Source organism: Xenopus laevis, chromosome 3L, assembly GCF_017654675.1.
Source record: "Xenopus laevis strain J_2021 chromosome 3L, Xenopus_laevis_v10.1, whole genome shotgun sequence".
In the NCBI taxonomy this organism is placed as follows: Eukaryota; Metazoa; Chordata; class Amphibia; order Anura; family Pipidae; genus Xenopus; species Xenopus laevis.
Genome location: NC_054375.1, coordinates 86,028,295 through 86,316,652, shown reverse-complemented (window position 1 = coordinate 86,316,652; position 288,358 = coordinate 86,028,295). Strand labels below are relative to the sequence as shown.

The following is a 288,358-nucleotide window of genomic DNA, read 5'->3' as shown; positions in this document are numbered from 1 at the left end:
CATTTTTTCCTTAACATTTATGCTGTATGGATAAAAATTATATACCATCGAGAAAAATATGCATTCCACTCTGCAGTTATTGATAAAATGTTTTTTTTGTACCACAATACATGTCAAGCAAGTGGATTTAAAAAGGATTTTCTCTGCTTTCTTTCTTTCTTTATTTAAAAAATACAATCGCTAAAACAGTAAAAAAAAACACCAGGAAACAATTGCTGAGATTATGGCTGAGCATAATGTGCAAAGCTCCACATTGTCTATGTGTGCATGGATAGTTTGCCATGCACTTTGGCTGCTCTGCTTTCTGCATTTGCAGCGTTCAGAAGCTCAGCTTTGTAAGTAATTGTACCAATTATACACCCCATTACTCACCTTGTTACCTCTCAAACTTACTAGTTCCTACTTACAGCACCCTTTTTCTGTTTTTCCTCCACACCATTACCAACACAATGTTGCATATGTAATAAAACACAGTTGTACATTTGTAGAACGTGTCTAGGTGTCTTACCAGGATGATTATAATACACAGTAATTAATATGATGCTCTAAATAAATGTATATCCACTAGAATATATGCCAAAAACATCCATCTACACAAACAAGAACAATAATATTCCAGAAAATGAAAACAATTATAAAGAATAGTATATAGTGATGGGCGAAACCGCGCCAGCGTCTTGTTTTTTTTTACACCGGCACATATTCGTTGCCCAAAATGCGCCGGTGTCCATTTTTTTTTTACGCCAGCGAATTCTCGCGCCCGTTTCGAGAATTTATTCGCCGGCAGCGAATCACGCAAATTCTCCGCAAATTTGTGCCTGGCGTATAAATTCGCCCATCACTAATAGTATAAGAATAAGGGGTATTCTGTGTTATTTTTACAGTATACAAAAATTGGGAGTCCACATCTGATTTAAATTTAGTTAAGCCCAAGGGACTCGCCCCAGTTCACAGGCGATGAACATATAGAAAATTCCTTTTATCCAAAGATAGCTGTCCCAAGGCTTTTTTTTCCATAAAAATTTTTCTTTATTAAATTAGCATTAAAATTCAAATACAAACAGACCCAACCAGGCCCACCTTACGCGTTTCGCACCATCCGGCGCTTAGTCATAGGTGTATCTCCTATGATACACCTATGACTAAGCGCCGGATGGTGCGAAACGCATAAGGTGGGCCTGGTGGGGTCTGTTTGTATTTGAATTTTAATGCTAATTTAATAAAGAAAAATTTTTATGGAAAAAAAAGCCTTGGGACAGCTATCTTTGGATAAAAGGAATTTTCTTCCCTGTGTTATTTTTAGTTAGCAGCTATGTATATTTTGCAAATTACCAGAGGAGCCGCTCCCACTATTTAGCTGCAGAAGCTTTAAAAGGGAGTTCAATATGTAAAAAAATCTACATTTACATTAATATTTAGAGGTGATACAGTGATTGAAGGTTTGTAATTTTGTCTTGTCCTATATTATAGAAGTTTCTATGTTTCCTTGTATTTGTGTGTTTCCACTGAGTATTCCGGATCTCTACTGTATGGGAGTTTCTATGTTTCTTTGTATTTGTGTGTTTTCACTGAGTATGCAGGATCTCCACTGTATCAGAAAGCCCCAGACAAGCTGAGTATTCATACTCCATAGCCAATAGTTGGGGCAAGGATTCACCGGCAATGGAACAGAAAGGATTGTCAGCTAATTAAGAACTTGATTACAAAACCCCAAAGGGCACCCATAGACCTAACCAGCCAAGCACTGTACAGTGGCTGCAGAGAATATATACAGATGCAAGATTCTTTTTTTTTCAATCTGTACACACTGTGCAATATTATTTACAAGGTTCCAAATTTCTCCCCACAAAAATGCAAAAGGATACAAAATTATATTCTATGGCAACAGGTGAGCCCTGCTGTTATGTGCAAGAATGCCAGTGTAATCAATAAAATAGCACTGGGATTGAACAGGTATGGAACCTGTTATCCAGGATGCTCCAGATTTTTTCGGATTAGAGCTCTTTCCGTAATTTGGATCTCCTTACCTTAAGTCTACTAAAAAAATAATTTAAACATTAAATTAAACCTATTGGGATTGGTTTGTCTCCCCATAAGTATTCATCTTAATTGGGATCAACTACAAGGTACTATTTTATTATTACAGAGAAAAAGGAGAATGTTTTTGAAATATTTTGAATTATTTGATTATAATATCATCTATGGGAGGATAACAAATCCCATACCTGTATTACCTTTATGAAACAGATTGCTTTTATTTGCTACAGACAACCCAAACCTGATTTTGATAATTTAACATCAGTGTATGTGTAGTGGGCATTAACAACAAGTAAGACTGGTTTGGTCCTGGATCAAGATAAAAAAATCTCCCTTATCCTCATTTGTTTTGTGACAGCTGACATGCCAGTGCAAAAATAGAAGACAACAGATGATAACCCCTTCAAGAATCTTGGGATAAATAACCTCACTTAAGCTGTAGTGTTGAAACCCAGCTTTATTTATGAGAAGAAAACCTTCTATGCGTACACCCTAAATCATCAATTTAAAAAAATTGAAAACTCTTTCTAAAAACCCATCTTTGGATCTGGAAAGAAAAAGTCCCACAAGTGGCTATTTTCCAGTTGTGTAGAATGAATCCCTCTTGATCTAATTCTATAATGGATGGGTGGATTAGATTTAGCCTGTTAGCACATACTTTAAAGCAAATCTGTGTGCCTAATCTGAGAAGATGGATAGCCTGAAAATTTGGACAGTTAATTGATTGTTTACTCTGTTTAGAAAAAGTAACAAATGTTGCTTTTAGCATTTGCACGGGGAGATAATCAGTTTCAATACGTCTAATTTCATCCTAAAAGATAAAGAAGGCTAAATGACTTCACACCCTAATGGTGGTTAGGGAATTTACCAAGCAATTACTACCTTTTTGATCACCCTAATGGTGCTTAGGGAATTTACAAACCAATTAGTACCTTTTTGATTCAGCTTGTAAACTGAAAATATGTAGTTAGTTACCTTTGTTATGTAAGTTTGTTATTAGGCTTATCATTGTTAAAAATAGATATACTTCGATAATAAATGTAAACATTTGTGCACGTTTGTTTAACACCTATTATTTTTAAGTGTTTAAAATGTACTCCTATTTAATATCACTGAGGTTACATTATAGTAAAACAAGAATGTAATATTTCTTGTCATGACAAATACCCTGTTCCACTTGCAATATGTATTCCAGACCACTCTGGTTGTACTGGGAGCAACTAAGTACTTACTTTCTTGCCTTTGCAGAATTTAATGTCTTACCATCATAGGAATAAAAAAGAGCTCATATACTGTATGACTGTAAGTGAAGTGCATGGGTTCACAAGTCTAACATGTTTGCAGCCATATACAAAATAATATTGCTGTGCATATTAATGGAGCCCACAGTAGAATTATTATTATTATTATTTACTGTTGTATTCTGCAGAACATTGCAAAATGGTTGGTCGAGTTAAACTATAACATGGAAATACAGGTATAGGATCCCTTATCCGGAATCCTGATATCCAGAAAGCTCCGAATTACGGAATGGCTCCCATAAACTCCATTTTATCCAAATAATCCAAATTTTAAAAAATGATTTCCCTTTTCTCTGTAACAATAAAACCGTAACTTGTACTTGATCCCAACTAAAAAATAATTAATCCTTATTGGAAGCAAAACCAGCCTATTGGGTTTATTTAACGTTGAAATGAATTTCTAGTAGACATAAGGCATGAAGACCCAAATTACGGAAAGCTCTTTTATCCAGAAAACCCCAGGTCCCGAGCATTCTGGATAACAGGTCCCATACCTGTATATCATTTGTCAGGGAAATTATCTTTGGTGAGCTTAAGGAGCACTAGTTTATTTTTACAGTTTATAAGAGACTCTCTGAAAATTTTGTTTGTGGGAAAAAATTAGATTTTCACGATTTTTTTTAGATTTTACATCCGATTTTCACAATTTGTTTTGATTTTTAACCTGAAAACTCAGAATTTTGCCCGAAAACATTGGGGTATTGCCAAAAACTCAGTGCAAATCATTGGGACTTCTCCCATTGACTTATATGCAACTTCGACGGGTCTGAGATGCCGGATTTTCAGATTCTGACTCTTCCATCCTCTGGTTTTAATAAATTCCGAAAAACTTGTGATTTCATATAAAAAAAAAAAATCACGATTTTTTTGTGATTTTTGCATTCGGAGTTTAGTAAATAACCCCCCAGATCTTCACCTGTATTTATTTCTTTAAATAGCAGAAACTTGACATTTCCATACAATAATATTTTAGTTTGTCTTTTAATAGTGTGTACAAGCATTAATGATAGCATTCACTTTACCATCAGAAAACCGCAGATGTTACCCCATGTGTGTATTAACAGGCAAGAATGGGGTCCACCTGTTACTAGACACACATGCTGGATGTCAGAAAACCACATTGAAGTATGCATTTCCTGACTATAATTCACCCCATGTGCACAGTTACAGGCAGATTCCATTCTATACACATGGGGTGATATAGTTTTTCTGCACTGCACGCAAGGTATACATCGACTCCCCTTTCAAGTGCAGCAGCCAGTATACTGGTCCAGGATGAAACAAACCCCTTATTCACATACAACAGAAAATGACTCATTTCTATATATTTATGGTCACACTATTACATATTCCATACACATTATTGCACTATATAATTTGATAAAATTATTTTAATACAGCACATACTATATATATATTAACTATTCCTACAAAACATACACAGTAGATCCACTTTATAGAGATAAAATGTTAACTACTCTCTTGATCAAGAATATTTAACTTGCGAATGCAAGCTCATCTTGCCAAGTCAATAATTGCTACAAATCTGACACAGAACAGGCCCAAGGCACCACGCTGTAGAGAACATATTGGGAAATAATAAAAGTCTTTAATGGAAAATGTGAAAACTATATGTGCAAATTAGAGATACATCAAAGTAATAATTTTTGGATTTAGTGAAATCCTTCACAAAATATTTGGTGGAATTCTGAAACATATCTGAACCCTAATTTGCATATTTACATTTGAGAAAATAATAATAAATTTCAGCAATTTGGGAAAACTGGGTTGTTGTTGAATAGTCCATAGCTTTAAAGTCACATAACTGTTGCTTAACACTTTGAATTTGTCTGAAAGTGTTAGGATTCAACATACTGGTGCCTCTCTAGTGCATGAAAAGACTTTACTTTACTTTATAATTTGTACCAGTGCTCATTGTATTACATATAACTTACTAAAAAAGTAATAATGTTTGTATAAAAGCTACACCATAAAGCAGGTCTTTAAATAGTGCTATGCACAATTTTAAGTGTATAGGGATATTAGTAGTAAAATGTAAATTTCATTAATGACCTTTATTACATTCCACTATTAAAGTCTAGAAAAGCAGAACCAAAAGTTAAATGAAACGATTGTATTATTACAAATGAACAGCATTCAGAAGGCATACCAGTCAGAAGTTGGCACTTATAACCAGATCAAAATTGTGGTTCATCATTACAATTAAATTATATGTATAGGGCCTTCCTAAGTATTTAAATAAAAAAAGTCAGAACAAACTAAAATCCATGATCGGACCTTATTTATTATTAAAAAAAGCACAATTTAATCAGAGGACAAACTCAATAAAATCAAGCAAAAATCAGAAACGTACAAAGATTTTTAAAAAATTTTTCCTGAATCACTTTTTCCCGAAAAGTCCAGACTGATTTTTGCCTGTAAATAATCAGATTTTCGGGCTAAATCTAGCGCAGACTACACAAACTTCCAAATAGGATAGGTCTGAGAGGTCGGATTTTTGGATTTGGATTTTTTCCATCATTGGGTATAATAAATCTCTTTTTTTTCACAAAAAAATTGTATTTTATAGTAAAAAAAAAAAAGCTTGAATTTTTCAAGTTTTTTGCATGGTGTTGCCGAAATATTTCCACCAAGGACTGTAGATAATTTTGTTAACATCTTGATGTAGAGATATGCTCAAATATGCAGAGACGAAAAACATACAAACAAAGGTATAAGCACATTACTTTAATTGTGCAAACAATGCATTTGTAATTAATATGCATTGTTCTGTAAATGAGAATGAATGTCACAATTTGACATCTGGATCAACTAACAGGTTTTATTTAGAAAAAAAAGGGACTCTATGAACATGTGTCATTTCAACCTATATTACTATGTACTAATCTACTTTGTCATAAAAATTATACACATATTTATAAACAAAATTGAAAAACAAAACAAATAAAACTTTTAGGGGGGTATTAATTAAAACTCACATTTTTATTAAAAATGAATTTAACTCATTTATCAAAAAATCTGTTTGAAAAAGTTTAGAAACTCAAATTGTCGCCGCAACAACAAATTTACTGGATTAACATACAAAAACCAGTGCAGGTCACAATGCCTCTCAAATTTGAATTGTAAATTATCCAAATTCGATTTGAGTTTTAATTTTTGAGTTTTAATTTGAATTCAAATTTTGATATTTATCACACTCTGGCCCTTTCAGAACTCAAATTCTACTTTTTTAAAATCTGCCAAGTTCATGTATAAGTCAATAGGAGAGGTCCAGGGACCAATTTGGACATGTTAGTAGCCTTCCTGACATTCAAGTTTTTTTCAGAGAAAAAACTCAAATCAAGTGCAGTCTAATTCCATTCAAATTCTATTTACATAGGGTCGAGATTTACATAGGGTCGAATATTGAGGGTTAATTAACCTTCGATATTCGACTGCCGAATGTAAATACTTTGAATATCAAAATCGAACGATTTACCGCAAATAGTTAGATCGAACGATCGAACGAAAAATAGTTAGATCGAATGATTAAATCCTTTGAAACGTTCGATTCCAAGGATTTTAATCCATTGATCGAACGATTTTTCTTTGACAAAAAAATTGATAGAAAACCTATGGGGACCTTCCCCATGGGCTAACATGGCACCTCGGTAGGTTTTAGGTGGCGAAGTAGGATTTTTTTAAAGAGACAGTACTTTGACTATCGAATAGTCAAACGATTTTTAGTTCTAATCATTCGATTCAAAGTCGTAGTCGAAGGTCGAAGTAGCCAATTCGATGGTCGAAGTAGCCAAAAAAATCATTCGAAATTCGAAGTTTTTTTTCTTCTATTCCTTCACTCGAGCTAAGTAAATGGGCCCCCAAGTCTTTAAAAATTATGCGAGTTTAAGAGATTTGATTTTTCTATTAAATAACCCCCCAATCGAATTTTGAGTATATTCAAATTAAATAGAGTTAAAAAACTCACATGAATTCGAAATTCAACCTTTAATAAATGTGCCTCAAAGTGTTCATTTTGTTTATGTGAAGAGTCCAACGATCGGATCAGAACGGAGGCCAAACGGGCGGTCGGATCACGGGACTGCATTAATGAAAAGATGCGGCCGTGATCCAATGGGATTTTCTAACCTGCCCGATCGGCATCTGGCCAACTTTCGGCCAGATATCGATTGGTAAAGCCCGTCAGGGGGCTCTACACACGGGCTGATAAGCTGCCTTAACTCTCAACTTCCTCTGGTGGAATAAGAGGCTGACAGGCTAAACCAGGTTTTAGTTATGCTTAATTTATTTGGTGAATGTAGAGGTGGGATGACACAGTCTAATCAAGCAGACTCCAGTTATTTAATTTAGTTTTTATTCTGCAGGGCTTATTTTATCAGGGTTGAAAATCAAAGTAGTTTTTTACCCTAGTAAACAGACAGCATATATCCTAAAGAAATTAGAATCCCCCCCCTTTACTAAATGGAACCCCATCTCCATTTCCTCTCTCTACCCTGTCTAATTTAATATATTTGATACTTTCTAATTTGCTCACCTTTTTATTTTGATATATTTAACCAGAAATTCGTTATCCAGAAAGCCCCAAATTATGAAAAGAACATCTCCTATAGACTTTATTTTAATCAAATAATTGCATGTTTTACATTTCCTTTTTCTCTGTATTAATAAAACAGGATCTTGTACTTGATGCAAATTAAGAAATAATTAGTCCTTATTGGATGCATATCAATCCTGTTGGTTTTATTTAATGGTTTAAATCATTTTTTAGTAGACTTAAGTAAATCTCTATTATTTCCATATATGTTATGGCCATAACATTATTTATTATACAATGGGTACACTTATCTCAACATGTGTGTTCACTTCTCTATGTTGATGTAAATGCAGACAGACACTGAAGCTTTGCATGGCACTGGCAGAACTCAACACTCTCTCTATATAAATCTAGTCTCTCTTCACTCTTCTTTGTTAATATGAGCATTATTACACAGCTGCTTAAACCACACAGATGTGTAGGTGTTATTCTAGACTCCCCTCTGACATATACCTCTATATCAACTCTGTTAGAAAAAAAAAGTCTTATGACTGTCTACTCTGAACTACAGTACACTTTCTTTGTTAAAAGACCAGTAACATTAAAAAATGTAAAAAAAAGTTTGTTTCTACTTAATGAAAAAAACCCACCATAAATAACTTACAGATACTCCGATTGCACTCCTCTTCAGAAAAGGTGACTGGGCGACGATCCATCGTTTGGCACTCAATTTCTTCTCCCTGCCTTGTATAAGATATAGCCAGGGAGGAGAAATCGAGTGTCGCGTGATGGATTGTCGTCCTGTCACCTTTCCTGAAGAGGAGTGCAAGCGGAGTATCGGTAAATTATTTCTTAATAAAGACTTTGCGAATTTAAAGTTAAATGTGCCTTGGTGTTTTTTTTATTATGTAGAAACAATTTTTTTTATGTTACTGGTCCTTTAATCTCTTTTAAAAAAATTAAATTAAACTTCTACACCCGAGTTTTCCCCTAATTTCTCCACAAATCCACATCAGATTTTTTTCCCAAGAATAATTTTTTGTTTGGTATATATAGACTCAATTACCAGCTACTAGGCTCCTGCCATTTCAACATTATGGATCAGCCAGAAAAAAAGATTTCTAAATGATGCATTTTTCTATAAATTAACCGCAATTTCTGTAGGCATATTAGTAAAGAGATGACTAATATATATATTTATATGTCACCTAAAATGCAATGCATTACTCACTTATTAGTGTCAGGACTCACCCTGGTGGTCTAGTGGGCCAGCGGGCCAGTGGGAATGCCTGCCGTGCTCTCGGCAGGGACGCCCGCCACAATGATCTTTTTTCTCCAGCGCCGGGTTCTCCTATGACGCGTGTGGCGCACACTCCCGGCACAAAGTTTGAATATTTAAAGGAGCTTCAGGCTAGAACTCATTGCACCTTGATAGGTCTATTCTAACAGTTACTGGGTGCGCTTTTTGTCTGATTCTGCTCTCGTTTTTGATTCTTGCCTGTTTGAACTCTGCCTGTACTAACTTGGTCTGTCTGACCTTCGTTGAACTCTGCCTGTACTGACCCCAGCCAATCTGACCTTGCCTGAACTTTGCCTGTACCTGACTATTCTTGAACTCTTCCTGTACCGACCCCAGCCTCGCTATTTCGTCTACTCCTTGAGTTGGTGTTGCCCTCTGTCCTAAATGTGGTAACAAACATGCCCCTTTGATTGTTCAGAACACTTGCTTTGCTACTCTCAAATTAAGACCAGGGGGCATCTAAGTAGTTGAGGGCTCCTCTCAAAGCCAAAAGCGGCTGCTAAAGGTGGAAAATTGAGCCGTGACCAGGAGCCTAGCACTTGTTCTGAATTTAGGGAGCCATTCCTGATAATTAGGTTCAAGGTGGGTCATAGTGCTCTACACATACAGTTGTACATAAAAGTTTGTGAACCCTTTAACATTTTCTATATTTTTTATATGAATGTGTCCTAAAATATTATCTGAAATTCAAACAGGTCTTAAAAGTAGATGAAGAAAACCTAGGTAAACAAAAATTCTTATATTTGCTTATGTATTTATTGGGAAAAAAAGATCCAATAACATATCTGCATGTGACAAAAGTAAGTGAATCATGCTATCAGACCCCCCCCCTTGTGTAGCAATAACTGCAACTAAATGGACAGATGCCTTGACATCTTCATTTAAAGTTTTAATAAGTCTAAAATACAGATTGTAAAATAAAAATTGTAAGTAGAACCTATTTCTATTTAGGAAGTGGCATTATTGTTTTATGTAGACCTCCTGTTGTCAAGTCACTGAAAGAACAAGGATGTTTTATGAGTATGAACAAAGGGACAGCAACTTTTGTAGGGGTTTGTTGTCATTATAGTAATGCAATATGAACCTGGCTCTCGCACACCCTTATCAATAATTGGTTCAGTGCTGTCTGGTGCACAATGGTAGAGATCCAGCAACCCCAAATCCAGTATCTAAAAAAAAAATATTTAAGCAAGCAAGGAACACCTTGCAAGTTTAATGCGGAAGTGCAGTGCAACATTTCAGGCTCGCCCCTTTGTCAAGTCATTATAGTAATACCACTTTGACAAATGAAACCTAGGATTATAACATTAATTTATATATGCCATGCCCAGGATGGCACCCAAGTAACACAGGGTAAAGGGTTTTCTTCTGTACATTAAACCCCCTTTCGATTTAGAAATACTGTATATTCTATTTCCCAGCTACTGATACATCTTAAAAAGTGATGTTCTTTAAAGGGATCCTGTCATCAGAAAACATGTTTTTTTCAAAACACACCAGTTAATAGTGCTACTCCAGCAGAATTCTGCACTGAAATCCATTTCTCAAAAGAGCAAACAGATTTTTTTATATTCAATTTTAAAATCTGACATGGGGCTAGACATTTTGTCAATTTCCCAGCTGTCCCTTGTGCCTGCACTTTAGGAGAGAAATGCTTTCTGGCAGGCTGCTGTTTTTCCTTCCCAATGTAACTGAATGTGTCTCAGTGGGACATGGGTTTTTACTATTGAGTGTTGTTCTTAGATCTGCCAGGCAGCTGTTATCTTGTGTAAGGAAGCTGTTATCTGGTTACCTTTCCATTGTTCTTTTGTTTGGCTGCTGGGGGGGAAGGGAGGGGGTTGATATCACGCCAACTTGCAGCATAGCAGTAAAGAGTGAATGCAGTTTATCAGAGCACAAGTCACATGACTTGGGGCAGCTGGGAAATTGACAAAATGTCTAGCCCAATGTCAGATTTCAAAATAGAATATAAAAAAATCTGTTTGCTCTTTTGAGAAATGGATTTCAGTGCAGAAGTCTGCTGGATCAGCACTATTGACTGATTCATTTTGAAAAAAAACTTTTTCCCCCATGACAGTATCCCTTAAAGCCTTCACAATGGCAGGAGAGACAAAATCAGCTCCGACTTTGAGCAAGACAGGGTGAGGGTAGAAACTACTAGAAATGTGTAACATAACTAGTGGGAACACAGAAATAAAGTAATATAGCTCTGGATGTTATCTGGAATGATAGGGACCTGGGGTTTTCGAATAAGGATTGTTTTCATAATTTGGATCACCATATCTTAAATCTACTAAAAAACATTTAAAAAAACAAATTGGATAATGCTAACAGAGTTAGGATCAAGTACAAAGGACTGTTTTATTATTAAAAGGAAAAAGGACATAGCAAAAAAATGTAATTATTTGCTTAACATTGACTGTATACAACATGGCTAGTGATGAGCCAAAAGAGGGTTAATTTGTCAGTACGAGCATTTCATAGCGTACTTTCGATAACGTTTTTTCTGCCTAATGACACTTTGTTCATACACTTGTGCTTGGGTCAATTTGGATAGGGCGGGTACATATAGGTCATATATTTGTCTTTATTAGAGATGTTGTTACAAAAGCTTTAAGTGGCCACTTTTTATTACAAATGTCCAAGGAAGCAAAATAAAGACGAATATCCTCTAATGTCCTAGATATAAGCTCACCCTTAAAAATGTGACATGCCCCTAACATTGGTAAAAAAAAATGTTAACACAAAAACTTTTAATAGTTAGGACTTTTGAAGGCAATCCCCCTTTAAAATATTAGAAAACGCAAGTGTTTTTAACAACTTTTATGACTTTCTGGCATACAGGATATAATGTCACTGACATAAGATAGAGGAGGCTGTAGCTTCATCTTATCAGTTCACCAGGTCTAAGGTGGCAAAGGAAACTCTGGCAAAAGTGGTAATGTTCTGTAAAATCCGCACTTTAGTGAATTTGCGGATTAATGACTGTCTGAGAGAAAATTCGCCTGGCGATAGGTCGTGAAACTACGCTAGCGATGGTCTCTTTCGCTACCGAATTGTCCTCTACACCTGTTAGTAAATTGGCAATGTGCCTGCGGATGGTATTTCTGGTGAATTTCCGATAGAGACAGTGGGGATCATTTATCACACTGGGCAAATTTGCCCATGGGCAATAACCCATGGCAACCAATCAGATTGTTGCATTCATTGTTCTACTTTCAGCTGGCCTTAAAAAACCAATCACTGATTGCTATGGGTAACTGCCCATGGGCATATTTGCCCAGTGTTAATAAATAAGCCCCAGTGACTTCGCCCTTTAGTAAATCTGCCCCTAAAACTGAAGTCAAAGGTGAACAACCCCTTTAATCAAAATGGCTCAGGGTATAAGGAAGAGAGGCAAGTGAATTAAATAACGAGGTACGAAAAGATGTCCAAGTTGTGGTCAGTCAGATCTGATTAGATTCATAAGCTAGATTCAGATAGGCAAAAGTCAGGACAGGCAGAGATAAAGCTGGTTAGAAGAAGACCAGTTCACAACATGAAACCCGATATATAAGCAAAATGGGCTTCTCAGAGTGGAATAAGTCTAGCAACATATGGAGGATTAGGCCATGCATGGGCTTTGATGCGAGCTGAGCTGGCACATCACACCATATATACCACTAATGGAACAAGCGATGCACTGATAGAGCTGGGAATGTGAATGGGACCAAGCAACAAACAGGTCAGTGGCCTTAATGGAAATCTGTGCTCATAAAGAAAAAATAAATAAAAATTTACATCATTTACACAAGAATCTCAAATTCACTTCCTATCACATTTACACACAGTTGGTTCAGATTTATCAGGAATTAACCTGACTGTATGCTTTTGAAATATTTGAAGAAACTTTAATGGTTTCACCTTTACATTAATATTGAGTACATAATAAAAATAAACCTATTTTAAGTAGTGATGTACTGCTTCCCTGAAAAATTCACAAAATCACAGAAAAAATTGAGAAATTGCCAAATGCGTTAGAGCCAATGGGTGTTTTTTGCAATGTTTTTGTCACACCAAATGCAGTGGAGACAATGGGCGCTTTTTTGTGCATCAGAAGCATTGAAGTCAGTGGGTGTTTTCCCATGCCAAAATGCATTGGCGTCAATGGGTGTTTTTTTTCTAGAATGTGCACCTTCAATTGTACCCATACGACACCAGTTTTGACACTTTGCTTTTGTATTAAACTGTACCTAATATTCCTCATAGAGATATATATATATATATATATATATATATATATATATATATATATATATATATATATCTATATATATATATATATTTTTTTTTTTTCTTTTTTTTCTTTCTTTGCAGCACTTTACAGATATTCACATCAGACAATGCCCCAGTAGAATTTACTGCCTGAGGTTCCTATCGCATATACACAATGGTCAATTCAATACAATGAAACAGTTAAAAGAACTTTTGGTGATCTTTTCTTACAACATTGTTCTATAATCTGAATTGTGACTAGGTTATTAATAACAACTGCTGATTTAACGGTATTATTTAAAGGATAGTATAACAGTTGAAATGTTAGTAGTGGATTAAAGTATTCATCTATTATACTGTAGATGACTAAATCACTAGGGCATTTCTTCATTTCTTCACACTTAGTATAGTCTTCCCCTTGGGTCCTTCTTTCATTTGTAAAGTACATGTGGATATAATTTTCATAATCTATTTCTATCTTCAAAATCGTATTGTATTATTTAAAGTATATATTACCTGACTTTCTAGTTTCTTCTACTTATTTTCATTTTTTTTAACTAAAGGAGCAATATATACAGAATCTCTGTACTTAGGGTACATAATAATTGACATACAGACTAAATGACACAAAAGGTAAAGAGGACCCTCTCCACAATGGCTTACAATTCATAGCAGTGGTGCTAAGTAAAACACAAAGTATAAAAAAAAGTGTAGCTGCCTTGGGAAGTTTGTGTTGGAGATGTAAGGTCTGTAGTGAGCATGGTCCAGTAATGCTTTTATATTGTCCATCATCTACACATGGCATTGTATCATCACAATGTCATTCCCTGGCCCTAAATTTAAAATCAATCTGCACCAGGGACCCAGGTTCAATGCTATTTATAGGTTATAAGGCTAATTTCCCCTTTACCATCATCTACATCAGGCTGGAAATCCTCCAAACTGCAACCCTCAGAGGTGCAGGGACTTTATCAACCAATGGCTCATTCAATTGGAATATTACCTATACCACTTTGTATCAGAGCAAGCCAAGGTTGGTTACAATAGTTTACTGCTGGAAAGCTAGCAAACTCCTCACCTATGATGGCAGTTTTTATCTGCAGCCTTTTCAGATAGTCTTCAATACACCCTGCTAAGTCGCTGCAGCCGCTTCACAACTAATGCATATGTGCCAAGGAAATATGAATTCCGAGACTGGCTGCAATAATGAATTAATGTTGGCTTTCTTGCATGGTCAGATAAGCTGAAAGAGTATTTGTGTCAAGAGACTAGCCTGATCAATTGAAGAAAATTATTCTTCTCAGTATTAAAGCTGACAGATGTCTCATGTGAAAACGATCGTGGCAGGTACTTCCAACCTGTATTTCTTTGCTATAGTTGAATAATTCCTGAATCGACTGTAGAGCAGTCCTTAGTGGTAGGGCCTTACATAATGAGAGACAGCAATTTCTTAATGGCCCCTCAGCTCTGATGGTTGTTAGTTTATATGGCCCTGGCTTGAAAACCCCACTATAGCCTAGTCTTCAAATCAAATCTCTTCCTGAAACCAATGTTGCTTATGCCTTTAAGGCATTTACTGCCAATAATATCCAATGATCTTCAAACCCTGCCAGTGATTTACAAAGACTTTTCTGGGGTTTTCTGCAAAAAACTCTGCTGTGAAAATGCCATCTCATCTGTCTGAATCAGTGATCTCCTGGGACATTGCACCACTGTGCAGAACTCCAACAAAGCAACTGAGTGTTTTTATCAAGCAGTGAAGCAGCTCTTAAAATTCAATATTTCTATTTTAAGGACAACTGGTCTAACCTTCTCCAATAGGAAAGTTCACCCATAATAATTCTGTTAACACCTCCAAATTAAGGTCAGCATTTCTTTGTGTTTATAGCCAACATCCTTCCCCCAATACTTTCTCCTTTCCAAAGCCCCTGCTGCCAATGCCAATTTTGTCTACCATCTAGAGTCCTTTAAAAACATCTTACCTGGCTCAAAAAACAGGAAATGCAAATCTTCTCCTCAGTACTCTGTTGGGGAAAGTTCTGGTCTTATTCGTGTGCCCTATAGAAAGAATCTTTAATGCAAAAATATCAAGGGGGTTTCTGCAGTGACTTGTCCATTGGAAGAGATTTGGAGCCAAAGAATGTTTCTGCCTTAAGCAAGTTTTCATGAAAAAACCTAGTAGTGGTGGTCCTGTGGATAATCTGAGTGGTGTAATAAAAAGTGTTTTTTGTAAATATTTGCTGTCCTCCTACCCTTCTGTATTGTATTCAATTTCGTTTTTTCTTGTTTTAATTTTTTTGTCTGTATTCTTATTTTTATTTTGGGTTGGAAGATAATTATTAGTTTGACCCTTTAATATGAAGGGTTAGGGTTTTTCATAGGTGGGCACATAGTATAAGAGGACGGAAGGAATTGAGTAGCCGTTTCATCTTTTTCCTTGATAAAGCGGCCATGCGCCAAATGGTGCAAATTACTGTTGTTTAGTACTGTAAGGTCACACTATCCAATGGATAGGTGTGGCCTAATGATGTCATGATATCATCATGTCATAAACAACATTATGGCATCACACCATAGTGCAGTAGTAAAAAAAAGATATACCAGGAACCCATGCTTAAAAGCACTGCGTATCTTGACAGCGCTATATAAATAAAATGATGATGATATCAATTTATAGGTCTTCCATTTTAAGTTCCTGGGTGCTCTATAATTATAGTTTTAATTATCCACTTTTTCTGACTGTTTCTTACTGCTGTGATTTTTGCCTTCCATTACATGTTTTCTGACAATGATAAAGTTTAACCCTACATATACCTTGGTACTGGACATTAAAAATGTTAATATTATGACTGCTAGTGAGAAGATAATGGTTCAGTTAGCTGTTTTGTGTGAAGACTGATGTAATTTTGCGAACTGATGACTTTTGAAAAGGAGCTGTTAGAGGTTAATAGGTTAGTGTGTAGGCTTGATGAAAGAGGTTTGCCTTAAATGAAAATTTGCAGGGCAGTTGAATGTCTGATGTGGGTTAATAAATTCCACAGGTAGGAAATTTCTCTGGTTTAATCTGCTGTTCATATGAGAAAGTTACTGAGGAGGGTAACTAACTGGCTGATTTGGAGAGTAACTGGAGAGAGAAAGCTTAAAATCTGTGGCAGGGCATTGTTGATAACATAATGGATCTTTCTGTAATTTGAATCTTCATACCATAAGTCATACCATAACTTTAAACATTAAATAAACTCAATAGGCTGGTTTTTACTCCAGTCAGGATGAATTATATCTGAGTTTGGATCAAGTACAAGGTACTGTTTTATTGAAGGAAATAGGAAATAGCTTTTTAACATTTGGATTATTTGGATAAAATGGAGTATATGGGAGACACATTTCCTGTAATCTAAAGCTCTCTGGGTAACAGGTTTCTGGATAATGGATTCCATACCCCTTAACTTTGTGCTGACCATGAATCAAAAATAGTGCAAAACAAATTGAATTCTATTGGTGTTTAGTCACTGGGACTTTTCTTAATAGCAACTTTTTCTGTACAAAATACATTGGAGTCTCCTTCTGCTGTGGAATTCTACTGTGGTTCCAGAAAATATTCGCTGATGGCAAAATGCGAAATTTCTCTGTGAATGGATGTCTGGGGAAAAATGTTGCTCATCACTAATCAAAATACAGTATATCAAATTACTAATCAAAATATATTAATCTGATATGTTGTGTTCTGTAGCTGTGGTTGTCTGCAGCATGTCTCTTCCACAGTTCAACCAATAATTCAACTTTATGTGAACACATGGACCATGGGAGGTTGATTTAGAGTACCCGCCTCTAGGTATGAAGTGATACCTGCCCAGATTCAACAAAGAGTGTGGTTGTATATCTTTATGTATAAAGAGATGCTTGATTACCCTTTTGTTATTCCAAATGATCATTTGTGTTATTGCACAGAAGAACATTATACAATAAACACTTTTGTGGAGTGTGCTTTTGTTTAATTTTTACTGTTTAACTGCTTGCACCACAGGAGGCTATATAATAAATGTGATGTTTATTGTTTGTCTCAAAACAGAAGATAAAACACAAGAACAGCAAAATAATAATGTCATAATGTTTAAAAAATAAACATTATGTGAGTAATTAAAGTGTATATTAACATAAACGGCAAAGGCATAGTCAGCATATTTAAAACTATGTTGAGAGCACAAAGATAGAAAAGAACTTTTAGCAAATACATTATACCCTTGGGACTGGGGTTTTCCAGATAAGGGATCTTTCCGTAATTTGGATCACCTTGGAGTGTTTTTGCCACAAATATGGATTTATGCAGCTAAGTTAAGACCATATAGAAGATTCTGTTTTATTATCACAGAGAAAAAGGAAATAATTTTAAAAATTAGAAATATTTGATTAAAATGAACTCTATGGGAGATGGTCTTCACCTTTCCCAAATGCTTATTAAGTTATCGTACACCCAGATTCTGGCCAGGAAGGTTTGATGGTTACTGTATCTAATTGAATTTGCCATAAATCAGCTGCGATCCTCAACACAGGAAAAAGTTCTGTTAATATTATTGTCTTGCCCAACACTGAAGTCATTTTATAATGGAGCAATGCCAATATAGTCATAATGTACAGTATGTTTAAATAGGTATATTCAGAATGATTGTGCAAATGGTGGGTACATGTAGAATAGACTATGCAGAGAATGATGCAAACATTAATGTGATTGCAAACTGATCTTAGCCCAATATTAAATTGGGCACAGAAAATGTAGCAACAGGGAATTCAGCTAAAGGGCTCATACACAAAAGTGTTTGCTCTTGTGTTCTCCTGAGGTGGCATGTGTTTCACCATAAGGGAACACATTTGTTAATGGATCCCATTCTTTCCAATAGACGCTGTACTAACAAAGACTGTCTGAACCATTGGAATGCACGTGAATGATGTCCAAGTTAGGTGTAAGGTAGGGTCTACACATTTGTGCTTCCTACCTCATGCCTCTCGTGCTCCAAAACAAGCACAAAGACCTGCAGCATGACAAAGGCATTGCCAAGCACTGTGGGGGAAAGATACCGCCCAACTGGTACCCCCCAACTTTAACTCCCCCTTTTACCTGAGTTCCATTCATGATGCCTTCTCTCCAGGACACAATAACAACATCCATTTTTTGGACTGAAAAGGCCACAGCTTTAATAACAATTTTTTAAGATACAGATAAATTAAATGACAAGGAAAGGGTATGAAAGAGTTAAGTTCTAATAAAAGGCCTACCTATAGTGATGTCATCTGCCCCTGCCGTTCCCCTCTATAATAGGCTCATTTGCAGAACAGTAGATTAGTAGCTGGCACATGTGCATTTCAAATCTTTAGGAGTACGCTTCTAGATCTAGAGAACCAGCACATACCCTTCAAAAGTCCTGCCCTCTTGAAGCACACACCAATCAAAACCACTTACAGTGGTAACCATGGTGATGCGAGAAGCTAAGGAAGAAATACACGCTCAAGTGTATGGACTCCTTCTTTAGCCAATCAGCATGTGTTTCTCCTGCCTCCTTCAGCGGTCTTGCTTCCTCCTGCCAGCACTGCCTATACATTACATTATACATCTAGGGGGAAGAACATTATTGGTGCATGTGCATTCAGTCCGCAGGCGCCATCTTCATTACATCATCAAAAATAAAATTGTGGCCTCGACAAAGGGGAGAGAGCAATATCTTGGAGAGCGTGCCATGGGAGAATGGAGCATTATTTAAAAAAAACAAGTCAGCGATCAGGTACATACCTCTAACATGATGTACCTTTGAGAAGAAGCTTTTCCTTGTCCTTTAATTGCAAAATAAATTTAACAAACCAGCAGGTATACAGACTTCAAACATAAGAAAATAACCATGCTTTCCAAGAAATGTTTGCCAAGAATCAATTATTATACCCCTTCTGGGCTACCTGACATGCCAGGTAAGAAAAATGTGCACTTATGCAAGCAGGTAGTATACACTACCTGCCCCACCCTACATCTCTGAACTCATCTCTATATTCTCACCCAACTGCTTACTACGCTCCTCTACTGACCTGCTACTCAACTCTTCTCTCATTACCTCCTCACATACTGGCATTCAAGTCTTTGCAAGGACTGCACCCCTCCTCTGGAACTCTCTCCAATGGTCTGTCCGACTTTCTCCCAACTCTTCTGCTTTCAAGAAATCTCTTTTGAAAAGCCTACCCTCACTCTGCTTTAATACCATATGCAACACCACAGACAGTACCACATTTCTCACCACTTAATTCGATCTTGCCCACTCCCACACCTTGTGTATTGCTCCCTTCCCTTTAGAGTGTATGCTCTTTTGCATAGGGCCTTCCTCACCTTTTGTACCGATATTGATTGTGATGTATGTAACTCCATATGTTCTATGTATATACTGTAATTTCATGTGATTTAGTTGTATAATCACATTTACTTTACAGTGCTATGCAATATGTTGACGCTATATAAATACATGTTAATAATAATAAAATAATAATAATGTCAGCCACCCAACCCTTAAGGTTTGTGGTCAAGTGAAACCAGGGAACCAATTATCACTACTCTTTTGGAACCTATGCCAGTCAAGAGACATATGAAAGACCCGTACACCAAAATAACCCTTACACATAGTACCCACACGCCATTAATGCTCCTGCTCACAAAAAATGGTGCTGAGGTCTGCTTCCTGTCTACCTTTCTCCTTTTGTCCCACCTCCTACAAACACTGCACCACTTCCTGCTTCCTCCTAGCCCTGTTACTCACCACCTTCCCTATCCTATGCTGCACTCTGGTCTGGTGTCCCTATTCCATCAGAAGGCAGGATGCATAGTACAAGAAATGGTGGATTTTCCCCATGTTATTTACTTTGCATCCTGCCTTCATTGATGGGAAATAGCCTTTAAGAAAAAAGGCTGGTTATCATGGATAAATTAATCATTGCATAGTCTGTGTTATTTTAGACATGTACTTCTCAAGTAGTTGTAGATGTAAAGACTGACTAACATGTAATGCAACATGAGAGCAACACGTCCTAATATTTTTTTTTCAGAAGGAAGTGGCAATATGGTACAGATATGGGACCTGTTATATACAATGCTCGGGACCAGGGGTTTTCTGGATTACAAATCTTTCCATAATTTGGATCTTCATACCTTAAATCCACTAGAAAATGATCATTAAATAAACCCAATAGGTTGTTTCAAGTAACATTAGTCTCAATAAAAGAAAACATTTCTTTCACGTGTATTTCACATGCCTTTTCTTTTCAATACCCTGAGGACAGGAAACCCATTAATGGATGTGGATATGACACAACATTAGGGAATTAAGAAGTTTCTGTATAAAACCCAACTACTGAATGATTGTATTTCTATATATAGAGATAACTGTCATTTGCGCTTCATATTCACTCTTTAGGGTTTAGCAGTAGCAACTTCCAAACTGTTTTAAAGAGTATGTATGAAAGACTGCCTTTCCCATCACAGCTACAGCTGTTGAGAAAAATGGCAAAGACTGTATAAGCAAAATAAGCTCACCACATGCTGGTCAATTTCCACAAACAAATTTAGTTAGTTTTGACAGATTTATAAGATCCTGTGTATGGGACCCACTAAGGGTCACTTGGACAAAACAAATTTAATTGCAAAAGTGGAATGTTTAGGTCAATGATGTATATGTGTCATATGTGTATATGGGGTCATCAGCCAGCCTGAAAGTGTATAGGAACCCACTTTGTGAAGCAGTTGTTCAGAGGAGAGCAATATGGTCATCCATGTGTGCGGCCAGTTATAAAACATTCTTAAAGTTATTCAAGTGTAGTTAGCCCTACAGATGCCTTTTTTGTGTCTTTGCTTATATAAGATAACACACACTTAAAGGGGACATATAAAACTGTATATTAAAAGTCCTTTGCAAATTAAACATGAAACCCAAATTATTTTTTTTAATAATACAGCCATACCTATCATGAATCTATTTAAAAATCTAAGCTGTCAATCATATATTGCCTTCCTGCCTCAGGTATAGAGACGGGGCAGCCGATGACTTTCGCTTTCCATTCTGCATTTCCTAGATGTCACTGCTCTCCTCTCATACCCCCTCCCTCTTCACAATCTAAAATTGTGTAGCCTGTGCATGGGCATGTGCGCTAGGTCCATTATTCTGGCACATGTATTAAATTTTGGGATGATGCAAATCTTTCCTTAAAGGGGCTGTTCACCTTAAAATGAACACGTAGTTTGATATACTGTAGAGCGTGATATTCTGAGACAATTTGCAATTGTTTTTCATGTTTCATTTTTTGTGGTTTTTGAATTATTTAGCTTTTTATTTAGCAGCACTCCAGTTTGCAGTTTCAGCAATTCGGTTGCTAGAGTCCAAATTATCCTAGCAACCATGCATTGATTTGAATAAGAGACTGGAATATGAATAGGAGAGGGCTAAATAGAAAGATAAGAAATAAAAAAAAAAGCAATAACAATACATTTATAGCCTCACAGATCATTTGATTTTAAATGGGTTCAGTAACCCCCACCCCCATTTGAAAGCTGGAAAGAGTCAGAAAAAGGTGGCAAATAATTAGAAACTATAAAAAAAAAATGAAGGCCGATTGAAAAGTTGCTTAGGATTGGCCATTCTATAACATACTAAAAGTTAACTTAAAGGTGAAACACCCCTTTAATTACAGTGTCCACAAAATGGCAGCTGCAGCTTGCTGTGATTGTGAATGCCCAGACAAAATTTTAATATTTTTATATAGTATATATAAGTAAGTTATTTTGCTCAACAAATAGGATAGAGAAGAATTTGGAACTATTCCTTAGGTTGGCAAAACCCCTTTAAATCCTTATTTAACAATTCATAAAAAAACGAATATATTTCATTTTTAGAGGTTATGCTTCCTCTAAAATACTATATTGATGCCCAACAGATGTAATTTTACTTATGTCTATTATCTGCAAAAAATTTAACTGTACTCAATCCAAAGTATGTAACCTTTAATATGAGGAGGTAAAATAACTTAAAAATCAAAGAAACCTTCTAACCGCATACTTTATTTTAAAGAATACAATCTGTGTGACTCCGTAGACCTCGAATCAGCAACAGCGCATACTCTTTATGTCTAGATAATTGATGCCTACAGCCAAAACACACAAGACATGTTTTCAGTGTTCAGCAGCTGCACAGGAGCAAAATAACCCAACAGGAATATAAGTTTCAAGAAAACAGACATTTCAGTGGAAACCAATTTTCAGGTCTTTTAACAAAATTATGGTAAATCTACTATGGTCTACTATTTTATTTTAATTTTTTACATTTATTTTGCACAGAGTTAGGAAAAGATAATATTAACTATGAATAAAACAATACTTGAATAGAAAAGGTTTTCTAACAAATACATACATCTCAAGTGCAGGTTTACAGAGTTTTAAATCAACTAAAAGTCCACATATTTAAATCAGTAAAACAAATCAAAAAATTATACAGATACTTTAGGCAGATACGCTAATTAACAATAAATATTATACAATCACACTTGCTTTTCTACTCAAGAGTATGAATTGACAAAAATATCTGCTGAATGTTGGGAGGTGAATGAAGGTCAGTTACCATAACATTACTGTTGTGAAGAGCCAGTAAGAGGCCTTTTGCCATGAAGTTGTAACATGGTTTATGGGGCAGATTTATAATTATTTGGCATCAGGGTTGGGAGATACAAAGGCAAAAAACAGGTCTTTTTTTTCAGGCGATTACTTTTTTTATCATGAGTCAAATTTTTTTCACAATCCTGTTTAAAAAGTCACCCCTAAAACCATGGTGCCTTTTATACCTTTTTCTTTTTTTTTTTAAAAAAAAAAAATCAGGATTATGGGAAATTACTAATTGATGGCTGAAAAACCTAGTGAGAACTCAGTTTTGATTTTAGCCTTCTTACCCCCCAAATCCGACTCCCAAATAATGAGTGTGCCCCTAAATGTATGGTAGGCCACAAATGTGTCAGTGACATAAAGTTTTATGTATGTCGGGCTTTTGAAGTTACTGGTGGGGCCATCTGCTCAAGTACAAGCTGTAAACAGTGCCCTGCTTAGTGGATGGTCTAACTACCTCATGATAATACTGTTTAATCAGTTTATATGAACTGGATGTGCAGTTGCAGAATGGGAACTGAAGCTGGACAATAATGTGCAATGTAGACTAAAAGAAAATCAAGACAAGCTTAGAAAAGACAGTGCCAGAAAAAAGTCTGTTAGAGCCATGGTTCCTATTTCTGGGGGTTTAGCTGCTTCAGTTTATGTAGCGTGTATCCCTGACGGTGTAGAGAACTATGTTTTAGAGTTTTGTTCAGATTGTTTTTTTTAATTCTAAGAATAAAAAAACTTACAAAATAAGCAACTTTTCTAGGATTTATTATGTGACAAAACTGCGTCAATTCCCAATCCGAAAATACTCCAGCTAAAACTAGTGAAATCATGTAAAAGTCAATAGCAGATATCTCTTTTACAACTGGAAAATCCTTCTTAGCTTCGTAGTTTTTGAGGCTTTCGGGTGTTTTTGCTGGCTTTTGTGACAATATAAAAAAGTTCTAGTTATTGTGCATCAAGTAAAAGTAGCAGATTTCATGTGACTTTTCCTTTTCATGCTTTTTTCAGTTCTGATCTTTTGATAAATGACTGACGTTCATGGAAATGCATTTATTTGTGGTTTCAAAACCTCTAAAACCACTACAGTTCTATCTTTAAAAAATAGGCCTCCATGCATTTAGACATGAGAACTGCCAATGTGAGAATGGGAAACACTCTACTTAGGGCAGACACTGGCAGTGAAAACCATTCCCATGAACACTTTGATTCTACAGGTGGCTTCTGCAATATGTGCACTAGAAGCTTAATTTAGGTTCTATAAACAATGAAGCTAAATTTAATGATGGGCTAATGTCCTCACACATTCAGTTTATACGAGCCTATTTATAGCATTTTACAAGAGTCTGAAAACGAACTTGTTCTTAGGCACAGAATAACTGATTATAATACATTCAGGGAGAATTTCAAGAAAAGTATTAATATTAACAAAAAAAACCCAACCAAGAGTTGAACATGATATTAAATTGTAATTTTGTGTTTATCCTTGATCTGAAACCCTTATTACTTACAGGCCATACCAGCAATGGCAAAATACTCCATAAGCCTTCAACCTTGTTTCTGAAAAATGTGTGATTATTATAGGACAAGAACAACTTCTGTTCTTCCCATCTGTGCAATGCATATGTGACTTTTGGTGTTTTACTACTTTAATCACCTGCTAGAGTGAACTAAATACCTTATTAGTTATAGGCATTACAATAATACAAAGAATAACACCACTTTGTGTTGTCTACTATAAAATAATCTGAATAATCAAAGTTGATCTAGATTTTAACAAAATTTAAATGAAAACTACAAATCAAAGTTGCATTATTTCTTTATATTTCAAGTACATACTAGATTAGCTATTTTATCACTCTGCAACTTTTTTACATAGACACTGTAAAGTACAGCTAAAAAGTTATAAATACACTAAGAACAATGGAGAAATACATGAAAACATCAAAATCTGTTAAGGACCTCCCCCCCCCAAAAAAATCCAAGGATTCCCAGTTTATAGGTCTTCTATATCAGTCAAGACCCCACTAAATTCTCTATATTCCTGCCCCTCTAGCAGAGCTAGCCCTATTGTAACTCATTTGCTAATATGTTCTTTATGAGTATGTTGACAGAAGACACTGCCCTAAAGATGTCCCTGCAACAATGAAATGTTGAATAAAGTTTTGTAATATTTTAAATAAGGCCAGTGTCTCCTTGCTATGTAGGTTGTATATTGAAAATATGCATTGCAATGGTTTGAAAGCAGTATCTTATGATTGTTTATATTCTCTGTATTCTTGACTCTAACTCCTGAAACCATGTAGCAGAGACCCATGATTAACAGACCTGGAAGAAAACTGACATCTGCCACATTGTTGAATAGTAAGAACCAGGCAACAGAAAGGAATAAACAATACGGTTTTAAAGGGGTAGGATTATTTGAAATTAGTTCACTGAATAGGGATTGGACTGAAAATACGTCTGCCTGTTGTTTTGATGATTCAACATCTTTGTTTTTTGTTATTTCTTGAGCTAAATAGGGAAACAAAGAAATTAAGGCTACTCCATGTTTGGCCCTTGCAAGGAAGATAATTCAATTAACAGTATTCAACCCCCTGCCTTCCCCCAATCTAATCATCTAGGACCAAACTTGGAGGTGGCTTCAATTTACTTGTTGCCCTGTTAGTTCAGAACTAACAAAAAACATAGATTTTAAACATAGATTAAAACAATAAAGTATGTTAAACACATGCCCTGTTCATTTAATTCAAGGGTTATACTGCCTCTTAAATAGCAATTACATTTATAAATAACCCATAACCACTGACAATTTCTAATGTATATTGGAAAGTTAATCAGAAATAGATTTATTTCATTTGTAGAAACAAAAAATAGTAAATGCACTATCCTTTATTTTTAGTTCAGATTTTTCATTATTCTTTTGGTTTGCAATTTCCATAGAATTCTGTCCTAACAATCCATATAAACTGGTCCTGACAGGGTTAGTTTTCAATTTAAAAAAAAACTGCCATAAAAAAAACAGACTTATTTTTCATTATTGAAACATGGATAGAGGTCATGTGATTGCCAGACGGTTCCTCTAGGAAAAATTCCTTTACCCCTATATTGGCTCTGAATGTTTCACATGTGCACAGCTGTCCGTTCTCAGTTTAGCAATGTTTTTCTTTCCTTTATAATGACAGTTGGAAGTTTAATATTCATTAAATGAATTTACCAAGTGTACAATTTCTCTCCTTTTTTTATCAATTTGTGAGTCACTAATGGTCAAATATTTATATACTGTTATTTAAATGGTATGATTGAATTTTGAGCAAAATGACCTGATTCAAGGCCAGCAAATAGTCCAGAAATCTTTACTTGTGACTACTTCATAATTACAGGAAAATTTCTTATAGTACAAAGTATATTTACTGGAAAATTAAACAAATGCACATACACTGGCAGCACCTATTTAATAATCCAATGTCACATGTTTGATATGCTACTGTAATAAGGTGAATTCAATACACCCTTGAGTATGCATTTTAATAATTATTTAAAAGGTCACCCTTTTTGCACAAAGAACCTACTTTTAAAAATATAATACACAAGTATATAATTAATGAATGTATTTTTTATATCACATCTAAGCATAAACAGATGTTTAATATATTTCCTTAGTTCCAAATTATTGTTTATGTTCCTTTTCTGTTTCTTTTCCTGCTTCCTTGTATATGTACATATGAACTTATAGATGAATAGTATACAAAAATATATAATGGTCAAGTTGATACACAAGCACAAACTCATACAGAGCAAAGCTGATGCGGTATATTCTGCCACTTGAGGCAGCAGATTCCAAGAGCTCCATTCCGCCCTAGTACTTAGCCACTGGACTCTTCAACTGAAGTGAGTGCATTGCTCCATTTTACCCTTCAACTGAAGTGAGTGCATTGTGCAGAAAGTTCTCTTTAGCGCTTAAAGTTCTTAGCAGCCTTACAAACAATTGTAGGGCTATATCACACAGCCCATTTTGATCAATGCAGGAGACAGGCAGTCAAAATATGACTCCTGGCTACAAATTGTTTCCAAATGAACAAATAAAAGTGCAGCGATGCACATTTTTGGGTTATTTTTAGCCATAGAGGTTGAAGAATTTCCATTCCCAGTGTGAATGATAGCATCATATTAACTGCTACTGGAAACATCAGTAACCTAAATGCACCATGTGCTATAATCCTGTCGGGGCAGGTATGGCTGTGTGTTATGGAAGAAGGAGTCAGGAGACAAACCTAATCCACATCTATGACTATGCTCACTCACTTGCTTCTGGAGGTTTTACTTCTGTAACTGCAGGAGGGGCCAACAGCAAGTAGGTGTTCATTTTTAACTATATTCCTCATATGAATATGCACGGCTTAATGTACAATGAGGGTGACAATTAATGTATCATATTTTTAACTTGTAGGCAGTGTAAATAATTACACACACATCTTCCTATAGCTGCCCTCAAACATGGTTTCTTTTGAATTTGCCACCATAAAAAGTCTGTGTTAGCCCTCTACCTACACTTTTTCCAAACTAGGCTTTACTGAATTTGCTGATATAAAGCTTACATCTCTCCTTTATGCATCCTGGTCCTCAGTCTTAATATTCCATAACACAAACAGGTCTCCTTTCAGTCACATATCTTGTACTGAGAGATAAGTTTGGGCATACTTCCAGACTTGGACTGATATTCAAAATAGGCCCGAGCATTTCAAGTTACACGGGGGCCCAAACAACCTCCCACCAGTCTACTAAACAGTGACTTTCTATGGCATGTGGCAGCACCTCTGCTATTTGTCAGAATTCACAAATTGGAAGTCCAGGCTTGTTTATTGCATAACACGAACGAGTTCCTAGGGAGACATGAGATAAAACAAATCTAGTATATAGACAAGGGAAATCTTACTATTTACTTACATCACTCCAATCACAATTAATATAGTAAGTATTATTTTTGGTCAGATTGAAGAACTAATGTATCTTAACACAAGATGGATATGTTTGAATATATCACACAGATATTAGCATTATTTTTCAATGTTTTACAAAATGTATTGAGAACAAGTGTACATGCAGTTAAAGATTTTTGTAAGAGTATATACAGTAGCAGCACTTCTTGATCTGGCATATACTTAAGTTTGTACCTGTACATTAAGCAGCACCAACAATACATGAGCTCAACAAAACAAGGATGGTAAATTAAACTGGGGAAAAAGAAGCACGGAGTCAACCTCAAGAAGGTATGTTGGAATGATCTGATAAATCTGCAGAGCATATTATAAATAATAATAAAAATAATAATAGCTCACCACAGTCAATCTGACTGATATTCACCCTTTCATAAATGCCCCTAAAAATTCCAGACAAGTGAATAGAAAGTAAAGGAATTCCATGTTTTAGTTTTTGATAAATATGCCCACTGCACAGTGATTTATGTTCCGTTATGTGTGATTCACACAATGCTAAGAGAAGGCTGTTCTGTAAGTATACACATACGTACCCACTATAAAAGGGTACAGTTTTACATAAATAACTGCCATTTCTGGCCCCAGGATATGGCCTTTTACTAAATTCAGATCTGATTATTTTATTTAAAAAATGTAGAAAGTACTTTTGTCCAAACACAGTTTGATAGATTTTGAGAAGGTAAAACTAAACATCTAAATGACAATGATAAATAATGCTTTATTTGAAAAAGTATTTAAAAAGCTTTGCATGGAACATATATAAACAATGTAAGTCTATGTTTAGGAGAGATGAGCAGAAAGTAGCATTATCCCTGCATTAGCTCTACAGCATTTCAAGACATGGTGAAGTCACTTGACTCTGGAAGAACTGCAGCATTAAAGAATATCCCTGGTGCATACTGAGTGTAAACAGTTTAATATGCAGCAGACTAGAAAAACATCTCAATTTTCTGAGATAGCACAAATATAAGCAAGGCAGCCCCAGAGATAAGATGCAGACCATGGTGAGACAAGCTGAACTGAAGTTAAGTAAACAATTTACAAAAATGAGATAAATAACAGAGAACTATCTCAACGTTTTGGCTAACCAAGGAGTCTATAACACTCTTAACTATTTTTCACCACTTATTGTATGCATACTTATGGCTGCAGAGAAGACTTTAGGGGGAAAATATATTTTGGCGGTTTGTCTAAATATTTGGATAAAAATGATCTTATGTGAGCAATTAATGTATAAAAAGTGATTTATTTCAGACATGTTTAAAACTGGTTTCATATTAGGCCTAGACTGACATTTAGCTATAATTTGGCTCTACTCTATAAAACCAAATTTCATATATAAACAGCTTCTGCTTCTAGTAATGGGATTTCAAAAATACTTGCAGCTTTCATGTGAAAGGACAGTGCTGGTGGAACCTGTTACTCAAAACGCGAGACTTGCATTGGCTTTTATATTGAACAAAAAAAAAATTTCTGTAGACACATGATGGAGTTTTTTCCATTCATTACTATGTAAATTCCTTCCAAACTTATTACAATGGTGTATTATTAGGATATATGAAGAAATGACTAGGTCCCATAGTAAAATAAGTTTAAATACATGGATTTATGTTCATATTCCATATCTTTGTTCACTTACCTTCACTGAATAATAATTAAAAAAAAAATACAGCAAGAATTATTTAAACTGCTTGTAACAGAAAAGAATATTCTTGTGTATAGAAATATTAAATAATAGGCTCCAATTGTATAGATGTATAAAGTGTCCCTGTACCTAACAAATAGGTACTTTCAGAGCCCAGACTAAAAGTGCATTTATTCAAAACCAGGATGAGGTAATTATGAAAAACATGCAAAATGGCAAATTGCTGCTTACCCTTCAGGAGTCTCAACAAACTATCTTTTGCTAGTACAGTACATTTTATCCATATAATCCAAATATTTAAAAATGATTTCCTTTTTCTCTGTAATAATAAAACAGTGACTTGATCCACACTAAGATATAATTAAGCCTTATTGGAAGCAAAACCATCTTATTGGGATTATTTAATGTTTAAATTAATTTCTATTAGACTAAAGATATGAAGATCCAAATTATGGAAATACCACCAGGTCCCGAGCATTCTGGATAACAGGTCCAATACCTATATATTATAATGCTTCCCATTGACACATATGGGGGGGGTCAGAAGACTGAGATACTACAGAGTCTGCCACCCTACATCTTTTCATTAGATCGATTGACTGAACAATTAGATATATGCTTATTGATCATCCACATATATCGTTAAATCCTACAATATAGACAAATACAAGAGGCCCTCTTCCCTCAATTCATGATCAATATATTAAGGAAATTGAGACATTTTGTGCCTTAAGATACTAAAAAAATTACTTCCCCTTTAAACAAAACAGGGATTATTTGTCCATATATTGCAATCAGTGATGAGCGTATTTTTTTCACCAGCCATGGATTCACTGCAAAATTCTGTACTTCGCCATCTGCAAATTATTTCGAGGAACTGTGGCAAAAATTTGCTGGAAAATTGTTGCAGAGACAAAAAACGCCCATTGACTTTAATGCATTTGGACAAAAAAGTCGCCATAAGAAAAAATGCCCATTGACGTTAATGCATTTGGACAAAAAAGTTGCAGGGACAAAAATAGTTGCAACAAAAAAAAAATGGCACTTGACTTTAATACATTTGGGGGCAGATTTATCAAGGGTCGAATTTCGAAGTGAAAAAAGCTTTGAAATTCGGCCATCAAATAGGGTAGTCTGACATTCGAAGTCGAAGGATTTTTAAGATCGTATGATCGTACTTCGATTGTACTTCGATCATACGATCGTACTTCATAGTTACATTTTTTAGTTAAATTGGGCTGAATCATACGATTTAATCATACGATCATACGATTTTACAAAAAAATCCTTTGACTTCTCAAAACTTAGCCAAATACTGGCTATAGGTTCTAAGAGGTCCCCTAGGCTAACATAGCAATTCGGCAGGTTTAAGGTGGCGAAGTGTCAAAGTCAAAGTTTTTTAAAGAGACAATACTTTGATTTTCGAATGGTCAAATTTGTGAAATATTTTTAATTCGAATCGAAGTCGAAGTCGAATTTGGCCTATTCGATGGTCGAAGTACCCAAAAATTACTTCGAAATTCAAAGTTTTTTAATTCGAAAATTCACTTCGACCCTTATTAAATGGGCACCTTGGAGTGCACAAAATATTGACACGTGTAATGTTTTTTGTCACTTATTGACGTCAACGTGTTTTGGGAATTTTTCACTGTTTTACAAATTTTTTAGTAGTTTTGCAAATTTTTCGGCAAAAGGGGATAAGTTCACTCTTCACTAATTGCTATATATTTAAGCTGACCAACTACGTCAAAGTCATTCCTGTTCTGGCCAGTCTTCATCTGATTTATTAAAAATTCTATTTCTACATTATACATTTATACAGGGACTTATTTTACCTGCAACTTACTTGCTGCTTTCAAGGTTAAAACTCCCAAACATAGTTGTCCTTTTACTGACTACCACCGGGATCACCTGACTATATTTGGAAAAGGTGGGGGCTACAATATGACCACTGCTCCTGTATAAACTATAACAAACAAGGAAATGTTGTGCTCACCAATAATTTTTAAAACTCTTAATTGGGGGTGCAATGAGGACCTCTTGTATTTATCTATATGAAACAATGAGCAGTGTATTTGAGGTACTTGCATCATGTGCATTATTAACTACTTCAGTGGTTGCATGTGGTGTAGCATTTGTCATGATACAGTACAAATTCTCTGTGAAACCTAGTAGTTACCTACAGTCCAGTAGCAGCTCCCATTAACTTCCATAGGACCTCGACAACTTTTACCTAACAAAGTTTTGTTAAGTGGACTTTGTGGTTTTATGGATTTATCAAAGATTTAATGTTAAAGTTTTTTTTTTAATTCAAATGAACTCGAATGACCTCGAAATTTGAATAGTATCTTATTTAAGAAAAAACTCGAATATATAAAACTCGACAAATATTACCGACCAAAAAAACTCGAATCAAATTTGAATTGAATTAGACTGAACTCAAATCAGGTTTTTTCTCCGATAAAACTTGAATGTCAGGAAGGCTATTAACATCTTCAAATGGGTCAATGGACCTCTGCCATTGACTTCTACATGAACTCAGCAGTTAATTTGCTTACAATGCAACTTTACACCTTCAAGCTGCACCTGGCTCCTGAGGGTACAATATTGTGTGGTTTCTGAATAGAAAGTTTCTCCTCTCCATATGCAGTCATATGCAACCTCTTTTCCTTTAGTGTCATAGACATAGATAATTAATCAAAAATAATGGCGTGGCTAAATTTGGAGCAAGAGTTAATTTAATTTACATCACTGGGGGTATCCCAATCTATGCATTGAAGTAATAACTTAGCGGTAAATCTAAGAGGATTTCAGGTTTGCTACAAGTCTAATAAACCATAGTAACCAATAAGCAGTTTTACAGTCAGTTCTTTGCAAGCAAGGATTTGGATTTTTAGCCCCAAACAAACTTTAACAGGGTCTTTTATGATGACCCTATACTCAGGTGCCAGGACCTGCACCTGTGTGTGCTCACGCGCAAGGCATGGTACATTTTGCTCCCTGCCCCATGAGTGATAAATTACACCTTACATCTTTATTACTCTCCCCCATCTAAATTGTAAAATTCCCTTTGCTATACATTGCTATTCTTAATGAAAACAGATGAAAAATCATGTCAGTGAAATCACAATTTTAAATTACACTCCCTGCTGTTTTGTCAAACTCAGTTTTTTTTCAAATGGAAAAACAAGACTGAATAGTATACAGATGCTTTCCTTGCCTCTTTTTTGTTTCTTATCTGCCTCGCTTTTCTGAAGAAAGCCTTCACTCTAATGAGCACATGTCAATGCTTTAACGGCTTTTTCTCCACTAATTCATCTTGAAAAGCAGAAATATCTTAACAAGCCATGACCAAGAAAGTCTTATCTGTTGGAAAAGAAATAAAAAAAAAACCTTATAGATGGGTTGAAAAGAAACTAGTTAACTAAGCATGCAACAGAAAACAGATCAAGACGAAGAGCAGTTAAATAATTTTAAAAAACTTTTTTACAATATAGAAAGTCAGGTTGCCACTGGTTTAAATGACATACAGTAGCTGATTGGTCATCTGTATTTGTGTGTATAAACATGGAACCTGTTATCCAGAATGCACTGAACCTGGGGTTTTCCAGATAAGGGGTCTTACCATAATTTGCATCTCAAATGAATTATATCTTAATTTGGATTAAGTACATGGTACTGTTTTATTACTACAGGCAGAAAGGAACTGATTGAATTGAATTGAGTCTATTAGAGAGGGCCTTCCTGTAATTTGGAGCTTTTTGGATAATAGGTTTCCAGATAACTGATCCCATACCTATAATAAATATATACCTTTCTGTTGTACAGTGTTGTGAACTATGTTTGCTATTCGACAGAAAATAGCAATAATATAAAGGTATTGTTTACTGTTACACTGGATTTGGCACTTTCCTGTTAAAGGAATTGTTCAGTATACAAAGTGAGACTGGAGTGACTGGATGTCTAACATAATAGCCAGAACACTACTTCCTACTTTCAAGTTCTCTTGGTTTCCACTGGTTGGTTACCAAGCAATAACCAATCAGTGACTTGAGGGGGGGCACATGGGACATAACTGTTACTTTTGAATCTGAGCTGCATGCAGAGGATCAATTGCAAACACACTGAACAGTTATGCCCTATGTGACCCCCCTTTGTTGACTAACTCAGAGTTAGAGAGCTGAAAAGCAGGAAGTTGGGTTCTGTTCTGTTATGTTACACATCCAGTCACTCCAGTCTGTATACATTACATTTTTGCCTAACTAACTTTATTAGAAACATGTTTTATTTTGCACAACCAGTTTTTATTTTATACTGAACTGTTTCTTTACGAGTTGTCAGAGATGCTGTTGTTATTGATAATACAGGGAGGAGACCAGTTCCACAGCTTTCTTGTATCTGTATTAATGGAATAGCCAAAAAGTATTTGTGATGATACAGCTACAGTACAGAACATGACAGAAAACAACTGACATTTGAACTATTTGTGAACTGATAGATGCTTGTGTCTGTGGATTATATATGGCAAGAAAAAGTATGACAGCTTTACAATTAGTGGCAATTCTCATGTTACTGTGCACTTATGTTTGGTTAATTAAGAGTTTTGGTTCTTTTAATCAAATGCCCAAAACCTGGTAAGTTTTATAAATTGATGCTTTAGATAGTTGTTCTTAAAAAAAACTACAGCTACCTTGTATTTTCCTCTCAAATGAAAGCAATAAAGCAGAGATATACATTTTAGCCAATGCAGATGAGCAGATAGTGATTAAGTTATTATATATCATGTCGTATCCATGGATGGGAATTGGAGTGTTACAGATCTGCCTAGAGCAAGTAATTTGCTGGCATGTAATCTTCGTAATTGCCACAGTGAAGATCAATTATCTACAATATGATTGCAACTCTGACACACAGAACCAAGAAGATAAAAGACTCTTGCTTACCCAGAGTCTTGTTAAATTGTAGAACACCATACATATACAGTGTATAGATCTATATATAGATATTATAAACTATAATATACATTTTGTTAGATGGTGTGCAAGTCAGTATTTTCAACTATTGTTAACATTCAATATATAACAAGGGGAGATTATTTAGTAATGAAATGCATTACAATGATAATAAAAGTGCTCAGTGAGGAATAGGCAGAGAATCACACATTGCGATATTGTTAAGGAAAAGTTTATAATTGTATCTTTTTTTTTAATTTTATGTTTAGCAATATGTTTATAAGGATTATGAAATAGAAACATTATTATTATTGATGTTTTTGCATTACTTCTTAAAGATAGAGATGAGGGAAATGTTTCACCATTCCTAAAATCTGCATTTCACCATTAGCAAATATTTTTGCAAAAGCACAACAAAATTTGACTGTGAAAAATACACAATTACTCCAATGTATCCTGCTCTGAAAAAGCCACCACATTAAATGCTGTAGGGAAAAAAACGCCCATAGATGCCAATGTGTTTTGAGAGGAAATAAAACACCCACTCCATTGCAGGGCTTGTGTCTGCTCCATCATATTACTTTAGATCACTAGCCTGAAGCATTGTGAAATTTCTCTTGACAAAATTTCATTTCAATAAAATGGCGAACATAAACTGGACAACTTTCACCTGATCAAAAGATGTGAATAATCACTAGTGTGTAGTAAAGTCACCAAAACTTGTTGTACTGTCCTTTTAGTAAACTGCTAATGTTATGGTGACTTTTTTGGTGAAAATCCTCAAAATGTTCACTCTTTAGTAAATATGCCCAACAGTGCTCTGTGTTTCACAGAGGTGGTGGAATGCTGCCTGAAGCATTCATTAGTAAATATGTATGCCAACACTAACTCATGTAGATGCAGGTGTGCAAGCAGCCACAGGTCACCCTGCACAGCCTTTGCAATACACTGCATCACATTCTTGGAATAGTATTGTGAGAGACATATGACTGATTGCACCAACCTTTCTCGGTTCACTTTTCCTTTGCCAATAAGTTTACTCAGGCACAGGCAATGCATGGGTCACAAAGGTTAACTCGGTAGCAATATTTTTTGTATTTGTTATATATATATATATATATATATATATATATATATATATATATATATATATATATATATATTGTTTTTTTTTCCCACAGCACTTTAGAGAGATTATATATCATCAGGCACTGCCCCAGTGGAGTTTACAATCTAAGGTTGCCATCAGATTCATACACAGTAGGGTCAATTTTATATATATCTATATGTGCCAAACAGAGATGCACATAAGCATGGTAACCTATGAAAACACAAACATCCCACACAGGTATAGACCCCTCTGTAACCACAAATAATGCTTCAGTCACATAAAAAGTATAAAAATAATCCTCAGATAAATATTCCCAATACTATTCAAGTAAATTCAATAGAATACAAACAAACAAAAAACAGCTGCAGCCCAAGTGGTTGTAAACAGATTACAGCTATTTTTGTTTGTTTGTTTCAGAAGAGATAGCAGATGCATTCATGAATATATACCAGGTGATCTCAGAAACGTTAGATTTTACTCATTTAAAATGTGTTCCATCCTATAGACGATGGGATTATCACGAGGAAGGGAGGGTTTGTTTCTCCATGAAACATTGAGCATTCACAAGTCAGTCTGTGGCAAAATGTTGGAATATTATATGTGAGTGCAGTTCCTGTTTTTCCTTTATGTCGCATTTTACATTGTTTTTTTGGTGCTCACCAATACATAATACATTTCCCTGATTTTACATTTTCCATATTTTTTACATATTTTTTTCTGGTACCCTGAAAAATGTAAAATGGGGGTTCTACTATAGAGATGTTTAGCCAAGGCATCAAGGAAACCACAGAAAAAAGATCATGGAGGAGTGCAGATGTTGTCATGTTCTGCCTGCTATATAAATAAATAGATGTTGTGCATAACAAGTCACACAGTAAATTGGACTGCTAGAGTGCAGCCTGGCATCATTTTATGTTGGCCGTGATGCACCAAAGATGTAATGGGAGTAATAAGATAACCTTATTGTATTTTTTGAGGAATTAACCCCAATTTGATCACATGTGGTTTTGATAATTTTACCTTTTTTTCAAAGCCACCAGGAAGCCACCCACTACAGAAAATGTTTATATTGTGTAAGTGGAAATTGTTGCAGGATATAGTATGAGAAAAAACAAGGGCGTACTCAAAAGCTACTATATGTAGTTGCTCTGGCCACTGTAATGATTCTTCACAACTGCACTCTACTTCAAAAACCACAGTATTCATAAAGTCACACTCAGCAATGCCTTTAAGAAAGTACAGTATTCATAAAGTCACACTCAGCAATGCCTTTAAGAAAGTACTTTTATGGTGTCAGATGCCACTAAGAAAAACAAGCTGTTCTTGGAGTGTTCTAATCAATACCTTATGTAGAACAATCTTCACAAGTCCTAAATGTACTGTAGCTGGAATAATAAAACACTCATTAGGATAGAACTGGTACAGCACAGAAAATAAGATAGCATTTATTCACATGATATTTCTAGATTTAGGGTTCACTTACTACCATCAGGGCAATAAGCAGAGTGCAAAAATGTATAGGAAAGTAGTGTGCACTGTAAATTTTGCATGATCTACCAACGAGGATGCTAAATTGAATCCACATCCATGTGCATGCAAATTGCAGTTGGGGTCTGCTTCTGGGTGTGAATGGTGTCATTCCAGCCCTGGCAACGCACAACCCCAACAATAGCATTAGTGTACTCAAGGTATGTGTTAATTCCAAGCCTTCCTTGTATCTAAGTACCCTTTACTTTGCACCTTGTACCTTATTTAGAAATAGCTAGTGGCATTTTAGTAGACGCAAGTGGACTGATGCAATTTGGTGTCTATTTTTGCACTTGTTGTAATAGTAAATAAATCCTATTGTTTTAAAGAGCAACCAATCAACATGGCACCCCTTTCACCATAACTGAACCCCAAAGAAGAAATGGCTTTTTTTTTTAGGAACCACAAGTGAAATCAACGTAATTTTAACTTACTTTATGTGGCTTCAGTTTTTGCATCATGTGTTACAATTTCAATTGTTTTGACAGTTTTCACCTTATTTAACAATCATCCAGAAATGACTACTCTCATTATTTTGTGGATTACTGTCCTTTACTACTTCTCATTGATCCTGTGCCTGTTAGTGCACACAGAGGCATGGTGCGGAATGCAGTGTATCAGCTGTGCGCCATGCACCTGTAAGCATTTAGGTTTAGGCAAACAATTGCAGACAAATTAAGTAAACTGTTATTTTCTAAATTTGATTGCTTCATTTTGCTGCCAAATGGGTGTAACTTTTAGTGAAAAAGAGCACAGCACATTTGAAACGGTGTATTCATTAGTTACAACAATTAACATGCATAAGATGTAAAGGATGCCCTGGATGTAAACCTTGGATGTAACAAAGATAGTGTAAATTATATGGCTCCCTTGCATTTATGTTTCCTTTACTTTGTACCTTAATCAGAAAAAAACAATAGATTTATGGCACAAGTATAGAGGAGAGTGTTATAACACAAGTATCTTTGTGAATAGCATTTACGGTAAGCATGTAAAAATACTACAATACTACTATTCAAACTTTTATTCTGAGCAACTACTATCTGATATAACATCTTCACTAAAGTCCTTATAGTTAAACATTAACAACTATTAATCCATGTGAAAGAGTAAAAAAAATTAAACTTTTTAATGAGTAGATTTTTCCATTATAATTTCAAAAATGCAGTAAAGGATGCTATTATACTTCCCAAGTAACAATGCAGAAAATTGATAATCCTGACAATGGGCTTTACATTTTTCATGCTCGAATCAAAGAAAATGAGATCAAAACTAAGTGATAAGCCTAGCAGATTTATCTGATACTCTTTACCAGAATGTACTATTAAAACAGAATAATTCCTACATTATATACATTCTTTGGCAGAATTAGATGACATCTTTAGTCATTGAGATCTTCTTGTTTAATGGTGTGCAGATGTGCACACTGAACATGGTTACTTATTCTGCCTCGGCAAGTATAGCATGCTTTAGAGATGAGCACTTATGAACAAGGAATTCTTTTCGTTGCTCTGCAGGTGCATTAGGTGCTTTGATTGCGAGAATTCCTGCATAGTAAGTATAGCTTCCCTTGGAAAATAATAGACTCAAAGACTTATAAAATACAATGTTGTAAATCAGCTCTATAACTAAAAATAATATAATTTAATGAAAATGTTGAGAATTTCTAATTGTTAATTCTGTAAACCTAACAAATACAATAAAGAAGTGGCAAGTTAATGTTAATTTACTTTTAAATTAATTAATTTTCTAGTTCACCAGCACAGAAAACTGGACAATAGCTCCTTGGGATATACCATAATAATTTTAGCTCCTGCAAAATTAATATAGAAATAACACTATCATAAACACTTAAGTTCATCAGAAACTGGTCGCTATGTATGTAATTCTCTATGTTCTTTGTATAAACTCATTTATTTTACAGTGGTGCAAAATATTTTGGTGCTCTAAAAATACATGTTATTATTATTATTAATAATAATAATGATAATTATAATATTAAAAATGTGTCCTATGGTAACGGACCTAGTGTTTTTTCAAATGTTGCATTTTGTAGCCCCTGCCTCTCCATACAGTCACTTTGGAGGGTAGAATGTGACCTCAGCAATGCCCCTTGGCAAATTCTCGTGCAGAAGCAAGTGCACTGAAAGCTTAGCTAACTGAAGTCCTGACACTGTCCCTTTAAGCATAGGTTGTTATTTCAATATATAGTAATGATGTCTGAGATTTACTATAATTACGTAATGGAATACAAATGTTTTTAACTCATATTGTGTATACATCATAGTAGAACATCAAATGGTAAGACATATGGTTCCATTCATAAATATGATTGACTGAGATTGGTTATGTGACCAAAATAGAGAAAGTGAACCAGCTGTGTGGAGAAATGGATGGTTTGAAGCATGCATACCTAAAAGGCATTGACATGCAGTAAACTTCTCAGGCAGCCTGTTAAGTACATAAAATCATTGTGAGTTTGCCAGTTCAGGATCAGAAGAACACAAGGTATAAAACTCTATTGCATGTTGCATATAGCATAGCACAGCTAGACACCTCTGGGTCATGTATTTTGATTAATCAATTAAAAGCCTTCATTGCACACTTTAGGGTATTACAGTTAGGGATGCACCTAATCCAGTTTTCAGACAAGATTTGGCCTTTTTCAGCAAGATTCAGATTTGGCCAAATCCAGGTTCCTGGCCGAACAAAATCCAAAAAAAATCATATGACATTTCATCAAAGAAACAAGGAAATCAAAAATGTTTTACTCTTTTTTTATTTCCCCCCTCTTTTCTCTCATTTACATATGCAAATTAGGGTTTGGATTCGTTTTGGTATTAGGCCCAATACTAAAATAGTGGATTCGCTGCATCTTTAATTACAGAAATGTTTCAGGCCATACTAGGCCCTACAGTATATCAGCTAAAACCACAATTAAACAAATTTTCTCTAAAACCACAAATGCCATGTAATTTATTAAAAGATCTAAATATTAGAGGGCACATAATATTTTTTGGGTACTTCGACCATCGAATAGGCTACTTCGACCTTCGACTACGACTTTGACTTCGAATCGAACTATTCAAACTAAAAATCTTTCTACTATTCGACCATTCAATCGTCGAAGTACTGTCTCTTTAAAAAAAACTTTGACTACCTACTTCACACTTAAAACCTACAAGCACCAATGTTAGCCTATGGGGACCTTCCCTATAAGCTTTCTAAGCAATTTCTGATCGAAGACAAATCGTTTGATCGATGGATTAAAATCCTTCGAATCGTTCGATTCTAACGATTTATTCGTTCGATTGAACGATTTTTCCTTCGATCGTTCGATCAAAGTAAATGCAGTAAATCCTTCGACTTCGATATTCGAAGTTGAAGGATTTTACTTCGATGGTCGAATATTGAGGGTTAATTAACCCTCGATATTCGAGCCTTAGTAAATGTGCCCCCAAAAGTAAGAACAAAAAAAAACCCTGAACTATCCAAATAAGGATACAAAAAACCTCTAAAACCTCAGAATTCAATTTTTATGGACAATATTATCAACAAAAAAAAATCCAAAAAACCTCTAAAGGTCCGAATGGCTAAAAAAAAAAATCCAACAGCGTGCAGCTCCCATTGACTTCTTTTACTTGGCAAAGTTTGGTATTCAAGTTTTTAATAGCTTTTTACACTCACAACTTTAGAATTACCACATTAAAAAAATAAAAAATTACATATGTGTGCATGATAAAAGACAATTAGTTAGGCCCACACTACTCCACACAAATACTTGTGTTGTGAAATATTGTGGTTCTCTTTTCTTTCATGCTTCCATTCTCAACCATGGTAAGAGCTGAACAGCACTCTTAGGGTAGGGACACACTGGGCGATTTGGGGAGTTTTAGTCGCCTGGCGACTAATCGCCGCGACTTTTCTCGTGAGGCAACTTCGGGCGATTTCGGAAAAAGAATCGCCGCGTGTGATTAGCGCAGGCGATTTTTCATTTAAGCCAGGCGCAGAGCGAGGGGAGGCATTCGGGGAGAAAAGTCGCGGCGATTAGTCGCCAGGCGACTAAAACTCCCCAAATCGCCCAGTGTGTCCCTACCCTTAAATGAGTTTTAATTGTCACCTATCACAATATTTTCTTCATAAACTGATTGAACAAATATTGGTACAAAGATACAAATACCTAGCTTACAAACGCACTTATATGTTGTAGTAATTTAGCCTCCTGCATGTTCTTTTTGGAGACTCAACTATAACAGTTTCCTATCAGGAACATTTTCCCAACAGCCTGGAAATTGCTAATAAATGTGATAAAATGTAAACTGGGATGGGTCCATCAGAATTCCCTAGTCCAAGTTTCAATGCAACTTTACCTAAATGTTTCCAAGTTCTACATTTGTGTTTATCCTTAACAGAGGAAAAATAGCTGGTACAACATTGTTACAGTCTTTTTTTGGATAGGAAATATTTTAATCATCTTTTAGAGATAGAAATCACAGCCCTAATACTCTGCTCCATGTATTCTTCAGAAAAAAATACTCATTCTCACTTATCCTCCTCCACCCTCATTAGAGTTGATGGTTAATCTAATCCATTAATTAGATATGGATTAGGCCTGTCTGATAAGCATAAACTGTGAATGCGTTAGAGGTGGTAAGTAAATCAGTTTAGCTAGCTACTTGAATGACTGTCAGACAAATAAATATTTTGAGGAAAAAAAACAGAAAAAACACCAAGCAGTATGTTTCTTTAAATTTTGCTTAATAATAAAATATAGTTTAATAAAACTTAGTTTTCCTAAAAATATTTCCACCAAAAATCTGAAATTAGAAATATATACAGAGAGCAATAATATCAACAATAAATCAGATGGTGAGGTACTAACTGATATTCAGTTGACATATATCAAGCAGTCATACCACATAATATATATGTGTGTATATATATATATATTTATATAACATTTTATTCAGACAGTGATGCCATGTAGAAATAAACAACAACTCCCTTAGAGACAATTAGCAGTTGGTTCTTTCTGGTATGACAGTTTTGTTAATTATCATAAAACATTATTTAGGAGAGATTTAAGGCAGAGTTAGAAAATGATACCACAAAATAAATAAACCTGCCTTATATGCAGAGGCGTAACTACAGAGGAAGCAGACCCTGTAACTTCAGGAGGGGGGGGCACAGGTGGTATAGGGAGCCCAATGAGTGTTTAGTTAATGAGCAATATTAATATATATTGGTAAAACAGTACAACCTCTGGCCATGTTATTGGGCCCCATCACATCTAGTTATGCCACTGCTTATATGCCTATAACTACGTGTCTTAACACACGAAAGGCGTTAGGAGGAGAAATGTTGGGGAAATAAAGTGGCCTTTTAATTCACCGCTGTTTTCACTGTTTTGAAGTGAATGCCACTGCTTATAGTCTCATACTTACCTCCCTGAAGAGAATAAGAAATTATACCTATACTATAACTTCTATATTCCCATTAACAAGAAATTAGCAAAAAGCATGGTATGAGATTATGACACACCAGACAGGGTCAGGAATGGCATAATTCAGTCACAACATTAGTAAGAACAAGACATTTTTTAAAGTTGGATAAGAATTTTCTTCAGTAGGATGATTTAGGGATTGAGACACTTTAAATTTCTTTAAAAATCCCATTTCTGTTATCCATCTCTAGTGTGTATGCATGTGTATTCATCTGCAATATTCTAGGAATTTCTACATCCTTCACCCTCAACACCTGCTAAAGAAGCTTAGTAAAAGAATAATAAATCCATTGTTTACCTTGTAGTATTTGTATGATTTTTATCTCGTTTTATAGACATAGCCAGAAATACAGATAACGAGTTAAAACATTAACTAACACCGGGCCCAGCAGTGCTTATTTATAGGATTTCAGAAGAATAGAAGAAGAATTTCTAAAGCAAAATGTTCTGGCCAAGTACAAAATAAGGTCAGAATGCCCATCCCCACTTGAACCAACTTAACATATATTGAACAAGAATGCACTAACTACAGTATTGTTTATGCTGCTATTGTCAGACAGGGATACTTTAGCACAGTTATCCCCAACCAATGGCTTGCGAGCAATATGCTGCTTATCAATCCCTTGGATGTTGATCCCAGGTGCTTAGTTTTATATTCTTGGCTAGGAGGCAAGTATTGGTTGCATAAATACCAGATGTACTGCCAAACAGAACCTCCTGTAGGCTGTTAGTCTAAGTAAGGACTACCAAAAAGTTACAAATCTTATTTGGAATCCCCCTGAACTATTTTCATGCTTGTACATATTTTTCATGCTTCTTATGTGGCTCATGTGTACAAAAGTTTGGGGACCACTGTTGTAGCATAAGCATGCTCACTTTGGTATACTGCAGTGGTCATTATACATTAGGTACACACATTTTTTGTCCAAGGGGTAAAAACATGATAGGCAACTCCTGCTATACCATCTTCTAACTTGGGCTAGATTTATGTGCCATATAAGCTTTGTCTATGGAAGATGACAGATGTTTTTGCAGTGAAAACGCTGAATGGGCTGGAAAACACAACTGTAATGAGACAGGTTGCATGTCCACCCATATCCTTAGGCTCCTCAAGTGCCTTATATCCGCTGCGTATCTTGACAGCGCTATATAAATAAATGATGATGATGATTCTTGTCAGCAGTAAAAAAAAAATTTAAAATGGTGTAGAAATTGTTTCTGCTAGGTTTTGGCACTTCACATTTGATAATAGAAGCTAAGTAATGGTGATAGCTGCTTCCCAGGTGAAAGGAGGCAGAAATAAGGAAAAACGCATTCAAGATGTAACTTGAAACCAGGTTAGAGTAGTGTCCATGAGTCAAATCTGAAATTTTTGAGAGTTTCAATAAGGCAAGTAATTTGCTGAATAATTGAAATATATGTTCCATAATCAATGGCAGAGCATTTGTTTTGCATACTAAAGCTAATAAATATGCTCAAAAAAACTTTGTGGCAAAGCAGAGGTTAGCGTTAAGGGGGGATAATAAGGATGACATCGTATGTATGCAAAACTCCTTGCCTAAACACAATAATATCTACCTGTAAGGGTGATCATGCACAAAAATATCTACTTATTTAGCCAGCAAATGAGAGGTTATTTTTCTGATCTGGCCAACCAAATGGTAGGTCATATAATGCTTATTCAATTACTCATCTCTTCTGTCCATAATCTGCTTGCATAAAGGAACCCATGCAGAGTTCTATTTTAAATTTTGAAATTACTTTATGACGTAAGCATTTTAAGCAAAAATGTTTAAAAACAGTAACAATTATGAAAAGTAAGACAAACCATATATACAGTACATATAAAGCATGCCTTAATACAAACTGGCAAAAAAATTGAGCATTCCTTACAAGACCAAAGCAGATGCCGTGGTTAATGATACTACTTCCCCAGCCTCTATCATGGGAAAAATAATTTTAGCTAAATGGGACGCAGAACTACTATACATCTGCCAATTTATCCCTGACTTTCTGGTCCTTAGAAAAGATTTTGCATTCAATGCTTTGTTCATTATGGAATGACTCACATTCTGATGAACTTAGAAAAAAGGCTTGGTGGATAATGAAAGACTAAAGCTGGCCAAACAATAACATATCATTTGTTTATTATGTCCAGACTGTATGGTTTTTCTTCCATGCTTTCTCTCTAACAGAAAAATTTGGCCAACCAAATTACTACACAATTGTACCTTTATTGATCAGCCAAAGTAAGTAAGTAATATAAATAATTGATATCAAAGTAATATTATGTGTGTATTTATATTGCACTATTCTTCTGTTCTAAAATGTGAAATAGAAACTTACATTTGGGAAAAAATAATTATTAATTTTAACGTGGCAAGAATTTAGCTGTCCAGGAACAAACCGAACACATTGGGGCAAATTCAGTAAGATGCGAAGTTGCGCCAGGCGCAACTTCGCCGCACTTCGCCGCACTTCGCCAGGCGTAGTTTCGCCAGCGCTCCGCAAATTCACTAAAATCCGAAGTTGCGCTCAGGGGTAGCGTAAGGTTGCGAAGTTGTGCTAGCGTTGATTCGCTATGTAAACCGAAGTTACGCTAGCGAAGGCTAATTTGCATACGGCGCGAAATTCTAATTTCAATGGAGGAATACGTATCAGCACTACAAATGCCTAGAAAACCTTCAAATCAGCAAATAAAAATTGTATTTTGCCCTACACATGTGCCCACTGTCTAGGTAAGTTGCCATGAGTCAGGAAATGTAGGGGGGAAGGAGGGGAGCCCCAAAAATTTTTTCGATCTTTTTCAGCCTATCACCCATCATGTAGAAAACACGCCAGCGTTTTTTGGGACTTAGAAAAAAATTTGACTTTTTTTAAACAATCCCTATCTACTCTATTGCGCTTCGCCAGGTCTGAGGTAGCGAAGGAAGTCTAGCATAAAAGGTAGCGTTCAGTACACTGCGCAAGTTAGTGAATTTGCATAGTTACGTCGCTAGCGAAAATTCGCCTGGCGTAAGGGTGCGAAGTAACACTAGCGAAACTACGCCAGCGTTCGTTAGTGAATTTGCGCAGTAACGAAAATGCCAAACGCTAGCGAATTAACGCTAGCGTTCGGCGCTTTGGCGCTTAGTGAATTTGCCCCATTATGTAAAGCTTAAACATTATACACTGTTAATGTAGGTCATGTTCTTTAAATAAATGTCTTTCCAGATCTATGAGCATGAACTTGTTCAGAAAATCACTGGCAGAAAATAGGCACATTTACCTATAGACTCTGCTCAAATATATTTAATCAACAAAAGTCTTTAATACCTTTAATTGTAACTGCAAAGAATAGTGAGGGTTTTTTTCAGAATTAAAGAAGAATTATGGGAAAATTATACAAATACCTTTGTTCCAATTAATTAAAAAAATTGCTTGAATAACAGCAATGTTTGTTTCATTTGGCTATCATGCCAAAGATGTTGCCACAGAGTCTAATAATCTATAGAAAATGAACGCTCTAGGGCAGAACATCTGTCCAAATATAAAAATGTACAGTGCTTTTGTTTCTAAGCATCAGGTTTGAACATGAGTTTACAGCCACTGGTTTTGAATGGAGTTTTCCAATTAGATAAAATCTAAACTTGAAATAATTTAGTTCATAAAGGATTTATGAAGCTAGTTTATTTTGCATTTCAAACCATGGCACAAACATTTAATATCTCCAGTGGTTTTTGAGGTAAGCATTGTTTATGTAATTCATTTTTTTTCTTGACAAAGAATCAAGTATACACTTGTATCTTGTATAGTATCAAGAAATATGCTGGCACGTTATAAATAGGTTTTATTATTAAAAATAATGATGATGTATTTGGTAGAAAATTAAACTTCCATTATGTCTGTAATAATCGTGTATGAAATAGACTAGGATTGCTTAAATAAGTGTACCGTGCATAAGAAAAAGAGAAATAATTGTTTGCTTTTTTTTCATGACTAGTAATTTGACCTTTGGTATTGTGTGCTCCCATTTAACATGGGAAGAGGAAATGCAGATTAAAGACAGACACATTTATTGCTCTGGTTAAAGACAAAAGGCAACAAATCTCTTCAAGAAGGTGTAACATGAATGAGAATCCATTCATTTGGTGAACTTGCAAAACGAGTGGATCTTAATGTGTATGCTCTACTTCCCTAAGCAGTTGTTTTTCCAATCGCCATAAATCTTTTAGAAACTATTGCTCAGCTTTCCTTCTCTCTCATTAGAAATGGACTATGCATGACTGCAGTAGTCACAAGTACATGTTTTAAAATACTGAGATTAGCAAATCACAAGTAAAGAGGTCAACACAAGAGCCGTCCACAAGATTTGCCCTCCAAAAACCAAAAAACATGTGTCGAAGTCTGACATAAAATTACCTTAAAAGAGTCAGTGTTCATGAATTCTTTATATGGAGCAGTTTGTTTTTTAACTATACGAATAAGGAAATATGAGTTTCTGTAAATAAAGTTTCTATCCAAAATTCTAATTAAAAACAACAATAAAAAGCTTAACCTATTGAAATTACGTCTTTTGTCTTTTGCTTAAAATTCTTGGAAAGGACAGAAGTTCTAGGGATCAGTAAAAAAACTACATTGAATTGGTATCCCCTTTTTTTCTTAAGCCCTGCCTTTGAATTGGAAAACTCTTAAAATAAGTACATGCCTAAATCCTGATGTGAAAAGGAGAGAAAAAACCTTTGAAATGTTGATAAAGCATAGAAGCTTTGACGGATGAGAGCAAGAGGGACAAGTGGAAGAGATAAGCCTGTTTTCTTTATTACAGTTTGATGTTATCCAGTGTTGTGTTGACCCACTCTAGCAAACACAGCCATAATAGCTGAGCCACAATTCTTTGTTTGGAAATGTGTTGTAAAAAAGTATCCATTAAGCAACATACACAAATACACAGGTTGCTTTTGTGCAGTTTACTTAAACTAATATTCCCTCAACGATTAGTGAGTTTAATGCTCAAGATGACCATTTATCTGTTTAAGCATTTAGATCTCACCTCATCAATTAGTCAGAAGTTATCAGTTGCTTAAGGAGCTAGGCTGGGTTTATTTGGGCAGATTACACAATTACTTAATTTGTCATCTGATCACACCATTAACATAGATGGAGAACATCAATTTTTGCACACAGCAATTCCTTTTACCTAGAATAATTAACTGTATATTATTTAAGTTAGTTAGCAAACTTTCAACAAAATATCTATATAACAACTGAACATATAAAATGGAAAAATTAAAACTATTTTATGAAATTTTACACAGCTGCTATTTTAAATCTTGCATGTATGCAAGAGACTTTCACACAGATTTCTTTATTTTTGTAATGTTTGTAATTAAAATATATTTCATTTACTAAATATTCTGTTAACAAGCAACAGTAAGGATGTTAACAAAACAAAGTTCTTTCTGCATTTATCCATTACAATTGTCTTCATCTGAGGAAGTCATTTAATGATGAGAATACCTGTTGACTTGAAACCAAAATAAACTACACAGATTATGTCACATAGGTCACTGGTCAGCTTTTTAAATGGTAATGTTATAAGGTCAGAATCAACACAGGCCATATTTGATCACTCAACCCAAAGATGAAGGGATTTCCATGAGACTGCAATCTGAAGATACAACTCCCAAATGCCTGATTAATGTGACAGTTAACAAAACAGAAAGTTCGCTTTTCTCACTGTTTAGTAGAAATGTTTGGAATCTTCTTTTTATTCTTTAAAATTAGATCAATTCATTAAGGCATAAGTTTTACACAAAGTCCAGTTTTAGTCGCAAATATAAATAAGCTTTGTAATAAGTGAAAAAGTGTAATAAATCATAAAAATATTTACTACATAGAAATGAATAGAAAGGTAGAAATTAATATACTGTAAGTTATCTGATTACATACATGAAATATGAAAACATTCATGTAGCAGGAATAATAATAATAATAATTAAAAAACCTTTGACTTTAAGAATAACAAGTATTTACTTTAATGGTGCTATTTTATCTTATATTAAATAACTCATTTTTGCCATTTTGGCAATCTGAAGAATGCAACAGAATGTCTCCTATTTATTTCTTTATTTATTTAATGTACTTCCTGGTATTTATAATTAAATGTTAATTTCTTGAAACATCTCCTGTATGTGTTTTCCTGTTCATTTTCAGACTGAAAAGTGACTATGATGGAGGTTACAGACAGGGTAAGACTGGTTGGGTCCACTGGAGCTGCAACATCCCACCCCCCACCTCCAATTTAAGGGCCTGCCAGCTGCTCACAACCCTCCTCTAGCCACTTCACTCCCTGCCCCCGATCAGCATGTACCTGCTTTTATTGCATTGGTCAGGGTGGGGAGAGATCACGGAGCACAGAGTGGCAGATAGGTAGGAGTGGATCTGGGCCAACAAGGGCCGCAGACCCACTGGGTTCTTTGCCGATGTCCCACCGGCCCAGTCCAACTCTGGTTACAAACATTTACAATTCAAGTAAACGAGGAACAGGTGAAGCACCAGTTTTCATGAAAATGAACCAGAATGAACACTTTAATTATTATAATGTTTTTTATCCCTGTGTATACCTTTTTATATTGTAAAATATAAAAACATTATTCATATGAAGACATATACAATAAATTGAAGTGTGATGGCACATGGGATGCTGTTTCACTTAATCGAAAATGTGCTCCCACAGGCAACAACATGCCTAAACTTTTATGGACATGACTGGTCATTGCCATGCGTAAAATATTTGAATTGTAAAAATGCTGAAAAAGCAATAGTGTTGTACACTATTCAAAATTGTTTACCAATGGCTACGCCATTCTTGTCAAAGAAAGGGTATTTTTGGGTGGTTTGTTACTCAGCAGGTGACAAAGCTGTCACAAAAAATAGCAAGCTAGGAACAAAGCAGGATCCCACACACCCAACAGATAACAGCAATATGCCTGGTGCTCACTGGCAGAGGTTCGGCAGCCCCACAACTGAGTACAGCAAAGGAATTCCAACGGCACACAGGACTGTGAGAAATTTTCCAAAATTTATTTCAATGCGGAGTGCGATGCAACGTTTCGGGGAGTAAAACCCCTTTGTCAAGCAAGGGGTTTTACTCCCCGAAACGTTGCATCGCACTCCGCATTGAAATAAATTTTTGAAGATTTCTCACAGTCCTGTGTGCCGTTGGAATTCCTTTGCTGTACAAAAAATAGCAGCCATCACCTGAATTACATTTTGTGCAATAAATTGTATATAAAGTATAAAAAAATATCTTTTTAAATTACAGTGTATTATTTGCAATATGACTGAATATTTAGAAATCTAGCTATAGATATAAATAACACAGCCAATCATGAGACCTAGCATTAAAGAAATTCTGAAAGAATTTGGTGCAAGTTTATTACTGGTGTTGAATGGTTAGGGTAGTGGCAGACAAGGAGATTAGTTGCCCAGCGAAAAAACTTCTCTACTGCGGGCAAATAATCTCCCCAAGGGGCAAATTTACTTACCTCCGTAGATCCGCCAGCTTTCTCTTCGCCGCACTTCGCCAGGCGTAGATTCGTCAGGACATCGCAAATTCACGAAGGTCCGAAGTTCTGCACAAGTTAACGTTTCCGAAGTTGCGCTAGCGAAGTTACGATGAGTGGTCCAAAGTTGCGCTAGCGAAGGCTAATTTGCATATGGCGCCAAATTTCAATGGACGTGTATGCAGCAGCGCATACAGAACACTACACAAGCGCAGGGAAAGTTAATAAAAGTTTATTTAGGTGTTCTAATGCCCTACACATATGTCAACAGTATAGTTAAGGTGCCACAAATGTAGGGGGGAATGTGGGCACCCTAAAAAAAAATCGATCTTTTTCAGCCTATCACCCAAAAACGCCAGCGTTTTTTTGGGACTTAGAAAAAATGTCAACTATTTTGGGACTTTTTAAAACTCCTATCTACTCTATTGCACTTCACCTGCTCTAACCTGGTGAAGTAAAGTCTGGCGAAGGAGGTCACGTTCAGAAAAAGATCAATGTTAGTAAACTTGCTTATTTTCGCCCCCTTCACCAGAGTGCAACTTCGCCAGCGTTAGGGTGCGAAGTTGCGCTAGGCTATCAGCATCGCTGGCGAATTTGCCCCTAAATGTCTTCCCGCCAGTAAGAATATGAATCGATTGCGAGATGGCAAACGAATCGGTTTGGATTTCCGAAGACGCCCGATGTTACCTCACAAAGAAACGTCTGGCAACTTTGGAAATCCGAAGTGATTCATATGCCATCCCACCAGCGATTCGTATTCTTGCCCGAGGGGAAGATTAGTCGCCCGCAGTAGAGAAGTTTTGTCACTGGGTGACTAATCTCCCCATCTGCCACCACCCTTAAGGTGGCCATAGACGTGACAATTATGATTTTTCTTGGAAAAGATCTTTCAATACACACGCGTAGAGCTGAATCGTCAGATATACAGGTAGAAACAATAGAATTATACCTGTATCTGATGATTCAGCACTAACAATGGCACCCAAGCAAAATTTTCCGTCCAGCCCGATAGACGAGCCGACCAATATCCAAGTCTTCTGCCGATATTGGGCGGCTCTTTTCCCACCATACACGTGCCAAATATTGTATGAAAATTGGTTTCATACTATATTATCTGTGTGTCTATGGCCACCTTTAAGCTACAAACCATTCAATCACTGGTAATGATAAGATAATGGTGTCTATGAGCCTATCTTCACAGATAAAGGAGGTCACTAATGTCAATTACTTATCTGCTTAAGATCCTATGTGTCATTACAGTACGTAAACAAAAGAAAGTAAATAGTTATTCTTCAGTAAACAAACAAGGGGTATTATATATTCATCTGGAAAACCATTGACTAAGTACCATAGTTTCTCTTTAATGTCATGTGTTCTACTGTGATGGAAAACGACAATCCAGAGGTATATTCATTTCAAATGAAATAAAGTTCAGGTCACAAAATACATCTCTATTGTATACATCAACTGATAACCCTTTAGGTGCCAGCAGAATTCCACTTCTTAATTGTACTCAGTGCTAGAAATTTTGTGACTATTTTGTTCTCTCCCATTTTTTGTTCTCTCCCATTTTTTGTTCTCCCTATTTTTTGTTCTCTCCCATTTTTTGTTCTCTCCCATTTTTTGTTCAAGAATTTCCGGGGGGGGGGGGGGTATTTTGACTTTCAGGACATTCTGAGCTTTCTAAATCTAACTGAATTTTTGTGTAATTCCACTTTGATAACAATATATAAATTAAAAACATATTTTCATTTATGCATGAAAATACAACTCATTTGGAAAGTTTCATGTCTCCTTAATGCACAAATACCAAATATGTATAGTTTTATAAGATATTCTGAGTTATAGAGCTTTACAAAATTTGGAAAAATCACCAGTTTGCAGCATCATGTCTCCCACATTTCATTATGTACCAAGCTAAAACATCATAAATATTAATTCCAGGGGTCCATCAAACAGCTTGATGCCCAGTATACATAGGATTACCACAGTATCTAGTATGCAGAACCCCCACAATGAGAAAAGTGCATAGTGTGATCCCCCAAATGCATTGCAAACATTTTTCTGCCTCCCCCCACCCCACAAAATCATGGCTTGCCTGCCACCCCCCCCCCCCTTGTTGGCCCCAGTATAGAAGAAACAGATCCACACCCCCCACCCCCACCCAGTGGCCACAGGGTCTACTTCCTCATCATTATGGCTTTTTGTGAAAATGATTTTTGCAGGACACAAACTATCAACAACTATGCATAACTTAATAAAATTGATAAAAATACAATAAAATAGCTAAAAACACAATGTTTGAGTGGTTAAAGTTTGTAGCATAAATTCCAAAATAACTAATAAACAATAAATGCAAAGTTGTCTTTACTAAATATGTGATTTTGTTATGCTTTTTGCATATTGTGCTTTTATAATGGTAGATTTAATGGCCATGCTCATAGGTAGTAGAATATTTATTTGTTCAATGTTGATGCATATGCCTGTAATAATACTAATTCATGAATGTGAAATTCCCTTTTCCCTTTGCCCAACTGAGTTTCTTTCATATACATTTCTAAATTGCACAAGGTGGGGGGATGGTCACATTTGGTTTTAAGCAAGTGTAAAAAGACATTTGGTGTTAAGGTTATGCATGTGACAGGAGCAAAAGGGATGACAAATTATCCTAATTTACATATTTAACTAGCACTGTAATTTCACATCATCACTTCTCTGTGAAAGACGTTACGAGGTCATGTCCCTTGAAATATAAAGGATGTGACATTATAGTTACCTCTTTTAATTCAGATGTGATAACTTATTTTTTTATTTGTATTGTATGGAATTTATATAGAATGAGTCTTATTTTGCAATATAATTAATTATAATTATCTAAAATGAAGTTTGATTTTATTTTCAAAATGTTCTCAGTAATGAATAAGTCTATAGTTCTTATGGTCTTTATTGTAAAGTGGTGCCACACTAGCTGTTTTCTAGTTAGTGGAACACATTCCTTTTAAAGTAGCACTGGGAAGCCACACAGCCATGAAAAGAGTTTCTGGGTGTTGCCGAATAATAGTTATTATTGGTTATTTGGTAGTCCTATGTGGTCTAGACTTGGGTCTTCATGCCTCCTACTACAGAGTGCAGTATCAATATATATATTGGCCGCACATCTTGAATGCAATCGAGACCTGGGTGCTCATGCATGGATAATTAATAGAAAAAATAAAGTGATGGCACTCACAGGATTTGTGGGAATTATGGAAAGGTCATCTCCCATAGACTCCATTTTAATCAAATAATTCTAAAAAGTCTAAAAATAATTTCCTTTTACTCTGTTATAATAAAACAATACCTTCTACTTAATTCCAATTAAGATATAATGAATCTTTATTGGAGGTAAAACAATTCTATTGGGTTTAATTCATGTTTAAATGATTTTTAAGTTGACTTAAAGTATGAAGATCCAAATTACAGAAAGACCCTTAATCCAGAAAACCCCAAGCCCCAAGCATTCTGCATAATAAGCCCCATACCTGTACAAAGCTATTATATTATCACACTGTAAAAACAGAAATGGTGCTTATCTGGTAGGGCTTTTTTTTTAAGAGCTGCATTTGGAAACATGTGAATTGCTCAATGTCATGGCCATTTGGATGTAGCTTGCTCCGAGAAGAAGTAAGCAACAAGGTCTCTTGTATAGGTTATTTGTTTTTTTTTAAAGTAATCTGTATGTTTAACATATAAACATATTGAAATATGTGCATTATAATGTATTATAGTGCATTATAAATACATGTTTATAATAATAATAATGATGGCAGGTTAGTGCCCTTGCAACACAATTTGCATTACTGTTATTACGGTGGAGTCTAAGGCTTTTTCTAGACAAACATTTATCTTACAATGTATGACCAAGAACAAGCTTGCTGGCAAGCATTTGGCAAACATTTTTACAATCCTATTGGCCAATAAATGGGGTACCATATGCTGGTTCTTCAGGAACAAGTTGCAAATGATTTTATGGGTGATATATCTTTCTGACTATTCTTGCCATAGCTTTTAGTGGACTTATTCACTCCTCAAAACCTTCAAAGCCCTTCATTCCTCTGCACCTAACTACATTGCATCTCTTGTTTTTCTATATGTTCCTGGCCGAATCCTCCACTCCTTTCAGAGCAACCCCCACTACTACTGTTTCCCGCATTAAACCTTTCTCTGTTGCGGCTGCTTATATTTGGAATGTCATTCCTGAATCTCTCCAGAGAGAATCATCCTTCAATGTTTTTAAAACAAAACTCAAAGACTACCTCTGGGAGCACCTGGATAACACCTAAACTGGGAACTGGCACTTATTTGACAGTGTAACAAACTGGAACCTACGGCACCTTAATACCCCTCTGAATTGTGTCTGTCTGTTACCCTCCCATTTAGACTGTAAGCCCTACGGGGTAGGGACCTCCAGCCTTTTGTCTCCTTGACACCGAGCACTTAATCTGTATTTTAATTATATTTTATATTTATGTGAATTGTATTTTTAATAATGCACTTATTGTTACTTTTTATTTCAATGACGTGTGTCTTTTTTCAACCTAACTTACTATGTTACTATGATCCCTTGTTTGTTGCTTCTAAATTATTGTTTTGCTGTACAGTGCTTTGCTCTCAAGGAGCGCTTTACAAATAAAAATATACATACATACATGTCATGGCTCCCCTTTCCTTCATTTTACAGTGTATAGGTATTTTACATTTTGCAACATCAAAACCCTTCAAAGCCCTTGAGCAAGTTCTAACAATGCGTGCTGAGTTAATATTCATTCAAATTTCAGCTGATTTGTTGATGGATTTTACTAGCTTTGTGAAATGTTTTTGTGAGGGCTTTCTATTTCAATCTGGGATATATCTTTCATATGCGATTCCCACTGTCTCTCCTTTACCGTTCCAAAAAAAAAGATGTTCTTGTCAATTATTCTAAAAGAAATAGTCAACAAGGACAGGAATTCATTTATGGTTGTCACTTCAAACGGTTACTGACTGAAAAGGAAAACAAATACAATTTGTCTGCAATTAGAAATCATGGTATTGACCTCTCAAGTGAAAGACAATGATGTTATTACCAGAAGCCACATAAAGAGTCTGAAATGCATTTTGTTGGTGTGAAGTGTCATTTATTTAGGCTATCCTTGGTCACTTTACACTAACTTGTTAACACTGTGTGATTCCACACTCAACTTTTCCTAATTAGATGAGAACAAGCAATGCAGCTGTGCATTTCACATAGCATCAAAGTGAGAGAAAGGCTAAAAGCTATGTAAATAAAATTGAGTTTAGACAATTGGAATATGTGGCACTGTAAAGGCCAAAATTTAAATGCCTCTGCTCTTACAGAAACTCAAAATTATAAGATAAAGATTAAAAAATACCTGTATTTAAATAAAAAAAACCTAGAATGCTAACATTTTTAAATACATGCAAATAAAAATGGATATATGAGTGTACAGAAAAAAATATATTGGCAATACAGGTTGGGGATGCATTATCCAGAATCCTGCTATCCAGAAAGCTCCCAATTATGGGCCATCGCTCATAGGGACAAATTTACTAAAGGGCAAAGTGACTAACGCTAGTGAAAATTCGACAGCATGACGTCATTTTGGTACTTCGCAGATTTACTAACGATCAACTTCGCTAGCAAAGGAGATAGACTCTAGCGGTACTTCGCTCCCTAACGCCTGGTGAAGTTGCACACTGGCGATTGGACGTAACTACGCAAATTCACTAAGATGCGGATTTTACCGAACGTTACCTCTTTCGCCACCTCAGACCAGGCGAAGTGCAATAAAGTAGATAGGACTTCCTTTTTCAGCGTGATAGGCTAAACAAGAGTGTAAAATTTTCTACATTTCCTAACATATGGCACATAATTTATACACTGGGCTCATGTGTAGGGCAATATAACAACTTTATTTTATTTTGGTAAGGTTTCCCGGCTTGTGTAGTGTATTTGCTGCAACATATAAGTCCATTGAACTTTAACTTCCCGCCGTATGCAAATGAGGCAACGCTAGCGCAACTTCGCTTTGCTTGCTGCAGTAACGGTAGCACAACTTCACCAGCGTTCGGCGCCCTGGACGCAACTTCGGATTTTAGTGAATTAGCGTTGTCCTGGTGAATCTACGCCTGGTGAAATGTTGCGATGTGAGCGAAGCCATGGCTGGCAAATTTTTGGAGGTTAGTGAATTTGTCCCATAGACTCCATTTTAACAAATAACTGTATTTTTTTAATCATTCCCTTTTTCTCTGTGATAATAAAACTTTACCTTGTACTTGATCCAAACTAAGCTACATAAATCTATATTGGTGGCCAAACAATTCTCTTGGGTTTTATCAATGTTTAAATGATGTTTTAGCAGACTTAAGGTATGGTGATCCAAATTACAGAAAGATCCCTTTTCCAGAGAACTCCAGGTCTTGAGCATTCTGGATAACAGGTCCCATACCTGTATTATCTAAAGAATGACTATTTTTGTAAACAACTGGCCTCGAGAAATGTTGACATTATAATTACTTCAATTAGTATTGCTTAATTAATCCTAGGGTAAATTATCCTGCTTAGCCAAGTGGCATACACAGCTTTGTAGATATGCCAGGCTGATCTGCTACTATCCTCCCCATTTTGTGTACATACTGCTTATTCGTGTTGAAATCCACCCATGTACATACTGACTGGCCATGCCTGATGAGTTCACACAAATTAATATGGGCTGGACATATTAAACTAAGTCATTGGAAACTGCATATGTAATTGGTAATATTATTAAGGCACATGAAGTAGATTCATAACAATAAGAAAAATATACAGTCATGCACTGTATATTATGAAATTTTGCTACATGGTTTGTTATCTTATGTCATGACATCCTTATGGCAACTACTAAATGTCAGTGTAAACGAGGCTTAAGATATGTATATATATGAAAGGTACTAGTCTTAACCTGTATTGTTATCTATATATCTAAGTAGTCTGAAATTATCAAGCATAAACTTGACTGTGGCCTGGAATATGCTGAAGTAGTATATTTATATTTAAGAGCAGTCAATAATGTATGCTTACTTCATATAAGAAAGAGAAATCAGGAAGAAAGTGATATTTCATCCACTCGGTATTTAAAGGAAAACTATACCACCAAAATAAATAAAGTATTTAATATAGTTTATATCAAATTAAGTGGCATATTAAAAAATCTTATCAATCTGAAATATATATTTAAGTAAATATTGCCCTTTTACATCTCTTGCCTTGAACCACCATTTTGTCATGGTCTGTGTGCTGCCTCAGAGATCACCTGACCAGAAATACTACAACTCTAACTGTAACAGGAAGAAGTGTGGAAGCAAAAGACAGAACTCTGTCTGTTAATTGGCTCATGTTACCTAACAGGTATTGTTTGTTTGGTATATTTGTGTGCACCGTGAATCCTACGATCCCAGGGGGCAGCCCTTATTTTTTAAAATGGCAGTTTTCTATTTAGGATTACCCAATGGCACATACTACTAAAAAAGTATATTATTATGAAAATGGTTTATTTACACAAAGCAGAGTTTTACATATGAGCTGTTTTTTAAACATTAAATAAATCCAAAATGCTTGTTTTGTTTGCGCTAGTACATATGATGTCATCATTAAAGAGGATTAAAGAGGGTAGGCCAAACGTATGCATTTGAGCCAATGAGTCATTAACTAAACCCCTGAATATGCAGGGGATGTACAAATAAAAAGTGTATATTTGTTGGTGGAGAAATAGACCAGAGATCACCTTTATTTTTGTTTGTCATAGATGAGAGGTGTACAATCTTCTCTAAGGTATGATGTGCTCATTCTTTTTAAGCAATGCTTAAAGTCTCAATGTCGCTTCAGGTTGTACAAGGTACAAGCAATATTGGATCTGGCTGTATGCCCAGACTCAGTGCAAACTCTTTCCTGCAATGACAGAAAAATAGCAACATTAACATGTTACTGTCTGTTCTGGGAGCAGCATGAAAAGATGCTTCAGAACCAATGGCCACCAATAGGCCAGTGCACAGGGGTTTACAGCTGATATCCCTGAAACAGTAATATTATGCGTACTATATAAACCATGTAGTCAGAGAGAATATTATATACAGAATGGGGCTTATTTATAAACTTTGCACAAGGCAGATTGGTTCACACAGTGAATATATTTGCCTTGTGCATGATTACATTTATAAAGCTGAATAAGTGTGCAAACAGAATTGTGAATTTTTTTTCGCAATGCGGATTTCTATAAAAGCTTTTTAAACCGCAAATGGCATTTGAATTATGCCACAACTTTGGTGCAAATTTAAGTTACAGTCAATTTTCGCACACAACAACCTCGCATAGTGGGCGCACTCACACAACCATCCGTTTCATTTGCGAATCATTTACAAAAATTTATTCACAATGCGAATTCGCAAAAACCCGGAAAGATGGGCAGAGCAGTGCAATATATTAGCGTTCAGGAAAAAGCATGTGCAGTACTGCCATTTGTGAATAAATATGCGCTTAGCAAACTTTATACGTGACCCCCAATGTGTTTTAACAAATCAATGTAAAAATGACTTCATGGTATGACATGCTGATTTCTAAACTTTCCTGCACATGAGAATTTCTGTGGCCCATCACTTGCTACATTTTAAAGAGCCCATTTGCTTCATGTTAGCCTTTTTTTTTTAAATGTTTTTTATTGTAAACATAACAATGATGTCATACATGAGATATAAAGAATAAACCGAACATAACATGGGGTAAAGGGGGGGTATCTGTTTCTCTATTACTCATTTTGTATTTGTATAATCAGTCTAATCCAGATCCAGACCTTCTTGTGTAAAGCATGGTCCCCCAACTCGAATTTTTAGAGAAAACAAAATCTGACCTTTAATAAATAGACCCCATAGAGTGTGTACAACATATAGCTTACCAGCTAAACATGTTTTATTCCACATAGGGCATTATACAGTAGAGCTGAAGCTGCACATTGTGATGATACACAGAAGTTTGACTATTAGCTAACAAATGTTTGGCCAAAAATTAGGTATATTATCATTAAGACAAACTATGACAGTCCTAATGCTTGGCAGCCCTATGATAAGAGAGGACCCTTTGCTAAGTAAACTCTGTGCTGCTGTACATGGATACTGGACATGCACAAATGCTATTACTTTTAGACTTGAACACTCATGTCACCAGCTGCTTTAATCTCATAAGCATATGGATTCATGAAACAACTTTGCAGTCATGCATTTTCACAGTCACACGGTTGTTATAACTTTGCGCTTGAACATGTGTGTAACTGGGTCTCATAAAGTGATGAAAGGTTTGTGATTTTTTTTGTTTCCATTAAAGGACAGTGGATTATCACATGCCCCTTGTCCTCCATCTGTCCCCTGGTATCCTCAAATTATCGAATTTGAATGGTGCTAAGGAACCACTGGGAGAGAGTAAGAACGAAGAAAAAAAATAACTAAGATACCATCTTAAGGATGAGGTAATCAAGAAAAACAGGAAGGAAGGTTCTCATTAGTTTATCCAGACAGAGCAAGAGTTGTTGCCCATGGTGCTACCTGTACTTTTAAAACTTTTGAGGTTTGCTTTTTAATTGCTACCTATAGTTATCTAGTGTTCCTTTGAAACATAATGAGTTAGTTATTCAGTTTGTGCTAAGCCAGGTATGAATGCTAACCTTTGCGTTTAGCAACTAACTTAGTTGCTAAAGTTTTTAATGTCTGTGTAGTTTAAAAGCTGTTAAGTGGTTAGAATCTTGAACTGGGGAAATTCCAAGCAAAGCCAATTTTGTCATTTTCCCTGCATAAAGAAAGATGCAACATATTCACACTGTTAGGTGAAGAACAAAACTGCTTTTTTTTTTTTACTTTTCAGGAAACCACAGTAATGGCTCAGATGAATACCAGAAGTGTGTGCACTTTTCACAATGAATAAAGTATTGTTTTGCAGATGTCGTTAAATATGTTGTCATTAGAACTGTGGTTTAGAGCTAGGCCACATGAATGACTTCCAAGTATTATTTAATTGTTCCAAAAGAAAGGGCTCTATAGAGGCAGTCACATGACAGAGTATCAGATAAGTCACTTGCTGCTGAACACAGGAGACATTTTTCCCTGAAGGCTGTATCACCAGTCTATAATGCTAGTTACATGCCAGTGAAGTTGGTCAATCCAGTGTGGGTGGTAAGCAAAGCCTTCAACTTGAAGATTAGAAGCAATCCACATTAGCAAGGTCGTCCTTTAGATTTGTCTACTATACCTGCTCTCTCATACTGCCTAGATGAGGAAAGTTGTCTCTAAGTGGGCCACATGAGTGTTTTGATTTGACCATTTCAATTATGCACCGTTTGTTAATGCAAATTTAATTTATTAAATGTGCATAACAGACTGTGACACTATTCTGAACCTCTGTGATTGTATAGTAACTTGCAAGTAGTGAGCATATTACATTTAGACTTTATAAAATAATCTATCTTAATGTACAATTCTTGGTATTCTAATCCTTCTTTACTCTGAGCAGAACATGTATGGATCACCTTGGTGGTATAGCACAAACAGAAAAATTGTTATAACCTCAGTATGTAATCCTATATGAATAAATATATAATACAATGGTTTGAGGAGGTTTGTCCTGTGCTACGATTTTGTACATTTGGCACATAAAAATATAATGTTTATATGCCCTAATTATTTTAGAAACTGAATTAACAGCACACTGTCATCCTTAATGAGCACAAAGACTCCTTTATATTTTATAATTTTACATTTAACTGGCCACTGCCATATCAATTAATTCTGCTGGGGCATTTTTCCTAGACTTTAAAACATCTAAATAATAGGTTTTTGATATCCTAAAGATATCTATGGAGGATGCCTTTGCTGATGTAAGCAAATGACAAATCCCACTCCCAAATCCTAATGTACAGTGAAGAATGATTTGGTGTACAAAATATGCTATGCTCGTCTATCTTATTGTCCTTTTAAGAGAAACCAAAGTAAAAAGTAGGTTCACTGTGATCGAGTAATGTTTACAGTTACAGTTGAAATGGTAATGCTGGTATGCGGCAAAAGTAATTTTTTTTGTATTTATTTTTATTCATATCCCATGGTTACATTAACAAGGAAACCCCAATGCCTTATCAAATAGTGTCAGTAGCACCATGAAAAAGTAAAATGTGCTTAAAGCATTTAAACATGTTTAACAGGATATACATAAATCATTAATGTGTGATCTAAGTGTAGGATTTTCCTTTTGGTGGTATGGCCTTTTGAAATAATCATTTATGATTTACAATGGCAGAATACTTTTCTGGCTCTACCAGGAATAACTTTTAAACCAGACATTTCTTAAGAATGAGCGTTTTCTTGTTTTACTCAAAGGTAAAACCAGGCAAAAGAACGGTAAATAACTAGTCAGTGTGCTATCCCTTTGAAAATTAAAAAAAAAAGATTTTCGGGAAAGTTTGTCACATACGTTTTTTAATTGATGACCAGTAAAGTTATAGAAAAGTAGTGCTTAAGTTCAAACCCCTGATTTATTTGCTACAGTCCAAAATGAGGTTCTGCATCAGCAGCTAATCGTAGAAAGTAGAATAGATGAGTAGATTAGTTTCTTAAAGGACATGACACCTAAATGAATTGCTGGCAGTGCTACATGCTGTCACCTGTCAAGATTTTTTATTGAAGCAGAAGCCCTTAAAGCTTGGTCAAAATATTCTTTGTTTGTGCAGCCACTGAGGGGTCACTGCAGCATACACATTGTCAGGTCTCTGAGTGCAATAAGATAAATATTTTGGTGAGTTACTATAAAAATAGCAGTGTCAGGGTGCTAATGATCATGGACGATTTGCCTTAGTGTTATTTTCCAGGATTATTATTGGAAGCAGTAGTAAGCCAACAGCACACTTCTCTGTCAGTCATTTCAGCCTTCTACCATTAAGTAGGTATCCTATGGAATAACCTGTCTATCTGCTCACTGAATTGTATTCAGACACCCTGCTTTTAACAGAGTGATATTACATACTGTACACTACTTAGTGTTGTATTGGGATACCAAAAGCCCACCATAGAACCTGATATGAAGCACCCGCCAATCATTAGCGACCCTTAAAAACATTTTTTCTGCCTGCTAAGTTTGGCCAAACTTGATATACTACTTAATATACTACTTAATATAGCAGGCACTGGCTTTGAAAACAATTTGCCTTCTAGGCTAGAAGACACCATTCCACTGAGGCCTATGGGAAATGTTTTATACAAAGAGTAGCAGCTTCCATAAAGACATGTTCAGAGCTAATGCAATGCGGGCAGCTGTAAGCTGTTTGTTGGATAATGCTCCATTTGCTGTACAAGCTGTGTTAGCCTACAGGGCAATGCAACAGATACATGTGGACAGATGCACAGGCAGTGTGCACTAAAGAGGACACATATTTCTGTGCCTTTACTGCTTACAGCCCAGCTTAGATGTTTGTTTCTGGTTTATGCAATTCTAAATCATAATCTAATCTAATGCAATAATTCTGCCATTTACACTGTACAAATTCTTCCAGAGGCACTCACCCTGACAGGCGTATATAATTAACAGCCTCCCTGGATTCTCCTGCTTATCTAGGATAATGATTTTGGAATTGCCATATAGCCCCAGTGTTAATTAACTTTTTTCTGTCTTTCTCATGTGATTGCATTTTTTTGATTTGGCTTCCCCCAAGCACCTTGTGTCAGACATTTCCCACTTCTTCTTTGGAAATTGAAAAAGAAATACTGTAATACTGATGGGAATAAATGAAAACACAAGTATGACCTGGAAAAGTTAGTAAAGTGTTAGGGGCACATTTACTAAGCTCGAGTGAATGATTAGAATGAAAAAAAACTTCGAATTTCAAACTTTTTTTTTGGCTACTTCGACCATCGAATTGGCTACTTCAACCTTCGACTTCGAATTGAACGATTCGAACTAAAAATCGTTCGACTATTCGACTATCCGATAGTCAAAGTACTGTCTCTTTAAAAAAACTTCAACTAACTACTTCCCCAACTAAAACCTACCGAGCACCAATGTTAGCCTATGGGGACCTTCCCCATAAGCTTTCTTAGCATTTTTTGATCAAAGGAAAATTGTTTGATCGAAATGCGGTAAATCCTTCGACTTCGATATTCAAAGTCAAAGGATTTTACTTCGACCAATAGTAAATGTTCCCCTTAATGTTCTGTGCTCCAAACAGGGGGAAGTTGGCAGCATGGGCATCCACCAATGGCAGTACAGATAAGTGCTGATAGATGTTGAGATAATATTGATTTCAGCAAAGGTCCCAGCAGTGCTATGTCCTTCTCCCTACACCCATTTTCCTAGTCTACCTTATCTGTTATCATACTTCTCTCTTCATACCTCAATTTCTTCTTCTGCATCTTCTTTTAATGCTGCTGTTCCATATCACTTGGTTGACAGATGCACCTTTTTTTTTACTCCCCCCCCCCCCACTTTGCTTCCTTTCTCCCCTGGTCTCAATTCATTGTTTCCCGGTCCTTTGCTCAATCACACACTATAGCCAATAATCTCTACAGTAAATAGTTTAAATGAGAAGTGTGACTGGACTGTCCTGAATCTCCTCAGACAGTCTAATATTTGACATACAGCTAAGCATTGAATTCAGAAAAAATACAGTATATGGCCATAACAGAAAAGCCCAAAACGGGCCCATCTGATTTACCCTATTTCCCAGTGAGCCAGTCTGACCCTATCACTACTTGGCTAGATACTATTAGAGCAAATCCTTTGCTTTTTAAAAAAATTTTTACAATACACATTTTATTCAAGTATCAATGTGATGTTGCAGTGTCCTTTTTCAGATAATTCAAATTATATAATATTGCACTGATTTGTTTATCTTTTTAAAGTTACATTTTACAATTTGTGTTCTTTATAGCACAAACACATATACACTAGGGTCAATTTTATCCTGAACCCATTAACTTTCATGTATGTTTTTGGAATGTAAGAGTACTGTGATAACATCTGCACAATAAAACACGCCATTACTAGTGATGGGCGAATCTGTCAGCAAATAAATTCACAAAACGGGGAAAAAAAGGCATTGAAGTCAATGAGCGTCATTGAAAGTTATTTTGACATGCCACAATTTTTACACGAGCGACAATTTTTATACGTGCGACTATTTTGTCCATATGCATTTAAAATGTTGACACGCGTCAATTTTTATGGGCGCACCAATTTTGACGTGCGTAAATTTTTTTTTGTTGTGGCAAGTTTTTCGGCAGGGAATTTTTGCCGCAGTTTGGCGAAAACATTTGCGGGTGGCGAGTTGCAGATATTTTCTGAGTCCATGCCTATTGAATACATTCGCCCATCGCTAGCCATTACATTCTTTCAATGCCCACATCAAAGTGAAACTCGGGCCCCCAACACTGCAAGCTAGTTCTACTAACCACTGTAGGTAAGAACCATGTCATTAGCTTACCAATTCACAGATAATTCCCCTGCATAATGGACTCCTGCTAACAAAACAGTCACAACAATGGGGGAAGGGAGGGGGTTGTATACTGGTAATCTAATTATCTACTATGCAAAAAACCAAATACAATGTTGCTTCAATTTGTCACTTTTAGCTAAGGAAATAACAAAACCATACATTTTACTTAATTTAAAAAGTAGGCAAAGTATGCCTGTATATGTATGTATAGCATAAAGTATTTTTTTTAATATTTTTATTAAAAATAACCATCAAGTCCATATTAGGGGGATATTTTTGTTTGCATCCAAATGCAAAAGAACGGGTTTTGGCTATAAACTATTATGCCACTATGCTAAAATGGTTACAGTTAAAAGTTTCTCTTAAAACTTTCGACCCCTACAGCAGGTCAAGACCTTACCTTGCACAAACAGCCTGATTATTTATTTTTCACCATGTTATAAATGAGTCCAATTATATAACACCATGACAAATGACACACCCAGTGTTCATTATCATAATGACTGCTAAAGGAACATATTATATCTACTGTATATAAATCAGAATAACCAAACCATTAGGAAAAATATGTCTTACGTTTACAGTGTTTTAGGTATTGACAAATAGTTCCTGTTTAATAAAGCTGCTCTGGAATCAATCAATACGTGGAGATCAGTCAATGTCAGACAGACCAGAAACCTGCAGTCAGAAAACTACAGTTGGTTCAATGACAAATTTCCCCAAGCCCATCAGTACTTAGAAGAATTGAAATACCAATAGAACATTATAGACTAGAATGAATGATATACTGTATTCTCAAAGAGTAAATCTAAATTCATTTCAACATATATCTTATTATGTTTGCTCATATAAATATTAAGTGTTGGATATATAATTAAAGTGTCTTTTCCTAGCTTATGTAAAGGTGTTACTAAATCCACAATTATACCTTTGTGTAAGGTCAATGACATAACAAAATCTTGCCTCTGATCTGCCTTATGTGTCACCGCTGATGCTAGTTTGATATTACTCTAAACTGTCAGGTTGGCTGGCCTTTCATATAAACTACCTTAGCCCATTTAGGGTTAGGCCTTTAAGGTTAGGGTTCACCAGTGGACTGTGGTCGTTAATGGCTTCCTGTAGTTTAATCCTAGCTGGAGCAATCTTTAAAGTTTTCATAAGAGATTTTACAGAACAATATCATAAAAAGATGACAACATGTATTTACCTGTACTAAGTAGGAAAAGCAATTCATTAATAATTATTTATAAAATGAGTTGACACATTGTGCCTATTATGCCATTTGAGTATGTTGTGGAGATGTGCAGTATTGGCTACTCTGGTTAAGCAGGAGGAGCTGGAGTAGTTGGAGTAGTAGCACTAGCATGGGTGGTAGGGTAGACCCTAAGAAACCCTAAGTCTTGTGACTTCCTGAGATGCAAAATCAGCTCATTTAGTGTAAAGGGAAAGATCAGAAGGTTGCATACAAATAGGTATTTGTAAGTGTGTCAAGCATGTTTCACGCACTGTCCATTTCTGTTTGACAAAGAGAAACCTTGATTTAGCCAGTATAAATGGGAGACAAAAGATACGCAATGATCGGTATGAAATCAATTATAACCCTTCTATTGTAAAAAATAAAATGAGCAGGAAGTATGTATCCAATCAGAGACTGATTTCTTCTTTTATGCTGCACAGACAAGTTGTATCCAAGCAATCTGATGGGTAGAAATACTCCTTGGGAAGAAATGCATCATCTGTTAGGATCATTAAAACAGGGCTGTAGAGTTGGAGGACTGTTGGATGAATATGACCCTCAAAGAAATTTCTGATCTCCAGAATACCCAATGATCTCTTTGTATAACACAATCAATATATTATAATCTGGACCCTGAACAAGAAACCTGGATATTCAGTTCACTGAATAGCACTAAACTAAAATAAGCAGGATTAACTAAGGTCATACCAACAAAGAAGCAGTTCCTTATACTAAAAGGAGGTCAGTCTGCAGCTGTTTAGCAGAACACAGGAATAAAATCATCTGTACACTTGTATGGAACCTAGCACATTACCACAAAAAAAAAAATTAATACAAAAGTTTGTAAAGTAATGTGCCAGCCATATATCTTACCGAGGAGTTCCATGCACTATTTAAAAGCACAAGCCTGATGGCAGAGTATTTTTATACATGGAAGTCAGAGGTGACTTCTAATATCCTCATATTTTGCAACGGGGTACATTTATTTATTATAATACACACGTTTCAGTGAGTCATGTGACAGAAATTACATCACTAAGCTCCGATTATAACCATTGACATCACTAAGCACAGTTTATAAGGATATTCATAGCTCCTGTCAGCGCTGGATTTGCCGGTTCTATCGCCCTCAGTGAGTGCATGAGCATGGAGCTATGCGTCCCCATTGCTCCCCATAGAGAGGCTGGGCACCATGCCACTCCTAATAAGTTGAAGCCATAGGCCCGGGCCTTTGGCCTTGTGTATTTTATATATATTTGCTCAGATGATTCAACAAGTCCCTGGTTTTCTAAACTGTAGCTAAACTGTAACATTTTTATAGACTAGTTGGTAGTTACCAACTGAGTTTAAGCATAAAGAAATAAAGTGGGGGGAAAAGTTTTTTCCCCATTTTCATTTTCAATTTTTACCCACTTATTTACAAACTTTTTGTTGTCCCTCAAATGACCTAAGGGATTAGTAGTGGAAATATTCTGACCGTTTTATCTCCTATAAGGCCATGTATTATGTATTACATTTACGCATACTGAATGCTACTAGGAAAATGGTGGTTATGTGTGTGTGTGTGTGTGGGGGGTTAAGATGCAACAGTAAAATAAATAGTGAATAAAGTACCCCCTCTTGTAAAATATAAGGATATTATAAGTTACCAAGGAGTTTCATGACCATATAAAAACACGAGGCCGAAGGCCGAGTGTTTTTATACAGGTCATGGAACTCCGAGGTAACTTCTAATATCCTCATATTTTGCAACTGGGGGTACTTTATTTATTTTAATACACAAGTTTCAGTGAGTCATGTGACAGAAATGACATCAGAACTCACCGTTTATAACTGATGACATCAGAACTCACCGTTTATAAGGATATAATTTACAAGATATTCATGGCTTTTGTGTATTATATATAAATATACTGGACAGCAATATATTTTGCAAAGGTAGACTGCCTCTTTAAGCATTTTATGGTGAATCCCCATCTTCCCTCTGCTAGATGAGGATTAGTGTAGAGTTAAATCGTCCACCCTTTAGCCACTTAAAATGCTTAGGGCAATACTCTGTCAGAGGTTAGGACAACAAATAGTTCTGTACTAGGCATTACTGGACAAATTGCTCACATCCACATAGCTTGTATAAGTGGGTTTTGTGCAAGAAGATTTGAATGCTGACCTTTTAGCTTGATAGCTGTAAATTTAATGTAATGAATTAATTTGCATATCCAGTGCACAATGTTCAGCTCGACATCCCAAATGGAACATCATTTGTGTTCTCTGCACCCTTGTCCGAATTGTAGAATGGGGGAAAATTAATTAGGCAAATGCAGCAAATAATCTCAAAATGGCATGAATTCCTTTACAGAGTGAATGTCTGTGATAATCCCTGCCATACAGACAGGAGGCTCTTGTCATTAAGGACCTCTAATCCATTGCCTGGAGCATGAGAGTACACTGGAGTCTGGATAACAAGTGTGGGAATGGCCAAAATCAGCATCATTTTTAATAGCAATGGCATTTTATTTTTACAATAATGGTACCGATCAATAGAATTGCTGAACGAGGCAGAATAAAAAATGTGGGGGGTGAGGAATTCAAGTCAGGGAGCAGGAGAGTTGGTGGAAAGTGCATTTTTTCATTGTGTGCAGTGGTGAGCCAATAATAGCACAGGATACTTTTTCCCTTTACTGTGAAATCAAACCATTACAGTATTATAGGCTAATGTCACGCAATTAAAAGAAAGCCATTCATTTCAGTCATTTGACCATATGGGGCAAATTCTTTTTTTTTTTTTGTATGCTCTGTGCATGCTGTTTACATACAAGGGGCTTACAGTTATTAAGTTAAGATGGCCATAGATGTTGAGATTTTTAAAAGATCCGATCCTCATCGTGAGACCACTATTATCTCGGAACGACCGTACAATCGTACGAATTGACCATCAACTAAAAAGACCAATATGCCAGGAAAACAAAGGGGAGCTGCCTGCTTGGCCCTGCAAACATAGGTAGATTGCACTGGGACCGACAAAGATTTTTTGACCTGGCCGATCAAATTCCTGACAGATGTCGGCCGACAAATCGTAAGATATACGATTGTTCGAATCCCACTAACCGCACGATAATTTCGAAGGATTGGTCGGACTTCCCTAAAAGCGTTCATTCGGCAAGAAGAATCGTCGCGTCTATGGGGAGCTTTTAGTGAGATGATGTGATTGGAAAAGAGTGTCAGTTGTGTTATATAGTGTGACTGAGAAGAAGTGTAGTGAATACTTAACCTGCTGCTTCTGTATCTCAGTGTGGGAGAGGCTCATTTTTACAAGAGTAATTGGCCAGGAGGCAAGGCATGAGAAATGGTATCACTTCTGCTCAAAGGGGGCATTTGACACGTTAGTGAGAAGCTCCTGCTTCCAAGCTTTGCACACGAGAAACAAAGGTGATTTGACTCATGACACAATGAGAGAGAATGGAACGCTCGGGAGTGGGTACATATGTTAGGATCCTTCTGGGGATCGCCCGATATCATTGATAAAATGCCACAGATTACAGTGTGAGCTATAACAAGGCAATACCCATAGGGAATAGAAGCAGGAAGGCTGTTAAAATAATCTCAATAAATCTGATGATGGGTTTTAAACGACTGCTGCCGCCCCAATCAGAGTCGCAGCGGGTCCTGATTGATTATGTCCCAGCTGCAGGATGGACAACACTCACCGCAGCACTGACCCCTTCCCTACAAAGTTTCCAGTCAGAAAGTACTCCCCAACTAGGTGGATTTATGGCTCATTGCCTGTCACATGCGTCTCCGTGCAGGTTCCTGCTCCCTCCTCTAATCTCTCTTAGATGGTTTTTGCATGTGTTGTGTGACAGCAGGGGAAAGGCGGTGGGTTGAGCCTGCCTGTTCTTCTCCCATTGTCAGTGGATGGAAAAACCTGTGTGAGAGATCCTGTGTCATCTCACTGCATGTGGACAGGAAAAGTCCGTGTAGCTGCTCTCCTTCCTCTCTCCCTCTCCCCTCTCCTCTCTCTCTCTCTGTCCTTTCATTCAGCTGCCACACAGCGACTGAAGCGCACACACACCAGGATTAGTTTCTCCGACCGGTCAGCAAAGCCGGAGCTTAAATGAAACGGATGGATCTATAAGCTCCAGCGCTGCAGCCTGCCTCATTCCTGCCTTTGCACACTCACTCACACACACACACACACACACACCAGTTGTGCCTCATTATCCCCTGCCTGATTCATTATTTCCCCACAACGCCTGAAGTTTCCAATTTTTTTTTTTACAAGCAGAGAGGATGAAGTCTGGATTCCCTGCATTTATTAAATGAAACCGAGCAAGTCACCTGTTACCTTCAGGTTTTTTTTTATTATTTCCCCCCAGATTTGTTGGACTTGCACACACTGCAGCATAAAGCACCAGGCTGGGGAAAGGAGCTAAGGGATCTGCTTGTACCTCAGCATGGGCTCTCTGACCTGGATTGCATTTCTTTTCTTGGGAGTATCATTAACTACAAGGCTCAACTGTCAGAATGTCAAAAATAACGTGCCAAGGCTCAGATTGTCCTACAAAGGTAAGGATCACATTCTTTCCCTGCTCCCATCTTGCAAACTTTATAGCTTTGGGATATTTCTTTTGTTCACACGTGGTGGCCAGCTACTTTTTTTATATTTACTCTAGCTGCCAATAAATATATACCTTATAATGAAAACTCATAGGCTTAGCCCACACATTAGGAGGGGGGGATATGATTCTTATGTTGTGTACTTTATCTGGTAAGGGGCGGTGATGACGTTCCCTAATTATTTTGCTATACAATATTTAACTGGCAGTTAAGAAAAACTGGCAGTTGAATATAGGGTGCTTTAAGAATGCTACTCTGCAGCAGAAACCCTTAGGGCTGTATGCATATTTCAACAGAGATGTTTGCTGGGCTGGACGTATAGAAGCAATGGACCTCCTGTTTGCAATTTATTTTATAAAACAGATCTGAGAGGGAAAAACATTTTTTATTTCCACTGAACTCACTAGAGGAACGTTACAAAAAGGCCAACAATTCCATGTCGGCAGCACAGGAAAATATCTGCCGTGCTGTAAAGGTGAACATGCCTTAACTGTAATTGCAGTGAAATTGCAGCCATGTAAAAGAGAATTTACTGGCGTTTCCATGCAGCAATAAAATTGCAAATTAAGAGCCAGCACGTTATTAACAGGCACTCATTCATTGGCAATGTAAACTGTTACTTTTAAAACACGTAAACTGACAGCATATTCTGTGACAATTAATAAATGTATAATAAGATTTTTAAAAAAAACAATTTCAGGTGGATACCATGTTGTGTTTCAGTGCTTGTATGTGAGGCACATTATTCACTTATGCTTTATAGTTTATGATCAAAATGGATTTACCCAGTAAAGGCACTATACGTGCTTATGAAAATAAGAAATACTACAATATAACACATTTATTTATACAGGTAGGGGTGGGCTGGCTTTGTCATGCAATGTATACAAATGTGTGCTAGGAGAAATAATCTGTCATTTCTTTTTCCTACTGAATTACTGTCTTTGTGATAGGAAGACATGAGACAAGTGTGAAAAACACATCTGTGATACCAGAATGTTATTTTCACACTTCATTTCAGAGAAGTAACTGCTTGTAGATTCATTTTATAGCCACGTTACATTCTATCTTTATTCAAACCATATCTGGACTTATTCACATGGCCATGTTGCAATTTGCATATCTGACTTATTTTGCTGTATATTTTTTTTTTTTATTATAACCATAGCTAATGCACATGTGAACAATATGTTAGTGCATACCACATATGAAATTAACTAATGGCTTACACTTTCCCCCAGTTTAAAAAGCCTTAAGAAGATCAGTTTATTTAAGCCTGTTCTTTTTAATGACTTTCTGTTCAGCACAGACATGGTATGTAAGCAGGTATGAAAACAAGTATGAATATAAAGTGTGTCATTCCTGTAGCTGATGAAGTGGCTCATAATTGATAGGAAACGAGTAGGATGAATCTTGTTAAGAAAGCTGAGCGGCTTATTCAGTATGGGCCATTCTCTCACGACTGCAGTGAAATTCTATTAGATGTCACCTATAATCAGTTTACAAACTGAGCACTTAAGGGCGTTTTAAAGGCACAGTAAATAGAAAAGTCACATGCAGAGGAAGACAATAACACTTCAGACCAAACCCCCCCTTTCCTTTTGTGATTTTATTGCTCTGTCACTGACTTTTTCTGTCCGCACACACAATTGTTTTGTTAAAGTGAAAACCTTGTAGCCAGTTGTAAGTATTTTGTTTGGAAGAATAATAGTACTCATGTGCTTCTTGTTTTCTCTAACTAATTAGATGTCAAGCATGCTTTAAATGGGCAGTGCATTTGTTCTCAAAACATTTCCAAAGTGATTCATGAAGGGTTAAATCCCTGCCAAAATGTATTTCCTATGGCCAGTTGTTTTTAAAGGTCCATTCTAAGCTCTGTCATTTTTCAGTCTGCCAAATATAGGTCTAAGTGGTGAAAGTTACCATGCACACTTATTCTCTGAGGTTTCTGCCAGTTTGGGTGCAATTAGAAAAATAAAAAGACCATGAACAAAGGGTGAAGATCTAGACATATACCATATGTGCTCTTGGTAATGTTATGTTAAGTGCAAAAAAAGAAGCAATATAAAGCCCCCATTTGGTTCTGTAAAACGAAGCAGCACATGGACACAATGTAAGCTTGGCTCATTTCTATGTAGTTGGTGCATTGGGACACTCATTTGGACATGCAAATGTGGCAAGACTGTAAATCGCAGTTTCTGAGGACATTTTAGTTCAGTCTTTGAATTGCAAAGAACTTTTGACTGTTGAATAGTACTCCTTTTCTTAACAGAGAGGGTCTTTCCTGAGATATAGGCTGGGGTTTCAACCTCAACAATTTCCTGCAAAAAAGGTCAAAATGCATCAAGTGCTTCTTTGTCAACTAAAATGTGAAACTAAAATTGTTGGTTTTCTTAAATATATCATTTTTATTGGTCTCTTGCAGGCTGATATACCACTTAACTAGTGGTTAAGTAATTGTATTGATTTAAGAACTATATTTTTCCTATACTAAATAATTATATTATATGTAATATTATAATCACAAAGTCTTTACCAAAAACAGAAATAGTTTGGTATCCCAACTGAACTAATAGTCTTACACATTTTTATCTAAAACTGTTGTTAAAAGGTTATTGACTAGGTGTCTGTTTTATACCATTTGGAAACTTGTTACTAGAAACAGTTCAAAATGAATAATTTGTTTGTCCAGCTTGCTTATAATAGCTATGCTTAGTATTACAGTTGTGTTCTTTACTTTAGCCAGTATGTAGTACTTCCCTGAATAATTGCAAACACTCTTTATTAGTGCGACAAAAGGACACAAAATACAGTTTAAAGGACTATCATATCCTATTTATAAAAATGGATTGGTTTGCTGGGAAGTAAAATGCAACACACTGGTTTTCCCCACTGCCTCCTGCCTCTGCCTGTCTCCATTTCATGTCGAAGTGAGTAAATTATAATAAAAGGAATTACAAAAAGTTAAAGCCAAAATAAAAAAGTTCCAGGTACTTTTTAGAAATAAATGTGCATTGTCGCACTAAAAAAACTTCAGATTTAAATAAGAGACTTTGCTGTATACAATTACGGTTTCCTAAAACCTAAACTGATTGAAAACCCCAATTTTCTTATTTAAATCTGAGCAGAACTGTAAAATTACACACAAAAATGCTTGCTTCAAATACATAACATTAAAGCATGTCCCTAAAGTCCACTGCATACTTTAGGTTTTGGAATTAATCATTCTGGCACTTTAGGCCAGGGCACACGGAGTGTATCCTTTGCTGTTTTGTAGCCAGTGGAAATATGTCATAATGAGGCCATGCAGCCTGGCATTTTCTTTACTGGAAACCACCTGTCCACATGAGCTGTATTTTTTTTTCTGCATGATATCTGCCTGCTACTACTAGCATCAGTTGGATTTCATTCAAGTAGATGACTTCAGTTGGTGGAGAATACTCCATACTTCTGCGTGTGGCCTGGGCCCTAGTACCACCTTTGTGCCTGTATCCCCTTATAGACTTTTAGCTCCACCCACAATATATTGAGTAAAATAATCTATGATGCTAGAAGCAAAGGGCGACAACAGTGCTAGCATAATGGCCAGTGTGGATACAAAGTCAGTTAAAGCTATCACAGAGAAGATGACCATGGGAAGGGGAGTAATGTCATCATTGGGTTTTTGCTACATTGAAATAGCAAAAACCATAGGTAATTAACTTATTCTGCTTACTCTTTGCCCCATTGACTTTAACAGAGTTCTGTCATCACGGTGTAAAAAATAGAAGCACATTGGCTACCTCTCGGCACTTGAGTCTGTGGTTTAGTCCCAGGGAACTGTCTGCATGAAATTAGTATGGTCTCTCTGTCTTTGCATACATTTCCTCCAGGTATTCCTGTTTCCTCCCACAATACAAAAACATACTTGTATGTTAATGAGCTGAACAAAATGACTTTAATGTTTATGTTCCTGTGGAATGGAAATCAGACTGCCCACTAAGGCAGAGTTATTATTATCTTTTTATTTATATAGTCCTGATAAATTAGGGTTTCCTAGCCATTGCTCAACAATTCACGTAAGTGGAGCTTTTTATTTATTTTAAAGGGCTTTATAATAGGTTAGGAATATATAAATAAAGGGTGAAAAGAAGTGTTGTTGGTCCCACTAGTGAAACAATTTAATAACACACATCTTGTGTTTGCTGAAATGGATGCCAACCGCATGAATGAAGTAATTCATTATATGATCTGCACTTTGGCACAGTTTTTTTTATAATGGAAAAAAAAATTGGGTAAAAACTCATAGCAGGTATATGGCAAAACAATGCAAAGAATTGGACCAAGTAACATGTGACCAAGTCAGCTGTACACCTCTGGAAATGTTACACTAGAGCTCCCTTACCAACACTGGGCAGATATGCGCCTAGACAACAACCCATGGCAACCATAGTTACATAGTTAAATTGGGTTGAAAAAAAGACCAAAGTCCATCAAGTTCAGCCCCTCCAAATGAAACCCAGCATCCATACATACACACAATCACACTGACCCCTCCATACCCTCACACAAACTATTTATACCAATATCTATACTAATTGCAGATTAGTCTGGAGCTGGTTGAACAAAGCTACTCGCTCATTGGTTGCTGTGGTTTACTGCCTATGTGCAAAGTTGCTCAGGGATGGTAAATTCTAGATCTTTCTTATACAAACAGTGTGTAGTGGTATCAGATAGGTATCAGATAGGAGGGTAAAATATATTTGTGATGTTGGGCCACATTAAAGTGACACCTTGAAGATGGTGACCAATCGGAGCTATACTATGGACCTGTTTTGAAAGGCAGCAATGTGTCACTATGACACTGTATTATACCCTGTCATAGAGCTTAATTGTTCCTGCTACCCCAATCTGCTGTTAAGAATGTATGCCATCTACTCACAAGCAACATTAAAATAAGTGGTTTCAGTAGACATTTCAGAGAAAATGACTCATTACTGCAGATTTCATTACAATGGTAACCAGGAAAATTGACCCATTTGATCAATCCTATTATATACTCAGCTGTGACATGCTGGGCAATGAGTCCAATTAACACCTTACACCTGTGTGGCCTCTCTTAAATGGAATGTCTTTTTTTTTTTTTTGTGAACATTCAAGTTGAAATTGCTAGTTCATAGTTCCTGTAGGTTTATTTGGAAATATCATGCTCAACTTTAAGTGGATCTAAAACCTCCATAGCTCTGCTCTACTGCACTCTCTAGTTCTCTAAAGTAGGTGACAGAAAAAGGACTGGTAAATACCAGTGAGAATGTTACCTACCAGCAACTAGTCTTGCTCTTATCCTGCAAACAGATTTACGTGTAGTTTTAGCTTCATTATATTGCACTTAAATCAATGGAAGGGGGATATACTGCTGCTTAGTTGTTCTCTGAATCTCATAGGACAAATGTTTTGTTTTTTATTATACTTTATGATATATTGATTTAAGTATACAGTAAGGATTTATTATTATATATTATTATTATTATATATTATTATTAATTTTAATTATATCTTAACTGCCTTAAAAGGATTCCTAATTAGCAGACTGAGTGTGCGAGACCTGTTGAGAATACTCTCTCAGAGGCTACTCATTTCTGAAGTACCAGGGGTCTATACATGCCATTCTTTTTACAAAACATAGTACTCTTGCCACTTGACATAATGAAGTGTGCATTATTCTGTAAAATAGCCTCTGGCAGCCTTTATCATTGTTCATCTGTTAAGTATCACATCTCCAAGCAGGAAAAATGTTCTGATCCTTGAAGGGGACCATTTTATGTCAGGGTAACTTACAAGTACCTGTAATTTTATCATGAGACCATTTGTAGGATCAAATGTAAAGGATCTATTTATATTCAGGTATACACGCATATTTATATACTTACATATGCTTCTGTGTAGAAACAGTTATGTTCTGCAAATACTTGGTAAAAACCCAGTAATATTATCGGCTGTCTTGCTAATTACGATTGTCATGCTGGTTTTCCACATATTCCCAAACAAATTCAGATGATTTTCTGCTCATTAAATCAAATAGACATTCTAACCCACAGCATGAATTTTCTGCTTTCCTAAATGTACACTTTTTATTACCACAAACACTATGACCTAGACAAGATTAGTGTGTGGATATACAATTCATGCCGTCTCTTGAATCATTTCCTGTTTGATTCCAGTTTGGAAAATTGTTTCATCATCTGTAGAACTAGAAAAAGCCTTCATAATACAAGTAATTCAATAATTAACGCCCACTTTGACATTCTAATCTTAACTTTAGCAGTGTGCCTTTGTGCACATCCTTTTTCCCATAGATAATGAAGGCATGCAAGTTTCCTAATTCAGTATATTTTCAATCTTGCACATATTGATAGTCATTTAGAACTTTTATATATAAGTAAGAAGTAAACCATTGGAAGCTATAGTGACATTTAAATAAGAAGTCATATTCCAGTTCAAAATATGACCTAAACCATCTAATTGACATGTGAGGTTTGAGCCACAAAAATTAACTAGCTGAAATTGAGTTCCAGATAGGTGCAGCTAGCAATGGCCTAATTTCTACCATTTCGCTCTGACGAAAAATTTGCGAATTCTGAGCGAAATATGCGAAAGACCGAAAAATTAGCTAAATTCGAAAATCTACAATTTTGACATCACCGTTAAAGTCAATAGGCATCTGAATAGTGTTGATGCCACAACAGTTTTGACGCAAGTGACTTTTCTGCCTCGTGTCCAAAATTTTTTGATGCGGGCACATTTTTGCGGAAAATCACTGCAAATTCACACTTGCCGAATTTATTCGCCCATCACTAGGAGTAGCAATTGGGTGCTGAGTATTACTGCCACCCCTCCTATTTGTTGCATTATTTGTATTTCAATAAAGCATTTGACACCATAAAGGTTGTCTATACACCAACGTGATTAAAGTAACCATTTACTATTTTCTGGGTATGAGAAAGCTATTCACACATGATTTTGTCTATGAATGGAATTACAGAAATAATCAATATAAGCCTTTGGGGGTTGTCTGAAGTAATGCCCTTAGGGTTTGCCACCTGCTTATTTCCAGAAGCAGTTAAATAATTAAACAATGCTGTTCCTTACTGGAGCACTGATAATTAAAACGTGTGACAAGCGGTGTTGATGCCTTGCCAAAAATTGAGGCTTAATATTCATTTGTTACATGCTGTTTTGAACACGTTTATTAGTCGTTAAAAATGTTTAATTATGTCTATATCTTGCGTTAGATGTGCTGAAACCAGGCCTGGATTTCAGGCTTGGGCATCCCAAGACTGCTTGGTCCTAGCAACTGGCACCATCACGAGCGCATCCCCACCACGTGCGAGCATGCGCTGGAGCCCTGGGGATCAAGCATACAGGAGTACACGTTCCCCGGTGCTCCTTAGGTTGTGGCTGGGTGACACGCCACCCCTAAAAACTTGCTGCACTAGGACCGAGCCTTTGTAGTCTCACCAAAAGTCCAAGCCTGGCTGAAACTCATGCTGTTGACAATCTTATACTGTAGCAAAGAGTTTTGGAAGTTGGTAAACACTTCACACATACATGGCACCTCTATAGAACAAATACAAATTATTCATTGTGACTAATAACTGTGTTGATGCTGATATTATGGAGAAAATTGCATCTATAAACCTACCAAAAGATACATATTAAAATTATTGTAAGCAATTGTAAGGCACTTTCCACCTCCAGTAAAATGCTAAATACATATATCACTGAGGGCACATACTCCAACTAATGAAAGTAATCCAAACGATTGAAGAAAAAGAAGAAGTGAAATCAAAACACTATTAGTCCATAAACACTCACTTCAAAGCAAACTAGTTCAATGTGGCGCCTATGTAGTATGATTGGCAAAACTGCCTTAAGTAAAACTTAACTATTAATAAATTAGGCTAAAAAGAGGAGCGCCCACAAAAAACAAACCCACTGCTAATAGCTCATAAGGCCGCAGTGCAGGAACAATGTCCTTAAAAAACATTCATTTAAAAACCAGCAAATGGTGGAAACGGTGGTATCTTAATCAGCCAACAAAAATACTTCGACGGTAGTGGTATAAACCATTGGTTACTGTGCAAGCACTACCCGCTCCCACCCTTCCATTTGTGCCCCAAGTTAGTCAGCAAGAACCTGCCTGTCTACGTAGGGACAAAGTGGGAGCTAGGCTGCCACCGTCCACCTATGCCGCCCAACGCGTTTCGCTGACTACATCAGCTTCCTCAACAAATGTTTCCAATGTTGCAAATTCCATGGAAAACTTGTTCTTGTCATTTATTTTCTTCCAAGAATAATTGCAGAGAACATAATAAAGAGCGCCGGCGATGACCGTGTAAGTCAGACTGAAAAGAACCATGTAGAGATTCCATATAGAAAGGTACAGAGCAACTGAGTAAGATCAGACTCAAGATTATACTGTACTGGCCATACTGGTTGTAAGTAGGGCATTTAGGTACATAACTCAAAAACATACAGTGCTATCAGTGAGACCATATATTTAGAACAGAAAATCAAAGACATGCCCCATGGGAGGGACATGCATGGCTGCATTTAATAAGAATACTGAAGTAGTTCAAGGATATGGCTTAGCTTCTCTCAGCATGTCTACCCACCTCTGAAATAGTTGAAGGGGAAAATGTTGCCAAGTCAGGAGCTACGTAATTCACTGCAGAAGGCACTTGAGCTCTATGAAGTCATAATGGCATCTGCTGCCATGAATAGGTGCTAAGTCATTCTCTAGTGATAGCGACATTTTTCACCAGGTTTGACCTTCAGTTCATTATAAAAAATAGTCACATGGCTTGTAAAATAGTCACAGTAAAAAAACACCCATTGACTTCAATGTGTTTCACACATTTTCAACTTTTTTGCTGAAGCAAAATGAGACATATTCGCTCATCACTAGCATCCTCTTAGGTCTCACTAGGTGGGTAAAATACGAAAAGGAAGCCACAATATTTTGAAAAATTGCAGACACTATATACAAGGTGAGAGATTTTTGAACATTTTAAACGAGGCATCCTAATAGATTCCAAATAGTTACAGATTTATTAACACTTTCCTATTTGTCAGAAATGCGTGTTAATGAATTGGCACATTTAAGAAGGCAAATCCCTTCTAAGTATAGAAATATAATTTAGACGACTGGAAGGAAATAGAAAACATAGTGTTTGCATGTATAATTATGGCACCGCTTGAAGGAGAATAAGAGGGAGGATAAAAAGTGTCCTTTGTTCTTTTATAAATAATTATGGCTCATTGGGGAAATTGCAATTATATGTATATTCAGAAGAATGAACAACATTGTTTTGTTGAAACACATGCAGCATCAGATGTGAAAATAAATTTCATTTGGTCATAAACATTTAAGTTCTACTTCTTGCGTTTACTATAAAAATATTATTTTCTTCATTTTTTTGGCAGAGCACCCAAATTAGTTGGATTTTTCAGTGTAACTTTTTTTTTTCTTAAACAAAACTTGTATAAATAAAGAACCTGTTAAATGGGAAGATTAAACTGCAGCTCAAGAAAAGCCACTGGAAATAATAACTTCTAAAGAATAAACATCTTGTATAAAGATTCCACTTGCGGTGCCCTGAGACTAAGTTACCATGGAGATTAATTGAGAAGAACTGAGTAGTTAAATAAATACATGTAACTTGTCTCCTTATTCAACCAAAGTGGATAAAAAGCAACAGTCTTTTCTTCTTTATAACGGCATAAAATTAAACTCACCACACCCTTTCCTAAAATTTACTGGGGGACAATGTACTAAAGAGTCCCTGGTGGTGTTTAGAACTTTGTTTATTGATTTGTTTGCAGTATTAACATTACTGTGTAATCCAAACACACACACACAAAGGGGCAGATTCACTAACTTCGAGTGAAGGATTCGAATGAAAAAAATTCGAATTTCGAAGTATTTTTTGGGTACTTCGACCATCGAATTGGTTAAATTCGTTCGAATTCGAACGAAATCGAACGATTCGAAGTAAAAATCGTTCGACTATTCGACCATTCGATAGTCGAAGTACTTTCCCTTTAAAAAAAACTTCGACCCCCTACTTCGGCAGATAAAACCTACCGAAGTCAATGTTAACCTATGGGGAAGGTCCCCATAGGTTTGCTAACCTTTTTTTGATCGAAGGATTTTCCTTCGATCGTTGGATTAAAATCGTTCGAATCGTTCGATTCGAAGGATTTAATCGTTCGATCGAACGAAAAATCCTTCGATCGATCGATCGCAGGATTAGCGCTAAATCCTTCGACTTCGATATTCGAAGTCGAAGGATTTCATTTCGAGGGTCAAATTTCAAAGTATTTTTAACTTCGAAATTCGACCCTTAGTGAATCTGCCCCAAAGTGTAAGGGCGACAAATCGCCTCTCTTTGGGCAACTAATCTCCCCAAACTGCCTTCCTGCCGGCTACAATCTAAATCTCTGGCGGGATGGCACTCGGAGCAATTAGTTTTCCGAAGTTGCGCAAAGTTTCCTCGTGATTCAACTTCGGCCAACTTTGGAAAACGAATAGCTCTGAGTGCCATCCTGCCAGCGATTTAGATTCCAGTCGACGGGAAGGCATTACGTGGAGATTATTCACACGAAGAAGAGGCGACTAATCTCCCCCAAATAGCATTGTGTGCCTTTACCCTTAAAAGTAATATGCTGGAGTTCTTTTATAAATTGATTATAGGGTACAATTACAGATCAACTTTAATGGTTCATTCAGTTAAGGGCAATGACACCCATTATTTTACCTTGTAGTGAATGTTGCTCCTATGAAAATTATTTCACCATTTTAAAATACAATGAACCATTAAAACCTATTTTATGTGTAACAGTAATATAGGTGTAAGAGAAATGGTGCATAAAGAGCTAGGTCTAGGATTCGGAGGTAGATTCAATATTACTTCATCCATGCATTGGAATGGAAAGCAGATCTCAGGCACCTCTTACTGAAAGGCTCGTGGGGCTTGGCTGGCAGTTGAATATTGCAGCCCAGTCAGACACATTTGTGATTGATGTACATCACTGACCATGGACTGGCTCTGTGTATCAACGCACATCATTTTCCATGTGTTTAGTCTGTCTGACTCAGGAAACGCTGCCGGCAGCAGTCTCTTAAGTGTCACTGGTGACATTAACCCATCCAACTGCACCTGTGGTAAATACTTCAGGACTCTTTCCTGAATGTCTCTTCACTGGCCTCGCCATTTAGAGATACAGTATGTCATAAAAGTTTTTACATAAACACTCAAAATGCTGCTAAAGGACCACATCGCTCATAGACTAGTTTGGGTGAGAAGCTTGAGGCTACCCTCCAGTAGAGACACCGAAGTTCTGTATAATGTGCCCTCTGGCACTTTAATGTGTCTACTTCAACTGTATGTCAATAACTGTGTTTTTTCTAAACAGTATTTTGAGATAAACACTGTAGTAGTGAATACAACTAATGGAAAAAGTTTTGCAGTACACCTAAGGGTCCATGTAAAAAAAACTCAAATCGAATGCAGTTTCCTCAGATACCAATATACCTCACTTGGTCATTGTTTGTATCGTATGATGTATACAAAGTGTAGTATTATGGAAACAAAATATAAGAAGATTGTCAAGCTATCTCTATTTGTGAATATCTTGCCAACATGCATACATATTTTTCTTCACCTTTCATCTGTTGAAATGTCAAGTAGTGTCAAGTACTGCTTGGAATTCCAGCTTTTGCATAGGAATTTTTGCTTTGAAAAGGTGTATGTTTCTGCTCTCATAAAAGCACCACATGAAGGTTCCGCTTTGTGTGAGCTTTAGGGGAAAAAAGTTGCGTTCAATTTGCTCTAAATGGGAGAAGAACTCCTTAAACAAAACAGAAATGTATAAATCTGAAGATTGTTTATAATATTGCTACACACAGGATTTTCATAACATGGCAGTGTAATTTAGCTTCAAAGACCGTTGCCTGAATGCAATAGGCCAATAATAACAAAGGAATAGCAAAAGGTACAACATACATTGTGAATATAGGTGAGCAATAGTCTGGCTACAGCCTGTTAATTTAATCCTTTATGGATATGCTTCAAAACATCTGTTACTTGTCATGAGCAATTTAAACCTATATTGTGAATTGGAATTTAAAATGCAACCATAACTGAAGGTGCAGCACTCTTGTTAACTGTTTCAGTACTTAATGGGTGTGTGTAAATTTACTGTTTTGCTGTTATAAAGAGCAAAGTATATATTTATGTGTGTCTAGAAAATCATGTCTTAATTAAAGTGCTTTTCTATGCTGTATAATCATATCTCTGCATCACAAATGCTGCCTCGCTGATGTCATATGTTTGATTCCAGCTAGGACACTGTCTGCAAGGAGTTTGCATGTTATTATTATTATTATTATTATTATTATTAATAAAGCTTCTGAAGTTGCACTTTGCATGCTGCACTTGCCTATGTAATTGACCTTTAAAGCTTTCAGTGCCACCAGTCACAGCCTACCCCATCTGTGATTCTTTTCACTGCAGTGTTATCATTGGTATACATCGCAGATTGCAGACTGAGTGCTAGTATTGTATAGAGGATTGAAAAAGAATCCCTACATTTTCTTGGAAGATTTTACTTCCCCTTTAACCTGTGAGATGCAATATGAACTTTACCACAGTTTTAATAAAACATTTTTTTTTTAAATTATTTGTACCTTTGACAATGAGGTCTCCCGGTAAGGCAGATTGACCCATTTTTGAAATGGGTAGGGGGGAACGTTTGCAGAAAAAACTTTCTCCCTTGATCAATAGCCTGTTACTTATTAAAGAAAAAAAGCATCTGAATATCTGTCATCCTGATTTCTTTGCAAAAGAGAAGACATACACAAGCAAAACTCACATTGCAGAAAATCTAATCTTTATCAATGTTTTAATAAACTTGGTGATAACTACATTTGTTAAAGACAACTCCAATTGATTAATTCAGCTTTTACTTTTTCATGTGCGTGATTTGTAAATCATAACAATTAAACATTTCAAATAATATTCCAATCTCAAACTTTTATAAATCTGCCCCTGAGTGTTTTAAAAGTGAAAATCCTAATTTATCTATAAAAATATATTTAAAAGACTACTTTCCTCCATATACCCTATATTATACAAATATCTCATGGCACAACTAGCTTTGTTGAATGAGCAACTTAGATAACTGCATTTTTATATTTACATGTTGTTTAGGAGCCTTAGGCATGGCTCTCCAAATTCAAGAAAGACCACTTATCCAGAAAGGTCCCACACACACACATCTCTAAATTATTTTCTGTTTTATAACAGTGTATATAAAGGAATTGTCATTTAACAAAACATAAGAATATTTATTAAAAAAAATATTGTAACAGTAGAACATAAGTGCATTTTTTTCTAAATGTATTTGTAAGGATAATTCCACTTAAATGTATGCATTGGACTGCAAGTACTAACGAGCAATTGACGTTGACATAAAGACAACACGACACATTTTAAAGGAGGTGAAAACAAGACTGACAGAAACAGGTTTATTCAAGTCAAACTGTGGAGGTGAAACTAACCACAACAAATGTTAAGTGAGAATTTCAAGAGTAGGGAACTGCTTTGAAGCATTTTCCTAGTCACTTGGATATTTTTTTAGGCAGTGATGACAAAAGTTTAATCTTGGTTTAATATGTGTAACCAGCATTACTGCTCATTCAAACAATTTAACTGGCTGCCAAACATATGGAAATGATCAGTATATTGTGCAATAGGAACATAACAATATGTTAGCTTAAAAAAATTATACATTAAAGAAACACTGTTAACCTTATATGACCACTCCAGTAAATTAACTTGAACTTAATTTAAGATAGGTTATAGGCTGCATTAGTATCACCCAGATTACTGCAGACTTTACTGCAGACTATGTAACAAGATGACCCCAACAACTGTAGCATATCTGGTTCTCCTTTACTATGACCAGAGTAGTTAACCATCAATAGAAATGCATGAAGCAGCCTTTCGCTTCAGGAGGAGCTACTCTGATGCTTTAATGCGAGAGGACCAAGGAGAGAGTTCTGGGCAGGCAAGGGAACTGAACATTTGCAACAGGAACAGATAACAAGGAGCATGGTCAAAGGATAGGCCGGGTTGATACCAATTGGGAGAAGCAGTACAAATTCAGGACAAGAGAGTAGTCAACGTCACAGGTCAAACACACCAATATTACAGTACAAAACACAGTACAAAACAGGATCCAAGAGAGTAGTCAAATAACGGGCAAGGGTCAGGACAGGTAGAAAACTAGGAATGGTCAGTGACAGGCAAGAATAGAACTATGAAAATAGACCTATGTTGGGCAGTGAATATTTGCCCATGGCCCCTTTAAATATTACAATATATCAACCACGATGACGCCACAGAGCTCGCGTGTCATTTACAGTTGGGTACAAGAAGAGGAGAATGGCTGCAGGCTTCTCCCGCATGAAGCGTGGCGGGAATCCCCACCGGCCCATGGACCATCAGGTATTCTCACAGATTGCTTCTTTGAGTGACGGGGAGCAGTAGATAGTGTCCAATGCTGCTCAGAAAAAAAAAATGTCACTATATAGTATATAGATATATATAAGATATAAGTAAGAAGGTTAGCATATTTGTTTCTTCCAAATACATTACCTGTGTATAGAATACAGATACATCATTGAAGCTACCCAGAAGCACTGTATATAAAATCATTATAGTTTAGTATTGGGAAGAAAATAAAAATATGCTAAACTCATTTAGGATTGCTCATACAGGAGTCAACATCTGAGACTCAAGAGTGGGTTTAAATGCACAAGATCATTACTAATCATGTATGATTGAAATGCTAGAAAATAGAGAATGCATAGCAAATCACTAGCTATGTGATGTGGATACTAATGCATAGAGCATTTATGAGAAAAAAGCTCCGAACTAGAAATAAAGAGGCTTTACAAGCTGTACACATGTATAGATTGTCCCCCTAGGCATACAGTACTAGAAGCATTTATTTCTACTTAAATATAAAAACATACGAACATATAGTATACATCTTATAGACTTTTATATTCACAATATTAACTTTTAATATGTATGGAAGCTGTCTTCTCCATGGACTATACAGATGAAGCATGCTTGGTTTGTATGTTTAACAGAGACTATAACTATATAGAACTGTATCATTTCGATTCCAATGAATGGATAGCTCCTGTGTTACAATTCTTTTGAGAAAAAAAACTTTAACAAAATATGATGAAAATATGGCAATATGGTTGAATTATTAAGCAAGAATCCCAGTACAAACAATTGAACATTTATTAATAAGCAAATTAAATATCACTTTAAAACTGAATAAAAAAAACACATTTTGTAATGAGAGAAATCCCGGGAAGGGTTTCTAGCTGTTGTAGCTAAAGATTATGGCATCCAGGCAACCTTAAAATAGAATTACTTAATCAAATCTGGAAAGAGTTCTTAAAGCAGAATTCCTAATTAACATAGATGTGTACAGTATATCATTGTTAGATGAAAAGTACTGCCTTGCTATAAAAAACATCACTATAGTTTCTTTTTTTTTTCAAAAATGATAAGAGATTTTTTTCTCAGAGGTCAGAGGTCACTAAGGAGGAATCTATTACACCCTTCGGGACCAGCTGAAGGCAGTCTTTGAGCTTATTTGAAGATCTGTTGTTACAAGGGAAGATGTAAATATATAGTCCCCATTCAATAGGTTCCTTTGGATAGGATTTCCTTTTAACCTGCTATTTAAAAAAAAATGTAGTGAATGGTGTGTTATTGTCTGACATATCCATCTGCTTAGATAAACTCTTTGCTTGGATACTATTATTTATCCCCAAAGGACTATGAGAACTTATTCTTTGGAGAACTGGTTTAGATTGAAGAGAAAACTTACTCCAACAAGGTCTCAATAACCAAAATACTCGACCGCAAGATTTTCTTTAACAGAAAGTAAAAATGAAACTGCACATAAGTAATTAACATATGATTAGCTGATATTATTAATTTGAATAAAATGTGGCAAAATAATTTGTTACATATAAGAGAACACTAGGATATGTTATTGATTACATATAATTTCTTAATGAAATTGATTTCCCCAACCTATAATAAACATTGTATAATACAATTTGTATTGCCTTAAGTTTTTAAGTAATAAAGGCATTCTTGTGGGAAAACTAGCTTTTATAACCATAGGCAAGTGGGTTTCCTATGCAGAGAAGAGACAGGGACACATAAGTAAGGAGTAATAGGACTTTGCCTTTATTTAATTTGCTCAAAAAAACACAATAGGGTGCTTGTCTTCATATGCCATCACAAAATAGAACAGTCTCTTTCACAGCTGACTACTTCCTGACTACTCCAGGGCCTCTCCTAGACTCTCTACTGCGACAATGTTATCATTCTGTTACTCATAGTTCAGAGATCCACTTTATCAGTCAGTAGGGTTGCCACCCGGCTGGTATTTTATCGGCCTAGCCGGTAAAACACCTGCCAGGGCCGGGGCCGGCATTATACTTTTCTGAATGTTATCTTTCCATTTAAATGTGTGCGTATTAACATATAACAGTGGTGCAAAAAATTTGTAGACCCAAAGTTCCATTTTCAGTTCACACTACAACATCTACTCTGTATTTAGTGATGTGTGAAACAAAACATAGTAAAATATTGTTTCCATGTGACTAAAATATTCACCTTTATACTTAGGTCATATGTTTTTCCCCCTGATTATTAGATGATTGTAGTTATTTTATCATTTTTCAGCACATAGTAAATGTCAAGGCACAGAACCAAATGAATACATTTCTGAACATATTTTTTCTTACGTGATGTGCATGGAGCCATTATTTGCAAATGTGCTTTCTATTTCATATACATAACATTGATTTATTTTGAGAACCTGTGAAGGTGTGATCCAACAGAAACTCATTGGAAGTATATTTACCCGTGTGCAATTTAATGTTAGCAATATTTTAAATGTCCTTAAGCTGCCTTAAAAGGAATCAGTATAGTGTAGCAATCATTTTCCTGAATGGCGCTCAAACACGCCTAGCCAAATGGTTTGATCATCAGCATGGTGCACCTTTTGAATATATTCCATATGTTACATGTTGAAACCATCATTTAGCAGTAATATAACACTCAATGATGGAGGTCAGTTCTTTTCAAGATGAAGACTGCTTATAAAAAATGGTGGACAATAAGCAGAGAAAAAACATGGAAGTTTAAACCATATAGAATATACATTTTATAAGTCACTCAATTAATTTGATAGCCGTGGTAAGACTAACAACAATTTTTTATATTTTGCTAAGTGATTTCACAAATGGAACTCCTGACCTAAATGAGTAATGGATAAACAAAAAAGATTACAACCGAAATGCTGTTTTAAATTAGAGCACCAGAATTATAAAGTGTGTGTGCTTTGTATATCCTGTTGTGCAGGTTAAAATCAGGTGTACTAAGCACCTTATATAAAGCTCAAAGATTTGGGCCTTAGATTTTTTTGTACTAACATGTACTTAACAACATGTGACATCCTTTAAGACTTATATGAATTTTAACTATTATGAAAAATGTTTTAAAAATGCAAAAATGTATTCCATGCAAAATGCATTGTGAAAATATGTGAAAATCAAATATTTTATATATAATGAATATCAGATATATACCTTTAATGCAGTTATGACATCCTGAGTTAGATTCCAAACTGAGTATTGTCTGCATGGATTTGACATTAGCTTCTTATGGCTGCATGGGTTTGCTCCAGGTTGACTAGTATCCTCCCACACTCCCAAAATTGTACATGCAAGTTAATTAATCATGATTTAAATTGACCTTAGTGTGAATGTTACATCAAACTTGGATCGCATGATCAACTGGAGCAATAATATTTCCCATCGTCAATGTAAACTTGTTTTATTAGCCTCCTGAAATCCATACCGCAACATATTTGTCGTCTGTAGTAAATGGCCCAAACATTTGCACCTTCTTATTAATGGTGCAGGTAGAAGAATGTCTGTGGGACACAGACATCTCTTTAGAACTCCTTAAAATATTTATTTTGGGTTGAAAATTCATTACTGTACTTATTACATATTTGAGCTCTGTGCTCTTCTCCTTGCACCAGATATACTAGTAAGGCTTAACTGAATCATAGGTACAGAATGCATTTTCACCTGCACAAGAGCAAAGTGTTTGGCTTGCTAATGGAATCTGTTTTGTTCCTTTAAGGGTCTGGCCACATAAGCAGATTCAGGGAGATTAGTCGCCCCATCGACAAATCTCCTCTTATTCGGGGCGACTCCAAACTGCCTTCCCCCTGCCCTCCACTGCCCAAAATGAAAATCGCCTGCGGCAATGCACACACGGCGCTTCGTTTTACGGATTTACCCAAAGTTTACTTGTGAGCAACTTCGGGCGACTTAGGAAAACGAAGCGCCGCTTGTGCATTGCCGCAGACAACTTCATTTTAGCCGGCAGAGGGCAGGGGGAAGGCAGTTTGGGGAGATTGTCGCCCGAAGAAGACTAATCTCACCAATATCTGCTTGTGTGGCCAGACCCTAACTGTGCTTACACTCCTAATTTAGTAAATGAGCCCTAAAGGGTCAATTTAGACAAGACAGTATAATTTGTAAACGTTAAAGTAGTTCATGGGCAGACTTTCCTCAGTGCCACTGTGTTGTGAAAAATAAGGGGCTTGGCTTAATGCATCCCTATTTAAAAATTAGGAATTGATGTATGTTCTGTGGCAAAACTGCCATGTTCTAGAAATGAGCAATAGAATTCATTCAAAAGTAAACCTTTAAATATAAAAAATTCTAGCAACAAATATTTCTCACTGTAAAACACTTTTGTTGTAATTAGTGATGGGCGAATAAATTCAACAGGCATGGATTAGTTGCAAATTTGCACGTTTTGCTGCCTGCGAATGTTTTCATGAAACTGTGGTGAAAATATTTTAACAAAATAGCAGCGCATCTAAAAATTGTCGCTCGCATCAAAATTCACGTCAAAATTATTTTGACGCCCAATGACTTCAATGCTTTCCCGAATTTTTCGCAGTTTCGTGAATTTTTTCTGTTTCAAAACATTTTCAGCAAAACGGGATAGATTCGCCCATCACTAGTTAACAATGTCCAGTGGTCAAAAGGATTTAATTTGTAATCTAACTGACATTAAATAAAAGGATGGGATTCTTTTCTACTGCTGATATTTCATGCTGGTTTGGTTTATTTAAAAACAAACAAAGTCGATATAATGGAAAATGTACACCACTGCACAATTTTAAGTGAGCGGTTTGTTTTATGGCTTCATTGTTTTTAGTTCTCACTTTATTATTTTTGTCTCTCACTATGATGTATTGATTGCATGTGATACAGAAGGGGAAAAGTACAGTTTGTTTGTATGATCACATGCCTGCTTGTAGCTGCTTTTTAAGAATGGGATGATCTAAGGATTTGCATTTTGAGTGTGCTATTTGTAAATGTAGCAATAATTTTACTATTCTTTGGCTTGCATTATTTTATTTTTACAGAAGAAGCCAATGTTATAAACGGTTACTATATTAATTATCAGTTATTTGGTATATATTTTTGTTGTTTTAATTCATCAAATATTCTCTTTTGTCTATTTCCGGCGACTAATGGTGAGGTTTGGGTTTGCTGAAGGCTGGAACACAGCCTTAGCCTAAATGTCTTTTTCACATTGCATAGTAATAGAATTATACATTCACATGATATCTCAGCTGGGTTTAAGGCTGGAAACAAAATCCTCAGATTAAGATAGACACATTAAGTAAAAGGAATGTTTTTTATTATGTTCGGAAATGAAAACCAATTGTACTGCGTAACCCAATGGAAAACACATTTGCAGCACCTCTGATCGTTTATTCAGCTCAGATTGTCATCTTTTGCACTTGACTACTTAATGTACACCATAAGTTTGTCTTACATTGTTTTGCAAATTGAAGAAATAATGTCATCACCCTGACAGCATTCCATGAATATACTTTTTACTTGCATTATAATGGAAAGTTATGGATTTTAAATGGAATACTTTTATTACTGGACTTTACTCCACTACCCAATTCATACTGCCAGAAACCTCTTCAAGACATACAGGATAGTTTTAAAAAATCTATCATTTAATATGATTTGATTTTGTTTTCAGGTGTTTCATTGGCATGTTCATGATTGTTGTGATTTTTTTCATCTTCTTGCTGGTCACCCTCTTCCTATTTTCTCTTCAACTCTTCCAGACATAACTGTCTCATATTGATAAAATACAAAGTAAGAAGGGTACACTTATAGAAAATGTTATTTTTTTCATACTCTATATTAGAGACATTTAAGTATATTATTGTGGGTGTAGAGGAACATGCCGCTTTCCTTAGGTCGATATTGACTCAAACGGAACAAAATACACATTCTAAAATAGCCCAATGCACACCTTCGTAAATTTAGCACACCATGATGTATGCAAAAAAAATGCTTTAATAAACATACATACAGCAATATATCTATATTACAAACAATAACCTGTACATACCACCAGTGTTCAAAGTGGAAATAAGCAAATATATTAAAGCAGACACATTTTGCAAACGGTGAGAAACCCTAACGCTTCAGTTAAACTTCTTTTTCGAGGGATTTCTCGAAAGTAATATGCAGCTGTTTTTCATCTTTCTTTCTCTCTTTTTGTAAATTGTGAGTCCGCACAATGTATTTTTATCTAGATTAATTTTCTTATATCTTGAATGGTATATAGGAAGTATCAATACCCTTAGAGATTTCTATCACTTGTTTGTGAGCAGCATTTATTTCATGTATTGTATATTTGGAGTAAAAACATTAGTGCTTTATACATAGGTCAACATCAGTCTAAATATAAAAACTGTGTTTTCCAATCCCACTAGTCTGCCGTAATCCCTTTCTCATTCTAGGTCACTGTTTTATTTAGATGTGCCACTACACAAAGACTTTTAAGATTACGTAGGCACATTTTTCAAAATAATATGTGCCATAAATAACTTTATTTTTATTATTGTAATGACACAAGTAATATAAGGATTATGAATAATAAATAGAAGGTGGACTGCAAAACCAATATATTAAAAATACAATTTATTATATAATAACAAAAACACTGGCCGCCAGAAAATACTGTGAATAAATTATGAATAAATAATTCTAAAATCAGTAATAAATACAATCCAGGTGGGCAATCACTTTTCCTGTGGAGAAAATTCAAATGACTGTTCCTTTGTGCTGGTATATGCTTATAATTTAAAAAAAAATATATGGTTGTAGTTCAACAAGATAGAAAAGTTATTTCCCAGAAGTTAAAGCTGGAATTATTGAAGCAGTGGAGGATGGTTGTGAGTTGTAGTTCAACAAGACAGAAAAGTTATTTCCCAGAAGTTGAAGCTGGGATTTTGAAGCAGTGGAGTGTGCAGAGTATTTAATTAGATAAAACAAACAGGCCAGCCGGTAGATGGCTGAATTTAGAGAGCAGATTATAAAAAGTGGTATATTGGGGCGTCCCTCACTCCTTCCTCCTTGCCAGCTGCACAGGCCCCCCAAAAAGAAGTTGGAATAATCTCACCAGATACACAGTTCCGGAATTTCTCAAGGGCACAGCCGGATTTGAACTCTCAGTAGCCTTAAGTCTGTTTCTGCAGATGTCCTTTTCACGATGATCCAAGATGGCACACCATCTGTTTCAGTGCGTGCGCTCCACAGCGGAATGCAACCTCCGATTTCTTTTCACAATCTCCCGCTGCTTCACCGATTTCACGACTTCACAAACTTGCGGAAATCTGAGGTTGCAGATGTGCAATCCATCTATTTTATTATTTGTTACTTCCCTTCCCCATCAAACAATGGAATGGCAGGGCCCAGTCTAAATAAGACTGTTTTCTCATCCCTAATGTTGAGAATTTCAATAAGCAGTAATGAATATTGTTTTTAGAAGTCCAGGAGTTAATGCTATCTGCACTGTTGCACTACACAAAATGCATTATTCGTAAATGAGAACACTTATAGTTGATCCATCCATAGTCATCTATCTATCTATCTATCTATCTATCTATCTATCTATCTATCTATCTATATAATGCTACTTCTATAAAATATCATATTGCAGCAAAGAAAAGTCCCAGTGACCTTCTCTATAATCTGCAAGTAAGAGGCCGTGTGAAAAAAGGTTACGACTTTGAGCAATACTGACATTATCTTTCAGTTGAAAGCCAGTATCATTATCACTACTTGATAGCAATTGTTTTTCCGGTTGATTGCACTGCACTAGCCTTTGACGATGTCAGTTTGTATGCCCTTCATTAAGAAAGCATCAATGCTACTAAACCAGCTATTAATAATTCTTAAAATTTTTAGTGTATTAAAACAGTGTGCACTGTGCATGCCACATATTATTTATACTGTTTAACTTAAAATAAAATATTTAATTCAAGAGTTGTAATTCCCTATTTAGTATGCTTGCCTCTATTCTATTGCATGTGGAAATTTAAATTCCCAAGTTGGCGCCAACAAAGGACGAGCGAATATTTTTGTATGTGTAATGCAGACAAAGGGCTAGCTGAATTTCTGTTGCATCCACAACATTACGAGGAACCCAAGTCTGACCAGCGCAGGTAATGTTAGGAGTGCAAAGGCTTGAGCTTCAATGGGAGCTTGGTTGCGAGGTAGGCCACCCTGAAGCCTATCAGGAGGGAACACAGGTTATTTAAGCTTCTGGAACAGGCACACCTTTGCAGTTTTTGGTATAGAGTATAGTTAGTTGTTACTGCAAATCTAGCTACAGTTCTAGTTGTTGTGAGCGCTGTTATATCTGTATTGGGGCCGGGTATATTCCCGACCTACTCAAGTACCATGTGTGCCTCTGTTCAAATCAAAAATGGCCGTACTGCTCCTTGTATTCGGGACAGTGCATGGCAGACTCTCCTACTCTGGACCACGGAAGTGGTGGAACACCACTGAAGGTTGTGCTGATTCTGGGTGGTTCATTAAGCCACATCGGTATCTACTGCTGGGTGGACAGGTTGCGGCAACTCCATACACGCCACCATAAACCATCCCATTCTCCTTCCTCTTACTTGATCTCTAGCAGGCTCTTCCCAGTGGAAGTGTAGCCCACAAATCCCAAGCCTGCAGACACTGAATGTTCGCGAACGTTTGGGAACGTTCGCATTTTGAGTTCGCGTTCGATCGTTCGACCATTCGACCATTCGAATTCCTTCGACCGCTAAAAATTGAACGATTTCCATTCGTTCGAACGATTGTAAGCATTCGATCGAATGAAAAGCATTCGATCTAATGGCTTCGATCGTTCGATTCGAATGAAAATCCTTCGATCGAATGATTAAAATCCTTCGATCGTTCGAATCGAACGATTTTAGCGGGTGTTCGAAGTTCGCAAACTGTCCGCGAACGTTCGAATTTTTTGCCGGTGTTCGCGAACGGCGTTCGCGAACACCAAATCGGCAGTTCGCTACATCCCTAGTCAAGACTGGCTTTTTATAGTTTTTATTGTACAAGATGTAAGCTTATAAACAAATGTATAAATATGTAATGTATAAATATGAAACCTTTTTCTGCCATGCAACTTTAGTTTTTTTTTTGTTTCATATAAAGATTAACACAGTTTTGGCTAAAACTTAAGGGAAAAAGTATAAAGACAAAAACACAGAGGCCATGAATTATTTTTTATAGCGCTTTTATTCAGTAGAATACCATTATTTTCTATATTTTTCATCTCTTATGTTCCTATACATTTTTTTTCTTTGTATTACAATCTACATTGCATATTAAAGCATGGTGTGCATCTGTGATTAATTTTAAAGCGGGACTGTCCCTCCAAGACATGGTAAATTACTAGGGATGTGCCCGTTTCGTTTCGACAAAAATTCGGCCGCCAGCTAAATGTCGCGATGCCCATTAAAGTCTATATAAAATATTTTGCCTATGAGCATCATTTCCACGGCGAAGTAAGGTGAAAAAATTTGCCCATCCCTATAAATTACATTGCACATATGGACATATCAAAGTCTGAATTTATCTCAATATTCTGAAAAAAAACTCTGACCAAATCCCCACTGGGTTTTTGCTTTATTTATCAATATACTTTTCCAAAAATTTTGTTTACAGTAAAACAAAAAACGAAAGCGTGACTTTCCACCACAAAACTGTTTTTTGCTCGAAAATTATTACACAAAAAAAATTACAAAAACACAAAATATTATTGCACAAAACCCAGCACAGATCAAAAAATCATTGGGACTTCTCCCATTGACTTATATGCAGTCTCGGCAGGTCTGAGATGCCGGATTTTCGGATTCTGACTTTTTCCATCCTCTGGGTATAATAAATCCGGAATTTTTTTTTCCACTAAAAATTCTGATTTTATACTAAAAAAACACATATAGCATTCGGAGTTTAGTAAATAACCCCCTTCGTTTTAATAATGATATTAGAATGGGCTCCACGTGTGTCGAACCGATTATATTACAACTGACTATAGCAGTCATTTGGAGGTATTGTCTCATTCTGAATAGTTATATAATTTTGTTAATATTTCTCAGATGGTTTTAAAGACGCATCCATGAAAGACATTATAAAAGCATATTCTTTTAAGTTTCGTATGCAAGGATTCAAGGAGTGTTTAGAAACCTCAAGTTGAATTTGGAACATTAGACATAATACAGTGCTGATTAGTTCTTGTTAAAACTTGATAGGCTCTGTCGAGGGTCAAGGAGCTGTCAAGGTAATAGTCGTGCAGTTAAGTCTGACATAACCAGCAACTGGTATTCTTGGAACAAGTTTTTTCTATGATGAGAATACAATTCTGTGTTCAGAAGAATTCAATATAATAGATTCAGTATAATAGTGCTTATAGTTATACAAATTAGATAATTTGCTAAGGGTATGAAAATGAATCTAATGCACATAAGATTCCCATGAAGTAAGGTGAGTTAGAAATGTCAAGACAATCCCCATTCTGGACAAGCAATCTATTTTATTAAAGTTTTAAATTCTGGTTTACCTTTTTATCTGTATTTTCCTTCTGGTGGGGCCTAAATAGGTGCAAAATACTGCAAGGGGCCGATTCATTAACTTCGAGTGAAGGATTCGAAGTAAAAAAACTTCGAATTTCGAAGTGTTTTTTGGGCTACTTCGACGTTCGACTACGACTTCGAATCGAAGGATTCGAACTAAAAATCGTTCGACTATTCGACCATTCGATAGTCGAAGTACTGTCTCTTTAAAAAAAACTTCGACCCCCTAGTTCGGCAGATAAAAGCTACCGAAGTCAATGTTAGCCTATGGGGAAGGTCCCCATAGGCTTGCCTAAGTTTTTTTGATCGAAGGATATTCCTTCGATCGTTGGATTCAAATCCTGCGAATCGTTCGATTCGAAGGATTTAATCGTTCGATCGAATGAATAATCCTTCGATCGTACGATCGCAGAATTTGCGCTAAATCCTTCGACTTCGATATTCGCAGTCGAAGGATTTCAATTCCTAGTCGAATATCAAGGGTTAATTAACCCTCGATATTCGACCCTTGATGAATCGGCCCCCAAGTGTTGAAAAATATATGACACAACATAAAAGGGGCAAAATCTGTCTAAGGTCTAGATGTTCTCCCTTGGCTTGATCACTTCTTATTAGAAGTGTTTGTCATAAGTAGCTATAATGATCACCTATTAGATATTAAATGTTTTTTGTTTGCAGCAGGAAAAAATGTGTTGAGATGAGGATGTCTATTTAAAATGATCTATTTAAAAGTTTTTTTGACACTGGTGACGGAATCAAGGCTGGCATCGAAATCGGCGTTTCACGGATTTTTAGCCCGTTTCGAGAATTTCACTGGAAATTTGTGAAATTCGCGGCGAAGTGCAACAGGACAAATTCACCCATCACTACTTGCCAGGAAATAAATAAATCATTGCACTAAATAAAATGCCATTGTACATTACAGTTTACTCTGCACTTACATATGGCATGCAGTATATATTACCAGTGCAACAGAAACTTACACTAATGACAGTGTACTCTTCTGATGTCATACCCTCTGAATATACTGTATAATGCCTGATGAAAAGATGTATTTTTTTATTTTTTAAATCTCAAAAGCTTGCATTTATACATATCATCTAATATATAATCAAAAGAATTTATTTACTTTTCTGAACTATGCCTAAAACAATAAAAATGCTTTTACTGCTCACAGGGACTGGCAATTACATGTAGCATCTCCCGCCCAGTATACATGTTTAATCTGTGCAGATGTTTGTCACTTGAGTTGTTAAAATGAGTAGTGGGAGCTAGTCTGGAACTCGGCTTTCTGATGGTGGCTCTTATGACACAGAAAATGCAGGCCTTTTTTTATTTTAATTCTATGCACATTTACATTTTTGGATGTCTGAGTCTCCTCAGTAAGAAGATATGATACTGACCCCATTACCTGCCATCTTACCTCCAGCAAGAACTGGGGTAAGGGGTTTGTTGAAATACCATAACTTGGGCTTTTGCTGCCAAAGGCAAAGTTTTCATGGCAGAAACAGCAATGGTCTCTACATGCCACATACTTTACTAATGCTATGTATATTAGGCATCAAGTTCTTTAGAAGAACTCTGGAATTTCTATTAAAGGAGAAGGAAACTAATTTGACACTTGGGGGTGCCAAATGTTAGGAACCCCTAAGTAATTGTATATACATACCTGACACCCCAGGCTGGTTCTCATATCAGCAGAAAACTGGGTCCTTCCAGATATTCTTCCTGCTACTTTTTTGTTTTACCAACTGCACATGTCCAGTAGAACGAAAAGCCAATCTTTATCGAAAAAGCTGGATATTTCATTCTACTGCACATGTCTGCCCAGGAAATTTGACGAGTGAAGAAGCAGGAAGAAGATTGCTCTGTGGTGCTTGCTGAAAGAACCCCGGGCCAGTCTGGGGTGTCGGGTAGGTAAACACAATCACTTGGGGGTGCCTAACATTTGGCACCCCCAAGTGCCAAAAGACTTTCCTTCTCCTTTAATGATGTTCATAGTAACTAACATGAAAATGTGGGAAATTATGTGTGTAATAAAATATGTTGCTGATAATTATATCAAGAAATGTGTTTTGTCATTTGTTTTTCAATCATTCAGAGTCCTATATCTTACAAATGTAAGTGAAAGTACACAAAAATCAGAAAAAAGAAAATATATAGCTTTCATTTTATCTTAATTATTGTCTGCTTGTATATTCCAGGACAGTAGTTTGAGTTGAAAAGTACAAACTAAAGGTACAAACTTGTTTATATGAACTGTCAAATTTATATGAAATTATAAATGCTACTATTAATAGCTGGAGATCCAACTATTGTCAACACCATATTTTTTTGTTTTAGTACAATTTCAAATTTCTTCTAGAGATTGTCTCATAATAGTTCTCCAAGAAATCAAATTCTAAAGCTTTCTTCAAAAAGCATCTTTGGACTTGCATTATAGTAAATACTGACAGGCAACCTTCTATTTCCAGCTGCAAAACGTAAAATAATAACAATGCTAAAAGAAGCCTACAAATCCTTGCTTGGAATGCATTGCCTTAGGGAGCAATAATAAAGGAAGTAGATGACATTTTGCAGCAACAGTTTAATACTGTCATGTCTTTGGATAAGTAGCTTGAAGGTTCATTGTATAGCTTGGCTGAATAGGTAGAAAACAGATAGGGCCAGAAAAGTGACCACAATTCAATACAGAGGAAACAGTAAGAACAGATGTTTTTAAAGTTTGTAATCATATTTTGTGCATGTTTAAGGAATCTCTTGTGTTATACTGTATTGCTATTATGTGCATGGGAGGTAGAACACATTATGTATTGGATTTCTTCTGCTGAAACCTCCACTGTGAAACTAGTGGTGAACATATTGACTTATGTATACGTTATTTTCAACACATTCTGTGATTAACAAACTGTTAACATATCAACCCAAATTATGTGAACTCAATTTAATCTGAATTTTGAGTATCGCAGCTCACGCGGGGTCAACTATCCATAATCTCTGCTATCAGGTTCTTTTTATGGATCCACATTCTTCTATGGTTTTATTATTCTTCAACTGGTTAAGCATAAAACATATAAAATTTGTATTTACAGAATAAATTAAAAATGAATTCTTCATAGAAAAGGTACAAAACGGGTGCTCTGCAGAAGCCCTTTAATACATACAGCACTTTTGATTCTCCATTGCTAAAGTGGTTTATTTGCATATCTAATCTAATATAACTTTGTATACAAGATTTAGTTTATAAGACACTGGCTAACACTGTCTAGAGTTGCAAAGTCTGTTATCAAAAACAATTCCCAAATCCTTTGCAATCAAGTAGGCCCCAGACACAATCCAATTAAGTGTGATAAGCATTTATGTTGAGTTTTCTCTATTTGTAAGCTTTTTTTTTACATTACTTATACTCATTTCCAGCTGCCCATTCCCTCAATTTATTCAAATTCCAAAGTGGAAACATATTATGTGGTATCATCAGGAAACCTAATACTCACAGCCAACCTCAAAGTCATTCATGAATACATTTAAAAGCAATATACCAAGGCCAGACACCTAGAACACTCATCCAACTAGAAAATGTTCCACAGATGACAAACTAGCTAGTTTCCTGTTGATCCCATTTTGAATAATGTCATGGCTCTGTATTAGCAATAAGTAAACCACTTGGTACAATGTGAAAGAGAATTAAGTTACTGTATACAAACTAATATTGCTCATTTGTGTTTATACACTCCAGATTCATAAGTACAGCTTTAGCTAGCAGGTTGTCAATTTTTTTCATATAGTGGAACAGTTATCTGACAGGCAACACTTTTATGGGCTGGATAGTACTGAAATGTGGATCTGTCTTAAAAACTCATAAAATAGGTTTAGAGGGAATCTAGAGATTCGGGCAAGGTTAATTCTGGCCTGGATTTCATGACTGAACACATCTGTTTTCAGAAGATAGCTTTTTAATAGGACTTTCTCATCCAAAAAAATAAAGCTTGTGATTGTGCCTGAATACTAAGCATAATGTTCGTTGTTTATTATAGTAGAAAAAACAGTTGTTTTTATCAGCACATGATTTATAGCCCTTAAAAAGGCAGTTTCCCATTTGCTCTGTTTAACTCAAGAAATAACAAAACATCAAGGATGTCCAACAATATTCCTTATGTTACGCATCATATCTGTATGGCCAAGAGCTTCTAACTAGCTTGCCTATGACATAGAAGATAAAAGCAGCAGAGAAACCTCAATACAGGCGTTAAATAGTTTGAGTTGAGTTGAGCAAGCCATTTAATTATACCACATTTTACATTTGTCAACTGTTACTGATATACAGGCTTTTTTATTAAGAAGTAAATGCTGAAATGCATTTAAACAGCTATTATAATAATATGTTGTCTTAGAAGTTAGCATGGCAGTGCTAAGAATAGTAATTGATGGAAATATATGCCAACATCACTGCAAAACTACTTGGCTGCTGGGAAAATGCTTGCTGGCTGCACTGTTATTACACGTATGCATCTTATGCTGTTATGTTTAAAGTTTAATTAATGCTTTAAAGGAAGACAAAGGTGTAAAGTAAATATATATTGTGTCATGGTACATTTATCTTTTTTAATTCAGTTTTACTGTTCTCCTCTGTGAAATAGCACTGATAATAAAAAGCAAATGTCTTTTCCCCATAGGAAACAACGAAGACCTAGTATAAAATATATTTTACGACCCTTTGGGGCACTCTGAAAAAATGTTGACCTTAGCCAAATTTACAAAGCTTTAAAGTACTTAACTGCATGTTAGAAGTTTATAACTCTGTCTTTCAATAAAAATAGAAGCACCAGTTGAAATCCAGTAGCTTGCATTTCACTGATGGTATAGTAAAATTGTGAACCTTGATTTTAATCTTAAAATTTCCCAATAAAAAAAATCTGTATGTGCACAGTGGGGGCAATTTAAGATTGGCCCCATAGTGGCCCCAAAGCTGCCAAAGTTTTTTTTGTTCCAAGGTTGTGTTTTTTTGGTACAAAACCTGTGGGGTTGCCTTAATGATTACTTGTGCCTTTCTACACAAGCAATCCTAAATTGGCTTATAAATAGGGATAGGCAAATTTTTTCACCTTGTTTTGCAAGGTGACAAAATTACCGCGCAACAAAATTTTCTTGACACCCATAGACTTTAATGGGTGTTAGCGACATTTCGCCAGCAGCAAATTTTTGAGGAAACGGGTCAAATTCGACCATCTCATAAATACACTACATACAGGGTTAAATCTTGAGATGATGGATTAACAAACTGGTGTTGATTTGGGTTATGGGGGATTTCCATCATGAAGTGCCAAAAAGAGGCATGAAATGCATCAGGTGACTATGCATATAGAAATATTGTGATTGCATAAGGTATCTGTCCCTTATACTATTATCGGATTGATTATCAATAAGAGATGCTTATTTTAACTGTTGCTTTTCAAGCATAGTTTTTCTGTTAGTTTCCCACACATCACATCTTGTAAATTATAGGGCACAGTTTGTGACATCATGTACAACAGGGGTCCCCAACCTTTTTTACTCGTGAGCCACATTTAAATGTAAAAAAGAGTTGGGGAGCAACACAAGCATTATAAAGTCCATGGGGATGTCAAATAAGGGCTGTTATTGGATGTTTGGTAGCCCCTATATGGACTGGTAGCCTACAGGATGCTTTGTTTGGCAGTACACCTGGTTTTAATGCAACCAAAACTTGTCTCCAAGCCTGGAATTCAAAAACAAGCAGCTGCTTTGAGGCCACTGGGAGCAACATCCAAGGGGTTGGTGAGCAACATGTTGCTCGCGAGCTACTGGTTGGGGACCACTGATGTACAACATGCCATGCTGATGGTTCATGAATTATTTTTCATTATGTGCTCTCCATCTGTAATGAATCATTGTGTTTGTCTGACATTTTGTTACATAGCTGTCTTTATATTAACATTTATAAATTAAATGGTCTTGTTCTTAAACCTTTTTTAAATTAACTATTATTTGTTAGCTTTGACCCCATACTCCTTTTATATACCTTGTGCAGTAGATAGAATTCCACTGATCTATCAGGAGCTAAACTTGCATACAGTACAATGGCCTTGACAAGGAATAAATGGCATTTTAGAGGAAATACTGTTCTTTCAAACATAAGAAATAAAACACCACCTGCTAAGGGACAGCAAATAATTTGACAGCTATTCCATGTTTGTTGCAAATTAAGAGATTGGTGAATTGTGTTTTCCATGTCATTTTTTTTTTCTTTTTTCTTTTTGTCAAAAAATCAATTTTTTGGGTTAAAAAAATATCTAACATTTTTCGAGTTTTATTACACCCCAGCTCTGGAAATAGCTTCAATCTGAAAATACCCCATCTAAAACCTGTTGAGGTCACGTAGGAGTCAATGGCAGAGGTCCCTTGAACCATTTGAAGATGTTAATAGCCTTCATGATGTTTGAAGTTTTTTTGGAGGTTTTTGCTCGAAAACTCGATCAGTTCAAGTTGTTAATCCCAAACTCGCTGATTCAAGTTTTTTACATTCAAATAAGAAGCCATTCAAGTTGTGAATTCATTCACACTCTAAAATTCCACCTTTGATAAATAACCCCCTACAGTACCTCTTTAATATGAGAGCTTCATTGAATAGATCTGAATTTAAGCAATGCCAATGTCTGCACACATAATAGAATGCAAACATTTTGAGGATAAATCAAATACAGTGAATCCTTATTTTTCCATAACCTATGAAGTGATTTTATAATGCAGAATGGATTTCCCTGATATTAGATTTTACACCATTTTTTTCTGCTGGAAAAACTCGAATTGAGATTTCGAGTGAACTAAAACTCGAACATGATGAAGGCTACAAACATCTTCAAATGGTTCAAGGGACCTCTGCTATTGACTTCTACATGACCTCGATGACAGGTTTTAGGATTACGTTTTTGGATTCAAGCTATTTCCAGTTCGGGGTATAATAAATCTCAAAAAAATTGAGTTTTAAACAGTTTTGCCTGGAAAATACCCTCAGAAACTTGAATTTTTGGGGTTAAATACAACTCAACCAGGCATTGCAATAGAAATTTCCCTAGGCTAGTGGATGTCTTTCTGAAAGGAACAGATAGAGATTTAATGGGTGTGCCAAACATACCACCCCTTCCCCGAATGAATTCAGTTCTCCTTGTCTTTTAAACTGTGCACTGTTGAGGCAGGCAAGCGGGGGCCCATATCCGGAAACAAACTTAGTTGTGCTTAATTTGTAATTAGTTTTTTCTTCTCCTTGATCTAAATATGGTTCCTAGACAGATTATGTGACTTGCCCAAGGCCATAAACAGTTGGCACAAGAAACTGAATCCAGGGCACCTTCAAATAATGTATTGGGAGTTTTATAGTTAAGTTATCCTACAATATATATTTTTCAGAGCTAGGAGGGAATAGATATAAATGAGTTTTAACCTGTGCCACAGACATAATGGGGAAAATTTACAAAAGAATTGGTATTAAAGCAACTTAAAAGTGGAGGTGTGAATTTGTTGTTTTGGTTTCCAGATTTTATCGTTTGGAAGGCATTTTAAACACCTCCCATAAAAAGGGCCACCCCTTTAGAATAGAGAATAACTTGTATTTGAATCAGCATAGGTGGTTCTCAACTGAGGACAGTGAGGTTGAGGAATGGCTTGCTGGATGATGTTGTGATGGCTGATTCTGTTAATTCTGGCTTGGATGTTTTCTTGGACAAGCATAATATCATAGGCTGTTGTGAAAATCTACAATTAGTATTGATATAGTTAAGTATAGTGTATGGAGTGGTCAGTATGAGTGTGTGTATGTATGGACACTGGGTTTCATTTGGAGGGGTTAAACTGGATGGACTTTGGTCATCTTTCAACCTAACTTAACTATGTAACACATCAGGTATGCTTGGTACTAATAATTGTGCGTTTAATAAAATAGATTCACTGCCTCTGTTAAAGGCCAATATTGTAGAAAACACACTTTATCATCCAAATTTTCAGTTATATCCATTAGGCATTGTCTCTCTTTTTAAAGTGGAAATAAAACTTCCTGGCAAATTTATTTTACTTGCAGTGCCTAGATACTCCATGCCACTTCCCCCAAATACATCAGTTACACTTAGCATGTCCAACACTACAGATCCACACCATCTTTGGCAATTTAACTTCCATTCCCATTATAGATTTCAACTAGGAAAATGTGCAGCAGCCCAATTTCAGAGTTGGGCTCCCAGAGTGCATGCACTGCTACCACCAAGTTGGGAACAAAGGTGATGCAACTAAATATAGTGGCCAATATTTTTGAGCAGTTCTGGACATGCTGCTGGGACACAGATAAGTTGGACCGACCATCAGTGATAAACTGGAAAAGGGGCTGTGGGCTGGTACTAAAACAAAATATTTGACAGGGAGGTTTAACTTTTTATTTAAATAAAATTATTGAGATAAATTCACTCAAAATGATGTCTCAATCACGAAGCAAATAACAATGTAAATGTGAGGTAAAAACATGCTTTTGTCATATGTGTAAAAGGGTACCACATATAAATATAATAACATGGTATCAAATACTTTTGTTTTTCCTTTTTTCTAAAAATGCTAATGATGCTTACACTTATTTCTATTCTATTGTAAAACAAAAAAGGGGGTTGTGCACCATCAATAGGCTATGCTAATGAGCCCCCTATACTGCCACTGAAAGTGGGGTGAATGGAGATTGGGTGAAACAATACAGAATTGAGGATTGGGAGTTATATTTTACTTCATTTTAAAAATGCTTGGGAAATTGTAGTTAACATGTTTTTCTTCTGCGTTTGTCATTTTAACAATATCTTCACAAAAGTGTCTGTAAACTGTTAAATTGGAGTTATGGCAGATGTCTCTTTATGAATATGGAATTGTATTTATTGTACATCAGTTTTGACACCACTTTTTGACTACAAAAAATGCTACTAAAAATGAATGAAATATTATGTAGAATCAATTGTTATTGTTTGTATTTTCTGTTTTAAATGGGCACATTTGTTTTTTGTCATGTTCTTTCATATGATTAGTTTCTCCATAATCATAAGATTAGTATGGAGATGTTAAACTAAATGTTATCTTATTATAATTGCCATGTCCTGTAGGTTATTATTTTTAAAAATAGCATTATCTTGCTTACTTTTCTGCAGTTACATTTCAGGCACTTTTTTTTTAATAAGTCACAAGTTACTTATAAGTTTACAAGCTTATGTCTTGTGGAAAATGGTTTCCTTTCTCTGGAAAATGTTTTACTGTAATTATTTAGAAGGTAGTATATCTACAACTCCAACTGTATATGTAATCTATAAATGAATGAATTAAACATTTCTGAGAGATTTTTCTGATTTTGTGTCTTTTCTGCTTCCTCAGACCCGTATCTACCACCAATTGCTAAAATTGTATAGTATAGTTTTATTCGCTCTTATTTCAAAAGGTCTAAATCAGAATCCATTGATTTTGAGGACCTGCCAATGACATGCTGGTATGATGATTTATAGCAACAGTGCTGGTATGTGAATGTTCTAAGGGAATAGAAACCTTAACATTGATGACATTCTTTTCAGAGTATAATTAATGGTTTGTACAGGCAGACCCAATGTCCTCTTAATCTTCCCATACAGCTAATGCAATGATAGATTTTAAAACAGAACTTATTTTGATTTCATAAGGGAAATTACCTGCTTTATATAAGTTAGCCACTCATCATTTCACAATAGAATTGTACAAAATAAGAATTCAATAATTAATTACAATTATGTACTGGAGTCTGTATAGCTGCTACAACTCTTTACCTCCAAGCAAGATAAATCATTTATCTAATGCAGTATAAGCTTGTGAAGATTAAACTACCTATGTCATAATGAACTGTTAAGTAAGTTTTTGCTATTTCTTGTTGGAAATTTGATTTGTTCTTTGTACAGCGTACAGTATCTTGATGAAAGTAAAACATGCGATGACAGGGGAAAAAATATTTTGTGGCATATGCACTTAAGGTGGCATGATACCCAAGGTCATAAAGAGGGTCAGCATGCTAGACATTAGTAGAAAGATCTCTGTAGAACATGTCACAGGCCAACTATTAATGCATTCATTTAATTCTTTAATACACAAATTATTTCTTAGATTTTTTTTTCACTTATGTATTAACCTCTTAAGGAAAACACACTCATTCGTATGAGTTTATAAAACGTGTTTATACGCATGTGGCAACTAATAGCAGTTAGAACATATGAAAGTGTGATATTGAAGTGTGGGATTAAATAAACCATAAGAGAAGCATAAACTGCACCAAATAAATCCCAAAGGAGATTGTACAAATAAGTATATGAAGTAATTAGGATAAAATAAATAGGGAATAAAAAATTAAGCATACAATAAAGTTTAACCCTTTGCCTGCCAAGCACGTACGGCGTACGTGCTGGCAGGCAAATGCTCAGGCTGCCAAGAACGTACATTGTACGTTCTTTAGCAGCTGAGCGCTCTCTCTGCTTCGGCGGCTTTTGCCGCCTCCGCAGAGAGTGGGGAGAGAAGACAGCCCCCTAGGCAACGAGGCTGGGGGGCTGTCAAGTCGGATCTGCGACTCGATTGTCGCAGATCCGACTTCAAAGTAGCAGACGCATCGCATGGAGCGTCTGCTACTACACTCACCTTCTTCCTGCCTGCAGAGCCGCCCACGCACTTCCTGCTGCGCAGCAACTCTGCAGACACGCTGCCAGGACTCCTCCAAAGAAGACAGCGATTCTCCTGCTCCAAAAACGGTAAGTGCATGTTTTTTTACACACTTACCTGCACCTACACATACTTACAGTACATTTATGCATTTTAGTAAAGATTGGAATTTTTTTAAATTTTTTTTTTTTAATTTTAGCACACTTGGTCCCTTTTGTACAGTTATTTACACTTATTTACACTTATTTACATGTATTTGCACACTCAGATAACTTTTATTAGTGCACAAATATGTATACACAAACAGGTGTTTTTTTTTTTTTTTACGAATTCATTATACTGTTATCTTTTGTTTTTTTTGCCTAAAAACGTGTTATTTTGGCAGCGTGACTATTGGATAATCGATTTCGGCCACTAATTACGCTGTCAGAACAATTATTTTGTTATTTCATTGATTTACGCTATTTTTGTGGTTTTATTGCAATTTTATCCCTGCATTATTGTTCCCTATGTATCTTTAGTATCGTTTTGCTGTTTGGTGCTTTGGTATAGAAAGATAGATTTTACTTAGTTTGATCCGCCAAAATATGTGCTTTCCAAAAATATATGGGTTTCTGGGGGTCTTTTTACAGTTTGGGGGTCTTACGGCACATAACGTACAGTTAGGGTTCTCTTTTCTGCAGCTTAGTTGGCTAGCGTGAAAATTCATAGTTACGTTTTTCATTTGGGGTCCATACACAACACATACTTTGGTAAATCTATACATATTGGGCATCAAACTATTTATTAGACCTCTGACGTCCATATTTAGAGAGATTTTTCTTTGTACGTAAAACATTGTGTCCGATAAATGCGGCAAACTGCAACATTTTTAGGCGATTTTCAGAAATGTTGTAAAAACCTATATGTTTAGAAAAGCTTTGCAGTTTGGTAGTTTCGTGTAGAAAGACGTCGTTATCTTTGTTGGAATCGGCAGAATGTGTACTTTCCAAAAATGTATGGTTTTGGGGGGTCATTGCTGTTAGGAGGGTCTTGAGGCAAATAATATGAAGTCAAGGGTCTATGTTCACAGAAGGCGAATGGGCAGCGGAGAAAACTCATATTCACTATTTTTATTTGGGGTCCGCACATGCCAGCTGCCTTGGTATATCTATGCATATTGGGCATCAAACTGTTCAGTAGACCCTTGGCATCAATATTTATGGTGTTTTACAATTGTATGTAAGAAATTGGGTGAGATAAATGCGGCCAATTGCAATATTTTTAGGCGATTTTCAGAAATGTAAAAACAGTTGCTTTTATCGCCAAATTTAGGAAAGGCTTGCGACTTGGTACTTTGGAGTACAAAGACATGCATACCCAATTTGGATTCGCAGGAATGTGTACTTTCCAAAAATATATGGTTTTATGGGGTGAACGCACTTTTTTCTACCTTTGCCCCCCCCAAAACAATGTAAATGTGTTGATTTTGCAGTACCTGAAATGACAGACCATATGGGGGTCTTTGTTTTGGGGCCCCTATACGCCACGTGCTTGGGTACACCTATACATATTGGGCATCAAACTGTTCAGAGGACCCCAGGCTTTCATATTTGGGGTGATTTGTCTTGATACCTAAAAGTATGTGGGTAATACAATGCTGCAGGGTCGAAATTTTGAAGTCATTTTTGGAAATGTCCCCCAAATCACCAAATTTAGGAATGGTTTGCGGCTTGGTACTTTGGAGTACAAAGACATGCATACCCAATTTAGATCCGTGGGAATGTGTACTTTCCGAAAATATATGGTTTTCTGGGGTGAACTTACTTTTTTCTACATTTTCCCCCCTCAAAACAATGTAAATGTGTTGATTTTGCAGTACCTGAAATGACAGACCATATGGGGGTCTTCGTTTTGGGGCCCCTATACGCCACGTGCTTGGGTACACCTATACATATTGGGCATCAAACTGTTCAGAGGACCCCAGGCTTTCATATTTGGGGTGATTTGTCTTGATACCTAAAAGTATGTGGGTAATACGATGCTGCAGGGTCGAAATTTTGAAGTCATTTTTGGAAATGTCCCCAAAATCACCAAATTTAGGAATGGTTTGCGGCTTGGTACTTTGGAGTACAAAGACATGCATACCCAATTTAGATCCGTGGGAATGTGTACTTTCCGAAAATATATGGTTTTCTGGGGTGAACTTACTTTTTTCTACATTTGCCCCCCTCAAAACAATGTAAATGTGTTGATTTTGCAGTACCTGAAATGACAGACCATATGGGGGTCTTCGTTTTGGGGCCCCTATACGCCACGTGCTTGGGTACACCTATACATATTGGGCATCAAACTGTTCAGAGGACCCCAGGCTTTCATATTTGGGGTGATTTGTCTTGATACCTAAAAGTATGTGGGTAATACGATGCTGCAGGGTCGAAATTTTGAAGTCATTTTTGGAAATGTCCCCAAAATCACCAAATTTAGGAATGGTTTGCGGCTTGGTACTTTGTAGTAGAAAGACATGCATACCCAATTTAGATTCGTGGGAATGTGTACTTTCCGAAAATATATGGTTTTCTGGGGTGAACTTACTTTTTGCTACCTTTGCCCCCCCCAAAACGATGTAAATGTGTTGATTTTGCAGTACCTGAAATGACAGAACATACAAGGGGGGGTCTTCCTTTTAGGGCCCCTATATGCCACGTGCTTGGGTACACCTATACATATTGGGCATCAAACTGTTCAGAGGACCCTAGGCTTTCATATTTGGGATGATTTCTCTTGATACCTAAAAGTATGTGGGTAATACGATGCTGCAGAGTAGATATTTTGAGGTGATTTTTGGAAATGTCACCTAAATCACCAAATTTAGGAATGATTTGCGGCTTGGTACTTTGGCGTAGAAAGACATGCATACCCAATTTGGATTCGTTGGAATGTGTACTTTCCGAAAATATATGGTTTTCTGGGGTGAACTTACTGTTTTCTACTTTTGCCCCCCCCAAATCGATGTAAATGTGTTGATTTTGCAGTACCTGAAATGACAGACTATATGGGGGTCTTCATTTTAGGGCCCCTATATGCCACATGCTTGGGTACACCTATACATATTGGGCATCAAACTGTTCAGAGGACCCTAGGCTTTCATATTTGGGGTGATTTGTCTTGATACCTAAAAGTATGTGTGTAATACGATGCTGCAGGGTAGATATTTTGAGGTGATTTTTGGAAATGTCACCTAAATCACCAAATTTAGGAATGATTTGCGGCTTGGTACTTTGGCGTAGAAAGACATGCATACCCAATTTGGATTCGTTGGAATGTGTACTTTCCGAAAATATATGGTTTTCTGGGGTGAACTTACTGTTTTCTACTTTTGCCCCCCCCAAATCGATGTAAATGTGTTGATTTTGCAGTACCTGAAATGACAGACTATATGGGGGTCTTCATTTTAGGGCCCCTATATGCCACATGCTTGGGTGCACCTATACATATTGGGCATCAAACTGTTCAGAGGACCCTAGGCTTTCATATTTGGGGTGATTTGTCTTGATACCTAAAAGTATGTGTGTAATAAGATGCTGCAGGGTAGATATTTTGAGGTGATTTTTGGAAATGTCACCTAAATCACCAAATTTAGGAATGATTTGCGGCTTGGTACTTTGGCGTAGAAAGACATGCATACCCAATTTGGATTCGTTGGAATGTGTACTTTCCGAAAATATATGGTTTTCTGGGGTGAACTTACTGTTTTCTACTTTTGCCCCCCCCAAATCGATGTAAATGTGTTGATTTTGCAGTACCTGAAATGACAGACTATATGGGGGTCTTCCTTTTGGGGCCCCTGTATGCCACGTGCTTGGGTACACCTATACATATCGGGCATCAAACTGTTCAGAGGACCCTAGGCTTTCATATTTGGGGTGATTTGTCTTGATACCTAAAAGTATGTGGGTAATACGATGCTGCAGGGTAGATATTTTGAGGTGATTTTTGGAAATGTCACCTAAAGCACCAAATTTAGGAATGGTTTGCGGCTTGGTACTTTGGCGTAGAAAGACATGCATACCCAATTTGGATTCGTTGGAATGTGTACTTTCCGAAAATATATGGTTTTCTGGGGTGAACTTACTGTTTTCTACTTTTGCCCCCCCCCTAACGATGTAAATGTGTTGATTTTGCAGTACCTGAAATGACAGACTATATGGGGGTCTTCCTTTTGGGGCCCCTGTATGCCACGTGCTTGGGTACACCTATACATATTGGGCATCAAACTGTTCAGAGGACCCTAGGCTTTCATATTTGGGGTGATTTCTCTTGATACCTAAAAGTATGTGGGTAATACGATGCTGCAGGGTAGATATTTTGAGGTGATTTTTGGAAATGTCACCAAAATCACCAAATTTAGGAATGATTTGCGGCTTGGTACTTTGGCGTAGAAAGACATGCATACCCAATTTGAATTCGTGGGAATGTGTACTTTCCGAAAATATATGGTTTTCTGGGGTGAACTTACTGTTTTCTACTTTTGCCCCCCCAAAACAATGTAAATGTGTTGATTTTGCAGTACCTGAAATGTCAGACTATATGGGGGTCTTCCTTTTAGGGCCCCTATATGCCACATGCTTGGGTACACCTATACATATTGGGCATCAAACTGTTCAGAGGACCCCAGGCTTTCATATTTGGGGTGATTTGTCTTGATACCTAAAAGTATGTGGGTAATACGATGCTGCAGGGTCGAAATTTTGAAGTCATTTTTGGAAATGTCCCCAAAATCACCAAATTTAGGAATGGTTTGCGGCTTGGTACTTTGGAGTACAAAGACATGCATACCCAATTTAGATCCGTGGGAATGTGTACTTTCCGAAAATATATGGTTTTCTGGGGTGAACTTACTTTTTTCTACATTTGCCCCCCTCAAAACAATGTAAATGTGTTGATTTTGCAGTACCTGAAATGACAGACCATATGGGGGTCTTCGTTTTGGGGCCCCTATACGCCACGTGCTTGGGTACACCTATACATATTGGGCATCAAACTGTTCAGAGGACCCCAGGCTTTCATATTTGGGGTGATTTGTCTTGATACCTAAAAGTATGTGGGTAATACGATGCTGCAGGGTCGAAATTTTGAAGTCATTTTTGGAAATGTCCCCAAAATCACCAAATTTAGGAATGATTTGCGGCTTGGTACTTTGGCGTAGAAAGACATGCATACCCAATTTAGATTCAGGGGAATGTGTACTTTCCGAAAATATATGGTTTTCTGGGGTGAACGTACTGTTTTCTACCTTTGCCGCCCCCCAAAACGATGTAAATGTGTTGATTTTGCAGTATCTGAAATTACAGAACAAACGGGGGGTCTTCCTTTTGGGGCCTCCTATGCCACGTGCTTGGGTACATCTATTCATATTGGGCATCAAACTGTTCAGTGGACCCAGGATTTTATATTTGGGGTGTTTTACATTGATACCTAATGATGTGTGGGAGATATGTTGCTGTAGAGTGGAAGCTTTGAGGTCATTTTTCAAAAAATTCACCAATTTCTATAAAACACTATAACTTTAGGAAACAATTGCAACTTGGTGGTTTGGAGTACAAAGATATTTCTACCCATTTTTGATTCACCAGAATCTGTTCTTTCTAGTAATGGGTAGTTTTCTTGGGTAAACCTACTGTTAGTGGAATGTTTGGCCTTGAAATCAAAAGTATGCCGTTTGGGGAGTGTTGCTTTGGAAATTTGGTTGTGTACTGCTTGTAGATTTTGAGCTATACAAGTGAGAAATCTCCATAAAACTATATATATTTGGTATTGTCGCGTTCAGGAGACATAGACCTTTCTAAATCAGCTGTGTTCTCGTACGTAAAATGAATGATGTTTCTGATATATGTGATTGTTCTTCGTGCAACATGATTTTTTTCATTTTATTTGACACTTAGAATCCAATATTTTTTTAGAGAAGTAGAATTACACCAAAATTCTTGCATATTGTGAAAGTTCAGGTTGTCCTGAAAAAAACAATATATTGTTTTCCTGGGTTAACTAAAAGACCACCCCAGGAAAGGCCCTTAAAGTGAAAGAGTGCAAAATATCTAAAAACTGCTTGGCAGTAGATGTTCGCATCTAGGACAAAACGGCTGGCAGGGAAAGGGTTAACCTTCGATAATGTCTAAAAACAGAATCAACACTAAAAATGACTGCATAGACTGACATTAAGAATTTTTTATTTGCACTTAGCAAGTTGTTGCTTAATAAATTGCATTAGATGTGGTTGGCTATTAATACCCCATGGGGGCAAATTCGTAGTTGCGCCAGCGTCCGCTTCGCCGCACTTCGCCAGGCGTATTTTCGCCAGCGCTATCCAAATTCACTAAAATCCAAAGTTGCGCTCAGGGGAAGCGTAAGGTTGCGAAGTTGCGCTAGTGTTAATTCACCAAGCAAATCGAAGTTACGCTAGCGATGCTTAATTTTCATACGGCGCCAAGTTGAAGTTACAATGGAGGTATATGTAGCGTCACTACACAAGCCTGGGAAACCTTCAAAACAGCATATAACATTTTAATTTTGCCCTACACATGTGCCCACTGTATAGTTAAGGTGCCATGAGTTAGGAAATGTAGGGGGAAACGAGGATTGGCCCAAAAAAAATTTCGATTTTTTTCAGCCTATCATCCATAAAAAAAGAAAAAACGCCAGCGTTTTTTGGGACTTAGAATTTTTTTTTAACTTTTTTGGAAGCAATCCCTATCTACTCTATTTCACTTCGCCTGGTCTGAGGTGGCGAAGGAAGTCTGGCGTAAAAGGTAGCGTTCAGAATAATTCACGCATTAGTGAATTTGCGTAGTTACGTCCGTCGCGCAGATTCGCCAGGCGTAAGGGTGCGAAGTAACACTAGCGAATTTACGCCAGCGTGTGTTAGTGAATCGGCAAATTAACGAAAATGCGCTACGCTAGCGAATTAACGCTAGCGTTAGGTGCTTCGTCCTTTAGTGAATTTGCCCCATAGTGTGGCTATGTGGGTAACCACACAAATATATAGGTGCATATAGATTCTTATATTTTCTGTAACTATGCATCCACATTAAACTGGAGCACAAATATAAAACTCCTCTGCCCCATGTAGGTTAACTTTTGCACCAGTGCACTAATACCCCAGCAACCAGATATTTGACTTCATTATTCTGATCAACTAGTCAAAGCTAGTAACTGGTTGCTCCAGACTAGTTTACTATTAAAAATGTATCATCCAGAAAGCTCCAAATTACAGAAAGGCCATCTCCCATAGACTCCATTTTATCCAAATAATCAATTTTTTTTAATGATTTCTCTTTTCTCTGTAATAATAAACCACTGCCTTGTATTTGATCCCAACTAAGATAAAATGTATCCTAATTGGAAGCAAGACCAGCCTATTGGGTTTATTACATGATTTTCTAGTAGATATAAGGTATGGAGATACAAATTACAGATAGATCTATTATCTGGAAACCCCCAGGTCCAGAGCTTTCTGGATAACTGGTCCCATACCTGTAGTAATAATCTTTTCTTAATTTTTACTGTGTTCCGACAGGAAGCCTGGTTGTTATGCTGTTTGTTTTTTGGTGATGTTTAGGAGAAATATTTTGATATTATACCATGTTTTGGTCATCAGCCTGAATCTAGACAAAAATCTAGTAAGGTAGTAAATCAGTCTAAATAATTGACTCCACCTTGATTAAACATTAGCAAATATGGGCCAATTAGAACTGTGAAACGGCCTCTTATGAACAAATAAAGGGCTGTAACTGACCCCTGACCTCCATAGGTATTCTATCTTGGGCTGGGCCAGATGGCCAACTTTCTTGCATTCTTTAAACACTGTGAGAAAGTTGCTGAAAACACTTTGCATTGGCACCCTGTGGTTTAGCTACACTGCCATTATCTCATATGTTTTCTTGTGAAATGTGCAGTCAATATATCTCTGATTTTATAAACCTGTTGCAGGGAAACAGTGTGTACATAAAGCCAAAAGTTTGCATTGTAGCCTATCCAACCTGAAACATGAAATTTGCTGTGATGACATTGGAGTTTCCTGCTAAAATTCTTGCTGCCTAAATTCTGCAAGAAATGTAAACTTGATATTTTGAAACAAAATAGACTAGAGTATTACAGTACAACAAAATGAAAATATAATTTTCTCTATTTTGTTATATTACACATATACACATATTTTAAGGAGAGTTTTTCTATTATTCCTTATACTTTTATAGTTTATGCATGTTCTATAAACTAAGTAACATTATAAAATATGTACATAATGTGTTAATTGCAAATTAAAAACATACTTAATTAGAATTTAGTTGAATCTAGCCCTGCTAATTAAAAATGTTTTGTCAAAACAAAATCAAATTCATGACATGGTTTATTGTACTGATGACAGCTAGGCAGACACAGATCTAGCGATCTCTTTTGTTATGGAAATATGTTATTTCACATTGAAAGTTCCAGAACAAAGACACTTTATTCATCTAACAGTGACAGTTCTTAAGCGAGATTAGTTATGATGACACCACAATAGATCCACATATAATAGTATTTGGGATGCAAAATACCATTTTGACACTGAACTGGCTGACTAATTTTTGTGTACTCAAATCTTTTCATAACTGTTATGGTTTTATCCTCAAACTGGTTTCAGAGTTCTATATAGTGCCATAGTAGTATTCTTGTTAAGGACAAAAAGTAGATAATGAACCACAAAAAAAAGTATGTAAAGGATAATTCTTGCAAATACAGATTTAAATTTGGATACTGTATATTGCTAAATACTTTTTTCTTGGTATATTTTAAATAAAGGATGTTAAAGATGTCAGTGGAAAAGCGCTACAGTACTGTATATGACAGATGGGTCACATGCAAGATTTATATTTAACACACATGCACATCATATTTAATTTTATTACAATTGATGATTTTGAAATGCAATACCTTTTAATTAAAAAAAAGTTACCCCATTTAATACAACTATTTACAAACACTCTATAAAGTGTGCAGCATGAAGCATTGTCCTGATTATTACTAAATGAAACATCACTGTATATAGTTTTAATTGTAGAAACTCTTTTACCCAATATGCATGCATATATGTTTTTCCCACATTTCAGTTGGAACACCTACCTAGAGTTCAGTGTCAGCCAGGCCATTTAAAGCTTAATAAATAAAAACGTATCCAAATTTCTATTTATTTTTTATTTGGGATTTTTAGAACCGTATTTATCAAATGGTGAGTTCTAACTTTCACCCATTGATAAACAATTCTAAAAAATTCATAGGAATGAATAGAACTTGGCTGAATTTTTATTTATTAAGCTTTAAACTAACATTTTGAGAAATGTGCCCCTTACTGTCTGATGTTTAAACCTTACAAATATAAACCATGAAATTATTTTTCTGGATGATATTAGATAACCCAAGAGTATACCAATTGTGCTACACCAGTGGTACTTTCAGTGGTTTAACTTTTTTTAATTTAGAAAAATAGGTAGCAACTGTATGTTGAATGTTTTAATATAAAATGGTTATATAGTTATGGGCTGTATTTTAGACTGTGTGTAATGGGCATCACTTGGCATGTTAGATAATTAGATAATTTATTATGTGCAATGACCCTAAACACTCTCAGAAACCTATTCTAAACAATCTTTGTGGCAACTGGTCAGCATATGCACACAAAAAGTTATAAACAGTGTGGACTGAAGCACCAATTTAGCAAGAGTTGAAGGTCGCCATCACTTGTTTGAGAACCTTTTAGTCTATGTGGTACTCAAAAGTATCTTAATCTGTACTTCCTATGTCGGAATGATAAAGAGCATTGAAGAAGTCGACAAGTTCAGACAATTATCAAACAACATGATCTGAGTCCTTATTTAACAATTAATCACTGTTGGATTCCACTATGTACTTCTGGTCTGTTGTATAAGCAAATATAGGATTGAAATTTGTGCTTTAGCAACATATTTGCACTCACAGAACAAAAGAATCATGGTAGATCTTTTCACCAGAATACTAAAAGCTAACAAAATAAAAAAGTAAAGTAAAAGTAATATGTGTGGAAAATAATTATCTATCAGTTATTCATACAGGTTTAAACTAATATTTCATTACAATAGAGAATTACCAATAATTACCAATAAACTTAAAGGGGTTGTTTACCTTTCAGCTAACTTTAGTATGATCGAGAGAGAGAGAGAGAGAGAGACAATTTGCAAATGGTTTTTGTTTTTTATTACTTGTGGGTTTTGAGTTATTTAGCTTTTGATTCAGCAGCTCTCCGGTTTGCAAATTCTGCCATCTGGATGCTAGTGTTCAAATTACCCTAGTAACCATGCACTTATTTAAATAAAAGACTGGAATATGAATAATGAGAGGACCTGAATATCAAGATGAGTAATAAAAAGTAGTAATAACAATACATGTGTAGCCTTACAAAGCATTTGTTTTTTATATGGGGGTTAGTGATCCCATTTGAAAGCTGGAAAGAGTCAGAAGAAAAGGGCATATAATTAAAAAAACTATATAAAAAAAGACCAACTAAAAAGTTGCTTAGCATTGGCTATTCTGTAGCATATTCAAAGTTAATTTTGAACCACCCCTTTAATGTTAAAATGCTACCTGCTGACAGGTTGATATGGATTACTAAATCATGTGTAGAGTTATACTTTATAACTCTCCACAAATTTCCCAAAACTCAGACATTTTGTCCATTTGTGTACAGGGTCCATTCCTTCTGATACCCCCCATTAAAAGCGAATAGTGTGTATGTACATAAACAAATTGTATGTTCTCTTTTAATGGGGGATATTGGACAGAATTGACTCTGTACACACATGGATTGTACACCTGGAAATATGGACTATCAATTGGACTGCAAGATTGGCATTACTGTTTATGTCTATAACATATAGACACATGACTTGTCTGGTCACTAGATTATGCAATATGAAGGTTTTGTATAAAATCAGTGATCATCTTTATGGCATGTATCACTAGAGTAAGTTCTGAACTAGCCCTGAAACATTTGAGCTACGTGTTTTTAAGCTGCACCTTCAATACATAAAAGCAGGAGCAGAGTTTAGATTTTTAGCCATTGGCTGGCTTGTTTTTACTATGTCTTCAATATCTACCACCTTCAATATCCTGGCTAGAGTCCCCTGTGTCAAAGACTGGTGTTGTTAAACATTTCAGTGCTATATAATAAAAGGACAAAAATAGAGTGAAAACCTGAACTAAATTAAGGTAGCATTTACACTTTTAACTAAACTTCAACCAAAATGAAGCATAAAGTAATTAAAACCTATATTTAAAGCTAAACAGGAAGGTCAACAAATGTTATGACATATTCTTCAAATTCTATGACTGAACAATCTGTATTTCTGTCTGATTTATAAAACATGGCTAGGTTGAAAAAGGAAGGAAGGAATTAATCAATCTGAATTCTTATAAGGTATGCATGTAATAAAATAAACAGATTTTTTTTTACAAGAATGTATCTAGCATTATTTCTGCAGCACTACAATACTAAACATCATTCAAAAGCATGCAAGCTAGTAAGGCAAGTTCTAAAACATTTAAATCCAATCTTTGTAAAAAAAAAGAATATTTTCAATACCCCTTAACTGAATGCATTACACTTTACAGTTGTGCTATTATCATTGACGGCTTACTCCTTATGTTGCTAACCATATATCATTTGCTTATCTGTTTTAGAAATGGTCGAATCCAATAATTTAATCACATTCAATGGCTGGCCCAACAGTTCAAGCTACAATACTTTTGTGTTAGATGAAGAACGGGGAAGACTTTATGTTGGGGCAAAGGATCACATATTTTCATTTAACCTGGCAAATGTCAAAGAATTTCAAAAGGTATTGTTTTTATTTTTCTATTTTACTTTTCTATTATATTATTGTTTTATATTATAATTGCCGTATTCCCAGATTATTTTCAGAGTTTGTCACTTTCTTGAAATTGGTTCCTACCATACTCATCAATACTTATTTGTATAGAGGTTCAGCTAATTGTTGCTTCAGCTGCATGTTTCACTGTGCAAAACTGGTCATTGGCATTGGTGTCTTCCCCTTTTTCTTTACAGCAAAATTAAATTCTTAAACACCATCTGCCTCACATTTGCTTTGCATTGCTGAAAAGTCTTGTCATAGTTTTGCTGACATCAATTACCGATATGCATGATAGCAATATATACATTTTATTAATAGAATTATACATTCCTTTGTACATAGTTAATTCATACCAGTCATATTTTTTATTTAATATTATACATTCAAAAGTTAATGTAACCCTATTTACTGTTTTGCCTAAATATGGGAGGCATTACTATTGCTTGATGAGATTTTGTTCTCGCACTTCAATAACATATATTCTTAATTACTGTACACTTTATTGAAATACTTCTCATATTAAGAAATGCACACTAAATGGGCCCAGTGTCCCAGTGAAAGATGCTATATGGATATATATATTTATATAACAATAAGGCAATAAGGTCATATTTATGTGTTGGTCAAAAATCAGCTGATACAACTTGGAATCAGCATGTAAAAAATTTCAGTCTAAATATTGTTAGGTTAAAAGGATCCCACCCAGTAATTGTTCAGCCAACTGCTGAGAGGCCTGACCAGCATTTCTTTGGGGGCCATGTATGTGTGTGTGGCCCCACTGTCCCTTAGCCATGGGGGTCTAGATTCTGCAGCTATCTGTATGTGGCCAGAATAAATCTATTTTGGTATTTAGTGTGCAATAAAAAAGAATACTACATACCAAAGAAGGCCACCCTTGGTTTAAATAAGCTAAAAATTATGTTTAAAGTAAGTGTTATGACAACCATGAAATTGAAAGTAAAACTGATTTAGTCAACACACAGTGATTCCTGTTAAAGCTCACATTAGTTTTGCATACCAGAAAGCGATGTTCAGACCTTTGTGTCATATGTTCCTTGAAATGCACCTCTAGTTCTAACAGCTTTTAGCCTCTTGGTGTGACATGTCAAAAACTGGTAGAGCGTTAAAAGACAGTAGCATATGGAGGAAGTCTAAATCAAGTTATTGTACTGTGCGGGAAATAGTAAAGAGTATTGTACTGCACATTTTATGTATTTACATATGTTGTACTTACTTTTACTTATTTGTTTATTTTTTTTCAATGTAGATTTATTTGACTGAATTTAGTTACTACTAGTAATTAATATAAAACTGTATCCTGTTGCAAGAAGGTCATTGTATCCATTTTTGCTTTGTTTAAAGTGTTGTAGGTATGATTGCTGTTATGCAGTAGCATAAAATATTTTTATATTACATGTTCTTAAAACATTTTTAGTGCTATATTTGGCGGACATGCAGGCTTGCATAATTTGGTTTTTCAAATAGTGCTTACACTTTTTTGCTAACGTTGTGTGGTTTCCAAATCTGCCCCCCCCCTCACCATTAGATGTTCACAGAGCAAGTAGATAACATTATGTCCTGTTTCTATCAAAGATGTGCTTGTGCAAAAGTAGTTTGGAAATAAAACAGGAGACAAATAATAATCATTTTAAAGATTAAAATAATATTGATGTGATGGAAAGCCAATTACTCTATTGGCGTTCATTTAAGTTCCTGAAGAATTGCTACTTTTTAAATGCAAATGGAATCTTTTTTTACCCTGTGATTGGCTTTATCGCCAAATGGACAGAGACATTTGACATTACTCCATTTTGTATCTTTACTTGGCGCATATTATCATGTTAATCTAAAACACTCCCTCTCTTTATAAATCTTAGCTCATTAGCATGATGTATTCATGTATGTGCTTACTGCTAATTTGTTGTAAGCAGTGATGCAATGAATAAACTTCCTTACACCAAACTGTTTTGATCAGACAGACTGATTCAAGTACCGGGGTTTGAATGGACTTCATTAATATAGCCATAGACCTTGCTAGGTATTTTTTTTATAAAGCTGAAACAGAGCAAAATGGATCAGAAGATAAACAAGCAGTTGCTTAGGAAAAGGCTAACTCAGATTTGATTTAATTATACACATAATGCCTTTCCTGTGCTAAGCAACTAACTCGGAGTGTTTGTCTAGAAAAAAGTTAGTGGTAAACTGGATGTTTCAAAAATCAATTCAGAAATTCAAATAGCTTACATGCATTCTACTACATTGTTAAAGTTAAGTTAGGTTTGGAATTCTTCCAGAGCATGGCAATTTAAAGCATTCAGATCAGTATGTGAATCCTTTTATATGCATGAACAATGTATGAATGTTTTTCATTGATTGCTACTTTAATTCACATTGAAATAACCCAACTTGTATTGACTCATATGAATCCTTCTGTCTTATGCTAGTTTTTTTCTATCTTGCTTAATCTATTGCTGTCTTTATGCATTGCCCCTGCAAAAGAATGTGAGAGAGTCCAAGTTAATATTTGTCTTTGAAAGCCATAACTTTGCAATAACAATTTAGTGGCTGTTGCTTTTACACAAATGTAAGAATTTGGTGCAGATGCAAAGGCACATAAAACATCAGCTATCAAGCCAAAGCAAAAACAAAAAACTACTGGATTAGGAAAGTAACATATGCACATGCACATCAGTGTTATTAAAAGGGCTTAGTTCCTTCATTTAGCCACATTTCCTGGATATTTCTTCCCCAGTTAATGGAGCAATAAAAGAATCAAACCACTTTCTTGCAAAATCTGCATTTATTTTTTCATAACTTTGGGAGATACTTTTCAGTTCTGTTGCCCATCTGCAAAAAATAATGTTCTCGCATTTGTAGATTTGTAGAGATTTTTTTAACATTGCCTTGAAATAAACTAAATGGTGAAATATTAGTTCTCTATATATTTTCAGCGGAAGCTTTACATCAGTAGGGCTGGCTGTTTATGAATATGTATGAATATTCAAAAATATGTGTATATATTTGAATATGCAATGGTATATATGTTATACAGCCCATTAACTCTAAAAATATGGGTAAAACGTTACAATAAAAAACAAAATATTCAGCAAGCTTGAGGCCTGGGGTGTTCCAAACAAGGATACAGATTTCCATACCTTAAAGGACATGAACCCCCCCCCACAAAAAAAATTATCAGTGAACAGCCTCTTTGTGTTCTTTAAATACCTGCCACTCTGGTTGTTAATAGTAAGGCTGCAGCATCCACTTATAACCTAGGACTCCTTACATTGGCTGTTGGCTACTGAGCATGCTCCGTTCTTCTCAAAGCAGATTACATGCCCTCCAGTCTAGCAGCCAATGAAGAGATGGTATTGCTGGTTCCCATAGAAACTCTATATAGCTGTGCACTCGGCTGGAGAAATCATCATTTTAACTATCATAGTGTTCAATCCAAGCAGAATTCTTGATTGAATGAACTTTACAGTGCATATGTTCTGCTTGCAGATCTAAATGTCAATGACGATATGTCAGACGGAAAATGGCCACCGGGTGAAAGCTATTTGTTTAAGAAAATGTGATGACTAGCAAACAGAGGGAATATTTGCAGTTTGGGTGGAGGAGATGTGCCCAACTTATATATACATGGTAGGGGAATGTAGGGTTTAAATGTCCTTTAAGTCCACTTAAAATATTTAATAAACCCAAAAGTATTGTTTTGCTTCCAATATGGATTTATGCAGATTAGGATCTGGTACAAGGTACTGTTTTATTACTACAGAGAAATAAGAAAATAAAGAAACTTAGAACCATTTGCTTAAAATGAATTCAATGAAGTAGAAGTATGATTTAATTGTGTGCAACTGTTATACTCACACAAGGTGTCTTGCTTTGATTTAATTGCAACTTATTTGTATTTTTGACCATTTAAAAAGCCTTTAGTGGCAGGGACAAAGTGACACATATAAACTACTTTCCTGTCTGCTTACCACCTGCAAACCTATGGTGACAATCCTGCTGTTATCCACAACAAAGTATATAAGCTATTTGTATTAGCATAATTGTGTGATGCATGGAAACATCTGAACTCCACCAGAACATCCTTTTTAACTCCAAACCTAATTTATCTTTGGGTCTAATGCAATGTAATTAACCATGTAAACATGTTTTTGTTCTCCTCTGTGTTATAGTGTTTGTAACAAGAATCACAAAAATCTTTTTTACCTTTTTAGTTGTTTAGTATGAATGAATAATTTTTTATATAATTTTTGTGTTCAAATATAAAATGTTAAATATGTTCAAAAATCATAATCCTATGTTTACCCCCAGTTTATTATAAAATGGCAAAAATAAAATGGAAGACCTACAAGAATATGTGATTTTATTACCAACAACAAAATAATTTCCTTAGCAGATATACAACCTAGCAGATATACAAAAGAAATGGGGATGTCATCTCAGGGATATGTGGAAATATCAGTTACGCCATTTTATTCACAAAACTTAGACAGTAGACTGGAACAGAAAATTTACAACATGGGAGAAATTTCTACACCGAAAGGATAACATTAATAAAGCAATCTCAACAATATATATTATTGTCCAATATTTCTTTCCCCAAAAACACCACACATAAGGAATGGGAAAGAGATCTGAACATTACAATTATACCCTTAATATGGGATACAATTTTATCTACAAAGCATAAATCAACTAGGGCAGCAAGAGTAAGGGAGATGAACTATAAATTAGTTACCAGATGGCACCACACCCCAGCTAAACTATATTTCCGAGTTGTTTAAATAGGTGTTGAGATGTGACCAAGACATAGGTAAACATGCCCATATTTGGTATAAATGCTCTGCTTTGAAAGATTACTGAGGTAAGATACTAAAAGACATAGCAGAAATCACACATACGGAAATTAAAGAGGAAATAACACACATACTTCACAACACTTCATAACGCAAGTAAAAAGTACTGGAAAATCTGGGAACCGTGGCTATCGTTTCTTAAAAAATAGATTTTCATAATACTATTATAGTGAGCTGATAACACAATACTAGATGTCATTCATTAGTTGTAGCAACAAAAGAGACACATGAAAATGGACAGAAAGGGTCTTAGGGGCAGATTTCTCAAAGTTTGAGGTGAATTCTCGAATGAAAAAAATCTAATTTCAAGCTATTTTTGTGTACTTCGACTAGGAAATAGTCCAAATTCAATATGAATTTGAAAAAAATTCTAAATTTTGAGTATCGAAATTTATCATGCACTGTCACTTTAAAAATTCGACTTCGAGCGTTTGCCATCTAAAACCTCCCGAATTGCTGTTTTAGCCTATGGGGGACCTCCTAGAACCTATTTGGAGTCAAGTAGTGGACTTTGAAAAATCAAAGTTTTTTTGGGGGGAAAAACTTCAAATTGAATACGGACCAATACTATCAAAAATGGACCTATTCAACCCCATAAAAAGTTGACATAATTTTGGTTGGTCTTTTTGAATTTTGAATTTTTTTCATTCGAAATTCGACCCTCGATAAATATGCCCCGTATTGTCTAACTGTTTATGGTCAAAACTTGCTGTCATAAATTGTCTATTGTATTTTAAGAAGTGTATTTTCTAGAATTTATTTCCCTTCCCTTTTTGCTTTCTGTACCCCTTTCCCTAAAAATGTTTTGGGGGAAAAAATAAAGAATATAAAAAAAAAGTGCACAAACCAAGCATTTATACTCACCTTCGACTGACCAGATTTAGATTATATACTTGTAGAGAGACCAACGTAGATCTCTTAACCTATGGATTTTAATGCACACAGACTACTGTGGAAGATTTTATTTTTAAATTTTGCATAATGATGGGCTGTAGTTTAGCATTTTTGTGCCAAATGGAGATTGAAGGCTTTGTTTATCTGCAACCAGTGCCACAAAGGGATGTATAAAATGCCTACAGAAATATTGTCATTAGAAGTGAGAAATCATTCCTGGTATTTACAGTTGCTTCCATTTATATAATATTATGATGGGCTCCCAAATGAATCAGACTGGAATTAAATGAGGATCAAGTTGTATTCTATATGTAATTCCTTAAAGCTTTTCAGCAGGCATGGATTAATTGATTGAGAGAATATCTGGATTTTCCAGTGGGTGAGAAGCCTTTATACTTTGCTCAAAGTACTAAGCTTAGGTTGTATTAAAAGACTACAAATAATCATAGTGTACAAAAATATCCAACTGTTTAATCTAAATACATGTATAGTATGACACAATATCAAGTTTGTTTGCATAATTTGAGGTCCCTGGTTTAATAAATTGGTGTGCCTATTTAACTTAAGGTTGTAGAAGCCCTTGAAGCTAATTTTAAAGCTACTTTTTTTGTAGTCTCGTGATTAAGGCACATTTATCTTTTAAAACCATTGTGTTTTGTGCATTAACAGTAGCTGGTTCTATTAAGAGTAATTGGTTCTATATTAGAAATATCCGTGCTGCAATCCATAATTACAGAAGCATAATATTTAATATTTTTATTTCTTCAGATATTGTGGCCTGTAACAAACATCCGTAGGGACGAATGCAAGTGGGCTGGAAAAGATATTGTGGTAAGTACAAAGAATTCTGCTGTTGTTTTTTAAAATACATTAACATTTGTTTTTTAATTTTATTACATTTGTGATTTTTAGTTTTGAAACTAAATGTCATAGTAAAAACTTCTTTTTAAAGGTAGCCATAACTTCAAACAACGTGTTTCATGGGAATTCACAAGGTGTAAGATTTAATAAAATTTAGAAACCCATAGTAGCCAAAATTTGCAAAATGCATTGATTTCAATCAGGAACATTTTTTTTTTGATGCGCAACAATTTTTTTCGCTCATCACTAGCCAATAACAATATTGCTTTTGTTTTCTTACACTGGTTGACCAATCAGAACCAGCTGGTGTTTGTTTAGTGAAGATGCCAGAGTAAAATTTTATCTATTTTGCAAATTCACACATGATCTAATATTTTAGTAGAAGAAGAAATTGTATGATCATCAGTCTGTGTGGGGTTTCTAACATACATTTGGACAACCAAAGTCTGGTGTCAACATGAATATGGATTATCACTCAACTCAGAACTGGAATAGATTCCACATATATCTAGCAACTTGGTCTTCTAGACATGTTAACAAATTACGTACCATCAGTTTTGTCGACTGTTTGGTCATAAAGGTATTTTAGTATATCTGGCTGTCTAGTAAACAGTGGCAGGGTGAGGTAAGGGGGTCAGCAATTGCATCCGTCAGAGCCCCCTGGGGGGGGGTCCACTTTGCAAGATCAGGTTCTAATAAGCAGTACATTGTATTTAGTGAATACTGTATATTGTGTAGCAAGTGTATTTATTTTTAGGTAGAAAAAGTTATTTAGACATAGTTTTAGAAAGGAAATGTAGAAGAGATGTAGAAGAAAGAACGATCAAAAATAGTACATCACAAAAACTAACCTGTGTTTTGCATTCATATGCATTTATATTAATTGCTTTAAACAGAGTGATCTGATTATTCTGAGTTCATTTTTTCTTTCACAAGCCCCATAACTTTCCAAAATTAGATGCTACAGAAAGATGCATTTGAAATGTAGGTTAATTATGGGCGGATGTGGTTGCTGGAACAATAAACACATTTTACCAATTTGGTTTTTCCCATTACATTCCCTATGTTTAATGTCTGCACAAGCTGACTTTAATGTTTTTTGGATTATGCTTTTATTCTATTCTTGGAAATAGTTCTTTCTTGAAGTTATGTATACCCATTGTTCAAGTTTATGACCAATAAAGTAAAAAAGTTGGCAAATAATGTGAATTTTAAAATCTGGATATCAAATGTCTGTATTAATCCTCCCAAACTGATCTGAACCACAGACTTCCTGTTTGTAACAAGTGAATGCATTGATAGTACTGATATTGACATAACATATTTTATACATAGCAGTAATACAGTACAAGTAAGGAAAAATATAATAGCCAATTATGTTTTACTGAATATTCCTGTACAATTTAATTGTATATATTCCTTACTTACTTACTTGTAAAAAGTTTATAAAGTCAATTCTTGACATAATTCTCAGAACATATGCCAAAAGTCTGTATAAATGTATTAAGTTTCACCTTTATGATAACATACCTATAATCATATCCATTTTTTTAATCAAAAGGAAATAGATTATCTTTAAAAAGATGAAAAAAATGTTTTAAATTTTAGAAGGTAGTTAATGCCAGCTCTATTAATTGACATTCTGGCCTTCTTGCAGATGATGCCTGACACAAGAATTAAATGCATGTTTTTCCGTCCCACAACTTTCCTTGTATCTAGGGTTCAAACCTTTTCTGAAAGTAAATAAGTTAACTTATTTAAAAATGTTAGTACTTTAATGCAACTTAAATGCAAGTTATGTAAAATTTGAGCATTTATGTAATCTTTTATATTGCTGCTACATTACATTAATAGTGTGGCATTCCTTAAAAAGATATATATTTTTTTAGCTTATTTAATCCAATAAAACCACACACAGACATCATCAAACTGCACCGGCCTTTGATTGATGAGTTAATAATTGCTGTAGACACCTGGAACAAAATATTTCACCTTAGGCTTCCAGAATACATTCATAATAGGTCTGAATCATAAAATTTATGGTCGTCGGTGTATACCTAATACATCTAACAATATTTAAAAAAAAAATTGCATTATAGCAAGGGAACTTTGTATAAAATGAATTGCAATACTCTCATTGTACTACTTGCTTTTAGCTATGCTATAAGTCACTCAGATATCCCTTATATTTATGCTTCTTGAACATATATTGGTTATCAAACTGTAGTCAGTCATTTAATTTGTAATACCTACAACACAAGTCCCAATATGTAATAAAAGGCACTAAGTTTGTCCAGGGCCGAATTTACATTACACGCCCCTAGGCCCGCTGTCGTTCACCCCCCCCCCCATTCCCTCAAATTTTCATCATTGGGATCGGAGCAAATCCGGGCCTGAGTTTGCCAGGAGCAGTAATCCATAGCAACCAATAGGATGATGGCTTTTAAACAGGTGACCAGTAAATGTGAATTGGGCGAATTTGTCCTGTTTCGCTTCACTGAAAAATTTGAGAATTTTCCACGCAATTCGTGAAACGGTGAAAAATGTGTGAAATGCAAATTTTGGTGCCCACGTCAGTTCTGACGCTTGCGTCAATTTTAACGCTGGCATTCGTCAATGGGCATCCAAATAATGTTGACGGGTTTTGACGCAAGAGACTTTTCCTGAAATGGAAAATTTCAAAACCCGGAATTTATTCGCACATCACTACTTCCTGCTGATAGGTTGCTATGTGTTACTGTCCCTGGGCAAAGTTAGTGTTGTTTATTACATAACCAGAAGGTGTAAAATGTATGAAAACCTTTCTATAAGTATGCTGACTAAGCAAGCTGTTCTGTGAAGATGCTGGCATCATCCACATTTGCACTTTCCCAAAGCAAACATTGTATCTGTAGCTTGATTAGCATGTAAGAGCTATGACACACACAGTGCTTTGATCACCCCCTACTGAGTTATACAATAAGAGGTAATATCGGCAGTATGCACCCCATTGACTGGAACGTTCAAGTAACATTCACCCTGCCATGAATTAAACCAATGCTGGAATTTGTTTACTTGTAGCCTGAGACCTTCTTATGGTAAATCAATAGTAAGCTATTCACTGCACTGTGATCGGCGCTACTTCGTGGTGCATTGGGTTCTATATCTCATGAATACTTATTTAGAATATGTCATAAATAAAGGGCCTGTATGATGTATAAAAGATAATATAACATAAAAGCAAAAGGCAAAAGTTCATTAAATATGATTTTATGTCACCACAGACTTAGCTTAACCCATACAAATCACTGGGGCAAGTTCATGCAGAGAAGAAATCGGACAGTTTAAAGGTTGTGAAAATTAGTGATGTATATTCGGTAAAAAGAAAAATAATAAAAGTACAAACAAAACATACAACTAAAATGACTTTTCTTTAAGCTGTTGTTTTGTTTAAAATCACTGCTTTGATTTAGCAGGGTTGTTGCAAAGCATTTTGAGCCAGGACTTGTGCTGTGGTCTTAAGGGAGGCAGATATGACAAGAAAAAACATTATAAAGGGGTATGCTGTCAATTTTAGGCAGATCTGTTTTTTATTTAACCAGATGTTGGCAGCGAGCCACGAGTCCTGAAAGCTAAGAAACAAAAGCTTTTGAGATAGAATTGTCTTTGCTTGTGAATGCTGAAAAAAACATAGTTATATTTATGCAGTACAATATAATTTCCAGCTTAGTATACAGAAATATAAAGAATTGGATTTGGGGGAAAATATTAATCAGGTCTTTAATAGTTATCAAAATAAGAATCTATTAGATTATGATTGTATTAAATAATTACATTTGATATTGTTTTAATAAATTGGGATTTTAATAGAAGAGTGTATAAAGATAACATAACTATGCTTTGTTTGCATTTTATTATTTTAAACAACATAAAATGAATTTTAGAACATTGTATATGACTTGGAGACAAGTAATAGTTTTGGCTTCCTTCCAAACAGACTGTTAGTGAAATATAAAATGCTCGACATTCCAAGGGCTAGGATTTCTTTGGTAATAATAACAGTCATCCTAAAGTGCAGACCAAATTAAGAAGTCCCAGAGAGAACATCTTTGGGTGACCACCCTTCAAGAACTAATCTCTATTTAGAAATAATTAGACAAGGCTCAGCAGTGAAAACATAGAAGCTTTTATATGTATGCTGGTTTGATATTTATCTTTTTCTCCAATTGTCACTGGCTTGAGTACCATGTAAATGGATTAGATTATCAAGCATTGGTATTGCTCATAAAGTTTCTATGTAATATTAAATTTTAAATACACTTAAAATTCAATGAGACCACAACCCTAATCGACTAATGAGACCATGATTCAGTGTCAACCGTTTCTTTACCTATCCTGTTTGATAATTCCCTAAATGAGTTAACAGTCCAGTAATTGAAATTATTGGGAGCATTTACCAACTCAGATTAGATCTCCGTGTGTTGCATATCTGCCACAATCCCGAACAGCCAATCTTCTCATAGCATATAGCAAAAAACGGAGTACCATGGAGACGAATGTCCATCAATGAAAAATGCTATAATTTATTGAGCATCATTAAGGGGCAGATTTATCAAAGGTCGAGGTGAATTTTCTAATGCAAAAAATTTGAATTTCAAGCTATTTTTGTGTACTCGACTAGGGAATAGTCCAAATTTTATTTGAATTTGAAAAAAAATCGAAAATTTATCATGTACTGTCTCTTTAAAAATTCAACTTCGACCATTCACCATCTAAAACCTGCCAAATTGCTGTTTTAGCCTATAGGGGACCTCCTAGAAACTATTTGGAGTCAATTGGTGGACTTTAAAAAATCAAATGATTTTTTAGGAAAAACTTCGATTAGAATTCAATTGAATGCGCTATTACTTCGACTCAAATTCGGCCGAATACGGACCTATTAGATCGAAAATGGACCTATTCGGCCAAAAAAACCTTCTACTTAATTTCTGTTGGTCTTTTTGAATTAGAATTTCGAAGGTTTTCAAATTCGAAATTCGTCCCTTGATAAATATGCCCCTAAATATCACAACAGCATATTGTGGACAAAAACCAAGCTGCAGGCTAAACCCTAAATGAGTTATACATTTTTCAAATACATTTATTGATTTGTAAATCTGCAATTATTACTAATGAAAAGAGAACAAACTCAATTCTAAGTACATTTTAGTTAATGGAAGCAGGGCAACTGTATGAAAGGCAACCATAGTGCTTTTTTCTACATCCATTTTTGACGCCAGCATCCATTTTTTTTACGCCAGCAAATTTTTGTGCTGGTTTCACGAATTTATTCGCCGGCAGCGAATAAATTCGCCCATCACTAATCAAGATGCCAAAATGTTAGGAATGTGGATTTGTTTATGGCAATACTTATTGACCAGAAACCAGCACATATAAATGACACAGTGCATAGTAATTTGTGAAATACAATTTTAATCTGTGATTTATTTTGTGTAGTTTAAAAGTATGACCCAGGTTTGTCTCATTACTAAATTGCATTTGAAATTATCCCATCTCTAATTAAAGCATGCCTATTTATATTAAATCAACTACTTCTAAGTGCTGGCATGATGACCTTTTTGGAAACCCTGTTGTACATCTGCTGCTAATTTGTCTTGTAAATTAGAGAGAGAAATTTCAATGAAACTTTTCCAAACCACTTACATGCAAGAAAAAAAAGTGTTGCCATTTTGATAAACTATGTTCTTTATATTTCTTGGATCGTGTTCTAAAGATAATATTTCCAACTAACTTTGCTTCTACACAGCTTAAAATGCATGTCTTTATCTGATGTCAACATAGTTTAGACTTTTACTGAGGACAAGAAATGTTAGGGCTTGGCATAACATTGTAATGTGGAGAAATTATAGTGTATGCATAGAGTGTGTGAGTGTGTGTGTGTATGTTCAGAACAGGAACCTTAGATTGTAAGCTTCATTGAGGCTGGGAATGACGTGAATGTTAAAATTTAGAATGTAAACTCCATTGTCGCAGGGAATGTCTGCCCCTGGGCAGCTGGATACTCTTAAGTTAATTGTGCAGCATCATTTAATTTGGTCTTCAATATATAGACTCCATGTCTCCTTATAATTGTTTATAGTATGCAGTGACAATCTGACAGAAACTTTTTGTCCCTCCCCTGCCAACCACACACTACACTCCTCACTACAACAGAAGCAGAGTTAAGTGTTGCTCCTTCTGAAGAGAATGCATATGCTTTTATTTCAAGGCAAGTGATTTAAGTACCATGGTGTGATGCACAAGGGCATCACGCACAAAAAAATACGAAAAAATATATTAAGCACATTCCTTGCTGCATTTGTGCAGATGAATAGCACTGGTCTAAATAATTGATCACTTGTCCATGTGTTGGAGTTTTACACACTTCCCTATTTTCTGTTGACATGGATGGTGCACATTTAATTGTCAGGCATAGTTTTCATGACTAGTGAGGTGGCTAGACCTAGCCAATCCTGATCCTGACTTTACTTTATGTGCCAGGGGATAAACAAGGATCATAGGGCTTCCCTAATGAGATGGTAGTAAATTCTGTGTGCTTTTAATTCAAACAAATTAATCTTCATTTGGTTAATAGTAGCTAACCTCCGAATTGGTATTGTTTTAATGCAAAATGTATTTTACATTGCATAATGGTAGTACAGTGTAAAGTTGTACACACAATGTGTATTATAGAAGTCATTTCCAATTATGGCCAGATCTCGTTTGTTTAGATTTTTTTTATACATTGCCCTCTTTTAGTTTAGTCAAAGACTAAAGGAATATAGAGTTTCTTTTGTAAAAATAATGCCCGGTATCTATCTAAACATTCCTACAATTTATTTGAATTTCTCTGTGTGTGGCAGATGTTTGACAGATGGATAGAATTTATTTTTGTAACTGTCTATGCAAACCCTTCCTAAAATAGCCAATCATTGTTCTTCATATGCAAAGCTTGGTTTACCACTGCCTTTGCACTTACACATATAAGTTTTTTCCAGTCATTTGCTCACTCTGTGATCTCACAAACTAGGCAAGGGCCTTATGCTAATTTTATATCTTAGTGTATACTTAGCCCTACCACAAAAAAATCAGTTTTCATTTGGCTCCGATACTTTAACTTTATAAATAAATCACTATACAAATATATATTTAGAATGATTCATTCATCTGCTGATTCTCCATGTTTGTGCTATATAATATCTACTTAACTGAGAAATGCATTAAGAATTAATTTTCATATTTGTACCTAGTCTATAAAAATACTAAATTAACACAACATAACATATCATTAGCACATTGCACTTTGTGTCATAAATATGTAATACAATGCAGATGCTTTGGCTAAATAATATGAACTGGACAGTGTATACTATACATTCATATATAGAAAATATGGCTATTGGTAATGGGTGAATAAATTCGCCAGACACAAATTTTTAGTGAATTTCTGTGTTTCACCACAAGCAAAAAACCTGCTGCGTGAAACAAAAATTGGTGTGTCATAATTATTCGGACGCCCATTAACTTTAATGTGTTTTGCAAATTTTCACTGTTTCGCAAAACGGCACAGATTCGCCGATCACTAAGGGCTATATTATATCTATTGCTAGCATGAATTGTAATATGCAGCCCTATGGAGTTGTCAGGATCCACATTTGATGTCCCGACCCCCTTTTTAAAGGAAATCTGCAACTACAAGCTTTTTCTGTAGGTAAATGCCATCATGTTTTTTAGACCTTCAAAAGCATTTCTATAGCCTGAATATATTTTGAGGTTTATTTTATTTATTTAGTTATAAAAGCCAGTTATAAATATAAAATACAGAATCAATAAAAATAAAAAAATGTATAAACTGTTCAATAAATTTTAAGTCAAGATGTAAAATGTTGTTTCATAACTTTCACTCCAAGAAAGCTGAACTTTATTTTATTCAATCTGTCAGCAGGATTTTTCTGCTATTCATTGGGGGAGGATTATTGAATGACTTCAAAGTACATATCATGTGTAAATGCATCACTTGGGAGCAAGAAAAGTTGCCTTTTTGTCCTTAGATGTCCATTTTAATTAACCTGATAATCACTGATAATAATCATGTTACATTTGTGCTCTTGAGTGCAAGACTAGCATTACGTGCCCTTGCACCCCAATGATATCATTCCACATGAATAGTTTTTCGTCAATTTGGCAAATCACAGTGAAATATCCATGAATGTATGAATACAACCTAAAAACATTTATTTGTATGTAACTACAGAGACAATTCTAATGTACAAGTTGAATTCTTAATTTATATTTTTTTTTACAGAAAGAATGTGCAAACTTCATTAAAGTCCTTAAGGCTTACAATCACACACACTTGTATGCTTGTGGAACTGGAGCCTTTCATCCTGTCTGTACCTATATCGATGTTGGCCACTACCCAGAGGTAAAATTGAGTTTTGTCTTTATTTTGTAAATTAATTTAATTAAGAAATGCTATATTTCCAGTCAAATTGGATTTAAACTGTGTCCCAACCATTTACACACATATGCTAGGTAATTCAACAGATAAGCACTTCACTCCTTAACTTCCTGCAGTTAAAATTTATTTGGGCTGTTAGCATAACAAACATATGTTTGAGCCAGACTGTGAAAATGTGAAAAAAAGTTAGCACTGTCATATATATATATGAGATAAGGAAAATAGTAAGGTACTTCAATTAAGTGCAGAAACTGCTACAAAAGTTGTGCTGTTTATTAACCGTGGTCAATAATTAATTGAATTAATTGCTTAAGTGAAGTTCATTACTATTTTCCTTTTTTTTTTTCATTTTCGAAAGTACATTCTTTTTTTTATTATAATTCTTTATATAGATTTTTGGGAATAGGGCACAGAAAGGGGGTAGGGGAGAAAATTGAGCATACAGTCCACGTAGAACTATATATAACATCATAATCAGATATAGTTATAAACAAGGTGTTTCTCTATATACACACACATTTTCCTTATCCTACTTGGCTTCATTGGATGGAAGCGCCGGTGATCGAACTACATATTGAATCCTCACAACTTATGCATTGAAAAAAAAAAAAAAAATATATATATATATATATAAATAAATAAATGTAGTCAGGAGCACTCACGGGTATAGTGATTAAGAAGTATCTTTTTATTAGAGTATTACAAACTCTCCCACATCAACGCGTTTCGGTTCTCTCTGAACCGTCGTCAGGATGACGACGGTTCAGAGAGAACCGAAACGCGTTGATGTGGGAGAGTTTGTAATACTCTAATAAAAAGATACTTCTTAATCACTATACCCGTGAGTGCTCCTGACTACATTTATCTATTTCCTTTTGAGGAGCACCCGGGATTTGATCCAGTGAGGGTGAGTGCCGGTGTACCATATGACTATATATATATATATATATATATATATATATATATATATATATATATATATATATATATATATATATATATATATATATATATATATATATATATATATATATATATATATATATATATATATATATATATAATATATATTATATATATATATAATGAGCGGAAGAAGCCAGCACAGCTCGTTTATACGGTCTTGTTGCCTGGGTGCTAACAGCAAAATAATAGTGGATATCGGAAGGTAGGCGAGCACACACAGGTCTTAGTAGAAAAACAAATGGTGTTTATTAAACAAAAAAACTAACGTTTCGGCTAGCACTCTAGCCTATAATAAAATTGAGCATAGGACAGATATGGGATGACTTTGACGTAGTTGGCCAGCTTAAATATATTGCAATATATGGACAAACAATCCCTGTTTTGTTTAAAGGGTAAGGCATTTTTCAGTAGCAGTATGCACAAAATGTCACTGTCTTAAATATATTGATAATGGGTTGAGTGCAGAGGACTCTTGTATTTGACTATATATATATATATATATATATATATATATATATATATATATATATATATATATATATATATATATATATATATTATGTTTATAGCTAGAGCAGTAGTATTCAGAATTAACCACATTTAAAATATTGTACCATGGTGCCTATATAATGCCTATTTTAGAACAACTTCAAGGAATAATAAAAAATATTAATATTTTCAATCAATTTAAAAAATGCCTACACGTGCTTTTGAGGGGCTTTCGCATTTTAAAAAAAAAAAAGTAAAACATTTAACAATGATCTAAGTATGTTACATAAAATATGAAGAGAATATTTCCTATTGAGGTATCACATTTTTAAATAAATAGTTCACTCACAAATACATTTCTGTATACATTTTTAACTACAGAATATCTCAGTGGAATGTTGATTCTGCTTTTACCTGTCCCCTCAGGCCACTAATCCATAGTAATAACCAACAGGAAATTCCTTCCTCATAATACAGTTTTTTCTGTGTGTTGGTGTTAGCAGAGGGTCGTAAACCATTTTGGATGAGGAATTAGGCTCAATACTTTTTACTAATTTCCGAAACTAAAATTTAAAATTTTCCTGTAGATTAACAGAATATATTATTTTAATCCATTTCAGTAGAACCCACAGCACTGGTATACATTGCAAAATAATTACAACAATGCATTAGGTTAACCATGAAATTGAAGAAACACTTTGTAACACAACACAGAATCTCCAAATTGTGAACTTATGAACTATGTTTAGAGAAGCTTGTTTGCAAGTTATAAGGCTTCGATTGTATCCCCCTGATAGAGTGCAGCTGTGAAACACTGCATGCCAAATATTTACCCACATTACCTAGTAAAAAAGGTACTAGCATTCATTCTGTGCAAAAAAAAAATACAATGGGGTAGCTTTTGAAACTGAATTAGTACAGGAAGATTGATGATGATGATCTTCATTTCAATTTATATTACAGGGTCCACTATTGCTGTATATGTTTATATATAAGTGCACAAATTACTCCTGTTTAAGTCTGAAACTGGGTTAAAACCTGTTTGATTTCCTATATATTACTGCATTCATTATTATTTATTAATGTAACTATTTTATACCTGTATATCGGTACCCTAGTTATGAGCTGGGGGAATGTTGGGTTGATGAAATGTTAGGCCTCCAAGGTAGGAGCTAACCCAGTAAAAAAGTAAAAAAAAAATAATAAAAAAAAAGCCTCTGCCCTACTGCTGCTATAGGTGTTCAAATCACTATGGACCAACCTGGATATTTCCCATCATAGCAGCTGCCTGCATTCCCCTCTCAGTATTTTCTATTTAAATAAAATAAATTCTCTTAATTAGAGATGAGTAAATTGCCTTCTGCATCTTTGTACCTCAAGTGCAAATCAAAGCTAATAGATTTATCAATAGATAATTATCCTACAAATTCCAATATCTGAAATAAAATTTTATATATATACAATGGCAATTTGTTCATCAACAACATATATTAGTAATACCTGTATAGCCTTATAATTTTATTACTGTATTACTTTGGTTTCAATAGATGCAAATTTTTAAAACTTTACTATTATAACTGATTCCAGTCTACAGTATGTTTTAAATGGGCATCATTTACTTATGTCATGTTTATAACATCTTTCACCGTGATCATTCTCTTATTTCAAGCATTTCCAATCTGTGTGGCTTGACTCACAGTCATGTTGCTGTGATTTCTATATAATCCACTTCTTTAGTGTCAGGGCCCGAAGGCACAATTTGGAGTGCGGACCAAGGAGGAAGCAAAACACAGTTCGCGGTACAATGGATTAGGCAGAATCGTCAGTTCAGGCAAAGGTTGGTCCAGGCAGCAAGATATAGTGGTCGAGGTTTCAGGCAAAGGTTGGTCCAGGCAGCGAAGTATCAAGGTCGAGGTTTCAGGCATGTTCGAGAATCAAGAATCAATATTTAGAAGACACCCAGGAACTCTAGATAGAAGAACCTATACTCGGGCGCTGAGAGAACCTTCTGGTGTCCTTAAATAGGTGGGTTTTCGCGCCAAAACGTGCTAGGTGACTTCACAGGACGTGCGCCAGAATGTGCGCCAGCATGTTTTGGACGCCAGCGTCCAAAGGATGCGCCAGTGTTAATGCGCCAGTGTTATTATGCTGCGCAAAAACGCCAGCGTCACGCTGGCGTCACGCTGGTGTCTGAAGGCCACATGGCCTCTTTTGGGCGCCGCCATCTTGGATGCGCGGAGGACGGCCAGGACGCCTTACATTTAGACCTTTGTAGTCTTTTGTCCAGAGTCAATAAATATGAAAACAATGTTTCAAGTTGCCCAAATTTCCATAAATTTGTGTTGGGTTAAATATTCCTGCAGTTAGAAAAACTAGGTTGCGTGAATTGCAAGATTTTGGGCCGTAGGATAAGTTTTGTACTGTCAAAGAATGGAAGACGCTTTTTTTTGGTGAAAAAAGCACTGGGGGAAGTGAGAAAGGGTCAAAGAATGTTAGAAAAGAAATGCACCGAAGAAAAAATGTCCTTGGCAGCAGAAGAGGCCAAGTAGCTGGCTAGATAAAGCAACGAAGAGGGTGTGGTTGGCAATATGCAGAAGAGCTGAAACAGAATGGAATTTACAAACAAGCGGTGAGAGGTAGTGTTGATTGTACCAAGAAAATAGTTAGAAATGGGTTTATAGTTATTATTGAATGACAATACTAACCAGCAGCACCATTTTCAGTTAATACAATTTTCTTGTACGACATTACTGTTTTTACACCTTCAAAAAATATAAATTTTTGTCCATATTTCTTATATTTATACTAACTGCATGAACTACTGAGGCCTCTGGAGAGCTAACAGTTTGTTTTGGCGCCTAAGGCATAGGGAGATTGTGACTTGCCAAAGGTCACAATGAGTTGATGTAGGAATCAAACCCAGATTTTCCTGAATCATAGTCCTTTGACTTAATGAATGAGTGACTCCACCTAAGTGAAAGGTCATATCAGTTGATTTACAAATGAATACATAATTCCATTTATATAGTGAAGCGATGATGTATGACTTGGATTTTTTTCCATCCTTCCCACAGGCTTACTAACTAAATAGATTATAGAAAGGTATAAACTATTAATTTGACATGCTATTTATTTATGTTATTGTGCTTTATCTATATATGTAGATATATAACAACAAATATGTTATGTAATATTTTACTTAGATTTACATTATTCACATGAGCTTCTACCTCACTAAAGCTGAGCTCATACAGACTCACAGGCACTAGGATCAGTTTTAAAGGGGGACCATCGCCAAAAAAATAATTCAAAATCCTATTTTATCATGTTCAAGTCAAGCAAAATGAACTTTCATTACACTGTAAAAATTATTTGAATCTTGTTTCCTTCCATCTGGGAATTCATAATTATAGCAAGCAGACAGGAGCCATTTTGTGAACACTATTATTAATACAAGCCTTGCATCAGCTCAAAATCTTGTTTGTGCACCAGAATGGGGGACCTGATGTCCATCCCCATGCCCTGGCTAAAATTAAATGGTTAAGACAACAAGGGAATGTGGGGAGAGCAGTGACATTTAGGAAGTGCTGAATGGAAAGTCTAAGCAATTGCTTGCCCCGCCTCTATGCCTAAGGCATAAAGGAGGGGCAGGCAATAATTGATTGACAACTGACATTTTTAAATGAATTTACAACAGTTATGAATGCTTTAATAAAAAAAAGAATTTGAGATTCATATTTCATTTGAAAAGGACATTTATCATACAGCTTTTTATGTTTAGGTGACAGGTCCGCTTTGATAAGCAATCTGCCCTGGTCAAAATTAGTAATGGGTCAAATTTTTGCCAGGTTTCACTATGAAAAAACATCCATAGACTCCAGTGTATTGTTAAAATAAAAGTTGTGCATAAAAACAGTTTGATTTCACTGCATTTAGTTAGCTTTTGCCATTTCACAAAAAAATCCGCTATTGTGATACTAAGCTAGTATGGGTATATAGAATTTTATTAAAAGTAGGGAGGGGTGTGTGTATGGATGCTGGGTTTTCATTTGGAGGTGTTGAACTTGATGGACTTTGTCTTTTTTCAACCCAATTTAACTATGTAACTATGTAATGTACATTTAATACAAAGTGAACGTGCCAAGATATTTTATATTAATATTTTTTTATATTTCATGTTAAAATAATTAATTTAATTGCATACATTTCTGTTAGGCCAATACTCATTTTGCTATAAAACCTATTCTAGTATAATTATTTAATACATTTGAGGGGTTATTTATCAAAGGTCAAATTTTAGAGTTATGTGAGGTTTTTTAAACCTCAAATTAACTCACAGTGCAAATAGTTTCTTGAATAAGCTAGTTTGGGGTTAACAACCCGAAAAATTGAATTGATTGAGTTTTTCTGCAAAAAAAAAAACCTTGACTTACTCTAGTTTTCGGGCGAAACCCTCAGAAAAAAAACTTGAACATCATGAAGGCTAACATCTTCAAATGGTTCAAGGGACACCTGCCATTGACTTCTACATGACCTCGACAGGTGTATTTTTGGATTCAAGTAATTTCCAGGGTTGGGGTATAATGCATCTAAAAATATTCTAATTTTTTTAACCTAAAAAAACCCTCAAAAACTCAAAATTTTCATGGAAAACACAACTCGAACCTTAATAAAATCTGCCCCTTAATGGGGAAGGTAAATATAGTGCTCCGGGATATATTGAAATTAGTAAGTACTTATAAAACCATTGTTCAGCATTTGGGTATGTGCAAAACAACAATAACAGATGAATGTAAGGAAAGATTGAAGGAGAATCTGAATTCTGGAATTCACCACATTCAATACCCTTTGTCAGTCACTGTTTCAGAGCCTTTTTAAATGTTTTGTGCTTGTGGAGTGTCAATGTGTAAAGTATAAAGTCAGTTACTGATTCTCTAGATCTCCAAAAGCAGAAAGAAGAAACTGTTTGACTTTAATTAATTTTAGAAGAGCTATATCTTCTTTTTTTTGTAAATGACACATAAAAGAAATGTTTCTAATATATCTCCTGCAAGGTCAAGCTTTTTTCATTACATGGAAATTAATCGTCTGTTCCTTTCAGCTGTCATTTGACTTATTCCATTTTGCCCAAGCATATTTTGTAATTACACATTAGTTTTTTTTTTCAATCTATTTGTGTCCCAGTGACAGAAATACTAGTCGGGTAATTATGTTTCAACAGCTTTTTAAAAGGCTGTACTCCTGCATTAACTTGCAGGAAATAAAAGTTTCAAACTGTCAAAAATGAGAGAGTAAATTTGTCTACTTTTCATCTTATTATATTCAGGTATTTGTCATAGTCTATAATTTGTCTGCTTTGAAAATGTGGTTGTCATTTATACCAAAAAAGTCTAGAAAATGTAAAAGACAGCAACGCAAAATGAGTACTTGGGAGTGGTTGTTTTAGAATGGACTCATTTAAAAAGGGAATGGCAGAAATTCTATTTCAGGACCCGAAATATGTTCCATGAATGTGGTTCAAACTACATTTAACACTTAGGAGGTTATTTATCAAAGTCCGAATTTATCTCAATATTTTCTGCTACAAACTCCGATCAAATCTGCTCGTGTCTTTTAAGCTTATTTATTATTAAATTTTCCCGAAAATTTGCTTTGCAGGAAAAAAAAAATCAGATTTTCATGATTTTTTTTCGTATTTTTTCATCCAATTTTCACGATGTTAACAATTTTTCGGAATTTTCACCAGAAAGCCCTAAAAACTTCAGGATATTGCATGAAACCCAGCGCACATCAAAAAATTATTGGGACTTCTCCCATTGACTTATAGTTAGAACTAGATTGAGATGCAGTCAGAGTATTTGTATCCTAGTATGCTAAGTGGATGGATATAGGCAAGAATTTTTAAATCAGAATACTTGAAATTGAGTATTCCATTGTTTCCTCAGAGACATACAGTGCTGGTATTGACTAATAATTGGTTAGGAACCAAACACATATTAAATGGAGGATCTTACTGAGTATTAGGAACTATCTGCGGGCCTGGCAAGCTAACTAGCCAGAATAACAAAATTGTAGTAGATTTATGCAGTTATTAATGTTAAAGCTTTTTTTGTCGCGTGTTAATATGGAATACTAGATTTGTATTTCTACGTGGAAGCACTTGTCTTATATATTCTTATTCTACTTTTTATCTTTTTATATTTCTGTCAATACACTTTCTATGTAAAATTTCTAAATAATAATAAAAAAAAAAGAACCAAACACATTTTATTATGTGTCTTAAAGTGGACCTGTCACCCAGACACAAGAATTTGTATAATAAAAGTCCATTTTAAATTAAACATAAAATCCAATTTCTATTTTTTATTAAAGCATTCATAGCTGTTTTAAGCTCATTTAAAAATCTCAGCTGTCAATCAAATATTGTCTGCCATTCCTCTATGCCCTGGGCATAGAGGCGGGGCAGGCAATTACTTTCACTTTCCATTCAGCACTTCTTAGATGTCACTGCTCTCCACATATTCCCCCTTTCTCTTTACCATTTAATTGTGTAGCCAGGGCATGGGGATGGACATCGGGTCCTCTATTCTGGTGGACAATGGGATTTTCCAGCCTGCCTGGAAAGTTAGCTGTTCCCACTTTCAAACAAACATTTTAGAATGCTTCCCCCATTAGCCCAAAACCGATCAAATTTTAATGTTATAAGTGCTGAAAACTAAAACATATTAAAGATTCATAGATACATATGTTAAAGAATAGTCTTGATTTAAACTAAAAGACATATGCTTTATATTAAGATACATATATTAATACTCTACACAACAGTACACATCAATAGGCATTCAACATTGAAATCAAAGTACAGTAGCAGGCACAAAAAAATATATCCAATAGTAGATTGGGTATGGCACAATTATAAAAAAAACCCCCCAAAGATCACATGAAGCTGGCATCATTGACATTCATTTTTAGCCTAGATTAGTATCATGCTGAGTGTTCGATCAAACATTATACATAATCTAATCTGATGATCTGAGAGGCTATTTTTATCATAGCAGCTTGCCACTTTTTTCACACATACATTCACATGTCTACTTTTATTAAGTACTCTGTTTGTAAATATGTCTTTGCATGTTCTTTGTTAATTGTCTGGTAATGAAACTGGTCATCAAGATGCTCGAGGACACCATATCAGTCATCTGTTTAGAAGATTGTTTCAAATTCTGTTTTAGCCATGTAGTTAGCTAAAATTAGGATTGTGCCTTACTGGTATAAGAAGAAGGCCTCTGCTTTATGGCTGCACCTCCAGTCACACCTGATAATTATAGGGTTTGTATTTCTAAAACAGTACAGTTGGTGGGTCTTGGAGACAATCTTGAAATGAGTGTACTAGAAAACAAACAAAGTTAATGTATGTGAATTGGTGGCAGGGGTCGTCAAAAGTATGCATATCTTGCAAATGTTCTTTTATATAGGTGGCAATACATGGGCAGATTTCGTCGTGTGAAACAACCAATTTTAGCACTAAAATCATCTTAAAGAGGTTGTTCACCTTCCAACACTTTTTTTCAGTTCAGTTGGTTTCCGATAGTTTGCCAGGAATAAAGACTTTTTCCAATTACTTTCTATCTTCTATGTATGACCGTTTTTCTAATATTGAAGTGTAAAGTGTAATTTTTTTAACTTTTAAAGCAGCTCTGGTGAGGGGGGTCGCCGACCCTGTAAACTGTTCTTAATTAATTCATTTGGTTGATACATTTCTTATCTTTGTCCCTGCTGAGCAGAATCTCTGGGTTTCATTAAAGGTAGCTGTTGCAGAATTGATATAATAGTTGCTAATACGCCACAGATGCTGTTGAGAAATGTATTGACTAAATGTTGCAAAATTGTAAAAGTTTAGAGCCTGCGCTGTCAGACTGAAACACCAGAGGCAGGGGCATTAAACTTAAAAAAAAATAAATGGAAAGCCATTGAAAAAAGCCTTTATTTCTGGAGAACAATCTGAAAACAACTCGGCTGAAAAAGTGTTTGGAAGGTGAACATTCCCTTTAACTTATGGTTACATTGATTCAGTGAGAACTATTGTAACATTCCCACAAAATTGTCCCTACAGTTGATTGCATGCGTTTAAAAAAATTTTGGCCTGAAATTGGTCAGTGGATGGGACTATCATATCAACCATTCATTGCACATGGCTTACCGTGCTCAGCACCTATATGTTTAGAAAAAAATACCCATAGTGCAGCACCAAGTAGGGATGTAGCGAACCGCCGTTTTGGTGTTCGCGAACGCCGTTCGCGAACACCGGCAAAAAATGCAAACGGTTCGCGAACCGTTCACGAGCTTCGAACACCCGCAAAATCGTTCGATTCGAACGTTCGAAGGATTTTTTGTTCGATTCGAACGTTTGAAGGATTTTCATCGTTCGATCGAAGGATTTTCATTCGAATCGAACGGTCGAGGGATTTTAATCGTTCGAACGAATGGAAATCGTTCGAACGAATGGAAATCGTTCGATTTTAGCGGTCGAATGGTCGCGAACTCAAATTGCGAACGTTCCCAAACGTTCGCGAACATTAGGCGGACGCGAACGGTCGAAGTTCGCAGGCGAACTGTTCGCTACATCCCTAGCACCAAGATTGGAGCATGCACAATTGCTGGGTTTGGGTGCGAGCATTCTCTTACACAAACAGCAGCACAGGCAGGCTTGATTCTCAATATGCCCACCCTCACTTCAGCTCATAGCAATGATAACAGATTTAAATGGTTACTAAGATAACCTAAAGCAGGAAGACACACACCTATCAGGAGGCGCTTAGTTGTTTGTGTTCCACTGTGCTGATCGGTGTGTCTGCCTGCTCATGTCCCTGGGGTCTTTTTCATTTAACACTGCAGCAGAGTATTGAAGAAGCAGCGCACAAGAACTGATGACGTGGACTGGAGGAAACATTGCTCATGCAAATTTGGTTGACTTAATGAAAGAAAAAATGTCGCCTGCGTTCAAGCACTCTTTTATCAAGGAATCGGGTGCAGCTGCAGGCAAATCAAGTTTTTTTAAAATTATGGTATCGATTCAATACAGCAGGAGGTATTCTAGTATATACTTAAAACTTGTGTTGAAGTGTTTCCTTGTCCTTTAAGATAAAATTATCTGGTTTTCACTACACCCTTCTATGTATTTTAGAGTATTTATAAAAAGAAGAAAACTGCAAGGCAAGCTATTACGTATAGCAAAAAGCAGTTTATCTTTTGCATATCATCTAAATAAAGCCAAAGTAGATGCCTGTATTAAATTATATGGTTTCTTTTTACATTTCTGAACCATTTGTCAGAAGAAATTCTCATATTACATCATTGCTTTTCTTTTTTTTACATCCAGTAGGCAAGAAATGGGTGAGTGCAAATTTGAGCAGAAAAGAAAATTTAAATCTCTTAAAAAGGTGAGGATAGCACGTAAAGCATAGCAAATTTGATAGAGAACTCAGGAAACAGATAATAGCCCTATTCATACAGTATGTGCTTTATGTTACCAAACAGCCAAATGGAACCTGGAAAAGAAAAATACATTGCACATGTGTTTTTAAACAAGATTGAATTTCTCATACCCTATGGAAAAATAAATAATTAATCCATTTACCCGTTAGGTAATGCAATTAGATTTGTTTTACCTTTTTCAATTCTGCACAGAAGCATACTGAATTATAGTGGGGAACATATTCTTGATGTATACTGACTTTCAAATCAGTAATAACTGTAAAATATTGAACTTTAGAAATATAAATATTTGACCTTTTTTAAGTCATTTCTGTTTGACTTTAATAAAATTGTAGAATGCCATCGGGTCTCATATAAAAATTCCAAGAAAAAGAATGTATTAAATTATTAATTAATATCTTGTGGCAAAACAGTCATGAATAATTCAATATATATCTCTAAGAGAAAGAGGTATTTAGAGTAGCAGTGGAGTTACTTTGTTCTACATAAAAATTTGTTGCTTCCACAAAAAAGGTGAGTGATAAAATGCAAAAACAGATATGCCCTTTTGATGGTGCGATTAGCTACAATTGCTTGTTCTCCATACCATAACAGTTTGTTTGGGTAGATTGCAGTCTTGTAGACTGAGTGTTGTCAACAACTCTCCAAAACAGGAGCTACAAGTGCACTTCCAGGTAATCTGAAATACAATGAAACCACCAGAAAGTGTATAAAAGGCAATAAACAAATGGGTCGAGAGAGTGGTTGAAGAAGTGTTTCAATAGCATTTATTTTATAAAACCTATGGCCTAGAAACTTGTGGCCTCCCCAGGAGGATCTTCCCTGGAGGGGCACAACCTTATTCCTATGATTATAAGGGGTTTTTGAGGTCCCACATATATTTTCCACCTGAAAAGTGTACTTAAAACTTACTATATGTAGTTGTGGGGAGCATGTGACTTTCTTGAAAGTTGTGTGTCATGGGATACCAAGACCTTTTGATTCTTATCATCTGAGAGAAAAAAACTGCAATCAAAATGCAAGAAAAACAGACAGTTATTTGTCATTTGGTGACTGTTTCCCATGGAGGTGACTCCAGCCTGTGGCATGTAAAAAAGAGTATTGCGCAAGAATATACTTGTCCGCCTTAAAGAAAATGCCTGTTTGGCCATTAAACTTATTACTATTATTATTTTTAACTAATGAATAATTATGATGGAAGGGAGTAATTTTCATATCCACAAACCTATTTGAACATCCTTTTTTAATATGCTTTTTGTACATTGATGGACAGTTTGGGATAATAACACATTTTCACAATAAGAGTTTTAGTCTAAAAAATGACAAAAATAACCATTGCAAAATAATATAACGTAAAGAACATGTACTGGACATTGGAAACCAAATCTTTGTTTGTAGTTTTCAGAGAGCAGGTTTATAAAAAAAAAAACTCCATCCTTAGTGTCTGCTCAGTGAAATGTAAAACCCCAGTTACTGAGCTGTGCTTAAGTTCTTCAGCCATGCCAAAAGTTGTTGATCCTTTAGGCACAAAAGACAGGAATAAATAAGTAGAGAGGCTGGCAACCTCTCCAACATTGCTGTGTACAAAATACATGTTTTAGAGAACAGTTCAATGTAAGTATAATTATTTTGCAGTGTGTGTGTGTCTGTCTGCAAGCATTGCACAGGTATTAGAAATAAAATGGTAATTAGAATGTTTGTGTCTACACTGCAATTTATTATTTATCACCTTTTGACAGAGCAAAAGCAATAGAAACACAATCTATAACCATGTACTCACTTGAAAAAAGCTGCTCTAAGTCCCTGGCGATTCTGAACTAACCTTTTAACCCTTTTTGCTGCTGGGCATTCATATACATTTGTACACTTTGGTTATGTGAAAGAATTTCCTGGAGGCACCTTATAGTTTACCTAGGGACAGTATATATTGCTTTTTTCAGGACACTATGGCTTTCTAAACTGTTTAGCATAACAAAATATAAATATATGCGTGGGATTCCCTTTTGTAAAAAGGTGCTTTTAAATATATAAAAAACAAATGTTTTATTATATAGAGCTATAGGGTCCATTTTATAAAAAATGTTTTGGAAGCTCAAGGGTCAGAATGCGTAAGAAAAATTTTTGCTTCTATGGTAAGCTTGATCTCGTATGTACCTTTATGGCCAAGAAAAATTTCACACAAAATAATCAATCTGGTACATTAATGCTCTGGCAAGGGATTTCCTAAATATGCCCCAAAATGTAAATATAATATTTTAATATGCATGAAAACACTATCCATGTTAGTACCAAATATTGTTTCTTTTATAGCACTTTTCCTTTTAGATCTCTCTCATCAAAAATTTACATACTTTGCTTTACATGTCTAAAATTACCGTACAACCTTATTTTTTTTTAAAAAAACAAATGGATCCAAAACACGTTAATTTATTTCAAAAAGCATTTACATTTTTAGGGAGCAAATATTTTTAATTTGCAAATAACCCCATATCCACATAGATCTCATGTGTACAGCACTATGACTGGCTTGTGCAAAGTACAGCTTATCACTAGTTTAGTCTAACAGTGCATATCAACAGATTTACATTCCCCTCTATTCAGGCCCGGACTGGCAATCTGTGGGTTCTGGCAAATGCCAGAGGGGCTGCTATAAGCTCCCATAGAAAGTCAGTATTTAGTTGGCTGGTGGGGGCTATTTGGGCCTCTGTGTGGGCTGTTTGGGCCTCTGTTTACACAAAACGCCAGGGCCTATTTTAATTCTCAGTTCGGACCTCCCTCTGTTAATCAATGCTGCTTTTGGAATACACGTATATAATATACAAAAGCCATGAATAGCGTGTAAATTATATCCTTATACATGGTGAGTACTGATGTCACCAGTTGTAAACGGTGAGTAGTGATGTCATTTCTGTCATGTGACTCACTGAATCTTGTGTATTATAATAAATAAAGTATCCCCTGTTGAGGATATTATAAGTTACCTCAGAGTTCCATGACCTTAGGCCTTAGGCCTCGTGTTTTTATATGGTCATGAAACTCCTCGGTAATTTATAATATCCTTATAATTTACAAGAGGGGGTACTATATACCTACACCCTGGCTGCACTAAAATAATGAGCTTCTAAGAATAAGGTTCCAGCTGAATAATGGTGGGGCTGATTCAATCACTGGCATTGACCATGGATGCCTTGTGTAATCTCTTTGCCCCTCTTATACCAAAGGTTTTTTTTACTAAAACTCAAATTTCTCATTTTTATTAAAACAAATCTGACCAAACGCCCATCTATGATGAAACGGATATACATACCATTTTCAATGTGTTTTTCAGCCTTTAATGCTAGACGCAACTTACACCTAATTTGCATCAAAAGGCAAGTGCTATTTCATTTTTTTGATTAGTGATGGGCCAGTAGGGATGTAGCGAACTGCCGATTTGGTGTTCGCGAACGCCGTTCGCGAACACCGGCAAAAAATGCGAACGTTCGCGAACAGTTCGCGAACTTCGAACACCCGCTAAAATCGTTTGATTCGAACGATCGAAGGATTTTAATCGTTCAATCGAAGGATTTTCATTTGAATCGAACGATCGAAGCCATTCGATCGAATGCTTTTCATTCGATCGAATGCTTACAATCGTTCGAACGAATGGAAATCGTTCGATTTTTAGCGGTCGAAGGAATTCGAATGGTCGAACGATCGAACGCGAACTCAAAATGCGAACGTTCCCAAACGTTCGCGAACATTCGGCGGACGCGAACGGTCGAAGTTCGCGCGAACTAGTTCGTGGGCGAACAGTTCGCTACATCCCTATGGGCCAGGCATGGATTTGCAGTGAATTTCTGCACCTTTCTACCTGCAATTTTTTCATGAAACTGCTACAAAAATTCCCCACGGTAAAATTCAATGAGACAAAAAAAAAGTTGCACGCATAAAAATTGCTGTGCATAAAAATGTTGACACCCATTGACTAATGCATTTGGACAAAAAAGTTGTACGTGTAAAAACTGTTGAGTGCATAAAAACTGTTGCGTGCATAAAAATGGTTGCGCATTAAAATTATTTTGACGCCTATTAACTTTAATGCATTTAAACAAAAAAGTTGCGCTTGTAAAAATTGTTGCTCGTGTAAAAATTGTCGCACGTCAAAATTATTTTCACACCCAATGACCAATTTTTTTTGCTGTTCCACAATTTTTTTTTTTTTCCCGGCGAAATGGGACAGATTCGCTCATCACTAGTTTTGATTTATCTGGCACAATTTGACTCTGCACTTGGCTGCAATACTATGGATGCTTACTATTTGAAAAATAAGGCAGAGATATAGAGTCCGCTCTTATATTTTGAAGATTTTACTATGTATATGCCTTTGATCACAAGGAATCATAAGGTCAGGGAAACATGGCTTCACTTATTTACTCTAGAATAAAACATGACAATTCAATCTGTATACACCATATACACTAGGACAATTTATTCCCTAATGGGACAAGCAACACAAGACCGTGCCACATAAAATATTTATTTATGCACTGTGTAAGATTTTTTCACTAACTTGTTGGTAGGGAAATTCTTATTTATAAGTCTGAATTGATTGAAATTTGCCAGTGCTACCTAAAACCCAGGACAAGATGATTGCCCATTAGTGACATATGAACTTCTGACATCTGTATTGATTGGTTTGACTGTATAGACTGAAATATTAAGAAAAGATCAGTTCAGTCCAACTTAATGATTGTGTATGTGTGTCTGTGTGCATACCCATACCTGCCCACTAAATGCTATTGGAACTTATAATTTATAAGGCCATGCTCATTTTCTTGTACTACTGATATGATTCATCTTTGTTCATCTCTTTGTACATATAAATGCCTAAGTACCATGGTATATGCAAAGAACTACGAACATCTGGAGCCAATCTGTGGCAGTCAAAATCTTCTAAAGCCATTTTCTCTGTGGCGAACTGCATGCACAGTTTTTGTGAAGAACACGGAATCAGTTGGGCTGTTTGCTCATTCTAATGTATGTGCTGCGGTAAACTGTATTTACTCTTATCAACCTATAGGTTTGTACCTATATGAAATGAACAGAAAACTTCCCAGGAACTTTTGTTTTATTATTTTAAAATCTTTTTTATTACATTTGCATATGCTTAATCATCATACACTTATGCACAATCCAATTTCAGTTATTTAAATTCTAGCAAATGGGCCATGCATCTAACCACAAAAATAAACTTTTATAAATATTAACGTGTAACCAAATTAACCTAATAAATTATTTTAATAGTTTTTTTCTTCCCTTAAGCCATATGTATAAATGTTTTATTGTATTAATGGGTAATTTGAAGTGGCTTTTACACTAAAAAATTTTACTTTTTTGTGCATAATAAAAAAGAAATTAATTAAAAGAGATTATTTCTAAATATTATTGGAAACATCATCTTTCTGTCTCTTTCTCAGCTTATGGTTTGTTTCATGCAATACTACTGCAATAGTCAGCTGTCCAAAAGCCAAGACTTTTCTTCTTCACAGGCGTGTTATCAGCCGGCTTCTGCTATGATATTTTATTGTCATAACCAGGAGTAGAAATAATAGAAGAGGCAATGAGAAACAGCTATCAATAGCTATTACATTCAGAAACAACTTTAAAATCCTTGGGTGAATACACTCAATTAAATGTTATTTTATTGTATGTGCCCTTGCTGTCACCACATCAATATGATCATATATGACATAAAGTTTATTGGATTAACAGAAAATATGCAATATGCATCATAACAAAATTAGACAAGTGCATACATTTGAGCACCCCAACAGACATATTACATCAATACTTAGTTGAGCCTCCTTTTGCAAATGTAACAGCCTCTAGACGCCACCTATAGCCTTTGATGAGTGTCTGGATTCTGGATGGCAGTATTTTTGGTCATTTGTCCATACAAAATCTCTCCAGTTCAGTTAAATTTGGCTGCCGCGCATGGACAGCCTGCTTCTAATCATTCCATAGATATTCAATAATATTCAAGTCAGTGGACTGTGAGACTATTCCAGAATATTATACTTCTCCCTCTGCATAAATGCCTTTGTAGATTTCGAAGTGTGTTAAGGGTCATTGTCCAACCTCTGCGTCACTTCAACTTTGTGATTGATGTTTTAACATTATCCTCAATAATTTGTTGATGTTGGGTTGAATTCATCTGACCCTCAACTTTAACAAGAGCCCAAGTCCCTGAACTGGCCCCACAGCATGATGGAACCTGTACCAAATTTGACAGTAGGTGTTTTTCTTGGTATGCGGTGTTCTTCTTCCACCATGCAATGCTCTTTTTGTTATGACCAAATAACTTGTCTAAATGAGCTTTTGCATACAACAAGTGACTCTGTTTGTGGCGTGAGTGCAGAAAGGACTTCTTTCTCATCATCCTGCCATACAGATGTTCTTTGTGCAAATTGAGCTGAATTGTAGAACGATGTACAGATACACCATCTGCAGCAAGATGTTCTTGCAGGTCTTCAGGGGTGATTTTTGGGTTCTCTGTAACATTTATCACAATCCTCTGCATATGCCATAATTTCCAAATTATTGTTTAGGCATTCATTCTGTAAAATCTAAACACAACAAGGGATATTAAGGCAGCTTCCATGTTCAATGTTTTTTATACTTAGTACTACATTACAGATATGTTGCCCTTGAATCCTACTTGATCCATTAGATTCCTATTTCAATTATTTATTTTACATGTTAACAGAACAATGTTGTTCAACAAGGTTCTGGATTTTTTCATTCAAGGACATGTGTTCCCAGGGAATCAGTTGTCAGCTCCGGCTCCTGCTAAACTTGTCATATCTGAGCATAAGCCTTTCTCACCTTTCATTGCGAGAGTCTCAAAAACAAATCTTGAACTAAGAAAAATAAGTCTTTTCTTTTCTTTGTTTCCATCTATTATATTTCATCTTGATAAAAAGCAGAGACATTTATTTAAAACACCATTACACTGAGCTACATCAGGTCACACATGCTATGAGGTCACATGTTTATATTTTTAAGCTCCCTTTTGGGTTACATAGAAAGTTAAATTTATATTATGAGTGTAAAATGTAAACAAATCCCATAGCATGCATTGAATTGATTTTAAACATTCCATAATGTATGAACAGTATATGGCACATATATTCATATGCAGCATATTTATATCAAACACCCTTTAATTCTTTCTGACTTTTAACATGCCACTATATAGCTTTTGAATTTCACACCTCTCTTACTGAACCAAAACATGGAAATGATCATTTTGGGGCCGATTCACTAAGCTCGAGTGAAGGATTCGAATGAAAAATACTTCGAATTTCGAAGTATTTTTTGGGTACTTCGACCATCGAATGGGCTACTTCGACCTTCGACTACGACCTTCGACTTCGATTCGAACGATTCGAACGAAAAATCGTTCGACTATTCGACCATTCGATAGTCGAAGTACTTTCCCTTTAAAAAAAACTTCGACCCCCTACTTCGGCAGATAAAACCTACCGAAGTCAATGTTAGCCTATGGGGACCTTGCTAAACTTTTTTTGATCGAAGGATTTTCCTTCGATCGTTGGATTAAAATCCTTCGAACGAACGAATGTTTAGCGCTAAATCCTTAGACTTCGATATTCGAAGTCGAAGGATTTCAATTCGAGGGTCGAATTTCGAAGTATTTTTTACTTCGAAATTCGACCCTTAGTGAATCTGCCCCTTAAAGTATATTATATAAAAAAAGTTTTATAGTGCTCACAGTCAAATAGTTAATGCAAACATGCCGCTGTTTTGACTAATCTAAATATATCTTTATCAATTCATGTGACAAAAAATAAGATTGCTACATGGTTTATTTTATTTTTAATTTGCACTTCATTGTATGTAATATAATATCTGGATAAACTGTGGAAAAAGAAAAATGGCGCTACATCACATCAAATGTAAGGCATAATGTCTTTAAATACTATCATATATACACACTAACATTTCTTCAGTATTTATTTAGCAAAATAGTGCATAAACCAGAATGATAGAAAATGTACATAAATTAAAGTCTGAGATCAGTCACTTACACCTTCAACATGTTTCTGTCTGGTATAGAAATAGATGCTGAATGTATTAATCGCTCATTTACATGGCCTCTGTTTTAGAACATACACATGCCATCTACATTTATATATATATTTATTATGCCATAGACAATTCCTTCACTCATAAAGTTACATTCGTAATTTCAATTTCAGAGACACTACCATTGCGGGTTAGGGATTCACACTGGCTCATGGCAGGGCTACAGTTAACAAAGTAGTTGCAAATCTATTCAACCAGTAAAATATATCGTCATACTTGTGAAACTGTCAGAATACCTCTCTACTGATACATTCACCTGTTCTGAGATAAGGATATCCTGTCAACCTGTACTTAAAGTCTTTCAGAGCTGTAAACCCCTGTTTTGCAATAGGCTTATTATGCAAGATATTCTCTAGCAGACACTTAAGACAGGTGGAACAACCATTCAAGTATTTCTAATGCTAGACTATGCCCTGTTTATAAATAATGATATTTCTATCTATTACCATAGTGAATTATGAAGAGAAAAAAAAGTATTTAAACTGTGAATTTGAAGGAGACTCATTCTGTACAGAAGACAAAGCCAAATAGTCTTAAAAACTTGTTTGAATTAGTGATTTTACCACAGCACATCAATCTAGTAAACTGTATGAAGTTTTAAAAATACAGTTAGGGACAGTTAGTGGGAACAGAGCTAAATAATACCTTTAAAATCCGTTATATTTGAATGAAGCAGACTTGTAAACATCAAAGTCACCTGTGATATGAACCCTAAAGCAGCTGCTACTGCAGAGTCCAAATATTTAACCTTGAGTAGCAAATACCCCATTATTAATAGGTAGCTCTAGGGTAAACATTTCTTGGTAGCCTTGTTTACACCTTCTATTTGGTTTCACATTTATCATTGTTCTTTGTCTGATTTTACTCAATTTAAACTAATAATTTTACCATTCTCATTCAAGAAAACCTTAGAGTGTGTTATGGTTTAACCCTACCTCTTTAAAATCAATATTGGAATTAAATCTAAGAAGAAGTGACAATCAGTGGTAGATACCATTTGTGAAGCAAAGCTGAACAATAGTGATGTGCGGGCTGGCCCGTTACCTATTGGTTTACTAGCGGGTTGGGCCAACCTTGCACCTCCAGTTGCGCGTGGCGGGCAGGATCCAGGTTAAGCTCTCTTCCTGCTTTCCCCACTCGCCACCTTGCACTGCCGGTCTGTTGGCTTCTGACTTCCGGCTTCCTTTTTTTACAGATGCACGCCTTATCGCCTTGCCCTTTTTGTGATGTCATCGGCAGTGTGGCGCGGGTCTATAAAAGGAACTCGGAAGTCGTGGGTGGAAGGGGGGTTAGGGTCAGGGTGCGGGTCAGGTAAAACTACTGGACAGGGACACTGTGGGATATTGATCCTATGGGGATCCATCTGTGTATTTTAGAATAAAGAGGTAGGGGTGCAAACCCAAATTCATGCCCTATATAATATAGACCTCATTTATTGTAGACCTGGGTGCAAGTTTAAGAATACTAAAACACCTCAATTGCTCATGGGATCTTGTTGCTCTCTTCTGTCCAGTGCAAGGCAGCCTTGTACTAAACGTCTGCCTTAGGCAAGTGATGAGTATAGCACTTCAGTGCACCTTGCTCCCATTGGGACTCAATAACTTGCACAAATTAGAATGTGGGTGAGGGAACAACCACACGCCATCTCCATCCCTCCCCTCATGAGTACAGCACTGCTGACCACAGGAAGTGCTATATTCATAGGGGAAATTGTCATTATGCTTCATTCTAGAGCAAAAAGAACTGTGGTGCTAAATGTGCTAAAAGTGCAAAATACAGGACATGGTGCTAAAACCATGGTGGTTTTTGCCTATTATTTTCACTTATTTGCACTTAGTAGATGACCCCCTCAATTGTCTTCCACTGGCTACAGTGTAAATGCACTGTACTAAGTTAATCAGAATAGCTGCAAAATAATATAATATGCATTTTTATAGCTTGCAAATTCTAAATCAAACCTACATGAAATAACATGTCATTTTGGCGAAAAATTCATTATATTTTGCTAATGACCCAAAACAATGCTGGACACCTTGAAGTGTATGATTGCGGGGGCTAATTATACAGCACACAACTGTTCTCACTTTCAAGGATATAATTACTTGCACAGGCATACATTTTTGTCCTGTGTAATTAAAATAATAGTTTCATGAGGATTGTGAGTTTTCAAATGCAGCACTTATTTGTATGACAAATATACTGTAGGTATCATGCTTGGGTTCACCTCAAGACTTGTCCTCCTCTTCATCTAGTAATCATTTCCAAAAACACATTTTTATTGTACTTGGATCAATAACATAACTATTAAAAACAGTAAATTGGAAAAAATGATTGTTATATTCCATATTATTAAACTATATGGAAGACACACCAATTAGATGGCAAAGGAATAAAAAAAATATTTAAGAGCACTGTTAGCAAAAGAAAAAATGAAATTGCTAATATTATTTTAGCTTTATTTGATTTAGATTTACTATACACCAGTGGTTCTAATCTGCCAGAATTTTTGTTGCTCTATTAATAGTTGTACCTGCTACAGAGTCTTTTGTTTTTTAATGGTTGTTGTGAAGCAGAAATAATCTTGGAAATATATGGTTGGTAACTGAAATGAGTCATAGCTTATAACAGCATGTACAAAATAAATACTGCATTTTTTTCTGATGGTAACTCAGGATGATGGCTTTTCTGGATAGAGAAATGTTTTTGTTTGTGGATGGTCCCATAGAAAGTAATGTGGTATAATAAAGTTGGTCACATATGTTAAGATTTACAGTACTAAGGCAGTTTGGCTAAGTTTTTCCATACTGTCCAGCCATTGCACAGCAGATTTTTACAAGCTGCAATTCTTTAAATGCTGATGCACCCTTTGGGCAACCTTTTGCAAAAAGGCAAAAAGAGTTGAAGCTCCAAAACCCATTAGTTTGGGATAAATGCAATAGAAGTTGGCCATTAGGGTACAATATATATCTGTTTAGCCTGTGGGCTGATTGATTAGACTTTAAGGTTGACCAGACTATGGCCACTAAAACTCTGCAACCAGAGATTCAATAAGTTTGGTGCTCCATTAATTGTGAATGTCCAGCACCATATGTCTGATGAATAGCTTGATAAGGAAAATCACAAGCAACCTATGGTTGCGTTTCTAAAATGTACCAAAAGATTGCAGTATATAACACGTATAAACATTTGTAGGTTCACAAATAACCCTTACCCTTTTACCATTTTCATCAAAATAAAACAAAATATTGTGACCAAATTGTGGCATACAGTATTTTGAAAGCCATGATTTATTTGTGAGACTAATGTTTACTAATGGGTATAATGGATTGCATATTTTATGTCCTTTGCAGCCTTGGACTCTGCATAGAGATATCAAATACTGTAACTGTAACTGCTTTCAGATATATAACTTCAGGCAAGATTTCTGACTTCTGAAACTAGAAATAAGGAAACCATTATTCCTATAAAATGTAAGCCAGCAAGTTAAATAAATTAGTATAATTAAACTTGAGATGCTAGAAATTCTTTTCCTATAGCTCATCCAGAGATGAGCTATATGATACACCAAGCTGCAATCTTGTTAAAATTTCAGTGATTCATCACCAGCAAGTTTTAGTTTTGCAAACCATTTCAAAAGTGCCAAAAACCAATTGGAACTTTAATATAAAAACAATTAGTTGTGAGAGTCATGAAAGGAAATATGATAATTGGAAGCAGGCAAAGAAATGTTGTCATAGACACTTACATGTTGCCTGGTGCATTTTAATATAGAATGCTTAGTCTAAATCCATACCCACTGCTTCATTGTATGGTGTATAATATCTGATTATGTCAAAAAAATTCAGATACATTTTCCCATTTATTTTATTACCTCATTTTTGCCTAGCTACATTTCTTTATTATATTTTTTAATAAGAAAGGGTGAATTATTTTTTTGTTCATTTCTGCTAGTAGAAAATTAAGCACTCAGAATTAATTTGCATTTGTATGATGTCAACATTCACTTAGTAATGTTCTACATATCATTGTTCCACGTCATGTGATGTACATTTGGTGAGCAATAGGATACTTCTATATTCATTCCTAACACATCTTTTAGCCCTTATAGCCTTTTGACCTCAAGTATTTGGTTTTTCTTTGTGTTAAATCCATATCCCATTATGTGTTGAAATGTTTAGCATCGTATTCTTAAGCTCTCTGACATGTACTCTGCAGTGTCTCATCTAATCAGCCTGAAGTGAATGGAATTCTGCAGAAGAGACAAATGTTTTTATTGCTAGGCCCTGTGGGTCTACTTCTGAATCACTTCAGAGTGTTCATACAGTTATGATGATGGTGGTTAAATGATACAGAAATAGACTTCACGTCACTACTCTGTTTGAAGTGAAGCATATAAACATTCCATATTCTTTGCCTTCAATCCACTCAGATAGTTATAATTTTAATAACAGTTTGCATAAATAGGATGCATATTTTCATTCTGTTTTCTTTTTATCAACAAGTGATATCAGTAAGGTATATTGTTGACATCATAATCATGTAAGCAATAGTAACATACACAGCACAGTCAATCTTTATGTAATTCTCTGCAAAACACAGATTTTTGTGGGAAATTTGTTTAACAGTCCCTTGTGCTGGTGTTGTCGCTCCTTAGGAATTATGGAAGGCAACAATGGGTGTCTTTTCTGTCGTAAAAACATGGTGGGCAAAACACCTGAAATGCCTATGTGCCATTATTCTTATAGTGATTGTCAAAAAAAATTAAGAAAAGTAATGCAATAAAATTTTCCTTTATAACGTGAAAATCAATGCCAACTTTTATTGATTTCGTTTTTTTAATAGAAAATACAAATCCAGAAGATGGATAAAGACTTAATAGTCTTAATAGTAGTAATTTTCCAAAGGTACCTACAAAAGGTGAAGAGAAATGAAGGTCATGTACAGTCTTCACTCATAGAATGTCTTTACAAATCCGTTGAAATTAAAACATAGGGGGTTGTCCCCAATGTGGTTTCATTTGGGTTATGAGCCATGAAAAAGAGCAACTGTGAATATTCTGTCCGAGTTTTTCACTAAACTAGTGTACAGGTTAAAAAAAAAACGGAAACGCAGCACACATTTTGTTGACTTTTTTTTCCTTTAGTAATTTTTTTTCTCAACTCCAACTATTTGTAAATTGGTCTCCCTGTGTGTTATTTCTTCAGTTGAATCCATTTGGAGACAAAAGAGAAGCACTTATATTTTCTGTAGGATTGTTTATTTTATTTTGCACTAGATTTACTCCAACGAAACTTACACAGTGGTGCTATTATCAAGGATCAAACTGGGAAGACCTTCACAATTCCCAGCAGTTCAATATTTTTCCTGTTTATCAAAACTTTCCTTTTCTGACTGCCAGGGCTTTAAACAAAATGGCATATTACCAAACCTGATACCTGCATCAGTTCACCAGAATGTGTTTGACTGCTTTGAGCAGTCAAATTCCATTCTGATCTATAGGGGAATAGCACTAAGCAGTAGTGCTGAGTACTATTACCTGTCAGAAACCTTACTTTATTCTAATTAGTGCTTAGTGCTAATGCCTTATTCTAGCTCAGAAGAAAAATTAACTCTGAAAGTTCGATACAATTTAGCAACCCTTGATAAATCACCCACAGTGGCTAAGCTTTTTAATTGTGCAGATTCTGCATTTTGAAGTGTCTTAAAAACCATGTTAAATATATAAACTAAAGAGTTTTATTATAGATTGTGTGGGTGACAAGAAAAGACTTGGTTGATTGTAAAATAGATGTATGGTAGCTGGAAAGTGAATAACATTAGATAAATTACATTAAGATATTTTATTAACTCAGATACTTTTTCATTGACCTGTTTACATAATGGAAATAATACAATTAGTCATAGTAACCCACATTTAATGGTATTCCTAATAAACTTTTATAGGCACAATTCCTTTTTACTACAGCATTGTTTATTGGTAGTGATGGGCGAATTTATTCGCCAGGCGCGAATTTGCGGCGAATTTGCGCGATTCGCGCCGAGCGAATAAATTCGCGAAACGCCAGCGAAAATTCGCGGTAAAAATTCGACGGCGTCAAAAAATTTTTTTTGGAAAAACGGACGCCGGCGCCAAAAACGGGCGCCGGCGTCAAAAACGAGACGCCGGCGCCGTTTCGCAAATTTTCCGCCGTTTCGCGAATTTCGCGCGAAATTCGCGAATTTTTCGGCGAAACTGCGCAAATTCGCCCATCACTATTTATTGGTTAATAATACATGCAAATAAAATGTTGTGCAGTAGTAATTTATAGATAATATATGTGTATAGATAAATGGATAGATGGATTATTTTTGAGTAAGAGGGAGGCACTTAAACAAAGGAAATAGAAAAAACACTGTGGACATGGGATTTAATACCTCTGGAGTACAAGACATTTACCCATGAGTGATGCTGTGAACTCTGTTAAGGTTTATTGTGGAATGTATTGTTAAGAATTATTATTTAACAAGCCGTTAAATATGCCTTTATAATGCAGCAGACGTGTATTTTATTGTAAATATGCTGAGATTTTAATGTGAAATCATACCATGTTCAATAAATATTTTATTTAATTGAAGCTTCTTTAAACTTAGTTACAAGATAATAAACATCTATCTTTATTTTACCAGCAGGATAATGTTTTTAAACTTGAAGACTCGTTTTTTGAAAATGGTAGAGGAAAGAGTCCTTATGATCCCAAGCTTTTGACAGCATCTATTTTAATAGGTAAGATCAACTTGTAAATGTGTCCAGTGTCTGTGCAGATATGTTTTAGGCACCTGACAATATATTTCATTTCTCATATATATCTTTAATAATCCCAAAAAGGCATGCATCAGTATTATGCCTACACATTTCATATCCTATGGAAGAGTAACAATTAGTTCAGTAATGAAAGCACAAGGGTCATCATGAAGCATTTTTTCTAATATAGAGAACAGAACCAAAGGACTTATAAGTGTCAACATGAGGTATTTACTGCATAAACAAATGTTTGTTATACAACACACTCTCTTTTTCAAGGTCAGAAATTGCAAACAAAACCCAGACTGACATTGTCTTATGAATGTTATTTAATTGTTGATCAGTTGAGTTGAGCCATAAAGCCATCTATTTGAACCTGTTGCCCAAGCAAATTCTACCTAAACTCTCATTGATCTAGAGAAAGCAAAACCCATTATCTGAGGCTGTATCCTATTTGTCACATCCAGGCTGCTATTTGGATCTGTATTATATTACAGATTATTAATACTAATACCAATAGCTTAATTTCATCTATCAATTAGCAGTTCAGATCAGCAGTTTGTCAAGACCCCACTGCAAGAATGACACATCCTGAATAGATTCAAATGTTCTCCATAATTTAATGTAATCAGCAAACTCAGTTACAATCTCCTCCTACAAGTCATTAGTTTTCCTAGCAATGAAATGCAGCAAATATCTGTTTAATTCATTCAAGTGTCCTGAGCCGATATCCCAGCAGACAAGATAAATGAAACAAAATTATCTACAAGGTCCATCAAACTCATCCAATCCCAGCATTGTTCCAACCTCCCAAATTCATTCAGAAATAATGTTTTTGCAGCCTACCATCTGGTATATAATTCATATCTCATAGCAACTTCAACAAGGTACATTCACAATGACACACCAGCCATATGAATGGACAGTGTATTTTTTATTTTATTCTTCCCAGATAGGCATTTATAATATGAAAAGAAAGAACCTTTATAATTAAAAAATGCAAAAATATTGCCTTTGGAACATGATGTAGAAAACATAGAGGAGGATAAGATTTATGGATATTTGAGATACTTTTGCTTTTTTAAACATAAAATTGGATTGCCAAAAAAAAGTTATTTTAATTGTTTACATCTTTGTGAACTATTTTCCTTTGTGCTCAATACAATAATTAAAGCTATTCTATAATAATACACCAATCATTATTATTATTATACCTTTTTCAAATGTATCACTAGTTCTGTAAGATGTTTGGGAGTCGTACAATGTGTTTTTAATGTGTTTAAATACATCTGGTATCTTGTTTCATTTGGTTTTGTAATTCAGCCATTCCAAACATACCTTACTTGAAGCCAGTTGTTGATCTTCCTGCTTCAAATGGTGATCATTTCTTAACAATGTACAGTATTACAGTTAAAAAATAACTTAATCAAAAGCCTTTGTCATATATGTCCTCTTCTAAGCATCTCTTCTGCAGAAAAAACAATTTAACTTTAGTCTTTTCACATAACTGCATTGTTTAATTCCTTGAACCAGTTTAATTAATATCCTTACAAAGGACTGGAGCCCACAATTGCACTCCATACTAACAAAAAAGTACACGATTACCCCTTCAAAAAAGTAATTATTAGCTTTAGTGGACACTGACTAAAATTGCAAAAGTTTGTTATACACAAAGCCCTAAATCCTTCTCAATTAAGGAGGCCACCATTCAATTTAGGATTTTAATTTTGTAGTTTTTAAATTTGTAACTTGGATGCATTATAATGTTTACTTGAAACAATAGCCTTAGATAACAAGCTATGAACAGGAGGAGTGATAAACAGTAAAGAGCCTGAAAAGAAGTAATAATAATAAAACTATTATAATAATAAATAGAACTACTAATAAACACAAAGCATCATAGGTTGTTTAAGATCCAGTCTATCTATATAAAATTGTTAGAGGGGTTTCTCTATTGCAAATGCAATGTGTGGTGTGTGCCACAGAACTCAATGTTTTAATGTTTTTTTTTGTCTTTATTTTGCTTTGTTGGTACCATTTTGTACAATCTGGGCATCCACTCAAGTAGCCAAATGCACTTTATATTCATTTTGATTGTTAGGCAAGTAAAGAGGAAGAGAGGTGGAGCTGCAACAGGATTGTTTTGTTAAAAATGCTGTAATGCAACTGTCCAAAATAACATTACCTCTTGCAGTATTGATTGCTTTATGGTTAAAGGAGAGCACTTGAAATACACTGGTTGTGAAAGCACCCCTTGTGCCCTTAGTCATTAATAAAATCTATTAGGAATGCACTGAATCCACTGTTTGAGCATTTGGGCGAATCCCAAATTCTTTGTGAAAGATTTGGTCAAATAAAAAAACTGAATCGTATCCCTAATTTGCATATGTAAATTAAGGGGGAAGAGGATTGCATTTGCAGCACACAGTTAAAACATTTTTAACATCCTTGTTTGTGACAAAAAGTCACGTGATCTTTTGGATTTGGTTCGGGCCAGGCACTTGAATTCAGCTGAATCCGAATCCTGCTGAAAAAGGTCCAAATCCTGGATTTGATGTATCCCTAAAATCTATAGGATACACAGTGGGTGGTTGTTTGTAAGTTATATACTAAACTATACATCAATACTTTTGTAGATTTTGGTAAGCATTTGTTTAATTCTTCTGTGTTAAGAATTATTAATATATTAAATGTTCAGTGAGTACTTGAGAAGTTATTAGTAGCTGAGTGACATAAAAAAAATGAGATTTTTTGACAGCTATTGGAGTGTATTGAGCTGGTTCTTAAACAAAAAATGCTTGCATGTTCACAAAGCCTACATTGCAATTCTTGGTTATTGTCTTAATTATCTTGTTGAACATTTGGTTAAAAGCCTCCTATAAATAACACTGAGCATAATTTAGACTATGTAAGCAAAGTTTGTGAACAAATGTTTATACTGGGGTGGTCCAGAAAGCTAAAGATTTTAAGGTTCAAGTGTGGGAAATCTTCTGGAACAAATAACTAAAAGGGGGGATGAAAAAGAAGGATGATGTAGCAAAACATCTGGCATTGAGAGGATTATAGAAATGGCTTAAATCTGAATAAAAATGAAGCATGTCCTTTTTATAGAGCGGCATAACTTAGTCATTACATAATTCTCACAAGCATGGTTACAAGTGTGATAGAGATGGTAAAAGACACTGGTATTTTTTCCCAATGCACAGATGGGGAGCTGTATTCTGGAACTGCAGCAGATTTTATGGGAAGAGATTTTGCCATTTTCCGCACGCTTGGAAATCATCATCCAATTAGGACTGAGCAGCATGACTCCAGATGGTTAAATGGTAAGCAGATCACCCTCTATAAAATGATGTAGATGTGGAAACACTTAGATTTTTGGTTGTGATGTAAACCATATAAAGCAGTAAAACTGTCACTGTCCCAAGAAGCTTCATTATGAGACAATACTACAATATAATACAGTATCAGTACTTGCTTGCATTGCAGTTATTTACTCACTCATTTTCACTCTCTCTCCTTAATTATTGCCAGATTTTTCTAATGCTGCAACCCTTAATATATATTACTAAATAAGTTATGTAAAATCAATGCACTAGTAACTAGTAAAACTAGTAAATGCAATATTTTTTCTCTCTCTTAATTGATGGAGCAATACAGGTGTTTACAGTGCTGGGGTTTTCTGGATAAGGGATCTTTCTGTTATTTGGGTCTCCATAACTTTTTGAGTATAATAACATCTAAACTTTAATTAAACTCAATAGGACTGTATTGTTTCCAAGATTGATTAATTGTATCTTAGTTAGGAAGAAGTCAGAGGTACTTTTTTTATTAATACAGAAAAAAGGGAATTATTTTTAGAAATTGAAATTAGATGGTTAAAATGAAATCTATGGGAGATGGCCTTCCAGTTATTCGCTTTCTTGATAATGGGTTTACAAATAATGGATCCTATACCTGTATAGCACAGGGTTTATAGTACTCCTTATACCTTTTCATTAGCACAATAATGTATTGGTAAGGAAAATATTGTTTAAGTACCTTAAATTTAAATTGCGTTAGCACATTTCCTTGGTTTTATATTTTCCAGCATATAATTTTGTTGTAAAACTAACAAAAAGTGTTCAACTTTAAAACGATTAACTTAATTACTGTACAGTGACATCTTGTCTTATAAGTACTGCTAGTAATCAAAGAAATCAGTTGGGTGTCGGCTAACACGCTGCTAGTCGGGAGATTAGTCGCCCATCGACAAAACGCTTCTTCTTTGGGCAACTAATCTCCCCAAACTGCATTCCCGCAAGCTAGAATGTAAATCTCTGGCAGGATGGCAGTCGGATTGATTCGGCTTTGTGAAGTTGCCGAATTTTCCTAGTGAGGCAACTTCGGGAAGGCAGTTCGGGGAGATTAGTCGCCTAATTAAGAAGCAATTTGTCACTGGGCGACTAATCTCCCGAAATAGCAGCACATGCCCTTATCCTAAAACAGGTTGTAATAAAGGAATATATAACATGATGGCAATCTACTACAACCTCTCTCCCGGTGGGCATCACAGATATATTTATCAAACCATTAACTGATTTGATCAGTGTGCTTATTTATCAGAATTAAGTCCCCCTGATGTAAGATTTTTTTCTGCTTTTATTACTTTGCAAAAATACTGAAGGTAAGTAACACCCTGTATCATAGAGATTACAGTCTAAAGGAACTAAGATTGCCCGGGAGCAGTAATCCGTTTGCTTTGAAACAGCAGACCAATAAATGCAAGTAATGTTTAAATGGTATGGAACAAAATAACTAATTTTAATATATTACCCTAAGATTGTCTTAAGAATGTAAACTGTATTTTACAATTAATAATGCAGTAAGCTTCACATTTAGCAACACAATATTTATAAAAACAGGTAAAGTATTTTTTAACTATACAGTCAGTGTCCCATAGGTAATCAGAAACGATTGAGGAGACAATTAATAGCTATTAAATGTTATAGTGATCTATGTCAAAGTAAAACAAATATGAAAATACAATTAATGTTTTTAGTGGTTTTATGATCCACTTGATTTTTTTTGGTCTATTTCTGTATGTTTTTTTTCAAATCCCAGCATAGTATTACATTCATAGATCAAACTATTTACATAGTACTTAATAACAATTATGATCACTTAGGGGATGTATTTCTTATAGAAAATGGTGTCATTAATAATATGATGTAGAAACCAACACCATCTAAAAACTGTTTGAAAATAAGAAAAGATCTATATTAGTTACTAAAGTAATGTTACATACATTCTGGGATTATTACTTGACAAAAGACTATAACAATTTTTTTGTACTGATAACCAACATATAGTATGCTTTATGTGTATATCTCAATTAAATTATTTTAATAAAAATACAAATTTTTTATCTGTGTGTATTTTATGCAGACTGTGGGAATCACTTGTAAATGGTAATGTCTTATAAGGGCCCAATCACATATTTTATTATATATGCAGCACTAAAGCTTTAAATATTACACATGCCGTTTAAATGTTATAATCTCATAAATAAAAAGTAAATAGCATTTGCCGAACATCATTTTAAAAGCAAAAAAAGTCTTGCTACTGGTCACCACTTTATATATTCTGCTGGTGCTCAATAGAGATTTACCCTTGACTGGGTAATTTGAGCTCATCTACACAGTGGAAGTTAAGAGATTTACCAGGAGGAGGATGTCATGATAATGCATGTCACTGTGGTGTGACTGGCTTAGCTGACATAGCTTTGTAAAGATCTCCTTCTGTGAAAATAAGACCCATTTGCAAATTAATTAGTTTCTGGCAGCAGCGTGATTGTTGACCTAAAGTTAGTAGAATGAAAAAACAATTGGATTAGTGTGTGCTATACAAAAGCCTATTTCACCATTTGAGTACTGATTCCAATCTGCTGAAGACCAATTGAACAAAATGATTCTTCTTTGGAGAATCTGCAGTGAAGGTTAAGTGTGAAATAACTATAGTAACAGAATGACAGAGGAGCCCTATGGTCTACTGAGTCTGTCCGTCCCACTTTATTCTATCTACAGTGTGGGCATACAATGTGGGGTAAAAGGAGGTCCTGCATGCTATGCAAATTAGTCCTTCACTCCCTAGGTGACCACAAAAGGGTTCAAGAGATGTCACGTATTTCCCTGAAGTTATCTTTGAAATATATATCCTTTGAATGCAAGCAAATTAAAATAACGAGAACTGGAAAAACGTTTGGGGTTTTTCTTTCTGATTTTTTTTTTCTAAGGCCCGGAACTTCATCTCTATAAACTTGACATAGGTACTGATACATCAAGTAAAAACAGCGAAAGGATTCTTGACAAAGCTGTAAGAAATATACCATTTTTATGAATTGCACTGTTTGCTATATATAATTATATGTCCAATTAGCTACATGAGTCACTTTCAGGTGGCACCCCCCCCCCCAAAAAAAAAAAAACATTTTATTTTGAAACATTTTAGAAAGGGATAACATAAGTATTCATTTGTGTGCAAAGGTCATACACATTTTTGTCTGTGCTGTTCATTAGATGGAGCACTAGACTATATTTCCACATTTTCAAGTACTTTCTTTTGGCATATAATAAAAAAATCAGATTATAATTCCCAGTATGGTTAAGACATTTTGTGAACCCTGACTAAAAATTGTTCCAGATCATGATCTGCTATTTGTTAATAATAATAATAATATGAAGGGTGTGTTAGCTCATATAATCTATTACAATATTTTGGTGCCCTGAGTAGAATTACTTGGATATTTTCCAGGTTTACATTAAAATAAAGTATAAACCAGATGGTAGAATTCTTTGGAAAAATGAGCCTTTTATAATTTTGGCACTCATCTCCAAAAGGTTTTCATGGAGTTATAAAGCACCAAGAGGGCAGTGATTAGCATTGCAAATGCATTATTTTATACTTTTATAGTGACAAAGACACTCAAATAGGCAGATATCCTGTGTGAAATGTTGAGCCAACCAACAAAGTCATTATATGAAATAGCAAAATATGTCAGATTGAGTAATATTATTTTCCAAGTCTATTGTAGCATTTTTTTCCCTTTCAGTAAAAAAAAAAAAAAAGTCAAATTTAATTTTCCACCAGTCTTTAATCACAAGTGTTAGTGTTTTGTGCAGAGAAGCCAAAATGTTTTTCTCAAAAGATCTAGTCCGTAATTAATCAATGTCTTTTATGGAACATCAACAAGGCAAGAGAAACATTTCTAAGCTAAAGATTGTGCCCAAATTCTTTACAAATGCCAGTAAACAGAGAATTCATTTCTCCAGGGAGATGCTCATTAACAATTACTTACTATTTCAATTATATATTTTATATATAGCTATAGGATCTGTTATCCGGAAACGTAGTATGTACGTAATATGTTAGCTTTATAAATAGGAGTTAATAAAAATAGTACAATACTTCTAATGATGATAGTAATACTTGATGAGAAAAGGGAATTGGAGCCTTGAATTTACAGAGATAAAATATTAGCACTGTACTGCCAATCTTTTCCCCAGTCTTGTAGCCTGGTTATCCAGTGCCCAGCATGTTCCGTTTATATTAAAAGAACAATGTCATACAAAGAAGGCAGTGGAGCCATTTTTGCAGATTAAGGGTCATATTCAGTCCCATTACTTCAAGTCTGATGACCCTATGAGAAACATTGTGGGTCCCATTTGCTACTAGTGACTGCAGGGCTAAGTGAACAATCAACAAGCATAAACACCATACAGAAAAAGCTGACGAGGCATTACATCCAGTATTTCCTTTTTGTACTCTATTACATGTTTTTTTTTTCCTTTCTCATACTATTGGAGGGTGTTTTAAGACCATGCCCCTGACCCACCTGTGTGAAACTTATAATAATAAGAAGAAGAATGCAAATTGCCCCTAATTTACAAAGAAGTGCATTGTTTGCACCTGGGTTCTAGCATAATAACTATTCTGCCAGCTTGTTTGAAATACTGATACTATTATTGTTTTAAATTAACAGTACTTATAGGGAAACTGTCTTGGGGAAAAATATGTTTTTCAAAATGCATCAATAATAACAGCATAATAGTGCTGCTCCAGCAGTCTTCTGCACTGAAATCCCTTTCTAAAAAGAGCAAATTTTAAAATCTGACATAGTGCTAGACATATTGTCAGTTTCCCAGCTGCCCCAGTCATGTGACTTGAGCTGTAATAAACTTCAGTCACTCTTTACTGCTGTACTGCAAGGTGGAGTTTATGGAGTAAAATCCAGGTCCCACTGTGACACATTCAGTTACATTCAGTTAGAGAAAGAACAGCCTGCCAGAAAGCACTTCCATCGTAAAGTTCTGGCTCTTTTTGAAATCACGTGACCAGGCAAAATGACCTGAGATGGCTGCCTACACCCCAATATTACAACTAAAAAAAATACACTTGCTGGTTCAGGAATGAAATTTTATATTGTAGAGTGAATTATTTGCAGCGTACACTGTGTAATTTAGGAATAAAAACGACATCATAAAAATCATGACTCAATCCCTTTAATAAATCAGACCATTACAGTTAAGGACAAGGAAAAGCTTAATCGCTGTTACAATTTGATGGGCAGCCACAAGGAATCCCTGGGACAGGTGACAAGATGGTAGTACAGCATTCACTAGAATAGTAAACAGGGTTGGTTTGTTTTTCAGAGAGGATGATGCCACCCCAGGGTGGGGTGCCTAACAAATTGCTATGCCCCACTAATTAAGCTTTTCTTTGTACTATAACATTTACCATACAGTTTTTAGGAGAGAACAGTATTGTGGGACAAATGAGAACAATGACTATCTATCTGGAGTAAGATAATGTTTTGGTAACATCTTAAAAGAATCTTTTGAAAATTGAACAGCTAGAATTATTTATATATTAATGCAAAGGGCAAATTAAGTCTGTTGTATATGGATTTTAAATTCGGAAATTCTACTAGTGATATGTAATGTATATTTATTCTGTTTCATGAAAACAATTTGTCATATGTTTCACCTCGTAGATCCAAGGTTCATTGGTGCTTATTTAGTGCCAGAAAGTGATAATCCAGAAGACGATAAAGTTTATTTTTTCTTCCGTGAAAATGCCATAGATGGGGAACATACTGGAAAAGCAACACATGCACGAATTGGACAGCTATGCAAGGTAATGGCCCATTCCATGATATCTTTTAAAATTTATATTTGTGACTTTATCTATGTAGAAATATTGGTAAACTATTAGTTAGCAGTATTTTTTTGGATTTATTTGCATCATCTGAGGATTGGTGCAATCAGACTATATAATATATCTATATAGTCAAAGTACCCCACAGGGTTGCAAATGATAAATGTTTAACGACATAATAAAGTCAAATATTTTGCACTATGCCCATAAAAAGGTATTTTATAGTTTTTTTAACAAAGTCTGTCTCATGCAATTTGTTCTTAAACAGCGTTCATGTAGATAAGGTAACACATTGTGTTTTTAGAAAACATGTTAAAATGTATGAATACTGTTAATACAAATATTTCAGTTTTCCTTACTAAATATGTATTATTTATTCCAGAATGATTTTGGTGGCCACAGAAGCTTAGTTAACAAATGGACTACTTTTCTTAAAGCTCGCCTAATTTGTTCAGTGCCTGGTCCTAATGGCATTGATACACATTTTGATGAACTACGTAAGTTATTTCTGCAATATTTGTATATACTCTTAATTTCCTATTGTTGCACAATACTGTCATTAGCTAACCATTTCCCATTAAATATGCATCTTACATATTGTTCTAATGTACATTTAATATATATATAAATGGAATGAATTATGTGTTGTGTTTTTACAATTACAGAGGATGTGGTTTTGATGAACTCAAAAGATCCAAAAAATCCAGTTGTTTATGCTGTATTTACAACCTCAAGGTACCACTTTTTTAAGTTGATTTGCTTGTTTAAAAACATATGTTTAATGAGGAAGGAATAACTGATGTACCAATTTGTTTAATAAATGTGCGTAAGGCACTTGCATGGGACAAACTCTGCCCTTTTTAAAGCAGGTTTTCTCCTTTGATGAGAAAAGATGAGCAATACAAAGTAGCAATAATAATACTTGTATAGTCTTACAGAGTATTTGTGTGAGAAGAAGAAGGTGAATAATTAAAAAAAACTAAAAGGCCAATTGAAAAGTTGCTTAGAATTAGTCATTCTATAAAATAATAAGGGGCAAATTTACTAAGATTCATAGTTGCGCCAGCGTTCGCTGCACTTCGCCAGGCGTATTTTCGCCAGAGCTACGCAAATTCACTAAAATCCGAAGTTGTGCTCAGGGGAAGCGTAAGGTTGCAAAGTTGCGCTAGCGTTAATTCGTCAAGCAAAGCGAAGTTATGCTAGCGATGCTTAATTTGCATATGGCGCCAAATTGAAGTTACAATGGAGGTATATGTAGCAGCACTACACAAGCCTGGGAAACCTTCAAAACAGCAAATAAAATGTTTATTTTGCCCTACACATGTGGCCACTGTATAGTTAAGGTGCCATGAATTAGGAAATGTAGGGTAAGTTTAACTTAAACGTGAAGAACCCATTTATGTTTCCCAGCCAGTGGTTAGTTTTTACTTCTATAGATCTAGTTTTGCTGGTTGCAGTGGCTATGCTGACTGGGGTAAGGCAAACTATTCATTTTTAATGTAAATATTTAGTGTAAAAAATTTAAAAGAGATCCCAATATGACACACATTTTTCCCAGGTACAGTAACCCAGAGCAACCAATAAGATGTTTGCATTCAAATACTGTAGATGACTAGTAAATGCTACCTACTAATTGGTTGGTATAGGTGATAAGAGCTATAGCAAACATTGCTCTTTATATTACATAACTCCAGAGTGTAAAGGAATATTAAATACATCAATATATATATAATTTTTTTTAAAATTTAGCACAATAATTTATTTTTAGGATACTAGCTGTATTTCCCCCATTTATTGGTTTGGAGGTAGAAGTAGCAACTTTAATAGGATTTTTTTTTTAATTTGGTGGCTTTAAATGGTGATTGGGGCTGAAGTGTAGAGAGTGTAATCAGCACAGGAGTTGCAGACCATTAAAATATTTTTATTGGATGTTTAGATGCCCATACAAAATAACCTTTAGTTATACAGTATGTTTGAAATGTTTCTACACCTACCTACCCACCAACCACACACATTTTTATTTCCCTCTTTGAAGCAGTCAGACTTACTGGCTATGAATAGAGGGTGAATGGCTCCTCTTAGCATTGCAAATGCTGCCCACACTGTTCATCAGTCATTACAGGCTTTACTGATGGCTGAAAGAAATACACAAACCTGGAGTGGAAGATATACAAAGAAATTGTGTTTTTGATTAAAAGATGATATGCCAGACTTTGTTAGTGAGACGGAGGAGGGATATGACTGTGGTGAATTTGTAAATGGCACAAAAAAATGCAATATATCCTTGTTTGTCTGCTTATATGTTGCTCATAGAAGGCCAAGCATACAGTATAAAGGGACACTTGAGTGCATCACTTTCCATTTATGTGTGTTTATGTGTATTCCAGTTATTTACTTCCAGTTGTTATACGTGAGGTGTGTGTGCCCAAAGCATTTTGTTTTTGTTATATCTACCCACCCACGTTTTTACTGCTTGCCATAAATACCTCCAAGCTTTCTTCAGATATGCATTTACTGCTTTTATAATAATGTACAACTAGATTCACAGCAAACTATGCTGCAGGAGGACAAAAATATGCAGAGACAAAACGTGCAAAATTATGAGATTTATTTACAAAGAAAAGTGGATTGGGTAAAAAATTGGGTAAATTGTCTTGTGTTTTGCAACACACAAGTCACAAGTGCCCCCTGTATATGCACCACAGGGGTTGAGTACCTGTGTATCAATAATGTGCCTATCAGTGTTTTTTCTGTTGTAAAATTATTTACATGCCCTCAAATTGCAATAAAGTTCTTAAACATAAATTTTAGAAAGTATACAACTGTGAACCTACTGAATCCCTTTTTATTTTACTTTTCACTCTACTTTACAACCAAATGACATTTTACATGAATATAAAAATGTTTTATATGAACATAAAAATGCACACCTTCATCTGTGCCTATGGGGTTGATGATAACACCTATGATATTTTAGTGCAATTGTCAGTGGGAGATCTGCGACTACCGTGAAATATGTTGCAAGTATGCAGCTGGTTTTGGCTAAGCATGTCAAAGGGTAACGTTTTTACTATAACCACCCTTTCAGGAGTTGCACTCGTCGTGCATTCTATACAGAAGCATAAATGCCACTGGAATATTTTATAACCTAAACCTGTTTTAAAGTTGAGGCACTATGAAGCAAAATTGGACATCTTGAATTATTTCCCCTTGCACTTATCCCTTGATGATCCAACTTCCATCCCCCACCTTTCTCGGTTTCCTTAACCAATTCTCATAGAGGTACCTAACCCCTCTATCATTTTCCCCTATTGGTGTCCATTTGAACTCCACCTACTTTCCTCCCCTATATGCAAATAGTTGTTTCTGCTTTTGCAGTTCTGTAGTTTTTGCAGTTCTTTCATTTTTGTATGTTTTTACTCTTTTGTGGTTTTCCATCCTTTAAGTTCCCATGGCTTTTGCTGTCTCTCCCCTGGGAATACTTTCACATCATTTATCCTTCTCAAGTGTAATGTGGCTGCTGCCTCTTCCATTTATCTACTGGTTGGTGAAGTAGTAGATGGGCTCACACTGTTGGTGGGAGTAATTGATAATTTTCGTTAATCAAACTGGAAGTGGGAAACACAGCATATTTTATAAACTATATTTTTAAAAAATTATAATATTTAAGCCCATTTAATAGCTAATCAGGATTATAAACCATATAAAATGATACAATTACTGTACATGTTCATAACTTGCCTTAACCTGCTATAAAGAACTTCCAAGCTAGGCACAGTATTTACATGCCTATGCAGACTATGCAGCTTATCTTTTATAATCATAACTATATTATTCAGTGTCTTTGAACATTTATTTTGAGTCAGTTGCATGCTACCTTTATTTGCAACAGCTAAATAAACTCATCAGCACAAGATACAAATCAAACTCTGCATGTCTGTACTTGCAAAAGGCTTACACGTGAGTAGGTTTATTATGAGAAAGACTGGAATTATGAGAAATCATAAGCATTTTACATTTAAACCACATTTAATTAGTTTTGTGCATAAATGTTCTATTTTCATACCTCTGTGATTGGAATTATGTTTGCTATGCAGTCTTACTTGCTAAACCTTTAACTGTTTAAACTGGTTTTTCATTACAGTAACATATTCAAGGGTTCAGCAGTCTGTATGTATAGTCTGACGGACATAAGAAGAGTTTTTTTGGGTCCTTATGCTCATAGAGATGGTCCAAATTATCAGTGGGTGCCATTCCAAGGAAGGGTTCCATACCCTCGACCTGGAACTGTAAGTAGCATTCAATGCAATCTAAACAAGGGAATGCAAAATTAATGTCTGGTACAGTTTCATGGCAATATTAATTGTAGCCATATAAAATTTTGTATAAATCCACCCCCTATTTTGGCCATGTGGTCTGTCTCGCCGGAAAAAAAAGCTGACTTAGAAAAAAAAATGTAATCATCATTATTATCCAGACTTTGCCTTCCACGCCAACCAGTGGGGTCACAGCTCTCCCCAGAAGTCAGTGGGTGATTTCCCTTGTATTTTTTGGACATTTTTTCTTAGGTTTTTAAAATGTGAAAAATTCTATTTTTTTTCTGGAAAACAAATCACGGTGAAATTCCATTGAAAGATTCTGGAACATTTTCACCACTTGGAAAAATGCCATAAATCTGTGTCAAGTGAAAATATTATCTCTGCTGCTGTATGTAAATGTCTCGCTTCATGAAATGGCAGACTAAGTAAACTAATTAGTAACATGGGTAAAACTTATTTCCATACATGTTTAAATAGTTTTTAATAGGAACAATATCACTTTAGAAAAAAAATTCTATATATTGAGCCTATATAAAATGTAAAAACTAACAGTCATTGCTACTGTATTGTGATATTGAACTTGTTTGCAGGACGACCAAGGGGGGAGGGGAGCAGGGGAAAATAAAATTTTGTTTTAATACTCTAGATAAGAAGCTGTTTGAATTAAAATGACATGCTCCTTTAATATCTGTTATAATATAATATGGCAGACATGAATCTTGCTTTTGTTATTTAGAGAAGTGGGGAGTTCAAAAAAACAGCTCCGTAGACAGGAATGCACTGTTTGTGACATTATCGATTTCATCACTATTTAAATATTAATAACATTTGAATCAAGGTTAAAACAAAGAGAATTGATTTTTTTAGAATCTTACACTTCTGGAAGACTATAGCAATTCTGGCTATTTTCTATCACTTTTAAGTAAGAATACATGTTTGTATATACAGTATCCATTCTTTTCAACATTAATTTATTGGAAATGTGAACTACAACTTATTTTTCTAGAAAATAAATCCATTTTCCCGTAAGATATTATGTATATTATATCCGATATCCACTTCTGTGAAAATATATGAAAACAATGGTTTTATTTTTGAAACTACGGGATTTAAGTGATTTGCCATAGTAATGCATTCTCTGCTAATATTTGGCCTCGGATGAGATTTTCATTGTTTCCTCACTAATAAACTATGAAGTGAAACTAACTGATGAAAATGTATGCCGATTAGTTGGTAGTTAAGTAGATTTCTCCAAGTAAATACTAAATCCATTGCTGGAAATTATATATATATATATGTATGCCTCTTATGCTGTTGGTTTTTTGTTTGTTTGTTCATTTGATTCATATTGTTTATTTATTTTTTATTCAAGTACTAGTTCCATATGACTTACTTCAAGAGAGACTGATAGTATATGAGGGTGCAAAGCTGTGCTTATAAAATGTGTATCATGCTAAAATTTGTCATGCGAACAACTTTATTGGATGTGCTGTGGTATCGCAAACCACTTAATGTTAAATTTCAAGAGTGTATAAATATATGGATATTTAGTACCAGCTTAGTATAATTTGTTGGAATAGCTATGAACAAAGCATGTATAGTAGCGATGGGCGAATTTATTTGCCAGGCGCAAATTCCCGCGATTCGCCGCCGGCGAATAAATTCGCAAAACTGCTGCGAAAATTCGCTGGCGTCAGAAAGAATGGTCAAAAACGAGAATTGTTCGCCATTTGGCTGAAAATTCACAATTTTTTCGGCGAAAGCTCCAAAATCACTATTGAATAGGGGTACAGGATACATGGGCATAAATAAAGGAGGCAAGTTAAAAAAAGGCATGCCTAAAGAAAAGATAGCAAAAAGAAAAGGGGCTTAGTAATACCCATATAAACATTATTTACAACATTTAGATATTAAGTGAACAATTAACACTTGCTTAGCCCCTGTGTATCTGAATAAGAGGTAGAAATCAATGGTTTTATGAACATGCATAATGTCTTTAATATTATTTTTATTCTGCATATCTGTAGTGCCCTAGCAAGACTTTTGGTGGCTTTGACTCAACAAAGGATCTCCCTGATGAAGTTATTATGTTTGCACGAAGTCACCCGGCCATGTACAATCCTGTTTTTCCCATCAATAATCGTCCCATCATAATAAAAACGGAAGTGGATTATCAATTTACACAAATAGTGGTGGATCGAGTGGAAGCTGAGGATGGTCAATACGATGTCATGTTTATTGGAACTGGTAAATACTATTTGCTTTATTTTTACACTTGCTCAGTGGTTCATCAATTAAAACTGTTTGAAATATAAGACACCAGACTGAACAGGAAAGGGAAAGTCCCTAGAACAAAATGTGTATAAATGGAATAGCTCACATATTAGCAGGAGGATGAGATCAGGGTGAGGAGACGTGTGGTGGAAGAGATCTGTTTCATTCTATGAGTGTGATATTATTGCTAAATGCCGCCATCAAAGAACGCATTTAGGTATCAGGGGTCAGTTTTCAGATTCCTGTGCTGTAAATCTCCTGACTCAGTTCAAATTGATGCCTGGCATAAATCACTAGAAAACTGAACACCGAAATAAAGCTTTGGTTACTAACATTTTACATGTGTGGGAAAAGACTTACAGTTAGTTAGTTCAGGAAAAGGGCACATGTGCATTGAGAATTAAAGTGTGACATTTTTTTGCTATGGGTGTTATATTGTTTAGCTTTTACAATGACTTCCCATTCTTTTAATTCCATTCCCCTGGCTTTTAGAAAGTTTTTTGTTTTTTTTTTTGCAAATATACTGAACATCAGCAATAATTTATTCCCTGTATCCTCTGACCCAAAGAAAATTTTAATCATCTGCACGAAGCTGTGGGGATGATTCAGTACTTAGCACCTATCAAACATGGCACAGACAGGATTATTCATTGGAAACATTCAGCCAGAAATCAATCTCTGTCTGTCTACCAGATCCTCTGAATTGAAGTTATTTAGATACTTATATAAAATGTATTTAACATAGGCTTCACATATTGGAATCACTAAAGCCTTACAAATGACATTTTTCTATAATAATTGAATCTTTTACTATATACAATTTATGATGTTATTATATGTTGCACTATGGTACATATGATAATTGCACATTTTGGGGTAGGTTGACAAACATTGTTATTGCCTTGAAGCTCCCCTTGGACTCTTTGGCATTCCTTTTTTTATCAAATAGCTGTTTATTATTTTCCAAAAATATCAGAAGGGGTACAGAAAAAAGAAAAGGGGTACATTGAGCAACATGTTATCAGTACACATTCATAAACAAAATATAACTTGTCCAAAGATACAATCATAATAGAATGAGCCCCTGGATAGAAGAAGGTGGGGGGGGGGGAAGAGAAACAAAGAGACCCTTGGATGGAGGCAGTGGAGTTATACTACAGGGCAGTAGTCCTATAAAAGTCAGTTTCTTTAAACGAAACCCACCGAAACCACATAGAAATATGTTCCTGAGAACGTTCAGCCCCGAACAAAGAGAGTTCTTCGAACCTGTGGAGTTCATCCACTTTTTTATACCATTCTCTTAATGTCGGGGTCGTGGTTTGTTTCCATTTCAACGGGATTAAAAGTTTTGCAGCATTTAAAAGATGTGGTTCTATAGTAGACAGAAAGACCTTGAGAGTTGTATCAGAATGAAAAAGAAGCACGTACGCAGGATCATCAGGTATATCGTATGTTAGTATAAGTTTCATGGCGTGCCTGATATCCTCCCAAAACATTTTTATAAGCGGGCATGTCCAAAAAATGTGCAATAGAGAACCAGCTTCTACTCCACATCTCCAGCACAAACCATTAGTACTTTTATATATCAACTTTAATCGTGTAGGGGTAAGATACCACCTAGTGGCTAACTTATAATTAGTCTCCTGAATTCGGCAGCATCTGCTGCTTTTGAAAAGTTTTAGCATAAATTTGTTGAAGTGGTCATCATCAAAGTATGTATGTAAATCAGCTGCCCAAGAATCTAAAAAGGCAGGTCTGCGAAATTGTTGGTGTTTACGTAAAAGGTTGTAAATTTGCGATATGGCATGTCTTGGTGGGGAACTAGCCGCACATAAGGTCTCAAATGGAAAAAGAGGTCTACCCATCGTAGCCTGGCCCCCTAAGCTGGAGAAAAAGTGTTTTATCTGAACATATTTAAGATGGTCCAACTGGGTAAAAGGTGTAACCTTTTGCAAATCAGATTTAGAGACAAGATCATTATTAGAAATGAAGTGTAGCATCTGAAGATTCCCTTCTATGAGCCAATTAGAAAAATAATTTAACTGTTGACCAGCCGGGAAGGCCGGGTTATTAATCACGGGTGTAAGAGGGGATGGGAATTGAGTGAGTTCAAATTTGGTCCCGTATTTATCCCATAATGCAAGGGTATGTCCTATCAGTGGGTGGTCGCTATGCCTAAGACGTCGATGCTGCTTGTCTAGCCAAGGTAGATGCATCAGATAACTGTAAGTTGACTGTTGTTCTATGTTGACCCAAAGCTTAGTCTCTGCATGATGTGACCAATCTATAATACGAGTAAGTATAGCGGTTATGAAGTACAGTTTGCAGTCCGGTAGCTTCACACCCCCTTGTTCCCTCTCCCTGGTCAGTATCCTGTGACTTATCCTGGCTTTTTTATTTTGCCATATAAATTTTTTAAGGGTTGATTGAATAGACTGTAAGATGCTATCAGATGTATGCAGTGGAAGTGTTTGAAAGATGTATAGTATGCGTGGGATAATATTCATCTTGACCACATTCATACGGCCAAACCACGAGAGTGGTTTACCAAACCAATTACCAAGATCTTTCTTTATTGCTGTTAGTAGACTTTTTAAATTTAGTTGTGCCCACTCCTCATATGACTTCGTGATTTGAACTCCTAAATAAGTGAGATGATGGGGAGACCATCTGTATGGGAAATCATGGGAGAGTGATTGTAATGTTTCAGCCGACAGCGATATGTTCAAGGCATTCCTTTTTTAAATTGCCTATGTGCTACTACTCTTAAACTTTCCTAGTCATTTTCATTTGTTCCTAATCTAATTAAACAGTTTATTGGCTGTCTTTAAACAGTTCTGAGATAAAGATGTAAGATGTAAAGATGTAAGATTAATATGTTTTTACTGTAGCATTTCAGCAGTCAGAATAAAAGTCCTGCTAGATCAATTTTCTGAATATCTGATTTGAGGTTTTATTTCGTATAGTGGAAGTACAGCCATCATTACAGTGAATTAATAGCCCTCTTAACCTCCAACCAAGCTCTAAACTGAAGCCTATTGATCTGGAAAGAAATGAATGTTTTAATGTGTGTGAAACTGTTTGAAATTCTACTCTTGTTAAAAGAAAAAGTTATCTGTAGATCAGATAGTGTAGTTTTAGTACCTGAGGCCTTCTCTTACCTTTGACCTTCACAGCTTCTGCACATGTAGTGGCTGTGAAAATTTACATTGTGTGTTGTTAAAAAAAAAAAGGGAGGGCCTTGTTTTAATTAAGAGGTGAGCAGTTCAATTTTCTTTTAAAGCTTATCAGATTCCACCCATCTACTTTAAAATCTAAAGTACATTGAAAATATTATTACATTTAGAATTACATCTCAATTTTTTTTTATAAAATTATGTTTACGTTTCTCACCATGTCATACAGTTTATGATTTAATAAAATGGAGAAAAAAATAAATAAAATAAAATATATATAAATAAACATATAAATTTCTTATTACTTTTGTCATTTTACCATAATGATTATCTTGCAGTATATGGGTTTTATAGTCTTGGCATAGAGAATATGAATACAGGTATGGGATTATCCATTAACCCATTATCCAGCAAGCTCTCAACTATGGGAATCAAATAATTAAATTTTTTACAAATTATTTCCTTTTTTACTTTAATAATAAAACCGTACCTTGTACTTGAACCCAGCTATGATAAAAATTAATTATTATTAAAGGAAAAACAATCATATTGGGTTTATTTAATGTTTACAGCATTTTTTAGCAAAGTTTGGTGATCCAAATTATGGAAAGATCTCGGGAAAACCCTAGGTCCTGAACATTCTGGAAAAGAGGTCTCATTGCCTGTATTACAATTTTATTTACATCTGAATCAGAAGTCCTTATAATAAAGTCTAAATTATTAATTCTATATACTTGACTGTGATAAATAATATACTTGTTCAAAATAGTTATTATGTTCAAAAAAGAAATAGAATATTACTAGGATATTAAGGGCAGATTTATCAAGGGTCGAATAGTAAATTCAAATTTGATTTCTATTGATTTTGCGTGTCAAAATAAACATATTCTTATTTAATCCCCCTATTCGAATGTAAATTTACCACCCCTCGACCATGGAAACAGTCTTAATTTGAATATTTGCCACCTAAAACCTGCATAATTCATTTACAAGCCAATTGCAGAGGCCTGTTGAGCCATTTGGAGATGTTAATAGCCTTCCTGAGATTCGAGTTTTAGTTTGGGAGAAAAATTTGTTTAGTACGAATCAAATACGATTAGAATTTTCTGGTCGGAACCATTCGATTGAATATTAGATATTCCATATGCCCACATTGAGGTGGACTATTTTGGGCTGATCCAATCGTGGGCCCTAGGGCCCAATGATCGGATCAGAATGGAGGCTATACGGCAGTTGGATCACAGGCGGCATCAATGAACAGATGTGGCTGCGATCCGACAGGATTGTTTACCCTGCCCTATCCGCATCTGGCCTACTTTCAGCCAGATATTGATAGGGGATGGCCCCACACACGGGCCAATAAGCCGCCGACTCGGTCTGTCTGCAGCTTTTATGTTTTTGTTGTATAAAAATACGGATTTCATTTAGGTGTTCAACATGCAGCATGTCATATTTGTGTAGTGCAGCAAATACGTTATTTTAGTGTTGAACAGGGGTCTTCCGTTGACATCTAGCAGATGTTCATCTGAAGAACATCTGCATTTCTATTTATGAATGCTCCACATTTTTTTTTGGTACAACCTTGCTATTTCTCTATTCTTAAAAGAAAAACACTAATTAGAAAAATAATTGGTTTTACTATTTACTAGTTTTTGCAAGTGTGGTTGTGTGGCATACAGGCTCCACAGAAAAACATCTTACATGGTTTCTTTACATGAAATATTGATGTCTGGGGCCTGTCCAAACTGTCCACTTTTTACTGGAATATGCTATAGTAATATTAAATGAACTGCCTCAAGCATGCAGCTGCACTCATTTAAAAGTGTAAATTTTGCTGTAATTCTTCTTGACAAGTGCTCTTAAAGATGTACTGAGATGGTATCTTGTGTTTTTATGTATTAGGTTTGATATATGATTTTAAAACAATGATAAAGAATACAAAAAAGTGACAAGCTGACATTTAAAGCACAATCTCTTGCAAAAAAAATTGTGTAGCGTTATTTCCCTTTCTAATTTGAGTACAAGTAGGCCAAACTGTTAGGTATATATTGCCCCTTACCATACATTACATTTGTATTTACACAGCTAAACAGCTCCTCTCCTATGCTCACACTAAAACTTGTCATCATTTTCTATTGTAATATTGCAATAATCCAACTGCTTCTGTCAGGTATCTACTAAAACATTTATATTTTCCTCAACATATTCCCTCAAGAATAATTCAGCCTTTAATAACCAGTCCCACAGTTTATTATTAGCATAATCTGCTCCAACATAATTTAAATCCTGCCACTGTAATCAATTCACTCCAAAAACAAGTTCCAGTCTATTTTATGCTTTTTATTTTATGCTTAAATCATATGCACACAACCTTGTTTTTCTTCAGTGTGTCCCTCTTATGTTTCTGGATGTCTTTATTTAAACCATATAAAGAGATGTTCAGACTGGGAAGGACTAAACTAGATCTTTTCATTGTTTAACATAGGATATTGGTGCATAGAGTAAGGGACAATTATCTACATGAGCAAATGACTAAAGGTCACAGTGCAAGAGTTTTTGTAAATTAAACATTTTAAGATTTAGCAAGTATAACATAAGGTGTACAACAGGGCTCGGTGCTGACCTCTGCCCCATGCAGTTTATTTATTAATTGTCTGGAAGTGGGACTGGAAAAGAAAATATACATTGCTGCAGATGACGCACAGGTCTGCTGAGTAATTTAAGCTTTAGTAGATGTGTTAACTCAGGCATCTAGATAACTTATTCAAATTGTCAATAAATTAAAGATGATATTCATTAGTGTAAATAAATATAAGGTTATAATTATTGAGTAGAAAAAAAAGTCTGCATGTAAGGTAAACTGTAAAATTCAAGAAATAAACTGATGGCAATGTATCTAAAGGACTCTTAAGTTATAGAATTTGTTAGATAGCACTTGCAGAAACTCAATTCTAAATAATATATATAATATAAATATATAGATTCTACAAAGTGTTTGCATAAGGAAATGATGAGTTCAGTGGGTACTAAGCACTCTAGTTATGAGTAGATGGTTTGCAAGGAAGAAAGAAAGTAGATGGTTTGAAAGGAATGAGCAACTAGATCTGAAGTAGGCCAAGTGCTTTGTGGGCAATTATGAGAGAGTGTATTGTCTGGCCTGCATTTCATGAAGGTCTATATGCACCCAACTTACATATCAACAACTTACATGAGCAAACAGCAAGGCTAATATCACATGGGTAATATTTGATACATCTGAAAAACACCTGTGATCACCTTTCATGTGAACAGGAAGAGTAGGCATGAGCACTCTTGAGCTGGAGTGTGCTCACTATATTCAGTGCTCAGACTTACACTTCATGTAAATGAAAACCACATTTCGCTATTACATATCTGTTTTAACAGACTATGATATGCCGATGTGAAATAAGCCCTTTCATGTGACCAGGTAGAGTAGGTTTGAGCACCTTTTGGCTGGAGTGTGCTCACTATTCAGTGCTCAGACTTACACTTCAAGTAAATGAAAAACACAGTACACTAACTATTACAGGTGTGTTTTAACAGGCTATGATATGCCGATGTGAAATAAGCCTTTTTCAACTTATGGATCCATTAAATAATGAGAGGTAACGGGCTTAACATAATATAAACCTACAATTTCTAAAATGTTTACCTATTTTAAGGGAATTTCCTAACTGCAATGTAACCTCACCTGACTACTCTCTAAGGTTTTCTAGAAGTTTCCAGTGATTGATTTCTGCTATTGTTTAAGAGCCTAAATCGTAGAGGTTTGCACAACTTAGTATTGGGTACAAATTACACCTCTCCACTCCATACAGAAAAATCAGTTCAGACTTACTGTATAATTTGAGTCTTGCAAACAGGCATATTAGTAAAGTAGAACCAATGTATGTTTCTCCATGGTGTGGGATGTTATTGTCTCTAATTGCCTGGGTATAAAAAATTGAAGGTCCAATATGGGTTTTGCCCACTTTTAGAAATAGGGTAAGGTGGTGTCTTCACTGAGGTTAAGCAATTCTTACTTGAAACTGTTTGTCACAAAAGCTGGGAACCAGGAAATTAAAATATACTTTGTGCTAATTACTCCAAGGTCTTTCAGAGTAAAGAAACTTACAGATTTTAACTGACTACAAGTTTGAGGATGTCATAGTTAGGCACTGTAGTCCATGACAGATACTTCCACAAATAAAATAATAGTGAATAGTTTTAACCCATGTAAGCTTAGAAAACTGGCAGATAAGTGCAGACTAAATCAGGTTTATTTGGCTGTAAATGGGGTTTAGCATTTAAAAGGGTTTCAAATCAACCATATACATCTTTAAAATATATTCTAGTGTTATTTAAATGGCAATTTATCCTGACTTTCCTCTTTCTTATGTTGCCTCTACTTTAGCCTAATGAGTAATATTCTGTTACAAGGGATGGAGTTTCCATGGAGAATCATGATTCCTCTCTAATATAAAGCATTAATTTCTGTTTGATTATGTTTCTAGGCTGTGTAAGTTTTATAGCAGTTATTCCCAGCTAAAATGATTTAGTGATCCAAATTAAACAGCGATGGTGACCTTTGCTTATATCCTGTGTTCCCAAAAACATCACATACCGTTCAGTTAATAAATACTTTTGCAGAGTTAAAATAACTAAAGCAAATCCAATAGTGTGTTTTCTGGATCAACCTGAAATAACCTTATGTGAGCTAAAATACTTTATTTTTGTTTCTAAGATATGGGGACCATTTTGAAAGTAGTCTCTGTTCCCAAGGAGACCTGGCATGATTTAGAAGAAGTTCTACTGGAAGAAATGACTGTATTTAGGGTGAGTACTATACACTTTGCAATAGAGAGATTTTTTGCCTCATGCATATTTGTTTTGAATTTTCAAATATTTTCAGAAGTATAATAAATGTATTATAAATGCAATTGATGCAATTGTTTTTTTTTTAAGTTGACACTGTAAATACCACTACTGATTAGATCAAAACTTTTCAATTTTAGACAATACTTTACATTGTAGGAACCAACAAAGAAATAGAAAGCGATAGAACTGACACAACACAACCTCTCAGTTAGAATTCCATTAAAAAAATATCTTCATTTAATATGGGCTAATTTATGTTTGCTAGACAGCACTGAGTACAAAAAGAGGCAAATTATTGTAGCAGTCAAAACACCATTTGCAAACGTGGTTGCACACCTTTTAATTAGCTTAAATGCCAGTCATCATTGTTTTGCATCATATGGCATACTATGCTATACTATGGAATTCAATATAAAACTTGGTAGACTACGCTTAGTCATCAGCACTTAGTCATCAGCTTAATATATATTTATTATTAAGAAATAAATTCTGTATATGCAAATCCGCCCCCGGGAGCCTCCCCCCATTTGGATGGATTCTGTTCTCAAGCTAGCTTGGTCATTAGTACCCTGACCTTGAGCAGAACCACCTGATTTGTTATGAGAGCAGTTATTTTCCTGTGCTGTGGAATGATATCTCTATGCTCTCCCCATCAGTAATGCCCTTTTAAGCCCTTAAGTTCTTATGTCATATGTCCCAAGTCTATAAAACTCTCTGATTCCTTTGTTACAGAGAGTTTTTTCCCTTTGTTACATTAATAATGTTAATAATTATTATTTACTAATATTATTAATTAATAAACATTATCTTTTTTTCACCTCCGGTAAGTGAATTTGCACAACATTATAAAATCTATATATTGCCTTTTATAGTATTTTAGAATTTCTGGTTTAAATGTATCCTGCATTGTTTAAAAATAAATGAAACCCAAATGCTGCAAGCCATAGTAACATGAGCAAAACATCAGACTACCCAAAGTAAAGATAGAAACTTGATTATATAATAATACTGGTGGTAGTCTTTTGCTACAATAAATAAGATTGATATGACCCTGGCTGGGGGTTGAGTAGCATTACAATTAATACTGGCCAATTTTAACTAGAATGTACCCAATATTTCTCACTTTGGTGAGTTTTTCCATTGTATATTGTATATTAGTTTGTTGTTTGCAAAAGTATGGTCCATCAAACCTCTGAAAGTGTTACTTTTAAAATCACATTGTAGATATATTTTACCTGACCCAAATCACTTTAGGGAGAATTAAGGTGTTATGTGACCTATAGCAGTTTCCATTCATGTGGCAGCTAGCCCCTATCTTTGTGTTATGTAGTTTCTTCCTTTTTAGGGTACTGGCACACAGTAGGCTTTGCCACCCTTTGTAAAACCTGCACTACTGTAGGTGGCACAATGGTCAACGTTTTATTCCCACAAAGCATAAATGTAAATTGACACTAGTAAAACATACACGTTGTGCAGTAGCCAAAGTTGCCTTGTGAGGCACACATGATGCTTATGTTTACCAACCAGCGATTTACATCTATGTCAGTTTTAAGAAAATGTTGTTTTAACACTGACAGTAGCGCAGATTTACTGTGGATAACAAAACTTACTGTGTGCCAGTACTCATATGGGCTATGACGAATAAGGCCTCTATTTTTAATAAAAAATTCAGTGATAATTGGGGGTACTTGCCCTCCTGATTTACTTTTGATTCAATAGATAGCTATCCAGGGTCGATAGCATGTGCTTTAGGAAAGAACATGCCCTGGAAACATGAAAATTTTGTTTTTGCTCAAAATAAACAGCAACTTGTTTGAATAGAAAAATGCACATACTTCCCTTTAATCTGTTAACTATAGGGTAAATGTTGATTTAAAGAATGTTGCACTGGTGGCTGTTCAGCACTACTGCTCTTCAATGGGCATCCTCTTAATCCTGACTGTTTAACCCTTCTGTAAATACAAACTAACAATTCCATTTCAAGAAACTGAGGACTTTTTCAGCGTATTAACCCTTGTATAATAGGTTTCAGTCAGGCTTAACATCCACCGACCCATGACTTTTGCATTCAGCTCTCTTATAAAAGTTTAAAAGCTTTAAATTAATCCCCATTGAAACCAACATTTGAATGTTAATGGAGTAGTGCATCTGTGGGTTGGAGTATTAAGCTGTAATCACTTCAGATAAGATGTATCTTTACAAAGAACTATTTAACCTTAACACTACTGTAGTTTATACATTGCCCCAGAAACCACAATTTCATTTATGTCATGTAAATAAATAGAAGTAAGAGTATCAATGATAGCAATGATAAAGACAATTTTAATGATAGCCTAATTTGTCATTTTGCTTATAGTTATATCATACCCATTACATCTGCATGAGCGAGGCTGTACATTTACTTCACCGGCAAAAATTGCATTGAAGATAAAATCAGCACAAATCACATATCTTCTCACACATTTTTCAGTTAATCCCTATCCTCAGGCTCAAACAGTATTTAAATGTATTAAGCAACATGAGACATTTTTCAAACAGTGCCCCAAAAAAGTATACTACGTAAGTTGTATAAGTTACTACATATGTTGTGTGCTCACCTACTCTCTACTCATTCCCATGGGATTTTTAGAAGTGTATTTCTGAAATGGTGAACTCTTTCACCCATTGATAAATTTGCTTCTAAAAATTTGATAGGGATAAATAGAAAGTGGTTACGTTTTTCTGTGGTGAGCTCTTATTGAACACTTTGATAAATCTGCCCCATGGTGTTACTATCTCTGCTGGTGTCACTTCTGCCGTGCGAACAACCCCCCACACTCCTAATAGAACAGAATAGTGTTTAGTTGCTAAATGAAGTCGAACACCATTCTGATGTACTGACTCACTGATATGTTTTGATAAATATGCTAATTTGTGAAATCCTTTCCTGGCAGAAAACTGTTTAGTAACTGTGCAGAAATTTAAAAAATGGCGCCACTCCTTTGACATTAAGGGGGGTATTTACTAAAACTCAAATTTATCTCATATTTTTAGTGCAACAAATCTGCCCAAACTCCCATCCACGATTTTATTTAACAAGAAAATAACTTTTAAAAGTCAGGTTGGAAAAAGACTCGATAAAATTGAGCAAAAACTCGAATCACATGAGCTTTTTGCATTTGACGCACAAATTGCTCGATATTTTCAGGTAATTGCCTGGAAACCCCAAGTATCCTTCTTAATTTTAGGTATGTGAACGTAAAATTTCAGGAAATTTTTAACTTACTTTGGAAAATTAGACAATAAGACATTTTACCCGGTATTTTCTCTTCTAGGAGCCAACTGCTATTTCAGCCATGGAGATTTCAACAAAGCAAGTATGCAGTGTTTTACCTTACTACACTTCCTTTCATGAATGTCTTTTATATGCTCTTGACAACATCTTGGCAATGAACGAAGTATTAATTGGGATAACACGTCCTTTGCCTTTACTGAAACACAAGATGGATTTACCAAAGTAACGTAAAGTCCGCGTAAAAAGGAAATCATTTAGAGCAGGCCTTGCTATTAAGTTGTAAACACAATGTAAACATGTCAGCTAACTGACTAGGAATTTATATCAGACTTATTCTTGGATGCAAAAACTGGTGTTTCATTTTGTGTGAGGAAAATAACCTCTTAAAGGAAATGTATTTTCCTTCAATCCTATTATAAGAAAGCATTTGTTTAACAGAGACTTCTTTCTATTGAAACGTTTGGATAATATCATTAGAGGTGCTCTAGAACTGAAACAAATCCCACCATTGTGTGTAAGATGTTTTGTTATTGTGAGAAAAAGAAACATGCAAGAAAAGTTTTAAAACTGTCTAAAATGTCCATACATCTGACATTTTGCGTTAAGTAATTAGGACTAGAGGTTGATAAAAATGAAATGTATGCAGTTCAGCTGCACATAAAGATGGCCTTATTGCAGTGATCATGTTCTTTCAAACAACTACATCCCATAGGAACTGTAACCACTTACACCTTGTCTCTGTAAGTCCCCACATGCACCTATTGGGGTTCATCTGATACATGTATTTTCCATATAAAGGCATCACAGTCCAGGTATAGTGTAGCTAGCTTTACAAGAAAAAAATGCAGGGGAATTAATTTTTAGGGATGCAGAGGGCACACTGAGTATTTCAATATCAAATAATATGTAATAGAAGTGGGCTCTCCATCCTTTCAATGTGTTTGTGGCTAAACTAGTAGAGCAGCACAAAAACCCAATTTTCTATGAAATGAACATGTATGTATACCAGACCAAGTTTTGGTCCCTGCTTGAGACTTTTCTATATAAATATATACACACAGCAAAAAAGGCTGTGTCAGTATATTGCTGTTTGAAATATAGATTTATACTATAGTATGCTATAAATATACGTTTTCTTATCTAATTCTTCTGACATATTTTCATTAAAAATAAAATTCTTTTAAAGCAACAACTATACATTGGCTCGTCAGTGGGTGTTTCCCAACTCCCGCTTCACCGCTGTGATGTTTATGGAAAAGCTTGTGCTGAGTGTTGCCTTGCCAGAGACCCCTATTGTGCTTGGGATGGATCTTCATGCTCACGCTACTTTCCTACTGCTAAAAGGTGATAACATCCACATAACTTTTTATTTTGTTACTTCAGCCTTGCTCTGCATTTTATTTTTACACTTTTATCACTTCTTTACCTATAAACCAGAACAGTTTTTGTATATACTGTTGTTCTCTTTTCGGAATGCTTATGTTCCACTGCTTTATCTACAGTTCTCCCATTTCCCAGTAGTGTTTACTAGTAGCTGAATTAAGTTCTTTATGCTTGAAGAAAACTGAGAACAGAATGAAAGGCTTTTCTTTGTCTTTAGTTTTACATAAAAATATTTAATTTAAATCAAGTCAAGCAACATTTTTAAAGTGCTTTGCAATTGATCTACATTAATAAAAACAAAAGAATTTGCATTTCAATTGGCTTTTTTTTATAAAAAAAAAAAATTGTAGCAGCATTACAAAACTTGCTATAATTTTCTCACATATTGCCCTGCATGTTTTGCCAGTATTAATACTTGGAAACTTAACCCTCTCTAGCTTTATTCAAACTAGGGTAAAGAGCTAAAGGTGACTGATATAACGTAAGCTACTCTTATTCACGTTCTAAGAATAATAAATGTACAATCCTCAGATATGTTCTGCATAATGACAAATGTAGTAATCTCTTTTGATGGTCAAGATGGTGCCCCCCCCATATAAAATAAAAACAAAGATCTTACTGGTGCAGTTTAGTAGCTCTGTAAGTAAGTTAGCCCTACTGCCATAGGTAATTTAGCATAAAATAGCCATGAAATGGTATTTACTTCTAGAGGATTCATGTGTATTGCATTTCCCTACAGATCTCTCTACTACACCACCCATTCGTTTGTGTTGAATTTATATTCTCAATAATTATTTTTTTATCTTATTTAAGCCTATAACTCTACCTACATTTTAGATTTTCCTATAAAAACTATAACTATATTATATACAATCATATGTGGATTACAAAACAATTACTTGATATGCCTGTCAAATAAAATTCTACAAGGATTAACTATAGAACAGTGTCTAAAAATTTATCTTTTCCTTTCTTTTAGTCTTTCTTTTAGTTAAGAGTTCATTAGAGCTGGCATCTTCTTTGCAGGGACATGCGCTGCCAGAGTTATAGTGGTTTGATTAAAGCAGAATTGAGTGTTCCGGAAACATTTTCATATTTAACCCTGGGAAAAAAAAAGTATGTTACAGATAGCAATTAAGAGCTGGTGGTGTAGAGATATGGTGATTAAAGCAATTTCCTTGTCTTTGAAATTGTTTCAGAAGTTGTTCCACTTTTAGCCTCCACCCATTCATTACAGTTTCAAAGGGCACAGACAACACAGTTTAGAGCTTCCAAAGTTATCACTTAGCTAAATGCAAATGCTTTGTGGGTCAGGTTTCATAAACTTGTCTGCTGACTTAATTTTCAGACTTGACATTTGTTTGATATCCTCAGTGTTTCTATAAATATATATCCATAAATAGCGCACAGAAATGGTCCACATTTCTTCAGTTGAAAAAAACAAAAACAAAGCTTTTCCCATGAATCATTCTTGAAAATGTGGTTCCTTTTATGCTACCAGCCTGTTTGAAAGGGGGCGATCCCTTAACTATTCTGTGCAAAAAGGTTACTTATTTGTAAAACCGCGAGACCGCACTACGGCTTTGCTGCATTTGTGAGAGTATTAAGCGTGGCTGAAGATTTCAGTGGTTTGGCTGAGTCCCCTGTGTTCAAACATACAAATTGCCGCTAACATGCATACATTCTTTTTATATAGAGAGGTAATCTATCTAGTAGATATCTTTTGATCCACACAATGCATACTGTACTTTCTATTCAGCTTTTGTACAAAATGACTTTGATCCCCAGCAGAAAATTACTTATTATCCCTCTATAACAGCTGACATGACTGATGCAACCAAGTGTCTCTCCAGCAAGAATACTTGACTTTTGTATGCAGGAAGCTGAGTGAGATGATTAGAAACGGATTTACAGCTCCGTTCTGGGACTAATCCCCTTTGCTGTGTCCTGACTTTGCAAATCCACTAGCGGTTTTTTACAATGACATTTTGCCATTTAAACCCCATCTTTGTTTGTTCTGCTTTTATTTATGAATGAAGTTTCTTTCCGGCAGTGTGGAATCTTTTGTTGGAATTCTTTAGAACCAAAGGATACCAGCAAACAATAATAGAAAACCTCAGATGGGAAACTAAAATAATCTGCATGAATTCTTTTCATAGGATTTCTTTGCTGAAGTAATAATAGTAAACAAGAAGCACATGTGAGGGGTTTCAGGAATTTATGTCTAAAAACAATAGGTCAACCTATTGTGTGCTTTTGTGGGGTATCTAGTATACAATGTATAACAGTTATTACAATTTAACCAGCACTTTCTAAAAAGTCAGCTATACAATATAGATCATGTTACAAACCTCATTGCTAGACACTTCTCATCCTGGATACCTAACTTATCAGCGGGTTATAGGCTTACTGTCTCAGCAAAGTGTCAGAAAGGCTAAAAAATATACACCTTCTTGAAAATGCTGCCGTGACTTATTGAACTGAATGCCAGCCACAGTCAATGCTGGAGATTTAACTTGAATCAATATTTCCAATTGCTCTGGGAGAAGCTGCACACATCATCCCAAATGGACACATTATATAACACAATATTGATCGTGCTACAACATGCTGCTAGAAGTAAAAAGAACTGGATAAGAAACATTAAATGACAGTATTATAAAAAGGAAGGTGAAAGAAACTTCTCATATTTACTGTAGAAAACCTAAACTTTGTAAAAAAAAACAAAAAAAAAACAGCAGGTTTTTCCATTTAAATTGGTTTCCTATGATTAAAAAAATTGATCTAACTTCACAATGCAAAGCAGGAACAGCCCACTAGCAGCCATAATTTATCCAAACTGAACTAATCTGTTTGCCAATTTGGCTTAGATTTGTACTTATTCTATAAGCAGTACCAATACTTTACCACTGCCGCACTGTTTTGTCCATGCATATTACAGATAACTCAGATCTAGACAATTGGCTCAGATGGCTTGCCATGTGACTTTATTTAAAAAGATCATCATTGCGTCCATGGCTTACCATGTGGTGTCAGAATAAAATGTGTTCAGATGTGTCTTGGAAGTCACTCTTTCCAACCTCAATCATGACTTAATGCTGTTAAACCACTTGAATAACTATCTTCCTGCTGCTACGCAAATGGGGAATCCTTAGAACATTTGTCTTTATTATGGGATAACTTTAATGGTGGTTAAGGAGCTCTGCCTTATTAATATGCCAAGCAGAATACTCATACGGCTTACTCTACAAGCTAATCATTTCAAGGGCTAGTACCACTATATTTTATATACACAAACACACACATATAAACTCTTGGGGTGTGTACAAAGGGGCATATTTTTTTTGCTGTTTAAAATGAAATTTGGGCAAAAAAATTGTTAAAAGCATGTGTAATTTTACACCATGTTAACTCCAGCGTCGTTATTTTACATTGCTTCCAGAACAAGTCATTTAAAAAAAAATGTTACAACATTTTTTACACATCGAAGCCTGCCGATATGTGGTGTATTGTCCCGCTGTTTTTTTTACACAGCATAATAAATATGCCCCTTAGTGTACAGGTATACATAACACCTGTTTGTGCGTTTAATAATCCAACACACGATGGTTACATTAATTAGTTGTGTGTGAGTAATAGCTGTATATAGCAATTGCATATTGTGTGTTGTGTTTGTATTTATAATGGTTCATCCATGTTTTTGAGGCAAAAATATTGTGATCAGAGCAATTGAACTGTAGTATCAGGGTGAGTTTAGCAAAGTGACAGGCAGTTCTAACAGCGACTTGTAAGTGAAGCAATTTGCAATGTCTCTGCAGCTGTTGTCTCTTCTGTAAGTTACATCCCATGTTCTCTGCCTTGTGGACTGTGAAATTACCACAGATTTCAATTGCAAGAACTAATAGTTAGGTGGCATTATTGGAATGTCCCATTAGTCTCACTGATTAACTCTCGGCTAAGAGCTGTGATCCATTACTAGACCTTGTATACATGACTGTAGTTATATCATTTTTATTCACAACTTTGCTTTTGTGCTTATGAGAAAGACATATTTTAATTACAGTGTAAAACATTTTGCAAAAATGTAATGTATAATCTAATTCTAAAAACAAAAATGTTAATGTTCCTTTTTTAATTCTTTTTTTATCCTAGACGTACTAGGCGCCAAGATATCAGGAACGGGGATCCCCTAACACATTGTTCAGACCTACAGCATCAAGGTAAGTGACTGCTGAAGTTATGTACAGTACAACAAATATTAGACAAAAAACAGTGGTGTAAATAGACCCCGCAGTCACAAGAGTGCCCGGGGAACAGGGGAGACCTTGCTAACCCCAGATGAATTGCTGATTCTTCAGCCCGTTTCCCTAGAAGTTGATAACCTTTTTTGCTTTCTCCAGTCAGCCCGCAGTCACAAGGTGGCCCGGGCAACCAGACTGTGGGGTCTGCTTCCTGTATATCTAATAAAAAAAACCCTCCTTTCCCAGCCCTCTCTTACCTGCGATGAGGAAGGAGGACGCAAGTCAGGCAGGAGTGAGCAGAGTTGGGATGGGGAGTGGGCAGGACAGAGATGGGGCATGGGTGGGGCAGAGGTGGGACATGGGCGGGGCAAAGGTGGGAAGTGGGTTGGAAGATGGGGATCAGAGTCCATCGGGCCCCTCTGAAGATTTTTTTGTAGGGGGGTCCGGCACGCTCTAGTTACGCCACTGACAAAAACCCTATCATTTAAGAATCTGGCATACATTATATCAGTTGTAAGAGGCTTGTATCTAAAGCAGACAAATTCCTATTTATTATTTATTTTATTTTCATACATTTTAAAATGTATGTGATATGATCTTATAATACTGTTGCCATGCATAATAACAGTATTCTGATATTTGTGTCTGCCTTGTTAAATCGAATGCAAGTTCAGTTTTGCACTAGTTTGTATAAGAGCTTGTATTTTTACTGGAATTATGGATAATAAACAAGATTTTGTATGCAGTTTGGTAGCATGTGCATTGGACTTGAGAACTCTACAGCCTTTTTTATTAGCATGGCTTTTTTGCAAGCTTTGCAATAACCTGTGTATATTTGGTAACAATTTTTTTGTCGGGAGAATTCAATAGTATCGTCCATATTTCTGGTGTAAAGTGCCACTGTTTTGTACGATCGCTCTTATTTTTTGGGTGGATTCGTTCAAATTCAAAAGCCAAACAATTTACAGCTGATGATTACTTGATGATTAAAGCATGTTACATGGGCAAACACAACAAGGGATATTGTACATAGTGAACAGTATTTCACACAGTACAAGTACTGTATAAGTTAATAAGTAGCAGAAAGCGACACTGGGGACAGTGTTTATAAAATAATTAAGTAACTTTATTTACTATACTGCACTGTTGTCCTCTGTTAGCAGCTACTGTAGGCAAATAAGGGCACATTGCAATATCCTTCAAGAAGCTTCTGGAAAGTCTCAATGCACAGAGGAATGCTTTTTTCAAGGATCAGAACCTTCATCTCAGATGTATGCTAGTTTTCAAAATCATCTGAAACCTTTGTTAATAAAGTTGGTAGCTCTTTTGGGTCAAATGCTTAGAAATTGCCTTGTTGCAGTTATCATTTTTATATAGAAGTAACTTATTGCCCCATGGTTTTGCTCATTTGAACTGATAAATGCTAAAAGAGCACACATAAAGTACTGTCCTATTTAGCACTTATATCGAGCTGTCTAAAGCATTCAAGCACAGTAGCATAATAACATTTCACAGAGGGAAAAATGCTATAATCAATCATTTTCTTTTTATTACAGACGCCTTTTGTCTGTTTTCTATTGTTATTATTATGGCTTGCAATTAGAGTTAAACAGAACATTATTTTTTTCTCTCATTCAGTTGGTTTAAAAGCCGAGGAAATGTAGAATTATACAGAACTATTTAAAAGTAATGGCACATCCATAAAATCTTACAGCTCATGCCTAATGACAGGGTGTAGAACTTGCTGGTGTCAATGACATTGACAAGTGCTTTAGCATCATCAGTATGGTAATGGAGACCTCGCTAACCCCCAGATGAATTGCTGATTCTTCAGCCCGTTTCCCTAGAAGTTGATAACCTTTTTTGCTTCATCCAGTGTTCAGTTGCCTGGGTACAGGAATTGTATATCTTGTTATATATTTAATTCACTGATATTTAGCCAATATAATTACACTGTGCATTCAGTAAAGATTGTATAAAAGCTAAACCTGACTGTACTATTAACTAAATACAATATTAAAGAATATACATGTGGGATTATTGTAGTTGTGGTTAAACTTTGGTTTCCAAAAACAAATGAGCACAAAAGTGTGAATAATTTTAGCTTGAGTCAAAAATATATACAGACTAATTGTCTCCTGATGATATTAACCTGTGTGTTTGTAGCAAAAAGAAACTAGGAAATTAGGCTGTATGCTCATCTGGGCCAGGGAATGATGTGAAAAAATAATCAAACTCTGTAAATGCAGAATACTTTGGAATGATATAAATATAATAAAATAAGGACAATAAACTGAATCAAAGGTTTTGTAATTTAAGTGGATTTGCAGTTAAACACAATCCTTCAGTATTTACATGGGGGGGGAATACGTATAATACGTATCCTACATATCTCAGCCTTGTAGCTCTTTTATCAGGCTAGGAATTAGGGATATGCTTATCTGAACACTGGTGGTCTTGTAGCAATCAATGAAAGGATCTGTTATTTTGACTGACTTGTATTCATTAAGAGAGATCCTATAATCCCAGTCTGGTGGGAGCTTCCTTAGTCTCCCTTTGCAGTGATTTTTTTCAGGATTACTAAGATTATTTATATTGTCTTTCTATCCCATAAAGTAGTAACATATTTCCTGGCTAATTACATAAAGAAAAATGTCACAATGACAGTCTCATTTGCATGGCACAGAAATTAGGATTATGAAATATTACTTTCCAAAATAAAAACCGCATACTAGATTTTAATTACCTCGATTCTTACGATTACTGAATTCGTGATTAACTTGTTTTCCATTTGGCATTATGTGGTCACCAAGCCCTAAAATAGGGGTACTCGTTCACAATTGAATGAATAAGTGACAGTAATTGTTAATCACCAATAATGGGATGTTATCAATAAAATAAATAGGTCTGGATTATTGGTATAAAGCATGGTTGTCCTTGAGTCATTACACTTGTGTAAACTGACTCAGTCTGAATAATAGTATCACTTTGTACACTGTTTGCTTTCAAGCTAAATACTAAAACTACTTTCCGGGAAGCAATGTATTTTCAGTATAGGTTTTACTATGGCATAAACATCTTTGCACAAAATTGTTGTATAAATAATAGATCTGTTTAATAGGCAACTGTCTGGGCATATACTGGATACTTGTTAATTATAACTAATGTTTACTGGTGCTGAGAAACACAAGGTTGATTTTTTATTCCTAACTATATTGAAAATGTGAAACCATTGTCAGAATCCAGTGTGCGCTAGTGACAACCTAAGGACATCAAATTTGCCGCTATTTTAGGCACTTCTGTTGACAGTTGTTATCACACCTCCCAAGACCAAGCTAAATCCTCAACATGTGAACCAAACAGTCTCCTGTTTTACAATGCAATTAATCTCTTTAAACAGATCACGCTCTTTCACCCCTTTGCTCATTCTGTAGCTGTGTGGTTAAATGCTATATAAATGGGATGGCACTTCAGAATGATATTTGAGAGACTCACTTAGGCCAGCAATGCAGTACGAACGAGTATTTTCCAGCATCTAGAGCCTGCTAAAAGGGAGATCAGCTGTTACCAAGGCTATCTTTATTTGAATCCATTTGTTCTAAAGTGTTTTATAAATGGAAACCCTAAATAGGAGTGGTGGCAGCATCTGTAAGCATTACAGGCATGGTTGTTCAACGTGTGTTCTGCCACTTCCATTTAGTCAGTTTTAAAATAATGGCAGTGTACAGAACTCATTTGTAAGGATATTTATCAACTGAACATTTGCCGGCAGTTCCGAAATCTTCCTCTCAGTTGAAACTAAGCAGTTGTTTACTTTGAAAGCATTTCCAGCTCCTTAGTTAGTTCTGCTTTGGTTCACCGTTTATTATTTATATAGTAAGGTCAGTATGATTGCTTAGATGGGCTTTAAAATGTATTTGCCTAATGATCTGTATCTGTATGTCCTCTGAGCAAGGTGATGCTTTGGCTTAAATAACAACAAAAGGCTTCGTGCTCGGCGATATCAAACAGGCATTCATTTTAGAATATTGGTTGGGGATCCTTGGTGTTATAAAGACTCAATTTGCATGTTTTTTATGACAGGGAAAACATATTAAATTTTACTAATTCATGAGAATTGTCTTCACTGGGCTGCAAATTCAAATGAGAGTAGTTGGCAATGAGAAATGGATGAATGACTCCCCCTTGTGGAGATGAATTGGCAATCCTATTTTAAATGTGTTTTCGTCAGTTGATATTTGGTTTATGTGTTTGTCGGTATGTTTTGTCTCTCTTCAGCTGAGTGCATACTGCATTGGCTACTATCATTAATGATTTTTGATATTTCAGTAACAATAATGGACATTGACTGGCAGCACTTTTTTCATAAAGAATGGGCTAGAGGTGGCATGAACACGTTCCCCCCTACTTGTGTTTCAATAGACAAGTTCTGGAGCACTGGTGGATACAGTGCACAAGAACAGGGCTGCCTTGCACCCAACAACACTATTCTCTGCACCTTGCACCAGATTTCTAATCTTGCCTTATATGCGGAGAGCAGCAATGCCCCAGAGATAAGTTCTGGGTAAATAAGAACTGAGAGGAGCCATTATTTGCAATTGTCATCTATGCACTTTAAGAGCTGAAATTCCTATTAAAAATGTTGGCTCTTGAAGTTACCAGGAACTGCTTTTGATACTCCTGGTAACTTGTGGGCTGCTGACGCAAGAGATGAGTTTCTCAACTCGCTTAATGGCAGCAGCCCCCTTTCTGGGGCATAAGTAAATAACCCCTCACACTGTCTGATATCATTTTATTAACAGTCTGAAAAAACATAAGTGCAGATCTAGACAGAGGTGTATTTACCATATAGGCACTATCCCTAGGGTGGCAGCTTCAGCAGGTGCCGTATACGGTAAATAAAACTTTTTCCCCTGCTGCCGGATAGTTTCCCATGAAATTCAGTAGCGGAGCTGGGTTGGCTATCTTCTGCAGCACTCTGATAGAAGTGAGGTCACATTCACTGACATTGCTCATTCGTTGATGAGAGCAAACAGGTCTAGTGTTTAGGGCAGCACCAGCAAATATACCCTGCTAGATGTAAACTGCAGATTACGACTGGATGCCCTGTATTCCTGACCTTTTTCCCTTTCCTCCATCTACATTTTTACAAAGCATTTTAGACAATGTTCATGAAGTAATTGTATATTGAACGAAAAGTGATTGTTAGGACATCTGAAACAAGTACCATATGATAGTCTTTTTTTGCTTTGTATTTCCCACAGTTGTATTTACAGTGAAAATGATGAAAGAGAGCAAAAACAGTTATTTCATGAAAGTTTATTTTTATTTATAGAGGCTTCTAGTTATACGGTTTGTGTGAATGCAGAATTCAGTACTATACTCTTTTTCATCAAAGCTTTACTGCGGCAGAGAATAAAAAAAAAACATTACAAAGCAGCGGTGCATTGCATATGTGATTACAATTTTTATTACAGTTGTAGGCAATGTAAGAATGAAAGGAGATTTTTGTGAGGCATGTAATATTGGTAGTTTCCAGCTTTTATTTGTCAATTATGTGTATTATTCAGCTTTATAAATGACTCGCGTTGTTATCCTGTAGAAGAAAAGGATGGAAAGTCTTTCATGTCGTGTATTTAAAAGGTTCATGGAGATCCCTTTTTAGTCCCTACCCATAGGTTATAATTCCTTGATCTATATAGTATGATCCGGCATATATAGAACTCCCAGCTCACAACATGCCCTTCAGTTACTTGTGTACAACAGGGTATATCAGCACTTTGCTTATTGAAAGTTATAGGAACGGTCTCCCTCTGTGGGTCATTTCTAAATAAGAGACTTTTTGTCCTTAATCATAAAAACTTGTTTTTGTGGTTTTATGATTTTATTTTTACTTTGATAGTTACTGATCTACAGTGCTGACTATGGCTATATGTTATGATCATGACAATTATGTAAACCATACAGGAATGTCATGGTCACAAATTCACAATATTATGAGGCTGAAGGCCACATCAGTCCAAGAGTCAGTGATGAATTGTGACTGGGGTGTGAGTGGGGGCCCATCATTTTATTCCTGAATATGCAAAAATGTTGCCGTTTTGGAAAATGTATTCTGTTTTGTAAGCTTTTATGTGTAGTGAAACACCAAACTACGTAGGATCCTTTCATATTGTTTCCCATCCCTAGCTAAACTATAAAAATGTTTTTAAAAGTACACATAGAGAAAGAGCTGCTCATTAGACTTATTCTAAGTATTTTAGACTTATACTTTCCATTTTGCCACCTGACATTAATCCAAACGCCCTGCCTTTCCCAGGATTCTAGGTGCCTTGGGCCACCAATTTACAGCCATAGTTATGACACTGCCTTTGCCAAAAGATTACAACTTTGCTTAGCTTACTCCCTCTTTCTTTAAAACATGACTCTTGAAATTGTGATTAAAATGAAGATTTAGAAAGTTAGTAGTGTCCGTTCTATGAACTGTATTCTATGGGCCTAAACATGTAGTAGATCATCACTAACACAATGCCTTTCACAGAGCCTTTAACAGGTTACACAGAAAAATGTGACCTTGTCATTCTGTTCATTGGTGGTCTTTCCATTAAATAGACATTTCGGTCCTTTTATGCATTTTATCATCTACTGTGAGAATCTCATGCTTTGTGTCAGTCAATTGCCTCCTGTATTAATTTGCTAAATGATGTGGTTTGTTTTGAAGATTAGGAATATAAACACCATTTACTCTAAAGTATGCAAAGGGGATAATAGCATGTAATTGCAAAGTGATTTTTACAGCATGATTAATACTCAGGAAACTGTGTCTTTGTGAAAGGAAATAATTAGTAAAACAATTTAAACGGCATTGTTTCTTCTTCCCATTCACAGAATATAAATATACTCTGGAAATAATTGATGGGAGATTGCTTCCTCAATAACACCACCAACAATTGTAAAATTTCCCTATAAAACAGTACGAAGCAATATCCAAATGCAGTATATTTTACAAAACATGTTTCTACCATGCACACACAACACTATATAACATAAAAACCACAAGGCTCAGTTGCATAAATTGTAAAGTGCACCTCCCAATCTTCTTGTAAATTGTGCTGGAAAAGCGAAGTATAATATCGTTACTTTGGGAAGGTCCATTATTATACTTCCGCTAATTTATGTGTCCTACTCAATTCTAAAGTAAAAACATTACAAAAGGGATACAGACTCTTGTTACAGACAGCCTCATTGAAGTTACAGCATATATGTAATTTTTGCATTAATTTGGAAATGAGAAAGAAAAGAAGTTTGCTTCCTCTTTGGCTGTTTTTATGGGATATCATTTGTACCCAACTCTATAACCCAACTATATATAAAAGTTTCATAGGGGCATATTTATTATGCTGTGTAAAAATGAAATTAGCCAAAAAAAACTGTGTAAAAAGTTTAAAATATTGCATGGTGTGTGTAATGTGCTTTACATTGCTTCCGGCGGGAGTCACTCTAAGAAAAAACATTGTGGTTTTTTTTTTACACAGCAAAGCCTGGCAATGTGTGGTATATTATTCTATGGCTTTTTTACACAGCATAATAAATATGCCCCTTAGAGTTGGGTAAAAATGATAACCCAGAAAAACAGCCAAAGCAGAAGCAAACTTTTTTGCTTTCTCATTTCCAAATTACTGCAAAAATTACACATAACTTCATTGAGGCTATGTGTAACAAGAGTCTGTTGTGTGTATATATTATATACATAAAGTCTACACACACATACAACAGACTCTTGCTGTCACCATCTTAGCTCAGAATTACATAATAGAATTTAATCAGGAGCCAGTTATGGTTTTTCTTTTTTTTGCTCTTATTTCTTAAGCCACTACACCAGTGGTCCCCAACCAGTATTTTATTTATTACAGGCTTGGAGGCAAGTTTTGGTTGCATTAAAACAGATGTACTGCCAAACAGAGCCTCCTGTAGGCTACCAGTCCATATTGGGGCTACTAATCAGCCAATCACAGTCCTTATTTGACACACACTGGAACTTTTTTCATGCTTGTGTTGCTCTCCAATTCTTTTTACATTTAAATGTGGCTCACAAGTAAAAAAAGGTTGGGGACCCCTGCACTAAACTATTAGAGATGTTGGGAAAGAAGTAATCTAATTTACATAGTACCATTAAGTGCCAAGGAATTCATGAATTATAACACAGCCAAATGTTATAGTTATATAAACAGAAATATTAACTAAATATGGCTGATTAAATGTAGTGCAATAACTAAACTAATTATATTATGTTTTTATAGTCATTATCTGTACAACATTTGCTGTTTGTAACACATCTGGTGCATCATAATTAATTTATTTATGGACTAATATATGACTAAACTGAGCTTTCCTAGACTCTGGAAATGATTTGTTTGTAGAGTGTTTTTTTCATAAAGCTAGTCAATTGTTTCTACATGATGTATTTCCTGTTGCAGATGATCCACATAGACAAAGCCTAGAAGAAAAGATAATCTATGGTGTGGAGAACAGTAGCACATTCCTGGAATGCAGCCCTAAATCACAGCGTGCCCTAGTTTTCTGGCAGTTACAGAAGCAAAATGAAGAAAAAAAGGATGAGGTAAGTGACTACTCATCATTACTGTTTTGCCTTATCTTTAAATAGCTGGAACTATCAAACTATTGATCCTTCAGTGGCTATCTAGGTGGAGCATTAGGCTATGATATAATAATGGACCTACTTATATAATATATAATGGTCTGCTAAATAAGTTCACCTATTCCACTATTTGTTATACATGTCTGTATTTGTAATTGTTTGCAATCTAAATGGCAAAACATAGAACAATGGTCAATATATATTTTAAAAGTAAAAAACCATAACATGACTCTGTTTATGTGGCATTAGCTAATATAAATTGGTAGCTTCTATATTATTATATATATTATAACACGGAGGCATTAATGAACTGCTGTGACATTTTTGCTGTAGATCTTATGTTTCATTTAACATAAAAATTATATACAAATTCGCTATAAAAATCTGTATTTTATCCCCGTAAGTGGGGGATAAGCTTTACTAGACATTAGCCTAGCTGTCTGTAAACACAGCATTTGGCTATCTATCTCTTAAATGGGGTATGCAGTTTCATACAAATGGAATATACAAATTGAATTGGCATTGTATGAATTCAAGATAAAAGATTGTTGCAAAGTTATTATGCATACAGATTTGAATTGTGGATATTTAGTGATCCTGCATTTTATATAGGTTAAGGTAGTGTAGCATTTAATTTTATTCCTAAAATCATGTATTTATTTTCTTGTGCCATTATTGATAATGGATCCTCATTACAATGTAGTAAGCCTTTTTAGATTACTTTCATGAATAAACAAGCCTGCCATCATTGAGACTTTGATTCAAGGCTAGAGTCTAAACCATAACACAAGGTTTTATCATGCTGGTGCTTAATGGACAACTAGAACTATATAAAGCCTGATTGGGACATTGTTGACATGAAATTTATATTCTTCTAGTCAATGCATCATTTTATTGTAAAAGAGTGAACATTTGCATTGCTCAAAAGCATAATTCCTCAGACATTATGGTCCTCTATATAATGTTATTAGTTAGATTTTTGTGGAGCTTTTATGAGTTCATAAAAGTTCATAAAAGTCATAGGAATATATACACTACAGAATTTGCTACTGGTCTAGATCAGCAGGTAGCATTTACTGGTCACCTGTTTAAATGCAAACAACATACAGCATCCATCTACCAATACTCTACTTTGACTTTATTTTACATACTTGCACATTTTATAATTTATCATAATTTTTAACAGTTAATTTATGATAACTGCTAAAAGACTTGACTTTTACTTCACCCTTACTTTTTTCCACAGATAAAAGTGGATGAACGCAAAATAAAGACAGAACATGGCCTTCTTCTGCGCACGCTAAAGAAGAGAGATTCAGGCATATATTATTGCAATGCAGTAGAGCATGGTTTCATGCAGACCCTTCTCAAAGTAACTCTGGAGATAATTGATACAGAACATTTAGATGAGCTTCTGCACAAAGAAGATGAAGGAGGAGACAGTCACAAACACAAAGAACCCTCAAACAGTATGTCTCCAACTCAAAAGATATGGTATAGAGACTTTATGCAGTTAATCAACCACCCAAATCTTAACACAATGGATGAATTTTGTGAGCAGGTGTGGAAAAGGGACCGCAAGCAACGTCGGCAAAAAAATGGAAATGTCCAGGTTAGCAACACAAAATGGAAGCACCTACAGGAAAACAAGAAGGGTAGAAATAGGAGGACCCATGAATTTGAGAGGGCACCAAGGAGTGTCTGATTTGCATTACCTCTTCAAACCTGAGTAGGATTTGTATTGACATTTAACTGGAAAAATGCAATATTCGTGAAACTTTCTATGGCATTATTTGGATGTTTACAAGGTGAGGAGCTCACACAATTTCACAACAGTTCAAAATCAAATACATTAGGAGCCTTCCAAATAGACTTAGTTTACATCATAACAAAACAATTTCAATCTGAAAAGACAATGTGGCTCAGCTTGTTTTGCCATTTCCATGGCAAATCTGATTGAGTGGTGTTGGTGTTCTTCCTATCCAAGGAGAAATATTTCATTTATCACCTTGTTACCAAAATGAGAATGGAAAGACATTTGTCAGCCTTGCACACCTTTCTGGAACCAGAAACTTAACTGCTCATCCATCTTATAATGATGACACCCTGACATTAGACTGGATACATGAATTTATTTTTTGTAACAGGACATACGCTTATTTGTATTTGACAATGGGACAACGTGAATATATATCCAAGATACAATTACAACAATAAATTGTCCACCATTCAGCAAACAAGTGGAGTTTACTGATCTACTACTGATGTCTTCTACCAGCTTTGATCTGAAGTTTTATTTTGCTAAAATATAAATTAAATGTACCTTTACAAATATGTAGTAAATGTTACTTCTTTTTTTTTTATAACCATAGCATAGACAAGTATTCTACTTTGTAATTATTTGAACAGTGTCTTTATTATTTTCTAAGGTTATTTTTATTTTATTCTAATTATTATTTTGGAAAATGATTGTAACTGTAACATTGAACACTTGCCAAGTCTTTATGGGGAAAAGAATTTTGGAACTTCCACTTTTAAACTCAAAAATTCCTGGCTAATTTCGGTTCTATAGAAATATTTATCACATTTTTGGCAGAATAATGCAAAATGTTTTGGATCTAGTTAGAAATCTAGTACACTGTATTACATTAAGGATGAGTGTACTGTGGGGGAAAAAACTAAATAATAAGGATTTTCAATTTGCAAGGTTGTTTTCTGTTTGTGTGCTCTTAGGATGATGTCAAAACAATTTTGTTTTACATTAATGCATACAGTATGAAATATTTTGGTAATTGGGAAAATATTGGTATATCCTAGTTCTTCTAAAGGCCCAGACCCCTTGGAATAGCATTTAAGGTTAGACACCTCCAACTAATGAAAATTATGGAATTCTTAGCTAAAATTACCATTAGGTTTGTAATTAGTTAAAAACGGATAAAAGAGAAACACATTTTTCTAATTCACTTTTGCTTTCAATCTGTCCCTGTTCTACAGGGAGGCAGCGTTTCACTTGTACAATTGCTTTTATAACTAACACCACAGCTGTGGGGTAAATTTATATCAGGAATGTTTTTCTGTTATAAATTAACGAGTGGCAGTAGTATTTCTTTGAAAGTGAAACCTGAAAAGAAATCACGGGGAATTTCCTCCAGAAAGTTTTCTCCATATAAGTCACTGTGATGCCATTTGCACCTTTTTTATAAACCCATCTGGGCTCATTCATTAACATTGGGTACATTTGTCTCATTGTTGTAACTCATAGCAAGATATTTAACATACCTCTACATATGAAAATAAAGTAGAAAGATTGGATATAATTAATATGGGCTGCTACACTCGGGCAGTTTGTTCAGTATCAATAAATGAGCCTCACTACTACTAATTTCTGTTTCAATATTTTATGCCTTCCAGTCTATGAGCTTCTTTGTGAACTTCCTAAACTATTGCATGGATCTCTTGGCTTAGTCTGGCCCATTTGAAATTGGTGACTGATTGTCCAACATACAGAAGTTCACTTACATATGCATAATGCTATATTCCCTGGAGTAAAAGCTTTTATTTTGGGACTAGACAACATGATGCTGATTTGAGTGCTTAAAAATGTTCATATTTTAAAGATTGGCTCTAGACAGTCCTTCACCAAAATATGAACATTTGCACTATTATTATGTGCCTTTGCAAACTTTTCCCAAGCATAATAATGTGTGTGTTTGTACATAATAATGTTCAAATTAGGCACAGTTATAATGTACTAGTTTTTATTATTATTTGTCTCTCTATTAGTATGGCCATTGGTTTGCATAATACATGTAGATCATTTTCAAACATAGGCTGTTGAAAAGAAAACCTTGACAAAGTTATACATGCACTCACACATATCACAGATTCTAAAAACATGTGTTTTAAAAGGGGCTTCCACTTAACTTGGATTGATTGTATCACTAGACAGCAAAATAGTTCTTGCTTAGAAAATTGCGATAGAACATTTTCCAACATTGAACATAGAACACTGATGAATAATAGCTAAAATATAATTATGCGACAGGAGTATAGCTATGTGGGTTGTAACCACAACCAACATATTACTTAAGATGCAAAACTTAAACTGTAGGCTGAAGAGGCCAATAAACAAACTAAAATCTAGGTAATGATGGGTACCCATAGAAATAAAGGTTGTCTTTGGGAACAATGGTATTAGTGATTTAAAATTGTTCATTGTGGGCATCTAGCTAAAACCTTCTCCTGATACATTATAGAATTGAAGTGTAGGCAATTTTTCCTCCCCCTTAAAATGAAAATCTGGCAAGCCTATGCGTTAGTGGACTCAACTGGATTAAATTCAAGGTCACATGGGTTACAGCATGTAGGAGGTTGCAGGTAGATATGATAACATCGGGACCTTAGAGCAAATAGTTACACCTTGATTTATCGCAGTGCAACATGTGCAGTGCTGGTGGCCACAATTTACAAAGGGAGACTCGGTTTAAGCACTCAATAGGGTATTAGAAAGTAAATGGCAGTGAAAAGGGGTTCTTATAATGCATTTTAGCTTCTTTTCCTGAGGTGTTTACAGACGCGGAGAAAATTTTTTACCTAGTGCCAGCTATAACATTTGTTTTAATTTAATATTTTCCCCTTTGAATGATGCATTGTGATATGACGATTAAAACATGCTATTACTTCACACTGGTTCAGTTAGTTTCAGTAGAGCACACATTATTTAAAACAAACACATATTGCTGCAGATTTACATCTTTCAGCGTAGATGTCAGCTTCGTCTAACTGGCATGGATAATTGCTCTGTAGGTTATCCGGTGCAAGATGTTCTGCTCTTTAGCACCATGTGCAGAACCAACATGTGAAAGAAAGCTTTTCAAATAACATTGAATGGCATGATGATAAAGGCTGCTGATCACAGTCATAGATGTGGCTTTTGTTTTTTGAGGCACATTAAATGCAATTTGGCATACTTAATAGGAGTCTTTTATGCTCTTGCTGAGAAAGCTGACCCTCACAATTGTTTCTGCAAGTCAAACTGAGACAAGCAGTTTAAGGGCTCCCCTGAAGCAGTATGATGTTCTGAAGATATCCGTGAGCATGATCTGACCCTTGTCTATTCCTTTTTGGGAAGAAATGAGACATGCATATAACACTAAGGCTTTGCTCGCAGTGATATAGGACAAAATGATCAGCTTTTGTTGAATACCAAATTGTTAGAAGTCTTCCAGCAGATATACATTGCTAATGAAATCAGACTATTCAATGCCCCCTTTAGAAAGTTTCTCTACTAATAATGTTGATCTATATCTAGATGTATAAATACATTTCCTAAACAGTTCACCAGCAGAAAGCATGTAATATATATATAATTTTATATAATCATTCAACTCTGGTCTCTGGTGTTAGTGGCCTAACATAAAACGTTTACAGTAACATAAAATAGCTCAAATTAATATTTTACAAACATATAGGTGGCATTTTAAGTGCTTTGTTTAATGTTCAAAACAATTCTAATTGACAAAATATCACTGAGGGTTTGAGGCATGGGCTTAATTCACACAATTTTCATTCAGGTAGGTTTTTATAAATGGCTACAGTAGCACAATGTGGTCTTATTATCATAATTGCACTGGTGTGCTGGCACAATGATCACTTACACAAATCATTTCTTACCAATGTGACCAATCATATGTAGCACAGCTGTAAGGAGTGTGCAATATTAGATGCATCTGTTCTAAATAATTGAAACAGTCTGAGAAATGAAGCACAGAATTAAATAATTCTGAATATCGTTTTAGTTAACTGTCTTCCGCCATAACATTCATGATCCAGTAAATAGGAGAATAGATGTTTATTAGCCACTGAGGAAACTTTGTAGAATAAATAGCAGAGCTTGCGCTAATTCCAGGCATAATATTTACTGTACAAATTCATAGCCCACTCTGAGTAACTACTGTATGTAAAGACAAGAGAGAAACCAATTGCATGTGAATGAGCAGTTTATGACCCCATTTTATGCAGTATTTAGTGATATCAATGGTATGTGTTTAATAGTTTGGTTTTGCTACCTAAACTTTAGCCAAAAGAGATGTAAATAATTTTGAATAGATACAGAGGTACAGCGTAATGTACTGATAATTATAGGTACTCATTTACAAGGTGCTTTAGTACAGTATTTTTATACAGTACCAAAGCTGCAATGGCTACTACTTACTATGGCATGGCAGTGGTAAATTTGTGGTTTTAGTGAACAAGTTGTTTTTCAATTAGACCGAAAAAAAAAAAAAACAGTTTTGTTTCATTGCTATATTTATCAATACATTTTAAGCAGGGGAATTAAAAAAAAAAAACTGGAGAGGAATTGTAATAAGACTTGCTGCTGTAAATTATTCTTTTTGGCATGTACTCACTCGGTTGTTAAATAAACATTTCTTCAAAATTACACAAACTTGCTTTAGTGTTTCATTTTATTGGAACAAAACATATATATATATGTGACCTGACAAAAAGGCTTAAATCAGTGCAGTCCAACTTTTCTTATATGGTGAGTTATAATTTGACAGGCCTAGGTACTGTATTCCCAGGGCCAGATCTTTCTGAAACAACTATACCCTACTAAATTATTTGTGGAAGTCTCATGAAGGCTCAAGCATTGTAAGAACTACTGTAGACTACCCCAGGCCACCATCTTGGATGTAGCGTTCAAAATTATCCCTTCAGTTTTGCGCGTATCATATAAATTTAAGTTAGAGCCGAATATTGAAAATGGGAAGAAAATATGGCTTCAAATAAAAAAATGCAAAATATTCAATGTCAAGATTCTGAAAATGTTGGCTCGATCCCCATGAAAGAAATCAAATAAAGTGCCTTTCAAAAGCATTCAGATCCTTCACCATGTCTTATTATACTGAATAAAAATCCTAAACTGACATATTTTGTAATGGGATGTTGCTTTATGTTAGAACCCCCCCCCCCAAATATACTGTGTGTATAACTATTCAATCCCTATACTTATTTTGTAGAGCCCTTTGGCAACAATAACAACTTTAAGCCTTTTTGAGTACTCATGTTCTTGAGCCACCCTGGTATTACTTTGCCCATGTGTTTGTAATCATTTTTCTTCTAAAAGGTGAACATTCACGGGTTCTATTTTTAAACCATTAATACTTAATTATATTTTAACAAGATATCCATTCCTCCCTGAAGAAAATCTCCCATAGCATAATGTTACCACTGGAGAGTAACTAGTGGGTTGTCAGGTTATAACATCAGTAAACAAAAGTATGTAAATAGCAAAGTCACCCGACCTACTGCTGGAGAGCATATGCCAATATATTTTGCTGAATATTTATAAAAAAATCCTACATCCTTATAAATAATGCATATGATCCTATTAATCTTTGCTCTTTGCACTTCCACATAGTTGCGCTCAGCATGTGCTAGAAATTACATCAACCAGGCTTAGGAAATTTTCTGTGCAATTACCTCCAATTTACATCAAAGTACTATAACAACTGCACGTCTCCCACAACTGCACTAGGTACAAATCCTGTTGACTGCAACCAATGAGCCAGATTCAATTGAGAAAAAGTTCTCATGGTTTATCACATGAGAAGTTATGGATGAGATTCAATTTGAGGAGAAAAAGCTTTTCTCCTAAATCAGTTCCAGTTTTCTCCCATAGACTCAAATAGAGTTTTCATGTGATAAATAGGGATGTAGCGAACTGCCGTTTTGGTGTTCGCGAACAGTTCGTGAACAGTTCGCGAACTTCGAACACCCGCAAAATCGTTCGATTCGAACGTTCGAAGGATTTTTCGTTCGATTCGAACGTTTGATGGATTTTCAACGTTCGATCGAAGGATTTTCATTCGAATCGAACGTTCGAGGGATTTTAATCGTTCGAACGAATGGAAATCGGTCGAACGAATGGAAATCGTTCGATTTTAGCGGTCGAATGGTCGCGAACTCAAATTGCGAACGTTCCCAAACGTTCGCGAACATTAGGCGGACGCGAACGGTCGATGTTCGCGCGAACAAGTTCGCAGGCGAACAGTTCGCTACATCCCTAGTGATAAACTGTGAGATACATTTTTCTGAATCAAATTGCATCACAAATTGAATGTTGTCCATGACTTTTCATGTGATCAACCTTTTTCTCACTCAATGGAATCTGGCCTATTGTTGGAATTTTAGAAAAAATGCTACACTGTGGGTGAAAAAACATGGCAGTTGAGTTTGAAATTGCACTTTGCTCACTGCACTTGTAGTTGTAAATAACCCCTTTTGAGTTCTCCTAATCCTAATTCCCACACTCCAGTCATTTCTCAGAGCACACTGCCTTACACAACCTCATAACTCCTCAATCATTTTCATTTGAATGGTAATGTACCCAGACATTAAATGCCCTTATATACATACAAATCTCATACTTTTTTATCTATACACTAACAACACATTTTGTGGGTCATGGCCTTTACTCTGCCAGCTTTTGGCTCTGTCAGCCTCCATTTATGGGTGCACACCTGCCCTGCTCCCTTTCATGACATCAGAGATGGTTGGGGGCAGGTCTATAAATCGAGGTGCCAGCTGGGTTTGGGTTGAGAGTAGGCGGATTAGTGCCAAGTGCGGGTTGGGAGCATACTTACATACTATAGCATCTATGGCAAACCTTACATTATAATGGCTATTGGCTACTATATAGTAAGTTTCACAGGCTGACACCTAAAAAATGGAGGTAGTGAGTTCAGCTCACTCTCTCTACGGGTGGTGGAATGGATGATAAAACTGTTTTTATGTTGGTTTTGTATGGCAGCAGCTGCATAAATAATATGTAAGGTTTGCAGTATACTCATAGTTGCCATTCAAGCAGTCAGCACAATTGTTTTTAACAATATGGAAAATAAAACTAGCAAGCCATGCGGCATATAACTTTATAATGGAAACAATCTGCTAGATATTTAGGCTTGAGGTCTGGCATATCTGACATGTCTGCACAGACAATTTTCTAACAGTATACGTTGTGCTTGAATATCTCTTAAAACCTAATTTAGTGCAACACAATTCTGGAATTCAAAATTCCAGAATTGTAAATAGAACACACCTCTCAGAAAGGAAAAAAAGGCAAAATGTTTATTTCACCACTAAAAGTTAAAAAAAAAGGAGGCACAGACTGACACAGCTATCTCCTAGTAATGGGAAAATTAAATGTTTATGGATGCAGACCACATGCATCCTCTGGTTTTTAGGACTTTAATTCATTTTCAGTTCATTGTGGCCCTAGACCTCTACACTGTAAAAGGGGTGTAGTATTTACATAACTTTTGGACTCTGGGGGATACCTGCCTTTTCATTACATTTTTGTTTTTAAAATCAAATCAAATGAAGTTATCCTGCAATGATTTGTCCTCTTTGAAAAAGACTAAATACTACATTAAACATTTAGAATTCTATTTTATATAGGGACAAAGTACTGCAGATTCAGAATTGGAGAATCCCAGTATTTTTTGCTAATTTGAGTTCAGAGGGTGATTGTCCATCCATACCTGAATCTGAATACTTACATTATGCAATATTAAAATGCAAAACAACAAAAATATTAAAATATTTTTAATTTTGTTTGGATATGAATACATTAGAGTAGGGATCCCCAATCTTTTGAACCCGTGAGCAACATTCAGAAGTAAAAGGAGTTGGGGAGCATCGCTAGTATGGAAAATGTTCTTGGGGTGTCAAATAAGTGCTGTGATTGGCCATTTGGTAGCCCCTATGTGGATTGTCAACCTACATTAAGGCTCTGTTTGGCAGTATACCTGGTTTTTATGAAACCAAAACTTGCATCCAAGTGGCTTTGAGGCCACTGGGAGCAACATCCAATGGGTTGGAGAGCAACATGATGCTCACAAGCTACTGGTTGGGGATCACTGTATTAGAGCATGGATTGAGTTTTGTTTTAATTAAATCCAACAATTGTGAATTTGTGTAATTTTTTTTTATATTGTTGTTTTCATTATTTTGCATAGAGGTTAAAATACAATCCCATCAGGCTTCCACTATAACCAATGCACATAGTCTTTATAATTAAAGACATATGACAACATCATACAGATAATCAGTAGGCTAATTTGTCAGTGCATAATTTTCTTGAAGCATTAAATACACTGTATAATTAATGCTATGAGCATTGCTATACTCGGTTTTTATGTTCTATGAGAAGGGTAAGGATAATACCGATGACATGGCTTAGTATGCTTGAACTCCCATATTAGCCCTTTGCATTCTCTGACAATATACTGCCTTAATTACCGCAGTACTTTTGCAAGAGATCTAAAAGTTCAGAATGTGAGAAAATGAAATAAAGCTCTTAGCTGTCATTTGATTCCAAACGTGTGAGCTTCTAGAAATATTTTCACATCATAAAAACGTTCCCTGTTTAGAATTGGAGCTGACCTTTGACTTCTACCAAACAAAAATTGAAGCCGAACAAATGAAGTGTTCAGGAAGCAGAAGGTCTTGGTTGTTAAGCACTCATTTCTGTTTTGTTTTTAACAAAGTATTTTATATGAAGTGGAACTGCTATTATTTTGTTTTAATTAGTGGTCCATGCCTGGTAATAAACATGTCAAACTCACCATACTCCCATGCTACCATTCAGCTACAAGCCCTTCTTTCCAGCTAATATGCAAACTCTTTTACAAGTTTCAAACTATTGCTGCAGAAATGTGGTCCAACTTCATCTGGCTAATGGGAAGTGTAAATGAAATGCCTTCAGTTCTTCATATATCATGCCCAAGGTAAACCTGCTGAATTTTATTGCTCAGATATGAACTATAAATAAAACAGTCTATATAGTTATAGTTCTCGGATCAAAAGACATTAGTTTAGTCTGACTTCAGTCAAAAGACATGTTGCAGCCTATCGGTTGAAACTTGGTTCTAGAAAGATGAAAGAGTGTGCTACACAAATAACAGAAGGTTTAATAAGTGAGGGAAGGAGAACCCAGGAGGTTACTGGACAATAATGTGTGCAGAGCAGATACAGATTTTCTTGGCAAGACACTATCATAAACTTCATGGACAGAGAGGTGGGCTAGAATATTGAGGTTACAGTCCAATGGAGGCTCCCTATTGTTAGAACCTTGGTGTGAATTCTTATTCACACATCTCTAGATCCAGCCTTCTTCCCATGACTATGAAACCTTCAGATGAGCAGTTCTGTGTTTATCTTTAAACCCTGGCCAGGAGTGGGGATGTCTTAATTATTGGTATTGGTATTGTTCATGGCACTTCACACTCATAATAGTTTTCCCTGATATACTGTATACATGTTATATCATAACTGTTTCAGGCTTATACATGGCTCAAAAGCAATATTTTTGTGTTTCTATTAGAACATTTAATTGTTTTTATGCACTAATAATGCTCTTCACTTTCCATAATTTACTGGTGTTTTAATGATTAAATGTTAGCCCTCAAAGCGGCAAGACCTATATATTTATACACACAGTGTTTTCTAAATTCAACGTGACCTATATATAAACATGACTTCTTTATCCATCTATTTGTCTATATGGCTTAAAAAAGCCTACCTGCTATGTACATTATCCTTGGGGAAGCAGCATGTGCTAAAAGTCCTGTGCCTTATATTGCACAGAGAATAGTGATAGATCTAATTTATTGCTGCATTTACAATGTGTATCTTTAAAATAATTATGAAAATGAAGCAGTGTTTAGCAAACAGCCTATTTATAGATCCAAACTTCCTCACTGCGAGTGTGGAGCTCCCCATTCGTCCAGACTACTCACGTGACCTCCAGTCCCACATCCTGGCATTGGATTCCTTCAACTCTCTCACTACAATGGACTTGATTCAAGGACACATTCTGGATACATTAAAAATCTTCACATCTTTTATTTAATCTATGTAAAAAGTTGTCAGCATTGGCACAGTGCATATAACACACCACTGACGCGTTTCGTGCCCTTACTAGCAGGCACTTCTTCAGAGTATCTCTGAAGAAGTGCCTGCTAGTAAGGGCACAAAACGCGTCAGTGAAAAGAGTTACAAATAAAATAATGTATTTCCAAAGCCAATGCCATTATTCACAGAGCTCAGCAAGTTAATCCATAAAAGCAGCTTTGGAGGCATCAAAAGGTCAAGAGGACTTTGAAAAAGGCCCAGGAAGAATCTGGACTAATATACATTTCTGCAGTTCCAGGTAAACAACATGTGCATTGAGCACCCTGTTTCTATACTTTGAACCTTGTCTCAAGGAGATTTGCATGCTGTGGCTTGGGGGGCAACTCTCTGCACTGTACGTCACCCCATATACAGAACAGAGCATACAATTATATATAGGCATTCATGGCAGTGGTCCACTGGTGCCTACAGTATATATTAGAAAAAAGCTTTAAAAAACTCCCCTATCCACATCCAGGCACCTGTGGCTAAATCCAGCTAAAGGGGCTTACCCCTTTGTTTTTTTCAAATCAAGGAAACACGTGGTGGGCAGCCAGAGTTTCAGAGCCCTGATACAGAACTGCCTTCATTCACCAGCACTATATAAAAAGGTGAGGGAGGTCAGAAGCATTTGGGTGTCCTTTGCTTGCATGTCATTTGTAAAATTGCTGTATTTATTGTCTGTGTATGGCATGTTTAATAATGGGTTCCCTTGCACCTCATATTGCTGCCCTGTACCTTGAGCCAGACTTTTAATTCAAGGGGCAGTAAATGGAGCATTAAGGGTCATGATTTTGTCGTTAGTGATCCTGCTCTTGTGCCAAGCCAAGTAAATGAGCTTTGCAGAGGATTTTTACAGCATTCAGGAGTCACTGCCACAGTGGAGCTTAAAATAAAAGCTCCCTATCACATTCACACAAACTATGGTCAATTCCATCAGGAGCCAATTATTCTGTCTGCTTGTTTTTGGAGTGTGGGAGGACTGGAGTACCCAGAGGAAACCCCTGCAAGCACAAAAGAACATACATTCTTGGAGATAGTGCCCTGGCCAGAATCGAACCTATTACCCAGGGCTGCAATGAAAAATGTATTTAAAAAAAATGAATTGTTGATGACAGTTCTCTTCTTTTGTATCTACAGTAAATGTAAGTTGTGCTTGTGTTTTTTAAGGGGTGAGGTACTGCATTTCATCTGGAAGGCTGCTGGAATTGAATTTAATATACAGACTTGTTTCAACTGACAAGGGATAGAAGAAACTTAGAGCCCAGCTCACCAGGGCTGCTGCTTCAGCCCCCCACCCCCCAGGCTGAGCTGCATTTTATATATAATACCAAGAACTCTGCAAGAATCTTGTGACTCATATTAATTCAGGAGGCTGCAAGCCAAAATATTACCAACTTTTATTAGCTTCTACTCCTAATAAAGATTCTGTTTTCTTTGACTAATATTACACGTACTGTATCATAATGGATATCAGAAATCCCCTCCGAACAAGACCTCTGTGAATGCCCTCAGTGTGCAGCCTAAATTATTTATATGTGGAAAGAATTCCTTAATGACTTTTAACAACCTTTTCATTTACAGTAGGAGATACATTACAATACCCTACTGCATATATTCATGACTTTTAGAGATAATACTGTTTTATATAGTAGTCTTGCAGATTTGGGGCTCATATTCTAATACTGATTCATGTGAAACTGGCCCATGTATCATGTTCACTATTAAACCAAATAATCCCAAACTTTTTTTCGCTTACAATATTTCAGAACTGGTCAGGGAATAACGTTTTCTGTCCCTTGAATATTTTCTGTTTTTAGAGTTTGCTTTATTCAGTTTCTGATGCATTTTGATTGTATCTTTAACACTGTTAGTACTTTACCCTCATAATTATGTTGCTGAATGTGGCAGGCAATTTTTCCTTTCACTTGCTATAAATGAGATTACTAATATCTGTGTTTTCCATTGGCTTTACATTGCAGACTTGTTTGGGTTGTACTGGGTCTCTCTAAATATTATATTTATTATAGGTTTAGGAACTTCAACTAACAATTACTTACCAAGATGATAAATAACATATGGAAACCCCAAGAAGCCTGGTGATTCATATCATAAACATCAAAGAATCCTAAAATATCCTGCTCCAAGAAAACGGTTACAAAATACACCATATGATCATTTATGTATCAACAGAGTGAGAGTTTTGCCAACAAATCAATCTTAACTCCATTCTCTGTCAATCACTCGCCTCGGTTAAAGCTGCGTTGTGCGCTTTCACATTTATATATCCATACAATATGCTCATTTTTGTAGATTATAAAGCTATGTATGTATTCTTGTTTAGAATATATGAATGCAGGAGATCCTGACGTCTAGTGTGCAAAGGCATACAGCAAAGGTAAAGGGGATAACTGCTATAGGTAGGTAGAAATACAGGGAAACAAAGACTTTAATTGGTGAGAATGACCCTAAAGAATGACTATGTTCCAAACTGCAGTTAAAGTATCCTTCTATGGGGCAGATTCACTCAAGGGCAAATTGGCGACGGCAACCGCTTTGCACATATTGCACAACTTCGCCAGGTGCAAATTCGCCACCACGATGCTAACTCACTGGCATGCAAAGTTGCACACTGGGCACTGAACGTTGGCGACTTTTCGCTTGCGTTACTTTCTCAGTGGAAGCATTTCATAGCGAAGATTCGCTAGTGTTCTTGCGCTTTTTTTTGCCTTCCTCTGGATCAACTGGCAGATAGGTAGTTAATAAAAAAAAAAAAAGGTTGAACTCGATGGACATGTGTCTTTTTTCAACCTTACTTACTATGTTACTATGCTTAGGTCAATTTCCATACGGCGGATAATTTAAAGTTGTAAGGAAGGCTTTATTATAAATGTTGGTGCAAATGCTTGAAGTTACCACTTTTTATTACACATGTCCAGGAAATGTGCACACTGCCGAAGTAATGCTAGTAAAAAAGTTGCCATTGTTCGGCGCCCAGTGCACAACTCCACATATCAGTGAATTAGCGTAGTGGTAGCGAATTTGCGCCTGGCGAAGTGGTGCGATGTGTGCGAAGCGGTTGCTGGAGACAATTCCCCTTTTAGTAAATCTGCCCCATGGTATGCATAATTTGTCAGCACACTGGAGCTGTCGTAAAACACAGTGAATTAGGTTAATCATGGGGTCCATAAAACTTAATAATATCAGTAAGAATATAATATATAATATATAAACATAATGGTTACATTTTAATGGGATTGATTACATTTTATAAAAATATATGTTTGTATGCCATAACTGTAATACTTAGTAGGTTCTTGTACAGCAGAGTTGCACAGTTAACAATTCAAAAAAAAATACCTGTCACTTCAAAATGGCTTCCCCCACAAGTCAGAGTTACCAGTCAGGGGCGTTTCTAGACCACTTGCTGCCGTGAGAAGGCTTTTCCTTTGTCACCTCCCTCTTCCCCCGTACTAACTTTCAGGAAATTTTGCGGAGAATTTCGGCTCTTAAGGTTACCAGGAGCAGCTTGTAACTTGTTGCCCCTTGTAACTTGCAGGCTGCTGCTACTGCTGCCTGAGGTAAGTTTCTCAACTCGCCCCATGGCAGCTGTGCTCCTACTCCCAATGCAGTCGGCCATGATTAGTAGCCCAGCACGCTCGTTATTCTCACATGTATGATATCACGCATGTGTGATAATGAGCAAACGTTTTCTCAGTGCCACATTATGACTGCCTACCTGGAGCTCCCAGCACCTATACTGTGCAAATTGCAAACAACAGCTTAGAACAGTGATGACAAATATGCATTTTTTTTTTATACATAGGGGGAGAATTGTAAAATTAAAAAAAACAGTTGTCGATTGGACAAATATGAAAATTGTTTAGATCAAGTTTAGATCAAGCCAAGAAGAAATCTGGACCTTTGATAAACTTGTCTGAAGTGTAATGTGTTAATAATTATAATATAAACTGATATAAATATTGTGGACATAACGCTGATTAGAGGTGTACCAAACCTTAGTTTTCCTGATCTGGGCAAATGCTGAATCCTTCGTTATGGATTCATCTGAATACCAAAACAAATCCAAACCTGGAAATAGCTGGGGCGCTGGCGATTATTACAAGTGTGCGGGATTTATAGGGTTTGAATTCAGTTAGGCTAGTCTCTCCGTTTTGGCTGAACCTCAATCCTGCTTGAAATGTCTCGGATTCAAATTCGATACATCCCTATATCTGATATTGTGAATCGAATACATGTAGGTCCCACCCAGCTTTTTTTTTTTTTTTTTTTTGGATATTTAACCCAATGATCATCTGTTCAGACAAGGTAGCATATAACAATCATATACTGGAAGTACCCTGGTATAACTGACTTTAGCAGAAACTGATGCTGAAATATGAAAAATGCAAAACACAAATGCCGTTACATCAAACATCTGTTATTAGCTTATGACAATCGTTTTTCTAGTTTAGTCACACAGCATATGAGATAATTTCAAAGGATATTTCTTCAGATCCTTGTACAAATGTATCTGGCAGGCAGGAAAAGCAGTCTCCTGATAACTTTTGAGTATAGCATTTCATTCTGCTTTCTCAGATGCTAATTCACTAACAGAGTTCAACAGAGGAATGGAAAACATCCCTCACCACTTTTTCCTGGGTGACATCCAATATCCTAACAAAGTACTAGTAAACTTCTTTCCGTTTACATTTTTCTCCTAAATTTCAGATCGGCTCGCATTCTTCCTGCAATAACAGTATTGCTCTTTTTTATCTATTAAATCTGTATCCTAAAAGTGTCCTGTTGCAGGCTGAGAGCTAGCTCTTATTGTTATGGTACTAAAGATTTAATAAAGAATCCCCTGCCGCACTGCAGTCAATGTACATTTGTCATCGGATCTCTATTCCAGAGTTGTGCGGCGTGATGCAGCGCTCCTACTAATCAAACATGCCATTGCTTCCAGCTGTTCTGTTAATATTTTGGGGAGGTCAGGTGTCTGACACTTTACATATTCCCCTGCCTAATAATCTTTCTCCATATGGGGTGCTACCTTTAGTTAAAAAAAAACAGGGAGTGGCATAAAGTACAGTGATGTACCAAACAAATGTATTTTGTTTCTTAATAATTCTAACTTGGGATACTTACCGGTAAAAAAATTTAAAAGAACAGTAACACCAAATAATGAAAGTGTTTTAAAGTAATGAAAATATCATGTAGTGTTGCCCTGCACTAGTTTGCTTCAGAAACACTACTATAGTTCATATAAATGAGCTTTTTAAGTCTTTTTATCCTTGAAAATAGGCTATACGGCACAGGTTAAATAGTGGATAACAGATAACACCATTCTGTTCTAAAGAGCTTATCTGCTGTGTAACCTGAGCCTTTTCTACTTTGAATGGCTGCCCCCATTGCTACACAGTAGCTTATTTATACAGGTATAGGATCCCTTATCCGGAAACCCGATATCCAGAAAGCTCCAAATTATGGAATGGCTCCCATAGACTCCATTTTATCCAAATTTTTAAAAGTTATTTCCTTTTTCTCTGTAATAATAAAACCATATCTTGTACTTGATCCAAACTAAGATACAATTAAGCCTTATTGGAAGCAAAACCAGCCTATTGGGTTTATTTAATGTTAAATGAATTACTAGTAGACTTAAGGCATGAAGACCCAAATTACGGAAAGATCTGTTATCTAGAAACCCCCAGGTCCCGAGCATTCTGGATAACAGGTCCCATACCTGTATTAAAAAAAAAAAGTTGTGTTTCTGAAGCAAACACAGCAGTTTTACCAATGCAGGGTAACACTGCATTATATATGTATAACTATATATTAAAACACTTGATGTTATTGTTAAGTAACACAAATAGTTGTGAAAATTTGCTAATCCACTTTGTACTGTGATATGAATTAACCAATGCAAGTTAAACTCAGGAATGCTCCGTTTAAGCTACTCCAGTTGCCCCACAATATTCCAACAAGGTGCATTACATAGCCAATGGTCACCAACAGTGCAGAACTTACAAACCCCACTAAAAAGCATAATTGGAAAGTCTACGCAGAGCAACAACTATCATCAAAACTGCAATTACCAACAAACATACACTTTTTGGTGACATCTACACATCCATGATTTCTTCTAGTTTTTCATATCCTGCTTTTAGACCCAGCAATGTTGGACAACCCTTACTGCATGTTCTAAAACTACTGGGTTTAAACTATGTTGTAGGGATGAACAAATGTTTTCACCAGGTACAGTTTTGAAAATTCTCTATTAGCAGCATCTATATTTCACCATTGTGTTCTGTTTGACCAAAAAAAGAAGCTGCCTGGGCAACATGTTTGAAAGAAATTGGAAACATTGGAGAAGAAGAAAGTCACCTCTCTAACAGGCAACATATACCTGTATGATGTTGCAGAGCAAAAAAATACCTTAACTTCAATGTAATTGACTCAAATACATTTGGCAAATTTTTGGAGAAATTTTACCATTTTGCTAATTCCTTGGCGATGGCAAAGAGACCAGTTTTGCTAATCCCTTCTACATTGTAACCATACATATTACACAAGTTCAGCGATAAATACCCTCCACAAAACAAACCAGCGCTAAACTGCTTTTCTCTTGGAATTTCTTCCTAATAAATAGAATCCTACCAGAGTTCCTTGTTTGAGTGGCAATACTATATGGCAGTAGAAGAGTTGCTAATATGATATACACAGAATGGTAAAGGAAAAAAATGATGTAGAATTCTCTTTTACCTATTGACAAATTTTGCCTCTATGTATTAATATAGAGAATAAACATAAAAAAAACTCTAAACCAGTTATAGTCAACAGTCATAGTTTTGATAGTTTCCTAAAGTGATATTTTATGGGACATTTTAAAAGACAAAAAAATCGAAATGCATTAAGTTCTCTCTGAGCATTATTTATTCACCACTAATAAGAAAAACAAGCGTTAAAGGTTTTTTTTTTTTTACCTTTCACTACAGTGATTAAGGATTGCTTCCAGGCCAGATACTCAGGCCCCAATGTAGTAGGCTTACTGAACTTAGTTATTTATACTGTGTTGAATTTAGGCAAATTCTGTCTGTAAAAAAACAGCTTGGTGACTTAGCAGAGGGTTAAGGAGCACCATATGCAGGAAAGCTTCTAAATAGAGAAGTCTCCTCTTGTTCTCAAATGTGAAAAGAAAAAAGTAGGTTGAGCTAAAAAGGTCACATTTCCGCAGGCTTCGGTGACTTTGTATAGGCCTCATTTCAGGGCTCTTCACTTTTTTTTTCTTCTTGTGTTTGTAAAGTTAACCATGATGAACAGTGTCCAGATTATAATTTGTGCGCTTTTTTATCTTTTCCAAAGAAAAACATTTGCAAATCCCATCTTGTTCTACATGACAAATATTAACAAAGCAAACATTTTCAAGAAATACATTTGTGAAAATGTAAAATGAATCATCATGGTATTAGACAGCGTAATGGTATTTTGAGTGCTAGATATGGTTTCTAAACACAACTTGCTATTCATATAAAAAGCAACAGTCCCTTTTCTTGCATGAATCATGCTTTGGCCTGTTACTGAACCTAAACTATTAGGCCTATTTATTAAGTTATGTAAAAAGTATATTGCTTCACACTCACTCTGTTTAACTAGAATGTGAGGATTTCCCTGTTATATTTTATACTGATATTTGTATGGTACATTATTGGGGACTAGGTTGGCACACTGTAAAAGAAAAAAATAATAATGATTCCATGTATTAAGCACAAGCCATGAATTATTATTGCTAGGCTTAGTGAATGCAGCAATAAAGGAGGGAAGGCAGCTCTGGTTAGTATATATTGCATGTGCTATTTGAAGCTTCAGTAGGAAAAATTGGTTATATGGGGGGGACAGATTGGAAATGTATCAGACAGCATTAAATCTGGAAATACTTAGGACAATTTAAATTTCTGAGCAGGAGCAGCAAGATAGAAAGACATGGCTGGGTGTTATTGACACATGATTAAAGTACAATTGGAAAGTTGAAATAAAAAGTGAAACGTATCCAAAAATGTTTCCTTGTAGACGCTGTGTCTACATTTTGTTACCTCCGAAACGTCTGGAGGAGCGTTTTTTCACCTGGTGAATACATTCTCATTTGATCATTTAAAGAACAGGAAAAAGGAAATTGCATACTGGCTGGCTTTATGCTAGAAGTCCAGAAATCCCCTTATTGTTTAAACACTCCAAATTCATATTTCATCATGTTTCTCTGCCCTGCAAACAAAAGCGAAATTACATTAATAGACAGAGCATGTATAAAATATATTACATTTTCTAAAACAGAATGCTGCTTTACAGTACGTAGCTTTATGTGCATCTTGAAATGATTATGTGCACCTGCATTTCCATGCATTAGAAGAGCCTCATTTAGTCGCCTATAACAGTATCCATTACTCTGAGAAACAATATGAAAGGGGGAAACTGGAAAACATTATAAGGGGGAAGTCTGCCATCTAGTGGGGATTTTTGGCCATGCAGTACAGTTCTAAACAATTTTCCCTGAAATTATACCATTTTAACACTCACGGGTATTGATTCAAGAGAAAAGTTTTATTGTCATATGTACAGAATACAGTGTACACAGTACAATGAAATTATTACTTGGATGCCTTCTTCAATGCAAACTTGTCAAGGAGAGGGGGACGTTGAATGGTGGTGGGCCTAGGGGTGCCCAATAGGTAAATCTGGCCATGCATTTGAGGTTTTCTCAGACGCTGGAGAAAGTGAAGGCTTTGGTAAGCCTTGTTGATGACAGCTGTTGTGTCAGCTTGAGGTTAGCACTGAAGTTGATCCGGAGGAACCTGAAGCTGCTGACTCTTTTCACAGTGTCCCCTCCAATGCAGATGGGAGCATGAGCCACATCATGTTTCCTGAAACCCATAACCAGCTCCTTAGTTTTGCTGACATTGAGAGAGAGGTTATTCTCCTGACACCATTCTGCTAGGAGTCTCACCTCCTCTCTGTAGGCCGTCTTATTGTAGGTCCACAATGGAGATGTCATCAGCGATGATGGTATTAGAGCTATGTCTGGACACACAGTTATAAGTGAAAAAGGAGTACAGCAGCGGGCTCAGGACACTCCCTGTGGAGTGCCGGTGTTGAGGATCAAGGTGGAGGAAGTGATTTTTGCCACATCGTAAATGTTGTGGTCTGTTTGTGAGAAAATACAAAATCCAATTGCACACATTAGCACTGAGTCCCAGCTTTGTGGGAATGACTTTGTTAAATGCTAAACTGTAATCTGCAAATAATAGTCTGGCATAGCATAATGTCCAGGTGAGCCAGGGTTGAGTGAATTGTGTTGAGAAACTTGCCTCAGACCTTGCACCCCCTGGTTGCCAGGGAAGGCAATAATGTCGCTCCTGGTAACTAAGTGCCGAATTTCCATTTTTTTCAACCAGGAGATTTGGCTCTTCTAGTGCAGAGAGCGCAATTGCACTCTCTGCACTAGCAACGTGGATGTGGCCCCTGACCCCCTTCAGCACTGAAAATGTGAGTGCCATGGGGAGGGGGGCGGCAGAACGAAGGCCACCTCAGGCGGCAAAATTGCCAGGATTGCCCCTGTGAGTCTGACATCTTGCAACATTATGAGAGCTTATAATGGAGGATCTGGGTTTGTGAGCTCAAAGTGTGCGTGAAATGAGTTCAGTTCATTAGGAAGTGAATGTGCATGGCTGTGGTTTACAGTCCATTAATGTTTGAATTCCCCACCACATACGACGAGTGTCTCGCATGCAGTTAAACTTTACTACTACACTCACATTTCTGATCGTTTCCGGAGATCGCACCGGCAGTTCTACTGGTGCACATCTCCGGACTGAAATGTCTGTGTGCAGGGTCGCCATCAGGGGGGGTCAGGGGGGACAGGGGGGACAGGTGTCCCAGGCATGAAGGGGGGCCGGCAGTGCTGCAGTTTTGAAAATAGCCAGGCCCCCCTTGAGAGCGCCGCAGCCTGTGGCCATCTCGAACAGCCGAAATGCGGAAGTGGCAAGAACAGCCGTAGGACCCGAAGCCACGAAAACAGCCAAAGCCTTAATCCCAAAGCAGCGAAAAGACCTGAAGTCACGAAAATAGCCGAAGTCCCAAAGTGGCGAAAAGACCCGAAGTCACGAAGACAGCCGAAAATGAAGTCCTGAAGCGGCGAAAGGAGTCACGAAAGGAGGCGAAGTTGATGTCCTGAAGCCACGAGTTCAATTCTACTGAACACCAATGTGGGTTTGTTTTTTTTTAATTCCCTGGCCACCAATGTATTATTTTAATATTCTATAGGCCCCTGCCACCAATGTTTTTTTTAAAAAAGAAATATGGGGGTCCTAATAATTTTTTTAACTTGTAAGGGGGGCCCTGGCGCCAATGTTTTTTTAAAAAATATTTTTTGGGGCCCCAATTTTTTTAACTTGTAAGGGGGGCCCTGGCACCAATGTTTTGTTTTTAAACATTTTGGGGCCCCAATTTTTTTTAACTTGTAAGGGGAGCAGCAGCAGCATGGACCCAGGTGTGTGCATGGGAGAGAGTGGTACACACCTTTGTGTATGGTGTAACAGTGATCAAGTGTGTTAAAGCTGAAGAAATTGGAATGCACACCTGTTAATTGCAATTGTGTCCAAAACGGTGATTTATTTGAAGCCCAAAGTATACATCACAAAGGGGCAACGTTTCGGACCCCTCCGGGTCCTTTATCAAGCTTGAATTTCTTCTGCTATTTACCCAATGACCCTTATGCGAGGGAAGGGTCTTCCGGATAAGCACCCTACACTTACAACAAGTGTGTTGGGATCAGGTTGAGCTCTCCATGTTCGTGAAGTGTGTTAAAGCTGTGAGTTGGGCAGGAGACATGTTGATATTTAGGGTGAACAGTCCTCAAATTCGCCCAAATTCCCCACAAACAGTCCGGCGGGATACACTCACAGAGTTCATAATGATAGAGTTCGCTCAGAGCACGCTGTGTTGTCTTGTGGTGCAAAAAATATTCTCTTGGGGGCCTATTTATCAAACTGTGTAAACAAAAAAAAATCACCAGCCACCGACACACAAAAAATGGTGTATTTATCAAGCTGTGTATTGATTTTTAGCGACCAAGCAGTAACAATCCAGTGTAAAAGTAAGCAACCACTTGAAAATGTTTTGAGAAAATATGCTATCCATCCATAATGTTTTTTAACATATTGACTTAATTAATGCTTGAATTTTTCTCATTGACTTTAATGGATTTATTTGAGGTATAAGTGGTATAAAATATTGTGTCAAATGCAGTGTTCAAGTGGGGTAAAGTAAAACGCACACCTTGATAAATTCGCTGTTTATCTTGTGCAGCAGTTTTTCTAGTGTTAAAGGAACAGTTCAGTAAAAAAAATAAAAACTGGATAAATAGATACGCTGTTCAAAATAAAAAATGTTTTTAGTCCAAAATGTAAGGCTGGAGTGACTGGATGTCTAACATAATAGCCAGAATCCCAACATCCTGCTTTACATCTCTAACTCTGAGTCAGTGACTTGAAGGAGGACCACATGGGACAAAACTGTTCAGTGAGTTTGCTTTTGAATCTGACCCGCATACTAAGAATCAAAAGTAAACAGTTATGAGTCATATGCCCTTTCCAAAAGTCATTGATTGGTTACTGACTGGTAACCAATCAGAAAGCTACAAAGCAGTACTCTGGATTCTGGCTGCTATGTTAGACATCTAGTCACTGAAGCCTTTATAGATTACATTAAGAATTAGATATTTACATTTTTTTATTTCTAATTATCCATTATATATTTTTACACTGAACAATTCTTTTAAACATTTTACACAGTATGATAAATATGCCCCTGGGTGTCTGTGACAGGGCTGACACAGGGCCTTAGAGCTCAGCGCTGAAATAACACCCTGCCATTTTGAAAATGCCTTAAGAAGAGGCATTGTGTTAGAGTTCAATACAGTGCTCCTCAATGGGCACTTCCACTGAAAAGAAAGGGCAAGTGTTTATAAATTAGCCTATAGTATTAGCGAATCAAATGTCAAGGTATACAGACGCGTTTGCTCAAGGGTTAGAAGGATATAACAATATATGAATGCAGACAATTGCTTTGAAGAGTGAAAACATCAAGTTTGTGTCTGAAAACAAAGTAACCACAAAATTGACTTACAGTATGTATTTAAAAAGTTTCAGGTGTACATGGTGGGGAGAACATGCAGTAGCCCCTAATGTATGAATTGAATGATTATTATTTCTTTTTATAACAAAAATATATTATGCAACTCTTTAGAGAGATGTAAAATACGGCCCATAGTCCTAACAAATTCACACACATGCACTTGGATGACTTGAAAGCAACTGTGCATCTATTCTGCTGAAATATATATATGTATAATTATGTATGTAAATGTACACCCGTAGCTGTTTAACCAGTCCAGATTTCAATGCAGATTCTTGGTATTCAGTATATAAATATATATAGAGGTAAGAGAGAATATAACTATGTATTTTTCTTTTTTTCTTTGGTATTTGCATGCTTACCAAGCATTCTAGAGACAGTCCATGCTGGGCTGAACCATGTATATAACTGAAACTAAATAATGTTGGTAAGTAAATTGAGTTATTCAGTTTTAAAAAGGGTTTTCCTCGTCACCTCCTTGCCAAGATGAAATATGCTTTTAGGAATCTTCCTTGAATCATTATGGAGTTTTTCTGCCAAAAACCTTAGTCTCAACCAAATTTCAATATGTGTTCACTAAAATAATAAGTAAAAGATATTCCTAGGGGAAGAATTATCACCTCAAGTATGCATTCTCTTGCATTTCCAAAGAAAATATCCACATTCCAGATTTCTGTTTGGCAAGTGTTTTTATAATTATGCCGTGACCACATAAACAGCTAAAGTATAAATCGGATATCTGCTTTAGCCTTCTGCTTTCATTCCTTTAACTACACTGACTCTCTGTTTTTTTATCAGTAATAATCTTTTTATCTAGTGACCCTGGCAACACTTCAGCCTATAAACCCACATTCACCTATTTCTGGCCATGGTATATACAAAGAAGTCATTGTACTCTCTCTCTCTTGCTATATATATTAACGTCAAAATAATTTTGCCGCGCAACAATTGTGACGCGAGCGCCCGTTTCGCCCGTTTCTATACGCGTGACAAAATTTGTCAAACTGCATTAAAGTCAATGGGCATCCAAATAATTTTGACGCATGACAATTTTTTATTGTTGCAGCAAATTGCAGCAAATTTTTGTCACAGTTTCACGAAAACATTCATGGAAATTTGCTGTGAATCCATGCCTGGAGATTGAATTTCACTAGTATAAATACATATACACACATATATGCGTGTGTGTGTGTGTGTGTGTGTGTGTATATATATATATATACAGTTCCGGCTGTATTGCACTCCAATCCAGCCAGGTTTTACTGCCTGGGTGCTGTCATATATAGTGTAGATAGTCGTGTTCTAAGGAATGACGCACTCCAGGACTTCATAATGAGATCAAGCAAAGTGAAGTTTATTTGTCAACTTTTCGGTCTGGACCTTTCTCATGACACTTCACTTTGCTTGATCTCATTATGAAGTCCTGGAGTGTGTCATTCCTTGGAACACGACTATATATGTATATATATATATATATATATATATATATATATATATATATATATATATATATACTAGACATTAAGCCCGTTAAATTAACGGGCGCTAAAACATATGTAGTCAAACATTTATAAAAGACGGACACAGGGACTGGACGAATTCGCCAGAGACGGTCCGTGGGGCACATGCGCAGTAGCGCAATCCCACGGACACAGGGACTGGATGCAGAGACACTTCAACTTTATTATATAGGATATATATATATATAATGTCCAAACAGTGAACGCACTCTTTCTGGGTTTAGAATATGCAAATGTGTGCGTAGGTCAAATTTTTCAATACAACATAGCAAATGGACCCGCACTCCTTGTTTATCGTGAAGAAATAGATGTGCTTTATTCACAATACATTTCCAATGTTTCGGCCCATACTGGGGCCTTTTTCAAGGATAAATGACATGTGTACAGGTAAGTGTTTAAATCCCTTTCAAAATTGGCGCCAAGCATGACGTCATGACTAGAAAAAAACCTTATATATATATATATATATATATATACACACACACATATACAAACGTAATACATACTGTTCACCACTAGGTGTCTTTGTTGTGTCAGCAGAAGATGTGCCCATATATAGAGTGAAACAAAGTGTCCATATACAAGTATCCATTCAAGTTCATAAAATCTGTAAATTCATACAAATGCGCTACATTGTTGCTGTAATGACAGATATGGAAATGCTATATACATCAATGGCTTTCTAACAGCAATATACATCAGTATTTATAGCTTGCTTAAAGCAATGCAGCTTATACATATTCAATCAAATTCAGTTAGTATAATTTCAAATCTGTCATGGCACGGTGTTGAACATGAAAACGTCTCTTAAGTCAGAAAACAACTTAGTACTAGTTGCCGGTTTAGTCCTTTAGGTGCCACACAGTCCAGCTCATGTATCCAAAAGGCCTCTCTTTTCAATAGGGCATTATCACAGTCACCTCCTCTTATTTTGGCCGGCACATGCTCTATTATTGGCATGCGCCTGAATGCTGCCGGAGTGTGCTTTGCTTCCGCCCAGTGTCTGGCCACTAATTGTTGGGCAATATCTTGTTTCTTACCCTTTGCTTTATCTTCTCTCTCAGGATCTAGGGCAGCCCTAATGCTCGCTCTGTGCATGCCCACACGTTCTTTTAGCATCCTAATTGTTTTGCCACAATAGATTAACCCACATGGGCATTTAATGATGTATACAACTAAGCTGGTTGTGCATGTCATCCTGTGTTTGATATCGTATCGTTTTCCCGGTTACGGGTGTAAGAAGTGATTACCCAAAATCAGGCTGCTACAGATTATGCAACCTGCGCATCTGTAAACTCCAGGTTGTGGTGATAGGAAATGTTGTGCCTGTGGGTTGGAGTATTTATCGATAGGATCTGAGGAGCTTAAAATCTCTTTCAGTGAGTTCCCCCTTCGATAACTAAACTTGGGCCTACGTGGTAACTTTTTTGCCATACTCTCATCACTTTTCACCAATGCCCAATGTTTTAACGCACACTCCTGCATATGGCTTGAGCATTCACTGTACTGACTTACATAATACATATCTTTTTCATCTGCTGACACACCAATGACACCTAGTGGTGAACAGTATGTATTATGGTTTTATATATATATATATATATATATATATATATATATATATATATATATATATATATATATATATATATATATATATATATATATATATATACAAATGTTTGTATTGATTGCAATGAGGTTTTTTTCTAGTCATGACGTCATGCTTGGTGCCAATTTTGAAAGGGATTTAAACACTTACCTGTACACATCTCTTTTATCCTTGAAAAAGGCCCCAGTTTGGGCCTGAAACGTTGGAAATGCATTGTGAATAAAGCACATCTATTTCTTCACGATAAACAAGTGTAATGGAAACCGATAATCCTCCCCAAGATGGCGGCCAAGATGGCATCCAAGATGGCGGCCTCCTGGATCCTGCTGGTCGCAGCACTATGACATCGGCGTCTTTACGCCCTCGGATTGGTCGCCGGCGTCGGAACGGACGCCGGCGTCAGAATGTGCGTTGGCGTCAGGACGCTGGCGTCAGTGCGTCGGCGTCCGCATCATGACGTCAGTGCGTCCAAAATTGGCGCCAAACCCAGGCCTATTTAAAGCAGCTTCAGAGTCTCCTCAGTGCCCAATTATAGGTTTTCGCTTGCTGATTCCTGGGTGTGTTTCTTGTTGATTATCTTGTGTACCGACCTTGCCTGAACTCTCGTATTTGAACCTCGTCTGCCTGAACTGATTCTACTGCCTGTTTACGACTATTCTATTGCCTACTCCTTCTGTGCTGCGAACTCGGACTTTGTTACCTCCTCCTTGGTCCTTACTACCTCGGGGCCCTCGGGCCTTACAACAAGGAGTACGGGTCCATTTGCTATTTTGTATAATTAAAGGCAAACCTCATTTATGACATGTTCCTTTGGTCACTGTACCACTATATAAATATAGATTGATAGACAGATGATAGATAGATAGAGTCGGACTGAGGGATCAGGGCCCACCAAGGCTGCCACATCAAGGCTCCCGCACCCCCTCCCCAGGGGCAGTCCTTCCTCCCAGCAAACCACCCTCTGCCCTCTCCTGGATACACATATATATATATATATATAAGAATAAAGTACAGCATTTCCTGTTTTCTCCACAAGGATTCTGGATATGGTGTTCCCTCCAAGACTATCATCTTAAATTCCTGGCTGGCACAGATCCACACTAAGTTTCTGCCCTTGATTTAGCATGTAGAATATAAGCTCTATGGGAAAGGGACATACTGTAGCTTGGCTAGGTACAAAGGTTATAATGTAACAAAGAATATTGCCATCTAGTGGCCTACTTCAAGACAGCACCATTTTAAATGATAAATCATAAAAGCATATTTAAAGTTACAAATCATATACATATTATGTATCATTTAAGCATGATAACTGTGGTGTTTATACAAATGGCCTGTAGATGTCACTGTGCACATACTTATATTGTGCATACTTCCTGGTAGCTTAAAACTGAAAGTGGAAGTTACTGTTGTGTAATGCCTGCATGACTCTGCTAATAATGAACAGACGGATGACTACTATAAGGACAATTTTATATTGAATCTGCTAATAATGCACAGTCACAGGCAAAATACAGTGCTAACGAAAGGGATTCACCTACACTGCAAAACCCCACAGCAAATACAAATAGAAAATACTGCTTTCACTGTGGTTCTACACAACACACTGCAAATCATGTTACATGTCCTGCAAAGGCTATACGGTGCCACAAATGCCCAAAAGTAGGACATTTTGCTAAGATCTGCCGTAGTTCTGCTAAAGATGTGCATGAAGTCATTACTACAAATGTCACAGTATTAAGTGTGGATAAAGCTGGTACATTTATTCCAGACAAGTTTATATGCACTGTCAGTGTCAGTACTGCTTCTGCTGACAAGGGACACTCCATTAACCCGATGCTTGATACAGGTTCAGCTGTTTCTATACTACCAAATGATATTTTCTTGAAATACTTTGCAAAAGATACGCTTGTTGCAACTGCCCTGAAACTGGTCAGTTATTTAAAGGTTCCAATCCCTGTGCTTGGTTGCTTGCCAGTGACTGTACAATTTGAATCAAATACTGCAAAATCTGACTTTTACATTCTGAAGAAGGGTACTGCTATACTTGGAAGGGATCTCTTTGCTGCATTAAACCTACAATTGGTTGATGGTCTCATTACTACATCACCAGTACCTGCCACACAGACAGTGTCTAAAATTTCTCCACAAAGCAACACTTCATTGGGTTGTGCAAAGAACTTTGTACACAAAGTTAAGTTGAGACCAGCTGTAAAACCAGTACCATTCCCTGATTCAGCATGGAAATTTACAACAGAATTTAAAGCTGCACAGTCCTATAATGGAATTTTTTAATAGAAATGAAAATGTATTCTTGTTGGATGAGTGGAAAACCTCTCTCACCCTGTAACGGACTTGACCTGGGTGTAAAAACCCCAGGTCCGGCACTTAAACGTAGAATTCAAATGAAAGTCGCTGATGAACAAATGGGAAAAACACTCACCCGTAGTCTTAAGTGGTCCGGGTGCATCGCCCCGAACCCGTAGCAGGGGGTGTGTGCACTTTCAAGTATAAGAGAATCGGCAAGCACTTCCGGACGCCACTTCAGATAGGTAAAATTCAACTTTTATTTCAAATGCATTAAAACCATAATGTCCTGACGTGTTTCGTATCTATGCGATACGTAATCATAGGCATAAGGCATGATTCAGCATGGGAAAAACTTGCTATTGATATTGTCGGCCCTTTTACAGATGCTCCTATAGATTGTAGATTTACTATAACCTTGATAGGCTATTACAGTAAATGGCCTGAAATTGCATTTGTTTCTCATATAACATCAGCTGCAGTAATAACATTTCTGTCTACAGTCTTCAGCAGAGAAGGTAATCCAAAGGAGTTAATATCAGACAACGGACTACAGTTTGTCTCATCTGAGTTTGTATCCTTTCTGAGAGAGAGGAATATTGTGCATAGGAAATCTTCAGTGTATTACCCACAAGCAAATAGAGAAATTGAGCGATTCAACAGAAGTCTGAAAGAAGCACTACAAACTACTGCAAATCTTACTGGGAAATCTTGGAAAGTATTTACAACAGAGTTCCTGCATAACTACAGAGCAACGTGCCATGCAACAACCCAATCATCTCCAGCTGAATTATTACATGGCAGACAGATATGCACTAAGTTACATGTTGCAGACATCAAACTTCCATAAAATACTGTGCCTAGAAAATCATCTACTGCTGACATTGTGAAACGTCAACAAGCCAAATGCAAGGCTTATACTGACAGAAAACGTGGTGCCAGAAAAGTACACTTTCAGCCTGGATCTTTAGTCAGAATTAAGAAACCAGGAATACTGAAACAAGGACAATCTAAATTTACTACACCACTTGAAGTGAGACACCAGCGAGGACCATACACATATGAACTGTCTGATGGATGCATATGGAATGCCAGTGGTCTTGCTCCTGTTAGATATGACTTTGGAGAAGCTCCATTTGATGAAGGACATTTTCCTACTCCTGATGTCAACTGCAATAGGCCTGAAGAAAGTGAACCTATAAGGCATACTGAGAGAATAAGAATAATAATAATTCTTGCATGGACCCAGGACTATGTGATGTGAATAATGTATATTATTGCTTTAAGATACATTGTTGTTGTTTATTACATTTGCCCAAATGCTTTCCTACTATAGGGGGAATATGTAGTGTTTATACAAATGGCCTGCAGGTGTCACTGTCTACATGAGTTACTGTGCATACTTCCTGATAGCTTAAAAGTGAAAGTTACTGTTGTGTAATGCCTGCATGATCTGCTAATAAAGCACTGTTATACTCTACTCATCCTCGGCTACCCAAAACATAACAATAACAGGGTGGCAACTTTCTCCTACCTAAAATTTCATTAGTGCAAAGTATTACTCAGTCTATACTCATGGTGATAACCTGAAAATAAAGGATATCAAGTGATAAGGTTATGCTTATATATTTAAAGCGTATGGCTTCATTCATGCCTAATGGCTCTAAGGTACCCATTTTGTGGATCTATTTCATCTAACACTGTAATAACAGACATGTCATTTGTCATGGAAATACCTCATTTTAAATTTTCCCCTTCAATAAATATGCCTCGTATATTAACTATGCACAAAGGAAAAATGATTAACATAGGAAGAAGCATTGCTTGCACTTCACATATTTTTCTGTTATCACCATGTATTACATTACCCCATTTGTGTCTCATTCTTTCATTGGATGACCAAGCAGACTGATTGCTCATATACAGAATACCTAATTTGACTGGATAATAATAATTGCTGCTCAGTGAATTGGTCATTTGCTATGTTTTGTGGTTGATAAAGGCTAGTTTTTACATTCACAGATCAAAAAAGCAGGATAAAGAATTATAGATCCCATCAAATAAAATAGTACATAAAATCATTGTTTTTGGAAGGCATCCATCTCTAGCGAGGTCTCACTGTCTCCACCCCAGTCTGATTCTATGTGGAATAGTCACTTTTACAGTATGCCAAGTGGCCACAGGCAGTTTCTGTGATTGCTGAACAGGAATTGTTTTATCCAGAATACAATCAGAGATTCATGTAAAGCTTAAAACAATTGTTAGCCATTTCCTGTCTGCTTTGCAATTTATATATACACTCCATCACAAATTGTTGAAATAAAATGTTATGGAACTTTGAATGTAAAGAATTTGTCTATCAGTTGGATTTAACTCTGCTTGGGATATTAATCTTCAAAGTTAGACAATTAATATGGTGAAATATACACCCACAATGGCAAGTGCTATCTCTTCTAAACAAAACAATAATTGTTGCTGCACTATTGGGCTGTTATTTTAATTTACTCGGAACTTTGCCCTCCTTCAATAAACATGTGCCATAAAAGCTAATTTTCAAGTGAAAGTACAGTATGCAATTTCGTGCACTCCTCGCCATAATTTTTATTAACAAAGCAGCATTTCCCCCCACAATTAGTGATAGGCGAATCTAATCCGCGACTAATTTTTTCACCCATTAGAGTGTATTTTCAATACAAAACAAGGCGAAAATTTTCGCTCATCACTACCCACAATTCCTGCACAATAGGAGGTGTGAAGTGGCGATGAGCCTGATATAATTGTGGACACTCTATGAATTTCCCATAAATTGCCTCTGAATTTTCTATGGATCGCCTATGAATTTCTCAAGAATTTCATATGATTTTGAGAATTGTGTGCCTAGTATTTTCTCCAGAATATTTTGGTTGTTTTAAACAGCGGCTCATCATTGTTATGGTTGTTTGTCAAATGTTATTATAAACACACTGGCACAACACAGTTGTGCAGTTGAGTTATTTTTCCGATGTCTGCGTGGGTTTCCTCCAGGTATTCTGGTTTCCTTTCACACTCCAAAAACATAGAGGGAGGTTAACTGGCTTCTGAGTAAACTGACCCTAGCGTGATAAGGACTTTCTAGGTATTGTTAGCTGCACTGTAGTGATATACATGGTGTATAATATGAAGGCTATTAACAGCTTTTGTTTTTAAAATGTTAAATTAGTGTTTGAAAACTGGAAAATAGCATGAGTAGAGATTCTTAGATCAGGCCACTAGAGGTCCTACTATGCAAACAAAAAACCGTTTAAAGCTCAGGCAACCTAGATCAAACAACTTTTTTCTATACATGAGATGTGAATAAATAGAAATGTTATTTTCTTATTTATGCTTCGAGCCCATCATCACCAGGAGTACTAAGCTTATGGAAGGGGTGTGGTGCCAGGCATTTCTAGAGAAGTCTATTGAATGTTATACAAAAAAAAATCACAAAAGATTGAATAAAATTAAATGTATCATATTTTAATGTACCAGAATTTAAACTATCACTCCTTTAGTTTAAACTCGGCCTTTTACATTTAAATGGATTTGGCATAGAGAATTGAAATGTATGTGTACAAAACAAAGCTATACAGTTAGTAAACTCATCCTAAGCAATTTTACTAACTTCCACTATTTTAGTGCAGAGTTTAGTAGACTTAGGAGCTGATTTATCAACATCCCAATTAAAATTTTTATGTCAATTCAAGTTTTTTTTGCACTAAGACTTAAATATTAAAGAATTACAGCAAAACACTAGAAAACCTGCGAGTTCATGTAGAAGGTCAATGAGAGTTGCCCTATGGAAATTTTTTCCCCAAATTTTTCAAATTATTTTGAGAGTTGGTGGACCCATTGAAAATGATGAATTTACTGCATTCAAAATTTTTTTTCATGTTTTTTTTTCGATCCACGTTTTTATATTCCAGTTTTTTCCTAAAAAAGCAAACATTTGAGTTTGGTTAGTTTTCAAGTTTCTTCAAAATATTGAATTTTGGTAATAAGCCTCCCAAGTACATATTTACTGAAGTGTCATCATCTGCCAACGTTTACCTCAGGCAAGTTTTGTTAAGACATCACATATTTGGGTAATATTTACTGGATACATTTCACTTGGTGAGAAAATGTGAATGTTTGCCACTGGGAACAGAATTGTTGTATTCTCTTTTAAGTAAATTGGTGGTGTTCGTGGCAACTGGCAAATGTTAATTTTTGGTGAAAATACTCCAAATTTTAACTTTCACCCTTTAGTAAATATGACCTATAGAGTCACATTTATAAGAACAACATAAAAGTTGGCCTAAAATAGTTGGTGTATTAAATATATTCATGTATTCATGTGCTTGTATTAAGGTCAGGCATTGCAATTACAGAAATGAAACGGGTTGTTTACCTTTGAGGTAACTTTTAGTATGATGACATGAAACTTTTAGACATGAGACAATTTGCAGTTTGTTTTAATTTTTTGTTATTGAAGGTTTTTGACTTATTTAGCTTTTTATGCAGCAGCTCTTCAGTCTGCATCTTAACCAATCTGGTAACTAGGTTCCAAATTACCCTAGCAACCATATATTGATTTGAATAAGAGACTGGAATATGAATAGGAGAGGCCGGAATAGAAGGATCAGCAATAAAAAGTAACAATAACAATACATTTGTAGACTTGCAGAGCATTTGTTTTTTAAATAGGGAGTCAGCAACACCGATTTGAAAGCTGCAAAGAGTCAGAAGAAAAAGGCAAATAACTATAAAACTATAGAAAAATAAATAATGAAAACCAATTGAAAAGTTGCTTAGAATTTACCGTTCTATAACATAATAAAAGTTACCTTAAAGTTGAGCCACCCCTTTAAGTAAATCAGAATCAGTCACTGTATTTAGTGTTTTTTTTACACTTGACTGCACATCCTCATAAACACAAATGTATCAGTATGTAGAGTTTTGCAAGACCTAGCCAGCTGTTAAAATGGAATATAACATATATATCTATTTTTTTTACACATTTTATGCATGTCCCTTAGCTTTTGTTAACTGACATAAGCATAAGGTTTAATGCAAGAAAAATGTTCCTGACTGGCATACAAATTTTGATGAATTGAGAAAAATCCAACTGCTGGTAATATTTCTCAATGCCACAGTTTGATCTTTCATAAAGATGTCATATTTTGGTCCTGTGATAAAAATGTTAGGAAACATATCTCTTCTCGAAAGTTTTCTTGCTGAAATGTGTTATGGAAAGGGGGTTTGTAAAGGCTATGAGAACATTTTGAGTGTGATTCCCTTTTTAATTCTTTATGAATAGTGATGGGTGAATTTGGGGCGTTTCGCTTTGCTGAAAAATTCGCAAATTTCCTGCGAAATTCGTGAAACTGCAAAAATTGTCGAAACGGCACCGGCGTTTTTTTACGCAGGTGAATTTTCACTGGCGAATTTTCGTGGTGGTTTGACTAGTGGCAAATCGCGGGAATTTGCGGCGAATTCGCGCCTGCCGAATAAATTTGCTCCCATCACTATTTATGAATTACTTGCAGTCAAAACCCCTTATCTAATAAAAGAAGCTTGTCAAGATGTCTATTTGGAGTGTTGCCTTGTCAATATCAGTTGCAAAGTTCTCATATTTGAAGCCACCCAGTTTCACTGGTTTCTTTTGTAGCATTCAGTATATACAGTATCCTTTTTTTTTTGAAAAGCATGTAATATGGTCCTTCTAAACAGCATCTAATGTGTTAAGGTGCCCATTGAGTGTCAGTGTTATTACAGCGAATATAAGTTTCTTACAAGAAATAAAGGCAGATTAAAGTTAAATGTGATCTAAGGATCTTTAGAGTTATTTAAACTAGGGATGCACCGAATCCACTTTTTTGGATCCGGCCGAACCCCCGAATCCTTCGTGAAAGATTCGGCCGAATACCGAATCGAATCTGAACCCTAATTTGCATATGCAAATTAGGGGTGGGAAGGGGAAAACATTTTCTACTTCCTTGTTTTCTGACAAACAATGCAAATTAGGATTCGGTTCGGCAGGGCAGAAGGATTCGGCCGAATCCGAATCCTGCTGAAAAAGGCCAAATCCTGGCCGAATCACGAACTGAATCCTGGATTCGGTGCATCCCTAATTTAGACACCCTTAAATCTAGCATGGAAATTGCTCTCGAAAAGTTAGATTAAAGGTAAACTATATTGTTCCTGTTTTATTATCCTCACCATAGATTATTGGTCTGTTATTTTAAAAAGACTTGTCATCAGAGTGTTGATCAGAGAACTGAATTCCATAGCTGAAAGCCAACATGACATTGCAATCCCAGCGCTCTCATAGCATATAAACATTGAAGAATTATTTGCTGGAGGACCTTATGACACAGACAGCATGGACACACAAGCTGTGGGCTTTGACCAAATGTTGACATATATCAAGGTTGAGCAGCACAGCTGGAAAAGGGCACCGTTCAATTTGAATTCAGTCCTTAGATAGTTGACTGTAGAGAGCTAATGTGGATTTATCAGCGATCTCCTGTGGCTTTGCATGTGATTTTCACTATGCATGGGCATCTCATATGTCTAATAGCGATATCGTTTTTGGTGGTTTGATCACAGAAATGTCAAAAGGGTAATTTGTTAAAGAAAAACTGATTTCAAGGAAATTCCAATTTCTGGCAAAGCTGTAATAATAACAACACTCAATAGGCATGTCAACACTTTAGAAGTCGTTTATAAATGCCACATGACATACTGTTAAAAAAGCATACATCTCCAGGAGAGGAAACGTATATTAACTAACTGCAGAAAACTATACACCCTTATATATATATATGAACTTTGATACTGACAAAGCAAAACACCCCCCCAATTCAACTGGACATCTAATCTGCCTGGTTTTATTTAGCATATTTAATTACAAGTTTTTGTCTTTACTTGACTGGGACAAAGAAAAAAAATCATATTGCCTCATTCTAGATTAAAAACAGTGTTTTGCCCCATGATTATGAGTAAATGTGTGTCAGGGGCCTTATATATACTACAGTTATGCTCCAAACCTTAGAGAAGAACTTAAGCTTAACAAAGAGGTAGGGTAGAAATGTTGTACAGTATGTTTTGGAGTTTTGTACAAGCTCAAGGCAACAACACCCTTTGGCAGTAAAGATCTGTGCCACTAAATATGCCCCAGTAGCCCCCATCTTCTTTCACACCACATGTTCTGTGCTGCTGTCATTTTTCTGGGCTTAGAAATTGACCCAGAGTATAATAAATATACATATATATATATATATTAGAGCGTCCATGTTGGGCCGGCACTACTGGTAAGAAAAGTATTTGGTGCCTGGGTGCTATCAGCAAAGTAAGTAAGATATCCTGGAAAAAGGCGAGCACTCACAGGTCTTAAGATGCAAGAAAATCTGTGAAATTTATTGAAAATAAATAACTGACGTTTCGGCTAATCCTATAGCCTTTCTCAATGAGAGTAACCAGAGATAGATGAGGTTAGCACAGATACGGCACTAGTTTTATTTGGCGGTTCACGGTCCTAGGAATGCCAAGATGCATGCAGGGAAACATATTGTTGGCAGATATGCATACTTCCCAATATTTGGAAAATAGAAAAATGGACAAAAAGATTTGACCATGCCCCTTTTATGGCCACACCCCCTAAATACCACATACATTTGGCAGGCTATGGAAAGTCGGAAAACATTTCTGGGGTTTTAGGGTCAGGTTTTATGTATTATTACAGTTTTGCTAATGAAGGTGATTTACCCTTTAAGCTGCAAGCCACAGTTTCCCAAGAGACCTGCTTATCGTAAATAGTTACAATTGTACCTTTGCTTGTCTTAAATTGTTACAAATGTATCTAAGTTCAGCTGCCTCAAATTCTGAGCTTTCTGCCAAAAGTTTAAGAAATCTTTTTCTGGCTGTTCAGTGCAGGAGATCAAAGAGAAAGTCAGAGCAATTCAGTAACAATCTGGGACTGCCTGTTGAGCTGTCAAAATCCTGTGAAAAACGGGATAGTTGGGAGATATGGATTACATTAGAAGTGCTAATTTCTCAGCATTAATGGTCAGATTTATCAAAGGTCGAATTTCGAGTTTATGTGTTTTTTTTGTTTAACTCTAATAAATTCGAATGTACTCACATCTCGAATGGGAGGTTAAGAAAAAACTTGAACAGCTAAAACTCGAACAAATATTACCGACCCCAAAAACTCGAATTAGACTAAACTCGATTTGAGTTGTTTCTCAAAAAAAAAAACTTGAATGTCAGGAAGGCTATTAACATCTTCAAATGTGTCACTGGACTTTTGCCATTGACTTCTACATGAACTCGGCAGGTTTTACGTGGCAAATAGTCAAATTCAAGTTGTTCCCAGGGTTCAGGTTTAATAAATCTCAAATTCGAGTTTGGATTATTCCCAATTCAAATTTGTGAGTTTTGACCAAAAATCCAACTCGAAAATTCAAATTCAAATTTACAATTTGACCCGTAATAAATCTGCCCTTATTGTTTTTTTTTGCTCTAATAATATAATTATATGTTTTCAATACTTACAATGTCTTCCTACTAAATGATGCCTCTCAATAATATAGTTTTTGTGATAACAGGTGCTGCATTGTGATATTTCCTTGCTTATGATTAAGGGCAGCTAGCGAAACCATGTAGTGTCTGTTTTAAATGGACAAATAAAGATTCAGCTTTTAACAGATGGCCGGTGCGGATCTTTTTCTCCATTCACATAAATTATATATACACCTACGTTGCTTCAAATTAAATTTCTTTTCTTCTAGTCTAAATGGGTGGCCTCTGGTACGGTGATCCACTTTATGGGTGAAAAGGTCCCCTGCCATTTGTCTATAATGTCCTCTAATGTACTTGTAAAGTGTAATCATGTCCCCTCACAAGCGCCTTTTTCCAGAGAAAAAACCCAACCTTGACAGTCTACCCTCATAATTTAAGTCTTCCGTCCCTCTAACCAATTTAGTTGCATGTCTCTGCACTCTCTCCAGCTCATTTATATCCCTCTTAAGGACTGGAGTCCAAAACAGCACTGCATACTCCAGATGAGGCCTTACCAGGGACCTATAAAGAGGCATAATTATGTTTTCATCCCTTGAGTTAATATCCTTTTTTATGCAAGACAGAACTTTATTTGCTTTAGTAGCCACAGAATGACACTGCCCAGAATTAGACAACGTGTTATCTACAAAGACCCCTAGATCCTTCTCATTGAAGGAAACTCCCAACACACTGCCATTTAGGGGCCGATTCATCAAGGGTCAATATCGAGGGTTAATTAACCCTCGATATTCGACTAGGAACTAAAATCCTTCGACTTCGAATATCGAAGTCGAAGGATTTAGCGCAAATGCTACGATCGAACGATCGAAGGATTATTCCTTCGATCGAACGATTAAATCCTTCGAATCGAACGATTCGAAGGATTTAAATCCAACGATCGAAGGAGTATCCTTCGATCAAAAAAACTTAGGCAAGCCTATGGGGACCTTCCCCATAGGCTAACATTGACTTCAGTAGCTTTTAGCTGCCGAAGTAGGGGGTCGAAGTTTTTTTTAAAGAGGCAGTACTTCGACTATCGAATGGTCGAATAGTCGAACGATTTTTAGTTCGAATCCTTCGATTCGAAGTCGTAGTCGTAGTCGAAGGTCGAAGTAGCCCATTCGATGGTCGAAGTAGCCCAAAAAACACTTCGAAATTCGAAGTTTTTTTACTTCGAATCCTTCACTCGAGCATGATGAATCGGCCCCTTAGTGTATAACTTGCATTTATATTATTTTTGCCAAAGTGCATAACCTTGCATTTATCAACATTGAACCTCATTTTCCAGTTTGCTGCCCAGTTTTCCAGTTTAGACAAATCACTCTGCAAAGTGGCAGCATCCTGCATGGAACCTATAGTTCTGCACAATTTAGTATCATCTGCAAAAATAGAAACAGTACTTTCAATGCCCACCTCCAGGTCATTAATAAACAAGTTGAAAAGCAAGGGACCTAGTACAGAGCCCTGTGGTACTCCACTAACAACACTGGTCCAATTAGAAAATGTTCCATTTTCCAGTTACTAGACTACATACAACCTTTGCTACTTTCATTCCAACCCCCCCGTAATATTTAAATGCACTATTAAATGTTGCTTACATTGTGACCACCTTATATTCAGAGTGAAGGAAAAAGTCTACAGTTTGGTTTATTAACCTTGACCCAGTTTATGGATCACTGTCAGACTTACAGGCTTACCTCTCCCTTTCCCTCCAGAAGAGTTTTCATTGTTTATACAGTTTTCAGTTTTTAACTCATCTTAAATGGCATTAAAAAAAGTGAACTCATCCCAAGGAAAACAGCACAAAAGTAAGTAAGTTTTAATTTAAGTACATTAATAGTCAGGTAATGGGTTTGAAAATGAATCCCCAAAATGAATGTATTTAAAAGCCTCCTTTGATTTATGTTCCAGAGAATTTGGTGAACTTTTCTGACTAGAAGCAAATGTATTTGTTTAACTAATTCAGCGTAAGTTTAGATTATGCTGAGAAAATGGTTTTATAAGTGGCGACCTTTACCTCTTTGTGAATGTTACAGTTATGGATTTTAGTGGTGCAGTAGATCATATACATTATCTCCATGCTATATACATCTTAACAAAGCTGCTTATATAGAAAAGCACAACAAGGCCAGGAATTCAATTGCAACTTGAGATTGTTGGTGTTGATATTAGTGATGAATGATATGAATAAAACTTTATTACAATAATAATATGTGCACATCAAGAATGATCACCATAGTTAAGCTTACCAAAATTCTGAAATGAACTGCATGTAACAGAATACCGAGTCAGTGCACTTGACACTGAAATGAGAGATTCTTCTCGCAGTGTAAAAGGAGGATCTTTATTTCATTTATAAACCAGACACTTGAAGCTAGAAGGCAAGAAGAATTAGAAAACAGACTATTCAGTTACCGTACAAGGAAGATGGTTCCCTTTATACTATCTCAATACAGGTAATAGGGAAATAACTGGCAACATACTAAAATTTATACAGGTATGGAATTCGTTATTCGGAAACCCCATAGACAATGGGCAAGGATTGTATTATGACTGCATTCTAGAAGTATGAGCAGGCCCCTCTTTACCTCCTGCATTGGCCAGTATTTGTATGTAATGTGTATGTTTGATAGACATCCTTATATACACTCTTCTGTTGTATAGTGCTGCAGAATGAAAATGATATAAACCAGTTTACAACTCTACCTAGAGATAGCTATATCGATTAGATCTTTTTCATCATTATAAGTTAAGTGAGGGTCATTTATAAACTCCATGTAGTGCATATTAATTTGCATATGGCAGTTTTCCCTTTAATGCTTAAATATTGCAACTGTCTTTCCTCTTTTGTGAATCTCAGTGAGATGCACAATGCACACAAACGGCTCACAAATAAGATGGGAGTTTGCACGAGTGTGGTCATTGTGCGCGATTATAGTGATGATGGTCATTTAGCGAATATAAAGTTTCACTTTGCAAAAACTGCTTAGTGAATACAAGAACGTTTGTTGTGTAATTTGACAATATGTGATTACAACATATTTAAAAATCTCTTATTTACAACCGCAGCGCAAGTAAAAATATTCTTGTGTTTGCACATTAATGGGGTTATGTAATAAACTACACTAATTTTGCCCAAGAGCAGTGAACCATAGCAACCAACCAGCAGGAAGCATTTACTGGTCACCTGTTTAAAAGCAAGCATTTTATTGGTTGGTATTGGTTACTGCTCCTGGACAAACTTAGTGCCTTTTATTACATATGGGGGTAAATCCACTAATCTTGTCCAGCTTTATTAATTTAAACATGCACAGGCCTAATATATTCATTGTGCAATTATTCTGCATTGCATGAAGTTGATAAATGATCCCCATTGTGTTTGCTCTGGACAATTTATTGTATTATTAACCATTATGCCATCTCGGATATTTATACTGTAAAATACACACATTTTAGGACAAGGGTTATGTTTTAGGAGACTGACACGACATTGGGTAGATTATAGGGGTTATTTATCAAAATTCAAATTTTTTAGATTTTTTAAATACAAAAAGTCAGAACAAACTAGAATCCGTGATTGGACCTTATTTATTATTAAAAAAGTTGGATTTAATCGGTTCAGGTAAAAACATGATAATGTCGAGTGAAAAGCCAATCAGACAATTTTTTTTCAACGTTTTTTCCCGATTGGTCATATCCCCCGAAAAGCTCAGATTTTTGTCCGAAAAGGTTCATTCCAGTGCAGACCACAGAATAGGGACCTCTCCCACTGACATATACAACCTTGGCTGGTCTGAGATGGTGGATTTTTGGATTCAGGCTTTTTGCTGCATCTGGCTTTTTGTTGAATTGTACTTAAAATCTCTAAATTTGAGTAGTAAAAAAAAACACGAAAAATTCTACTTTTGCCCCAAAAAGCCTGACCTGGAGTTTAGTAAATAACCCCCTAAAAGTTTGCTGTGCTGGTTGGTACTTACTTTTACTAAATCTCAGGATGTTGATTGGTGCATAATTAACATACTGTATCTTTGCTTGCCCTATGGAATGGATCATTTTCTTTCACTGATGGAATGCAAATCGTCTTGTACATCACTATGTCATCTGGAATAACTTTTGTTCCTACAGTTAATATTTGCCATTTGTGAATGGGTGGTCCTGGACTTATTTCAGCTATAAAGGAAAATCTAAAAGCTGCTGGAAGCAAGGTGCTGGAACTGGACACACTTCCTTTATTTTGCTATAGTTTAAACATGTTTTCCTCCAGTTCTGCAATACTTAAAGCCACTGTTTTCAGAAAAGGGTATTAATATGGCATTGTTTATGCTGATGGATTATCAAAATAAATCTCCATGTTATTCATGCCTTTTGTTTATAACTATGACTTTTATATATGTATTATACATATAACCATCACATCAGGACAAATGCATTATCGACCCTATAGACTAGTCAAATTCCGAGTGTACTAACAATCTGTAGATTAGAGCAAGTTTCAAACTAATAAGGAGTACAGTTTTTGCTATGGCTCTAGTTATCTATAGGGACCAATCAGCAAGTATTATTCAGTGGTCACGTGTTTGAAAACAAATATCCAATTGGTTTTCAATATGAAAATCTTTGCAAGGTTCCAGAAATTAATAGTATTTAGCAATTTGTCACATGCCTTCGGAATGCATTGGATACTACAGGTATGGATCTCTTATCTGTAAACTCACCATCCAAAAAACTGCCAATTACAGGAATACTAATGGATAATGAATGCCATACTTGTATTGCCACTTTGCCAATTCAGAATGAAAATGGAAGATGCTGCCAGATAACTCAGGAGACAGGTGTTGTATCACTGTCAAACAAAAATAAAACCAGCATTCTAAGGCAAATTAATGTAGTGCCTAATTAGATAAGAGTGCTTAGATCTAAACAGCTCTGTTCACATACCCAAAGAACATTATCTACAAAGAGTTATTATTGACTGCAATGACATGCACGCTTAAATGGATGTAAATGCTCAATGTATTGAGCTACTTGCACTTTTATGTATTTGCATGGTGCCCTTGCATTCATTCAGTCTCACAAGTTCCTGCACTACTGCAAATTTGCTTGAATGCAGGGCGGGGCGCATTGCATTGTGGGTAAAAATAAAAAAAACTATAAATTGCCCCAATTTTAAGGGCTCACTCCTCCTACCTCTGTGGCAAACTCTCCTGTACATGTCCAACTGCCGGCTTTCAATGCACCTCCTGCTCACTACCTGTCTCCCACCGCACCACTCGCCCCTCTATAGCTTATTATTATTCGCCCATCACTAGCTCTAATACATCTTCTAGGAAAGAAGCCCCCCTCCCCTTAATATATGTATTGTTGGATCTAACTGTTAATGTCTGATACCCAACTGCTGCATGAAGATAGAATGAAGAGAAACAGATGCTGAGAGAGGGATAGTGAACATAAACTTGATTATTTCAGAAACAATGCAACATATTTAATTAATTCTAATTACTAAGTTTCTTTATGCTTAAGCTTACTGTATATTGACTTTTCATTTTTGCAATAGTTCCCCTTTAAGTCCTGAAACATTTTTATAGAATTAAATGGGGCAGGGGTATATTGGGCATTTGGCTAAAAAAAAGTTTAGAATTGCTTCCTTGTCATAACACACAGGATGGAAGATATGTACTACACATTTAAGGTGTTCACCACTCACACACATGGACTGTATGTTTGGTAGTAGTAGCAGCCTAATCTACATGTGGCTGTATTATATTTTTGATGCCACTAAAACAACTGCATTACTAAATACTGACATCTCATTCTAAGTTGTGCCATACTTCTCAGCACAGCACAGCCAGTCTTTAATATTATTAGTAATGTATAACAATTTATTACAGCAGGTGATAAAGCTAAAAACCAGAAACACAGTCATAATGGCTAACCTGATATGCACATGTAAAGACAATAAATAATGTTACTTTGACAAATGGTGGCTAAACATTAAATAGAAAAACCCACATCCTGAAAAATTCTAAAAATTGTAAAAACAGGTTCAGAATGTGCTTTTTTGATTGGTAGGCAAATAATTCACATAACCAACACCACACACACACACAGAGCACTGTTTGATGAGTGTTCTTTGAGTTATGTTATGCGACAAGCTATAGTGTTTTGGCTAGACATTAAAGAACATGACTGAATAAATCTGCAGCCAAACTATTGTTTTTAATCTTTTGCCATTTAATCTCCAGTATAAGCAAGAGTAATTATTAGCAAGAATTGTTACCAGTCTGCTCGTCTAGATTTAAAGATATTTGCCGGGTGCCAACCCATCTGGAATACAAGACCACACATAGAATGTGAAATTTGCTCTTTGAAATACTTGCCACCTAATAATGGGAGATTGAAAGTTATCCAAAGAGGGTCATATTTCACCACTGAGAAAGACAGGGAAAAAATGTATTGCGATCAATAAGAGGAAAGCTATCATGGGAAAATATGTTGCTGTATCCGCATATATTAACGTCACACACATTCATTTCAAAAGTGCATTTCTCTCACATGAGAAAAACAAGAATAATTTCATTTGCTGCTGAATACCTTAGAATTCCCAATGTATCTCTGTAAAACTACAGATCGGTATTTATAATTTAATATACACTCAGGGCCATTCCTACCATGAGCCAAGATGAGAACCTTGCTTTAGACAGCAGTGAGCAGCCAGTTACCATGGGCAGCAAAAAGCAGCTTTTTGTAACCTTTAGAAGCTGAATTCCTTTAGAAGCCCCCCCCCCCTTCCCCTAATTCTGATGCCCAAGAGTAGCAAGGAGCAGGTGGGGGGGCAGCCCAAAATACACACTGTACACATTTTACATAGAGTAGTTTATAAGGCTAAATGGGCTGTACTGTACCTCAGTTACTGCAGTATCATAGTACTCAATGCTCAGGCCAGGAGATAACTCTGGAGATTATGAGTGCTCATATGACAAAAATATATAAAGTAGCAACATCAAACTGGTGACCCTATAGCTGCTATTCAAACTCAGTTTCCAGCTTCCATACATTTATGACTTTGTTTACATTTCTCCTTAGAATGAAGTCACCTTATGTATTTAACTAATGTCTGTCTACAGGAAAACGCAGGAATAGTATTAGCAATAATGCCAGGCATACTATCAAACTGTTATTCTTATTATATGTCTATTATTCAGCAAATTATTACAAGACGTAGCCAGCTTCATGGGTATTTACAGCAGGAAAATGCAGATTACACAGCTGGTGTATAGCCATAACTGGAGAAAAAAAGGGGACCTGGAGAACAAGATACTTACTGTTTATTTAGGATGGGCCCCTTTAGCTCACAAGGTTACAGATAGATGAAATGTGATCTTAACAGTCAATGTGTTATAGTTTCGTGCAGTAAATAAGCATTCACCTTTAGATTTCACCCTAATCGGCCTTCAAGCTGGAGCCCTAATTACCTTGCTTTGGACCTCCCTGGGGGGGGGAGCACAGCCCCACATTTTGGAAACCATTGACTTAAATTCTGAACTTTGTGCTAGTTTTCATATAACACACTGTATTAATAATGAATGAGCTAAATGCATTTCACAAGCAATTAGCTGTGTTAACACAGGAGCTTTGCCAGATCTCCGGTTCCTTGCATAGTGCTAAGATCAAGATAGAGGATAGGAGATAGCAAAGGAAGAAAGCCTTATACATTGCTACTAGTGACAAATTCCTGCAAGAGAGTAAAACAACCTGAAATAACCACGTTTTGGCATACTCAGATTGGCACAATCTTTTATTTACAAATGCTGATTAAAAAAAATGTCCTGGCACACAGAGTTTACTTTATTACCTAATTCCATTTTGTTAGAATGTGACCAAGTGCAATTAGATGTGCAGCAGGATTTGGAGATTATTTCCAAGAAATAGGACCTGGCATAGGGATTATACACTTAAGTAGGAGCTCACTCTTTTCTAGACTATTCCTTTAGTTGTAGGAATGGTTTAAATGAAATCAAAGGAAAAAAAAAGGAAATCATTAATTAAAAAATGATTTGCTTTAAATGGACTAAGTGCAGTTTGTGCTAACCACATTTCATTGCTTTCTGAATAACAGGTGTCTGGATAATACATCCCCCACCTGAATTTTGTATTTTTAGTTCTAGATACTTACCCAAAATAGATTTTTACTTCTTGTTATTCTTCAGGAAGTGTAACTATAATACTGTGTGACTAAGGGGCAGATTTATTAAGGTTCAAATGGTAAATTTTAATTTTTTAATTTTTTTTGGTTGACACTCACAAATTAGATTTTTAAACCAGCAACTTGAATTTTAGTTCGAATTTGAGATTTATCACACCTCGACCCGGTAAACAGCTCAAATTTGAATATTTGCCACCTAAAACTTGCCGAGTTCATCTACAAGTCCATGGTAGAGGTCCGTTGAAACATTTGAATATGTTAATTGCCTTACTGACATTCGAGTTTTTTTTCCAGAGAAAAATTTGAATCAAGTTCAACCACTGACCTTACCAATCATATACCATCAAATATAATGCCATTGCATTTACTGCCCATATACATGCATAGCCTTTTAAATATATATTCCATTAAAGAATGAAGTCATACACTCTAAACATCATGGGAAATTCAAGAACCAAAAGGGGTAACCTCCTACTACGAAGGTTAAAGCTTATGGGTCATGACATTTCTACACCAAAAGCTAGGGGACTACAGCAGAAAAATAAACTTGAGCTGCACCTGGAAACAATTTAGCATTTCCACAAATTTTACTTAATATTTTAGAAACATTTTTTTACAGGCAAATATGCTCACATTTTTCCGCACTTGGTAATACTTTAAAAGATAACAAAGAAATTGACTATATGCAAAGTAAAAGTTACTAATTTGATATATTTTCCAGAGAAAAAGTTTCATTTGGCCCATCAGACTGAAGCATACCGAAACAGAGCTGGCAGAATTAGAGCAGTTTAATCTTGAAGACAAACATTGCCCGCTAACACTTGTCAGAGTATGTTACTGTGTATAAAAGCTGAAAAACCTTTGCATTAATTCCATACATATAAAAAAGTATTGTTTCTGGACTTACATTTTATATGATATATACACACACACACACAGCAGCAGCATGGTGTGGAAGAAATTTAACAAGTGGCAGGGAAACTTTTTTAGACGTTTCCTGCTGTGATACACTTGAGAAAGGGCACTTGTAGCCCAAAACATATTAATGGGGAAAATTTACTAAAGCGCAAAGCGGCTAAAGCTAGCGCAAATACGCCAGCGTGACAATTTCGTTACTTTGCCGATTTACCAATGGGTGCTGGCGTAAATTCACTAGCGATATGGACCTACTCTAGCGCTACTTCGCACCCTTACGCCAGGTAAAGTTGCGCTATGGCGAAGGGACGTAACTACGTTAATTCACTAACGTGCGCATTTTACTGAACGTTACCTCTTGCGCCAGACTTTACTTCACTAGGTCAGACCAGGCCGAAGTTCAATACAATAGATAGGAGTTTGTCCATAAATAGTTGACACTTTTTCTATGTCCCAAAAAACGCTGGCATTTTTACTTTTTTAAGGGTGATAGTATGAAAAATAGTGTAAATTATTTTCTGAGTACCCTCATTCCCCCCTTTATTTCCTAATGTATGGCAACTCAACAATACAGTGGACACATGTGTAGGGCAATAGAACACCTTTATTTTATTTTTTAAAGGTTTCCTGGGCTTGTGTAGTGTAATGTAGTTGCTGCAGCATATACGTCTTTTATATTTTAACTTCGCGCTGTATGCAAATTAGGCATCGCTAGCATAACCTCGCTTTGCCTGACTAAGTAACGGTAGTGCAACTTCCCCCGCCCCCTCTTTCGTAGTCTCAGGTTATACTTCCTCTATAATGTGTTTGGCATGCCTATCACTCCTTTGTAACACAACAGAATCCAATAAAGGTTTGAATTTCAAAGTTATCTTTCCTTGGTAGCCTAGACAGGAATGAGGTACCTTAACAGTCAGAAAACTGTTAACAAATTTTCTTTCATGATTCCCCATATGATTCTCAGTTTGAACATTTCCATATGATACACTTTCTTCTGCATGATGTGCCAATGTCCCAAATGTGTTTTGTGTTTATTTGTTTATTCCCACTCCCCCACTCAAAAAGAAACGAGGCTTAATTAGGAGCTATATAGTATTACAAATTCAATATTCACAAATTCGCAGTATACCCTGTAGTGTCCAAGGATCAAACTGGGCAACTACAATTTACATATATACAACGTGTTGTACAATGTTGATATACTGTATGAGCCTCAGTTTACCATTCCCTTAGCAAACATTTATGATGACAAGCATGAGTCATAAACATCAATGGGCCATGACAATTGATGCCCTTTTTAATGTTTTAGAAATCTTAGGGGGATTTAAGTACTGTTAGTTCCAGTGTCATGACGCAGGTTTTCATCCTTCTATGGCTTTAAAATGTAAGATATTCGAAAATAAAAGAAAATCAGTGTTGAAACAAAATGGAAACATACTTTTTTCTTTATGGGGGGGTATAAATTACAGTGAATAAACAAAAATCCTGTGTATTTCTGCCCCTAAAATATACATATAAAAAAAAATATCACCATGCGGTCTCAAAAAACCCCAGTCCAAGGGTTGCCAAAAATTGGAAAACTCACAATAGGTGAAGAGGCATTTTAAAATGTTTATTAGGACATATATAGCCTAATGCATTCCGTGCTTCACATATTGTTTTAAAAATTACAAGACTACCCAAATATAGCTTTAACTCCAATAACTCCAATAACTGTTGGCCCGTTTATAATGTTCTAAGCAAAACTTTAGCCTTTTCTTAAATGGCTTCCACATTAGCAGTTAGCACACTTAAACCATACACTGTGTATGTAAGTTAAAACTCAAAGTACCTTTTCACTTTTGCAGTGAACTTAGAATCATTGTGTTGTTTATTTTCAAATATATTGTTATGCATATGGATACAATATATATTGTACAAAGACCCAGATCACTTAAAACTGATAATGACAATTATCTAAGATAACAGGGAGGGTCCAAGAGTTCACTGAAAAATCTGAGAGTTGCCATTTTGATGATTCATTTCTATGATTCATTAATCTGCTAAATCTCTACTGAGCCTCAATGCTTTGCCCTTGCTGAATCAATAGAAGCACCACAACCCAATTTCATCAAATAATTCTTTATAAAATATATTTGTAATGTAAATGTGTTTTTTGTCTGTTTTGTCTTTCTTTTCACTACATGAGATTGGCAAGTAGAAAGATAGGAGTTAGGGAGCCCTGTGTGAGCTGAGATTGACTAGAGCTGCGTGGAAAGATAAAGAGAACAGCAGTATTGTTGCTGCTTCCAAATCAAAAAGCTAAAAAAGAATAAAGTTGTTATATTGCCCTACACTTCAGCCAGTGTATAGTTTATGTGCCATATTTTAGGAAATGTAGGGGGAAAGCCGGTTACCCCCCCAAAAAAAAATTACTCTCTTTTGCAGCATATCACCCTCAAAAAAGGAAAAGGCGCCACAGTTTTTTGGGACTTATCAAATGAATTTTAAGGAAGTCCTATCTACTCTATTGCAGTTTGCCTGGTCTGAGGGGGTGAAGGCACGTCTGGTGCAAGAGGTAACGTTCAGTAAAATCTGCATATTAGTGAATTTGTGCAGTTACTTCCCTTCACTAGAGTGCAACCTCATCTGGTGATTGAGTGCAAATGAGCGCCGTCAGTCTCTTTCGCTAGCGAAGTTACGCCTGCGCCCGTTAGTAAATTGGCAAAGTACCAAAATGACATCACGCTGGAAAATTTTCGCCAGCATTAATCACTTTGCCCTTTAGTAAATGTGCCCCTATATTTTCACAATAAAGTGGACATTTTCATTTTAAAGAACTGTCTATTATGTTAATGTTTAATGAATATTGATTTTATTAAAAATACTACTCTCATAAGTAGATTAACTATAGAGGAAGCAGACCCCACAATTGCAGGGGGGACACTGGGGGACCTGGAATATGGGGTTGGCTTCCTCTATAGCATAAAAATCCCCCCTCCCTGCCACTTTTCTTCTTTAAACTGCTGGACTGTTCAGTGGCATGGGGGGAATTGGGTTGTGGGCAGGGACAGTTTCGGACTCATCCAAAGATTTCTGGCAGCAGGCCCCTCATACGTTTTTGCTTTGTGGACGGCAGATTGCATGTATAACACATAAAACAAAATATCTGCACAACTATGTGTATGGTATACTCCTACATATTAGTAACATGGTACTAGTTGGAATGAAACATGCAAATGCATGAATCATTTTATAGTGAAAGGAATACAACAGGATGATACAGGCTGTGAACCAGACAGCCCTAAGGAAAACATCCTATTTGCTCTTCTGTTTAACAAATTAACTCATTAACTAAGTGATGGGTCAGTGCCAGCCTTTTGCATAGACCATAAATCTTTTTAGAAAAGTTTATCTTTTCAGTTAAGTCCTCCCTACAGTTGTTACAGCATGTGTGGTCACTGTGCATTAAATAGAAAAGGCCAGTTAGACACAATCACTGAAGCTTAAATTATATTATTTTAAACAAAACTTTGTATGAAGTTATCTATCCACTGAAGAATGTTAATATTTTTTTTTCACAAAAACCAGCCTTATTTTACATTGACAGCAATTCTCTGTGCTGTTTTCTTTAAAAAAAAAAAAAAGTATATATACTTATATATTCTGGAATGTAGTTCTAAAGGCCTGTACAACATCATGGTTAGTTAGTCTGTAGTTGTCTAGTAATCATCTTTTTTGTACTATATACAGCAAGTAATTTATTGGAAACTATAAAACCTAATTCTAGTCAGTTTACAATTAAGAGCATCTAATCCTGTTATCTAATAATAATATGTGTGCACCAACTAGACTCAGAATTACTCAGCAAGTCCATGTTTCAGACTTATTAATATTATATACTGTATTACTGGGCCTGGATAAATGAAAACTTCCATAAGAACTAATCATTCTATGTAAAATAAAGCCAAGTAATAATAAGCATTAAAGGGGACCCGTCACCCAAAAAAATTATTCAAAATCCTATTTTATCACATTAGTCAAGCAAAATGAACTTTAATTACACTATATCAATTATTTGAATCTTGCTTCCTTCAGTCTGGGATTTCAAAATTATAGCAAACAGGCAGCAGCCATTTTGTGGACACTGTTATTAAGACAAGCCTTCCATCATCTCAGAATCTTGTTTGTGCACCAGAATGGGGGACCCGATGTCCATCCCCATGCCCTGGCTACACAATTAAATGGTAAAAAGAACGGGGGAATATATGGAGAGCAGTGACATCTAAGAAGTGCTGAATGGAAAGTGAAAGTAATTGTCTGCCCCGCCTCTATGCCACGGGCATAGAGGAGTGGCGACAATATTTGATTGACAGCTGAGATTTTTAAATGAGCTTACAACAGCTATGAATGCTTTATTAAAAAATAGAAATTGGATTTCATGTTTAATTTGAAAAGGACTTTTATTATACAGATTTTTGTGTCTGGATGACAGGTCCACTTTAAGGCATTTTCTATTTGCTTCCTTAAAAAACAACACACTACTGACACATTAATTGTAAATAAAAACTTGGCACCAAATTGGTGATTATAAATCATGCAACATTAAATATTAATAGGGAGTGAGTAAACCAGGCAATAGAGGCTGCAAGGTTTTATAGAATAACAGTAATGAAATGAAAACAAATGCTGTCTATTATGCTAAAACCGAGCCCTGCACTCATATGCAGAAATACTATGCAGTCAGTGTTTAGACGCTGAGGCTCTGGCACCATTAAATTACAGAATATTGGCTTCAGATGATTTAGTTGGAGGGGCATTGCAAAATAATATATACTATAATATTATATATTTATCATTTCTATTTCTATTTTTATATTAGCAATGTGCTTTTTTTTTTTACACCCTTGCAAACTTCAACTATATGACTCTTCAGCATACCAAGATCCATCCAGCATTCAATTTGTTTGCCATCATTAGTGATGGGCGAATTTATTCGCCAGGCGCGAATTAGCGGCGAAAATTCGCCGGCGTCAAAAGAATTTTTTCCGAAAAAATGGACGCGGGCGCCAAAAAAGGGCGCCGGCATAAAAAAACGGGCATCGGCGTCAAAAACGAGACGCCGGCGCCGTTTCCTGAATTTTTCGCCGTTTCCCGAATTTCGCGCGAAATTCGAGAATTTTTCGGCGAAGCAAAACAGCGCAAATAGTTGGTATATTTTAAAACCAGACTTAGCATGGTAACTAACATATCTATGCAGAATGGAAGGCTCACATAGCAACGTAAATTGTAGCAAAACATGGAAAAGGAAATTCTGAAAATGATTAATATAGAGATCTCACTGATACTCCCCTATAGCCAGTAATGCCACCATCAACCATTGAGTTAATGGCCTTCATCTGTGTTTTCTTTAAAAACAATTATATCATCTAAAATGTTGTCTAAAGTAAGCTGCAAGAAAGTCCAAACTTGTAAGGGAGGTATGCATAGCAATTACTAAGAAACACAGTTAGCAGTTCAAAGTGAGTAACTCTGTTGGAACAAGCTATGATGTTGTTTTATTTAAATCACTTGAGAATATTTCAGGCATATACTGGAAATCTTAAAATAACACTTCTGACCTCTTTCCTTTGGTAAATATTCATACTTTGATTTCAGTGATATGGCATTGCACCTCTGTTTAACCTCCTTATCTCCTTCAACTTGATATATTCCATGCTCTCCCAGTCCTAACTGTAATGATACTGATGGAATATAGAACAAAACATCTACTATTGGTTACATAATGATACGTCCAGTAATAATAACACAATGTAAACAATATAACAGTGCGTATATAGACATTTCATAAGTAAGTTAAAAAAAACACCCAAAACAATACAAATAAAAATGAGAAAGATAAAATTTGTTTTGGAGTGTTAGCCTATGGCCAATATGAATAACTTAGACTGCCATTCCCCAGAAACATGGGATTGCTATAGGAGGCACAACTGGCTGCCAACCTCTAGTCACCGCAGAAACAGGTTAGAGACTAGAAAAATGAAGCAATAGACTTATAGGCATTTCTAGGATCTCACAAGCCCTGAGGAGCCAGCTCTTCATCCAAGCTCAATAGAGTTGTAATTAAGAGAATATTATGCTTGTTTCCACGCTCAGTTTAGGTATAAACTGAAAATACATTCTGCGGGACTACCCTAATGTATCTGCTGTTCACCTCATGGTGAAATGGTTCTGACATTATCCTGTAAGTAGCTACACAGGATCAGCGTCAGACTGGAGGTGTGTGGGCCCATCGGGGCTGACACATCAAGGGCCTGAAACCACCTCAAGGGCCCCCTGCCCCCCCTCTGCTAATCCCAGGGCCCCCCACCCTGGAGCAAATCTCCCTCTGTTCCCCCTTACTCCCCGTGCATACTTCTTTCCCACACATTATGACATATGCTTTAAGTAGCTACACAGAATCAGCATCAGACTGGTGGAGTGTGCGCCCACTGGGGCTGCCACATGAGGGCCTAAACCCCCTCAAGGACCCCCTGCCCTGGGGCAAATCCCCCTCTGTTCCCCCTTACTTCCTGTGCATACTTTCTTCCCGAACCGATTTGCCCTGCAGTCGGGAGGGGGAGGCCAGGGAGTGGACCTAGGCAGGAGGGGCTCACAATGGCCACCTGGGTTTTTCCTGATGGCCACCAGCCCAGTCCTACTATGCACTGAATAACAGAATTCTATAATTTCCCAGAAGTATAGCAAAATCATACTATGTTTACATACATACATAGTTACTGGCACAGCAAAGTCGTGAACTTCAGAACATGCAGAAATGTGCAGCTTGTGATCTTGCTGAATAGTTTTGCTCATCTTTAGAAAGGTTGCCTAAATTCTACAATAATATAAACTGCTTCTTTCTTGAGCAGGTTGCACTAAAAAGGGTCAGGTTCTGAGACTTTTTTTCACCTAGGTAACTCTGGCATTACAATACATTACCACAAGCATATATGAACATATTTCATACTCTGGACTGTTTATCATAGAAACACAAAAATCTGACCTCCCTCAATGCCATTAGGGAGCGGACTCCACCACAGAGGAGGCATTGCAGGATCAGCATTTTGGCAATTATCACCACTACATTGGCCTTGACACGCAAGTGCTGTCTTGGCAGGGCTCCAGCCTCTGCAGCTAAATGAAAAATATCCCCACTAGAGGGACGGCCAATTTTATTTTATACATTTCCTGCTTTCTGAAATATCACGTTTTCATGAAGTCTCACTATTGCACACAGCAGAGAGCTGAAAGGGTAATGACAAAATAAAAGAGACAACAGCTAGCAATTTCATACATTAGCTAAGAAAAATAAACATGTTTGCACATTTTTAAAGTATCCTTTAATACACATTTTGGTTCTATCTTTCTATACAGGTAGGGTTTGGTTATCCGGACAACAAAATTACAAAATTGGATGCGCTCAAACTCTTTTCTCCCTCCTCTATGAAACTAATTTAATCAGGTTATTTAATATCCTTGCTCACCCTTTAACTGGGTGGGTCAGGGTGCAAATGCCCCGGACCTTTCACTTAATCAATCTGTGTTCACAGGCATTCAATATTTACAGGTCACTCACCACTTGCAGTCTCTGGTCAGGGTGCGGCGTCCCAAGCCCGCAGCTTAGGGAGACACAATTATCAGTAGTAGGCATGCCTATGTGTTTTTATGACAACACACGGAATGTGTGAATTGTTGGGGTGTTAAAGCCATTTTTTTAAATTACCACCGTCTGCTAATCTGTGAAAGTGTGCCCAACATTGGAAACTACTGAATATTTGGTTATCCAGAAACTATAAAGCTCCGAATTATGGGAAGGCAATCTCCTATAGACTCTATTTTATTCAAATACTTCTGTGCCTCCACTTGATCCTAACTAAAATATAGTTAATACTTATTGGAGGCAAATCAATCATATTGGGTTTATTAAGGTTTACATTATTTATTAGTAGACAAAGCATGGTGATCCAATTTTTAGAAAGAAAACTCTAGGTTCCAAGCATTTTGGATAACTGGTCCCATACCTGTACTTCAATTCCATTAATAGTGATTTTGAAGAGGTAAGGTCCTACTAAGCAGCTTCTTGGAGTGCATGAACCAAAACCCAATGGCAATCAAAAAGGCTGCTACACTTTCCAAAACATGAGCAAAGTCTTTCATCACAGATTAAAGAGGAAGGTGTACAATTATTAGGTTGCCTAAATCCAACTATTGTGCACACTGTTTTGCTAATTAAGGAATAAGTCTGTGGTTAATAGCACCCAGTGTACCATATTATGACACCCTAAATGGTGAGTTCCGTGACTGTGTATAGTATATCCCAAATGACACTTTCTAGTCTAGTGGACTAGTGCTGATGAAGCTAACTTTTAACCAATCTCCATGTATAGTGGAGTATAAATGACACCAAACAGTATCCACCCAAAAATACGAGCACATAATTAAGGGAAGTGGCAGCCCCCTTATGTTTAGGAAGGTGTCCAGGCACTGCAGCATTTGTATTAGGACAGGACAATTGTAAATATACAGAAACACCTATAATTATGGCACCTGTTTTCAAATGGAGTTCAAATGGAGACAGCCCTCATTTTCTCTTCCTAATTTAGTTACTTGTCACATCTGATAACATCAAATGAGAAAAGGTCAATGATAGTTTGTCAGTTTGCGATCTTATCTTTTACTGACCTCACCAAAGATATGAGTTTTCAGAGCTGAAACGAACAAAATTCAGCATTTATTGTTAATTTAAGGAAGAGGATCAAGGTTCAAAACATCTAGCACAAATTACAATGCACTTTCCTCCCCTTCACAATACCACATGCAACTTTTTTTGCCATTTATAGAGAGCTCAGATAATGGAGCCTAGCGGCCAATTGCATGCTGGCAGGCACAACTTGTGCCTCATTAGTAAGAGGAATGTAAGCATGACATACAGGCACTCCTGTCTCCACCAAGTGTTGCAATCAGCACCAGATTTATAAAGTTTGCATGGTGCTATAAATGACTATAAGTGGTTATTAAATATAAAGCCAATGGCAACAAATTTGCAACCAATCCCAGAGGAAATTAATAATTGTATCCTTCCAAAGTTAAAATATATATATTAGGTGATCACCATATGTTCATAGATTTGTACTGAGCATGTACAAGATAGAGTAGAGAGCAACCAATAGTATAGTTTAAAGAATGTTTTTTTAATCAAATATCGTATGGATAAAAAATATAATAAGTACCTAAATATACTGTAAAAATTAAACGAATGTCTTATTATCAACCCTAGCAATGAGAAACTAGCAGGAGTATGACAGAATAATTAAATCATACTGGTGCAGTTGTATTTTTGTACAATGATTGGCCAGCCTAGCAAAGATAAAACTGCTTAGTAATAATACATTGAAAAGAGCAAAGCGAGAAGTTGTCTTTTGATGCTAATCTTTGGTGAAGACTTTTGTTCAGTCATTCCCAGCTGGGGCACAGAGGTTGGGAATGTCTAGTTGGCTTCAAACTCCAAAACAACATAGATGTTCAAAGCATTGTATTGATTTCTGTGAATTCCAGGGTTTTTTGCTTTTTTTCCCACTGAAATGTCAAGTCGCATTAAAATAAAGGCATCTAAATCTTTTGATGATAGTGTGGTGTTTATGTTCACCGTTATTTCTAAAACTGGATTACGTAACAAAAACAGCCTTTAAATACTCAGCAAATATATTTTCATTGTTTTTAAACTAGAATCTTTTGAGTACACTTTTTTTTATTCTTAAATGAAATAAACTATTATAAATATAAACTTTTACTTAAACAAAGACGATTTCCTACGCAGAAAACGTTATATTTAGATATTCAGAAATATAGTAAATCAACAATACGAAATTTCAGTTCAAAGACTAATATTTTCCTTATTGAGTTAGTATTGATTGTGCGACACAAGACTTTTCCCATTCAAATTTCACTCATTATAAAGATGAGAATAATGGGAAACTATGGGTCAGTGTACACAGCCTTTTAGTACCTGGCTACCAGTTACGCCATTTTTTTCTATATAAGCAAGCAACTGCTTGTTCACTGAGAAGGGGGTAAATACAAAAAGAAAGAAAATGGGCAAAGCTATGAATTCTGGGAACAAAATGAACAAGACTTAATGATGCTTAAAATCAGATATATTTATTTTTTAGCCATTGTTTTGGTCGAACTCTATTTATAAAACCCAAATTATAATGCAAATGATTTTTAAGTGTTTGTATGTTTATGTTTTTGTTAAAAGAGGACTTGTGTTTTAATTGCTATAACTATCCCTGAGATGATAATGCTGTAAAGGGTACAAAAGATGGCATCTAAAAAGAATTCCAGTGTCCACTCAAGCTAAGCAGAGATACAAAGCAGCTTTAGTTGTAGTGAAACATGGCAAAAAGAAAAGGAAAATGACAAGCATTACCCAATTCATTTAATACCTTGCATATAGGAATTGCTTTAAGAACACAGGTGCCTGCCACATTGTACCAGTTACCTATGGAAACCACTGTTGAATAGTATAATGTTACCAGCTTGCACACCCTGGCTCTCTGTGACGTGAATGACCGGTGCATGGTGAAGAAGGCTTCGGGATCCTTCGAAAATCGTAATTATAAATAATTCAACTAGCACTCAGATCAAAATCCAAGCAGGGACAATCCCTTGCTGTGTTTATTTGCGAAAATGCAACATTTCGGGATGAACCCCTTTCATTAGATTTTGACCTGAGTGCTGGTTGAATTATTTATACCTATGGAAACCAGTCATACCTGCTTTTTATATTCACATTTTAGCAGACTGTTCAAAACTTATTACTGCTTGGGTGCTGTTGGTAACTGCACTGGTAAATTTAGCACCTAGCTTAGTAATTAAACCTTATATTGTCCACTAGATTTATCAATATTTAAATATCAATACTATATTCAAGAAATAGGGGCAAATTTACTTCAGGGCAAATTTTCGCCTGTGAAAACTTCACCACTTTGCCAGCGCTCATTTGCTACCACTACACTAATTCACTAAAATACAAAGTTGCATTTCAGCAGTCAAACGCTGGTGAAGTTTCGCTAGCATTAATTCGTCGGCGTATTTCAGAGTGAACTTTTGCTAATGTTCATTTCTGCCTAGCAAAACTCCATTAGTACATTTATGCTAATTTTTTTATTAAGACGGTGGTGCAAATACTTGAAGTGGCCACTTATTAAAAATGTTCAAGGAAGCAATATAAAGACAGAAGAGAACCTCTAATGTCCTAGACATGAGCACATCGTAAAACAAATGTGGCATGCCCCTCTTATGGTTAAAAAAAGGTTAAAACTAAAATTTGTAATAGTTACAACTTTTAAAGACAATTACGACAAAAACGCCAGAATTTTTTAATCATCTTAATAACTTTTCAGCATACAGGATATGATGTAATTGACATAAGATTGAGGAGGATATAGCTTCATCTTATCAGTTTGCAAGGTCTAAGCTGACGAAGGAAACTCTGGCGAAAGAGGTAATGTTCTGTAAAATTTGCACTTTAGTAAATTTTCGGAGTAACGATTGTTCACCTGAGCGAAAATTCACCTGGCGATAGGGCGCTAACTGCGCTAGCAAAGGTCTCCTTTGCTAGTGAATTATCCTCTACTACTGTTAGAAAATTGGCAATGTCCCTGCAGATGGGATTTCTGCCAAATTTTCGATGGCAATGGCCACTTCACCCTTTAGTAAATCTGCCCCATATAGTTGGTCAGGCAGCATGGTTGAAATAGGGCTCATCCTTATGAGTTTAGAGTATGTATGGCTATCTGTACACATAATAGAAATTAAGGTATGGGATCCATTATCTGGAAACCAGTTATCCAGAAGGCCATCTCCCAGAGACTCAATTTTATCCAAATAATCCAAATTTATAAAAATGATTCCCTTTTTCTCTGTAATAAAAAAAGTAGCTTGTACTTGATCCAAACTAAGACATAATTATTATTGGAAGCAAAACCAGCCTATTGGGTTTATTTAATGTTTACATGATTTTCTAGTCGACTTCAAATCACAGAAAGGTCCATTATCCAGAAAACCCCAGGTCTCCCAGCATTCTGGGTAAACAGATACTTGTATAACTTTCCTGGAATACCTTTTCTTTTACTCATGTTCTTTTGGGCCCAGTTTACCCATACAAATTATTTGAAGTATGTTCTTGCATAATTATCTGACAAAGCATATATATAATAAATAACAGGAAATCTTGCCAACAGGGAATATCATTATTATCACTATTAAGCATGACCAAAAAAGTTTGAAAGTACGAATCAAGCATGGACAGGTACACATCATTTATCATAATCTACTTATGTCATGCGCTTCCGTATCCCTAGGGAATATATATATATATACACTGTAAAAACACTGAGAAAATGACAGAAAGATTCACTAAAAAAGGGAATAGCTAGAGAACTATTATACAAAACACAAGGACACTAGAGATCAGTTATTTAATAACACACCTAACTCAACTATTGCTACAGGAACCCCCATTTGTTTGACAGTAAGACTAGGCAAAATCAGACATTTTTTGGGAAACTTTAGGCTATAATCGAAACAAGGATATGCATGTTGTAAAAAATCACTGACCCAAGAAGCAGTGCATAGTACAACGTGATGGCACTTGTGATGATAAATTGCATGCAATCCTGTGCAAAATAGATAGTATAAGAATCACAGAAGAAATAAAGCCCTGGAAATAACACCTGCCTTTAGGAGATCGACTCTACACATGCCAATTAATTGCACCCTTTGAATTGCATGTTAATGATGCCATGAACTTCAGCACCCCAGAAGTTACACCAACTGCAAACACATTGCCTAATGAAAAATGTTTGAACCAAATAAATCAACAATGGCACTCATGTTTGCCTGCATTGGTGCATAGGTTGTGGCGAACACTATACACTATTTTGTGAGCACCCTCTATTACAATGGAATACTGACAAAAATGTTTTATGCATTGTGGATAAAAACCATGGCTCATCTTTAATTATTGAGACTTATCATTTGTTGTATAATGTAAAAAACGATCCCACATATTTCTCATAGGCACCATATACTCCTTAAAGGTCTATGCAGATGAATATAATTGGGAAAAACATTATGGCTCTTTAAAATACAGGTGTACAATACAGTACATTTGGCCACATCAGTTGCGCTTCCATTATACTTGTACTTTATTTGCCCATGGAGTACTATCACAAACCCTCATTGTTTGTGTATTTAATTAGAATGCACACCTAGGAATGGCAGAACAGAGGCAAAAAAAAATGAGAAATAGGTTAAGCTCCCACTTGAGAGGATGACCGGGCCAAATTGTCTGCTCTCTGCTATTACTACTCAAAACATGACATACAAAATAAGCTTCTCTACCGAATAAAGCACTTTATGGTTCTTATTTTTTTGCCTCTGACTTCACATTTTATGCAGTGGCTATACTGGATATTTCTAGTGATAGTGATTAAGATGTAATTATAACATTCAAAGGAAAATAGTGGTTATTGTAGTTGCAAAAAGACAGCATCATTAAACTGGAAGTTCACAGAAATGAAATGGTCCATTATCATTCCAAATGTATTAGAATTCAAAAGGCTGAACTAGTGAGTGAGAGTTAAAAGAACAATAAACCAAAAAAAGGGATTTACATCTATTTATACAATGGACACTGCTCAGGTATCTTAAAGAACTGTATATAGATACATGCATATCATGACAAAGGGGACTCCTCCATTGACCCTTCAGCCTTCCCATTGAACCCCATTGTTACATACCACAATGAAACACCAGGAGCCATGGTATAAAATGGCCATAGCATTTATTAACATTTCATCAAATAAATAGGACCTTGCAAGCCTTACCCCAAGGCAATATTGAAAGCCAGAATTCCATAAGGGATCACTAATATGCTCTGCCGCTCCTCACTTGAGATCAGCACTATGTCATTATATTCACCACTGAATATTAGGCTGCCTCTACCTACAGAGAGAATGGCCCCAAACTCTGCTACAAGCAGGAGCTGCATCTCCCACCATGAGAGAGGTTCAGCAGCCCTGCTGTCGGCTGCAGTGTGTTGATGATAGGAAATCCAAGCAGGCTGTCACCTAGCACAAGCAGTAGTAGCGTCTGTATCAATCAACCCGCTGTGCAGTCACAGGAGAGATCCTCCTTTCTCCCTCTTCTAAATTTACCTGTGCAGTACTCTGGCAAGGTCCTACCGCCACAACTAGCCCTACTGGAAACATTCAGTTGGGTTCGTTTTCACCATAACTATTGGTTATTAGTTAAAAAAACATATTCTGTGCCACAGGATGGATGGAATAAAATTAGCGATTAACCTTATGGAATATTTATTTATTTTTAAATATCGTAGGTATGCAAAACATGTATACATTCCTACTTGAAATACCTTGAAATACCTTCAAATAATTTATGAGCATGTGCAATCGCCGGCATAGCCAGCTACCACCCAGTGGATGTATAATGGTTGGACAGGTTATAACAAGGTGAACTTCCTACTAGGTTGCCTGACATATAAGCCCAAATAGTTCACCACTAGATAACTGGATGATCACAAAACCAAAACCACTAAAACATTCCCTTGGCTTTCCCTTGGAGACTTGACCTACAAAATCATGGCATTATGTGGTGGACTATGATGCTAACATGGTATGCAATTTGATTCCATCCCTAAAACCAAACTTACCCTTCTTTAATAACAATGGAGTGCAGGTCAGCCTGCCCATCTGGTCTGGGGGCCCTAAGCTGCCCTTGCCCATTGCCCTTGACCATGCTGGTCCTGAGCTGCCCATTCATGATGTGAAGACCCGCTCTGACAGCCCATCAACAATGTGAAGACTAGATCCGACTGGCCAACCTTGCTTACCATGCTTCTTCCATAGCGGAGCATCTGCTCTGTAAATACCCCCTCCAGCCATTTTTGCCTGGCTCAGAGGGTAAGGTCAATCAACCACTTACCATACTGATCCCGTAGTTGCCCAGCCACGATGTGGACACCCGCTCCGACAGCCCATCCACGGTTTGGAGACTCGATCCGACAGCCCAACCTAGCTTACCATGCTTCTTCCATAGCAACGCACCTGCTTTGTAAAGACACCTCTCCAGCCGTTTTTGCCTGGCTCAGAGGTAAGGTCAACAAACCACCTACCATGCTGGTCGCATAGCTGCCCATCTATGATGTGGAGACCCACTCTCACAGCCCATCTACGATGTGGAGACTCGATCCGACAGCCCAATCTTGCTCTGGAGACATGCTCCAACAGCAAAACCACGCTGTGGAGACCCCATGCTCAGACAGCCCAAAAATGCTGTGGAGACCCCATGTTCCAACAGCCCAAAAACGCTGTGGAGCGTATGATGACAGGGCAGCTGGAATGTTGTACAAATAAATATATAATAGCCTACAGGCTCAATCATGCATGTGTGTGTGTATATATATATATATATTTATATATATATATATGACATATGTAACTCAATAACACCCAGTAAAATAAGAGGTGAGACTCTTATAAGAATATCTATAGAAATACTGCCCACCGCCCTCTCTGTATAATCCAACTACAGCTCTCTGTATACTCTAATGTGTTGCAGTAGCAACAGCTCAGTGTCACAGGCTGGATTTCTGGATTTCTATATAATACAGAGGGTGCCTGTTGGGCCCAGGCTGACTTTTATGCTGTCTCAGTAACTGTAGTGAGATTAACTGCTGATAAACAGCAAATAAACAGCAAGGAACTAACAAACAGCTGCCCAAATAGTTCTACCCCCAAAGCCAGTAGTTTACTGAGGAGTTAATGTGTATATACTGCAGCTAATAACATTATATTACAGATAGAGCTCTGCCTCATGTTTCTACCTGCTCAGAAGATAAGGAAGTGAACTGCTTCTTCCCCTGACATCACATCCCTGTCTTTCTCCGCCCCAGCCTGGCTTTTCCCTGGCTTTACATTTTAAAGGAACAGTTCAGTGTGAAAATAAAAACTGTGTATATAGATAGGTTGTGCAAAATAGAAAATGTTTATTAATATAGTTAGTTAGTCAAAAACGTAATGTATAACGGCTACAGTGACTGGGTGTCTAACATAATGACCAGAACACTACTTCCTGCTTTTCAACTCTCTTGGTTTACACTAATATATAGAGAAAATATAAGCAAGAAATAAAAACATCAAATACATTTTTTATTTTGCACAGCCTATCTATTTACCCATTTTTTATTTTTACACTGAACAATTCCTTTAAGACAATTACTGCTACCATACACATTATGTAAATATCCTGGGATGTGGCAAAAGGTGTGGTGTATAGCATGAATGCAAATTATATAGAAACCATGTATGTATTTTTACCTGTGGAAATGTTGGAATCAGTGGAACAGTTTTCTGCATTATTAAATACAAGTGAACACTGGTATATTATTATGCTATCATGTATATTTTCTTTCCCAGCATGTACTTACTTGCCTTAAAATGTTGGTAACTCTTTAAAGGCAGATGTTGCTTATGTATATTGAACAAGGTAGTTGACAAGCACTAAAGTTAAGTGTGACTTCTGGCCTTTTAAAATATGTGAAAATAAATGCCATTCACTGTATGAAAGAAGCAAATAATCTGTCTTTTGCTCAACATAGTAAGGTAAGAACAACATGGCATGTAAAATATACCTGTCTATTGGAGTACGAAATAAAAAAGAATCCCAAAGATGTACCACGTAATTGTTTGACATCTATAGGGATTTTACCATACCACCGGTTCGGCTTATAACCAGTGCTCCATGAAACTCTTCCACAACATCACTGCCAGACTAAAATAGTTATAGTATCCCCCTGTCTCTATAGAATTGCAATGTGAATTCTAACAAATTCATGGATTCATACAAAAAGGATGGCAAAACAATTCTATTGGGTTTATCGAATGTTTACATTTTTTTAGCACAAAAATATAATGATCAGTTCATTAATTGGCTTTTGATTACGTTTTTCATAGAGTGTGCTTCTTTGTAAAGTAGTTCTGCTTATGGTAGTGGCCAGTTACTTCTCCAAGTCAACTTGCTGTTACCGAATAAAGGTTTTAATAAAGAATAGTGATCCATTTAATTCCTTCAGTAACACATACTCACCATTTACACTCACATATCAGAGGTCAGTATCGGAAGTAAGGTCTGAGAGTATGGCCCTTTTATGTTAAAAATGAACAAACCTCCATATTACAGAGGATGCTATAGTGGCAGTTTAAAGCACATTTTATTCATGGTGATATACACAATGTATCGTTCATGGATATCATGGCACTACTCTCTCTCTCTCTCTCTCCTATTTGGGTTGCATGGATGATTTCATTATTATAGTCGCTACACAGTAAAGAAGCCTCTGCAAATAAAAAAGCAAATACATTCCATTTTATTAGACCACATCCTTTTAGACTACACAGGAAGAGCCCATGCACAAACGACTGGTTGCTTAAGGGACACATCTCAGACAGGTCAAAACTGTATATTATTTCTGTGAATCAGTTCAGTGTTTGCTTCAGCTACAAGGTGCTTAATGCCGATCCATCCAAATGAGAGAACTTGAAAACTACTTTTACATTTTATACACTGGTGGATGATTATCCGGAAAACAAACTGGTACATTTTCTTACAAATCAAGTCATAAATCTAGATATTGAGGCAGATGGAACATCCTCTGGAATGAAAGAAGCTTAATGAGGTCTTAATACTTTATCTCTTTTCCTCAATGACTGCTAGACATTGGTCTTACAAAAAAACTACTTTAGATTTGAGGGGGACTTTTTTTTGGTAACGACAGGGTACCTCAATGGGCAGCGGTCGCTCCCTTCTTCGCAAATATCTTTGTATATAATATTGAGAAAATCTTATTTATGGAAGGTGAATACAGTACCCACATAATTAAATATTGGAGATATGTGGACGACATATTGGTGATATGGGGTGGAAATGAAATGGAATTCAATGACATGATTTACAAAGCTAACCAACAACATCCCACGATCAAGTTTACATGTGAGGCCTCTTCTTCATCGATTAATTTTTTGGACATAAATATCAGTATCCAAAATAACCAGCTTGTAACTGCCATGTACTCTAAACCCACAGACCGAAATACCCTCCTTTGCCCAGAGAGTTTCCATAACCCTAATATAATTAGGGCGATACCTAAGGGTCAGTATATAAGAGCCAAACGTATATCCTCAAACACGGAAGTGTTTCAGTCTTCAGCAAAATCCCTTACCAATAAATTTGTGAATAGGGGATACAAGAGAGAGAGTCTATTACCCATTCTTACAGAAGAAGAGAGATGGATAGACAAGAATTGTTAAAGTCTGAGAGAAGCAAAAGTAAAAATGAGAGAATATCATTTGTTACAAAATTTGGGAAATAAAGTAAATCTATTGAAAGGATAATAAGACAATTTTGGCCACTCTTGCAACAAGATACAAAATATGGACATCTCTTTAAAATTCCTCCTCTATTTTGTTATACTAGGGGTCGCTCTTTAAGGGATATTCTGTGCCCCTCAGACAGTGAAATAAACAAAGTGGATAAAATGTTCCTGAGCCAGCCTAAGAAAGGCACATTTGCATGTTTGAACTGTATTTGCTGCTCATCAATAATAAAAGGGAATACAGTCTGTCATCCTACCAAAGGGAAACAATTTAAATTGAAAGATTATGCCACCTGTGAAACAAAATTTGTAATATACATGCTAAAATGCCCACATGGTTTGGCATATATTGGACAGACAATTAGAGCAGCCAAAGAACGGGTAAAGGAACATAGAAACAATATCAGGAACTTTAAAGCTGGAACCGCCACCGATACTACCGTTTCCAGACACTTTAACACTGAGAGACACAATTTAAGACAATTAAAGTGGATGATATTGGAGAAAATTAAAATGCCCAAAAGGGGTGGGGGCATTCGACAGATTCTTTCACAAAGGGAAGCTTATTGGATTAAAAAGATGGATACAATGCTCCCGAAGGGAATGAATGATCATTGGAGCCTTATTCCCTTCTTATAATTATAATTACAAATTATGCCTGTTGTTTCTTTACAGATATTGAAGATTTATCACTCTAGAATAATAGGTTGCTACGTAATGTGCCCTATAGAAACCAGCTAATGGTAATAGTTCATCATAAATATGTTTTACGCTGTACCAAGGCTTTTTTTACAGGTAGGCTTTTAGCAGTTCCTGTTAGTGATTTACATAGAGATACAATGTTGGTTTTAACGTTTTAGCTACTTTTTATAACGTTTGATACTCTTGTAACCTTTTGTAATCTTTTAAATTGTTTCTTATCTAGTGAGTTTTATAAGAAGCTTTTTTCTACACTATGATTATTGGACTATACACATTTACTAATCACTTGGAACTTTGCACTAAGAGAACTTTTTAAAGGAATCTGGTGAACTCCACTACAATGACCATGGATTTAAAGGGTTAATTAACTTAATTGGTGGGCGGTGCTATTGTGTGGTATTATAAAATTGTGGTTTTAACACGGTTTGTTACACTCGATAAAGGGCCTTGGTGCCCGAAACATGTTGTGTGGAAATTTAATAAATCTTAAATGCAGTTATTCTGCCTACAGCGTGTGATTCCCATACTTCGACAAAACTGTGATTTACAAGAGGAGGCCAGGGACGGAGCTTCCAGGGAAACACAACGTCTAGCTATACCAAAAGTGCGGCTAATGAGTGTAAATCTATTATAGAGACTTTATCTCAAACTAGCTGTTGCAACATTGATACACATGTACACTAAAGTAAAAAAATACTATTCTACAAAGCTAATGATTCTAAAAAATACACATGTTGTCAGAGGTATCCTCATTTTTCATGTGACTGCTAGTTGAATGCTAAGGTTATGACTATTATTTTGGTTACACTGTATTATAATAAATTATGGAAATTTATTTTATTTTAATACATAAAATTGTTGGATTCCCTTTGAAGTAAAGCTATGTAAACAATGTTAAGAGGTTAGGTCAGCAGATTATCTCTTATAAGGCACCTTTGCCTTTGTTCAAGACCTCTGTCAAGATCAAAGAATATGTCGATTTTATCTGATGAATCATTACTGAGCTGGCATCAGGTTTGAAAACTGAAAGAAAAGATAAGATTTAGAGATTATTTATTATGTTCATTATATTATAAACTGACCATCGTAAACCTTTTATTTGCACACTACGGAATAAAAGAGCAATTGCCAGCACTGTAAATAATTTTTAAGGACATAAAGCATCTGCATAACCGTAACTTTTTTACAGGAAAAATAGAAGCAATAAAACATGGGTAAATTATAACAAGTAAACAGGATATTGTGGGAGCACTCCAGGCTAATGAATATGCTAGTGTAGTTCTGGTGATCTGACCAAAATTTCTACAAATATACAAAAAAGTGTAAAAAAAAAAATTAAATTCTGTGATTATGCATACAAGTTTGGTTTTAGTCACAAATGATCAGAAAATTGGCAAGTCACCATACTCTGATCAATGTTTTTTAGGCTGGTTCCTTGTTGCTTGAGAAATGCATGTCCTGAGCAATGCATTGATCTTACTGGTAGATCCTTCCACACCATCCCACTGTGGCTTTTATTCTTTGGATAAAAGTAAATTTCAACACATCATAGAGAGATATCTGAAGATCTTTTTCCCATAGGAAAGACCAAAATGTTTTGCCAAAAAAACACCCATAGACTCTAAAGGAATCATACAGTATATCAAGCCAAAAACTGACCAGATATCAATTAGGCGGGTTTAAAAATCCCATTGGTGCATGGGCTGCATTGGCATGTTGTTGTGATCTTCTCCCAATAGCCTGATTTGGCGCTCATTAGATTGTTGGCCCACTATTTTCATTTGTATAGTGAGCAGGCTGAAAGCTACATTCCAGATATATATTTTGCTTAAAACAATGTTGTTAGTGGAGTCCCTGAAGGATCTGTCAATTGTTCAGCCAAACTGGACAGACCTCTCCAATCAACAAAACAACAGATAACAACATCTGTTCTGACTATACCCACCTTGAAAATCATACTAAGGGGTCTATTTATCATGCTGTGTAAAATGTGAAGTAAAACATTAACCATGATGTTACTCATAGCATCCAATCAGATCTTTGTATTTGTGTTATAACTGTTAAAATCTATTTTTTGATTGGTTGCTCAGTGCAACATCACCAGTAATGATGGTGACTTCAGTTATGCATTTGGGCAAAAACTGAGTTAATACTACTTGTAAATTCGTAAATGGCATTTTGAATGATACATGGGTTATTGTTAAAGACTTATCAACTCTAAGCAGTGCTAGTATCTGCTGATAAAGTACAGTCTTGTATACAATGTGAATTGAAGGGATGCAAGCATAAGTCAACCCTTAAACAAATCCATGGTAAGATTTTTGCCTCGAGTATGCAGTGTAGTTTTGGGAGCCAGCTTGCTTTATCATTACCAGTGTTTTTAAAGGGGCCTTCTTGGAAGGTCATTTCAGTAATATTTGAGACTACTGATGGGCGAATAAATTCGTCAGGTACAAATTCACAGTGAATTTCCATGCTGCGTCAAAAATTTTTCTACCATAGAACCAAATGGTAGAGTAGAAACCAAATTTAGCAATACTATTTTATGGGTGGCCCTGCAATTACACTGGAATTCCAGGGAAAATAACAGCGATTTTTGTCAGAGGTTTTCACTTTCCGCTGGTTTAGTAAATTAAGCTTTATGGTTCCATAAAGAGACTGCAGCTTTTGCTGCTATGAATGTTACAGTATGCCTGTAAAACAGCAATATTTAACAAGCCTTTTGCTTTTCTCAATAATAGTTTTTTGATCTCTGAATAAACACTTCATTGGTATCTGCAAGCTTTTTAATGGTTGTCTAGCTACAGTATCTACTTTTTAATGTCTGGTTAATTTGCAAAGTAATTTGCGATGACATTGTGCTTTAGGGTGAGTAAGATCTGCACCGAACAGGCAGCAGACTTCTAAGAGCCCTTAACACGTTAAAAAATGTTTTACATCTGGATTTGGTTATTGCAGGAGAAAACAAAACTGCTATACAAAAAGATTTATGGGTTAACTTTGGTATTCATGATAAGAGCTTTTGAAAAGGAGATTGTAGAACATTTTTTGAAGGATACCTACTACACATGTGGAACAGGTGTTACTTGATCTATTGATTCAGTGCAAGGCTCTCACAACTTGGGCACACTTACTGTACATTTATGTAACTTTATGTTCTTTATGTACTTCAACTTGTTGTGCATTTAACATCTTTGTCAGGGCCCTTACTGCATCACATATTTAGCTCCTTATTATCTAAAAAAGGGAATTGCCAAATTCCTGAGTGATCACCAACAAAATAGGGAGAAGGTATTTTTTAATCTGATATTTTAATCTCCAGGTTTTGCCTGCAAAAAAATGCCCATAGACTCCAATGTATAGCACAATGAAAAAGTCACCACAAATAAATGCCCATTAACTTTAGCATTTTGTTAATTTTCACTGTTTTGTGAATTTTTTGGCAAAGTGAAATGGAACTGATTCACCCAACACTATGTAGGGACCCATACGGTTAAATGTGCCCCTATGGCTTTAATCCCCTTCACTTCCTCATTTCCCTAGTTGCTGGGCAAATTCCCATGTAGCTAGAGATGATTTGCACAGTTATATTATTGTCCAGGAGGTGCTGTGACCATGTCCTGTTACACTCTGGTATAGTGAGTGTGAAGGGGTGGATCTTCCTTTTTGGCTGATGGATGCTGATCCAGCTAGGTGTGCCCAGGGGAGCCTGGGTACAGCAAGGCCCAGAAAGCCATGTGCCTAGAGGGACAAGGGTCCTCTAGTGTCTAATTCGGGGAGCAGGAACCCAGTGAATGAGGCTAGTAAGTGGCAGGGATATATCTGTAATCAGGGCCGGATTTACACAGAGGGCACCCCTAGGCCCACTGTCATTTGTCACCCTCCCTTTTATTCACTCAAATTTCATCAGGACAGGAGGAATGGGGATTGGCGCACAGGAGATTTAAAAATATTCCTGTTCATCCCCAGTGTTTCTGAAACAATGTAGGTGTGGTTGGGCACCATGCCGCCCCCTAAAATCCTGCCGCCCTAGGCCCAGGCCTTGGTGGCCTCTCTGGGCCTTTGGAATTGATTTATGCACATGCTCTGTTTAATTGGTCATTTATTCTTCTTAAATGTATGCAATTTCATTTGGTTGTAGCACCCCAACACCAGTATCTTAAATGGTGGTCTTATGCATTTAAAGATGGGTGTTGGGGGAGCAACCAAACAGTGCCAGTCTATGAAATGAATGATCCAAGGTACAGAGTAAAGGTGGCGATAGACGTAACAATTAGAAAAGATCTTTCAATACACACGTATAGAGCTGAATTGTCAGATATACAGGTAGAAAAAATGAATTCTACCTGTATCTGACGATTCAGCACTAACAATGGCCGATGTTTTGATGCCTTCAAAGGCACCTGATCAAAATTTTCCTTCCAGCCCGACCAATATCCAAGTCTTCTGCCGATATCTGTTGGCTTTTTTCCCACCATACATGCACCAAATATCGTACAAAAATTCCTTTCGCACAATATTATCTGTGCGTCTCTGGCCACCTTTAGGCTCGCCATATAGGGCTTTTTAGTCTCTTCTTATCTCTCTAGGCTTGAAGGATGTAATGCAATAATAGTTAGTGATTTAGATAAAGGCTCATGCCTTATATACTGTATATAGCTAGAGGGAGGAAGCAAACAGTAGCTATACTTTTTTCAAAATGTATATATATATTTTTGTCATTTTTCATTATCACTCTATGCTAAACAAAAAATTGGAGATGCTCAAACTCAAATGCTGGTTCTCAATCAGTGATATTCACACTTTAAGAGACAAATCAATTTTGTGCTCATGCCCTAAACCTCTCGCTTGAAACTAACATTCTGTACATCATAATACTGCAGGTCACTTACCACTCCAGAACGGTGGTCCAGATGCCGAGCCCTGAACTCACAGCAAGGGGAGACAATGGCTAATCCACAAAAATTTGGCATGCACTACACAGACTCCCAGGCAGCAGTAGATTTAAAAGAACAGCTTTATTTCACAAGATAATTTCCTAACAAGTTTTGAATGAGACCACACATTGTCTATGATTATGTGTGGTCTTTTAAATCTGCCGCTGCCTGGGAGTCCACGGAACTTCATGCTAGATAGAATAGTAGATAGAATAGTTAGAATACTATTTGTCAGTCAAGTGCTTCACTCATTACAGATATGGGGACTGCTATCCAGAATGCTCGGGATCTGGGGTTATCCAGACAAGGGATCTTTCCATAATTTGAATCACCATACCATTAGTATACTAAAAAATAATTTAAACATTAATCAAGCCCAATAGGATTGTTTTGCCTGCAGTAAGGATGTATTATATATAAGTTCGGACAAAGTACAAGAGACTGCTTTATTATTACAGAGAAAAAAGTAATAATTCTAAACATTTTGAATTAGGTGATTAAAATTGAGTCTATGGAAGATGGCCTTCCTGTAATTTGGAACTTTCTGGATAATGAGTTTCCAGATAGCAGATCCTCTACCTGTACTAGTAATGAGAAAAACTGCCCTGTTTTACTTCACTGAGAATTTTTTTGCCAATATATATTGAAGTCAATGGGTATTTTTTTCACTGTGGTTTTTCTTGTACCAGTGCATCAATGCATTGGAATCAACAGGTTTTTTTTTCTTGTAACAAAAGTCAATGACCATTTTTTCTCATGTTTTTATCTCACACCAATTGCATTAACGTTAATGGGTTTTTTTTATTTTGTTTTTCTACAATAAAATGCATAATTCTAGTGCAGATTTGACAACAAATATCACCACTCACAAAAGCAAAAATATTGAAGCAAATCTTCATCAGACTCATGCTGATTACCAAATGAAAAGTAAACTTCATTTGTCAAATCTGGCAAAAGCCTTGACTTGGGTAAACAGATGAGGCACATTCCTCTGGCACCGGTTATGGGGGGGTCACACATAAGGGGGGGATGATGAAGCAGGGAGCAGGTAGTGGTAGAGGCAGTTGGATGCCTATGCCAGGGGGGAATCTGCTGTGTCAATCAAGGACCAAGGGGTGGACGGCATTTTCTGTTGTGTGACAAATAGGACACCAGTATTGCTTTGGTTGTACGTCCTAATTAACATTAATATTAACAGTATTAATACTCTGTTTATGTTTCTTGTCAAGATTATAGTGTTAACTAATAATGGTGCACATAAATCAAACCATTGTTAAGTTTCATATTCAAGCTTTCAATCTAAATCTAAAATAGATTTATGTATACATAGTTCTAAGCAATGGGTATTAAACATTCCAAAAGATATCAATTTAGTTAAACCAATGGACATCAGTTTAATTCTTGTAATCGCTTCTTAAATGAACATCCAAGGGAAATTAAATCTTGTTGCCAAGTAAACACACAGCTCTTTCTGTCAGCAAATTCATTATTTTTGTCAAAGAAAGCTTTATTCTTCCAGAAAATGATTTGCCTAAAGGCTCAGCTTTTTAAGCATGAAGTACCTAACATGACGTGAATTCACTTTATGAGGCAATTAAAAGGTATATTACTGACCAGCTCTGTACACTGTAGAAGTCTTTGTTAGTTCCAGCAGCTGCTTTCTGAGTGTATATGCGGACAAATGTCTTGAGTGTAAATCAGTCCATTTCTACCACTCAAATATGTCTGAGAATTTCAGAACAAAATTGGCTTTTTTATATGCTCATAGTGTAAAAGGCCATGAATAACCTTATATTCAGGGCATAGTCATCTTAAAACATACAGGTTGCAGGTATGCAAATTCACTTGGGAAAAGCATGTGCTAGTGGTGGCACCACATTTCCTTACTGCATTTATGTGCATGTGGTCAGTTCAGGCATGCAGTATTAATAACATGCTATTTACTTGATGCAAATCAAATGCAGGCGTATGCGCACAACAGTGAGGATGAGGTTAATACCAGGGCTCATTGGTTCATGTACTTGGATACGATTGCAATTGCTTGCAGTGCATTAGAGCAAACTGACGATAAAAAGGCAATAAATATTTTGTAAGGAGCACAATTTTGCATCTATTTTAGTACGTTGTACTTGTGCCTTACATTTCTAAATGAGCCTTTAAAAGAAACAATGTAACACATTCTGTAAATTATATAGTGAATATACCCCCCATATAGAAGGATATTATATTACTGAGGAGCTCCTTGTAAACATAAAAGCACGATAATCGGTGCATAATGATGACATTTCTGTTGCATGACTCACTGATACTTGTGGATTATAATAAATAATGTATCCCTTATGAGGATATCAATGGTCACCTTGTAATTCATTTGTCCTGTGCTTTTAAATAGTCATGGAACTCCTTGGTGACTTATAATATCCTTATATTTTACAAAAAGCAGTACATTATTCACTATATAATATACTGTGCAAGGTTGTTGTGCGTGAAAATAGCGTTGGCAGTAACTGAAATTAGCTAATTGCTAAACTGTTTTGCAGATATTTTCTCCGCTACCAGTTGTGGCGTAATTCAAACGCAGAGTGTGCACATAAATATTCGTGATTTTTTACATATTTAAAAAGCTCTTAAACATTTGAATTGTGAAAAAAGAAATCACAATTCTGTTTGCACACTCTAATTCAGCTTTATAAATTTAACCATGCGCAGGACAAATATTTTCACTCTGCGAACCAATCAGCCCCGTGCGAAGTTTATAAATAAGCCCCCTTGTGTATTATAAGAACATAAGCAATAAACTTGGAGCTTTATAGCTTGTATAACTGCAAACAGCCTGCAGATTTATGACTATATAAAGTGATATAAAGTGACCTCTGTGGAGACTTATAATATCCAAATATTTTCCATCAGAGCACTCCCAAAATCTTTGGGGTTGCGTCCCTTTCACCACAGCTTTCATTTGGTTGCTGCATTGTAAATTACTAGATATCCATTTTGCGAGTATGAAGCCTCAGACACCATCGACATCCATAATCTTATGACATTGTTTCAACTGCACAGGGGCTCAGATTTGTTATAATTTGCATCTGACAAAAGGTGTAATGTAATGCAAGGAGTGGGGATAGTTGCTATACCCTGTTTGTAATTTGTATAAACATAATATAAATGTATACATAATAGAATAATGCTATAAATGCTGTATTTTGTATATTAAACATAAACATGAACTTTAAGGGTAGGGGCACACAGGGAGATTAGTCGCACGTGATCTTTAAAAGGAAGTCACCGCAACAAGGCAATAGTCTTTGTGCAGGAAAAATTTCCATGACTTTTGATTCCAAGCGATTTATATCCCATAGTGCTTTGCGCTATGTTCTCCTCCCACAAAAGAGCCGGGAGTCGTCTCGGGGTCTCCAGGTCATTACGCCAGCACAAGAATTTACATACTATGGTGGCTACTAATATCTGTGTGTGTGCTTGTTGGAGATTTCAGCACTTCTCTGTGTACATGCTATTTCTGACAAATTGCTCCAAAAAGGTCTCTTTGCATCTGATTCATTAAGAATTCTATTTTTTAGTAGCTGTAAGCACAAAATGTCTCAATGTCTTAAATATATTGATAATGGCTGAGTGCAGAGGACGTCTTGTATTTGTCTATAAACATGAACTTACTGCACCACAAGCCTAATATAACAAATGATTTATGCTTTCAAAGTTGGCCACAGGGGGTCGTCATCTTGTAACTTTTTAAACCATCTTTGAAAGACCAAGACATGCACATGCTCAGTGTGGTCTGGGCTGCTGCTTAGGGATCATAAATTATCAAATAATATCTGCCAGAAGCCGATACAGCAAGACTGATTATAGACAGAATATGCAGACTGCACTAGGCGGATGGATAAAGTAAACTGAACATTTTAATGATATTGTATGGATCTCAAAATCAGATTTGTATTAGAAAAGAAGTGCACAAGGGAAAACTGTTCAATATATTCAGTTATAAATGGAGGATAAAAAATAAATTAATAAAAAAAACTGCTCAATAGTGATGGGATGGCAATTTTTTTGCGAAACTCAAAAATTGACACCAGCGTCAATTTTGACGGCGAATGTAAGGAAAAGTTACCCTGGTGGTCTAGTGGGCAGCGGGGTCCCCCGCCGCGTCCTCGGCATGGACGCCCGCTGCACTGCTCTTTCCTCTCCGGTGCCAGCTTCCTCTAAAGTGCGCACCGCGCACACTTCTGTTTCTTAACAGTGACGTCAGCGTGCAATGGCACCAAATTCAAACAGTTTAAAAGGGGAATTCAGTGTGTTTAGGATTGTCTGTTGTTAGGTTCTATTTAGAAATTCCTGGGTGTTAATTCTTTGTGAATCCTGACTGATCTATTGTGTTTTGACCCTTGCCTGCCTGATTTACTACTCTGATCTCTCCAATCCTGATCCTGCCTGTCTGTGACTATTCTGACCTCTCCAATCCGACCTTTGCCTGTCCATCGACTATTCTACGTTCTCTTTCCTGATTCTGGCCTGTCTGACCATCTGCTTGTGCTGGCCCGGCCTGCCTGTTCCTGGTGGTGTTCTTCCTTCCAGTATCCCGGTGAGACGATCGTGCCCCTTTGCTAGTCCATAACCGTTTAGCTTAGCTCCTCTCTCAATTAAAACCTGGCGGCATCCAATTAGACGAGGGCTCCTCCCGAGGTGAAAGGTGGTGGTTAAAGGCAGAAGTGAGAGCTGAGACCAGGGAGCTTAGCTTGGGTTTTGGATATAGGGTGCCGAACGTGAACCCGCCATTAAAATCAATGGGCGTCCAAATAGTGTTGCCGCGCGTCGGTTTTGACGCGAGCTACTTTTTCACCAACAAATTTTCGCAGGAGTTCTGCGCCAGGTGAATTTATTCGCCCATCACTACTGCTCAATCATATGTAAACTGACAAAGATAACGATAATTTGAAAATAAATGCTTCTTCAAAGTGACAAAGCCATTGATAATAAACTGAACTTGATGGACACCATAGTTAAACAGATGGATTTACAATGACTAAATGCTTTTATTGGCAATTTACTTCAGTCATCAAAGAGCTATTTATGTAACAGCTTGCTGGTGAATTGATCTGGATAGGCACTCATTACAGAGACAGGAAGAATTTTACTCCTTTTTTTCCAGCTACTAGTTTAAATCAATTTAAGGACATTAAAGCTTGAAGGCATTTTCTACTTCTAAGAACATACATAGTTAGTTTAACCTTCTGACCTGTCTTCAGGTAAATAGAGCAGACTACCTAGTTACAGAAACCAAAGTATGCTAAATACAGGGTTGGGTATGTGTAACCACTTCAGAGTAACTGGCCAAATATACAGTCAATTACTTTTTATTTGCGATTCAAATAATCACAACTGTGATATTCAGTTGTACATGGCTTAGTGACGCTAGAAAAGTTGTATTTTACAGTATAACAAAGGAGAACTTGAAGTTTGCAACCAATATTAATATATTTATTCCTAAAATTATTTATATTTTAGAAACATTTTACAAATCAAATGGCAAATAAAATCTGTTCTATCCCAGTATCATCACTACTTTTTCCTTGCACCTCAAATTTCTAGGGGATGAAATAGTAGCACTGATTCATATCAACCTTTTCAAATAATTATTAATTGATTTGAAATATCTTAGACATACAGTATTTATTCCCCCTAATAGAACCTAACTAGAGTTATTCTGACATCCAATATTCACGCTTCATATAAGCTACAGGCAAAAATAATTCAAATTTTATTAAATTCAATGAAAACATTGAAATGTTTATTTTATTACACAGCATTTTGGATTAAGGCTTGAGCCAGATGGGTGAGTTACTCATCACTGGTTGAACTATCAGGGGTGCGTGGGGTGCACCCGGACCCACACCCCCTAGGAGCCCTTCCAAATCTAGCACCAATGCAAATCCATGCTGAAAACTGCATCTGGAGGGGGTGGGGGGGGGCAGCTGCTTTGCCTGCCCCCCCCCAGCCCTGATAGTTACAGTATTGTTAGTGTTACTCATGGCATTTAAAGCTAGAAAATGTCTGCCAGAAAAATTACAGTAATGTGGCCATATGACCTTATTGAGTCTGGCTGGGGGGGCTATTACAACAGACAATGCTGGAGGCCTACTAGACAGGAGATGGTCTACCCAACCAGAAAATCAGATCTGTCAATGCCTGTTCTAGGAGAATGGATGAGGTTTTAGAAGATGTGCTAGAACAGCTGCAGCTCCTCTAAACTTCTATTTGAATTGTTTCCATTGGCCCAAATGAATACTATTTGGCAACATTTCACAGTATCTAATTCTGATCACATTTGGTGTCAAGTCATTGAAAGAAAAGACAAATGCTGTGAACCTTACTGGAACATTGGCACTGTTGTTTAGGGACCTTACCTACAAACCTGAAGCATTATGCCAGCAGCCTAAGTGCAAATGATTGTACTGTTGCAACCAGCCCACAAGGTTTCCTGCATCATACTAATTTGTCAGGCAAAACATAAAGTTGGAAAACTTATATTCATTACTGAACCTCCATTAAAGATAAATGTCATTATGAACATGTGAATTAATTAAGTTAAAACATTAAGATGTATTACATGGATAGTGCTGCCAACGTCAGAGCAAATATTTCAAAGAAGAAATCAATATATTGATATTAAATACTACTCATACAAAGGGTGCTAATCACTATGAAGGAAATTTATTTTTGTAAGTATCTGTTTTTTTCTTAAACTAATAGAAAAATAATAATTTGATAACCTAATCACTTGGAGCAGGCAGTAACGACAGACTAGCCCTAGAGTAGTCTTGCATCTTGTCCCTAAACATAAAGGAGTCATTCCAGAATTGCCATGGGGAGCAGCAATACCAGGAGAAGAATGTCAGAGTGGATGGTTTACTAATACTCTCTCCACATGGTATTATGCAGTTTTTGTCTGTGACCCTTGAGATTGCTCACTGGTATGCCAAGTAAACACTGGATGCTGTGAAATATTTGTTGCTTCTTTGCCAGAATAACAAATTAAGTGACTGGTACTCAATTTCCAAATGAAATTTGAAATCACTCTAACTCTGTACAACTCTGCACCTGATTTGGAGCACTTAGACACAAGCAGTTCTTCATGCTGTTACTTGCAGTGGTTCTTGTATGCATTCTAATGCAAGTAACCACATGAAAACCACATGTAGGAGCCCTTAAACCTTTTTGTCTCAATTGACCTCTCATTTTATGCACACAAGTTTCTTATCTGATCATTCTGTGTATTTAGTAGATCCTGTCATATGTATGGACAAACTATCATCATTATCATGCACAATTATTAAGCACAACATAACATAAGACCACAGGGAAAATTGTAAAAAGCCTGAATTATGATCACTCTGTGTATTCTTTTATGTCAGCTTAATTTTGCCTGCTACTGTGCCACAAGGCCCTCTAGACCTTTTGTATTGTTTTTTTTTGGTATGTAATTTTTTGTATGCTTAATGTCTTTAAAGTTCTGCAGAATATGTTGGCTTTTTATAAATATGTGTTAATAAGAATGATAATAAAAATGTCAGGCAAAATCATTACTCCATCATTCTGCACCTGTAACGTAAGGGGTGAACATTAAGTTGGAAGGTGTGTTTGTGTTCGTCACTTAGGGAACCCTAGTTCGTCACTAAGGGCTCCATCACGCTGTAGTGTGCACTTTGTGCCTCATGCTAATCTAAGAGAAACATGTACAGGGGTGCAGAGTGATTTTTCAATCAGAAAAGTTTTATTCCCAGTGCTTGTGGCAGCAGAAGTAAATGGACCCTTATATACCGAAAAATAATTAGCAAAAATATTAAGCATATGACAAGCTTTTTTTCTCCACTTCATAATAATTTGAAATTTATGGCAAACATGGATAAAATAAAATAAATATGATGCAGAATAAAAATCAATGTGTTTAAGACAGTTCCTTTATAAAGAAAATACAAATAATAGGAAAGAGAGGTAAATAATGAGAGGGTACAGTGGGAAATGAAAGAAGGAGTACCAAAGGTCTAAGGTTAGCACTAGTAATAAGTAAGTAACAGCTGGAATATATGTCACAACATTAAAAGCCTAAGAGGGGTTTCTCAGCTGTGGGAGATATAAAACCAGTTCAAGGACTCAATAAAAAGGCACAAGCAACCTTTGTGTAGATTATAGTATGGTTTGAACTATTGAGTTCATTCAGCTGGAAGTATGGGTTAATGTTTAAACAAAAAAGGAACCAAGGGTGTAACTAGTGAGTGTAATTGATTGTCAAGGATTGTATGGAGAAATCTGAGTAATTATAAGATATCAGTGTTGCCTGGTAAAGGATCATAAAGCTGATTTTTTTAAAGTAAGTATTAACACACAATAACTTTTATTTATCATTATGATTTTGCAAGGGACAAAGCTTTTTATGCATTCACTTTCTGTTGTCACTGTACGTCAACGATTTAAATGTTTCAAACGCAGTATATTAAGTCACGCAGAGTGATCTATAGGCTCATAGGAGTTAGAATGTCAAAGTATAATATTTCCCTCTGGGCTCACAATATTTTATATGACTCTAGTCTTAGTCCACTTAAAAACCTCATAAAACACAGAATGCTATAACGTCGCTACTAGTCAGTCCTTAGAGAAAACTGGGGTCATGTGTTTGTCATGGCAAGAACGGTCATGATTTGAACATTGACAGAACTGGAGTACACATAGAGTTTACTGCACAAAACCTTCCAAATAATATCCCATGATTCATTATGCTAAATAACTCTACAAAGGACTGTTTACTAATATACATAAACTTGCCAGGTCATAAGGAATGGTAAAAACATGCTGCCCCTCACTTACTAATAGAGGTGCAAATCTTCATCAATGCAATTACCCACAAGAAACAATTAGCCTTTACATATATCTTATAGCATCAAACTTAAAGCTAATTGCTGATTGCTTTCTGTAGGTCACAGGCCACATTGGCACTTTTAGTAAACAATGGGCAGTTAGTGAGTTTTTTTAATGTTCAACCTTAATTGTGGAGTCATTATTAGAAAAGCATCTGGACAACTTAGTATAGCTTTTCTGCACAGAAAAAGATTTTGATAGAGAAATAAGTCAAGACTGGGCCACAAATGAAATAGTATAGCAATGAAGGTAATGTATGCCAATATAAATTAGATTAGGGAAAGTCTGCAGCCGGGAGGATTCACAACCTGGGATCACAGACTAAACTAGCAATTCAGACAGGAAAGACCTGGCTTTAAATGCAGCCTTGTCTACTGATCAATTGCAGGCACCAGAAACAAAGGACAGATTCACAAGATTATCAAGAACCAGATGATCCATATTTCTGCTAATCACTTTCTGCATTAGTAATCCATAACTGACTTTTTTTTATTTTCCTGGTTTCATCTCAAGGCTCTTAACCCCAGCAGCTCACTGCCCTTTACTGCTCTTCTATATTGTGGCCCGCAACCAAGATTAAAACGCATGCAATTAAAACACACAAAAGTACCATTGAAGCCTGTATTTTATGAAAAGCTGATTTTTCAGGAAACAAGCATGAAATTCAAAAGGAAATTTCTTTCAGACCACAATTTTACAAGGTAACTGCACCAGAAACAGTTTTTTTAAACACCATCATAATGTCAATGGAAGAAAATGGGTTCATGGTTTGAAAATTTATGAAATATAAACCACTGCTTTTATAATTTACATAAAGTAAAGAAACAATAAAACAGAAAGAGAACTTGCAAAATATTTTCTTTAACAACTAAAATAGAACTGTAACCCTTTTATGTTGTGCTTTCAGGGTCACATTCATGCTAGCTCTCAGTTAAGTCTAGAAAGACCTTTTACTTTTTACCCCCTCTTCTTAGTGACACCCTCATTTAGTAATTTAAATTAATTACATTTTACCCTGACACTACCAGCCTAATAATGCCGGTTTTAGCTTGTTTGTTTCACACAAACAGTGGGTCAAGGGATCACAGTTCACTATTGTACAGTTCATCTGCATAATGGATTCCAAGGGTTACACCTCAAGGGACTCACTAGGAAATAACCAACTCAACTCAATAAAAAGATGTATGGCAAAGTTAAGTCATGCCATAATGGGGATACAGTGGCATACATAATCTATAACACTGAAAACTGTCTAGCACAGTGCATCAAATAATGCTAATTTTCCAAAAAATAGTAATGGAAAGGATGGCAGTGGATAGCTCTGGTTTCTATTGTCATCAAGTTCAGACTCCTTTCCAATCTCCCAGTAAGGGACTGATCAAAATTTACATTTTTTTTTCTGATTTGTGAAAAGAACACAGATGCAAATATACCTTTAAATATTCTTCAGAACCTCATTTAGTTGGAAAGTAAAAAATCTAGGCATGTAAAATGCGGTTGTGTTTAATAGAAGTCAGTGGAATGTGTCTCTGAAAATGTCCAGGTTCATTAAAACATTTGAGTTTCTTAACCTTATTAAAAATGAATGTGATTCTCGATAGCTAGTGACTTTTTTTCTGTGAACACATGCAGGAAAATTCTGAAGCATTTTGTTCTTAAATATCCTCTAGTTACACAAGTTTTGTCTCTTTTTTTTTTTTGCACTTTTTTTCTTAACCTTTTTCTTAACCTTGTAAATATGCCAGAATGATAAAATATGACAGTAACATCACTGCCATCTTACAGTGATTACAGACAGCATAGCCAGGCCACAGATTGTCGCATTTTACTAGTGTATGGAAGTAAAATATAATAAAATGACTCACTCATCATATTCTCTGTATTTTCCCTACTACTAACAATTACAAGACTTGTATTAAAGCATTCAGCAGTTACCTATGTGTGTTTATATGGTCATGAAACTTAAGTATTTCATTATATTTAAAACAGTGGGCAGATTTTTTCAGTATGCTTGATGAACTCCATGCAACATACAGTATGTATTCCAATACCAATTTTGGAAATAATTGTAAATATTTAAATATATATTTAAATATATAAATTCATAAAGACCAATCCCTAGCTTCCATTACAAGTGGTCTGGCATCTACTTAAGACTTTATTTTAACTGCCCAAAAGTTTATGCTTAAAAGAAATTGTTATAAGATGTCTATCTATTGCTAAGATAACATTTATCATAAGGTCAAGAGTATATGAAATCATTACAGTCTTAATCGCCACAATGTGCAACAATATCCATGCATTTTTTCGAACATCTGTTTTATGAGTTTCTGAAGTAATATAAACATGAATATAACGTGTTATTTCAGTTTCAGTTTCGCCACCTCCTATAAAATAACACAGAGGTGTAACGTAATCTTGCCATTCAACTGGGCTGCCACTGTTTAATTTCATCTTCTCCGTTGTTGTGCGTGCATTCCTCTCTAATCCTAAACATCTGATTTTGCTAAATGTATTAACTACAAAAATATTTAACAAATATGTAGTTCCTAATAATTATAGGTCAGAAATCAAAGCAAAATCATTATACAATAGATTAGTTTCCAAATTTTTCCAGATACCTTGCCTCGCAAAAAGAAATCCTTAATAATCCCTCAAGTCTCTTGAGTAAAGTTATCTAGGACCAAGATTACCTTGCGTTTCTAGCACATGTCAGTTCGCAAGTATTTAGCAAACTGTGCAATAGCTATTAGTCAGTAACTATGTAGAAACTAGGCAGGTGTAATTTTCATTGCAATTTTTACACTTCTCATTAGTGCAAGTTTGCATAAAGTTACATTCTGTCATATGAAAATGTATATAACATTTCATCCTTTGCCTTTCTAAACACCCCTCCTGTTATTGGTTTAAAATCTTGAAATATCTTTACATTGCATCTCTTTATTATCCCTTTTCAATATAGAAACACATTCTACAGCTCTTTACAGCATTCACATCAGTACCTGTCCCAATGGAACTTACAGTTTTAAGGTCTCAATCAGATGTACACACACAATGGTCAGTTGTATCAGAAACCAATTAATCTTCCTGTACATTTGTGGAGTATGGGAGGAACAGGATTACCGCTAAGAAACCAAGGGAGAACATACAAACTCTTTGCAGGTATTGCCCTGGCCAGGATCAAACTTAGACCATAGCGCTGCTTCAACCACTGTGCTGCACTCATTAAGTCTGAATGCTCACTTCTGTGCTATGAAGCAATACCTGCCTGATAATTTCATCGCACATAAACCACACATTTCCTATTCAAATGTATGTGAAGTAGCTGCAGTTGTCTCAACTGCTGTGGCAGACAAAATAAGCATGTTTTGACTGCACAGGTCCTCTAGGGAGAAGGCTCCCACACACACAACATGTATAGCTGACAACAAATGTGCCAAAAGCTAATTTTGCCATGAAGCTTATTAAAAAAACAAAAACAAGCAAGTATCTCAAGCATAACAGCTGTCTCTAAAGAACGTAAGGAGATGTGGCTGCCTCTACCTACAGAGAGGATGTCCCCAAACTCTGCTACAAGCAAAAGCCGCATCTCCCTCCATGAGAGAAGTTTAGCAGCCCTGCTGTCAGTTCGGAATCTGCAATGTGATAATAGTAAATCCAAGCAGACTGTCCCCTAGCACAAGCAGTAATAGTGTTTGTATCGATCAACCCACTGTGCAGTCACAGGAGAGAACCTCCTTCCTCCCTCTTTTAAATTTACCTGTGCAGTATTCTGGCAAGGTCCTACCCGCTGCTGTGACAAATAAAACTTAAAATACATTATCATATATCCACTGTTTTGATCCAGAGGAAGGCAAACAAAAACCCAGCCTGAAGCCACTGCCAATTATGCCTTGAGAGGGAAAAAAATCTTTTCTGACCCCAATGGCGATTGGAAACATTCCCTGGATCAAGCATTTGAGATTCTTTTAAGATGAATAATAACATGCAAACTCTATAACAGAGGGTTTTACACTGATTAGTGATTATGCCTTACTTCTTGTGATGGTTCCCTGGATGCTCCTTCCCCGGCATCCTGTATATATCCAATGTATTGTGAAGAATGGGAATCATTCACGACAGCAGGTTAACTGCAATTATGCTGTTTATTGTGTCACCACACGACATGTTTCGGACCTATTGGCCCTTTTTCAAGTGAAAAAGGGCCAATAGGTCCGAAACATGTCATGTGGTGACACAATAAACAGCATAATTGCAGTTAACCTGCTGTCGTGAATGATTCCCATTCTTCACAATACATTGAAACATGCAAACTCTCTCATGTTTATACTGTATAACAGTACCGAAACCACAATATAACAGTACATGCAAGAATACATCCACATTTTCTTATTAATAGATAATATGAGATTAAAGAGTAACATTTCACAAATAATGCAAAAAAAGGGAAGGTGGGTGGGATGTTTCTACCTGCTCAGAAGATAAGGAAGTGAACTGCTTCTTCCCCTGACATCACATCCTTGCCTTTCTCCGCCCCAGCCTGGCTTTTCCTTGCCTTAACTCATTCCTTCTCACCCAATCACAGCTACATCTGATTTTGCCAATCTTTAAATATAAACCAGTGTAATCTGGCTGCTGGTCATTCAAATCCCTTGTCATGCAGCCTCTGCGTTTATAACTCCAGGGCTTTCCTCTACCTACAGAAACACAATGGGACTAACTTTTTTACAGAGTAAATAAATCAATACATTGCACATCAATTAAGCAAATGTATGCATATTCTTCTTTTGTGTTGGCTTCATTGGGGCAGATTTACTAAAGAGTGAAGTGACAAACTCTGGTGACAATTCGCCCACAGGGACATCGGCAATTTACTAATGGGCACAGGCGCCAATTCGCTAGTGAAAGAAATAGGCGCCAGCATTCTGGCGAATGGACGTTCACTAAAATGCAGATTTTACTAAACGCTACCTCTTTCGCCAGACTTGCCTTCGCCAGCTCAGACATCATGTCTCTCTACATGCAGAATTTGTCCAAAAAGCTGTTATTTTTTTTACTCTAATCAGTTGAGTGAGCTCTAATACATCTGCTAGGAAAGGGACCCCCCCCTGTAAGATATATTGAATCTAACTGTCAATGAATATCTGACACCCAACTGATACAAGACAACAGAATGAAGAGAAACAGATGCTGAGAGGGGGATAAGTGAAGATAAACTTGATTGTTTCAGAAACAATGCAGAATATTTAATTGATTGTATTTAGAAAGTTTCTTATTTCAGTACAACAAAGCTTATTTTAAATGTTCATTTTCGTAATCATTCCCCTTTAAACATACTCACACTGGCCAATCACCAATAAGCATTGAGAGATCTGGATATGTTATAATAACAAAAGAAATGGTTTGATTGGCTGCTGCAGTTTGCTCAACTGGGAACATATGTTAGTAAATGAGGTACTATGAAAATTCTAGCATCAAGAAAAATAATATTTATATTAAGAATGTTAAATTTTCATTTTCGTAATGGTTCCCCTTTAAGCATACTCACACTGGCCAATCACCAATAAGCATTGAGAGATCTGGATATGTTATAATAACAAAAGAAATGGTTTGATTGGCTGCTGCAGTTTGCTCAACTGGGAACATATGTTAGTAAATGAGGTACTATGAAAATTCTAGCATCAAGAAAAATAATATTTATATTAAGAATGTTAAAAGAAAAAACCTTATTATAATTATAAAATAAATATAGCCATGCAAGTTGCCTTCATTATCCCCTATAGGTCCCTTACTTAAGTGTGGGAGTATTTCATTAGGTCTGCCGATTTTCTAATACTTTACAACTTGTTACTACAATGTAGTTTTTCCACTTTATATTATATTTGCTTTGCAGCTCACTGTCAACTGGTACTAATGACTATGTATTCAAAGAGAAAGAATCTGGCATGGCTCATTGTAACCCCTTAAGTGCAATTGATTGTAGAATCTACACTGCTGGCTCAACCATAGATTCTACTTTTCTGGTCAGTTCTTGATTTACGCTGTGCCAGTGCTGATAATGGCAACATACAATGCAGCTGGTCAGAGAGTTGCCAGAACTCAAACAGTCTATTAAGTTAATAGTAAAACATTTTTAGATTGTCATGTATTTTAATGTGAATGGAGAATATCTCTAAAGTGAATAACATTTTTTTCCAAGATGTATCCGCTGTGGTAAAATTAATAGTTAACCAGCAGCAAGTGAATAGATAACAGTTGGTAGACATGCATCTTCGCTTGCTGCTTAAACAAGGAAATTCTCTATTGTGGTGAGCGATAACATCCTCTGTAAAGCTTTATGTCAATGAATAATAGTATTAATATTTATAAAGTTATTATTTGCAGCATTTTTCTAGTATCCATAATCGCTAATAGGATTTGTAGGATCTGATCGTTATAGTTCAGGTCTACAATCAGAATGGGGTCCTGGCAGCTTGGAGATTGCATTCTTGAATCTACAGGGGTATCCATAGAGATTTGTCCTTCCCTTTAAGTTTTCTTTCAGAGAAAATATTGCTTACCTCAATCACTGAAAAGGGAAGTGATTCTTCTTAGGAAGAAATGGCTATTTGGCTTGATTATTGTGTCAGGATGACTAGCACACTGCCAGTGTCATTGCATAGGTACAAGCCGTGGGCATGTGTCTAGAAGAAGAAAAATAGCCAACATAACTGCCACTTATTGTATTTGATGTGACTGGGAGGAAATAAATCCACTGATAAGGCCAAGTCCACAAGCAGATTTCCTTAGGACATTATCAGTCAAACATGGTATAGGTTTAACCAGTATTGATTAACTGCTGTCTGTAAAAATATATATCTACTTTGTCAGTGCATATGGGGGACATAAGGGTTCTCTTTGTTTCACCCAGGCCTCACATCACTACTGAAATTATAATTGAGGTTACATGTTTTACAGATGTCTGTGAATATTACAGTCATATGTATTTTGGCAATGCCAGATCAACTGGAATGCATATTTTTATGTTTTATGGCAATACATATGGGAAGCAAGGAGTTTCCTTGGCCTCATCAGAATTGTATGAAAGACTCACAGGCTGGGTTTGACAGATTGAGAAA

The 288,358-nt window shown here is 35.9% G+C and overlaps 1 protein-coding gene across 2 annotated transcripts; it reads left to right on the top strand.

Annotated features, from left to right (window-relative positions):
* The first annotated feature begins 69,925 nt into the window (after positions 1 to 69,925).
* sema3a.L (semaphorin 3A L homeolog) lies at positions 69,926 to 207,374 on the top strand. 2 transcript variants are annotated; one of them, XM_018250610.2, is made up of 17 exons: positions 69,926 to 70,733; positions 118,359 to 118,516; positions 125,083 to 125,145; positions 133,499 to 133,618; positions 159,422 to 159,515; positions 162,740 to 162,859; positions 168,565 to 168,707; positions 169,111 to 169,225; positions 169,394 to 169,463; positions 172,873 to 173,017; positions 175,075 to 175,294; positions 183,242 to 183,333; positions 186,690 to 186,731; positions 187,836 to 187,993; positions 192,185 to 192,252; positions 200,751 to 200,893; positions 202,179 to 207,374. In XM_018250610.2, the coding sequence occupies exons 1-17, from the start codon at positions 70,622 to 70,624 to the stop codon at positions 202,635 to 202,637; spliced, it is 2,322 nt and encodes a 773-aa protein (XP_018106099.1). In that variant the 5' UTR covers positions 69,926 to 70,621; the 3' UTR covers positions 202,638 to 207,374.
* Positions 207,375 to 288,358: the final 80,984 nt, after the last annotated feature.

Coding starts and splice junctions, on each gene's coding strand:
- sema3a.L (XM_018250610.2), top strand. CDS start 70,622: ATGGGCTCTCTGACCTGGATTGCATTTCTTTTCTTGGGAGTATCATTA. Junction 118,517..125,082: donor ATGTCAAAGAATTTCAAAAG/GTATTGTTTTTA, acceptor TTATTTCTTCAG/ATATTGTGGCCTGTAACAAA. Junction 162,860..168,564: donor TGACTCCAGATGGTTAAATG/GTAAGCAGATCA, acceptor TTCACCTCGTAG/ATCCAAGGTTCATTGGTGCT.